General features: G+C 38.3%; 17 protein-coding genes and 1 non-coding gene across 34 annotated transcripts in view; 10 read left to right on the top strand and 8 right to left on the bottom strand.

The window, feature by feature from the left end:
- Positions 1 to 36,393: 36,393 nt before the first annotated feature.
- trnae-uuc lies at positions 36,394 to 36,465 on the bottom strand. The gene has a single exon. It is a non-coding gene; the product is annotated as a tRNA-Glu (tRNA).
- A 2,034-nt stretch (positions 36,466 to 38,499) lies between these two features.
- Positions 38,500 to 43,227, top strand: LOC102235960 (diencephalon/mesencephalon homeobox protein 1-A-like). 2 transcript variants are annotated; one of them, XM_023339236.1, is made up of 5 exons: positions 38,500 to 38,801; positions 40,530 to 40,687; positions 40,845 to 41,039; positions 41,118 to 41,571; positions 41,682 to 43,227. In XM_023339236.1, the coding sequence occupies exons 2-5, from the start codon at positions 40,535 to 40,537 to the stop codon at positions 42,098 to 42,100; spliced, it is 1,221 nt and encodes a 406-aa protein (XP_023195004.1). In that variant the 5' UTR covers positions 38,500 to 38,801; positions 40,530 to 40,534; the 3' UTR covers positions 42,101 to 43,227. The 2 variants fall into 2 exon arrangements, with proteins under 2 accessions (XP_023195004.1, XP_005795704.1); XM_005795647.2 differs by having other exon boundaries at positions 38,506 to 38,801; positions 40,530 to 40,688; positions 40,861 to 41,039; positions 41,682 to 43,225.
- A 9,809-nt stretch (positions 43,228 to 53,036) lies between these two features.
- On the bottom strand, positions 53,037 to 65,845 carry faah (fatty acid amide hydrolase). Of its 2 annotated transcripts, XM_023339978.1 has the most exons (16): positions 65,533 to 65,845; positions 64,271 to 64,384; positions 64,002 to 64,142; positions 63,735 to 63,868; positions 62,632 to 62,838; positions 62,518 to 62,558; positions 62,297 to 62,421; positions 61,602 to 61,727; positions 61,146 to 61,243; positions 56,711 to 56,810; positions 56,588 to 56,631; positions 56,333 to 56,481; positions 55,760 to 55,905; positions 54,152 to 55,317; positions 53,673 to 53,772; positions 53,037 to 53,549 (listed from the first exon to the last, which is right to left on the bottom strand). In XM_023339978.1, the coding sequence occupies exons 1-14, from the start codon at positions 65,746 to 65,748 to the stop codon at positions 55,195 to 55,197; spliced, it is 1,764 nt and encodes a 587-aa protein (XP_023195746.1). In that variant the 5' UTR covers positions 65,749 to 65,845; the 3' UTR covers positions 53,037 to 53,549; positions 53,673 to 53,772; positions 54,152 to 55,194. The 2 variants fall into 2 exon arrangements, with proteins under 2 accessions (XP_023195746.1, XP_005795802.1); XM_005795745.2 differs by having other exon boundaries at positions 53,673 to 55,317.
- A 1,485-nt stretch (positions 65,846 to 67,330) lies between these two features.
- On the bottom strand, positions 67,331 to 69,619 carry LOC102236219 (cytochrome b-c1 complex subunit 6, mitochondrial). Its single transcript, XM_005795648.3, has 4 exons — positions 69,405 to 69,619; positions 69,094 to 69,114; positions 67,914 to 68,075; positions 67,331 to 67,550 (listed from the first exon to the last, which is right to left on the bottom strand). The coding sequence occupies exons 1-4, from the start codon at positions 69,447 to 69,449 to the stop codon at positions 67,518 to 67,520; spliced, it is 261 nt and encodes an 86-aa protein (XP_005795705.1). The 5' UTR covers positions 69,450 to 69,619; the 3' UTR covers positions 67,331 to 67,517.
- A 798-nt stretch (positions 69,620 to 70,417) lies between these two features.
- On the top strand, positions 70,418 to 78,027 carry LOC102236470 (cytochrome P450 2J6-like). Its single transcript, XM_005795649.3, has 12 exons — positions 70,418 to 70,753; positions 72,016 to 72,178; positions 72,373 to 72,522; positions 72,603 to 72,763; positions 73,083 to 73,259; positions 73,479 to 73,620; positions 73,729 to 73,916; positions 73,999 to 74,140; positions 74,788 to 77,352; positions 77,560 to 77,620; positions 77,728 to 77,798; positions 77,896 to 78,027. The coding sequence occupies exons 1-9, from the start codon at positions 70,550 to 70,552 to the stop codon at positions 74,961 to 74,963; spliced, it is 1,503 nt and encodes a 500-aa protein (XP_005795706.1). The 5' UTR covers positions 70,418 to 70,549; the 3' UTR covers positions 74,964 to 77,352; positions 77,560 to 77,620; positions 77,728 to 77,798; positions 77,896 to 78,027.
- Positions 78,028 to 78,258: 231 nt separating this feature from the next.
- On the top strand, positions 78,259 to 81,902 carry LOC111609652 (ubiquitin carboxyl-terminal hydrolase 37-like). Its single transcript, XM_023339070.1, has 11 exons — positions 78,259 to 78,300; positions 78,779 to 78,990; positions 79,124 to 79,255; positions 80,277 to 80,400; positions 80,502 to 80,653; positions 80,747 to 80,846; positions 80,930 to 81,006; positions 81,129 to 81,252; positions 81,356 to 81,416; positions 81,501 to 81,658; positions 81,807 to 81,902. The coding sequence occupies exons 5-11, from the start codon at positions 80,538 to 80,540 to the stop codon at positions 81,819 to 81,821; spliced, it is 651 nt and encodes a 216-aa protein (XP_023194838.1). The 5' UTR covers positions 78,259 to 78,300; positions 78,779 to 78,990; positions 79,124 to 79,255; positions 80,277 to 80,400; positions 80,502 to 80,537; the 3' UTR covers positions 81,822 to 81,902.
- Positions 81,903 to 83,677: 1,775 nt separating this feature from the next.
- LOC111609651 (fibropellin-1-like) lies at positions 83,678 to 97,359 on the bottom strand. 2 transcript variants are annotated; one of them, XM_023339067.1, is made up of 22 exons: positions 97,225 to 97,359; positions 95,982 to 96,122; positions 95,405 to 95,471; positions 94,335 to 94,508; positions 93,794 to 93,919; positions 93,467 to 93,607; positions 93,166 to 93,291; positions 91,967 to 92,089; positions 91,644 to 91,766; positions 91,418 to 91,540; positions 89,556 to 89,678; positions 89,106 to 89,228; positions 88,073 to 88,198; positions 87,470 to 87,598; positions 87,268 to 87,360; positions 86,432 to 86,527; positions 86,151 to 86,246; positions 85,889 to 85,984; positions 85,225 to 85,326; positions 84,713 to 84,818; positions 84,141 to 84,257; positions 83,678 to 83,920 (listed from the first exon to the last, which is right to left on the bottom strand). In XM_023339067.1, the coding sequence occupies exons 2-22, from the start codon at positions 96,111 to 96,113 to the stop codon at positions 83,842 to 83,844; spliced, it is 2,421 nt and encodes an 806-aa protein (XP_023194835.1). In that variant the 5' UTR covers positions 96,114 to 96,122; positions 97,225 to 97,359; the 3' UTR covers positions 83,678 to 83,841. The 2 variants fall into 2 exon arrangements, with proteins under 2 accessions (XP_023194835.1, XP_023194836.1); XM_023339068.1 differs by having other exon boundaries at positions 94,335 to 94,505.
- A 1,501-nt stretch (positions 97,360 to 98,860) lies between these two features.
- Positions 98,861 to 121,772, bottom strand: LOC102236720 (growth hormone-releasing hormone receptor). Its single transcript, XM_005795650.2, has 13 exons — positions 121,548 to 121,772; positions 111,908 to 112,013; positions 111,352 to 111,459; positions 108,634 to 108,725; positions 107,821 to 107,924; positions 105,936 to 106,068; positions 105,699 to 105,852; positions 105,103 to 105,163; positions 104,754 to 104,823; positions 104,008 to 104,099; positions 103,128 to 103,254; positions 102,192 to 102,233; positions 98,861 to 100,401 (listed from the first exon to the last, which is right to left on the bottom strand). The coding sequence occupies exons 1-13, from the start codon at positions 121,599 to 121,601 to the stop codon at positions 100,300 to 100,302; spliced, it is 1,245 nt and encodes a 414-aa protein (XP_005795707.1). The 5' UTR covers positions 121,602 to 121,772; the 3' UTR covers positions 98,861 to 100,299.
- A 1,883-nt stretch (positions 121,773 to 123,655) lies between these two features.
- Positions 123,656 to 143,363, bottom strand: fyco1 (FYVE and coiled-coil domain containing 1). Of its 5 annotated transcripts, none has more exons than XM_023339788.1 (18): positions 143,293 to 143,363; positions 141,144 to 141,241; positions 140,404 to 140,510; positions 140,085 to 140,210; positions 139,786 to 139,892; positions 139,254 to 139,397; positions 138,894 to 138,987; positions 136,293 to 138,797; positions 134,323 to 134,415; positions 133,624 to 133,742; positions 133,376 to 133,543; positions 131,963 to 132,115; positions 131,603 to 131,832; positions 130,324 to 130,477; positions 125,503 to 125,589; positions 125,199 to 125,409; positions 124,450 to 124,559; positions 123,656 to 123,947 (listed from the first exon to the last, which is right to left on the bottom strand). In XM_023339788.1, exons 2-18 carry the CDS (start codon positions 141,190 to 141,192, stop codon positions 123,872 to 123,874), a joined length of 4,533 nt encoding a protein of 1,510 aa, XP_023195556.1. In that variant the 5' UTR covers positions 141,193 to 141,241; positions 143,293 to 143,363; the 3' UTR covers positions 123,656 to 123,871. The 5 variants fall into 5 exon arrangements, with proteins under 5 accessions (XP_023195556.1, XP_023195557.1, XP_023195558.1 ...); XM_023339789.1 differs by having other exon boundaries at positions 141,144 to 141,238; positions 143,293 to 143,353; XM_023339790.1 differs by lacking the exon at positions 143,293 to 143,363 and adding an exon at positions 141,604 to 141,740.
- A 351-nt stretch (positions 143,364 to 143,714) lies between these two features.
- Positions 143,715 to 146,359, top strand: LOC102218759 (chemokine XC receptor 1-like). The gene is made up of 2 exons (XM_023339298.1): positions 143,715 to 143,807; positions 143,900 to 146,359. The coding sequence occupies exon 2, from the start codon at positions 143,917 to 143,919 to the stop codon at positions 144,931 to 144,933; it is 1,017 nt and encodes a 338-aa protein (XP_023195066.1). The 5' UTR covers positions 143,715 to 143,807; positions 143,900 to 143,916; the 3' UTR covers positions 144,934 to 146,359.
- A 1,542-nt stretch (positions 146,360 to 147,901) lies between these two features.
- LOC111609734 (ferric-chelate reductase 1-like) lies at positions 147,902 to 150,147 on the top strand. The gene is made up of 6 exons (XM_023339804.1): positions 147,902 to 148,099; positions 148,392 to 148,587; positions 149,422 to 149,570; positions 149,697 to 149,788; positions 149,879 to 150,035; positions 150,136 to 150,147. The coding sequence occupies exons 1-6, from the start codon at positions 147,923 to 147,925 to the stop codon at positions 150,145 to 150,147; spliced, it is 783 nt and encodes a 260-aa protein (XP_023195572.1). The 5' UTR covers positions 147,902 to 147,922.
- A 35-nt stretch (positions 150,148 to 150,182) lies between these two features.
- LOC102236982 lies at positions 150,183 to 157,360 on the top strand. Of its 2 annotated transcripts, none has more exons than XR_002753281.1 (9): positions 150,183 to 150,323; positions 150,392 to 150,445; positions 150,571 to 150,663; positions 152,474 to 152,554; positions 152,652 to 152,743; positions 152,842 to 152,900; positions 153,813 to 153,946; positions 154,036 to 154,085; positions 154,199 to 157,360. XR_002753281.1 is itself a non-coding variant. In XM_023339670.1 (9 exons), the coding sequence occupies exons 2-9, from the start codon at positions 150,416 to 150,418 to the stop codon at positions 154,298 to 154,300; spliced, it is 660 nt and encodes a 219-aa protein (XP_023195438.1). In that variant the 5' UTR covers positions 150,183 to 150,323; positions 150,392 to 150,415; the 3' UTR covers positions 154,301 to 157,360. The 2 variants fall into 2 exon arrangements, 1 of the variants encoding a protein (XP_023195438.1); XM_023339670.1 differs by having other exon boundaries at positions 153,794 to 153,946.
- Positions 157,050 to 162,187, bottom strand: LOC102219023 (torsin-1A-interacting protein 1-like). Its single transcript, XM_023339664.1, has 8 exons — positions 161,985 to 162,187; positions 160,220 to 160,339; positions 159,948 to 160,121; positions 159,585 to 159,692; positions 159,314 to 159,445; positions 159,083 to 159,214; positions 158,938 to 158,991; positions 157,050 to 158,818 (listed from the first exon to the last, which is right to left on the bottom strand). Exons 1-8 carry the CDS (start codon positions 162,052 to 162,054, stop codon positions 158,043 to 158,045), a joined length of 1,566 nt encoding a protein of 521 aa, XP_023195432.1. The 5' UTR covers positions 162,055 to 162,187; the 3' UTR covers positions 157,050 to 158,042.
- A 70-nt stretch (positions 162,188 to 162,257) lies between these two features.
- On the top strand, positions 162,258 to 166,176 carry LOC102219285 (torsin-1A-interacting protein 2-like). Of its 5 annotated transcripts, none has more exons than XM_023339666.1 (9): positions 162,259 to 162,362; positions 163,005 to 163,085; positions 163,497 to 163,634; positions 163,737 to 163,811; positions 163,937 to 164,074; positions 164,176 to 164,250; positions 164,383 to 164,493; positions 164,687 to 164,821; positions 164,943 to 166,176. In XM_023339666.1, the coding sequence occupies exons 2-9, from the start codon at positions 163,022 to 163,024 to the stop codon at positions 165,704 to 165,706; spliced, it is 1,500 nt and encodes a 499-aa protein (XP_023195434.1). In that variant the 5' UTR covers positions 162,259 to 162,362; positions 163,005 to 163,021; the 3' UTR covers positions 165,707 to 166,176. The 5 variants fall into 5 exon arrangements, with proteins under 5 accessions (XP_023195436.1, XP_023195437.1, XP_023195434.1 ...); XM_023339667.1 differs by having other exon boundaries at positions 162,989 to 163,085; positions 163,509 to 163,634; XM_023339665.1 differs by having other exon boundaries at positions 162,989 to 163,085.
- Positions 166,177 to 166,915: 739 nt separating this feature from the next.
- On the top strand, positions 166,916 to 177,595 carry LOC102219542 (olfactomedin-like protein 2A). The gene is made up of 8 exons (XM_005795750.2): positions 166,916 to 167,383; positions 167,486 to 167,749; positions 168,538 to 168,651; positions 170,391 to 170,552; positions 171,739 to 171,967; positions 172,826 to 173,749; positions 174,207 to 174,383; positions 176,836 to 177,595. The coding sequence occupies exons 1-8, from the start codon at positions 167,210 to 167,212 to the stop codon at positions 177,447 to 177,449; spliced, it is 2,658 nt and encodes an 885-aa protein (XP_005795807.1). The 5' UTR covers positions 166,916 to 167,209; the 3' UTR covers positions 177,450 to 177,595.
- A 2,917-nt stretch (positions 177,596 to 180,512) lies between these two features.
- Positions 180,513 to 213,577, bottom strand: atf6 (activating transcription factor 6). 2 transcript variants are annotated; one of them, XM_005795651.2, is made up of 16 exons: positions 213,374 to 213,577; positions 211,788 to 211,864; positions 211,515 to 211,590; positions 210,645 to 210,742; positions 209,841 to 209,964; positions 208,521 to 208,730; positions 204,868 to 205,037; positions 196,814 to 196,999; positions 196,640 to 196,731; positions 194,660 to 194,797; positions 192,047 to 192,142; positions 191,849 to 191,951; positions 191,250 to 191,323; positions 190,936 to 191,047; positions 187,859 to 187,943; positions 180,513 to 181,494 (listed from the first exon to the last, which is right to left on the bottom strand). In XM_005795651.2, the coding sequence occupies exons 1-16, from the start codon at positions 213,471 to 213,473 to the stop codon at positions 181,298 to 181,300; spliced, it is 1,938 nt and encodes a 645-aa protein (XP_005795708.1). In that variant the 5' UTR covers positions 213,474 to 213,577; the 3' UTR covers positions 180,513 to 181,297. The 2 variants fall into 2 exon arrangements, with proteins under 2 accessions (XP_005795708.1, XP_023195320.1); XM_023339552.1 differs by having other exon boundaries at positions 191,250 to 191,320.
- A 6,419-nt stretch (positions 213,578 to 219,996) lies between these two features.
- Positions 219,997 to 250,022, top strand: LOC102222228 (retinoic acid receptor RXR-gamma-B). 4 transcript variants are annotated; one of them, XM_023340051.1, is made up of 11 exons: positions 219,997 to 220,243; positions 226,494 to 226,562; positions 239,014 to 239,249; positions 244,843 to 244,987; positions 245,150 to 245,329; positions 246,459 to 246,637; positions 247,616 to 247,745; positions 248,104 to 248,236; positions 248,545 to 248,636; positions 248,726 to 248,831; positions 249,359 to 250,022. In XM_023340051.1, the coding sequence occupies exons 1-11, from the start codon at positions 220,213 to 220,215 to the stop codon at positions 249,504 to 249,506; spliced, it is 1,449 nt and encodes a 482-aa protein (XP_023195819.1). In that variant the 5' UTR covers positions 219,997 to 220,212; the 3' UTR covers positions 249,507 to 250,022. The 4 variants fall into 4 exon arrangements, with proteins under 4 accessions (XP_023195819.1, XP_023195820.1, XP_023195821.1 ...); XM_023340052.1 differs by having other exon boundaries at positions 219,998 to 220,243; positions 246,477 to 246,637; XM_023340053.1 differs by lacking the exon at positions 226,494 to 226,562 and having other exon boundaries at positions 219,998 to 220,243.
- A 2,235-nt stretch (positions 250,023 to 252,257) lies between these two features.
- The window catches only part of LOC102222824 (LIM homeobox transcription factor 1-alpha-like), a 12,586-nt gene continuing 7,526 nt past the window's right edge, over positions 252,258 to 257,317 (top strand). Inside the window, exons 1-2 of the mRNA XM_023340178.1 lie at positions 252,258 to 252,342; positions 252,786 to 252,966. Coding sequence (XP_023195946.1) covers positions 252,788 to 252,966 — 179 coding nt within the window. The 5' untranslated portion in view covers positions 252,258 to 252,342; positions 252,786 to 252,787. The remainder of the gene's footprint in view (positions 252,343 to 252,785; positions 252,967 to 257,317) is intronic.

The raw sequence follows: 257,317 nt of genomic DNA, 5'->3' as shown, positions 1-257,317 counted from the left end.
CAACATGAATTTAATCGAATCAAACTCTTGTTCAACAGTTATTTTATAAGCAATTGTCAGGGCAGCATTTAAAGTATTTCTCCAGTCTGTTGTGTTGGTCATTAACTATTTACAGTAACATTGTGTGATGATTGGAAGAGGAGCCACTGTGCTTCACTAATTGCTTAATATCACTTTTATATTTCAAAACAAATTTAGGAGATTATAATGCTAACATGCGGTTATCAGGATCTACAAATCCACCACTTTCCAAAACAAAAAGTCTTCCAGCTCAAAAGAACAACTCAGGACAACTTTGCTGTATTCTGTTCAGCCTTCCAGTTTTCTACTGAAACTCTCTCTCTTTCTCTCTCTGCCTCTCTTTTCTCTCTCTAAATCCCATCTTATATTCTTCATCTGTTTTTATTTTCTTTAAAAACTGCACTGATGTTTAAAATACTTTCCATCTGTCCGGAGATTCCAACCTGAATACTCGCTAACGCTAGCTAGAGAGATGCTAAGTTGGCAACGCTGCAGGTGAGCACTAGTCAGCTCCAATATCACCAGCCAATTTCTCAGTGAATCTTGGCTGTTACATTTTCAAAACTGCTTCATGTATGAGTATTTGCAACATGAATCTATTGCCACCAAATCCTGGATTCAAATCTCATTCTGAGTCTAGATTTTCTCAATGGACTCCTGCTTCCTCTTAAAGTACAAAACCATGCATGGCCAGTTAAATAGAGCATGTTTGTGCACCGTATCTTGTCCTTCTTTTACATGTTGCCCCTTGATGGAGTGGTGACCTGTTCAGGGTGGACTCCACCTCTCACGCTCTGACCTCTGGATTAAGCGGGTTTAGAAAACTGATGGATGAATTGATCACAACACTTTCCTTCTCCTGTGAAACCATAGCTCCGCTTTGGGGACCTTTGTGACGTCCTTGGGCATCCTCCTTCCATCACGCCGTGCTTTAGAGGGATGCATCACAGCCTGGATTTCTCTAACAAAAATACATTTCCCAGGGGTGCTACACAACATTCCCAGATAACCAGACAGAACAATTGCAAGGTTGCAGTGTCTTTAACACTCTCTTTACTCCTTCTGTTGTAGCACAATCATCACCAGTTAAGAGACCCTTTGGGTTTTGAAGTTTTTGAACATTAATCTTGTAAAGATGGTTGTCTTTCTATTATTCCTCTTTTTTTGGAAGCAACAAGCATTTTGATGTCCCTCAACTCATAATGAAGTGCCATTATTTTTTTTATCCTGCTGATCACTTGGTAAAGTGTCTCTTCAAACAGCAGCTTGCTCCATCTAATTCCTAATGACTAATGCGAATGCTGACTCTGCTCTTGTAAAACAAATGATATCTTTGTCCTGTTCGAATAATCCCAATATATTCAAATAGAAGGGGATGTATTACTATGACAGGGGGGGAAGGATGTTTCCTCTTCATGATAAATGTGCAAATGTCCGCCAGAGCTGAATCAGACAGCAAGTTTTAATGGCCTGATTGCTCGTTCATTTCCCGGCTCATTCTCTAGCAGCCCTGCTCCCTCCTTTTTAATGCCGAGCCGGTCATATTTTGTCCCAGATTAGTATAGACGGCGCCTGACAGTTGCTTCTGCTCAAGGTATTTAGAAGACATAATTCATTCATGGATCTAGAAGTGCTCCCATTTGTCATTCCTGCTCACTCTCCCCTCGCCCGCCCATTCCTCTGGGTGGCGGAGACGAGGGCCGGGGCCAGTTTTCAGCTGATGTATTAGCGGGCATATGCAAGCAATGAATTATCAAGGAGGAAAAGGAGTCAATTATCCACTCCTAAAGAGGGGCCAGGCTCGCCTGGTGGCCTAGGGGCCACTTTCCATATTTACCAAATCGTTTTACGGAGCGGTATGCCAGGACACCTGGAGGGTAGACGGTGAGCAGACAGCACACCTGCAACTCTCCCTCACACACAGTCAACTCTAACCTTCTCACCCCGCCATATCACCGTTCTGCTCCGCAGTTAACAAGGACAGGCAGGGATGTTTTGGATCCATACGTTCATAATCCATTTTACACACGCACTAGCTCCTCAAACTGATTTCGGTTGAGCTGGAATAGCCACGCCGTGACCGTCAGCCATTTCCCCGTGTCCCAGTTCTCCCTCTCTGACTTCAGTCAAATCAAAATGGGGGACCCTGATTGACTGTGCCGCTCTGACTAATAGAGTGGATATGGTGAATAAAATAGCCGGCAGTCTCATTCCAAAGTCTCTTACCCCCTGTGTCCCCAGTCACTTCTTCCTTGACATATTTTCAGAGATTGAGCTTTCTATCCTGTTTCTGATGAGGACGTGTGGAGGTGGAGGTGGGGTTCCCCCGGAGCGGCCAGCACCCTCGGACAGGAGCTGACAGGCCCTCAGATGGCTGCCTGGACTGACACTTAGGGAAATTAGGTTGTTAGACAGCATTATGAGCACGCTGATAGCTTGGTAATGGGTTTTAAGTTTGGAGTTTAACACAGAAATCCACTGGGAATGGCCTTGATGTGTGTGGGTGGACAGGTGGGCTTTTCTATACTCCCAAAGGTAACTCAGAGACAGAGGGCAAAAGAAATAAGGGAAAACAAATAGGAGAAGAAGGACTATGTAAAATCTTCGAACAATAGACACATTTAACAATTTCATCTGCACTAAGACATGCTGTTTTTCAAAATCAGTTTCTCCAAGCAGACAAAAAGCAGAATCACAGTATCTCCTCCATCCAGATGATTGCTCCTGAAATCCTTCAGGGCTCAATTTCACCAAACTCTAAAACAATGACAATTTTCTGGTCTTTTGTTATATTTAAAGGTTTATAGTTTTGCATGCCATCCGCAATCGCTTTCCAAGCCGAGTCTTAAGTAAGGGCGTCTAAATTTAGTGCATAACGATAAACTCTTAAGTTTTAAGACATAGGCTAATGCGTGAGGGTGTTAAAACCAGTGGGATAGTTTAGTGGAGATTAGGGGACATATCAAAGACTCGAGTAAAGCTCCATCAAGAGCAGTACGGCTGTTTAGTGGGCATCTCCGCACGCTTTCCTTCTCTCTCTTTTTTCAAATGGGTGCAGGAGTGACTCATAAAGCTTTGGCACCCAGTGAGTGACTGATAATGTCTCCACATCACTCCCATTACTCCTTTTGCCCATGCTTTGAAAACGAATGGGCCACTTTATTGCTGCCATGGACCCCTCAAGTTCTGTTAAGGAGGAAGATTTAGAGTGACGTTATGGCCATCCAGCGGAGGTTGAGACGACTCACAGGAGAGGATGAAATGGATGAGGTGGGCCAGAGTGATGGCGGCAGTTTTCATTCACTCCCCCTGACTTCTAGATAAATTGTGTTGTAGGGGAGGGTTGGGGCGGTTTCTCTGGCAAAATTTTTTCAGTAGAGCAGATGAGCAAAGTTCGCAATACAAATGAAGCCATAAGGTTTCCACAGTGTGCTTCGGCTCCATGTCCTGCGGGCATCTCTTTCATGGCGCTCCAGAGAATACACACTGAATTCAACCCCATCAGAACAGTCCGACTGGTCTACAAGTCATTTCTGGTTTATTAGAAGAAAACTCGTGTGTGTTTGAGTATGTGTGTGCCAAAGTGGAAATCTTTTTCCATTTCTTCCTCAAGCATCCTGAACAAACTACCTAAGAATCTGCTAAAAAAGCTGATAAGGTGGAAATGTTTAAACTGTTGTGGATACGGTGCCTTGCAAAACCAACATCTTTTGATTATCACAGCCAGAAATTTCTGCATATATTTTTGGGATCTTTCATTTTATTACGAACAAAAATTAGAAGTTGTGTTGAACATTTGCATTCTTTTTTTTTTACCCCTCCAGGGGGTCTTTTTGTGGGCTCTAGTGTCCCTTATATGACAGTGGGCTGACAGGAAACAGGGAAGGAGAAGGGGGAAGACATGCAGCAAATGTCGTCGGGTCCGGGAGTCGAACCCGCGAGGGCCGCGTCGAGGACTGAAGGCCTCCAAATACGGGTCGCGCTAACCCCTACGCCACCACGGCACGCCCGAACATTTGCATTCTAACATTAGTGAGTCTTTAAACTATAGTAACATGGACACTGAAAGACATTTACACAGTGATTAATGATTACTGGGGCTATTGTGATAGGAGCTTGCCCTTCAATTAGTGGGTCACTGGTTTGATTCCTGTCCCATCTGCCTCTGACGTGTCCTTGGGCAAGACAGTTCACCCACCTTGCCTGTTGGTGATGGTCAAATGGCATGATACAGTAGCTGTAGCTACAATCCAGTAGCTTACCATTATGTATGAATGGGAATGACTTATTTGACTGTAAAGCATCTATGAATGTCCTTCAAGTCTGAAGTAATTTCAGTTTTACATTCCAAAAATAAAATTACTTCATCTATGATCTTCGTATGTGAAACAATACTGAGAACAAAATATGTGAAGCATATTTGTCTGTAAAAAATGTATTACCATTATATTGGTTGTTAATTTTTGCTGCCCTACTTTTCTATCAAAGTTACTCTGACTTCACATGCTTCAAATGTTGTGTTCTCACACAGGAAGATCATCAGTGGTGTGCAGCGCCCTGTGCCTTTTCCTTGTTGTAAATCCAAATTCTCTGTAGAAAACAACCTGATGCAAACATGAGACTCTTTTGAAGGTTCACAGGATTTTGCTTAGATCAGATATCAGCTATCAGATAGAAAAGCATAAAACTAACCAATAATGTTTCATCAGTCATTGTTCCCCCGCTCCACCTGGTCTGGTTCTCTTGTGTATCATCACCCCTGCACAGGAAGCCATAAATACAGGAAGTGAAGCTCCACTTCCTCCTTTTACTCCTAGAACACAGGTAAGAGAAGTAATAAATAGTAGTTTTACATTTGTTTTAATCAATAAACAAATGTAAATTCAAGAATACTGCTAATTTGAGCCATAATATTATTCAAAATAATGTGCAAAGATGCAAAACATCAAAAAACACAGAATAGGAAGTGTTTGCAAACTACAGAATGAAATTATTAGTTCTTGGAAAAACTAGCAAGAATGAAAAAATTGAGGAAAAAAAGGCAAAGTAAATTCAAATGGTGGTCTCACTTACTTTTTCACTGCATAGATATGAAGCACTATTTATTTATTATTCATAAAAGAATGTGACTGTGTGGCTCACTTAGTGAAAAGGCCCTTATTGATCAAGATGTACAAGACATTCTCATTCTCATGCTTGGCTGAATCAACTCTATATTTACAACTAATGAATGTCTAAAAATGTGGATGAAACTATTACTTTTAGGGTAAATAAATAAAATTGAATCTGGACGTACAGTATTTTCATAGCCGTTCTTTACACCCTTTTTTAAAAAACGTGCTCATTGGCAGACCTACTTGGGATGACTACTATAAATCCTTATTTGTTGGATTCCAGGAAGATAAAAGTTGCTCCAAAAGGGGAGCAGACTCAAACAAACTTCTTCTGACTTAAAACAATTCAATTTTAATGCCTGTGCAGTTTGTGTAAGCACAATCCACTATGTCCAGTCTACCCCACGTAGGAATAGACCTTAAATGGACTAATGTCATAATGACATCTAAATGTTAAAATCACGCTTGGTGATCGGTGGGTATCTATTGCAGATAAGTTATTAACTCCTTACAATGATTTACAATACTTCCCTTCAGAATTTCTGAACTATCCCTTTAAGTAAAAATTAAGTCTCACCGATGGTTAGAGAGGGGGAAAAAACACTAAAGCGAGGAAAATAATAGCCCCTTTCACTTCCAGAGGTGTGGATGAGCACTGCAGCGGGTCTAAGTGACAGGTAAATTGCAGGTTAAGTAGAGAACACAATCTTTTAACAAGAGACTCCAGGCGGCTGCAAATCCTCCTTAGTCTTTAATCTGAATACAAAAGGCTGGGGCGGGGTATTAAATCTGACCCTTCAATGTTCTGTTTGTTCCACACTCAACTGAAGGGCCTGCTGTACTTGGGGGATACTCTCAGGTTTGCAGTTTCCTTTTTGAGATTTAAAAAGGCCCATGAAGCCACATCTTCAGTCGGTAACTTCTCTGAGACAAAGGAAGGCCTGAATCACGCACGTTCACTCTTATCTAACCAAAAAGTCTTTTAAACGGGACTGTTTATTTAATTGTGGATGAAACGACGAAGCAGAGCACATTATCGCAAGCCTGCTATGAAGTGAAAACAAATCCGTCTTTATTTAGTAGCTGTGATGGTGAGAAAGAGGAGATGAGGCCGGGGTGAGGCAGGCGGTTAGGGCTTGCCGAGAAAAAGACGCTTTGGGTTGTCAACGTTTTAGAGGCTTAGAGTCAAACCTATCCGGGCTCAGGAGAGAGGAGTCTGGGTGTTAGGCAAGCAGAATGACTCCTGATAGAAGGAGTTTGCGGCTCAAGTCGAGAGGAATCGTCTTGGCTCCCGGATGAGGCGAGGACTAATTGATTCTCTGAAGTTTGCTGTCGCAGAGCGCGATTACAGGTATGACCGGATTAAAAAAGGAGAGAGGGAAAAAAAACAAGGGATCTGGAGGAGGGAAATGTAAAAGGAGAAAAAAAAATCAAAGAGAAAAGACGATGAGGGCTGCCATAGACGGATCAGCATCGTCTATACACATTGATGTGTCTGCTTGTGAGAGGGTGTGTGTGTTTTGTTTGTGTGCTGGTTGTGTATCTATACACACACAGGTACGGCGGCCGTGTTTGATCTCAATGCACAGTGGCAATCATCAGGTCATATTGCGAGGCCCCTTTCTCCGGTGTGTTGCACAGGAGCACATTATGTTGTAGCAGCGTGCTTCCCCTAATCACTCACTTCTGGTTAACACGTCTCAAAGCCAGAGGCATGTGTCTCGCCTGCCCATAACAGTCCATGACAAGATTGAGTACTGAGGCATGTGGGAGCCATAGTGAGGCGGGCTCCGAGAGAGAAGCCTTCAGGAGAAGGAGAGTTAGGACGCATATCTAGACCTAAGCTGTCATGCGTGCGGCTGTAATGGCTTGTTTAGTGGCAAAGTCCAATCTAGGGCCCCAGAGAGCCATTATTCCTGGACTATCGATCGGCCCCTACGGCCACCACAGCTCGGGACCCTGTCCCTGATCCTGTTCAGTAATAAGCGTACTCATGTCAAGATGGTAATTATCATTGATCTGTAGCCTGTGTGACAAGGCAGCGGTCCCCTGTTGTGATTCATACCTAGCGTGGGACCACTGGACTTGAGGCACCAAATCACCAATTTGATATTAGTACACAACTTTTATGGGCAATGCAGAGCTACATGCAGGAACCACAAGAGTTTGGAGATGGATCTCAGTTGTTTGGATGTTGTACCCAAAATATAAGTTTTGTCAGCTTAATTCTGTATGTTCAATTCTCTGTATTTTAATGTGGTCAAACTCTCAAAAAAGCTGTTCTCATCCTCATATTGCAATGTTTCAGCTGTGTGGAAGCAAAATCCACACAGATTAGATATTTTGACAGATTAGAACTGTATTCATAATCTGATTATTCATTAATTATTAATTAATTAGATTATTAATTAATTAGACCAATTCATTAATTAGACCACAGCTCTGTTGTTATTTTGGCTTTACGTAACACTACAATGTGCAGAGAGAAAAGTTAAAAGTGACAGACGTATATGACTCTTTTCCTGTGCTTGTCTCTAACTCTAACTCACTGCCTTCATCAGGATTTTGCACAACAACACAAACTATTTGCCGTTTAAATGGGTAGGGCGTAGCCTCTCTTTTTAGGTTATGTCTAAAGCATAAAGGAAGATAGAAGCCAAATGTAAAGCACATTACTGAAAATATATATTATCAGTACTGTGTCTGTGCTGTAGCCTGAACTGCCCACACAAAAAACATAGCAGTCAGCGAGCGCTTAACCTCAATGGAAAATATGGGTAAATATCTACACCTTTCCTGCTCTGCCATAAGTTCACAGTTTAAATATACCATGGAGAGCTGTTTGTTTAGTTCAAGCGCATTAAAGTGAAGTTCAAAATTATCCAGAAAGTCAACAAAATCCCAGGACATGTTTATTCACAACTCTGCCTGCTGGACTTTTCAGATTTGTTTCCTCTTGAGATACAAAAAGGTTATTTACAAAAGGTGATTCACTAATTGGGCTTGTTTTAGTTTGATTCTCTCACCAGTTTTTATTTCCTCTTTCCTCCTTTTCTTCAACCCGAATGAAAAATTACTTTATACAGAAGGTTATTGTTAGCAAATGACAGTTAACACTGCATTTTTTTCAATACTGTTTTGAAATGTAATACATGGCTTGTCATTATAAACATGTTAACATTGTGCTGTCTAAATAGATATACTATGTTGTTGAGTAGCATAGCCTGTCAATATTTTGACAGTACATACAGTAGGTTGTCATGACTAATCACATCTTCATTAATGAACACCAATGACTGTGACTGTGTTACTTATGTCTGCATTGAAACACTACTGACTATTTTTCAAACTTTATTATACTATTTGGTTTTATTTACATAAGTTAAGAAAGTACAGTTACATAACTCTTGCTTTAAACTCATGTCTTTCCTACTTTTACTTGGTGTCAGTTTGAGCTGGATGTATCAAATTGGGGGCTTGTCCGGGATAGCACTCTGTCTGTCTATCTATGACAGACAACTTAAAAAATAAATTAATAAGCACATTACAGGTACCAGTTACACATTCTTTAGCTGAATCTATAAAAATAAAGGGAACAGAGTTTCACAGAGAATTTACAAAAGAGTTGATTTCAAAAGAAGTATTATTTGAAAATTGGGGGGAGAGGGGAATGCTGCTCCTTTGTACAAGCTGCTCCTTGATCAATACACTGAAAATGTATTGATCAAGACCAAATATGATTTATCCTTAAAAGCATAGTGTAACATTGAATGCATTAGCATGTTTTGCTTGGATCACCCAAAAAAGACATGTCAAATTTTGAAAAAGGTGCAAAATTATGTCTTATTTGTCCTTTTCAAACAGCTAATCAGATTCAGAGATACATTATGCTTCTGTGTTTTGGACATTTTATTGACTTCACTGGCAGAGCTTTCACAGGCTATCTACTTTGGGATCTAATTATACTTCGCGCTCCTGGCAAACCCACTCAGAGGGTCCGAAAGGCAGCAGAGAAACAGACAGACAGAGAAATAGAGAGATGGCGAGGCTTCAAGACAGGCAATCAGTTTTCTTTTTGTGAGTGCTGAAGCGGGACTTGTGTCACCTGCAGACCAAACCCCATTTCCTCTGATTAAGTCCTCTGAAATATTCCATTTGTCAGTGTCACAGCCCCAGCCAGCGCGCAGCCAGCCGTGTCTGTTGACTGTGTCATTCTCCAATTTACATCAGACACTGACAACATCATCATGTTCCTAATGTCCCCCTGGCCTGCTCTTGCTCAACCTTATGCTGAGACTCTTCATTTCTGTTTTCTCTGCCTCAGATGCACCACCCTGCCTCTCTGTGTCCTTCCTGTCACAACAACAAACATCGGCGGCCGTCTGGGTCTATGTGTGATTTCCCGTGTAGAGGAAAGCCTGCTCAGTTCGGATGCCCAAACCTTGAGAGAGTTGTCCTTCCTAAATGGTTGCTTTGCCTTTTGTTTTCTTTTTTCCTTAGGAATCTGTTTCTGGAGTATCAGCATCACTCAGCCCTCAAACTCTCATGCGTGTGATCTAACCCCATTAGCAGCCAATGTCTTTCCAGGAGCAGAGCTGGCATGGTTCAGAGAGGATGGAAATTTCAATCTCCCCTCTATCATTTTCTCTATCATTACTCCATCCACAGCCATTTCTCTCCATCCCGAGTCCCGTGAGGGAGTGGAGCGGCTGAAAAAGGAGGGCACCGTGCACCCTGTGCCCAACTTTAATATGAGTCGAGCAAAAAAGAAAAGGGGGTGTTTATATATTATTAGGGGTCTATTATAACGGGGCTATCACATCCTGCCTCTTCTCTCCGTCTTCCCTTCATTCCCTCACTCTCCTGACAGGTAACGGCGGGCCGCCTTGATGACTAGACTCAATCACCTGTGACAGTTTTGATTTGATGTCACTCTTCGGGTCGCTCTATTTGTTTGAGCAGTTAAGAGGTAATTGTGTGACATTGTCGGTGGAAGACGTGCTTTGGCAGCGCACTCGCTGAACCGAGGGGACGAGTCGAGGGAGTGTGGCAATAATAAATGAGGACTATTTTCCTCAGCATTCCCAGACCCTGTGTATGCGTGGTTGGGTGTTTGTGTGTGTGTGTGTGTGTGTGTGTATGTGTCTCTGTGTCGAAGAGGTGTGTGTGCGTGGGGGTGTGTAGGTGTGTGTTGGGGTGTGGGTGTGTGTGTTTGATGTGGGGACCTAGAAGGGGTGATGAGCCCCTCTACCTTCAGGGAATTCAACTGTGAGATGCACATTGAGGTCGCCGGCGCCCGCTCTTATCATCACTTTTGCTGGTGTGAATTGTTTCTGTCACATTTTTTTCTTTTGAAAATAAGTTTCGATGTCACATAGAGAACTTCTGAAGCCTCACAAAAATGAAAAATGTGATGCAGGTTTCTATGCAGTGTTAAGAGATACATTAGCTACTAGCATTTTCTAAATTTCAATTAGTATGGGACAAAATTATGCTAGTGGTTCCAGACTCTTCTCTTTTCTTCTCTACTGTCCCTTCAAAAGGTTTTTGTAATCTTTTTTTTGTGTATTTTTTATGTCCTATCAAGTACTTTTGAGTGCCTTGCTTATGGATGGAAATATATAAATAAACTTGCCTGGCCTTGAAGTAGCCAGAGTCTGTTCCAGACATATAGTAAATACCTAAAGGCCCATAAATAATTTTCATGTATAAACTGAGTATTGTACAGCCATGCTGGCAAAGTCCTCCATGCATTCATAGAGTATCAACTCTCACTGTCTCTGAATGCCAGCGATAATCTGGAATCCTTCTTTTCTTATGTAGAAAAAGCAAAGGGAAAATGTGGCTGAAGATTGCAAATCTGTGAGCCCAGGCTTTACCCCCCCTTTTCCCTCTCTATCCTGAGTCCATTTCTGCACTGCAGTAGTGCGAGGTACAGGACAGACCTATCCAGAGAACTGGGGGTTGGCTAAGTCCGAAAAAAAAAAAAAAAACCTAACACGTTGAATTTTGACTGACCTGACAACAGTGCAGCACCATGATAGTCTTCAGGAGAGCAAGATGCCAGCAAAAAGGCTTTCTTACTTCTCCATGTTGAGCTCATCCATTTGTTTGTTATCTCAATCCAGGATTTGGAGAGATACAAAGCTGATTAGGCAACAAAAGCATTGGGGGAGATAAAGAACACTTAGGTAATGGGTTTAGCCTGCCTGTTTAGCACGCCAGATTCATCCTCCTTTTTTCTCTCTCAAAATGCGTTTGCTATTCTTTTCTCAATCTTGATCCAAATGGGAGAAAGAAGACAAGAAGAAGAGGAGAAGCAGGGAAGAAAGGAGCAGAGAAAAGAGGAAGAGAGAAAGGGATGGTTTCGGTCTCGATATTGAGAGAAAGTCTTTAGTCAGGCAGCAGTGGGAAAATAAAGATAAGACTTTTCACAGCTTGTGCTTCAATTCTAAATGTGTAAAAATACAACTTAAGTGTAGAAGTTGTTAAAATGTTTTCTGCAGTAATTTAAAAAAATGTTCAGACTACATTGCTGGCGACCTCTGCCTGGAATGTTGGCATTTCTGAAAAATACATAAGTGAGCTTATTTTAAATCAGACAAAATGTGATTTGAGGACAGATGGAGAAAAGAAAATCAGAGAAACTTGATATTTACACTGAAAGTTTAGTGGACCACTGCTTCCCTTTTCATTTCTAGGCATGTAAACCAATACAGAGCCATTAAATCCAAGCTTACTCTCCCCTTGGTGAACCTGTGTTAAAGCAATCTCAGGGCTTAGCAGTCACTCTGATAATAACACCTCACAGAGGTCAGTGAGCAATGAGGAGGAATGGAGGGAAAACATATTTATGCTCCTCCTGCTGCCCCCCCCCCCCCCCTCATGGAAAGAAGCCATGAGAAAGGTGCTTATTTAGACGAGATAAAGAGCAAGATGAGAGGCAGCGGAGTTGGATTAGGGAAAGGAGACGATCATGGCCAGTAAAGGCAGGGAAGAAGAGGAGGGGGGTGGAGGACAGTGAGGCCGGGAGCCGGTGTCTGGGCCGGCTGGATATGGGGGGAATATTAATCTGGGTTTAGTGTGAGCAGGACCCCACAAACGGCTCAAGCAAACACAGCTTAGACGAGGCCAAGCCTCTGAGAAAGTCCTAAATCTTCACATTAGCTCCCCGCGTTTCTTCTGCTGAACCCGTAAGCTCTTTTTCTAAAGGACAGCACAAACAAACTGCTCCCCTTCACCCTCCCCCCTCCATTCGTCCCCAATAGTACCTCTTGCCAGTCTTATACTTCCTCTCTCACTGGCAGGCACACACTTTCAAAATCAAAAAGCCTTTAACGATCAAGATTGCAAGAAATTTATAAACCTGGGCCTGAGTGGATAGCGGGAGATTAGATGGGTCCCCCTCTTAAAGCGACAGGAAGTCTCCCAGTTGTGTTGCTCATTTTTGGTCTGCCCTACTTCTCTGTCAACAGAGAAAAGGAAAGCAATAATAAATATTTTTAAAGGGACATTTCAGGGTTCTTGAAGTCAGGTTCTGCTGAATTGTTTTGAGCAGTTAATATCTTAAATATCTTGGTGTCTTAGTATAAATCCAGAGGAGGCTGGAGACAAAGACCAAAGCCCCCTTCTAAAGACTTTAAAGCAACTACAATCTCAAAAACATAACTCTTTATGGGGAAACCTAAAATCCTTGTTGTGTTTGCATTTTGTGGTTACTAACACAGAAATGACAATTTGCATGCAAAATGAAGGTAGAAGGCGATGCACCACCGGTGGTGTTGCTATGTGAAACACACACTGAGAATAAAGCATGTAAAACATTTCCTGGCAGAGTAACTGTCTGCCTCCTACTTACATTCTCTGTCTATTTCATTTTTTGCTTCTGTGTAAAAAAAAAAAACAACAACCATTGCAAGTACCGCATAAATCAATCTTTGGGTCTTGACCTTTCATCTCTAGAGGCTATTTACGCTCCTGATGGCCAATAACCCTTTACTTTAGCCATGAAAATCGCTTTCTCAGATTAACAGGCTAGTTTGTCAAAATTATGAATATTTTTTTGACCTACCAAATTATTTTTTTCTGTTTTGCTTATTTAAAAACACCATTCTTGTGATAAGATGCTTGTTAAAACTTCATCTGCATGGGTTCTGTTTCTCAGATGCAGTGAAAGCAGGCCAAACTTTTTCATATGTTGTTTCTTTCTCATTTACACAAAATATCTGCTTCTGATTGGCTGATCTGTCTCTCTTGGTGACTCATCCTCTAAAAGGTTCAGAATCTGAGAGGCCACGTTGTGTTGGAAGACATGCAGAGAAATATTCATCATCAACATGTTTCAGATTAAACAGATTGTTTAATCTGTTTTGCTTGCAATCATATTTTCTTGAAACTTTTGTTGTTTTAGCTAAACCGAGTTGTCTAGTTTTCAGTAAAGTTCTGCAATAGTTTGAGGTTTCAGAATATTTTTTCAAGTGTGATCGTGGAGCCAAATGAATAACCTATTAAACTATTGCTGCTGCAATGTACTGTACTAAAGTGACCGCCATGTCTGGACACAAGCACGACTGTTCACTATCGTCTTTTCCCTAAGCTAAAGAGATGTGTCACAGATCTTGATGGGGCCCGCTGATTTAAAACAAAACATGCAATACATTTCAGACCCAACCAGAGAATTCACCTTATGTGCATGAAGGTGGATTCCCTGGTGGTTCGAAATTGTACTATTTTAATGTGTCTTTGATTCTGTTAAAAACAAATAGGTCATAAAAGTCAAGATTAGATATTTAATACAACTATCTGCAAAGCTTTTGAGAGGCTGTGAATTAAGTTTATCTTTTATTGTATTTAATTTTAGTTCATTGTTATTGATTAAAGATTAGTCGATGCATTGTAGACTTGATTCCTGGCTTTTGGTTCATTTTTTGACTTGACTAAGCATAACATAAATCATGATGATTTGACTGACATTGACAGTGTTGTTTCAAGACAGTTGAAGCTCAATTTACACCAGCTGTTAGTCTGAGCCTTCAGGACCAACTAATCTGGTCCAAGGATAGGCTGCAGAATGAAACTGTGAACTATTTTGCGCAGGTAAGATATTAACTGTTTGGAGTCTCTTAACCATGTTCTGTCTTTAGGAAAAGACAGAAATTTAATCAACTGGTTTCCAGAAAACTTCCAATTGTGAAAATTCTGGTGAAAATTCACGATTAAACTCTTTTGGTGTTACATCCTGATGATTACAAGTTGACCTTTTGTTCACTGTAAGAGAGATGAAAATTATTAGCAAAATTGTCATGGAAAATGATTATGTTAGCAACATATACCGCCTCCAAATAACACCAAACAGATGATCAAATTAATGGGGTATTAATTACATAAGTGAAGATGTGATGAAACGGAGAGAGATGTGTTGAGGACTTATTTATCACAACAGCTTTGGCACCTAAAGAGGGTATCAGATGGTCCCGTGGGAGACAGGAGGGAGAGAGGGGACAAGGCTCTGAACCTCATCCCGTCACCCACAGCTTCCTGGCAGGGAGGGTACCAGGAAAGAGTGCCTCCTCACTGAGTTTCATTAACCTGACCACATGTGCCAAAAGCCCTGGTTTTAGAGTTAATCAAACTGACAGTGACACACTTGCTGCAGACTTCTCAGTCACCTGGGAAGCTCATCCCAGCCCACGCTGCTTCTAATGTCGAAGATGCTCCCAGAAAGTCTGCATGCATTTCCTCACGTGGTGTAGCGCACACTCGCCCGCACCTCGCGCCTCTGCGACCATGACCATTTGAAATGTCATTTTTAAAGTTCCAATTAACTGTGGAGAGAACTGTATCCAGCACTGTAAGCCTCATGACTAAACATAAGCAATGCAAGAATGTGATTTAAACATCAAATGAGACCTTGAAGGGTTTATAGGCCGCATTTAAAAACTGTTTCAGATCATTAGAGTCAAGCAAATATTTCAGCCTGTGGGATACGAAGAAAAGTTGAAGTAAAATGAATCTTGAAGGAAACATATTCACACTTGAGTGCTTGTTTAATCTGTTTTGTTTGCAATCACTTTTTCTTTGAAAAAAACAGCAACAACAAAAACAAAACAGTATTGTCAACAAAGTTTGGAGAAAAAACACCAAAACACAAGACCTGTAACTCTGCCAACAAAATGTTAAGAAAAGAAAATATAATATAAAATATTAAGAAAAGGGGAGCTTGAATTTTGAAAGCAGTACAATGAGACACCACAAAATTAAGATAAACGTCATTCTGTTCCTTAAAAGTATTTTGTTTTATTTTTGAATGTAGCGTTTTGCACTATTGTAGTGTGTCCTAAATGTATCCTGCATTTCTGTTTGGATTTTGTCATATTTTTTCAGCTTATGGAGATTATGTAAATGTAATAACAGAAACAATTACGGTAAAATACAGTAAATGGAGCAAAAAAGCCAAGAGTAATTTTGGATCCTGAACTAAATAATAGCGTATACATCTTCTTTATGTTATGTAGTTTATTTCTGGAAAATCAGGGAAAATAACACACAAAAAATCTGGAAAAGCATAATCTATTACAATATAAATGCCAATCAAATATTTGGCAATGGATTCACAACCTAATTGTAGCCTAACTGTGATAGGAAGTAATTTTGCCACTTAAACTGAACTGGTCTCTACTATTGTAGAAAGGCAAAAATAATAATAATAATTAATGTACCTATAATGATCCCTTCATGTAAAATAACAAGGTAGTGAATTATTTGGTTCTTGACCTGTGTTGAACTACCAATAAAATTGCAAAAAAAAGTTTAAAACAAAAATTTCTGCAAAGTACCTACCCTGAAAAAATATATATTTTGACAAGCATAGGGAGACGAGAATTACTGCACGATTAGCCTAATGCTCCACATAGAGAAAAAGTAGCAGTTCAAACTTGACAGTGAGTAAAAATCCATTTCTATGGACAAGAATTATTAATGGAAAGGAGTAAAATGGGGTTTTAGATATGTACAGTAGGAGGACTGGTTGTATTTAAGCTCCCTGCAAAGTCTCCCACTGGCAGCATTATCCGGCCTATGCACCTGTCAGACAACAGAACATGACGAAAAATGTACCTTCTTGAAAAGAAGCTGAGAAGGTATTAGACAGTCTCCGAAACATTAGACACGTCACAGCTCCGTCCCGTCATTTGCAAGCATTTACAGGGGGAATCAGGAAAAATTACTGCCTCATTTAGACCTGGATATAGATTTAAAATTTAAGACTTCCCGAATGTTCACTCCTGCACATGTTTATGCACAGAGCGTGACAGGTTGCTCTGCAGGCTTTAGATGAGGGCCCTTGGGGAGGGGCGTTGTGGAGTGCAGACCAGGTGTCCGCTGAGGCGCCCGCGCGTTAGAACAACCTTCATCAAGCCCACGCCCTCAACAGATCAATCTTCCTGTGACACTTCATTTAGACTGCATTAATGTGGAATTAGGGCCCATTATGGCTATTGGCAGGACCTGACAGTCCCAGAGCACAGTGATCCTCGCTTCCCAGGAGAGACCGCTGCTGAGTTGAGCAGATAAGGCTTTTTCAGCTGTGCTGGTGAGCTGAAGGAGTCATTAGTAATTCTTTTTTTGCTTTTTATTCAACTCTGTCATCAGTACTGCTAATCAACTAAAGGAATGTGTAAGGGGTTTGCTTTTTGTTTTTGTTGTACAGTTTCTTTTAGATTCGGATAATTCAAAGTAGCTTGGAAGTTCAAATAGAGGCATACTTAGACTATTAGTTCCTCTCACTGGACACTGAGGAGCTACTGTAATATAAAGCAGATGCTAGGACATTTTTATGTCATATAGACATATATGTGAAATGTCATAAATCCACGATGAAAGCATTTACTACTTTCATTGCTTCATTTAGCTTGTGTGCATGTACTCATTTAGCAAAGAAGACCATAAATGCAGTACTTTGCTAATGTGCTTGCATGTGTTGAACTTTGGCATGGTTTCTTACTTTACTGCCAAAATCTTCAATGTATTTTTGAGTAGTTTGTATAATAGACAGCACAAAGTAGTGTATAAGTGTGAAGTGGAAGGAAAACAACTCAACAACTCCTGCAATGCAGACAACTACCTTTGAAGCTCTCTTTTCAGTTAGCAGAATCCAACAAGTCAGATTAGAAAACAAACCAAATATTTATAGAGTTGGATATGGAATCTGGTCAGAGTTGATGGGAAGATAGATGAAGCTAAACCCTGAAAGAAAACCAGTTTAAGGTTGTTAAGCAGTTTGGACTGTGCTGGAGGTTCAGCTCCTGGTCTGACAATAACCTTCAACATACAACCAACGTTACAATGGAAAGGTTTAGATCACGGGTTCCCAAACTTTTCCCAAACAGCATTAGCTTCTGGACAGAAACCACTTTGCAAACCCACAGACAATACTACAAAATATATGAATAATGCATTTTTTCCCTCACTTTTCACTAGTCAATAATAATTATATCCAGTTAGCATAAATGGTGCTCATGCCTTCTGGTTTCAGCTGCCCATGAGTTCTTAAGGTTTTTTGCAGCAATGTTCTCCACATCAGCTTTCTTGTCAGAAATTTGTCCATTTCATGCTTAATGTACAAGGAGAACAGTAGCTTGATAAATTTGACTGTGGCTCTTTGTCTAGACTTGAAAACTGATGGTTTGGACACTCTCTGTCCAACCAGATTAAGTTTGATTTGTTTTGCAAAGAGAAATGGGCACAAATTTCTTTCCCTAGATGTTTAGAGCTGATGGAGATACCCCGTCAAATTCTTGCAGTTGTTTTGATGCAAGAAGCTGAATATAAGTGCATTTCTTGCATACAAATTTTATTTGTGAAAAACATCATAAAGCCATGTATCATTTTCACATGCTCTTGCTTCCAAATCCTCTGAAATATACTCACAAGGTTAAATTACCATTTACTGCTGAGTGACTCAGACAAACGAAGCACAATAATAAGCCACCGTCTACTATTGGATACTTTCTTTTATCTCCAATAACTGAAAATCTGATTAGATGTTGGAGCTGAAATTCGGGGTCAGGGTGGAGCTTCTTATGAGGTGTGAGTCAGGCTGGCCTCCTTCAGTACCTCCCACTCCCCTTTCCTTCCCTCACTGTCTCAGAGGAGTTCACGGCGAGGCCCCCCTCGCACACCCTTCACTGACCAGGCGGCTGTGAGCCACACAGATACCCCCTTAAGGAGCTTTGCTCTCTGGAGGAAACTTAATCTCCTTTTTAAACACCATCCCAAGGCTCCTCGCGAGCCGTGAATAGAGCGGGGGTGGAGCCCGCTGCAGAGTATCTCCGAACCCACATGGCAGCCCAGCCCAAATCTGAATATCTTAGCCACAACGGAGCTCAGGAGCTCCAACACCAGCACAGGAATTAGCCCTTCGACAGACCACACTAAATCCTCCTGCTTCCTCCTCACCGCTCCACTGGCTTCCACCTCCTGTACGCTTCTGCAACGCCTTCCTCTATTCATTCACCATCATGCATGTATGACAGACTGAGGCTGAAAGACAAAATGTTGAGACAGAACAGGTTTGAGCATAAATGTATCTTTAAAAAAAAAAATCAACATCAGTAAATAGATGTGAAGGTCTCTGGTCACTAACTTATTTTTTTTGTAAAATATTTTAGTAAAAAAGGGTGTATGCTCTGTAACACAGTTCAAAATATTCAATTTTAAAACCGAGTTAATTTCCTGCAAGCTCAAAGGTTAAAAAAAAATCTTTAAAAAAATTAATTTGAATGAAAACTGAAGAATACGGAATACCGTTCACGTACAAATTTCAGTCAAGACAAAAAATGTCTTTATAGTGTTTTTCACAATAGTTTTTTGTCACAGGACAACTTAGTGACTAGTTACAATTTAGAAACAGTGCTTATGTTGGCATGTTTAGCTCTAATATTAAAAGATATTACTATATAAAAAAAAAAGCCATTGCAATAATAAACCAAAAACTCCATCGGGAGCCTGAACAGTAATAGTTATAGAGCCCTCAAACAGGAAAGTGGTGGCATATGGATATATAAAAGATGTACAGTACAGACCAAAAGTTTGGACACACCTTTTAATTCAATGAGTTTCCTTTATTTTCATGACTATTGACATTGTAGATTCACACTGAAGGCATCATAACTATGAATAACACATATGGAAATATGCACTAAACAAAAAAGTATAAAACAACTGAAAATACCCCTTATATTCTAGTTTCTTCAAAGTAGCAACCTTTTGCCGTGATTACTGCTTTGCACACACTCTGCATTTTCTTGATGAGCTTCAAGAGGTGGTCACCTGAAATGGTTTTCACTTCATAGGTCAACCTGCCCTGTCAGGTTAATAAGTGGGATTTCTTGCCTTATAAATAGTCATGAAAATAAAAAAAAACCATTGAATTAGAAGGTGTGTCCAAACTTTTGGTCTGTACTGTACTTCAAAAGTCACAATAACATTATCTACCATTTTAAAACAAAGATAAAATTATTTCTGAGATTAGGGAGATTACGTTTTTTTTTCTTCCAAAAACCTCACTGGTTATGAAATTTTGAGTTTTCACTCAGTAACAGCATCCACACTGAAAGTTGTTGCAGGTGGCACCATTATACACTTTCCAGCCACCTAATGCCATTTTATACCACCATCAAATAACTATATTACCCTCAGTTACCTTGAGTTGTTAAAAATGTTGTATATCAAACATAGCTTCAAATAAATTTTACTTTCTATTTAGATGCCTTGAAATTTGCTTCTGTCTTCTTCTCTTTCCAACACCTCATAACAGCAGCGCTGCTCTGTTATGTCATTTACAATGGTTCTGAGGAGTGTTGGACTGAGAAGTGGTTTGAATGATGAGCTACGCAGACTGGCAGTTCCAGCAGGTGTTTATTATTGCTGCTGCCACTAGTCTGAAGGAGCTAAATGGAGAAGGTGTGGGGGGCAGGGGTGCTCTGTGAGGCAGGAGAAAACTGAAGTTCTGAGGAGGAGCTTTGTGGAAATAGTGGAGCTATGTGAGAGCAAGCGTTTATGCACCCCCAAATGGCTGCCATGGGAATTTCAATGATTGCTCAAAAATGCAAAAAAGAATCAAAGCAAAACCCAGATATGTTTTTGATGAGGAAATAATAAAATTATACCATGATATAAAACTAAAACAAGTCGATTTTACTGATTAAACTAAACATTACTGGTAATTACCAACTGATTTCTCTCTGCATTTTGTAACCTGCATCAAAGATTCTTTATTTTAAATTAGGGAAATTCAAAACTACTTTGTGGATCCCAAAGAAAATTTAAATCTGACACTTTAGTTGAGTGAAATTCTGTAAATTATTTCAGCTTGCTTGAGTTGACTTCTCTCCATTTGCGATCATTGCTGAGAAAGTAACTTTTACTGACACACAAACGTCTTTAAATTTACTGACACCAGTGGTACTAATCATCTTTCTAAACTCATTATCAGAAACAAAAAACATGTTCCCTGCATGGTCTGTTATGGTATAATGCTTGTGCAGTCGTTTGCGCTTCATTTGACAATCTTTGCTTGTAAGTCTGGCCAGAGGAAGAAGATGCACCGATCTCTGCTTGCTTTGTGACCACATTCCCTGACTCTCTCCCCCTTTCTTGTCCAAAGGGCAAGGATAAATATTAATGCTGACAGACTTGTGTGAAAATCTCTCGCCCATTTTATTTGGAAGGAGGTGTGTCAGATTATCGAAGAAGGACGGATTCCTCAGTGGCAAGAGGTAGCGGCTCTCTTTGCTCAGACACTTTGGGACCCATGCTCTGACATGCTCCTTTAGCACCCTGTCAGAAGACTATTCGCAAAGCAAACACAACCAGAGCTTTCTTTCCACAAGGCGAGCTCTCATAAACTCCCTGAAAAGGACTTAGAGTGCTGAGGAGCCACAAGAAAACAAGATGTGGGGAAACCAAACAGACCTTACAAAGCCCTGGACATGGTGACTTTAGTCAATTTAACAGGAGTGTGATGTTCACTTGAGGGAGTAAATGGAAAGGCAAATTTCAGCTGCAGTTTATCTCAGCAGGTCAAAACACAGACCGGGGTTGCATTTCATGCTGTCAAGTGAGCAAGCTAGAGCAGGAGAAGAAAGGAGAAGAATTTAAGAATAGTTTTCTTTTTGGTGACCAATGCTTTATTTGTTTGCTCATGTAATTCCTAAATGATAATCAAAGATGTCACTCCTCACCAAGCAAAGCTTGCACATTTATATTGGATATAGAAAAATTGAGGAAGTATGACGGTGAGACATGAGACCAAAAAGGTCAAAACTCATCCATCCACCCTTTGTCTACACCTGCTTATCACTGGGCGAGAGGCGGGGTACATCCTGGAGAGGTAGGCAGCCAGTTCATCACAGAGACACAAAGAAAAAACATTCATGTATGCAAGCATTTATACCTGAGGGCAATTAAGACCAATTAACCTAACATGAATATTAATGGGCTGTGAGAGGTAGAAAACCCACACATGCCCAGGGAAAACATACTAGCTTCATGCTGAATGAAGGATGGATGGGATTCAAACCCAGCACCTTCTTGCTGCAACAGCATTGGCATATCACAGTACAGCCCTACCAATGGTAAAAGGTGAAAAGACATCCACATAAAGGCATCAGCTGATCTACAGTTGTGGTTGAATCAAAAGGACAAAAACCAGACTTTCACTATTTTGATTTAGGCTAAATTTCTACAGGACATGCAAGTTGAGAAAGTTCCGTTTTCAAATAAAGACAAGGACTGGCCAACCTTAAAATAGCCAAAAAAAATTATGTCCATTGAAAGGTCAGAGCTCATTGTTGACATAGTGGGAACATTCAGCATGGCTAAACACTAACTTGAAAATGGCACCCTTATCCAGACTTGGTCCAAGCGGAGCGATTTTTGAATGTGCTGTGAGATTCTGACACCTCAGTGATAATACAGTCCACACACTGGCTTAGCAGAGCAGAATGTGTATGAGGAATTTACAACCTAGAGAACGAGTGAATCATGAAACACACAGAGGCTTTGTAAGCACACTTGGGAAAAAAATGGTTGGCAAACTGCCGACACCTTAAACTGAGTTCCTTGTAAACATTATGAAAAAAAAATAAAACATCCAAAAGAAATTAATGAATATACAGTACCAGGAAAATAATTTTGGATAGCCGCAAGTCTAGTTCATCTTTTTGGCAAAATTTCCAGAAGCCTGAAAGCGCCATGTTTCTCTGCTGAATCATTTACGCATGTAGCAAGGAGACTTTTTTATGTTACAGATATAAAAAGTTTTTAATGCAAATTGTGTGTCAGTCCCCTCCAAAAAGAAAAAGAAATACCTTGTGAATATGCATACTGAAGCTGATAAGGGAATGCCATCAATGACAGTCTATACATGTATATATATCCATGTCATTCTTACTTATTTAACAGACTTCTGACCTGTTCTGTGTTGTGCATAAAAGCCTCCCTGAGCAATTTTCCCTCTGCTAGCCCTAAATGAGTGTGTGGCTGGGAACCCACAGAGGAAAAAACCTCCATTACCTCTGGAGTCAAAACTGGGTCAAATGGTTGAACCAAAAATTAATTTACAAGTGGCCAAATTGAGCATTACAGGGGTTCAGGAGGGTGTACAGGAACACTGGTGATGGAGGGTGAATGGAGGCAAATGGAAAGTGAGTTCTTAATTCAGAGTTGGACTCTAATGGGGGGAGTTCTCTGGGGGTGAGTAGGATCAGTATTTCCCAGTTTCTACAATTGAAAAAGTGAGCCGAATAGATCATCCATTTGTTCACCATCTTTGCTCCAGTCTTAATTGGAATTCAATTTATCTGTGTGTGGTCCATGTGCGTGTATGTGTGTGTGTGTTGAAGCCTCTTAGATTTTTAGTGCTTGATGGGCTCTGAAATACATTTCTCTTGAGCCTCGAGCAGACTTAGATACACTTGTCACATAATCAAATGTGAAATACAAAGCACTGTACGGTGAAAGGGCTAGGACTTTATTCCAGTGAAATAATTTAGCTTTTTTTTTTTTTTCCACCACCTCTCCCCTCTCCAGCCGGTTGCTTTCATGTCATTTAGATGAGTGGTTAATAAGGCAGGGCGTTAAGAGGATTATGATCTGGTTGGGCCATGGCTGCTGCTGGCAGTGCTGGAAAAAGTATAAAGGAGGGGGGAGTCCAAGCATCTAAAGCAGCCTGAGTTGAAGGAAGGAGGAAAGGGGGAGAAGGGGGGCACATTTGGTTGGCAAAATACTGGGCAGGAAAAAAGTATCCTACTCACTGTCAAGATTCATTTAGTCAGAACTAAGCACCCCAAACGGACCTGAGCCCTTCAATAGGACCATATCTTCTTCCTGTTCTCTGGGACTCCAAGGGATTTGCTTGAAAGACTCTATATCTAGTTCAGTGTTAATGAAGACCTTCAAAATGGTCAGAAAGGTGGAGAACAAGTATTGGAAAGCCGATGAGGACGGGAGAGTCCTAGGCTAAGGTTTAAAAATGGAGCAGTAAAGGAATTGGGGGCTGCATATCACAGCCCAGTCCAGTGAAGACTTTATGGTTGAGTGTGTTGGAAGATCCAGAGATGGAGCTTAAGACATAGGGATTTTTTTTTTCTAGTGGGCATTCAGACTTTCATGTGAGAAGAAAGGAAGTTATTTAGGGAAAATCTCCTACAGGTTGAGCAGATGTTCCCCTGGGAATCTCCGTCTCAATGTGTTCTAGAAGAACTTGGAGGATGGACCAGGCTTGTCGATGGTGAACGTGAAGAAAGAGTCTGATTCTAACAACTACTGCTGGGGCTCCACTGGCTAAAGTGTCCCCTCATGCCTTTTCCAAAAGCCAGGCACTGTGGAAAAGCTCATTTTAATAAATCTCTTTGGATCAGCTGCCGCTCGCGCCACCGAGAAGACACAAGCCTCACCATTCCCCCTCCCGCCCACACTTTCTGCCATCCTCATCCCCGGCACAACCTCACACCCCGCCCTGCAACTCACAACGCCTCGTGCCAGGCTTCTCAAATGCATCTTTAATTCAGCAACTTTGAAGTGGCACTCCGGCAAATGCACTCAATCAATTATAAATGAAATAATCTCCTTATGATATTAGAGATTTTTAAAGTCTAAGAAATACCGGGAGATTAGGGAGCCCAAATCAGTTTTAGCGGTATCTAAAGTGACAGCAGGAGAATCATTGGAGGGAGCGGGTAGAAACTTAAAATGATTATGTAGATCTGTGTCACTGCCGAATGTTTCTGCAAATCCCTGCTGGATCTACCGTAACAGAGGGAACAGATTATTCTTGGCCTTATTTAAAGGGTTGGAGTTCTTAAGTGGCTTTTTTTTTTTTTTACGGAAACATTTATATATATTTACACATATTTACTGCTACCCTCTTTCCCTCTTCACAGTTACTCCTGAAGCTTCTTCCACCCATCATTCACCCTTTGGGTTACCCATATATATAAGATTCCTCACTTGTACACTGGATTTAAAGATATTAAAGTTTTACCTCACAACAACTCTCAATTAATTCCCTAAATAAAAAAAATACTGCAGATCTGTTATTATAAAATTTTTTTTTTTTTCCTTGGCTAAGACCAGAGATACTAATGTTTAAATTGTACAAACACGGATCGGATTTACTAACTAATGTCTTAAAATACATATGAAAATGAGCAATAAACAAAGGTTTGTTTTATATTATCTGGCTCTTTCTTACTTAGTGTAAACTAAACTGACTGCTTGGACAAGGGCAGCCTATGGTAAGTCTGGAGGAGCTGAAGAGGTCACCAGCTCAGGTGGGAGAATTTATTGACAATATAGCGACTGGTCTTCCAATTCACAAATCTGACCTTCAGGTCACACAAGATTATGTTGAAAGAAAATCATCATAAATCTTGTTTTTGGTTACAAAAAATCAACAAAGACACAGCGAGCATGAAAAAAGAATGAGCTTTGAGACCAAATCTGACCTTTTTGGTCATGCAGAAAGCAATGTGTGGTGGAAAAGTAACTCATGCTAATAACACCATCCCTCCAGTAAAGCATGGTGGTAGTGATGGGACTTATGGCTGTTTGAAGGGAACTGAATCTGCAGGATGTGTTCACTTCAAAGAATCGTTCAAATGATCCAAATGTAAATTTTTCAAACAGCAAGCCATTTTATCCCTGTAGTTCTAATTTCATTCACATAGTTTTACATTAATTGCTGTCACAAAAAAATTTAATCATCTGCATAAAGTAAAAAGCCACAGTATGTATCTTCATAAAACAAATAAAATAAATAAAAATGTTACATATACCCGTGTGGTTTTGTGTGCATTAAAAATATGTTAGTCATATTTGTAATGTGAAAACAAAATCAATGGAAAATGTAACAAACAGTAGAGAAAAAAATAGACTTGAGTTGCTTTGGCAGAAACAACAAAAAAAACATTATTTATATCAATAAACTTTATTGTTTTATGTTAGTGGTAAGCAACATTTACCTATGAATATTAACCAAGGAGAAACAGTAAGAAGAAACCAAGAGGAAGGGAGCACACCATGACCATCCTCTCTCTCACTGCATGAAGACACACTGCCTCAATATTCGAGCCAGGTTGCACACAGTGCTGCACATCTCCACCGCTTTCTTGTATTGGGTTAATTATCCAATTTAATAAATATAATTTTAAATTAAATAGAATAATAAGAACTACTGTAGTGTGTGCAGAGCATAACAAGCAAAGAGCAAAGAACAGCTATTATCAACTGAGACTCGAGCCTTATTAAAAAATCTGTGACAAAACTTTAAAACAGCTGTTCATATGCACCCTCAATCAATCTACTGGCAATTTTATGAAGAAAAAATGGGTAAAAAAAATTATTTGTTCATGTAAAAAGCTGGTACGTGTCCAAGAAGAGCCTCAGCTGTAATTGCAGCACAAGGTTGTTCAGCGTGTTTACTCAGATGGAATGAATACAAATTCACACTATTTTCAGACTTATTTATTTTGCAATAGTTTGAGCTGTTCTATAAAAGCCCCAAAAGTTGAATGAGTATGAATACTTTTGCAAGGTTCTGGTAAGCCTCGACTTTATTTCTGGCCATTTTGCAGAGCCGATGTAGTGTTTATCGTCGTCCACCATTAGTCACAGTCGTAGAAATTATGACCCAACGAACATTTCTATCACGTTGGGGTTCATTCATCTTTGATTACACCTTTCAGATGATATAAATTACGCCTATCCAACACTGTTAGCTTGATGGATTACAGGGGCCTATATGAAACACACTGATCAATATCATGGATTAGTTCCTGTTTCAAGGCTGTGCGGCTCTTTGGAAACACATTCCTGAAGTCTGCCTTCGCAGTGAGCCATGGCAGAGAGCTCTGCTGCAGAGTAAAGCAAGGAAATAAAGTGAATAATGCAAAACCAATACTTGTAACTATGGATAACTACAACTTTAATCAGTTTTATATCTTCTGGTGACATTCCAACTGTTGTTTTGTTCTTTTACCATAGAAAAGCATTGCACATTAATGTACCCCGACAACCTTAGTCGAGGTTTTTGGGAAGTTGGAAATTCAGTAAACATACAAGTGTGGACAGATTCTGCAGGGCAAGTATTTGACATCTATATGTGGCCCTCAGACAGAAGAGGTGTGTGGTTGCTGCTTTTATGAGAAACGGGTGACTGCAGAGATCACCTCTAACTGTAGAAATTCAGATTCATTTACATTCAAGTGGAGAAAAAAAAAACAATTGGAGACATTTATTAAGTCTAATCAAAATGTCCCATATGGACATGGAGCGGGTTAACAGAGCAATTCTTTCAAAATAAAGCTCACCAATTACTGCCAGTCCCAGTCAGAAAGTCAGTCATGGCTGACTCTCCACACAATCCAAAGAGGCAGATGCAGTGAGAAGCCTGACATCTCCATGTTTAGGTAATTATCACCACTTCTGGCATGAGCTGAAGGGCCTCTTAACTGCCTCATTGTTGTTGTTAAACAGTTTGCCCTGCTGATTGATGATGAAAAGGGAACATAGAGCCACACCTCTCCTGGGACTGTGACATAATGTGCATGTGTCCCCTGTGGCCCGGCCAGCTGGGCAGGCTAAACGCAACACTCACAAGCGGGATTGTATGAACTACCACAGGGGGGCTGGCCATAAATACATTATTCATACCCATCTGAAGGTACACACTCCATGGCAACACACACTCACCACCTCCACTTTCGTATATTCAAATCCAGCCACTTTATCATATCAGTGGCAGGGCTGAGGAGTCATACATCCCCGTAGATGCTCTGGTCTATTCCTGCATCGTCATCAGATTCCCCCGCGCTCCCCAGTGTGCAGCTCCCCTCATTCATATTCATGTGAAGTCAGATTTTTTTTGCCACAGGCCTCCTCTGTGTGTGCAAGGCAGGGCCTTGGGGCAACACAATCGAAACACACAAACAAGCAAACCAACACAGTCCTACTCTGGCTTTTCTAATTGATGTGAATGTTCCAGATAAACACATACAGAAATCTGCAGCTCTTAAATAGTAATTTGTGTCTTGCGTGGTGCTAATGTGTGCTGAAAGGATTATCTAATGAGAGGACTGCAGCTCTTTCTCATACTGCTTTCACACTTCACGTCTTAAAGCTTGATTACAATCCGACATTTTGCATCAGCATTTACATAAAAATTTTAATAAAACCGTCATCATTCCAGTGCGATCAGTCCTCATGCTCAAACCTATGGTGTCAGACACAGCATACTGCTAAATTATGACAAGTTTCACTTCAATAACATAAAAGATGCATGAAAAACAACATTCAGGTTATTATAAAAACTCGAATGCGGGTCAAATCTGAGCAAAATAGTTGATTAGGGCAACTGGTGGTTAGATTGGGATTGCAGCCTCCTTTAGCTAGTTGATACTGGTCTGAATGGCTACTCAATTTCTAAAGGTATAGTTCCGAACCTTTGAAGTGATGTTCTGTTTAAAGACATAAGAAGCTAATCTCCCACCTGTACTAACTAACTTTTGTAAAACTTTTATGAAGTATATAAAATGAAATAAAAACTGTTGTCCCAAGGGTTTAGTGAGAAGCTCCAATGGCTAGTTTGAGTGGTCTTAAAAGCAGTCCAATCTCAGAAGGGTCATAACAGTTAATTGAAACAATATTTATAAACCTTGGGGAAAAAAAGGCACATTTGTTATGCATATGTCACACTGGTTTTAAAGGAGGACCCAAGCACAAAGGTGACAGCAGAGAAGATTTCAATGAAAGAATATCAAATGATGACGTACAGAAGGTCAAACTGGCTGGCACAGGACATGAAATGATGAAGAAAGAAAATGCATAAAAACTGGAAAAACAACGGAGGAAAGTCATACAGGATCACAGAAGGAGCCAGTGTGGAACAGTGCAAACCGGAGTGCTTAAATACAGAGGGGTGGAGGTGACGGAGGAACCAGACGAGCTAATTAGGGAGAAGTTGAAGCAGCTGAGGGAGGGCACAGGCAGACAGGAGAGGTGAAGATAGAAAACAGCTGGGAATGGGAGGTAGGAAAGTAGACAAAGATGAGACATGACGAAACCAAATACTGTAGACAAAAGGAAGAAACCTGAAACCAAAATAAACAGTCAACAGAAAAGAAAACTAATCTGTGGAACCCAAATGTAGTACACACATTCGTTATTTCAAGTAACGAAAGAGAAAGATTAACTAGTAATATATCTAAGAAAAAAAATAAAGAAATGTTTAAAACACAAGTGAAACTTAAGGTGCAAATACCTATGTATCATTATTTATTAAAAGTGTATTGACAGAAAACTCACAATTCCAAGATTCCTAGAAAAAACAGGAATCTCTCCACACACCTCAAAGACTAAATTATGTTTAATTACAACATAATTAAACATAATTAAAGTAAGATATTAGCTATTTATTATTTTTTTAATAGAAACACACTTTAAAAATTATGGAATATCCCTTTAAAAAGTAAAAGCTAAATAAGGTTATTTTCTCTCCCATCTATCCTCCATATTTCCTACCCTTCAAGTAAAGAATACACCGTGTTTAGCCAACCTGCTCATCTACATCCATTTTCCACTCCAAATTTGCAAGTAGTTCTTCATTTTAATGCTTTGTGCCTGTTTAGGTCTCCAGGTTAAGTGCAGCTTTCCCAATAGAAAGCTCCATGCCTTCAGGCCTCCTCAAAGAGTAATTTCTTAAGCACTTTTTTCACACTGGTTTTCTATCTCTGTAGAGGCCTACATCAGACTGTAATTAGAGTCAAATGGCTGGGAGCAGCCTTGCTGCTCTGCAGGTAACCCAGTAAAATATGGTTTTGCTAAATGTGATGCTGTCCTCTAGAGACTTCTAGGACTTCGTCTTCTTCTACTTGTTTGCTGGTAGGCAAACTGGTTTCCAATTGATAAGAAGTGTGGACCGAATGTCAGTAAAAGAAATACAAAGATATTTTAATACAAACTAATCTTAAATATGGGATATGGCCTGGTAGTTTTTACTTCAAGTGTCATTCTAGGTTTTACTGCAATTGTTTGATGCACAAAACACAATAAGACATACAAAAATCAAAAGAAAAAGAAATATGGCCCCAGTAATCAGTTAATTACAGTTGAATTTTCCAATCATATCATCTAGATTGGATTCAGAAAGGTGTGATGTGGCAACAAAGAACATTTGAAGTCCTTGATCAAGTCGAAGGCCAGAACTTGATTTCGTTGAGATGCCGTGTGCTGACTTGAAACAGCCTGAACATGCAAGAAGCACTTTAAACATCTCACAGTTGAGAATGAGGAGAGGGGAAAACATTTCTCATTCTGATTTCAGAGACTGGTAGATGGCTGCAAAAAGCATCTCTCTGAAGTTGCTTCAACCAAAGAGGTTCAGACTGGTTATCGTGCTGCATAGTGTCCCAACTTTCCCTCTGAATTTTCTTTTTATATTTTTTTCATCATGTTAAAAAATATAAGAGTTTGGTGACTCTTTGGCTATTCAATGGCTTAATGCTCGATACAGCTCTCTCCCTACAGACAGCAAAAGCTTTTCTAAGAAGGCTTTTTCAGAACAAGGCATAAACCCAGATTATGAAAGAACAATAAAACCGTCCCTTATGTTCATTTCATAAAATACTGTATAATAAAGCTTATGGATAAGAGCTTGACTTGACAAGTCTAATGTGCTCTTATCAAAATACAGGTTGATGAGTGGAGAGTTTATGTTGGATTAAACTGAAGTTCAGCTGTTTGGAAACCCAAATTACAAACTGTACGCGAAACAATATTATGCACTATGTGTCCATACTTACTCTGTTACATTTGATCTTTTCTGTGTCCAATAATCAAATAACAGAAACAAAAGTCTATAACAACGCTAATAGGAAGTTCTCTGAGTTTCTCACTTGAAAAGAGAACAGTACCACTCCAGAGTGCCTTAAGCTCAACAGATGAGCCTCAATTCACTAAATGCTTGAATCCAGATGACCCACAGATGCTTTAAAGCAGATTTAACAACAATAGACAGATGTTGGATGTTTAGAAGTAGTGTAGGGGAAGTGGTTATCACACCGGCAGATTTTTTTTTTCTCCCCCTCATCCTTTTAATCTGGAAAAGACTCAGAGCTGTTTCTAAGTGCTTCCAAATCAGATAACGGAGACAGAGAAAATCAACTTCTCTGTGTAAGCGTGCACTGCTTTGTGGGGCTGATATGGACCAGAGAGGATTATTCTTGGATGGGAGACTGGCTTTGGAAGATCTACAAAGATGGAAATATGGATGTTCCTGCTTTAGAGGATCATGACAGTCGAATAGCGGGTCAAACCGCTTTGTCTGAGTCATGCAAAGACTCTTTAAAAGGTAATGGCACCAAATTTCACAATTCAAACTTTTCTATTTTTTACCTTCGTGAAATATGGATTGCCAATGTAGAACTGAACTCTGTTCTGTATTTTTTTTAATTTCATTCACAAATGTTCTATTGAATCAAGTTAATGTTCACTAGAGCTGATAAGAGTCCGTCTTACATTCTGTCACAATTTATTCCTCATTATCCCAGCACAACCTGGTGGGTCAGACTTACAATGTCAAATCATATTGCATGTCTGGTTATTCCTGCAAACGGATGTCACAGTCGATGTCCCGTTTCCGAATCCAGGTAATGAGACGATTATGTTTGACCGGCATCAAAGTCCCTGACTAAGAAACTCCTGATACCTGTTGTGAGTGTATCCTCAGCATCTGTATGATGGACATACACACTGCATTCTCTGCACGCTGGTTCATTTTCAAAATCATAGCTTCTTGCCTGTTCATGTATCCTGATCTGCTCTGCACAATGTGCCCAGTGTGTGAATACGAGATGCTCAGAGGGTAGCTTAAACACTAGCTGTTAAATTTTACAGTGTTCATTGCAAAAGATTTAAGTTTAAGAAGAAAAACCTTTTTTTCATACATTTTGCCTGCACATGCTGAACTGGATACACATTTAAATATGTTATAAATCAACTCGTCCACAAGACATATCAAAATAGATAGAAAACATGCTAACAATAGTCTGCGTATTAATTTTTTTGCGTGTAGCTGCATGAATCAAGTCAGATATTTGTGAGAAACATACATTAAAGTAAGGTAGAATAAGTCTTTAGAAGATTAATTAGTTTGTTATCCTTGTAAATATCATGATAGAGGAAAACAACTAAACAATAGAAGACTATAGAGTCCAAAATGTCCTAGGAGACTGAATTAAAAAGGACACAATATAAGTACTAATGTAAGTCTTGGCATTCTGATGAAGTATTGTGTTTTATTTGACTGTTCTTTAAAATTGCTGAATTTCCCACGGCACCAAATAGGTCAGTAGTAGAAAAGGGGGTCCATATTTTCCCAACGCAGCAATTCTGTGTTCAATTTCCAACTGTGGACCATTTCTGTATGTCGTCATTGAATTGAAGAATTGAAAGCATGAAGAGGGATTTTGAAGAGCTTCAAGAAAGGGAACAAAAGGAAGTGAGGTTCAACACACACTGGAATTGTTTTACTGTGTCCAGCTAATAAATTGTCTAAATCTAGCTGCTAACTCAATCGAAATGCTTTTAAGACATTTTTGCATGAAGGAATGTTTACAAACTTCATTGAATTGGGCATTTCTGGAAAAATCAAATATTCCTCCATATACAAGAGGAAGATGAAGTATCAAAGAAAACAACTACTTGCACATTGTTGGTGAGTAACGACATTTGCTGAGCTTTCAGGGACATTTCCAGTTTCTTACAGTGAGGGATTTTTTTTTCTAATATGACTTAGGAATATTTTTTTTCTGTATTAATTCTCAAATTTAGAATTTGAATCATTGAAAGCGAAATAGATTTGAGGAAATCCTTTCTATTTTTTTTCATTTATTTTTTACAGTGCTTAAGAGTCCTGCATGTTGACTATGGGTCTCCACAGTAGGTCACTGATAGTCCCAGCCCTTTCCCAGGGTGATAGTTAATTACCCAGGATAAATCCACCGGCAATTTGTCAGGCTGCTCCTGCATTCCCAGCCACCCTATTCACATCCCACTTCCCTCCTCTCTTATTCCTCATTCTAAGCTCATGTAATGAATCACTAATCACTCAGTCCCTTATGAACATCCCCAGCCTATTATCTCTTAATTACCCCACCCATGTGGCGGCAACACAGGCCAGCAGGGGGCACACAGTGACAAAAAGGAAACACAGCAAATACGATGCAAGTGAATCAAATCCATTTCTGCTCCAAGATTTTAAGATAAGATTTCAAAAAGTCAGAGGTTTGTAGTGTGTGTGTGTGTGTGTGTGGGAATGAGGGCAGTGTATTTATCGTCACTCGGTGAGTTATGTGTGTCACCAAGTCTGTACACTTTAGAGGACCCTCCAGCTGTGGTGGTTTATGTACATACACCCAGAACTGCCTCGCTCTCAATCTCTGCTTGGCCTTTCTGACCGCCGGGCTGCAAACGGTCCTCTTGTGCAGCAACTGCGCTGCGGTGGAAAATGGAGCCTCTAACTCACAGAGTCATTTGCCGACGCCACTCTTGGGATTCGAAGCGAGTTGCGGCAGCGCAAAGATAGAAATTGGAACTGGCAGCAAACATGAAATGGGGTCATGGGATTTGCCCCCCGACATACACACACACACTCCGTCGACACATGCATCTACACGGAGCATGTGAATTTGAAGGTCTCCTGATTATCAAGGGTGGTCTGTTCAGACAAAAGGTGGCAGAGATAAACTGTCTTTTACAGAGTGTCCTAAAGAGACTTGGTCCTTTGTTGCTGTCATTCAGTATCTTTTGAAGAGTCTTCACACAAGACATTAAGTAGAGTCTAATTGATTTGTTTATTAAAAGAAAAGGCTTTACGCCTTAGATATAAGTTGAGGGTCATCATTTGTGTGAAATTCCTATACTCTTTTTGTATTTCTGAGAAAGTGCCAAATAATAAGTTTGCCTGTTGTTGCCTGTTTAGATCAACCATGTAAACCCAGAACAATTTCTTTTAAGTGTCTTAACTGGCAGGTGACCCCTACAAAAATTTCTTGACAACATGTTTTTTGAATTTAATCTCACTAATTTCAACATATCCCTTGAGGATCTTAAAGCTTAACTTTTGAAAAGGGGAAGAGAAAATATCTAAACACCATTTTCTGGAATCCTAGTGTTCTTTTTTTTTTTTTTGTCAGACATTTAGTGAAAGCCTGTCAAAAATAGTTAGCTTCTCCAGTGAAACTACTTCTTTGGATCGTAGCTCCCAGTCCTGCCCTATGTCTGCACAGTTTGCTTCTATCCTCTTGTTTCTCTCCTTTTGTTTAGATAAAGCGAGGGATTAGGATAGATTTGCCCCCATAAAGCAGTGGTTTGATGGGCTTTTATCCCACCATGTTGCTAAAGCTGTGTAGCCCCTGGATTAGGCCCTGACAATAGAAACCCTTGTGCTGGGCCGCAGCCTGAGGGGCACAACCGAAGATCTGCTCTGAGAAAGAGGGAGGAAGCAAACCTGCCAACTCCGATACATCAAGTCTGTTGGAGAAAGCGTTCAGAGGAGTTGCGGCAGGGACTGCTCAATCACACAAGGGAAGAGAATACAGTGAACAACTCATGGCTTACGTCACATCTGGACAGTAACTCAACTCATCGATCCAGGTTGCTAACTTTAAGGAAACTGCGTTTATGAAGCATCTTTCACAGATAAAATTCACAAATGCTTCATAAAGACAGAACATGAAAGTTAAAGCACGATCGATCAGTCAAAAAACTGATCAAGTCAAAGACATTATTAAAAACAAAAAAACAATTATACTTAAAAATACCTTAAGGAGAAGGAAGTTTGAATGTTTTCAACAACTTCTTTAATATTTCAAGATTCTCAAGACAATGCAAAAGAAAGTTGTTTCAAAGTCAAGGTGCATCATTCTTCAGAGAGTGATCCTCCTGAAGATTGGCATACTACTATGTATAACTGTCTCCTTATATGCATGGTGTAACAACTGCAGCTGTCTGCTGTCTGAATGTGTTGTTTTTTTTATCTGCTTTTATAGTTCACCGTGCTGCAACCAAATAAATACAATAGAAACATCACAATGTTCTCGCTGCGTGCTGTCATGGTTGTACAACAGCATATTCATGTTTATGTTGTGACTCACCATCACAGCAAATAGAATTTGAGCTTATGTAACACAGTTTCCAGTTCATGTCCACACTATGCTACGCATATAAACCATGTAGCCCATATCAGGAGCAGCTGGACAGGAGCTGGACAGAATACACTTTAGTTTATGAATAAACTAAAAGGATTGTTCATTTAAAAACAGGCGTCGAGCACGGGTGAGGACAGACTTAAAGGTGAATGGCCCACTAATACACAGCCAGAGGACTGCTAGTGGCAAGCTGCTTTGTTACTCCAGTCACACAAGTCCCACTGAAGCAGTCAATTCTGAACCATGCATCAAAATGATTAATTTCACCCAAATGAGCACAAGCTAACCTTGGCTGAGAGCAAGAGCTGGCCACAGCTGCTGGTGGAATAAAACCTAATATATGCGGAAAGTTAAAGAAAAAGTTAATGATAAAAGTTAATGAGCTCAGAAGGCAGAATGCATCAACTTTTTTATGAAGTTGGAGAGTTTCACTCTAAGCCTTTTGAGGGGTAAAATTACAAACTAGCACGCATTATAAACCTGATTAGAACTGCAGATGATTTATAAATCCTAGCAGCTTCCTCGTCTGAGCGTTGATTTATGCTGCCAAAGTCCTGATGCAGGGATAGAAGTTTGGAGGCAAGGGGATGACTGAAGACGTTAACTCAGATCTAAGCAGAGGCTTTAACAAGATAAAGCTTTCAATGCAGCCAGAGTGAGGAGAACAATGAGCATCCCAGGGAAATCCACCAAAATCCGAGAGTTATGAGCAGCACTGAGGATCGGAGGCATCGAAAGTATCAAACAAAAAAAGACACACACAAAAAAACACTGCCAGAATAATTTGCATAATTAACAACAAAACTATCAAGTTATGTGTAGAACATGAAATTGTATTATTTGTTTTTGAGTTGAATGAAAAAAGCAATAATAAAGATAAAAATGCTGGGACTTAATGAACAGTTTTTAGTTATGTAATAGTGAAAATTTGACAGCATCAATAGGAAGATTGACAACAATTTAATTTTCCTTTGCAATAACAAAAAAATTGAACTGAATAAAGGCCCTAGAGGTTAAGAAAACAGGATCAGATGTTTTGGTGGTATAGAAATAATGGTCAATACTGCAATCAGCTCCCACTGGCAACTTAAAGATACTTAAATAATACTTAGATGAACATCTTACTCTACTGAGATTAAAATGTAAAATATCACACTCCTTTTTTTTTACTGAAAGAGTTTGCTAATTTTAAATTTTAAATTATAATCCAAGATAATCAACATGTCATTAAAAACAAATTTTGTCCATTCATTGTTGCTTTTCTATCTATATAGTAAGGAGAAAGTTAATCAAAATTTGCCTTGTGCTACATTTCGCCACCCATACTTGGATCTTGACTGTTGTGCAGAAAGAAGCTTAAGGTTGGGTCCAAAGTCAGTCCCTAAAGACTTGTATCATGGAGGTTCTTCTCAACACAGTTGATGTTTTCTGCAGAACTTTCACAAGCTGAAGAGCTCATTAGAGCAGCTGTCCTGCAGGATTGCAGGAAAAGTTTCCCTGACCGGGAATCGAACCCAGGCCGCGGCGGTGAAAGCGCCGAATCCTGACCACTAGACCACCAGGGACAACTAAGAAACATATTCAGGCATCGTCAAAGGCCCGCCATACTGATGCGTGGCGATAAACTTGCTCTAAATGTATCATTCTGAATAGTTTTTTTCTGAAACTATACGATTTTAAGCGCTTGATCCCGTTCACCTCTGTACTTTATTTTCACGAAAAGAAGAATAATAAGGTTGTTCCTTATTTCTTGGTCAGGAAGGACCGCTGCTGCTGCTGGCCTACAAAATCCTTCTAAACTGGGCCTCTTGACTCCTTCACTGAAAGCCTTGAGCCACGCTGGACATTAGGCCGCATTAGGTCGCGTAGGAAAGCTGATTTAAGGAAGAGCAGCTGAGAGGAATTCCTTCTCGCTTTATTTTGCTTTAGAAACGGTTCCCACAAAGAGACACTGCTCAGATTTACCTCCAGTTTAAGTTCTTATGTCCATCGGTTCACAAGTTAATCCAATTTTTCCCTCTTTAGGCCCAAATGCGAAGAAGCTACAGACAACAAAAAGGGAGAAGAAAACATTAAGTGAACAAAAAAAAAGGAAAATGGAGAGAGAAAATATGTGTAAATAAATACTTGTTTGATTATTTTATTTTTTTTTAGGTGACTGCGTTAAAAATAAAACAAAATTTTGGGATTGCTAACCACTTGTTGCAGCGGCCATCTTTAGACTGTATGTTTCTAGCACGTTGTGAAGCCTTCCATTAGGCTGATAAAACAAACAACAAAAAAGAAAACACCATATTACTTTAACTGAGCTGAGTAGCAGCTCAATAAATTATTTTCACACACACATCACTTTCAGGAGTCTGAGATATCGGGATTGAATGTCTAACCTCAGCCTCCCTTCTCTTCTCTCTCCACCTGCTTCCTTCTCTCTAAATTCAGCAAAAATATGCAGGCTTTACATTAAAAGGCTACTTTCGCTGCCCTTAATTCCAGCCTAAACGGTTTTTCCTCGCAAGAAGGAATCTTTTCTAAAAAAAAACCTCGAAAAAGAAGGGAGGGTGGAGGGGTGTATTATTGTTTTAATCCTCTTAGCAGCAGTCATTTTAAGACATTTTTTAGAGGGGTGAAATGGCGTCTTGTCTACCCAATCCTAACCCAAATCCCTCCGGGGCCCGGGGAGCTGCTGGAGGCACAGCAGCAGCCCGGGCTGCCTGCATCTCTCCATCTCAGCCGCTTTCCCGCAAAACTGCGCGGAAGCTGCGAGGGGAAATTAAAAGCACGGCATTAACCCGAAAGTGGCCGATCCGTGCGCACTGCTAGAGCGCATAAAGGCCGAACCTGAGCCTAATATTTGCATATCATTTAATTACCACGCGTGTGACGGATCTTTTCCACTGGACGCGAACGTCTCATTAGATTTACGCTAACTCAAAATTAGACGGAACTGCTTGATGTCGGAATTTAAGACTTCTTTAACTTTTGACCATAAAACGAATCTAATACTTAATACATAATTTGTGTTGATTGGCAATTTTTTATATATATATTTAAAGAAGACTAATAAAGCAAGTTGTACCTGTACAAGCTAATTAAGAAATGTAACGAATTAAAGCGAGCATCTACAGCAGTTTTATATTGGACTGCTTTGTTTTTATATTATTACTTTTTATTGTTGTCAGATGTCCTACAGATGCTCTACTGTAGTTTAATATAACATTTTTACTGTAAATTCAAATGGTTAGAAACAACATTTTGATAAAAGGATAAAAGGTAACGAGTTGGGAAAACATCAGTTCGACACTTGCTTTCCTGAAAAAGAAAGAAAAAAACTATCATGAAGACAGGCAAGTCATTAATCTATTTAAACCTATGCATCTATTGATTGATTTATGAATTCTCAATAAAAGTTGTTTACATCTCCAAAATAGTTGCATTTATCAATCAGCAGGATAATAAAAATAAATAAATAAATACTTGAAAAAAAAAAACAGAGATTTATGTTTTCTATCAATTTATCTGTCTTGTATAATCAGCTCAGATGTAGTGATGTTAAACTGGGGGTCCACAGACAGGGAGGTGCACGCCTCGGTAGGATAAAGAGGAGGAAAGCGACGTGATTGGCGCACCAGTCGGAGCTTCCGTGCGTCCCCGGCGACTCCACCCGGAGCGCTTTAAAAGCCCGTAGATGGCAGCTCTGCATCCTCCCCATAGCCACAGCAAAGAGAGAGCGGACAGCGGAGCGAAGCGCATGCAGCAGCGGACTATCCTCACGACATCAAACCGAAGGAAAACCGGGAGCGAAGAAAATGGGAGGGCGGCTGCTGAACTTTGGGAAGAAGTAGTTTGATAAGCGAATATTTATTCCGGCGGAGAAACCTCCAAATTGCGCGGAGAAAAAGAGGTAAAGTGTTTGCTGAATCAGAGTTGATGCTGTGTTGGTATTTATTTTTTTTCTTTGCAGAATTTGTTCAAGCAAAGTGGACTATTTACACCTTTAAAATGTCGCTCTTATCAAGCAATTTTATTTCAGGGAGAAAATAAATCTCCAAAGGAAAAAAAAGAAAGAAATGTGACGTCAGTTTACAGATGTTAATGAAACTTTTAATAGCTGTAAATTACACCCAACTCTAAAATGATCTCGCACTGTTTTAGGTTGATTTCTTGCCTGTTTTTTTTTTTTTTTTTTTTTTTTTTTTTTTGTTAACGCGCCCTATCATTTTAGCCTTACATCCCAACCCTTTAGAAATAAATAATGACGCTCAACTGACGACTGCACGCTGAGCTCGGGCCCCGAGGCGGTTCTTTACTAAATGCAGCATAACTCATAAATCCACGGCAATAAGCATAATTAGGCTATAATCAGAGCCCGGGGCTTCGTGACATTGTCCTGAAAGAAGAGCATTGTGCTACATTTTACACGCAGATTGGAAGAAAATTGAACAGATTAAATAATTCAAGGCAGGTGTGTTTTTAAATTTCCCTCTAGACCAATTGCATAAAATAAAATAACATCGAATAAAAAGGGTAAATAAATACGAGAAGTTGTATTGCATTAGTCCAGTATTTCTTTTAAATCACATAGTCCCACGAAGTGCATTCATGTGGACCACCTTTCACGCGTCAGGGCTGATGATAAATTAATAGCCTTGTATAGTTGAAACCTATCTGCAGACGCATTAAAAAAGGGAGCCCAATAGGGAATCCTGTGCATAATTCTCTGACGACCCGTCACGGTTTGTCCCGTCAGCCTGCAGGCGTCTTAAACTGACCTGGGACCCGCCACAGATTGTGATAAACGTCTGGTCAAGACTGTCCGGGAGCTAAGAAGGAAAATAATCTTTTTTTTTTTTTTTTTTTTTTTGCACTTTATATCAATCGCAGACTGCAGATCTGATAGTCAATGAGTTCACAAAGCAAAAAAAAAAAAAAAAAAAAAACATTTATTGAAACCTTTTCACTCTGAACTCCCCCCCTCCCGGTCATTTAGACTTGTTTAAATGTCGGAGAAAAACACACAAAAAATATTTTAATATTATTATTACTATTAAATTAAATTTGAACTATATGCCAGTAAACTATTTTAGAACGTTGATAGTATAATAATAATAATAAAATAATAATAATAATAATTCTTATTTTTAAAATAAGGTACAAATAAGCTTTTTAATTAAGGACACATTTTACTAAATTCATTTTAGATTTGATCTAAAATCACAAATCAGTTTTTAAAGAAACATGCCGTCTATCCGAGTTTTAAACCACATAGATGTGTTATTTCAGGTCAATAACAATGTTTAGTTTTTGGTAACTAGATCAGTTTGTTTTTCTTGTCAATATTTCGTGCATTTTATAGAGTACATCCTGAAAACCTTCCTTATGAAGAATATTCTTCTTCTTAACCTAGATCTATTTAAACTCATCAGAGATCATCCTTATTTACTGTCTGACCAGGCATACACTAAAAGGCGCCTCCATTTAACTTGTTGACAGTTGAATTTATTCAGTTCCACGTGTTTTACAAAAAATAAAAAAATAAAATAAATTCCAAAATGTGTATTTTAATAGTAAAATGTTTTAATTGAATATCTGTTGAGCAAAAAGGACCAACAGCAGCTTGTCCTCTCTGCAGAAGCCATGCAGCACTACGGGGTGAACGGCTACTCTCTGCACGCCATGAATTCCCTGAGTGCCATGTACAACCTTCACCAACAGGCGGCGCAGCAAGCGCAGCATGCACCTGACTACAGGCCCTCAGTGCATGCGTTAACCCTTGCAGAGAGACTAGCAGGTAAGAATCAGTTGCACATTTTCTCATTTTATATTTCTCACTTTGTTACAGGCTTCCCTTATTTAAGCAACATATTTACCTACACCAGGAGCTTCACCTTCCCCCTTGACTTATCAGTCCCTTGAATTAAACTGGTCATGTTTCTTCTTTCTCAACGGTTGTACATTTCAAGACATTATCCTTGAGGCCCGCTATGGCTCCCAGCACAGAAAGCAGAGGCGCAGTCGCACAGCCTTTACCGCGCAACAGCTGGAGGCTCTGGAAAAAACCTTCCAGAAGACCCACTACCCTGATGTGGTGATGCGGGAGCGCCTGGCCATGTGCACCAACCTGCCTGAGGCCCGTGTGCAGGTAAAAAGAGGACGTCCACGTAAAGGCATAAAAATATGATTTAGTTTTGGTAGTCTAATTTATTCATCCACCTGCCAGGTGTGGTTCAAGAACCGCAGAGCCAAGTTTCGCAAGAAGCAGCGCAGTCTCCAAAAGGAGCAACTACAGAAGCAGAAGGAAGCGTCAGGAGCTGCTGAAGACTCACCAGAAGATTCTAAAACAGACCTCACAAATACTCCTAACACCACCACCACCACCGTGGTTCCTGAGGTCCGCAGTCCTCCTCCTCCTCCTTCGTCCTCTTCATCCTGTCACTCAGAGTCAGAGCGGCTGGCCGCAGCACGGCCTCAGCCGGGAGAGATGAGCGTGGAAGTCAACGTCACGTCCCCAGAGCCATCAGACAGCGAGTCAGCAACAGAAGATAATGCTGAGCGAGAGGAGGAGGAAATTAGTGGGGAGTCTAGGGTGAAACTCAGGGAGGAGGTGCAAGCAGACGGGTCTATCCAGGCAGGAAGGAGCTCTCCGTTCTGCAAGAGACTCAGTCCCACATCAGGTACAAACATCAATTAAACTAATGCTATTACTTTTGATATTGATTGATTTTAATTTCAACAATAATTTAAACAACAAACTACAAGTTCCTGTTCCCTTTCTATCTTTCAGACTCTCCATTGAGCTCCCCCGCCCTGCCAACCTCCAGCAGTGTAACCAGCGGGCTGGTTCAGAGTAACTCCTACGCCTCGTCTCCCCTCAGCCTCTTTCGACTGCAGGAGCAGTTTCGGCAGCACATGGCAGCCACAAACAATCTGGTGCACTACCCATCCTTTGACATGAGCGCACCGTCCTCCCTGCCCTACCTGGGCATGAATGTCAACATGCCTTCCCCACTGGGCTCACTGCCCTGCCAGTCCTACTACCAGACCCTATCACAAGCCCAACAGGTGTGGAACAGCCCGTTGCTGCAGGCGGCTCCAGGCAGCCTCCCGGGAAGCCTCAACAGCAAGACTACAAGCATCGAGAACCTCCGGCTAAGGGCCAAGCAGCACGCAGCGTCGCTGGGACTGGACACGCTTCCCAACTGAAGAACCTGGCTGCATTTCAGGCCAAAAATCCAACTACTACAAAAACTACTTTTGACCTCTCAAAGTAGTTTCGTGCATCCAAGAAGATTTTCTGCAGAAGCCCAAGAACGCATCAGTGTTACCTCCAATATGATCACAAGATGTTTTGTTGATCAAATGTCTAATGTCCATACTAATTTTCAAGTAAAAGTCACATGAACTGCTGATGTTTAATTTGCATTGTGAAAACCAGAGTTCAGTGGTTAAGAGGAGAAAAGAAAGCGTTCACAAAATAAACAAGCTGAGCTAAAGTAAACACTTTGGAGGACCTACCTCAATATGGATTGTCAACACACAATTTCCTATTGCCTCATTATCATCATCATAGTCATTCACCTTAAAGACAAGAGGAATACATCGTCTGGATGGAGTTAAGAGATAACAACCATAACTTCTTGATGGTAGATGAGACTGAAGAGGACGTTGCTTTCATCAACTGTGAAAGGGCGACTGTATCAGCTGGTGCACACCATCATCAAGTCAGGACAAATTTTCTTCCCAGTGTTCATCTGAGATTTTAAAATATCTTGCAACTTTACAAGATCCCTTGAACGTAACATGTGCATGCGTGAGATTCTCTTAAGCTTGGCTTGTATAGCCACCCAACACAACTATCATGGGAACAGAAAAAGACCCGACACCACAAAATAAAGGTTGAGCCATTCTCTGAGACCTGCTTGTTCGAAGGCATTCTTCTCAACATGGACTAAATACAGTCTTGTAAATAACCCCCAATGCTTACCTCCATCTGACTGGTTTCAAAGCAACCCCAAATCAACTTTCGCGCAAAGGGTTTTGGAGAAAAACAAAAATTTCTTTCCCAATTATAACCTCGAGCAACCACATAAATAAAATACAGGGGAAAAGTTGCCAACCTTTTTGTGCTTGCCAGTGGCTTCGGCAGAAAGAAGCAAATGGTACATCTCTGTATTATATATCACTGTAGATGAAAGACATGTACTTGTCAGTTGGTTAAAATATGAGTAATTTATCTGTTCAATACAAGAGAATAAATTGTAAATGAAATGTTCTCTGTGTCGTTGCTTGGAACTTTGTGTTTGGATGCATTTTAGTTTTCTAACTCAGTCAGATCTTTTAAAAAAAATTATTTGAGGCATCATTAGAAAGAGAAAAGTTAACAACACAAGCATTTTCTTTGAAGAAAAAAAATCTTAAATTACTTCTGACTCTTTATACCCTGTTTGTTGAAAAAATTACCATGTACAAGAAGAAGTTATCATAGAAAAGTACCAACGGTGAGACGGTTGTACTGTTCTCTTGCAGCAAGTGGTTTCTGATTTGAATCTCAGCCAGCATGTTTCTGCAATGAGTTTGTGGGTCGTCCCTGGACACTTTTTTCCCCCAAAACAGGAACATTAGTTTAATTGACTTCTCTTAATGCTAGTAAGTGCTTGATGATTTGTCCTGTACTTCCTGTTGATCTGTGATGGACTAACCTGACCACTGGAATTGGGCACCAGCCCCCTGCAGCGCTTATCAGGAACGAGTAGGTGTGGGTACAGAGGGAGGGAGGGAAGAAGGAAGGAAAAAATCAGGATGGATGGATGGATGGACGGACGAACGGACGGACGGATGGAAAAACCAACAGGGGACTAAAATTAGCTGCTTCCAGCCCGGCTGGTTAGAAATTCAAAAATCCAATCTTTTTCTGATAACTTTACCCTATTATACCTAAGTGTCGCTGAGTTGTGCTGGCGACACTATTTAGGGTGAATGTTTTTACAAAGTAAAGAAGTTAACCATTTTCTGTGTCATTGGCTTAAAAGAATAAAAGAACAAACAGAGATGCAAAACTCATATTGTGTTTTCTACAATATTTTGAGGCATGTTTCTAATTAATTAAGGCTGGACGTAAGCAAGAGAGAGCAAGACTATGTAAAAGTATATGAAAGAAAGGACTTGGAAAAGCTTGCAGACTGTTGCACCTCTCACTGTTAAGGTAAGGCCTTACATTCTCTACAGGCAATACTCAGGGAGTCCAGTTTTTACAGTTCATTACAGGGATAGTTTGAATATTTTGTAAATGAGGTTCTGTGAGGTTAATTATTGATAATATGCCCCTTACTTGTAGATGGAAGAAGTCAGCTTTTTGAAAAAGTTGTAATAAGTTCTTGAACAACATGTGTTGACTCTTTTAGTTGACTTTTGCAGTTTAGAGTAAGTCACATTAAAATGCTCAACCAAGTAGCTATGGTAGTAGACATTAACAATAGGCTACACATTTCCCCAAAAGGTTGTCGTCATGTTTGGTGCTGTTTTGCTTTGCCGAACAAGTTCTGTGTTTCTGTGTGAATCTACCTCGGCTGCCGGCTGTATCAGTCCACAAGATCAGTTGCGAGTGCGACCTGACGCTTTCTTCCATCTCTCCAAACACAGGAGAAACTTTTGAATTTGGTTTTAGTTGTAGTTTATTTTGAAAATGATTCCAGCAGAGTCATGATCAGCTAATCCTCCAAATCAGCCGATGAGGTGGAGTACATCACAAGCGTGCTTGGTAGTGTCTACCACTCTCAGGATCTTTTAACCCTTCCAACAATCTAAAACTTGTATGACGTATTTCTACTAAAAGTAAAAAATCTATAGACGACTTCATATAACCTCGCTTATAAAAAATATAACCCACTGCTGTAAGCTAATCATACTAATTGTTAATGTAAGACGCTAAGGCCAATTTTTAAATGTCAATTGCATAATGAACTTCATTTTAAAATGGCATAACTTTGGTTGGCAGACAAACAGTGATATTACTCTGTTCAGAGCAAAAATATTCCATGACCATTCATAGCAGGAAGGCTACAAATAAATAATTAGGATGCTTTTCTTATAAAACAAACTTTTACAGAAAAAAATAGAATTCGATTAAATCTGTATCGGCTTCAGATTAAATTAGATTGAAAATCAGCCACAAAATTCAGATAATTTTTTTTCAAAGCTCTAGAACTTTAGGTGTTATAGATTACCCTCAAAAATGAGAACAAAATTATTAAAATCTTTGATGAGATTCAACAGAATCAACTTGTACTTTGCAAGTCATCCAAAATGACACTAAACAGTTGTGATTCCAGACCTTTTGTGGTGCAAATCTAATTCAGGTACAGACGTTCCACTGAAGACACCTTGATGATCCATAAATAATTTGGACACAGGGGGTCTACCATCCCCAGCAATAGGGTTTACACACCACATAGGGGAGAAGCTGCCACTTGTTCACCCAGAGCAGAAGAACTAATCCTACATGAAATGACTGAAGCAAAGTGTCAGGCTCTAAAGAGTCTCCAATCCACCCGCCCACTCCTCACACGCCGCCCTGCCGTCCTCCCCCACCCTGTCAGCCGAGGTTTGGCTGCACCGAAACAGAATGCCTTGCCATAAGAAGATTACCTTTGGTTGGGATATCGATGGATTAAGTAAGAATAGAATGAGATAAAATAGGACTGAAAGGGTTTCTGGAGTCAGCAAAGTTCAGACACCTGTTTTCGTTTCCTCTCCATCTCGCTTCGTGTCCATAAAAACGCTCGTCGAATAGAGAAGATAATATAAGCGTAAAAGTGGAGCACAAAACTTTCTATTAAAGTGCATTGATAATGCTTATCCATAACCCGGTTGGGTTTTCTGAAACATGCTACTTAAATGTGTGGTCAATTTGTCGTGATTATGTGGGTTTTCTGCGTGCCTTTGAGACTCATGTGGCTGTGAGGTAAGGGGAATGGTGTGTGAGTGTGTCTATGGCAGCTAAGCTGCTGAAGGTTTCCAGGAGCTCTTTGATGTGTATCTGGGCAATGCACTATTAGAGGGATTTTCCTAGTTGACAGCTCAGAGAATGTGTGGAGGAATTGCGATGCCAGCAGGCTAAAAGAATGCTGGAAACAGGATTAGGATCATATTCTGGCAGCTCCTGTCACTTCATCAATGGGCTAAGGTTTCCTCAGTGACAGCCCTCCTTCTCTGCCCGGTTAAAACCTTTAGTGGGACCATAAAAAAGGGGTGAGAGAGGGGAAAAAACAATGATTGAATGGTGTGCTATGATTTCTGTGCAGCTTTGTGTGGGGAGGTCTAAGAGAGGACTGTGCCGATACGCAGAGGGGTTGGTCGAAGGGAACAAGAAGAAAAAGACGGGGGGCCTTCTGGAGGCGGGGTAGGGGGGGGGTCCTTTTTTTTTCCTTGGAAGTTAAACATCCAAATCTAAAAAGAAGAGCATGTGGAGATTTTTTTTACACTAAAGCCGGCGGACAGAGACAGCCAAACGGGGACGACAGCAGCAGCAGGTGGGAAGGAAGAAAGCTGTTTCTTCTGAATCCACTCTGGATAAGCTCTGGCTGTCTGCACAGATTTGTGGGAAGGTTTCGTACACACTTGTAGACACGTCTAACTCTCCTTTATTTTCACTGATAATTGTAGGTTGTATTTTTGAGGCCTAAATTGTCTAAATATGAACTATCAAGTCAAAAAGGTCAATGACTTTATTATTTTGTTTGAAGGGAAGGGGAAGTGTATCCTGGTGTCAAATACTATTGAAAGTTCATTTTCTACTGCATGTTTCCTGCTATGTCATAGTTTATCATCAATTCATGCCTCAAAACACGTCCTTCTACAACAAAGCCATTTTTTCTGATGGTTATTTTTATTTCATTTTAACTGAGATTTGGTTGCTATCAGTAGTGAGAGGCCCATGTTAAAAACATTAGTTTTGATGTTCAGAATTCCAGCTTTGCACATTGAGATTGAATTATTTTTGCACATTATTTTTAGCAAAATTGCCCAGGTTCTGTCAGATTCAGCGGAAAGTGTGAACATCATTTCTTAAGTCCTGCCTCAGATTCCCAACTGAATTGACCCTGACCTGAATACCGCAAATTTAAGGAACACAGGCAAAAAGAAAGCCCTTACTCACCATCCCTACCATTAAACATGGAGGTGGCATAATCATGCCATGGGAATATGCTTTGGGTCAGACTTGGAAGATAACTGTTTAGGCTGGAGCATTGTTCATTGTTGCTGGGCAATGAACCCAGACATTCAGGCAGAGGCAGTGGAATGGTTCAGAGAAAACATGTCCAGGTTTTAGCATGGCCTAGTAAAAGTACAGTCTTAATCCGACTGATAAAATTTGGCAAGACTTTAAAACTGCTCACAGACTAACCAAGCAGTCTAACTTTATCTTGAACTAGTTTGCAAAGAATAAAGGAGAAGTAGTTGTTGAATGAATGATTGGGAAAGTATGTCAAACTTTAGAAGTATTAAAGTTTTATGAAAATCATTTTTCAATCTCTTTACACATTATGCACTACTTTGTGTTGGTCTATCACATCATCGCTCAGTAAAATACACTGTTTGTGGTTGTATGGAATTGTAAAAGTCAAAATATCTTTTAAAATGTAATTTAGTGTCTTATCTTTCTTATCTCACCTAAAACTTAGTTTCTTATCTAATTACAAGTAGTTTCAATTATTATGCAATCCCACCATTTTTTAATGGACTTCATACCAAACAATATGCTTTATGTTATACAATATGATTTTTTTTGCAACAATCCTGTTTGTCGATAATTTTCATATAAGGTGCATGCTTCAACTGCATGATGCATGTTATCGGACGTGGTTTGCATTTTTAATTCCAGAATATACTCCTAAAGGGTCAGAATGAAGATTCTGAAAAATGCACCACAGCAGAGTTTAGAAGCAATGCCTCCTCCTGCACACTTTAACTACTGTTGACAGTACACACACATTTCAACGAAGGGATTGTCTGTGTGTCATCGCGCGTTGCATGGTGAATCAACAAAACCTGATCTGTGCAAAGATTTGAGGTATTTTCATGTTAACCACCCCTTCTCGAGGCAGCAACGTTTTACCTTAAAACTAATAATGGTAAAAATCAAAATCCATGTTGTTCAGCTTAATCTGATGCTGTTTTGGTTAGGAGCTCCTATTGACAGACCTGGTGGTCTCTGCCACGAATCTTGGCCCGAGCAACACCAGCCCAGCAAAGTGCAACTCCACACACTGCTCACCCCTGTGAAACAATACCACAGGAGTTTGATTGTTGTTGACAAGTTATATAATGCCAGGAATTACAGACTGGCATGCAAATTCTAAATCCTCCTCTTTTTTCCTCCTGAGAAGTGGATGAGATGGACTGTATCTGCAGGCTCCACTTCGGCTCCCCAGCTTTGTGCCAGAGACGCTCTCCTTTCTCCCCCCCTCCAACTAGGGTGATAATCCTGACACGCACTGTCTGCATTTTTTACTGTACGTGTTTAAGCGCATTTGCAGAGCATTTATCTCTGCAATGTAAACCAATTTGGCTATAAGGGCCTTGGGCCAAGCAAGGAGCTGGAGGGAAGAAAGGAAACCCCAAACCTAGCAGATGTGCAGAGAAGGGAGGACGCCGCAGTCGGTGTGAAACGCGGAGGTTGGCGAACAACTGAATGCAGCAGAAAAGCTGGAAAGCGGAACCGCAAGGGAGAAAAGAATGCACCTTGTCCGAAGGTAAGCCTTTGAAACTTGGGATAGGGGCCTTCAAAGCCGATAGAGCGTGGATCACTGAATTGTTGAGTCACAGAATCTGAGGAAATCATACGGAGCTCCAGTTAATCCTGTCATAGTTAAATCAGTGGCTACACTTCAAGGAGCCCAGCCCCATCTGAAGAAATCTAGAGCCTGCTGTATTGACAGGGCTGCTGTTTGATACCGCCTGTACACCTGTATCAGCTCTCTGTTAATCTGCCTTCCCCTCCCCTGTCTGCTCCTCCACAGCACATTGCCTCTGCTGCTGGTAATGGCTGACGAAATGGACCAAAGACGAAAAAGCTGCCAATCTCGCAGCTTCTTGATGTCGCCTGTAAGTGGCTCTGGTTGCAGGGCGAACTTGTCTCTTTGATCATCTGAAAGGAAGGAAGTAGCCCCGCTGTGTCTAACATCACGAGCTGCAATTCTACAGAGTCATAAAGACTATTGGGCTCCTCGGTCCCTGAAATGGGACATTAAGACAGAATCATCCTAGTTTAGTTGTGTTGATATAAAGGTGTTTTGTTTGCTTGCACACAGGCAAGGTCTGAATGTATCGGGATGGCTTTTAAAGTACCTGATCTTATAGCCTAAGGTTGCTGTAAATGAGGTGTTTGCTGCTCTTATCAATGAGACGTTACATGAAAGAACACTTTGTCCTCCTGGGACCGCTGGATGCTTCTGCTGTTTGATTACAACAGGTTCGGCTTGGCCAGAAAGCTAACTTTCCAAACTCTTGTCACTTTTTCTTTTGGAACTTTTTAGGCAAAACTTGTTAAACTGGAAACTTTGCACTGGAATACTCATACCCTGCACAAATACATTTTCCAGGTGTTATGTTTTTCAAGTCGATGTATTGTTTTAGTCTGTTTGTCATTATATTAAACTTAAAAACCAGTTATAATGTCAGTAACAGTGAACTGAGTAATGAATTAAGAGAACAGTGTAGAACAATTGGATCCAATCTTAGCCTCTGGCCTAATTTCAAGTAACAAGCGAGTGAAAGAGCTAGTGGGAAAATGTAACTATTTGTTACACCCCACACTTCAGAAAATGATGAATTGACACAACGCCAGCATTGAACTACTTGCTGACATGCAGGACAGTTTAGAGAGACCAGTAATCATAACAGTCATGATTTTGGGCTGCAGGAGGAAGACAGAGTGACCCGAGAACCCAATGAACAGCAAAAACATGTCAACTCCATGCAGAAAGACCCCGGGCCAGAATTCAAACCCAAGATCTTCTTGCCATCAGGCAATAATGCTGCCAACACCATGGAACCCATATAAAAATACCTTTAATCTTTCATGTCATATCATTGAGCTGTTTGTACAGTTTATTCAGTGGAAAAAAAAACAAAAAACTACCTGAGGAACAGCGATGGGAAAAGCTGAACCAGTGACCTGGCACTTTTGCTTGTAACCTTCTAAGTACAAGAAGCCTGGACAGTGACAACATTTCTAACACAGCAATAGAAACTGACACTGAGTGAAAGAATTTGCCCTCTGTTGCCTATCAAGTACTTTTTGAGTTGCAAACCAAAATGGTTTTTGCCACCTTCAATAAAATGGAAAACTCCTATATTAGCACCTGCAAGACCATTTTCTAGTGCTGCCACTGGTTTACAGAGGGCCAGGTCCATTTTTCTCTCAGCACAAGTGTTCAGCAGTTTAGACAGCATGTTCACTCCTCTGTGAAAGAGCTGGTTCTTACAGGATCAAATTAGACAGCAAAGAAATCAGGATGGCAGGAATGAAAAGCAGATAAAACTGGCACAAATGTACAGAGGGTTATAATGCCAATAAACCCGTATCAGTCATGGCTTACATGTTTTTCCCCAATAACTAATATTGGGAAAATAACAGCTGTCATTCCAGAAATTACATGATTGATCTATGCAGTAGAAAGCTACTCAGATCTGTAATGACTTATCTTATCCTCTTGAACTTTGTGTATTGTAGGACTGATTTAGCTAGTATTCTCTAGACACTGAAGATTTTTTTAATGCCAATAAGGTATCTTTAAAGTACTGAGGGATTTGGGAATATTTCTAAAAAAAAAAAAAAAACAACAACAAACAAACAAACAAAAAAACCTTTTGTCAGGAAATACAAGTGTAAAGAAATTACAAAAAATAGAGATAATCAGTATTGTGAACACAGCACACAGGTCAGGGAAATGGTTGTCAGGGAAGACGTTTAAAGCAGGGCAAGGTTGTAAAACAATTTCTCAAAGCCATGAACATCTTAGAGCACGGTTCAAGCCATCATTTGAACATTTAAAGTGTACGGATAGGCCTACACTTGTGCCATGCAACCTAAAATCTTACTTTGTAGTAAACTGACAGGGCAGGCTAAGAGAGCATTAATCAATCAAGTAGTCCTAAGTTCCACGGTAACACTGGAGGAGCTGCAGAGATCCACAGCTTAGGTGAGATAAAATGTCAAGACAACTATAAGTTTTAAACAGAACCATAAGAACACGTTCGCACAAAGCAAAGAAGACAGCAAACATGTGGAATAAGGTGTGCTTGTCACATGAGACCAAAATCAAATGACGTGGCCTGCATGGAAAAAAAAAAAAAAGGAGTAGCAGAAAACTAACATACTGGACACAGTCTTTACCATCAGTAGTGTGGATGGTGCTGATATGACAGAAGTATTTCTGTCTATTGTCATAGTCAGTTAATTAGAATTTTCATGAAAGGTTTATTTGTCATTAAGTACATTTACTAAGGGAAACACATGTTTTTATACATTCTTTAACAACTTCTATTTCTGTTAAAGATTATTTTCCACTTACAGATATAAAAAATATGTTTACTACCTGCTTAAAGGTTATTCCTCTAATCTCACAAATAAGTCTCATTAGCATTGGAACGCAAAATCTTTTTAATGACTACCCAATTATTAATTTACAAGTTGCGTTTTTAATATTCATATTCTTTTATAAAAGGTATCAAATTCTTAACTTATAGTACGACTACCACTGGTTATTATGCAGTCTCAAGGAGAGGTGCAGTGCTCACTTACAGGATATAAACAATATTTAATCAATAGTTCAATTAATCCACTGTGACTATGCAATTCTACAATGACATAAAAGTAAACATTTTCATTGGCTATTCTTAAACATAAACAAAAGAAAAGTTTCAGTTTCCAAATATAGTTTGTGTTGTGACCTTTTTTAAAAGCCCACAGTGCAATAACTGATGAAATAATAAATGATCTTCTGGACAATACCCTTTGTGATCATGTGTGGTATTTTGTTGTGCTGCGCTACATAAATAATCATACGGTTTACTTCAATAAAATACACACAACGATTAAATTGCCGACGTATAAAATGGGACAAGTCGAGATAGTGCATACATGTGTGTGTGCCATTAATTCTGTTTCAGATCCAGAGGGATTTATGAACAATGTCAAGTTCCCTCTGAAGACCTGAGTCTCTTCACTGCCTCTTAAGGCTTAATGCACCCTGACTGAGTGGCACAGCGAGAGGCACACTTTCTCTCTATGTGCTGCAGATAATACTAAGAGCAACCTCTCAATTCCTGCTCTCCTCCTCACCTAATGTGCCCTCCGTCCTCCTATGTGCACGACGGACCCATTTCCATTTGTGGTAGACGGCTGAAAAAAAAAAAGGAAAGAAAAAAAAAAAAGGGACCGTAATGGAAAATGCTGACATCGACTCTAATGGTTTCCCATTCCAGGAGTGTTTTCACACATATGTAAATTTATGTAAACCCAACAGAAACACATATTTACAATAGCACAGGGTAATCACTATATGAGGACACGGCGCACTGGCCTTGGAGATGGAGGCGCCATGTGTCATTAGTCTCCTTTATCTCTTTCCCGTTGCCTGCTATGGCATCAATGCAAAAACCATCCTGAATATGAATAAAAACGATCTTCACTCGTGTGCTGCTCAGTGATGAAGACGTGGAGAGGAAAAAGAAAGAGGGTTTGTGTCTTTGAAAGCACACAGGTGTTTTGAAAATGCATACCTTCATTTTAAATGACTTTACACAGCATATCCAGCAGGCCCAAATTAACTGTCAGATTTGATTTCAACACTTTTAAAGTGTCTATATGGGTCCACACCAGAAAGTGTTAATTTAACTCTTTTTGGAGAGTTGGTACCTAAACTCTAATTACCTTAAGTGTCAAATATTAAATCTGCTGGAGTTAATCATTTAACACTTACTAACACTAATTCAGAGTTAGATCGTAATATTAACGCTCACAGAGTATTTTTTTTTACTTCATAAGAGTTATTTGTAATTAATATTAAATGGATATCTTATTGTTTTGAACTTCTAAAAATTATTTGGAAAATAAACATTTAATAAAGAGGCAATGATTTTCTCAAATGCATTTATTTCAATACATGCACCATAATTACAAAACATATTACAACGTGGAATAATGTGCATGTTTCACATGTCGCTTTCATTCACATATTGCTTATATGTCAAAAGGTCTGACATATAAGCTGTGCAATACAAAATGCAGTATGCTCAATACATTTTTCTTCAATACAATATGCATGAAATTGTTCAAAGTACAAGGTGGAGATAGTAAAGCAAGCAGTTCATGTAATATGATAGAGCAAATTTTCTTTTAACAGGTAGATTGCCAGATATTACAGTACATAACAGAAACAACCTGAAATTCAGATCCATCACTTCTTACCCAGTTTATGTTTCTGTTGATAAGAGACTGGGCCTCTCTCTCCCAAAGAGCTGTCCACTCACTAACACAGATTGTCTTCGGGTTGTAGGCCTGTTGGTGAAGTTTGGCCGGGGACATCACCGTGCTCCTCTACCTAATGTGAAGTCTTCAGTCTCCGAGTACGATAGCCAGTGTTGGTCTCTGGATCATAACAAACAAAAAACATAACAATGAAAAATGGAACGAAGGAATACATTTTTACTACAACTCTAACAACAAGCCTCAATTATGGAAATGTGGAGTTTCAAAGATATTAACACTTACATAATCATTTTTGGAGCTTGAATCTTCAAAGGATCCATGGAGGGTTGACATGGGGAGGTTGATGCTGACGACTGGCAATTCATCCGCAACCATACGGGTACTGATGTATAGAAAAAGGCAATAAAAGGATTAAAACATGCTGCAAAATGTATTTAAGACACAACAGCAGGAATAATGCTTTCAACATGAGAAAGCCTTTTACAGTTTATCAGAGGAAAAAAAATATCAAAAAGATTGATAAATCTGACCAATATTCACATAAACGTTCAACATCATGAAAAAACACACTCCAGATTATTACGGATCTGTTTGTTAGCCAAGAATTTGACTGAATGTTCACCGGCTCGATTTGTTTTCAACACTTATACTTCACAAACATCACAACACCGAGCAGTGTGGGGAACGTGATGTCTATCATACAGCTTGATCTCAACTCAAAATAATAGTTATAAACCATCTCAGAAAAAATAATTACTTACCAATCCGCAGTGAACAACTCAGACATGTGGAAAGTAAATTGTCCTGAAATGACTTGGCTTCTGTGGGAACCTGTGATTCTGGGGGCGGAGTCAGTGAATTAACTCCTTTAGTGTTAAAGTAAGAGTTAAGAAGTCAAGTGTTACTGGTTCCACTTTAACACCTCTAGATTTGATACGGAAACACTTTGTTTTAACACTGGATTTTAACTACTAACAATATACACCCCAGAGTTACTGTACATACACAGAATGTGGCTCTGTTAGAGTAAAATTAACTCTGCTTTTGCATAAAGTCTAACACCAAACCATTTAACACTTTTTAATTTGCTGTGTAACATTAACTCAGCTGCAAGCTTTCCTGTAAAACGGAATTTTTAAAGACAAATTAAACTTTATTCTCATTTATGTGATTACAAAAAATATTTAAATTACAAATGTTTATTCTTTTCAAATCTGTGCTCATTTTTACAATACATTACACGTTATTTGCTGTGTTAATTTACGCATGGGTGCAAGTTATCAATTGTCTTTTGGTTATGCCCAAGTGTTAGCCATCAAACACACTGAGATGGAAAAACAAAACAAAAACATAATTTTTCAAGTCTAATTAACACTAAATTGTGAATCTAAAATTCATGTTATGTTTATAATAATCAGCATATTTATGTGCATAAATATTAATGGTGCAAAAGTCATGAAGAAAGCTTTCAATTTGAGAAACATTTGTCAAAATTAGCTAGGAAATGCACATGATTTATTAACAGATTGAGTAGATTTTTATAGTTCCAAAAATGAAAAATAAAAAAAGTGTCAGTTCATTCATTACTCTAAAGGAGAATGATCATGCCGTTCAACAAACTATTGAGCTACTCTAAAGCAAACAAAATCACTTTAATTATTGATTTATTTGTTTAAACTTCCTTAACACGATCAACAGATTTTGGTTTACAAACCATATGTAAAAACCAGAATCTTTATCAAACATTGTAGTGTGATTAAGGCATGTCATCCAGCTGTTGGATCCAGAACATCCATGCGCTGTTTCAGTTTTTCTTGTGTTTGACAAGCTGTTCCACCTCCTTCATGAAACGCAGACAGAGCTCATCCTGCCACGGCAGGGCCACGCACTGCACCGCCACGGGCAGACCCTCCGCGCCGCTCACAGCCTAAAACACAAAGGTCCAATGTGACGCCAAGCAAACTGCTTATATGGTCTCTGCTGCCACTTGGTGGACAAACGTGGTACTGCCATAAACGAGATTAGCGAAGAGATTATCATGGAAGCTTCATTACTAAGGGTAAACTATCAGTGAGGATATAGTTGGGCCAACAAACTGCATATGTAAAGCAACCAAAGTGAATAAAGCTTCAAAAGGGAGACAGAAAAAAATAGATAAACAGCTTTAGCTTAGAAAAATTCATTATCTTTGGCTAATTAGTTAATTTCTCTATAATTCTTGAGGTGCTTTTACCCAGTAAAACATCCTTAAAAAAAACTTATAAAACAAAAAATAAAACTAGTGGCTCAACAAAGCTCTAAAGAATAACTACCATATTGTATTTTGTTGTATTTGGCATTTTTTTATGGCCTACATCAAACAGTCTCACCAGTTTATGCAGCTTGTCCCAGGTGTCCTGATAAAGGCCCTTGAGATGCTTAAGATCCTCCTCGTCTTGAGCTGTCACCGTGGATACAGGGACAGCACCGGCCGGAAAATTAAGGAGATTGTATATCATTGTTAAGCTGGAGAGACCTGAAAGGAAAGCAGACCAAGAAAATGGCAGAACTTGAAAAAAAGATTTAGGACTATTTCTGCAAGCCTGAGGTATTTTCACTCCAAGTACATTGTGACAAAAAAATTATTTTAAAAATGCTTTGTAATGTAGAGATTTCAATAAAGAAAATCAGAATTTGGGGGTCTTGTGTTTTCCAGATACAGGGATTAATAAAAATTATGATGCAGAGCTGCACTGTTTTCTATGAAAAGAGCAAAAGCTGGTGAAATTTGTAAAGGGACAGACTCACAGGTTTTAACAGATTCATTAAATTATCACATCAAGAGACAATCCATATGTGGATAAAAAAAACTCTAAAATGTGTGGAGAAAGCCTCTTTCATCAAATCATTCATTATTCTTCTATCTCCAGATGTTTTAGTAGGAGCTTCTCATACAACCCTACATGTGAGTCTGCCGCAGTATAAGAAGTTGAAGGCCGGTCCAATCATGGGGCAGAGCAGCACATCTATGTTGTATTTCCTCCAGTGTGCTATCGTCTCAGAAATGTAGTCCTCAACATCAGCATGCTGCTTCCAAACCTCCGGGGCGGAACTGAAAACATCAAGGTGGGGAAGGACATGGAAGCATTTTGGTTCAACAGATAATTTGACAGACAACTATAAAACTAAAGCGGCTAATTTAAAGGACATCGTCATACCTGACGCCACAGAGGGCGCCGAGAGTGGGAGGGATGCGAGGAGACTGGGAGAATAACATGAAATGAGAATTAATCTGTATCTGAATTATATTCTTATTTCTGGAACAGTGAGGCAGAACTCACAAAGGGCTTCAGCAGGAACTTGAGGATTCTCTTCAACCAGAGAGGGATGGAGTATAGATGAATCTGAGGTTTGAGGCAGGGATCCACAGGCCCTCCCTTCCTGAAACAGAAGCAGGATGATCGCCGTGATTTACTGGAAATACTGCACTACTTTCAGAACAGATCCAGCTATTGCTATCTTTATTTAACTAAAAATGATTTAATCACAGAATACAAAAGTTAACTACAATTGATAGAAATAGGTGGATAAGTTTTTACATTTAATGGTGCATGTTAGAAAAATTATCTAAGTTCATTTACTTGTGAGTATATTTGAAAGATTATGTTTTCATATTATTATTCTGTTTGATATTTACTTGACTTCTCTCTTTTGTAGTACACTATTAACTATTTTTAGGATGTTTGCCTGGAGGCTAGAGAAGTTTGTACATTCCTGTGTTAATAGCTTTCTGTGAAACTGATTGGTTGTGGTCAGCCTCATACCCTTGTAAGGGCATGTCCACAGAAGGTTCCAGAACATCCTGTAGTAAAGGTCATTGGTCAATTCTTTGTGTGACTGTGTGAAAAAGCCCAACCTCCTTCCTTGTTTTTTTCTAATAAAAGAGCAGTGCAGACAAAGAGCTGGCAGAGTTGATCCCAGACAGTGTTTGACGGCGGCTCTCCGCGTCTGGTTTCTGCTCTCCTCTTCTGCAGAAAAGTAATTTGTGTCTCTGGTTGATTCTTTGCAGGTTAGGACCTAAAATAAACCTATCATTTGGGGGCTCGTTCGGGATTCCCAACATACCCGCCGCTGACGGAAGTAAGACACGCTGAAATCTGCCGGCAGTCAGGTTCTTCGGACCTGTAAAAGTCCCGGGGGGTAACTTCCTCACTGGGCCAGTGTTTTAGGTCACCTCCTTCTGCCAGCGGCAGATTGACGGGACTCAAAACCGAGACAGAGCAGGAATCAACCAATTAAGTGAATGGTACGGGCGGTTTCAAGTCCCCCGTATAAAAAACACACACGAAGGGAAAGGTAATAAGTGTGATACCTAAAAAACAGTGGGAAAAGTAAGTGGTGGGCTTGTTGGGGATGATTATCAAGAATTCTCCACTCAAATCACCTATTGAATTGAGTCGAAGCGAGAATTACCACAACAAGAACTTGGCCACCACCCCACTCTTCCTATCCCCCGTTCCGTAGAGTCCACCCTAGGTGTGGAAGGAACGGGACGAAAACACTGTAAAATATGGGTTTTTCACACGGGAAGGAGAAAAGTCTTAAAGGGGATGAGAAGTTAATGTGTCAGATGGAGCCAGGAAACTTAATGTACCTGACTAAATGGAAGAAGAAATACGGTGTAGATGGCGTGTTGAAAGTAAAATAAAGAAAAAACGTGGTGTTCAGGTTTAAAAAGTGTTAGTTCGAAAACTGGTACCAGAAAACAGGAAATTATTGGTTGTTGTTAGATTCTAACATAAGTTTGAGATATCTCTTTTAAATGTGCACGTTATTTAAAACAGGTTTCTGAGGACTAGAGTTTAAAATTAATTCAATTAAAACATGAAAAATGTTAACAAACCATTGGAAATTTCCTGAAGCTTCAGTAAAATTTGATAAACAATTAGAGTAAAGAAAATGATGAGGACAGACTGAAAATTGGTGACTGATGAAATTTTGACCGACTACAAATCTGACCAGTTGTTTTGTGTTTTTATTCATGTTGGTGTGAAAGAGTGTGTGTGATTGGAGATAAAATACCACCTGGTATTTTATGTCATATAAATACAACGAGAATCTAAACAGCACCTCTGTAAGTGGATGCCATAGGCAAGAATTTTTCACTTGGACACCAAGTAGAAGTAGAAATTACCCTACAGAGCATTTTTTAGTGCTGTCTCATGGTGCAAAATTTCCAGTTTTTAGAACACCCTATGTGTTCAACTGGACTAAATTATTCAAATTAAGCAATAACAGCAGTAAGTGTGACCTGCAGTGTAAAGATTGGAAGGTTATTGAAAGATGGAATCCTGATAAAATAAAACATCTGAACAAATTGAAAGTAAAATTATGGGTTCTAAGGTTAAATAAATTGGTAGAACTACAAGATGAAATAAAAAAAAAGAAAGAAAGAATAAGCCAAGAAAATGAGGTCACAGAGGATTGTGGAAATGATGTATTGGCAAATAGATGACTAAATGAAAAATAAATTAAATAAATAAATAAATAAATAAATAAATAAATAAATAGATAAATAAATAAATGATCAGGTAGAGAAATAAATAAAATAAAAAATGTATATAGAATTGAGAACTAAAATATTAGATAAAAATGTTAATTATTCCTTCTAGGTTGAGAAAGTGGTAGTAAAAATAGAATAAAATACAATGAGTTACAATAGGAACTTTTTATTGAGTTGAGGATAAAGAAAAAACAGAAAAGACCTTTAGAGAAACAGGCCCTAACTGTAAGAGGAATTGCCCAGATAACAACAAACTGCAGCATGCAGCTGATTCTAGATATTTTCACAATCAGTCTTTTTAAACTGACCAAAACTTTAAGATAGATAAATATTATTAAATCTACAGGACTTATTGATAATTAAGACAGGATAAATTAGAAGCAACTCTCTTGTTAAATAGAAATTGATTAAATACTGAAAAGTTTGCTAAAATTTACAAGCTTTGTTGTTGAAGGATAACATTAAGTTTGAAATAACTTATTGGTTAATGAAAAAGATCATGTGGAACTATTGTAGAGAATCAATATTAAACTGTAATAAGAAATGATTAAAAGTACCTACAGAAAGAAGAGAGGGCTGTAAATAAAATAAACCTATCAGTGCAGATGACTGTTTTTGTTTCCATCAAAGCAACTCAAATCTAGTTTTCTTTTATTGTGCTTCTAAATTACAAATAGCCTTAAAAATGTTATTAATGCACTCAAAACATATAGTAAAACAACTTCTTTTTGATTTTCATGTGTTTGACATCACTGGAAAGCTTAGAATCTGCACTTTAAAAATGTATAAATAACTCAAAACGCCCTGACTTGTTCATGATTTTGTCGTGGTCAGACATTTATAAAACAGCACCACCATTCTCATTAGCTGACACGAATATTTTATTTCAGGTTGCATATATTAAAATGTTGTGTTATTGTGGGGAATTTTCAAATTAGGTTGTCCATGAGTATTTGTTAAATTGGTTAAGTTGTCTTCAGCCTGAAAAGGTTTGAGAAACACTGGGTTAATCAATAACTCTAATGCTGCTTTTTGCAATAAATCATTGATTAAGTAAGAGCCTGCCATATAAAGAGATGACTTATTTCAGTTTAACTAAAACACCAGCAGGAAAGACAAAATGTTACCCAACTGACCACATTTTTTTCCACACACTCTCCTGAATCAATGTTGCAAAATGTTTTGTGGTATTATGAAATTCAACAATAAATAATTCATGATTTTTAGAGGTTTTAATTGAGAAAAACAACATGCAAAGTGTCAACATTTCCTGTTACAAATTTCATAACTTCTGCAGTTCGCTCCATTTGGATCTCATCTCAGTCTTGACTAATGTTGACCCATTAAAGTTTTTAGACTTTTTTAGAACTGACAACTAGAAGCTATATGAATTTAGATCTTGGGAGTTTCTAGGCCATGGACACCAAATTTCAATGCTTTGACATTGGCCTCAATCGTGCTGGAAAAAAATGTTCATCACCAACTTCACATCTAGACTGGCAAATTTAGAGACTGGGCATCCTGGAGATTATTTCCTTTCTCTTTGCAGTTGCACTAAACCACTACGTAAATTAAGGTTTTGTATTTGTATTACTTGCATTTCATCAGATGGCTACTTGCAGCAAGCTAAACTCAATGCAAACTGTATATATTGCAGAATTTCTCAGTCTCTGAATCACACACTAACAGGTGGTTGATGTTTTTGTACTTTCCAAACAGATTTTTTAAAACAATTTCCAAAAATTTGATTTTCTTAAAAAAGAAATCTGTTTAGTTTAAACATGTAGATGTGGCAAACTGACATAATTTTTTTTAATATAAACAATGACATAAATCACATCACAAATGCTGACTATTGCTTTCTGACACAATATCCAACTCGGGAAGATTTTTTTTCAACAGATTACACTTTGTCCTAATTTCAAAACTACTAACAAGTGCTGAAAAGGTTAATGACTGAGAGGAAATCTTTACAAAACATGAACTTTTATTCTGGGAAAATTTTTAACCAATCTTTCTATTAGCTATGTTCATGCTTTCTCTAAATTGGATGAGTCATTAATTATGTTTTAGCCACATCTTGCAAAATATTACTTTCAGTGTTTTTGCTGAATTTAAGACGTGTACACACAGATTTACTTTCCATTACATTACAATTATAAACATTATCGGTTTAGTCAAAGCCTTAAACATAATGTTAAAACACAACTTACAGTTTTTGCAGCATGGTGGCAGCTCCATCTGCAAGCACGCCCTTGATTATGAGTTCAGTGACAGCGTGATCCACCCTCAGAGGTTCATAAGGCACCACCTAACAGCAAAGATGATCGCATCAGAAATACTGCTTATTTTACAAAGTTGTGGTCTTCACAGTAGTGTCTGCAAATATGTGTGTGTGTGTTTGTTTCTAATACCTTGTGGGGGCCATTTTCCTGACATATACTATGTTGTGGGGACACAACGTGGGGAAACGCTGTTTTTGGGTCAGGGGTCAGATTTAGGACTAAGGTGTGAATTGAGTTTTGGTTAGGGTTAGGATAAGGGTAAGGGTACAGTTTAGGCTGTAGAAATTAATGGAAGTCAATGGAAAGTCCCCGCAAAGATAGCTGTGCAAACATGTGTGTGTGTGGGGGGGAGTGGGTGTGTGTGTGTGCGTGTCGTGGCCTTACTGTGTGCCCAGCCTGCTCCAACAGAGCTTTGACCTCTCGGAGGCCACGAATCATGCACGGAGGAGGCTGCGTGTACCCATCGTGTTCAAGGTAACCGATTCTGAGAGGCTTAGAGCTCTGGTATGTCTGCAGAAAAACAATTTCCATTTATTTGGATTCTGCATCAGACTGTCAGTTGTTCAACAGCATAAAAGATTATGTGTTCCTATATGTTACAGGTTTTATGCTTAATTAAAAATTTTCCCAGAGGACTCACAATGATCTGATCCACCAAATCGGTCAATGAGGCAAACCGATAAAGCTGGCATGAAAATAACTCCATATTGAAACATGATTGTTGTTGAGCTGAACAAAACAGCACCACAAATGCTGACACAGACTAACCCTTTAAAATGTACGTTTTTAAACGTAAATTGGTTTATTTTTTAAAGCAGATAATTATATACACTGCATAAGAATACATAATCAATTTCTCTCCTCATTGCCCAACTTCAAATCAGACAAAAAAAAATGTCCTGTTTAAGGTCAGTTAGGATTACCAAAATTATTTGCATTTGTCAAATTCCAGCATAATGGGGTTTTTTTAGTCAAAAAAAAAAATCCTCCTTCACTGTCTTAATATTTGACACAAATTTTACTTTAATCCGTTCAGAAAACCTTGATAAGAAAAACAAATTCAACAGCAGAGGACACACCTGAAGATTAAAGGGTAAAGGTGGAACAGTTGGGTCCAAGGAAAACATGTGGTCACAGAGCAGAGCCTGCATGCACAGAGCTAAACTGTCCACGTCCCGTGCCAGGGGTCCAGGAGATGAGAGCACTAAGCCAACAGGAGCCGCAGCAATGTTAACAAAATGTTTAACAAGAAAACGGTAATATGTCATTGTGTGAAGTTGTGAGGACTATCAACACTTACCGCACTTTTGACCTCGGTAAATGGGAACAATGCCCTTTGAGCTAACGGTGACACAGAGTAAAGGTGAAGTGACTGTGTTAGAGCCATCCATAAAACTGACTGAAGTGTGCGCACCTGAGTCGGCCTGTTGTGGGTTTAAAGCCACAGATGCCGCAGAAAGAGGCAGGTATGCGGATACTCCCCCCTATGTCACTGCCAATGCCAAGAATGGAGCCCCCTCCACCAATCAGCGCCCCCTCCCCACCAGAGGAACCTCCAGAGGTCTTCTGAGGATTGTAAGGGTTGATCGTCTGCCCAAAGATGGGGTTACTGCAATCATAACTGCAAACAAAAGGCAAAAACAGACGCATATGAAGCCAGATATTTATATACAATGTGTAAAAATAGACACACAACCATTATCTTTTTTCAAATTAAGAACACATTTTTTAAACAATTCTGGAAAGCTCAGATAATTATCTTATGTTTTTTTAAATGGTAGTTCAAAGAAGTTTAATTTATTAGGGGTTCACCAGTAGAACCCCTAATAACCCAGTCTGTCCTTTGTGTTTGAAAGCAACACAAAGGAAAGACCGATGGAGGGTCTGGTGTACTTAGATAGATAGCTACCATATGGAAAGAATATTATGTAGAAATATTGAACCAACATCTCAAGACAACAGCCAGAAAGTTAAAATTTGGACATAAATGTGTTGTCCATAAGGACAGTGTCCCTAACAATAGCACCAAATTAGCTACAAAGTGGCTTAAGTACATTAAAGTCAATGTTTTGTAGTGCCAACATAAAAATCCTATCTTCTTTCAAGAGATAATTTGTTGGCAGAATTAAAAGGTGTAATTAAAACATTACAAATGTAACTCGGTTATACAAGTTCTGTAAGGAGAGATGGAGCAAAAGCGCAGCAAAATATTGTGAGGAGCTTCTGGAAGAATACCCAAAATGTATGATCCAAGTCATGCAGATTAAAAGACAACCCTAAAAAAGGACATCTTAAAGACATTTAAAAAATCTAACATCTAGAAAATAATTATAAAGAACTTAAAAACAATAAAAGTTTAGTCCAATTTAACGTCGTAGGGTGAGGAAAATAAAGGCTATGTGCTTTTCATGCACTGTGTCATATATCTGTTTCAACTACAAATTCTAAGGACATAAGATATTTTTTGTTATTTATGCGCAATGTGTGTGTCACAACAGTGCTACAGTTTTAAGTTACTTTAATAGTGCTTGTGGCAGGTTGGTTTTTGTGAAAGGAATGGCTCCTTGTTTCTTCAGTACTTCCACGATCACACTATCCTTCTTGGCTGGCTGGCTCAGATTTATGATCACGCCGCAGGTGCAGTCACAGTTCTTTGTAGTAAGGAGATAATAAGTAGAAAGAACAGAGGGCAAAGTCAGATAGTGGCACGTCAAGGCAATAAATCTCATCTTTATCCAGACAACGAAGAAAGATCACCACAGTGAACTTCTGCCAGCTGTCTACCTTATATGAAACATTTTCTTTTATGCTGATGGGAACACCGTACAGCAGGCCGTCCTTGTTGGAGCCAATTGTTCTCAGCTGGTCGAAACTCTCCAGCAAAATTTCTGTGCAGCAGTTCAGCTTCTTGTGCACAGCCAGAGTCTGTTTGAAAAGAAGCTGTTATTTGAATTAAACCTGCATTCAGACACTGAAAATATAAGGGTCACATTGCAAGAGGGGGTTTTATTAAAGCATCTGGGGTGGTGAAAATGTCATATTGGAGACTGGACCTTTTGCATGTAGGAGTAAAACACATCCTCCGGGCACAGCGAACCTTCCCGCAGCTGCTTTGTCAAGTCAGACAACGACAGTGACAATATGGCAGCAGAGTCACAGGATGGATGCTAGAAGAGAAGCAGCACAAATGGGCTGATTACATTTGCTGAGAATTGGGAAAAGTCAAACACATATTTTTAAGTTGGTTTTAAAGTTCCAGGTTTCCCCCAGTGTATTATAAGCCTGGCGGGCCACCATACTTTACTTGTGCCCCCACCAGGCTAAGCACTGGTTATTTATTTAAGTCTTTTTAAAATGTCTCAATTTTTTAAGACTTTTTAGTTGCTGTTCAGGTATTAAACTTCCAGTCTTTTGGCCCGTTGGCAGAATTAAAAGATGTGCGAGCACGGACAACATCACAAGTATTTCTTTGTGGGGACGACGAACAAGGTGTTCTAACCACTGGGCCAGGGTCCAACCACTGGGTACCAATGGTTACTTATTGACTACAATAGGTAACCAACCTTGAAGTTTTTTACCTATTGTTCACTGGAACAGTTACTCACTCACCCACCCATTAGAAATCTCCATATTTTTATTTTGTTATGGATTTCTAACCCTTTGCAGACTCATACATGGGAATAGTCTTAATAAAGATGTGTTCTTAAATATATATGTCTTTTAACTAACTTGATTTTATCAGACAGGATCCATTTAAGTGATATGACTCCACAAGTCGGGCAGTAATACAGCCTGGGTGTTGCTGGTCAAATTGAATCAGAAAAATGTCATAAATCACAGCTAAGATATGATTCATTTAAGGCCAGGTTGTTTTAATTAGTTTTTTCCCCATCCTCAGTGAAATCGTGATTTGAAAATAGCTTTGTTATCTTCTCAGGTTATCCTCATCTGATATGAAAGTTTGCTTAATAAGCTGAAAAATGTAAGTGTCCACCCCCCCCCAAAAAAAAAAAATCCTAAAGAAATTTGTAAGGGAGAAAGTACTTTTATCTCAGCAGTGTAATTATTTCAGCGTCCCCTGGAGTCATTATTTCTGATATATTCATAGATTTGTGATTTCAAAGATTAGAAGTCTCCCGCTGTAGGAAGCCTTAACATGTCAATGACAGATTGCAACATCAGGGTTTAAAGTTTGCACATGCAACCTGACAGCAAGTGGCAGTTAAAAATATGAATATACGTGCATTAGAAGGAAATGATTAATAAATTGAATGTGCTTCCACATATTTCATACATTCCGAGCCCGACCTCTTACCAACTGTTTGTACCGGAGCACTTCCTGCTCAGCTCTCTGCAGGCTCTCGGTCCTCCTGTTCCTGGCTCTTTGGATCTTGTCCTTCGCTGCCCGGTGCCCGCTAACGGTCTGCACCACCATCAGCAGGGCGCCCACCCCGCAGACAGCAGAGGTTAACAGAACCGCTGTCTGGCTCTCCACCTTCACTCCCTCCACCAAGTCTTTCAGAGTTTCCATTCTTTCCCTTTCGGGTGCAGAGACAGGCTAACCGATGCTAGCAAGCAGCTTATAGTGAGGACAACTATACTCCTTTTGGTGCACGCTGGAAGGGGCGTGGTTAGCTCATCATTATCACAAATCATCCAGGAACTTCCTGCTTTCTGACGAATCGCAACCCTGGAAGATTTTCTCCAGCCCCCCCAATTTCTACACGGAATGTTTTTATATAGGATTTAGCTCTTTCCAGCAGGGGGCGCAACTACTGCATTCAAGAACGGATTGTGAAAGTTGGGAGTTAGAGGCACAATTAAATAAATAGACGAGTCAGAAAAATATATTTACATGGAGGACGATTAACGTTATAAATAAATTCAGAAAAATAATAATGCAATTTTAATGTTTTAAAATCGTAAGTATTTTCCCAAACAGATTATTGTTTCACAATAAAAGTCAGATAATAAGATTAACGACAGGGGATTGGTCTATACCTAAACCGCTGAGCAGGTTAACCAATCAGATGTTTGGATTTGACAAACACTAATATGTATACTTTTCACAATTTAGTATTTCACTGAATACTAAAATAAATATAAATGGTTTTATGTATATAATGAAATCATATTTAAAATGGCAATTATTTGTGTACTTCATTAATTGACACCTTTACAGTTAGATTCAAAATACCCTTAGTAGAATAAATTTAAAGTAATAGTATTGGCAATTTTATCAATATTTGGGAGTAGTACTGAACGTTTTAGAGCCCAGCACAGTCCTGAAACTTATTGCCTGTGCAGGTAGCTCAACATTAGGGCAATGGTAAGGAGTCCTTCCACCCTCAGAGACATGAAACCAAAAGCTGAATCATCAAAAATACCAACAGACACATGGAGGAAGTTGGTCAGCAATTATAAGGGTTTCATTCTTGTAATGCTAAAAAGGGCTTTTGCACTGATTATTGACAAGGATTTTTTTGACATGTGATCCTTTTGCTTTATTGAAATTTAAAACAGGCACATTATTTTAATTTCCTGGACTTATTTTTGGGGTGATTTATGAGTCACTCAATCATGACTGTATCAAAATATATTTTATTACTGACTGCATCAAAACTTTCAAATACAAAAATATCCATTTGGTTACAGGATTTTGAACTTTTAATTCTTGATAGAGAAGAGTTGTGGTTAGTTTTTTATTTCCAAGCCTTTTGTTTTGAATGTGTTCCTTTTGTATGACTGGTATATTTTTAACATTTGTTTTGCATCCTACGATTAATAATTCTGTTGTTTTATATTAGGGACACACTACAGCCCTCTTTTTGTTTAAGTTCCATAAAGTGGAACTTTAAGAAACATAATATTTCTTGTTTTACTTCAGGTGAAAACATTTAAAACCTTTTAAGGAGAATTTTTGATGAGTTCATTATTGTATAGAAATTGCTAATCACATTGACCTTTACTCAAAAGTCGAGACCAACCTGCTGATCTCCCTATTGTTGGTTGCATGATCAAGAAATGTTGAGATGATAAATACATAAGGTCATACACATAAATTATGTTAACATGCATAACATTGGCAAAAACTTCAAAGGACACATGTAGAATTTGTGTTTCTAAGTCACTTTATTGACATATTGAATCACAATAAACTGCTGAACATTTTTTTCATATACTTAAGATACACATTTTAAAGTTACAACATGCAGCAATACATGGACGAGTTTAAAACCCCATCGTCCTGGTAATACTATTTTTGAAGAATGTTGTCAGTGTTGTCCAGCCAAGATGGACTCATTTGACAGAATGGAACAGTTTGTGAGACACCTATAAAGAGAGGAGGCAGAAAATTCAGCCTGAGCAACAAACAAACAAACAAAGGGACACATGACTTTCTTAAACGATTTGAAGGAAATAAAACATCCATTACAGGAATGTATGTAAGGCTGAAGGGTCTTGTTCAGCCTCTCCACTTTCATCTCCTCTAATTACCTCAATCTATCTTAACCTTTAACCATTGCTTCACTTACTTTCTCTTGGAAGCAGGAAGACAAAGCTTGAATCGCTTTGTTTTGGTGATAGTCACAGATTGACATTAGTCATAGTAAAATTCCAACTGAAGTATTAAGCCAATGTATTAATTTTGTTTATTTAATCATCTTGCTGGGTCAAACAGGCTAATGTACTTACGCAATGGTCCCGAGCATGGAGGAAGTCAAACAATTCCTCAGTACAATCCTCCTGTGTCTGAGACCGAGAGCCAACTCTGGTCTCGCAAAGCTCCAAACGTTCCTGGGTATGGACGCAGTGCTTTGTCTCCGCACACTTCTGACGCAAGGTTTCAAGAGGATCCTGCAACCAGAATGTATATAAATCTAGAGCATTTCATAATTGCATACATGTTAGCATTTGCTTCTTCCCTTGATACCACAAGGAAGTCGGTATCTAATCAATTGGAAATTTAATTGATAGAAATTATATACTTTTTTTGCACTGCAATTGAATTCTAATTAGGCAGTCCTATTGGCTTGGTGTTAAAACAAGCTGTGCAATACTAGCTATAATCAATTATTAGTGATTAAGCTTCAAAGTGTCGAACTGGCGCATTGCATATATCACGGACAACATTAGGGATTGTGTAAAGTTTAAAGCTTCAACCGAGACCACGCCTCCAGCAAAGAAATAAAAAATTGTTTCTCAATAGCTAGGAATCCAGAACCTCTGTAGGAAGCAAACAGCGTGGAAAAAGAGGCTGGATTTTACTCAGATAACCTTAATGCAGCAGTACTATCCGAAATGGGCCCTCACACAGGGACCATGTAAATGCCGGCATCTACTGTGAGCCTGTTCTGCAAGAACATCTTCCAAATCGTCAAGCTCAAGTGGAAGGAGGAGCGCATGATCTGCACCGAGGTGATGGAGGAGATGATGCTGAGAGTGCGCGCTCCCGGCCGCGCGCCTTTTTCAATACCGTAATTATAAAGCAGTCTTTGCCATCACTCTTACTGGTTTCGAAAAAAAAAAAATCTATCTAAAATAAATAAACAAATGAGACGTAATGAATTATCGGCGCAATTAGTTAAGTTTATTTTATATATAAAAATATTTCAGTTATGGCTATCAGGAAAACCATGTGATTAAAAGGAATAAATGCCTGTGACAAGGCTATTTCTGGTGGAAAATATGGCGGTCTCTCTGTGCACGAAGACAGCAGAAATATAAACAATAAAGCAGATGATCTTTGCATATCTATATGTGTTTGTTTATGCCTTCTCGCATGGAAAATGCATTAATTTAAAAAAAAGGTATGAAAATCCTAAGTGGCACTTAAATAAAAACAACTCAAAGATAAATGCTGCTGCTGACTTACCACCATCTCCTCCTCTTCCTCCTGAAACAGACAGAACCAAATCAATAGCATCATTCATTTCCAATCATCACCTAACATTTTTGTCCAGATCTGTAAATCTTTCTCTAGAATAAATATATTTTTAAAAGACCTCTGGTTTATACTCGTATTAGCCTAGGATGTTTCTCAACAATGAGCCCGAACTTAATATTAAGTAAAGGGCGCTAACATCAACGTTAGCCAATGCTAACGTTGATGTTAGCATTGAAGCTACGTTTGTACAAAATGTCATCAGTGTATTTTAATGTTCTTAATAAGAAATTATTACTAACATCTTCTGGTTCTCCTTTCACGACTGTCGTCTTCCCGAAAACCATATTTCAATGTTTTATTCTTGATTGCCTGTCAAATCACGGCTCTTGGAGGACACCTCAGGTCAAATCAACTAGCCGGCTGTTGTTGAAAACAAGCACTACGTTTCCGGTTCCGGTATATACAAAATAAACTTTAAGTGCTTCTTGGTTGTTTACTTATTTATTATTATTATAATTTAGTGAAATCAGTCAGCAGTCGGTTGAACATCAACTTAATGGATTCACATACGCACTATTTACGGACAGTCAACATTTGAAATTATCCTTCGACAAAAGAAAAAGAAAAAAGCAAGCAGCTATGTGGTCAAGTACAAGCTCACTGCTGCCATCGTGCGTTATAAAGTGGTACTACAGTAGCAAAGATGAGAGACAGTGGGTTGTAAAATCCTTGCAGTGACAAAGAAAGTTGTTTGATTATATCGACAATCTGTCAATTAATTGGACCAAATTGTTTTGAATTGAAGTAAAACTATGGAGCTTCTTTATAATATATTGCAGCCTGCCAAAAGTGTTAAACTAAGTATTGTTTTCATAATAATCTAGTAAATATTAAGAAAATTCATAGACAATGTGGTTTGTTTATTCATAATTCATTGGATTTATAATGCTTACAAAACTTCGAATGCTTCTTGTCAAACTCTGAGCACCTTGTAGCACTTTACAAGACACCTCTGCTGAATTGCACACAAGCTGGGGCACCGGTTCTTCTGCCTTTTCACCATGACATGGATAGACCTAAAAACAACTCACTAGAGAAATGATGAGTAAACCTTCTGAGACACGTGAACTTTGAAGCTGGAGATTTGACTTCACAGCAAAAATCCTAACCCATTCCCTCCATGAACTCTGCATATTTGATCCACAATAATAAAGTCAATACATATATTAAAGTTAATCAATTACTACAGTGACACCTTTAATTTCCTCATAAAGCACATAGAGGTCAGAGTCTGGTGTAATTAGTAACTTATTTCCTCAGGGACAACAAACATTGATCTGTGCCTTTGCAGACGGTACAGAGCGGAACATTTTCTTTTTCACGCAATATAATCTTTTTTCCCTGGAAACAAATTAAAAACTTACTGACCATCCGCGTTGGCAGAATGAATTTGTTTTTTTCCATATTTGGTTTCTTTGTTGATTGGGATTTAAAGAGTCTGCTGCTGTTTGCAGTTGTTTTCATCATCACAGCGGATTATGTTAAAAACCGTCGACCACTTGGTTTCCCTCCAGGACCCAGAGCTCTACCAATTGTGGGAAACGTATTTACATGGGACCAAAACAGGCCCCATGAGAAGCTGATTGAGGTATGGAATAATCTTAGACTATAACCAAACAGTACTAGTTTGTTAAGGAAAATGATTATTTTGGTGCTTAATGCAGTTAATTTTATGCATGTGTAAAAAGGTTAGGTTGGATACTCTTGTTTTGAATCGGACAGACAGGGGTTAGAATGCAGATCACTAAATGGGGCCTTTTGCTGCCCGGCTAGAACACAGAGTCATAAATTCGCATTCTTGCAGGCAGTCGGGGGAGACCTGCTGGAGGCCAGCATCTGCGATGGTGTGAAACTAATGCAAAATAGAAGATTGAAACCCCTTAACATTTAATTTCTAAGTATTAATACTATGTTTTTACTGAAGATTGTATTATCTCATTTTAAAACTACTAAATGATGAAGGTATCTGAAAACTGTATTATCTGTGACGATTTTAGAAGCAAATGGAAATTGTTTGAATGAAAATGTTTTCTTTACTATTAGAAAATGGCTCAGGAATTATACTTTATTTTGTCCTGTGGATTTTATGTATTATTTTGGCAGAACTCAATCTTTTGGGGGGCAGATTGTGCAAAAGCAAAAAAGGGGTTTGCAAAGATAACATTTCTTGAAGTCTCTTCGAGAACGTTAGGAGAGATAATGGAAGAGACGTCAGATTCCGAGGGTGTCTGCGAAATCTTATCTTAAGACTCTCGGCGCCGGGGACATTCGTACCTGGTATCCTCTAAGATTAACTGGTCCGCCCTTGTCTCTTGACGGAAACCAGACGCCTTTGGAACTTCGTTGTAAAATTAGGAGACTTCTCAAGTTTCCTGACTCCTTACGGGAGTTTCGAATTGGTTAAAGAGTGGAACGCCTTAATTGAATATATTAAATTGGAGAAACACCCACTGAGTATAAAATTTCATGCAAGCCTCAGAAATTCAGAATGCTACCACTGTTTTGCTTTTGAGCATAAAGCTTTCTCCAAAGACGCGTCTTTGCCCCCCTTGTTTCTTTGTGTTTCTTTTTTCTATTTTTTTTCCTGTTACAGGTAATGAATATATCTCTATATCTCTGCAGCTTTGTTAATTGATTCATGCGTTATTTTGTGTGGAATTAAACTCTGTGATCTGTGACGGCAACGCGCAGTGTCGTGGTTTCACTTCCTCCAGCCGCAGTCCGCCTGCCAGAGATCCGTGGACTTTAAGGAAGAAGGAGCCAAACTTTTTGTCCAAAGTTAATGTTAATTATTCTTCCTTAATAAGTTTAACAAGTCATGTTTTATTTGTTTGTTTCCCTCTCACCCAGTTGGCAAGGACTTATGGAGATGTATACAGTCTAAGATTTGGTCAGCAATGGGTAGTGGTGTTAAATGGATTTGATGCTATGAAGGAGGGTTTGGTTGTAAATGGAGACAGCATGGTGGACCGCCCAGTTCTTGCTTTGCAGGATGAAATAACAGGCGGATTAGGTAGGACAAGGATTCTCAAAATTAAGCTTGAATGTGCACATTTGCAATTCTTAATACTACTTAATGGATTGGATTAAATAAATACAAAGCATTGATCAAAGTTTCACAAATAATAATAATAATAATAATAATAATATGATTATTTTCACTTTTATTAGTAGTAGTAGTAATATTACCTTTTTCTTTGTCATCAGGTGTTATATTCAGTAATGGAAACATCTGGAAACAGCAGAGACGCTTTGCTCTTTCAACCCTCAAATACTTTGGGTTCGGGAAGAAGTCTCTTGAGCCTGTCATCCTGGATGAATTCACACATTGCGCGGAAGAGATCCGAGGCTATAAAGGTACCCATTTAGCATTCAGAGAGAGTTTCACAAGGGTCAGCTGCTCAATTTACTTGACATTTTTCTGCTAAATTCTGAAGGAAAACGTGTGAATCCACATCTCATCATCAACAATGCCGTTTCCAACATCATCTGCCAACTGGTCTTTGGCCACCGCTTTGAGTACGGGGATGAGAAGTTCATGAAGCTGATGCTGCTGTTTGACCAGGCACTCCATATTCAAACTTCTACTTGGGCACAGGTATTGTGTTTTAAAGCTATTGATGAAATGCTAAGATTTCCTCCCAAGACTGAGTACATGCAAAACATACCAGTTAGTAGTAGTAATTATACGAGTGGTAGTATGTTACTACTAAATATTTGCAAGTGCACATGCTGCAAGTGTGCCCACAGCTGTAAATAATCAATCCTGTTATCCAAGGGATGAACACTAGAAGGAGAAAGCAGTGTAGTAGCAGTTTCATGACGGTCAAAAACAGTCAGCCATAAAGTCTACCACGTCCTATTAATCCTGATATTAATTAGCTCAGTCTGTCCTTTTAATCTATACTTCTGTTCAGCTCTACAATTCCTTTAATCTGCTGATGAGATTGTTGCCAGGTCCACATCAGACCGTCAAACAGATCTGGTACGATGTGAAGAAGTTCATACGAGAAGAGCTGAACCAGCACAAGAAGAACTGGGATCCTTCAAACAACAAAGATTACATTGACTGCTACCTGCAGGAGATTGAAACGGTGACTGATAAATACATTTGTCGTAGTAATCAATCCTAATCCAGGAGCACAGATCTACTTTCAAACTTATCACCATAACTTTGAGCATTGCCAGACTGCAACCTGCAATTTAATCATGTTCCAGAGTTCAAGCAGCTCACTTGTACATTCTTAAAATTAAAATTGCTATACAAGTTTGATCTGGGTGGATGTTGATGTATTCTTGTTTTTTCCCCACAGAATAAAGCGCAGAATGACAACACATTTGATGAAGAAAATTTGATCATGTGTGTCCTGGATCTGTTTGTGGCGGGATCAGAAACCACATCCACCACCCTGAGATGGGCATTTCTCTTCATGGCTAAACACCCTGAAATCCAAGGTCTAAAAACTCATCCACATAATGCTCCTTTAGTAACACACAAACACTCAAAGTCCCTGAGTTTCTAAATTACATCCGACATCCACTTTCTGAATTTTATTTGCACAGAAAAGGTCCAAGCAGAGATAGACAGAGTAATTGGACAGTCCAGACAGCCATCTATGGAGGATCGTGCCAACCTTCCCTACACAGATGCCGTAATCCACGAGATCCTTAGGATGGGCAACATAACCCCTCTTGCCTTGCCACACTCTACCAACAAAGAAGTCCAGCTAGGAGGTTACACCATCCCAAAGGTGACTTCCCAAAAGACTGTAGTGAAGTTTTATGTTACAACCTTTTTATTGTAGTTAAACACTTTTATTTCATATTCACCAGGAAGTGCTGATAATCCCAAATATAGCTTCAGTGCTGTTTGATAGGAAAGAATGGGAAACACCTTTCACCTTTAACCCGGCACACTTCCTGAATGAGAAGGGCAAGTTTGCAAAAAAAACATCTTTCATCCCTTTCTCTGCTGGTAAGGAATCTAAACAGCCATACATTGTGTTTCATACCTTATTATCTTTTTTTACATTACAACCACAAACCTCAATGTTTTTATTGGAATTCCTATATAATTCCAGATTGACAAACGTGGCATATTATTGTAAAATGGGTAGAAACATATTTGTTGTTTTGTAGTCATATTTAAATGTAGAAATGTCAAAAGTGGTGTGCATTTATTTGTATTCAGCCCCTTTTACTGCTATGCCCTCTAGTAAAGATATATGCAAAAAAGGGCCAGTATTGTGAAGACAATGAATACAGGTTAAAGTTGTGAAGATGTTTAAACCAGGGTTAGGTTTTATCCTAAAGTCTCTACAACTCATAGAAAACTATTCACTCATCACCTAAAAATGGAAAAATTACAGCACAACTGCAAGGTTGTCAAAACATGTTTGCCCAACCCTTTATTGAGATACTTAATTGCTGCTCAAGCATCTCCAAAGACCATTTGATGACTGTACTTTTCATTATGCACTAAGTTTGCCTATGTATATTTTACTATTTATATTGCTCGAAACTGAGAAGGACATGAATGTTCCGTATAGTGATTTGGGTTTGTTATTAATTAGAAGATTGTTTACTGACACCTGCACCGCCTCTCTAATTCTTCTGTCCCAGGAAAGCGTCTGTGTCTGGGAGAAAACCTGGCCAGGATGGAACTTTTCCTCTTTTTCACATCCTTCATGCAGCACTTCAATTTCTCAATGCCGGCTGGAGTAAAAGTTGTGATGGATTACCGCGCAGGCGTCACTCTGGCACCAAAACCGTATGAAATCTGCATAACACCACGCTAAGACCAACGTTTTCATTATTTTAAAGAAATGCAGGAGCAAAAAACATACCTGCCATGCGTTTCTGACCACAAACATCTCTACACGAGTCAGGTGGAGAGTAACCAATTTCTGCTGTTTAAATGCATACTGTGACATTTGTTTTTTTTTTCAATTGTGAACACTTCTACATAATTGCAAATTTTGTTTAGAAGAGTGTCTTACAGAAAAAAATACCTAGAAAAAACAATTTCAGGTAGTTTTGGAAGAGCGATCAAGCCATTTCGCAATGATTTGGTGTTCATCATTCAGCAAACAAGCACAATGATTGACATACTGAAAATCGAAAAAACATTTTTAATCTTTCAATGTGTGAATACAAATTCCTCCAGAATTGGGAGAAAATGCAAAACAAACCAATAACTACACCTAGGCGTTTAGAGGCCACAAACAAGTTTTCAGTTAAAAAATAATAAAAACAGACATTTTATGATTGTATAGGTAGAAAACCAAAAAAAAAACATAAAAATGAACATGTATGTTTCAGAGATAGAAGATCTAAAGTGAAGGAGAACCCCGTCAGCATTTTTCAGAGAAATTAATAGGAACATGGCAGTACAGAAAAGGTTTGCATAGCTGCTTCATTGCAACAAATCAAAAGGAATCAACATTCATTAATTATTCCTATTAATACAGTGTATTTTGCTTATTTTGGTTTTGCAGTTTTAAATTGTTTGCTTGTTGTGATTTGATGCTCTACTGTTCTCCTCCCAGAAGATATTAAAAATGTACTTGCTTTACTTTGAACTGAATCCACTACTTTACTGCATCAACATCTGTTCTCCATTTAATTTAATTCAAATGTATTTTATTTTATTTCATTTTAGTTTATGTTTTAATCTTTGTTCAGGGTAATTCATGGTGCTTTAAAAGAAAAAACAGGCAATAAAACTCATTAGAAACACATAATGCTTTGGAAATTTTGATTTTAGAAAATAAATCTTTAAGTGCCATATAAAAGTAACATTATGTGGAAATATAAACACATAATAAATGTACTAATTATGTATAATTATGGTCCAGGAAACACTGAGTGAGCAGGTATCTGATAATCTCAATGATCTACATTTATTTTTTACCTGACCAGTACCTCTGAAATATCTTTAGGCCAAAATTCCTTAAGTGCTTTGTAATCCATTGAAACAATTTCACATTCGATCCATTTATAAATCCTGAGCAAGCTCATTCTTTTCAGTCCTCTTTTTTTGCCTTTAACTTTTCATGCAAAAACAATGAGACTAGCACAACATGCTGGCTCTGTCCAGCATGTATTGTGGTATTACACATATAGATTTGGCCCAGCTCTGAATTAGCAAAATGACCTAAAATGGTGTGTTTTAGACCCAGCAGTCTAAAAACTGCATATGTTGCCATGGTTACTGACCCTGGTAAGTGAAGCAGCTTCAAGATTGCTTTTATTGAAATTCCCAAACTGATTCAAACTGACTCACTAAACCTGCTACGTCCCCCTCAATAAGAGTCGGATGTTTTTAGTATGTTTTTAGTATGTCCTCATATTATTATTTTAGCCCTGAAAGTGTGAGTACTTGCTACCTTTACCCTTTTCCATACCTAAAAGCATGTATTGAAAAGCATACTTTGGCCCTTTTTGCAAAAAAATCTGCAACAGCTGAAATTATCCTTGGTAATCTATTTAGGCAATTACTGCCAAATAAACCAATTTTCACCTAAATGAAGTGCTTATAAATCCCAACCATCCAAGTATGGAATAACACAAATTCAGCACTGTTGGTCATTCGAATGAAGCCCAAAATTATACCAGTTCTGTTTGTCCAGTGTATGCCCATTAATGAAAGTGGAAATGCAACATAGATTTAGTCAGATTAATAAAATATTGATTACAAAAGCAAGCAAGACCACTAAATGACTAAATGAGGAGGAACTGTTGACAATATGTGTTTATTTTTGAACTGGTCATTACAGCCTGGAGAGATTCCACATGATGTCACTGTGATGAATATTCTGCAGTCCATGAATGTCTAAACAGATATTTGCAAACTCTCTTTTGACATCACATAATGGAGAAGTACTTGCTTGAATTGACCATGAGTTACTAATTATGTTGCTCAACAGCACAGAGTGCGAAGATGTTTTGCTTCCCTTTTAAACAACGGAAGGTACAGACCTGATTCCAGGTGTTTGTTATCTGCTGATTTGACTTAAATCCCTGTGATTTACACTTGAATTGATCTTAATTTATTTGTACTTGTTGCAACTTTTTTCTGAAAAGATAAGATTATCCTAGTTACAAGCTTGTTTTTGCAATTTTTAAACAGAAAAAATGTCAAACGGATGTATGTCGAGATCATAAAATCCCTTCTCTGCAGAAAAGGTAGTATTTAATGTATTATTACAATCCTAGCTCACACTCTGATGATTTTTCATGTTATTTCATTTTCCTGTTAATAAAAAAAATACTTTTAGCATTTTATGATCATCTTGGCTTGTTCAATTTTGTAATTAAAATATGAAATTCACCACCCATTGTTCTTAGCAGACCAATATATTCACCTATTTAACATTTTATTGCTAATATTAGCTTGCAGACAAATGCACGATTTCCTAAAACCTCCTGGTGGCTCTGTGTTCCTTATAAGAAGGTATGTTTACTACAGCAAATTTGTTAAATAAGTATACATCCCACAAAAGTGGTTGTAAGTTATGAGACTCAGCACTGTCTGACGAAGTTCATGTATGTGTTCTAAAGAAAAAAAAGACCCATTTCAAACAAGATGTTGTCCAGTTTTCAATTTCTTCAGCCTCAGTGAGAGAAAAGAGGTAAAATACAATTTCAATCAAGTTTTATTTTTAATCATCTGTAGTTCTATTGGTGCTATAGCTGTGTATGCTGAATCATGTTTCCTTTTGTCACTAGCTTCAGCACAAACTCACAGGATGCAGAAGTTAGTTCTGGGGTCTGGATTTCTCCTTCTTCTGACAGTCCTATATCTACTTATAATGAGGACGACACTCCAGATTCAGTCCAATCAGTCTTCGCCAAAAAAACGTATGAATCTCTTTATGTTATTTTCTCCTGTTTCAATTAATTTAAAGGAAACTTGAAAAAAAATGCTCAATTGATGTTGAGTTATTTTCAATCATCCTCAGATTGAACTGACAACTTTGCATCTTGGTCTCTGGACATACTCAGTTTTTTGTATATTTTCTTCACCAGAACAAAATCCACTAAGGAACTGGAAAGTAGTGAAGATGAGGATCTGGGTGGTTCTCCTGCAAATTACACAGAAAGAGACATCCACACTGCAATACCAAAACACCAGTGATGTCTAGTTTAACATAAATACTTCATTTGCAATTATATATACATATTTAGATATATATTATATACGGTATATATAATATTGCAATATATATTATATAAGTTATATATAATGTATAATATATATTATATATAAATGTTATATATAACATATTGTCTAACATTCTAATTCTAATAGTCTAATGTTTAAATTTATATCTTTTTTTTAATGTGAAGAGACAAAATCAGGGAAGTACCAAAACGTGACTTTAGGAGAAAGACACATCCTTCTAGGGTATCAAGAGAAACTGAGAATGACACAAAGGTGAATGTGCCACCTGGTTTTATTGAGGAACATTCGTTTTATATTAGAATATACTTAGCAAAGCCAATTGTTAATTGCACTTATTGAAGATGGCGTGACTAACACAGGAAACATTACAGCTTGTTCAGTTTTTACTGCATATAACTATTTTATTGTTTTTCTCCATCAATAAAGAGAGTCTCTTCAATTGAGAGCGTAGAAGTGAAATGGCCTGGGCCTTCCCCTCCATCCGTCACAGATGTCTCAGTTACTGAGGTTAATGAAATTCAGCCACAAGTCTCACCTGAGTTCAACACTTTTATCCCTGACTCCAAGAGCTACAACAACCTGAATCTATATTTAGGGATCAGAGAAACTGTACCAAATGAGGATTTAGACTGCCTTGGGTAGGCATAAGCACAAGTATCAAAAAATATGATGAAAGTTTACTAAAAGCTCTCCTCTAACACTACCGTTCTATATGCTGAAAATGAACTCCGTGGCCTTACTCTGCTTCTTTGTCTTGTTTTGTGTTTTAAGGTTACCCAACTTGGGACTGACTTGCTACATTAACTCTATCCTGCAAAGCCTTCTCACCCTGACATGCTTCGTTCAAGAGCTGCACAACCAGCTACCTGTGTGGAGTTCTGACCCCCAAGCCGAGCTCTTCAGGTCCAGAAAATTACAGACGCTAACAGATTACAAATGTCTAAAATGTCGAGAACTGTGCAGATTTATGTACATACACTTCCAATAATATTCATACCCCTTAACATTTCTGACAATTTGTCACGTTACAAATATCACGTTCAGTGTATTGTATGTTTTTGTTGTGCTGAGCCAACACAAGTACATAATTGAGAATTTGAGGGAAATATATACATTGTTCGCACTCAACCCTAAATGAAATCCACAGCAACTAGCTGCCTTTGAAGGTCACCTAATTAGTAATAATCCACCAGTGTGTAAATCGTCTTTGTAAATTCAACTCTATTTTGAAGGCTTCCAAGAACTGGAGACAGGCAGCCTTAGAAGGCCCCATTAAAAGTTTGTCCCAAGCCCACTGCACTCTGGTCAGAAATTAATTATTATTAAACGTTTTAACCAGCAATTTCACCAGTGTGGTGAAATCTAATGCAGCACATCATCCGAAATAACCCCAGACACAAACATGGTGGCAGCAGCATCTTTCTATGGGGATATTTTTCTTAAGAAGGGACAAGGATGTCGCTCATTGATGGAAATAAACAACTAACTGAGTCTGAGCTATGTTGCACAAAGAATGGACAAAGACATAAGACTTGAGATGTGTCAAGCTGATGGAGAAATACCCCAAAAGAATTGCAGCTCTAATTTTACCAAAATTGTTCCACAAAGTACTAAGCCATGGTGCTCAATATAACTGCATGACATACTCTTACAAATTTTTATTTGAGAAAAATTTAAAAAACATATTTGATTCTCCTTCTATTTTACAATTATTCAATGCTTTGCACTAAAACTCATAGAAGGTTGCTTTATAATACAACAAAGCTGTGAAGAATTTCAAAGGGGGATGGATACTTAGACACTGATATAAGTTGAATTGAAACTGGTTATTAATTACTGTGACAATAAGATGTTCAGTGGGGTAAGGGATGGTGTATTTATTTTAAATCAATTTTAAAAAACTCTTTACATCTATTCTCACCAGAGCAATTCTGGATACTGAAGTCTCCTGCTTCTCCAACATCAAAGAGGAGAAAAAAGCGGTTCTGTACTTCTTTAAAAAGACCGTCGCTGGGTTTAATTCAAATTTTGATGATGACGGACAGAAAGTTAGTGTAATACTGATTCATAATAGCCGGCAGAGTGTCAATCTTTTAATGCTTTGGTTCAGAAGACATGGTTTGAACCATTTCTTTGGGTTTCCGAGTAGGATGCCTCCGAGTTCCTCATCTGTGTTCTGGACATAATGAGGTCCCTGTCACAAGAAATGCATCTGAGAGCGGCAAACTTGGGCTTGACCTACAAATGCCCTGTCGCTGAACACATTGCACTGCAGATGATGAGCACCAGAACCTGCATGGGGTATGAATGCACTCCAGTTGCACTTTTGACTTGTAACGTCTCAAAGATGTAAAATAACTACGGTTGTTTTTTTAAGTCCATTGTCTGTTTCAGATGCGGTGATCAGACTCACACAGTGGAAGATTTTGTCAGCCTCAGTCTGGATCTGGTCCCACGAGGATCAGTGAACCAGTGTCTACAGGAGTACCTCAGGGCACGTGCACATATTGCATTTTATATGTCAAAATGTTGGCTAATTTATGAGCGATTTAAGTAAATTTCTATTTTCTTATGTAGGAGGACCATATAGAACACATATGCCATTGTGGAGCGAAGGACTCATCAGTGCAGAGCTCATTCCTTACTCTTCCAAAGTAGGTTACACAACCACGCTGCAATCAGTGCCAACCAGCTGTTCCAGGAGGAGCATTTTTTCTTTCTTTTCCATTTCAGTTTGAGATCTAATCATCTCTAATCTATTTCTTCATCCTCTCAGCGTGCTGATCCTGCACCTGAAGCGCTTTAAATTCACCAGGTCAAATGCAGTGAAGAAGATAAGAAAGCCCATCATTCTGTCGAGAGAACTTATGGTGAGAGAAGAATTCACAGCCACAAAACATGTAAGGAAATTTGAAATGCGGACGCACATTAAGGAACAGGTGGCAGAAATTATGTATCGATGCATGACCTTGAAGTTTATTTAAGCACTTTGATGTTTTGTAGACAGCGACTTATTATTTTTTGGTGAGCATCGTCAGCCACATAGGGTCCAAAGCTGACAGCGGTAAGTGTTTATCTGAGGCTTTGTTCTTCTGCCACATTTGCAGGTTTTTCTCTCGAGGCTGAAAAGTTTGCCCTTTTCTTTCAGGCCATTACATCTGCGACGGCATTCACAGGAGGCAGAATATGGACATTATAGACGACTCTTGGCTGATGTACGATGACGAGCATGTCAGCCAGACAACAGGAGAAGAGGTCTGCTGGTGGCGGGAGCGAACCGCTTTCCTGCTCTTCTATGAAAAGCTAGTAAGAAACTGATTCCTTAAGTACTGTTTATCAGCTACAGTTTCCTGCCATCATCTCATTATTAACTAGCAGTATTTATAGATGCTTATGCAGATGTGCAATGTACTTAAAAGCAAGAAATATGAATGTATTTGTATTCTTTTTCCAGCCCCTGAAGAGATAAAAGGCCTGTGACCAGGGCTGCAATGGACCTGGCAGCAACTCCTGTATTCTTTGAATACTATTAAACTGCATCTTAAGTACCCACAATGTGCATTTTTTCCTTCTATTCTATTAATATAAAGCGAAAGTGGAGATACACACCACATAATGGATTCTCAGTGTTCAGCATCTAAGATCTCTGACTATCTTAAGTCACTCTGGGGTTTCACATGTCAATAAATAATACATAGGTTTAAAAGGTGCGACAATGAAGGCAATCTTGAATGGTGCTTTTTCAAAAAGAGGCATTTTTTTTTAAACATAGTTAGTTTATACAGGCCTGTAAATCACAATTTTACTGATTAAGGGAGAAAGGTTATCCTAACGAACCTGGCTCTATGCTTCCTACAAGCTTAATAGCTGGTTGTGAACCCCTTGATGGCAACAACTTATTATAATTAGACTTTTACATCACTGTAGGCCGCTCTTCATTGCAGAATTAGTTTAACTCAATGTTGTTAGAGTGGCCTTTGACTAGGCCACTCCAAAACCCTCATTTATTTTTTTCTTCTTTTGGAATCTGTTCAGATGAAGAACTGGTGGTGTGCTTTGAATCGCTCTCTTGCTTCATAGCCTATTAAGTAGACCAAGTCAATTATTAAAGCAGCCTCAGACTTTCACACTATCAACACTTTATTTGACTGTTGGAATGATGCTTGTTTACATTTCAAACATTGTCTCATGGCAGATTAAATGGGTTGCACAGCTGCTAAAAGTTCGAACTGTCTCAAGTCAACAGTCTACAGAGTATTTTCCCAAATATCGCAGGTATTTGAATGTTGCAGCTTTCAAGCTTTGCTCTGATGTGCTTTGTAACCTCTGTAATTAATACATGCATTTCTTTCAATCTGCACTCTAACTTACTGTGAAAACTGTCTGCAATCACAGACAATCCCAGGAGACGTCAGATTACGAGGATCAGGGGGTCATCATTCCTTTCAGATTAGTTGCTGATTGCTCTATCGCCATAATGATGAGAACTCAAGGTGACCATCATTGCTCCGTGTCAGAAAAGTGTCTGGACCTCAGGGAAAACCTGGCCAGGTGAAGTATTTCTTCTTTTCTTACCTCCTTGATGCAGCACTTCACCTTTTTCATGTCCACTAAGAGGAGAATGCAATGAACTAAAGCTGCAGTAATAACTCCAGCAACAAAGCGACATGATATAAAAATCACATAATAAAAAAGATGCAATGCTCTGCTTTGGAGTTTTTTTTAAAACTATAAGCATACAGAGCTGACGCCGTCTCATCTGCCAATAATTCCTCCCACCAGCTGAGTGTCAGTTTTTCCCCACATCCTGTGCAATCAAGCGACACTCTGTGCGGCAGCTTCTTGGTGGGAGACAGGAGAGCCTGCTACATTCAGGGGAGATTGGACCCTCACAGCCTGATAAGGAGGCTTGGGTTGGCACCACACAAAAGCTTGCGTAAATTCTTTGAGTTGCTCAGTAGCTGTGAATGAATTTTTGAGTTGATGTGTGAAGAAAAAAATAAAACCTTCCCACAGTTGCTAAGTAACCACTAACACCTAAGAGCAAATCCTTTATATGTCTATTTTAAAATCTGCAACTGAATATAAAGTATAAGTGAGCTTGGGTGATTTTATTTGAAGTTGACAATTGATTTCCACCTGCATACTGACAATTCGAATTTTCTAAAAAATATTTACAAATTTACTGCCATTTGAAAGCAAATCATTAAAAATGATGAATTGATAGACCATTTCAAATTTTAAGAAAGTCATGATTGGGTTTTTTTTAATGTAGATTTACAGATGTGTCTCTTAATCAACCAAAATGACATGAAAAGAGCAGCATTTCCATCAGACACGGCTCTTTTATTTCAACAGTGAAGCTAAACAGCGGCTCCCACAGTTGTTCCCAGTTCTGAGATTGTCTGAATTCAGTCCAGGTGGTTTTTCTTCCCCCAACATACTTTTTGCTGCAGATGTTATGCGTCTTTTACTGTATCCTGCACAGCTTATGTGTTCTTCTTCACAGGACACTGGAGTTTGTAGCCAACCCTGTAGGCCTGCAGGTACACACGAGCCTGGTTCATCCTGCAAACATAATCACAGGGCAGAAAAGGCCACAGCGCTGTGGATGCTTTCATTCTGATTTGAATCTAACATTGTTTAAAAATGTTTCCTTTCAACTCACACACACAGATTTGCTTTGTACTAAAAAAAAGAACTCTAAAAACACTTACATAACATGTTTATTTCTTTAAAAACATCTTATTTCCAGAATAATATAAAGCACACCTGAGTGGCAACTGACCTGTATTTAGTGCAAAGCTGAACTCCCAGGGGTCCACAGCGGTCAACGTAGCTCTCCCTGACAGCTTTCCTCACAGCACGGGCTGTGCTGACCACTGTGGTGACCACAGGACATGTCCTACGACACACAGATTATTTATTAGAGTATCTACTGCAAGCAGCAGAGCAATTATTCATCCTCACTTCATAAAGTCACCAAATCTTTGTCATTAAGCAGGACTATGTGGAGAAGCCAAAACTCACAACTTTAGAACTTATTATTTAGTACAGCAACAATCTACAATGTTTTATACAAAACATAAATGTATTTACTTGAAAATCACTTCTAACTTCTCAGATTTTTGATCTCTGACTTGATATGACAAAATATAAAAGTTTAAATGTTCACCACACTCATACTGTTGAATCCTGGTAAAAACAAACTAGTTAGTCAATATTTTATTCACAATGAGACTCGTATGTCATTATCAAATCTGAGTACTTGATGCTGACTAGCCAGAAAAACAGGAACTTGAAGGAAAGCTGATGTTAGATTTTCTACGCATGTTAGATTATGTTCATTTTTACACTTACAGTCTCTCACAGCGCAGGCCTGCGGTGCCTTCTGGACAGGTACAGGTGTTGTGCGGGCTGCAGGTGGCTCCATGTTGACAAGGTGGGACACATCGTGTTGTTACAGCTACAGTGACATCCCACAGTATTACTAAGAGAAAACATCTGTTTTTCCTTTGTATCCATCAACAGTCTAGACCAAATTTAATAGGGTTGGACCAGTGTCTTCTTTTTATGGTGGGGACAAAGTAAATGAACGAAACAAACAAGACAGTGCAATATTTCATTTTTCAACACATTAAGTGAACCAAAGAGCCACTTGCAGCTTCAGCACTGCAGACCACAGATCAAGCAAATGTGATCCTATTTCAATATGGCTATAGCATAAAGTGATTTCTAATTCATTGTTAAATTAAAACTGTGAACGTTTAAAAATGAAATAGATCCAAGGAACCAATTAGATACAGTTGATTTAGTATTCTCCTCATAACTTTGGCCGCCCATGCATATGGATTTGAAAGTTATTGGCAAACCTGTTTCACAGAGACCGCCAGTGAATCCTTTGGCACAGCGGCATCGGTTAAGGCCCACACACACTCCTCCGTTCCTGCAAGGCTTTTGACACTGGATTGACTCTGATGGAGACAGAAAACAGAGGACTACAGACGTCTAGACTAATTCAGTTCAACATGGCTCATCTCTGTACCTGTCAGTGAGACTCAGTGACCAGAAAAAGACATTGAACAAATAGCGGAGCAATTCCAAGTGGCCCGTAAACTCGTGTGTGTTTTCTCTGAGGTAACACGACCTCAGGAGATGAAGAACTGCATTCTGACTTTATTATTATTATTTTTTTAAGAAGCAATGCAACAGTTCTCTTGCTTGATTATAGCCTGAATCCCTATTATAAATCAGCAGCAGGTTTAATTAACTTTTAATTAATTTAACTAATTATAGCAAAAACTTTGGTGCTCCATCATTATGATACAGACTCTACATCCTAAAAAAATTATTATTCTTTTTCCTTCTTTTTTTTCTTTTGCAAACGTGTGGGGGGGTGTTGGCGTGTGTGTGTGTGCATAAAATACTTGGTTTAGCATTTGCAATGGTATTGTTGATTTAAAGAGCTTACTAAATTAAAATAGACACACAAGCTATAATGAACTTAATAGAGATTGAACATTTTCATTGTTTTACCAATCTGGCATCGAGCTCCTTGCCATCCAGCAACACACGTGCATTTGTTAACATCCACACATCTTCCCCCATTCTGACAGGCTGGAGTGCACAGTGCTGCGAAACACACAAAGAAACCTCTTACAAAGACAATACTGCTTACATCTGGTTCAGTCTGCCGTCTTTAAATGAACTGTTTTCATGTTTCTACTTTATGTTTTTGTAGTTGCTAAAGTAGTAAAAAAAAAACGTCACTCAGATGTTTTGTTGTGATTTCACTCACGCAACAGGCACTGGGGGCCCGTGTAATCAGAGGAGCACTGGCAGGTACCAGGGCCTACACAGCGGCCGCCGTTTGCACACGGCAGCTCACACACAGCTAAGCATGGAGAGATAAAAAAAAATTAAACCTAAACAGTTACAGATATAGTACACAAAACTGGAACAATGCAAATCAAAACAACTCATTTCCAAGCATGTGTTATCTACTACGCAAAGTTACAGAGAATAGGTCGACTCTCACAAGCTGATTCATGCTCCTACTGATGAAATAAGACATAGTACCTGTGTGGCAGCCTTCTCCTGTCCACCCAGAAGGACACAAACACATGTTCCAGCGCATGCAGGTTCCTCCATGGGCACAGGGTGGAGAGCAAATGGCTGAAACAAACAACCAACAAGGATTTATTACGCCCCTAATTTATACTTTCACAGTTTTTAACACAGTTTTGGGTTAGATGATTACTTTACACCTTTAACTGCCAAGGGTAGGAATAGTTTTGGGATGAGCTGAACCTTACCATGGGTTATAAAAACATATTTTTCACAGCATATGGCTATTTTGCTGACTTAAGTGTCTTTTCCAGATAAATTTAACCAGAAAGTCTGTGAACGTTCAACAAAGTCAGCAGAAACATCTTGGTCAATTTAAAGGATCACATCAAACCTAAATGTGCCAGGGAGCGTGAATAATTTTGAGTCTACTTGTGCTTAAACCAGTGATTATTAGTTTATTGCTTTTGATAATTGTTTTTATGAATTTCCCAGTTAAATGATCAGAAATAGGATCAAAATCCCTTTTAATCTGACTGTATAAAGAAATTTATTGATTGTTGCTCTTGTCCCTCTTCAGGCAAGTTGACTTTTAAAATCTAATGAAACTCTAATTAAACCAAAATAACGTGAAGCAATTTAAAGGTTAATTTGAATCAAGGAATCGCCTTTTCTTACAGATATTGAAAAGCCTTTTAGCTCACCAACTGTCAAAGCAGGTATGAAATGGCAGCTTGTTTAGTATATATCTGGGTACAAAACAAAAAAAGCTGCAAAATCATGAAATAGCGAAGAGGCAAAATGACCAGCATCCCTCTATGTATAATCATTTACATTAAGGTTTGTACCTGAGCACCCCACACCAGGGTAGCCTGGAGGACAGTCGCAGCTGTTTGGCCCCACACACACTCCGTAGTTCTGACATGGTGGGTCACACACAGCTGGAGCAGATAAGACCCGCATTAACTCAGGTTGGGTATAAAAGAGGTGCTATCACCAAACATATTAATGAGATTTTTTCTCGTCGGTGTGCGAGGGTGTTTGACTCACGTCGACACCTGGTGGGGTCATCAGCTCGGACATCGTACCCCTCCTTGCAGGTGCAGTTAAACCCGCCGGGGTGGTTCACACAGAGCTGCTCACAGCCTCCGTTTGTAAAGTCTCCGCACTCGTTCGCGTCTCATTGGGAAGGACAGATGGGGAGACAGTTTAAAAGCCTGCAAATTGAATTCTGGAAAACACTTTTGAGATAAAGCGAGAAAACAAATTTGGATGGAAACATAGTGCATAAAACTTGGCAACAGCAGAACTTATTAAGATTTGATAGTATTAACTTTGAGCACTTCCCTTCTCCCAGCTGTTGTAATTTGATTTAGAGAGCACCTTCATACTGGCAAGTGCAAAAAGAATGAGTGTTTGATACCGGTCTGTGAAACCAGTCCAACTTTTATTATGCTTTTAGCTGAAAGCTGACAGCAGTAAATGTTTAAAAGAGATTGCAATTGGAGGAAGCTTTCAACAGATGGTGAAATTTGAGGAAATTCAGGATTGTAGTGGCGTGATTAAAATCAAATCAACTAACAGAGTTTCTTGCATAAATATGGTTTAATAGAATATCCTAAAACCTTTACAAAAGCAAAGTTGAAGTCTCACCAATGCAGCTCTTGAGGTCGTCTCCCAGCTTCCAACCTGCGCGACAGCTACACTGGATGTCGCCCTCAGCTCTCAGGGAACATACATGGTTGCAACCTCCATTTCTTAGCAGACAAGAGGTAGCATCTATTCATGTCAAGAAGAACAGGAGCTTTAAATACCCTAGTGCCTTATGGCCCACAGAAAAATGTATTTAAGACAAGATATCAGTTTAAACCTGGTTCAGTAATGGAGCATTACAAAGTAGTTTTACCCACGAGTCCAGAGATATTTACTTTTCAAGGACAAAGGTAGCATGAGGGACAGGAAGAGGCTTTATGGATAACACTGAATCAGTTTTCTCTGTAGGCATATCCTATCTCAATTCATTAGGAGATACTGTAGGTCAGTATCATATATATAGGGTCAGGGAATTTTCTGTTTCCTCAGAAATCCTCTTTGCTGCCCTCACAGTTGATATTTCTGCATTTTATTATTGCCATGTGGTATTAATAAATACTCTTGTAAATATTTTCTTTAATTTTAATTTCCAGCTCTTAAAAGATAGCCATGCATGCTGTTTAAAACAGTATTAATAAATAAATGTGGCGATACTGGGACATCTGATTGTAAGAATAATGGAATAAATAATATAATTTTTGCAGGTGCTTACCACCTTATCTTTTAATTGGCTCTTGCACTTCAATCCACAAAAACCTCACAGTATAAATATATGTACGTCTACAATGTTGAAGTGAAGTGGCAAAACAGTTCTTTTATAGAAAAGAAAAGTCCTAAGAGTGCTTTTAAATCTCTGGTAGGGGTGCTGGTCTGTTGGGTCTCTATTCCCTCATATACTTTAACACAATTGAGAATAAAAAAATGATTGAAAATTATATAACACGCACTTTAAGTCTAGGACGATGATAACTGCAAGAAAATCCCTAGGATGCGTAAATTTGATTTATGTAAGTCCTCCTTAACATCAGTAGACAACCTGGCAGGTCACTTCACACATTAACAACCAATGTTAGTCACATGTTAGGGAACCCACTAGTGCAAGTGAGGTTGTCAGTATCCAACAACAGAGGACGCGGGCAGTGGCAGGTGAATCCCCCAGGAGAGTTGGTACAGGCATGAGAGCATCCGCCATTCTGCAGTTTGCATTCGTCGACATCTCCGTGCAAACAGAGGGGAAAGTTGTCAACGTTATTAACCTTTAGGCATTCAAGCCTTGCTTCTGTACATCAGAATGATGGTTTATTTTTCTTTATCTACTAATCTTTTAAAATGTGTCCCCAGGACTCTCAGTTATGTCCAGGCATGCAAACATCCTGTCTGGCAAACACATAAAAAAAAACAAAAAACAGATTACATATTCATAGCAGTTTTTTCCCCCCTGTTGTGAATGCTGGTAAATTGCTGAAACTGAGCTGCTTTAAATGACTGAAAACGAGTGTGCAAACTGCTGCATTAAGTGAATGAGTGCCTGCAGGTTACTGACCTACACAGGTGCGGCCATCAATGTGCAGCTGGTAGCCCGGTTTACAGGAGCACCGGAAAGAGCCTATAGTGTTGACGCAAATGTGCTGACAGGTCCCATTTGGAGCTGAACACTCGTCCACATCTGGGAGGATCAGAGACATTTAGATAACTCCTTCGCCGCAAACATAACACAACATCCAAGAGCTCATTTAGACTTTAATTAGACAACAGATGTTTGAGATTTTACAAGTTTGGATGAAGTGATTGATGCATATTTAGGATTGATGCAAAAGGTCAGCGGAGGCTTGATTTCTCTGCTGCCTTGTGCTGACATGTAATTTGGGTGAAATCACAGTTTAATTCTTGCTGGAGAGGCAAATTGTATTCAATTAACTAGCAGTGTTGCTGGTGGACGGCCAAATTTGTGGGTATTTCAGTTTTATTTGCCAAATTCAGGTAAGCTTTTGTCTTTACAAACACATTACTGACTGCTGAAAGAGGCTGCCACAATTATTTGTTCTTCCTCAGCTTTTATAAACAGAGATCAGAATATGAATTTGAAGGTTTACTGTTAATATTCAGTGTTTACCTCCTTATCTTTCTTGTTTGATGGAAAGAGACACATCACTGCACTTTACAAGACATTATTCACTGGCTATTTATTTACTTACAGGCTGAAAATACCAAGTATGGGAAGTATGGGGTGTCAAGATTTGGAAGTCGCATAGCGGAAAACAACATGGCAAGTTAATTTGCTTTATTCAACAGTCTCTGCTGCATGAATGAAAAAGGTTGCAAAGGCGATGTGATTTTGGAGATCAGTTGTAGCAGTGAATCTTATACGTCAGGCTTGGGCAACACAACAAGAGGCCTGGTAATTCATTTTTAGTCAATCGTCTATAATGATTACTTCTTTGAATACAAACTTGAGGTAAGTGTTGGCTGTTTCTTTGCAACTTTTAACAGAAATTAGTTAAATTGTCATCTGAACAGAACAAAAATTGTGATTCCAAACCACTTTCAGAGGTTGGAGGTGCTTTGTTCTCCCCTTAGGATCTTCACTTGTGTTAAAAACATCAACATTAAAGGTCCATTTATAAAAGTACAAAAACATGTGGAAAAAACGTACTTGATGCCCAGAGTTTCAGCTTGACCAAGAAAGGGAAAAAATATTAATATATGTATTCTAACAAAATATTATTAGAATAGCAATTTGTTTTTCAAGATTTTTGGTACTAGTGGCCTTTCCTGACAGTTAACAGACAGGAAATGAGGAGAAAGAGCAGACTGGAAGAGGCCAAGGTCTCAAGGCTGTGAATCAAACCCGCGATGGTCGAGTTGAGGATTATCGTCCCTTTATGTGGGGTGACCGCCTTACCGTTACACTATGTGACGCCCATAGCACAGCACTGTTATAGCGTATGGCTATAGAAGAAAAAACATCCGAAAACCAAATTTCCACTTGTTCCTCCTGCACATGCCAGAAACATGAAAAAACTAGTTTCTGCAGGAAATAAAATCTCCGATCACCAGTTATCTTCTGAAATCTTTGGACATCTTCAAAATAATATTAGTCTAATTTAGTCTATCCAAATAATTTAGTCTGAAAAAACACATTATAAGTTAGGCTTGGACAACTTTCAAACACATTGAGGTGTCAGCAGATTTTTTTTATGTGGATGACTTGCCGCCTTTCTTTTTTTGACCACAGTTTTACGTTTCTTATGTGGAAGTACCTAGACTCATAATTGTTGGAGTTAGTGTGGACCTGGCAGTGTTTTTTTTTTTTTTATCTTCATTTGCTACTCAGGAAAATAAAAAGCAATTTATTTGTGTGTTTTTTTTCTTTTCTGATCAACATTTTTCTTTCAAAATAATTACCTGTGCAGTTATGTCCACCCTGGTCCAGCTGGTAGCCCGCAGCACACTGACAGCTGTACGTTCCTAATTCATTGGTGCAGTTGTGTTCACAGTACCCATTGTTAAGAAGGCACTCATCAACATCTGCAAATAAGGAGAAACTTGAAGGACTTCCATGCTCAACTGCGTTTAGCAAATTTTCAGCCATGTTTGTGGTAAAGCATGCAGATAAATAACTCTTACCCACCAAAGCAAGCATGCCCGTCTCCATTAAAGCCCTGGTAACACTGGCAGAAGTACGAACCGATGATGTTGCCACATTGAGCGTTGGAGTCACACCTGTGAATGCCTGATGCACACTCGTTCTCATCTAGGAGGAGATTTTTTTTTTTTTTTTGCAAAGCAGTATCTAAAGCTCAATCCATTTCTGTTCCATAGCCATTCTGCTGCCCGGGATAATTTTAATGGAAGGCATAACAGCAGGCATTAAAACCCGCGCACACAAGGAAGCTGACCCCGTCGTCGCGAAACAGAGTTTTCCACAGAGAGACGTCAGCACTAATTGCTTACCTTCGCAGTGTGTGCCGTTTCCCTGGTAACCGGGTCGACAAATACACTTGTAGCTCCCAAGCGTGTTCTCACACACACCCTGACCTTCGCACAACTCGGGACTCTCTATACACTCATCCACATCTGGGACAGGAGAAAAGTGACATACAATAGTTTTTTGTTGTTTTTTTTTCACAGCTGATGAGATTTCCTCTTAAATATTTTACAGCCAAGTTAAAAAAATGCATTATTTACACAAAGAAGTCACATTACAAATTGTGTTGAAACCCACTTTACCTCAATCAGGGCTGTGATTAGGCAGATTTAATAGTTGTAAATCTGTCACTAGAAAAAAGCTTCACTATGACAACATTGTCCAAGATGGTCTATTATTCTTGTTAATCTTGTTTGTGTGAACATTTCTGTATTTATTCTTCCTATGTATAATTATGTTATTTTTGCTGCTTTAGGCAAAGCTGCACAAACTTCATTTGAAAGTCATTTTAACTGTAATGCCCTTTTTCAGTAAATCAGAGGAAGTGGGTGGAAATCAACACCAGAAGGCGGTATTAAGGATTTCAACTTATAAAGCCAGAAAGCTTTACTGTGTTTATGTTGTGATACACAAATTGAAAGCAGTCATAACCTCCCATGGACTCTGTGCAGCCACTATGTTTTAAAGTCTGAAAGAAAAGGATCCTGCAGGTGGTGATGCTCTCTATGTGACTGACGCTCTTTTGGAAGACATCTAATAGGATTAGATTAAAAATCTATGAAATATACCAACTTCCTCTGTGCTAGAAGTGCTTTCAACTCTTAATCAGATAGGAAGCACCATGAAATAATCACAAGTTGTAGCTTGCGAGTCAGGCTGCTTTGGATATCTCTTTTTTTTTTATCGATACATGAACTCATTTAAGACCACTTTTTGAGTCTACTCAGACTATCTTTGTCCGATTTTATAATTTATAAAAAATTAAAAACACTATATGCAGAAAACAACAGCATATAAACGAACTGAACATTTCTTACTTTCATTATAGGCTGGATAAAAGCAGTAAAAGCAGGTAATAACAAAGTACTAAAGAGCAGGTTGGCAGCACAGCAGCGGCTTGAAGCTAAATACCCCTCACTTTCAGGAGAATTGTACCTGGATACTGAAAGCATCGACTCAGATCTAAATATGAGTCTGTTCCAGTGATACTTAATAAAAGACTTACCAACACAGGCAGAGGCCTCGGTTCTAAAGCCCCGCTGGCACCGGCACAGAAAGCTGCCGGGAGTGTTCACACATATGTTTCCCAGTTCACGGTGACACAGCTCCTCAAAGCTGCACTCATCTACATCTACACAGGACGAAAATCAACAGCTGTCCACGTTAGGGTGGAGGGCCACAATCAAGAGGGTTATTCAAGATTATTCAGTCATTCATGGCCACGCTATACAGGAATCTTTCACATTTTTTATTTATTGTTTTATTACGAAGGCAGTGTTTGTATCACATCCCAAAATGCACTTTACCTACACAGCCTTGTTCATTCAAAGCCCTTACATGTCCCACTGGGCACGAGCAGGTGAAGGAACCAGGGGTGTTTGTGCATTCAGCCCCTTCCTGACAGGCCTGCAAGCCCGTGACTGCAGCCAGAGCACATTCATCTATGTCTGTAAAAAATCCAAAGGAGATATTCTTTATAACCATGACACGCAAGCTCTATCTTTATTAAAATATACATAGCTCTCTCTTTGCTGCACACGCACACACACCCCCGCGCACGCCCACACACACACACACACACACACACACACACACACACACACACATGCACACATTTATGGAGGCAGACAAACCCTGGCACCCTCCAGAACCCATCAGGTAGCCACGGAGACAGGAACATGAGTATGAGCCAGGGCTATTAGTGCAGCTGGCATGGGGACCACATGGTCTGGGTCCTGCTCCATCACACTCATTAACATCTGGTGAATGGAGACAGATGAGAGGAAGATACACGATCAAATGTGACATGATGTGGAAGAGGTAAGAGCATAAATTTATTTTTAAAAAATAGAGTCTAACATAGTCAGGTGGAAGATTGATTCTTCTACTTCCTTAAAATAGCTCCACTTTTTCAGAATTTGTCATTTTTCTTTCCTGTAGCAGATTATAAGTTGATGATTTCCATAAATGTATTGTATTCATCTGTTCCAGGAAGGGATTCTCATTTTATAGAAAGCAGTCTTGAAAAATTCCTCCATTGTTCGCACAAACCTGCCTACCATTCTACACTTGAGGACAATTTCACAACATCCACAGAGACTTCCCTGGATTTCCAGAACCACAAACATCATCATAAATCATCGCTCCATGCTTGTAAGTCTGCCCATGTCTCACCTTTACATTCGGCTGCTCCGTGCAGAGCGAATCCTACAGGGCAAGTACAGTTGTCACCGCTCCGCACTGTCCCGGATGGACAGCCACAACCAGTGCTGCCCCCCTGCGTCACCTGGTTTCCTAGACACCGAGCAAGAGTGGGGCTCGGCCGAGACGTCGTAATCGTTGGAGCTGCTTATGTAGAAAGAAAGCAACACAGTCATTTGTAAAAGTATTTATAATCCTTGAACTTTTTCCACAATTTGTGGTGTTACAACTGCAATCTTTAATGTATTTTATCGGGATTCTATTTGACAGATCAGAAGCAAGTAGTACAGAACTGTGACACGGCAGTAAAAAAAAAAAAAAAAAACAGTAAATGTTTTTCAAAAATGCTGAGAAAGGGGTGTGTATTTGTACACCGCTACCTTTTACACTTATATCTCAATGAAATGTAGCCCAATTGAATTTAATTCATATTAAATGGTTAACTTATTGTTGCTCAGTTATATGTGGAAGGATGGAGTGAAATGTAGACCAATCCTGGATGAAAATCTGTTAGAGACTGCAAAAGACTTGAGACTGGAAGGAAGCTTCGCCTTCCACCGGGAGAACGATGCTAAACACACAGCCAGAGCTACAATGAAATAGTTTAGATCAAAGCTCCAGTGTTAGAAGTTCCAGTGTTATAATAGCCTAGTCAAAGTCCAGACCTGTAGTCAATCAAATATATGGAGAAACTTAAAAACTGATGTCCCTCCATCCAATCTGAATCACAATGATTTGTTTTGCAAAAAACACTTGGGAACATTTTTAATCTCTAGGTGTACCAAAGCTCTCTATCAGCTTTGTCCATATTTACCCAAAGAACCTTATCTTTGATTCCATCAAAACACAGTGGCAAAAAGTATTAAATATAAATGAATGTCATATTTCTCTTTTTTTATGACAAAACATATTGAGGGTTGCAGTTGTACACTAACTAAATTTGAAAAAGCTCAAGGTTTTAAATGTATTTTCGATTGTACTACAAAAACAAACAAAAAAAAAGAACTATAGCACAATCCACAGAACACATGTAGAAAACCTACATGTGGTTGCTGTATGACTCTCCATCACTTCTGTGATATTTCTGATTGCATTCTCAATTTCTGGACTCTGAAACACAAAAATGCAAAAACGTACAAGGTTTATTCAAAGCATTAAGCCTAAAAGAAATCCGTTTCACTGTGTAAGTCTTCTTTCTATTACATATACCAAGACGAATTGTTGACCAAGGTGATTGAAAAGCTGAAAACAGGAAGGACAAAAAAGTGAAATAAAAAAACAAATACAGATAAATTGCTAATTGCTGCTACCACTAGTTTGGAGGAACTGAGTGAGGACGGCGTAGAGGAGGAGCTTTATAGAAATAGGAGATGCTTGTATGAGCAAGCGTTTAGGCATCCCCCGAATGGCTGCCATTGGAGAATCATGGATTCCTCAAACATAAACAAAAAAAAATCAAGGCAACAGTACAAGTATGTTTTTGACAAGGGATTATGATATGAAGCTCAAAAAAGTCAAATTTACATAATGCTCCCTCCCATCCCTTCACTTTTTATAGATCAAGCAAACAAAACAAAAAAGCTCCACACATCTCAAACAGAAGATAAACCACTGACAGACCTGGCTCCTGTTGAGTTTGGCCTCAAGTTGTTTGAGGACTTCATTGTCATTTTCTTCATGGTTGCTCAGAATTCCAGTCACTAGCAAAATCAGCAGCAGCAACGCTGACACAAGGGTCCAGAGGTGGGTCATCGCCTGAAACTGCATCAGGAAATCAGCTAATTTTTAGAGCTGCAAATGACTTTCCAGTAAGTCAGACAACAGAGAAACAGTCTATTCAATGCATGTTTAGGAGGATTTAAGCAGCCTGTCATTACCCCCCACCTCTCCTTCTGAGGCTGCACAAAGCATAGGAAACCTATTAGTACCACATAGGCTTGAGCTGCAGCCACTTTAAAATTATTAGTCTGTTTTTTTCCCACCCCTGGTTGCCACTGAAGCCCATTAATCTCTGCTAAACTGAAAAACCTTTAGAAAAGTTACCAGTGTGGACAATTTAAATCAAATCTTCATGTGTAAGTGAATTGTCAACCTCACAGTTGAGACAGTTAGAAGTTATTTGATGAGACAATCAAGTGAATTGATTGAAACTTACGTATTCAGAAATATCAGAACTTGAACAAGGCACTTTATAAATTAGTCAAAGGAAAGGACAACAAATACAAACGTGTTCAAAGAACTAATAAAAGTAGAGAAAGAATATCTGCTGTAACAATGTGTCTGTTCTGGAATTAGAAAGCCAAGAAAAGAGAAATAAACCTGAAACTGTGCCTCACTTCTAATTATATTCAACTTCAAACTATCCAGTTTTGATACATGGATCACAATGTTTTGGCCACCTGTAGTTGGTTATTTTCACTATGGATATCGGGTTCTCAGTTCCCTGATGACACGTTTTTAAAAAGAAAGCATTGATTATATTATGTCACTGTTGACATTTTAAGGTCAAAATTATGAAACTTTTGATTTGAAGTTTGCAACTCTCCTACCACAACCAACATAATTACAGTAACATTTAATGTGGACACAAATACAATTAACAAATAGCTTCTATATGACTCTGGAGTTTTGTCAGAGGCGTGTTTGTTTACATAATTAGTCAAATTAAATGATATTTTTCTTCACTTTTGAAAAAATGCAAAGCTCTTCAACTTATATTTTGAGTTGAAACTGTGCGTTACATTTTACGGTCTAAGTGAAAAGTTACGCCACAAAACAGCATAAACATGTCATGTTAACTGGGAATAAACGAGTTCTGTGGAGTGTTGATGCGATGCGAGGCAGAGCTCTTCAACCAACTCACCGTTGTACCCGGATTATGTGTTTCCCAAAGACGCCGAAAAATGCGCGATCCGTAGCCTACTTCGATCTCTTCAGATGAGGGATCCTGCAGCTGCACGCCAGGCTTCTCTCTCTATGTCAGAATCATAAAAAGAGGGGGGAGGCGATGCAATCCAGCAGTGACTCCACATCCTGTGTCGGAGCTCCGCACTTCCCATTCCACTAATCCCCAAACACCACAAACCACGAGCCGGAAACAAGAAGAGGCCTCTACAATAAGCACACAATTTTGTTCCCGAGGCAGATTTATGTTAGGAAATATGACAGCAATCTCTCAAAGTATAATACAATAACGTGTTTTAATGTCATTTAACTGGAAATAGCTCCAAGCATTAGAAACGACCAGTGGTCAGAATCAAGTCAGGACATTACTTTCAGAGATTTTACATCTGGTCAAATATTCACCCGTCACCAAAAATATAGACAAATGTCTATATTTTAAATATTTACAGAAAATAAACACATTTTTAAGCAAGCATGTTAAAACTTTCTCAATAATTTGTGTCCTAAAGAGCTTAAAAATGTTTTTTTTTTTCTGTCAAAATTCCCTGAATGTCTTTCCTTTTATTATTTGCATGTGAGGCATTCACTCTTCCCTACACAGGGAGCTCTAAACTTGTTGAAAACATACGATTAAGTCTTTTTGTGTTTGAAAAAACAACAGCTTGTAAAATGGACAAAGGTCATGGTCAGAAATATAAGTAGCGGTTCTCTAGAAGACAGCCACTTTTGCAGAGAAATTCAAACTAAAAGTTGAATAGCTGAGGTTTCATTTCCTGCTCCATCTTCAATTTAGCACTTCTGGTCATAAAGTATCTCTCTTAGTTCATTTCTTCCTTATATTTCAATTTCCTGCTGTCAAGAAATAGTTGGACTTTCTCGTTCTCACTTTTTATGATCAGTCTTTGTCTGTGTTCAGAACCTCTTGCATTTTGTTGTTCCTACTGTATGTGTATGTTTTTTTCCCCCCGATACTTATGCATGCATAACATGCCAGTTGGGTGCATTGTTTGATCTGTACTTAACTGTACATTATTATATTCAACAATATTTAAATTAGTTACACATCGTGCTATGAGAGTCTGCTCAGTTATATTTTCAGGTTAGGAGTTGACATGGATTCACTAGCATGAGGTAACTCAATTAACTCATGCTAATTCGGGCCTAAGCTACAGTGACAAGAGAATCTTTTAAATCTAAGGCACTAAATTGACTGTTTAACACAGAGGTGGTGGCATTATTCTGAGGGCAACATCTGACAGCCAGTGCTATAGATGTATTGAACACAATCTGTTAAATTTCTGAAGTGAAAATGTCAACTATCCAGCCTGAGCTATATCTTAAGTTTGGTGATGACGTCTAAAGGAGTGTGGCTTCTTTCCAGTATGTTACGTCTGTCCAAACATAAATGGGCATAACTTGTACACGGTTATTGTTAAAAAAAAAAAAAATTATGTAGGTTTTCTCCTACACTGATAAAAGATACAAAGAAATAGCACAATGAAACGTCTCAATTTAATCAGATCCATGCCAGTGAAAATTTATCTTCTGAATGAATCTAACTTCAGAACTGTTCAAAAACACACAAAGCATGTCAATGATTTTAAAAAGCTCATTTATTATGTTTATTCATGTGACGCCAACAAAACAATTCCAAATACTGTTTCACACTAATTTTCTGGATGAGAATGTTAAAAAATCAGCTTCTGTAATAAAAGTCACTTGTAGCTTAAATCACAGTTAGTAACAGTGAGACATTAATTTTCAGTGTTTCAACATTCCCAGCTGCCAGCTGAAATTTATCGTCTTTTCTAAAAGAGGCTACTGAGGACAAAAGTCTATGCTTGAACTCACAGGAAATACCACAGAGTGATGACAAGACAAAGCAGCAACATCAAAATCCATTATGGAGACTTAATAACAACTGGCACAAACTATGACAGATTTTACATTCAGTTTAAGGCAAAACAATGCTCTTACATGACACTGATCTTCACTGTGACACAAAGATCACAAAAAGTGCAGACCTGTAGAGTCAATATCTGGCCTTTATGCAGGCAAATTTTGTACAAGTGCTTTGATTGAAAAAAACAAAACAAAACAATGTCAGGCTTGTTTATTGTATCATATCATTAAAATACACTTTTACAGATTTTTACAGCAACAAACACAATGCTGAATGTGAGTTAGTAGTAGAAACTGAGTTTAATACAAATAAATAAATAAATAAAAGAGGGTAAGAAAGCACAACTACACCTCAAAGTAAAAACCAAATACAGATGGTTTTTTATACATACGCAAATGAAAAATGAACAAAAACTTCAATCGATGGCGTTTCCGGTATGAATAGCACCCTGGGAAAATCTAATCCAGCTGAAGAAAGCAGAAGAGGTCTTGAGGTAACTTGTGCCTCACTCTTTGTGGGCTCAGTGTGATTCACAGCAAGCAAGGAGCATAAGAGTAAAAACAATATAAAATGTTCATATATAGGTATATTTTTAATGCACATGCAATGCTCTCTCACCAAAATCAAAAGCTGACACTGATTTGAACAGGCCAGAGTCAACATCATGTTTACATTAAAATGTAAATTAGGAAACATTGTTTTCTTGATTAAAACAAACCCAAGTTTAACATTTTATTTTCTAAATGACGGCTCTATAATTGTTAGGCCGATCTTTCGGCTTGCTGAAATTATTATGAGTGATTAATTTAATGAGCGATGCCTCCAAGGCAGAATGCTGCTCTTTTCATGGGATTAGTGTGCGGTTAGGGAGATGTATGCAAGAACTATCCGGCACTGTTGTGTGAGATGTGAGCATGTGTTGAAATCTTAGTTGATTTCAGATTCTCTCTGTTTTGGATGAAGAACAGAGAGAATCTGGCAGTCAGTACAACAGTCTGTCATGCGGTTCGGGCAAAGAGCTCGCTGAGGAATCAAAAACAATCACTGTGCGTGCACTACAGCTTATTAGACAGATACAATATGCACAGAAACAGTCCCGTTTGAACATTCGGCTGTCACACCAGAGAGGTATCAGAAGGGAGTGTCCATCTGGCTCCCCTTTGCTGCAGGTGACACCACACCGTAGCTCCTCTCTTGCCACCTCAGCCACTGCATGTGGACCTCTTTCTGCACCTACAACACAAGATTAAGTGCAGGGGAGAACATATGTAAGACTGAAGAAAAAGACAAGAAGACACCTCTCTGTCATAAAAAAACTAATTATATATGAGCACCAAGAAAACATTGTTTAACATTTTATAATATCAAGCCCACTTAGTTTCTGTAGATATGTATGGTATAAACCATTGATGAGCTGCCATTATAACTCTTTGAGTAAGGGATGGTAAAATGTCAAAGCAAAAAAAATTCAGTGGTAATAGCCAATAATGGAATGAGTAGAACAAAGTTATGGATCTACTAATTGAGCCTTTAAAGGGCAACTGTCCCCACATTTTGGAGAAGTACACGTGAAATCTTGATACAAAACGAATTGCAATCCATCTTTCTCTTGGCATTTGAAGCCTCATATTTAAATAGAAAAAAAAAATATGAATTGCAAAAACTGCATTGCCAATTTACGCAATTGGACAAATGTTTTCTTGACAAAAACTACCAAATGGAGAATTTGTCAATTGAATGTATGATTGCACTCATTCATTTTGAGAAATTTACAGAGATGGTGATCCACTCTTACTTTTCTCACATAAGCCTTACTTTGTGTTCTGTTTCCTCCTAGCACAGTCTATGTATGTGTTTTGTTTTTCCAGTTTGGGAGTGTCAAACTCCAGTTCTTGAGGTCTGATGTCCTGCAATCCTTGGAAGAGTCTCAGACACAAGACACACCTGAATCCTCCACTACGGAGTCTTGATAATTAAGGCCTGGTATGACAGAGACTAGATTACGTTTATTCACAAAGATTTTTTGTTTAGCCTTTGAGTCCACACAGATCTGGTATTTTGGGAGACCAGAAATGATCATTTTTGAAAACAGATTTCAAACATCAAACAGTTTTCAAAATATCCATCTTATGTAATTTCGCACTGCTGCTGCTTTTTCAGCTCTAATCCTCTTTTGTACCAAACTACTACCTCAAAGACAATATTTCTGCAAACTTTTACTATTTCACTCAATAAATCAATGCACCAATCTTCACTTTAGAATATACACCTATGAGCTTTGTGACTTCGCTATGCATGTTTTCTTTTTGTGCGGCCATTTAGTTATGCACTGATGCCCTCATTTGGGGCCTCTTATGAAATTATTGTTCTGCACCTATTTCTGGTACTCTTTGCTGCTTGGTTTTGCTTTTTTCTTCCACTGTATGTTTTTGTTTTCTTTAACTTATGTATTATTAGATTCTGGGCATGAAAATAATTTAACTATCATGACCTACAAGTCTACATACTAGAAAATGGGAACTGTAGTAAACATAAAACAATGTTTGATCTTTAAAAATACACTAACAAAACAGAAAATTTATTAAAGCAAAACGTAAGTTTAAGCCCCAGTATTTCTTTATCTGCAAGACAATGTCTAAAATAAGAGAAACAATCCATGTCAAAATTCAGTTTTAGCTATTATCGGCAAGGTCCTTTTGGAAACTGAACTAGACATTAAGTTTGTGCACAAGGACAGATAAAGACAGACAGACAGACAGGTTATACTTAGGGATTGATGGGAGATCAGCCTTGCATTAATCATGATAATTACTGAAACCACATTGGGGCCTTCACTTATGCAACAAGGCGGAAAGAAGTGGCAAATTGTTTTGGTACTTTAAGTGCTGGCAGTTTTTCCCCCCTGCACCTCTCAGAGGTCTTCAATATTGTTGAACACATTCCTTATGAGTCAGAGATCTATAAATCAGGGAGTTGTTCTGAATGTGTTACGGCTAATACTTGAGTGTGTGGTTTGTACTGACCTCTTGATTGAGAAAGCAATAGAGGACAGCAACAAGAAGTCCCTGTGAAAGAGACGATTTGTATTATTAAATGTCACATTCACTGGATTTCGGGTGTCTTGTGCGACAGCAAGTATCGAACCCGTCTTCGTTCACTTTAACATTACAGATCGACCGCAAGTCGGCATTCAGTTTAAAGCAGTGATGGAGGACTTGTATGCTTAAGGTTCATGAGAGTGCAGATGTGTGCAAAAGTTTTAAATCACCTTCAAGTTCTGTTCAGTTTGCTTCCAAGCAGTCAAAGTGTTTTCTCATCTGAATCTGAACATACTCAAAAGTATTTAAAAGTAATTTTCTGTGTTGGCCTTGTGCCTGACCATGACATCATATTGTGCAACAAGTGACAAAGTTAACAAAGTATCTACACCTGATTTCTGACCTGGGCCTCTTCAAGTCAAGACTCCAGAAATGTATATTTAACATAGCTTTTAATACTCAGTAGTGTGAATTTTTGTAGCTTTTTTCATACTTTATTATATTTTGAGTTGGTTTTTTTATTTATTTCTTGTGTTTTATTTTATTTTTTTGCAATTATTGCTGTATACAGTAAACTAATACAGTATTATTACTATATTAGGTTACTGTAAGGGGCTATACAAATAAATTTATGATCTATGTGTTGTCTGAGAAATTGATAATTAATCTGCAATCAATAGAAATATTGCACAAAGTATCTTTTGAAAATATACAGCTACAAATTAAATAGATGTCTGATTTGAAATTTTTCACAGTTGGGGTTTATATAATATACCAAAACATTTGAAGCTGGAAGGAGAAATAAACTAATATACAGCATGAACGTAAAATGGCTTGTGTACACGTACAAAACAGAAGCAAGTTGGGTTAGGTCTTTTCTCATAAACTAATCAGGTTTGTGTGATAAGTTCACTTTTGCACCTGAAAAGATCCCAAGCAGAGCTCGATATAGAAGCGTAGGTTGTTTAAGTAGTCAGGCAGAAAGCTGGAGAACATGTAATGGGTTCCAAACAGAGGGATGAGGAGGAGGGTGGACTTGGCCAGGCGCCTGTTGCACAGAGGGAAATAAAATCCAGATACCAGAGGTGAAACATCCTGTCAGAGATAGAGCCTTTCTCATCTGAATGCTGCTGATGCAAGCGGGTAAAAAGGAAGATCAGACATCAGTTGGGAGGATTACTCTGTGTGTGTGTGTTTGTATTAATATCTCATGTGCATTTGTATTACAGGTATAGATGCATCGTAGCTGATAATTAAATCAAGCACCTTTTAACTTACCTTGATATGTCTTTTATGAGGTCCAGCATACTTGATGTGCCGGGCGCACTCAGTCTATTAGTGAGCCTATTTCAATTAGAAATTCTGATAAGGCTCTTGGTAAGAGGAAAGGTAGACGTGGCCAGACTGAGTAGATTGATGTTCAGCATGTAGGTCAAATGAATTATTCAGGACACACTACGAGTGTATCAACAGCTTTTGCGCAAACTGCATCTTTCAACATCCGAGAGCTAAAAAGTATTCAAAGAAGTGTCAATCATCACTCTGAGAAAGTGCAGGAGTTTACCACAAATAAGTCACAGAGCCAAGACTCTGAAAAATCTACACTTTGTCTGAGGGGGAAAAAAAAATAATCTAAATTTAATAAAAGCAGTCCTCAGACTTCAAGGTTGCAAACAAGCACTCTATTTTCTTTGAAAATATTTCCAGCAGACTTCAGTGGTCTTTGGATTAAGGATTTACATACAATCAGCATTTGAGAGCTGAGAAAGTGCATCACTGCTCAAACTTTACGGAGTATTACCTGTATTGAGAGGAGTTATTGAACTGGATCAGCCGAGGATTTAGCTTCTGTATGAGGATTCTGATGATGTTCACGAAAAGCATAAAATTGACCTGTTGATTAAAAAAAACAAAAAAACAACGTCTGTTCTCACAGGCTTGAAATGGTAAAAAAATGTTCATACCAACATTACTAAATGTCAAGGCAAAGTGACGATCATCAGACTGTAAAATTGACTTAGACTGGTGTTGGTAGAGATTTTTATACTCCGCTCCAACAGCACAAACTCATTATTTTACAAGTTCCTTCCTCTGAAATGTCTCTAAAATAAAGGTTAAAAAAGTTATTTTACAATCAGTAATGGTTTTTGCATGATCGAAGTCCTGATATACTCTTCCTTCTCCACCTTCACACTCCCTATAATACTGAAAAAAATCAAATATACACTCCACTCCACTAATGAAGCCCATTCTGAAAAAAACAACAACAAAAAAACAAAAATAAAAACACATAACTTTTTACTGTGTAAATCATTGCAGGTTGGTAGGTAGAAAGAGTATGTAGTGTTTGAATGTATAAATAACTCTGACTGGACTTAAAAATAAGCAACAGAAAACTCTCTTGGATGGTAGTGGTCACTACCACTACCATACTAGTGTATGGCCAGGTAGTGAGCCATATTTGCTCATATCAAAAACCATCGCTGCACACAGTCTGTATGATTCTATATGAATAAAAGCCAAGGGTTTTTCAATGGGAGCTTTTACCGCTATAGAGACAACAATTGGTCCCTGAATGATCCACCAGTAAGGAGAGTCCTTGGTGTTGTCCCAACATCTGTAGATGAAGATATTTTAAAGACATTTGGAGTTGTTTCATGTAATCTGAGCAAAAGCAACAAAAGCACAGTTAAACCAAGCACAAATAATAAAGTACATCTAAGAGCGAAAAATAATTGATCACCTAAATTAAACTTACACCTCACACGTAAACTAATTTTCAAAACTTAATGAGGCTATTTACCGTACTGTGATTCATTATTCTTAATTGCTTAGACTAAATGACATAGTTGAACAATATAAGTGAATTTCAAAAGCCATGAGGTTTTATACAAACTCTGTGTCCTCAAAGTAAACCCTGGATCCAATCCATAGAAGTATAAAGACAACAGGCACACCTGTAGAGAGGCAGGAAACCAAAATTAATGTCAATGAGATCTAATCAAGACACACTGAGAAGGCAAAATCATAATTACACTGTTAGGGTATGAAACTGAATTTTCTTTTATATCGTCTCTGAGCTGTGCTGCAATTACTAAGAGCAGATTAGGCTTTAGGAGGCTTTATGCATTAATTTTTTCCTATAAACTCATAATGACTGTTTGGTATCACTTATGCTGAAAAAAATTCTTGCACATCTACACAGAATCTACTCACAAAACTACAACCTGCTCGGGTCAGAGACCTCAAAGAGAAGTCACAGATGACAGGTTGGCAAATACAATAGCAGCTTAAAAGTTGTGACAGTCATTTAACTTCACTACTGGCTCCAAGTAATTGCTAAACAAGTGGCTTCATTAAATTGCTAAAATAAAACCGTTTACTTGGCTCCATAGAATACAAACATGTTTAAGTCATAAACTTGACATCTGTTGCCTGTCGCTTACAGAGACAAACACATTTCAGCATTTTTTGCTATATTGAGCTTCTCACCCCATCCCAGAATACTGAGGCCCCAAAGACAGCGGCGGCTGTGGTAGAAAGATGAGAGAAGCAGGGAATTGAGGTAGAGCGCCTCTACCAGGAGCCAAAAGAAATTAGTTATCATACAGTAGTGGCAGAAAACCACAGAAGCCTTGCAGGCAAACTGGACCAAAAAAAAGAACAGAGAGTGAATAATTAGACGGCGAATTCAATCCCAAACTCTCCTGATGGGAGTGTTTATCTTACCGTGGACAAGGTGCAGTGGTTGGTGTCATAACTTGGAAACAAATTTGCATCCTTTATGAACACGGCCACAGATTTCAGGATAAAAGAGAGGAAGAGCTGGATGTGAATGAAGTTCCTGGCACATCTCAGCCTCCTGTTGGAAAGCAGGAGGCAGCACATTACATTACAAATGTAATGTGCTGAAGGCTATTCCTGCACAACAATTACAGAAAATAAAATTTCTTTAAAATCTTTCTGCCGAACTGATAATGTTTTTATAGTTTTCCCTCTTCCAGGACATTTTATTTATTTATTTCAAACAGACAATAAAAGGTAAGAATAAAATAAATACATAAATGAATAAATAAATAGTCACACCAACTGACATGCAATTTTACACAATTAAGAATTTTAAGATTTATATCTTTTTGGTTCCTATTAATTTAATTTACATATTTAATTGAGCTTTTTTTTCACATATTTACTTGAAATTAATTATTTTTTCTGTCTTTTAAGAGTAGATTTGTCAGGATCTGTGTTTTTCTGTGTTTATTTAGAGTTTTCTGTGTCCTTGAGTCTCTTCGTTGTCCTGTCCTCCCCTTGATTGTTCCCAGGTGTGTCTCGTTTCTGTGATTACCGCCCATGTATTTAACTCCACCTGTGTTCCTTGTTCCTCGTCGGGTCCTTGTCAATGTCTCGTCGTTGTCAATGTAGGTTGTCCATTCGTGTAGCCTGTTGCTACCAGTGCTGAGCCCTAGCCTTCTGCTCAACTGTGCTGCCAGGTTTTTGGAATTTTGAGCCTATTTTCATCATTAAACTTCTATTATTCATCTCATCTGGGTCCACAGCGTCTGCCTCACCACCACACCCGCACATCGTGACAAGATTATTGTGAAATCGGTCTAAGAAACATGTTTAAAGGCTAATCGATAGATCATTAGGGTCAGAGTTTTGTGTGCACTACCTCCAACAAAAAACGTTAAATAAAAGAGCTGATTAGCAGAGAATAGATCATTTTATCAGATTTGTGTATGAAAATACTTAAATAAATCTCCGACAAGCAGAATTCATGTTTTCAATAACAGGGAAGTGAACATTTATTAAATAAGAGCATTGTGGTGTGTTAACTCCCACAAGAGTTAAAGAGTTTAGTTTTCAGTGCCCAGAGAGGAAGGTTGGTGCTTTGCTATTAAACCAAAGAAGTCTCTTCAGGTAAATGTTACATCCTCCCGTTTTTGTAATGAGGACACCTACACAAATCAACTTTAGTTCTGTTTGAAATGCAAACAGGTATCTTATTACCACTATCTCGATTCAGTAGTCACAAAGTTGCTTTACAACTCCAGTCTAAATTTCTGATATGCTTTTAAAAAAGCACTATGAAAAATGAAAGCTATCTGAACAGTTGTAAAAGGACATACAGCTCTGAAAAAAATTAAGAGACCACTTAAAATGATCAGTTTCTCTGATTTTACTTTTCACAGGTATATGTTTGAGGAAAATGAACATTGTTCTTTTATTCTATGAACTATTGACAACATGTCTCCGATAATCCAAACAAAAATTTAGTATTTATTTGCAGAAAATGAGAAATGGTCAAAATGACAAAAAAGATGCAGTGCTTTCAGACCTTAAATAATGCAAAGAAAACAAGTTCATACTCATTTAGAAACAACAATACTAATGTTTTAATTCAGGAAGAGTTCAGAAATCAATATTTAGTAGAGTAACCATGAGGTTTTCAGTGGGGTTCAGTGCAGTGGTCCCTTAATTTTTTTTTTTCCAGAGATGCACCGTGTGTATAAACAGAGTTGTGAACAGTATTTCTAGAGTCCGTGTGGCTCATTGATCAAGATTTACTATGTGACGTATAACCCAGAACAGTCTTTTACTATCACGTTCATACCTGAACATCAGCAGAATGAAGACAGCCACAGCCAGCACCCCCAGAGAGATGCTGTAGCCGATGGTGTAGATCAGCTTCACAGTGGCAAAGTACGACTGCTCCGTCTAAAAGCGGAGCAAGAAAGACGGATTTGTGTGAAAGGACATTATGTTGAAATATCAAAGCTGTCGGACTCCAAAATAAATAAGTAAAGAGTAATGTCCCTAAATTAGACTAAATTACTGGTAAAGTTGAGACTTAACTGCACTGAAAAGATGGATGCAAAACTAATTCAGGGGAGATCCTATCAATGCAGCTTTTAGAACATTTACTAGGCTTTTCACATCAAAACAAAAGGTGCACCATGTCATTGCTGGTGTCTTCCAAAAGCAACATTGTGATTAAGTACCATTCTCTTCTTTTCACAGAAATTAGATAATTTCAGCTATTTCCTGCTGAGTGACTTATGACTCTGTCCATCAAACATATTTTTGGTCTTACAGCAAAATAGGTCTTATTTTCTCTTCCAAGAACACCGTTCACCATTACGTCAAAATGCTTTAAATTAAAATGAGAAAAATGCAGCTCCTGACATATGGAGCATCCCTCTTTTCACTGCCTGTTTGGTGTGTTGATTCTGCCACAGATTTGCCCTTTGCTTTGTCCTTGTGCTTTTTATGTGCTTCCTCTCCTTCTTCAGACAGCTCTCAGTTTGCTCCTGCTTTTTTTCTCCAGCTGTTTCCAATATTCTCGTTGACCTCTGCGCTCCTAATCTTTGGAGTCCCGCGTTTCTCTGTTTGACCAGTTAAGCTGTCGTGTTTCAAAGACCCTTACCTCAGGAATGTCATCATCCACAGTGCAGGCAATGTGGTACGCTGGAAAAGCTTTTGACCAGCCGCGGCTCGTGCAGTTTCGGCTCACCGACCCTACAGACGGAAATTAGGTGATCAAGAAGTCAACTGTATTGACTTAGAATGCTATCCTCTTCTGGAGCATATTTGAGCCTCTCTCTCTTTTTTAAGAAAAAAGTATCAGTCTATCACAGACTCCTTATACCTCTGAATAGTCATATTTCTTACGTAGAATCACTTAATTGTGACGTGAAAACAAAATGATGAATGATTTTCAGATTTTAAAATGACCTAAAATGAGTGGAGAAAAAATAAAACAAACATTTACAAGTTGGTGCGAGAGATTTGAGAAATTTTGCAGTATTTTTGTGAGAACTGGAGAATTTAGCTCACTTATCTTTGATAGCCCTAAAGAAATCCAGTGCAACCAATCACCTATAAAAGTAAAGTTTATAAAAGTAAACTGTGCTTAGTTTAATCTCGGCATACAGTACATCTTGCTGTTCTGTGATGGCTTCAGAAGCAAACGTTTTAGCCCACTTTACTTAATAAACAGCATCATGAAGACCAAGGAAAACATCAGAGAGAATGGAGATTAAGCTGTGAGAAAACAAGATAGGCAACAAAACGATATTCCAAGATTTGAACAGTATCTGAGAATGGAAAGAGCAAATCTACCAAAATTAGACCATGCTCCTAAACTGGCAGATTACACATAGAAAATTGATAGCAAAAGCAGCCAAGAATTGAAGATAGACGATAGAAGATCCACAAATCTGGATTTCTCCTAGGATAAACAATTTGCTTGTTGAGAGAAAGCTATAAAATGTCCTGTTTAAAGTTTGCTGTATGCCCTGTAGGGGACTCAGCAAATGTGTAAAAGGTTAGCCTGATCAGATGAGATTCAAAGTAAACCTTTCAGCCCACATGCAAAACACCACATTTGGAGGAAAGCTAACACTCCACTTCACCCTGAACACAGCCACAGTGTAGAATGGTGGCTGCAATTTCATACTGTGAGGATGCTTTTCTTCAGCCATGACATTAAAGCTGGACAGAGTTTATGTCAAAATATGTGAAGCTACACATGAGGTAATCTAAGGAGAAAACTCATTTGAAGCTGCAAGCGACAGCATCACTGAACGTACAGTCAGAGGTAAGTGACATAATTTAGATCACATAAAATGCATGTTCTCTCTGTGAACATGTGGCCTTTGTGATTCTTTTCATACCATCTGAGGCAGACTGCTTGTAGATTGTATCTAACAATATTTAGGCTGGTTATTAGGTACAACAATTAGTTAATCGCACTGATTTTCCTATTTCTAGCTGGAATGTGGTTAAATTAGGTTTGATGTTATTTCTAGATCAACTGCTGACTTCAGAGGTCAGTAGAATGCAATATAAGTTGGCATCTTTGTTCATTTTCTGGGCGGGTTCTGAAATTTCAATTCAATTAGGATCTGACTTGAAACAAAGAAAAATTCATGTACTTGAACTATACATCTTTTTGGCTGATTGGGTTTTTTACGCCTATTAAAGTGAGATTAACAACCCAATCTGACTGAGCTTCAGCTATTTTGCAAAGAAGAATGGTCAAAGATTTCTCCACATATTTAAAGCTAGTAGATTCATTGCAGCTTTAATTGCAGCAAAAAAAAAATGTCTAGCATTGGCACAGGCACTGAACACACTCACATCCCATATTGATAAGATTTTTATTTGTAAAAAAAAAAAAGTAAAACCAGATTTAATTTTTCTTTTACATCACAATGTTGCACTAGCTTACCTCGATCTGTCATACAGAATCCCAATTAAGCACACTTAGGTTTCTGGTTGTGAATATTTTTGCCACCAAGCGTTTTCTGTTATGTGATTTCATAGCGAGATTTTGTTGGTAATGGATTTACTGTTGTTTTCTAGTCACTGTCCTTGTTTCATTTCCGATTTATGTTCCCTCAATTGCTTTTTTGCTGCTCCACAGATATTGTCCGTATTTCTAATAATCAAACCTGTGATGCCCCTTTCAAGGACTTCCTGAGTTGGATCTATAAGGCTCTTACCTGAGCTGCAGTGCTTGTTTTTTTCTACTTCAATGTATGACTTTGACACATTCTATCATTGTTGGATGTCAGCTTTAAATTGACTTTTGAGAATACATCTTCTGTGAACTCAGATGTTTTCCTTTGTTCTTATGGAAGTTTAGGTTGGTTTATTTCCATTTCACACAGTCTCCCTCAGGACTGTAAATAATTGTAAAAAATCACAGTCATGCAGTCAACATACGGTATTAGTTACATGTTTAAAATGTGTCTTAACTTAAATCAAGCTCAAATGATCACATTTTAAGACAGCTCAGATTACTAAAATTACCTCCACTTAATGCATTACAGAACAAACCTTTTTTTGTTTGTCCTTGGAAATTAAGTCCATAACATATATACCTGAAACATAACAGAAAAAAAAACTGCGGTATTTGCAACACTAACTCTTTATTTTGCAACAACCAAGTTTTATATGTAGTCATTATTAGATTTACTCAGCTATTAATAGAGATAAAGTTTAATTACCACCCATGACAAGCTGATGAGACTGCTTCACAATACACCCTTAAATAACTAAAAACTTTATAGTTTTTAAGTGTGTTACATTTTGACTTAATCACTTAATGTGTTTTATTTTAACCAGTTAAGTCACCTACCTGTGTTGTTTCTGAACAGAGAAAAGACTGCAGGACAACCTCTTTGCACAGTTTCACCGGTGACAGCCTGAGGCCAGCAGACAACTTCATCCCATAATGGCCTGCAACCTTTAAAAGGAGATTTCAGGACAGGGAGTTAAAAATATGTTGTTATTTCAGTCGAGATAGACCTTATGTGATTATGTAGTCATGGGGGGAAAAAATGTATGCAAATGGTGTGAACAATTATTCCAAACAGCATTGTTTAAACCGTCTCTAAAATTACAATTAAAAAACAGAAACCACTCAATAGACCTTTCCTTTATTTATCTTTAGTCTTTATGAGACCATGCCTAATGTTTCATTCTACAGATGCATCTCAGTGATAGATCACTGTCTGTTTTCGTTCCAGACCATAAGCAATCTTCCCAGACAGCTCATGGCTCTCTGTGAGAGCATTTCCTGCAATTTAATGTGAACACTGACCACCTGCTGTATATTTCATATCACACGCAGCCACTTTTCGATTCATGAGTTGCTTCTACAGGCTGCTTGTTTTAAAAAGTGAAAAACACACCTTCCGTGCTTCTGTTTTCCTGCTCGGCGATGTACTGCAGGCAGAGTCGCTCCTCTTTCTCCAGCTGAAAGTAGAATTCACACTCCGGGTGCAGAAGCGACAAAGCCTGGAGGCAGAGAAGCAAGGGGGGATATTCAACATATGCAGAGCTACGGAGATGTGGAGAAATAATTATCAAAGCTCATGTTTTTCTAACACATTTGGTATCAATGCTGACAGACTCAAGTAACATGATCAACCTTTCATGATTGATCGCAAGTGTGTTTTTATGAAATGTAATTCCAAAAACGCTACTTCTGGTCAGGAACAAATTAAGACACTCCCCCCACATTTATTTCCACTGTATGTCAAAAACCGCCTGTCTCATCAGGTGAATGATATGAAAGTATCGGTGAAGAGATTTGTCCTGCTAAAATCTCCGAAGTTTAGCTTGGTGAACCTCTCACTGGAGAAGAGAGATCTTGGTGAGATCCTAAAAGCTGAAGTCATTAGAAAAAAGAGAGTAGAGGTTCACAAGGATTTCAATAGATCTCAAAAAGATTTCAAAACAGTCTCTGTCTCTCGTCCTAGAGTCTACACAAGAGGACATTCAGCGATGTGGCCATGTGTTGCAGTTTAAGACACAGATAGAATACAGGACTTTTAGAATATCCTTCATTGGACCAATGAGTCTGGAATTATTTATTTTCTGCCACAAGAACACATGGCATGTCTGGTTTTATTCAAATATGGGATTCAGGCAACAAACCCTCATACAAACTGTGAAGCACGGAGGCAGAAGTGTGACGGTTTGGGGATGTTTTGCTGCAGCAGAACCCGACCAGCTCATCATCATGGAATTCATCATGCCTATCATAAGGGAAAAAAAAAAAAACAAAAAGCGAAAAAGATGCGAGAGGATCTATAAAAAGTAAAAATTACAAAAGAATTGGACCCTGCAACATGAGAGTGAGCCAAAACGTACCAGTAAATCCACTATGGATGGGTTGAGAATGACGAAAAGGACGGATCGCTGTCAGAAAGCGTGCAAGAAGAACTGCTCTGAAGTTATGAGCCAAAGGAATAAGGCTAGCGTTGTGGCGTCATGGTGTCCTAACAATGTCCTTAGATAGAAAACAATTTTTTGTTTGGTTCTAATGAGTGTTTCTTGTTGCTTAAGTGCAATTATATCACTTTCTTTTCCATTGATGACTAAAAAATAAGCTTAGACATCAATAGGCGAATATTTTCTATATCTAAGCAGGTGGCATTACTTTGCCCCTTGAAGCGACCCAAAAGCCTTCCATGTGTTTAAAAATAAATAAAAAAAGTCTATGAAAGGGCAGTGACTCATTTTGGTCTCCGTCTGAAACACTACCCTTTTGGTAAAACTCACCTATTTCCGTCAGTGACATTAAGCACAATAATCTTTCACCATAGCGCCCAGAAGGGGGGAATTAGAGTGATTTATTTAAAGAGGTTGCCCTTAAGGTCACAGATAATAATCTTTGCTTCCAGCAACACAGAGAAAAATCCTTCTAATGTTGCTCAGAGGTCCTTCAGATTGTGTACATTTTCAAACGACAAACAGTAATTTAAAAAAAAAAAAAACAATAACGAAATTTGCATTCGACTGCTCTGTCAATTAGAAGAAGTTAATAAACACTTCAGAGGAAGGATACATCTGTAAAGAGACACTGAACAGAATGATAATATGCAAACATGGTTATTATGGGCACAGAAAGCCTAAAATTCAAAGTAAAACAAGATTTAATGTTCTATATAGGGAGATGTAGGATTTTGACCTTGAAAGGACATCCAGTGCAGAAGTTAAAAATGGATATTTTTAGTAATGGTCAATGTGCTGTCTGCCCTTGTTAGCACAGACTGTATATAAAACATTTATGGATCTAGTCAACGTGTTGAGATGTGAAGAGAATGGCGTGAACAATTTGGCTCCTGCTCCAATATTACTTTGACCCCAAATTAAAAATGCATTATCTCTCTTTTGAAATATTAAGTTAATGAGATTGGAAGAAAGAGTCTGAGGTCTTCGTAGAAGGTAGATTTTGTAAACGTTCCCAGAAAGATTTATCCGGAAATAACACCATACAACACAGTGTTAAAGTACTGCCCCCCTTAAAGATTTACACAGCTTTTGTTTTTCGTCAAATTTTAAATGTTAGATCATAAAAAAATAGAGGCAAAAATAACCTAAAAAGGAAAGTCGTGCAAACTAAGATGCCTGCTGATGAGTGTAATAGTGCTGGAGTTGCTCAGCCACAATGGGTAAAATCAGAACTAGTCCGTCTTTTTTTTTTTTTCTATTCATGCTGCCAGTGAACTTAAGTGGTCTCAATCTAAAGGTCAGAGCAGAGAGCCGGGTCTTGTTTTGTTCACTACGACAGGATATTGCAACATTGGGGCGACTGATGAAAATTCTCCACAGAGTGGTGGGGTCTTCCTCTTACGTTTTTATTTTTCCCTTCCCTTCAGAGACATCATAAAGCATAAAATGAAGTCGGCAGGACTGACGGCAGTATATGTTTATATGTGTTTGTGGTTATCTGGTGTTATGGGGACCTAAATCTGTTCGGATGGTTCTATTAGCTGGGCGTCCTTTTCTAAACAGAAATAAAAGCAGATATGTCTAAGCATAAATTTTAACTCCGAGCTGTTAGTGTTTAGTCAATAGCAATAAAGATTAAATGTGAGGAATAAGTCAGACCTCTAAAGGAATGAGTTTTCGTGTACAGCAGATTCAGAGTAGTTCAAATAGCCGTGACAGCATGTAATTAGGAAAATCATGACATGGTGATCATGTGCCTGTCTGCTGTCAAAATTGCTTTATGAGGAGGGAACATTTTGGATTTTGTCGTTTCCACGCTGTGTAATTTTGAGGCTGCCAATTCGGGGCCTCTCCCCCCGCCTTTAGTTTGAAAGAGATTTGCATCCAGTGAACGGTAGCGGGGTAAGGCAGGACACCAGACAGAGCACCAGTGGAGCCAGCTCCGTTTCTGATAAGCATGTTGATTTGACGGTGTCCTTGTTTCGGGTCATTTCCATCTTAGTTAAAAAGCCCTGAAGGGAGAACAAGATGCGTCTGCGTGGCGTGTTTCTGACAAACTTTTGACGAAACAATGCATCAGACGCCACATTGCTGGGGGACGTCAAGAGATTATTCCCTAGTCGTCATCTTTCTGAGCGCTGCTGTCCCATAGGGTGACCTGATGGGTGCTGTGACTATTTTTAAAGAGAAAGATCAGAGTTGCTCTGTGTGGGGAACGATAATATTGGCACCTGCACAAAGTTATTTAATTGCATCATATGTTAAGAAACGTCAAGGCTTTTGAACTGAAAGAGGTGTGACTATGTAAAAAAAAAAAAAAAAAAAAAGTTGAAATTTGAACTTATTACAGAAATTTTGCACCACACTTGACTGACGTGACTGACTGACGTAATGAAATGTCACGGTTTAAAAACACAGCATGATGGTCCATAAATATATTATTATTAATGAAGTGATATGTAAAAATCAAATGCTACTGATTCCAGATTAATCACAACCTCACCTGACATGAGGTTTAAGTGGTTACAGGCGTCAAACTTCTATTGTTTTTTGTCGCTTTAGGACCACAAACCTGAGCATTTTATTCTGATCTTAGGTGAAGGACCAACACAAAGTAGCATGTTCAGTAGCAGGGAAGTGGGTAGAGATCGATGCAGCATGTTGAGCATTTGCTTTCAGCCCTACTCACGCACTTTTTTGTTGAATCACCTATTGCAATAATTACTGCTGAAGGGGTATTGGGGTATTTTTCTACTAACTTTGCATAGCTAGAGAGCGAGAATCTTATTTTTCAAATGCTTCAAGCTCAGTCATACTTGATAGAACACATCGGTAAAGATTCACTTCCAAGTCAGTGTCTTAATTGGATTTAGGTATGGACTTTGACTGGGCCATTTATACACACTAATACACTAATTCAGTAAATTGGAATATATGTCCTGATGACTCATTTCTCAGATTGACAGCACCTTTTGAAAATAACAACCCACAAGCAGGTTTTAAACATGCTTGTCAATGAGACAGAATGAAGGGGATTGAGTGCAAATGCTTTATCCATATTTCTATTTGTAGCAAAATCTTTACAACTATGACAATTTGTTTTGGTTGAATAAAATCCCAGCGAAACACATTAAGGTTGCAATGTGGCAAAATGTGAACATAAGATCCTGGCAAATAACTTTTCACGTCAATATCGCTCTCATGGACACATCCACACGTGCACCAAAAATGTCCTGGTTAGAGACAAACCAGGGCCTGCATTTGTGCAAGATTACCGACACCTTTTCATGTCAAAAACAGCGACCGGAACTAACACCTTTTAGAAAGCTTGTTGGGACTGCACAAACCCCTGCTGGCAGAGAAATGTTTTCCTCATTCCCTCAAATTGGAAACAAACATGCAACCATCTCCCCATCAGCATCGCGCCTGCCCTCGCCACTGATGAATGAAAATGTTGTAAACCTTGCCAACTCTCTTTCTTCCTAATGTCGCACTAACAATATAATGAGAGATGTGGTTGTGCAATTTACCCCGTTGTTTCTGCTCTTCCAGTTCAAAGGCAGGCAGAGGATAACTAAAGTTTATTCTGCCTCCTGCAGAGACTGCGTAAACCAATTCAGAGACATGCTGTATAATGTGTGGGATTCACTATTTCTGGTTTTGTAAATATGGTTCTTCCTTTTTTTTTTAAATGGAGCGTCAGAGCATTCAACATGTATAATTTCTATCAGTGTCGGATTATGCTGACATTTACAAACTCACTTCAGCTCCGACTCTTCACCCCATGGATTGTTTGTCACTCTTCAGGCTGATTCGTCATCGGTGATGGCTCCGACAGTCATCGCTGCGAGCTGCTTGCTAAGGCAGAAAATAAGTCATCTTCTCTATAGTCACTTGGTTTAATTTATTTAAAAGAACCATCAGCTGTTTTTTTTGTAAGGTCTTTGCATTTCAAAATATTTTCAAAAGAGTTCATTCTCTTTAAAGAACGTGTTAAATGCTGTCTCAATCAATGCACACGTGCAGAAGCAATCCATAGTTATCGTTTATCCAAATAAAGTTGCAATGGGGACAAAAAAAAAATGACACTTCATTTGCATAAATTGTATTTACTGAAAAAATGAGAAGGATGAAAAATGTAATATTCTGTTGCTAAAATTAGTTAGTTAGTTAGTTAGTTATGCAAATATGAAGGTCAGACCTGGTGCTTCCTGTTTTGTTACATAAAACTTTTTAACTTTTAACTTTTTCCAACACCGTCTAACAAAATGTATGGACAACTTCGCTGATGGAAATAATCATCATATGTCGTCTGGTGTTTTTATTTCATGATCCTTGTACAAGCAGTTGTTTAAGTGATGCCTCAATAAATACTGAAGCTGATGTGTGATGAGATTATAGCTACAGTACAATAAATACCTACATAATTATGTCCATATCACAGCCAGAGCAACAATTATAATGTGGAAAATGTGGAAGAACTGTTACACTAGAAGTGGCCCAAATGTAGCTGTGAGAAAGTAAAAATTTTAATACGTTTTCACCTAAAGAGTTAAACAATTGAGACTTCTGTGACTATTTTGTGGATTATTTAGGTAGAACATAAAATAAAATTTAAAAAAAGGAATACACTGACATTAATTTTAATATTTTGAAAATCAGACAGTTATTTAACATCTATCAAAACCCTTTAAACCACCAAATATGATTCACATTGTCCATCTGATGGTTTATAAATGATGGCTCACATCTGCATATCTGATCTGGGATATGCAAAAACAGATTTTTTTGAAAAAAATGTTTTTTTACACACAATTGAAGGTGAAACTCGTAACCCACAGATTACAAATTTAGGCCCGTGTTTCCACAGTGATCGAGTTGCATTCAAATAGATTTTCCTTCTACAGAAACCTCTGGCGTTCAGTTCAGTATGACTGACTGTGCTGCTATTTTCTCCCTTCGGTCACAAAAATAACCTCAAAACAGAAGACTCAACAAAAAACAAACGCGTGACAGTTCAGAACACAACACATTAAAAAAAACATAAACACAGCAAAATGCCCCATGTTGAAAACATATTTAACTAAAAGGCAGTTTTCCATCATTGAGTTGCTTACTGGAATGCACTCAAGTTTCTGATTTATTCCGGGGTTCTTCAGGCCACTGTTGTGTGTGTGTGTTTTTTTTAACATATCTTTGATGTATTTTATCTGATTTCAGTTTGTTTTGCACCTTAGGGCTACTTCATTCACTCTCACCGTCATAAATATCTGCAATCAAAATGCAATCCAGACTACTTGGAAGTAAGGAAGCAGACAGATGGATACCCCTCGGGTCAGATAAGTGTTTTCACACGAGGGAACACTGTGACGACATCTTGTGCAACGATGGATCCGAGGATATGAGAAAAATGCTCAATATTGGGGGGTTGAGGAATAAAGTGAGTCAAGACTGGATCGCTACAAAGCTCCAAGGGCACGAGTTGTTCTCCCCTTTTTCAGCAGAGTGATGTGATGAAGGGAGACACTGTGCTGCATTTGAAGGACAGAAACAGAGGTTGGAAGAAGGAGAGATTAGAGGGTCTATGTAACGTAAATCTGTATAATGTGAGCACTGAAACTGAGTGCAAGGCCAAAGACCCCTTTACTCTGCCAGGTCAGTGATAAAAAAATATATATTCCTAGTGAGGTGAAACCCATTATCCACTATAACTACCTAAAAAGCACTGGGCCGGCTTTGCAGACGCTACCCTCTGTTTCCAACAGCGAATCAGGTGCACTATTACGCTCTGGCACACAAAAATATAAAAACATGTCCTTTCAATCAGAGAGAGTGAACAAACAAGGTCAGCCTCTGAAGTTCAGATTATGAGCACACAGAGGAATATTTTGACCTACGATGCAAATAAGTTTATTAACTTTGCTGCCAGGAGTTAGATAAACTCCAAACAGCGTCTCAGAGGAGAACTCACCTAAATCATTATTTTTGTAACCTACTGTACTTAAAAGTTATTCCACGTCTTCTGTCAAAAGTTCATCCGTAACGGTTTTTTGTCTGAGTCACTAACAAAAAAAAAAAAAGATCTTGTTTGTCATCTATAGTTATGTATTCTCCTTGCGGAATGACTCGGACTAAGCTGATAAGAAGATGGATGTCCTAAAGTTTTTCCGCCCCTCCTGCAGATGAAAACAGATAATCTCTTTTCTTTTCCTCCCAGGTGCTGGTCAGAGTGCAACGTTTTAATCTCATTTGAACAACTAGTGTATGAAAGAGAGCGCTGGTTTTGCTTTTGTATATTTTCACTTCACCTTCTTTGGAAACAAGCGTTTCTGGTCACTGCAATCCTCTGAGCGGTAAAGGAGAACGGAGAGGCGCGCGGTGATGAGTGTGTGCTCCGCTCCGCTCCCATTATCTCTGTGCCAAGCAGATCATCACACCAACCAGTTTTCCTGCTTTTCACATTTCTATTCAGCCAGGAAATTAGCGAGGTGGCGCTGGAATAATAGCGCCCACAAAGCTGTTGTGTGTGCATGTGAATGTGACACGATAAACTGTCTGTGTGAGACACGTGGCCAAGTTTGCTTCCTGCATGCTGTGCTTTCTGCACAGCTGAACGGATAGGGCAAGCCGACAGGCAAATTGATACAGCAAGTACAGCCATCGGTTTGTTTTTATTGTAAAATAATTCTTTAGAAACTTGTAGCAAATAAGTGAGGAGATTATAACGGGTTGTTTATTTGCACCAAGAGCAATGCAGATTTAACAAAAAAAAGAGATTAAATAGGTTTTTTTTCCCCTGATTCATGAATTTATGTAAGAGCTGTGGTCTGAAAATCTCAGTGTGTGAAAAATTACCGCGAGTTTGAACAAGATGACTTTTTCTAATGAATAAATGTTCCCGTTTAAGGAAAGAAGTTTAATTTTGCAGGGGCCCTCAAAAAAGGTTAAATGAATACTTCACATTTTGTTATAATCTTACAAAATGGCATTAAACCAATATTTGTTTAAATGCATTCAACTCTTTCGAAAGCAAATTATTTGCAGTTGAACTGAAACTAAGCTTTGTTTGATTAATTTAGCAAAATACTACCATAAAAATATGGCTACTTTGCAGAGGAAAACTTAGGCCATCCTATACCCTAATAGCAAGTCTCGCCTCCTTCGGTTGAGATAACTTCAATTCCTGTAGTCAGCAGTCAGATATCTGACGGGTTTCCTGCCACAGCAGCCTCTCCTTGAAACAAATTCAGGACTTTATTAGGACCATGTCATATCAACAGTTGCAAGATCCTGCTGTAGGTCCCATGCATTAGGAATGCCCTACCCGAACATTCAGCTCAGTAGAGTTCATTCATTGAGCAATCAGTTCAAAACAAATGTCATCTTAAATCATTTTGCAACACAAACCGGTTTGGTTCAAGTCTATGTAAAACCAAATTCAGTCCAAATTCCTTTCAGACCAAACCGATTAACACTAGCCAGCCTGAGCAAGCACGAGGCAACAGTGGAGAGGAAGAACTCACTTTACAAGTGGAAACCTGCTCAGTATGAGCAGTCATCTGGTCATGCTGTGTGTGAAAGGAACCACGTAGCTCCAGCAACAGAGAGGACACCGACATTGAACCAATTTTTTGGTTCAAAAGAAGAAAGAAAAAAAAGAAAACAATGGGATCAAAGGTTTGGACCAACACGTGTTTTAAATGTGCAATCAGGTTCTGCAGAGCCTTGTTACTGAGCAATTCTTTACATCAGGCATGAACCAGATGTAGCATCTGGTGGACAACAACTCTGAAGGTCACGGATTTCAAAACTCACGTACACATCGCATCCCATCTCAGTACACTTCCACCCAAACACACACATGAAAAAAAGGAAAAATCTCCTCAACCGGATTTCTAGAATATGGCAATCAGCTTAAAAAAAGATAACTCCCTAGAAGATTTCCAACCAGAGTGAGACTTTTATGGTTCACTTGAAACATGTGGTGATGAAACATGAACCGATATTTTGTGCATGTCTGCATTTTATTTAATTTACCATAAGACATAAGTCACATGCTCAGAGAAACAGCCTGATATCCCATTAAAAGATTTCTGTTACTAAGAAGGCGTCTCCTCAAGTCACCTTCAAGTTTTAACCCCAAAATAGGATTCTGGACTGACTTCATTACATGTCTGAAACTTTTCATTTATAAGTCCCAATTTATATCGTGTATGAAAAAGAAGTAAAGACCATAATTATAATACAAATGAAATAAGTATGACAAGTGTTGATTTAATGCGCATAATTGAACTTGCTTGAACTATATTTTAAGTTTACAATCATCTTTGAAATGACTGCTCACTGATTTATATGTGTCATAACATGCGCGCAATAAATTATTCCAAGAACTGTGAGACAAAGAGCTGCCTCCATTGAAACGCTAGCGCGCGCAGGGGGGTCCACGTGTGTCTCAATGGAGACAATAAAACGCAGAAGACGACATAGTTTATCCCATATGGAAGAAATTTCCCGCCTGGAAGGCAACGTGAAGTTTTCATCAGTACTTTTTCTTTTTGTGTTAATACATGCGATAAGATTCAAATGACTCACCACTCGAGCAAGACACAGAGAAAGAAAAATCCCTCTGGTATCGGGACGGAACATGTTGCCTGCTCCTCCTGTAACAGTCCAAACGCAGCGCGTTCCTGAGACTCACTCCAGCTGGATGGGATGCTGAGCTGAGCCGCGCCGCGCTGCGCTCTCTCCAGGTGATAGTTCACTCATTTCCACAATAAAAGCCTTAGGCACAAAGTGCGGGATGTAATGAAGATGAAGAACTCCTTTCACATCCCAACACCTACAAACTGCACGCAGCCCCACTCGAATGATTTGCAAACGGTATTAAATTAAGTATATAGACACCAGAATCCGCAATGAATGCTTTTATTTTGAAGTCAGACACCCTGAGATGGCTTGAGACTCATGTTTTGACAGTCCACATTGTGTCGCCAAACTCACACCAAAATACATTGCAATAATGTTCCATCTTTGTACTTCCAGAGAATGTGTTATGAGCACATTCAAGTTGGCAAAACAGTACAAGCTACGTTTTCACAGATTGTCAGCAGGACTAAGGCAGCACTGTGCATACTCAGTCCTCCAGCTGTCCTACATCTGTCAGTTCTCTCCCTGGATCAACAAACACACTGGTAGTAACTGTGCTAAACCAGGGACAGATCTACCCGACTTTGGACACCACTAAGGTCTGGACTTTGACTGGGCCATTCTTGCACATGAATATCCTTTGACATAAACCAGGGGTCTTTGAGATCGGGATTGCTTTGTTGGACTAATTAGGTCACTTCTAAAGGCCAATGGATTTTATTTAGAGGTAAAATCTAAATAAAATCTTAATAAGATACAATCAAGTTTATCGAAGCAAAGAGAAAATAAAGAGATATGAATACTTTTGCAAGGCACTGTATATTTATCTAGAAAATTATGTGGCAAATGAATCTCTATAAAAAAGCTTTTTGGTGTATATCAAACTATTAGACAAATCACAACAATCAAAACATAGAATATAGCACATTTAAATTATTTAATTAAAGACACAATGACAATAATCACACATTTTATTTTTTTAACAGTTGTTTGCTTCTAGCACACGGCTGTTAAAATTATTTAAGCAAAATTGTATTGCTTTGAAAATAGACTTACAAAGGAACATTTGAAAAATCATATCTGCAAGTTACTGATAAAGAAAATCTAAATCTTAACAAATCTAAAATTTTGAAGAAAAAGATTTTTAGGTAGTTAAGGCTTTGCATAGGATTTTACACCACTTCACAACCCTTAAAAATAAACAAAACCAAAAATCACTGTGATTCAAACAGCTGTTTGCAAACTTGGTTCATTAGGTAGAGTGGGGTTGTGCAAAAAAAGTGATTGTCTTCCTTAACAGTCTGCTCAAACAAATTAAAATAATTTTGCATCGCTCAAAGTCTGAAGAGGAAAAAACAAGTTTTAACTGACAGAAATAACAGAGACATTATAAATGAAAAGCAGAAAGTAATTTGACAGATGGATACAGCTTAAAAGCTTGAGTCATGTTTAAACATAAAAATTAAAAACACAAAGCCATGGCAGTAATGATTAAGAGGCACTTTGAAGGTATAGGAACTTTTTAGCTGAGAGTCACAGGAAAGTTACTTTAATGACCTCATAAACTTCATAAAATCTGAAGTTTATGAGGCCCTATAAACGGGATACTGGAGAACAAATGTATAACAATCATAAAAAGAGTGCAAGCTCTGTGGTTTGTTGTGAAGCAACAAAACTGTGCTTTTTCCAAACCCTCTTCACCCCCCGATCCCACTGTGACGGAGTGCAAATGTAACATCCAAACAAACTGTTTCAACATCAAATCACAACCATTGTATGAACTTGTGCTGGTTTGTGCATTTTGATTACAAAAGGTTCATTTATCAATAAAAATGTCTACCTTCTGGAAATCGATGTGCTAAAATTTTCCTGTGCATTTATTTAGATCTAATTTTAAGCTACTAGTGTTAAAAATATGGGATAAAAGACAAATAACTGTCTTTTATCCCATAAAAGACAAAATACAGCAATACCTAAACAAACTATAGTTTATGTTTTACTTGGTGAATAAATGAAGAAAAACATTCAAAATCTTGCATAGATATTTTTTTAAAGTTATTCAGCGTGTTTTTTTCTTGAAAACTCATTAGGCCCACCCTTAAAACAACAAAAAAAAACAACAACAAATAATTCAAGAATAAAAATTTATGAAGATACTTGGTGTATATTGCAAAAAGAAAATAAAATGAAGTCACTACATTGATATCTTGTCAGTTTCCCTTCAGTTGCCACAGAAGCAGCAGGTTCACCTCTGTGAGAGTCACAAAGCTTCAGGGTCCATCACTTCCATCATAGATTACGGGCTTCTCCATGGTCAGATGGTAAAAAACTTTCTTGGAGATAAACCTGATGGAAAAAAGTGGTTGTTGTTTAAAAGATAATTAGCTGCTGTGGTATGAAAAGTGAGGCATCTCATCTACATGACAGCTTGGTGTGAGGTCAGAAAACAAAACACCATTTCTGTTTAACCGTCACAGACATAATTATGGAGTTTGTTCAAACCCTAATGTTAACTTCACCCAGTACCATAAATGTTTTGGTCATATCAGATGTGAGCTCAGCCTGGGACACAGTGTCACAATATGACAGTAACTTCTCTCACACTACACGACATAAGAAGTCAGCAGCAAGTACAGAAGGTTCACATCAGCCCATCAAGAAATGGGCAGTAAGTTGTGGACTAAATATTAGAGTGGAACAGCAAAAAGAGGGACAGGTGGATGAGGAAATATCACATGAGCTAAGTCTTGATCAGGCCAAAAAAAAAAAACATTTAATAAAACGTCACCGTACGTTTCGTTCCAATTACACGGTAAGAAATATTTTTGGGTTGATACCCGCTTCGTACCTGGAGAAGGAGTTGTCAAAGATGAGTGTGTAGAGGCCAGGGTGCCGTGCTTTCACTTGTCCCTGAATTTTCTCTTTATGGGAATTGCAGCGAGTCAGAGGAATCAGAACCTGAGAGCGGAACAGAAACATCGCCCAATCACAAATCTCAGTTGTGGGCAAATACTTTTCCCAAACATGTTCCTGCAAAACATGATAATAATAACTAAATCTTGAAAATTTTGTAACAAATGTAGTTACTAAAAATAATAAAGTTACACCACAGAAAATATTACCAACAAGTGAGATGCTAGGGGCTTTGGTATAGTGAGAAATAATATCACAAACTTTGTAAAACCATCTGAAATTTTTATGCATATTGTCCACATCAGTCTGGCTCTCTTTACCTCCGTCTGTACGCCTCTGAAAGCAAAAATTACTGCGGTCTGTGTGGGAGGGGCTCTCATTTTCAGTCAGGAGTTTCTGTAAATAACTTCCATTTTTCAAAGATCCTGTGTGAGTTTGCTGCCTTCCAATCTCCCCAACAATAGAAGAGAGTGTTTTATTCACTTAAAAGATGATGTAACATCTCTGCCTTCGACAATTGCTCTTTCTGTGCTGGAAGAAGATTGCTGTGAATGACGCCAAGAGATGTCAACGCAGCTCAGACGTCTGTGCTGCACTTTTCAACGGCTCATGCCAGAGTAAAACAAGCGGTTCCTCAAATCCGCCACCCACTAAGATAGAGCAGCGCACGATAGGCACGTCTACCTTTGCCTGCTCCACATCACTGTCACTGGACTCCCGGTAAACCACGCCTAAAGAGATACTCCTGGGCTCAGAGGAGAACATCCAGCCGATAGTTGTCTCACAATCTGTCACGGTTATGTTAATGGTACTATAGCAGCTGGACTTGATGAAGAGCTCCCTGGAGCCGTCACCAAACTGGGAAATATCCTCGACGCTGAGAGGGACAGTGAGTCTGCAAGAGTTCACATTTTAAGACCAATTAACAAATTGTTACTTCACAATTACTCAAGTTAAAGTGTGAAGCATGTCAAACGTTAATACACACGTGACGTCTCCTGATCTGAGGAGGTTAATCTCCGAGTCCTGGACAGTGGGGACGCTGTCGTCGTCAGGGGCCACCTCTCCGGGGCCACTGCCAAGACAGGACAGAAATAGAGAAACATTACATCGTCCAGCCAGGAGTCACTGCTGCCATCAGCGGCCTGTTTTAAAGAAATAACTTAGGGATAAGCATCATGACTATGAATTTAAATTGCACAATCAATAAATCCACAGATAAGTGACTGTGCATCTTAATCAGCAGCTGGAACACTTTTGCATATTTTGGACCACTTAGGTTTTATTTAAACATAAAGATAACAGACATAACTTTTAGGCTTAGTTATTTTCATTCTTGCAGACAGGTGTGTTCTATTCATTTTCACTTTTCAAAAATGTACATAAACTAACCTTTTTTTTGTTTGTTTTTTGCCTAACCATAGGCAATACTTTTCAAAGGCCAGAAAAGTCTGGCCTTTGAAAACTTTTGTTGAACTATTTTTTTTAAATGGAGTGACAAAAATAACTAAGCAAAGCTATGATTTTTCAAAACCAAAAACTTGGTGCACAACAGGAATTATTGTGGATTTTCTTTCATTCTGACAGTGTCAAAGTTGTACATACAGTCTCAAATATATCAATATATACACACTCCCACCATAATTGGTCTCTTTCTGCCAAATGAACATTTAAAAAAATAACAGTGTGTATATCTTAGCCGGCATATATATTTTTAATCTCTTGTGGACAAACAAAAATCCATAACAAATTCAGATTTGTGTACTTAATTTGTTTTAATCACTGAAGTTGCTGGTTGTCTTAGTCATCCTTCCCTGGATAAAGAAAAAATCTAATGAAACATTAAAATGTCTAACAATGTATTGTGCTACTGTAATTATTCTATAAAGGCAAAACCTGAGAGGCAACAAATTCAAAATAGTGTTAAGTATGAACATGTTAAAGTATAAAAATTAGTAAACCATTTCTCATTTCTGCAAATTGTTCCTCACAGCTCTTCAGAGTGATACAACACAGGGTGCTTGTTGAAACTTCCTATTATCAGAACAAAATATATCTGTGTAACTTCAAGAGCAGGAAGCACATTGTGATAAAAATTCTACATGGACAAAGTGGAGAACAACAGCACATCTTTGTTCCATAAATGTTTAGTAATGGTTAGATGAGCTATACTTCCACAGAAAGAAGTTCCTATTGTAAAAGTTTACTACATGAAACAAGCGAACAACTGCAACCAAGTATTTCTCGTTTCCTGAAATTCAGTCTATTTCTATTTATAAAGTGAAAACGAGAGAGAAGATTCTCAATTACAATGTAACACTACAGACGCAGAAAGAGGAAAGCATATTAAAAAAAACCCTCGAGATCCCTAATGTTCTCCAGAGGCTTCTCATAATCAAACAAGCAACAAGCTGGCTGACGTCTTGCTTCCAACAGGAGAGCAAATGGCAGTGATGGAGAACAGTCTGCTTGTTTTGATTCAGCCTGATAAAACAGAGGATGTATTGTTGATAACACTAATTAAAAGCCACCTTCTTGGAGATGATTAATGCTGCAGTATCTCTCTGTGGGCTTCATCTGACCCAGACTAGGAAGCAAAAAACAAACAGATTGAAAAACCAACCAACTGCGCCGTGTTTTATCTGCACCACTCAGCCCTGTCCCGTGGCATACTGGGTCAGCACCGGGCCCAAAAGTGGCAGATAGCCAACCGAGACCTGGCTCGATGATGTATTATTTTGCAAAGTGTAATTCTGCTGGTTAGGTCAGATTAACACGAGCCAGATGTCTGAGATTTTATGCCAATGTTTCACACTTTTTTATTTAAATGGCCTCATAGGATCATAAATCACGTCAAAGCAAACTTATCCATGCAGGAAGCAGCCTGGGATCTTAAACATGCAGAGCTCACAGCTTTGCTAGGTTGAGATTTTCATCTGAGCGGCTGACAGCAAGTGTGAAAGTTTCAATTAAACGAGACTGAGGAAATTGTTTTATTATGGTTGTTAGTAAATTCTTTCACTCAGAGAGTCAGTCAGCTTTGAAGTAACTAAATTAATGAGTGCTGGAAATTTGGACAAACTTTGAATGTGAATGCAGTATTTTAATAACTGAAGTGCTTACATGCTTGTACTTATAGACCGATGCTTGGATATGGAATCAACATGAGTCATAGTACAGTTATGGCTAATGTGAAATATTTAATATACATTTATGAAGCTTAAAAGTACAACAGAGTATTAGGGATAAACTAAGAACAAATAAATAAAAAAATAAAAATATGAGAATAAAGTCATAAAATTATAAGAATGAAGTACAAAAATAAAGTCAAGATAATTCAAGAATAAAGTCACAATATCTCAAAAACAAAGTAATATTCTGATGTTGTTTTAATAATACTGGAACTTTCTTCCGGTAATTAATTATTATTATTATTATTTTTTAACTTTACCCTAATACTAAATCATATAAAAGCTCTGATGCACAAAAAAAAACATCCTTGTGTCAAATATAATCTAACCTGGAAGTGAATTTGTATGCTGAGCAGGTCAATAGGCTCCACACTGAAAGGTTTTTCACAGGAGCAGGAAAAGAGTTAAACGAGCAGTTTTATCAAAAGTTTGACTGCATTGCAGATACTATTTGTTCCCATGATACACTTCGTTTTATTATCTTTCTGCAAAATCCCTACATTTTTCTCTACAAGTCATGGATGCATGTTTAGCATGACCTAGTAAGTTTCTTAATTGTGCATTCCCCTTGTACTAGCAATCCGGTTCCATGTTGTTCAATAATTGAGGCCATCCAGACATCCAACCTCAGTGCCAAAAGGAACGGTGCTGGAGCTGCACAATAATTAGTGCCGATACTTCCCCACCACCCAGGCCGACAGATGTCTGCCAGAACCTCACGCCAACAAAAACTCGTAAAGTAAGAGTTGAAACAGTTCCCACATGACTAAAGGCGGATTGTATGCTCTATGCCTTCTTTAGCAGCTGTGCGGTGATAAAAAAGTTTACGGATCACAAAAGTGGTGCTGATTTTGGGTTACATCTCTCTCTCTCTTAATTTTGTGCCATATTTAGATTAGGCCATAGAATAATTTTCCTTGCAGCTTGTAAGAAAACGACTTGCGTAACATTTTTTTTTAGCAAGTTTTAAATCTTGTTAAAAAAAAAAACAATAAACAGCAAAATCCTCAATTTCAGCTATACTTTCAGTTTGGGGATTTTCAAACACTCATCAATTAGTGTTTATTGTCATCACAATAAATCACAATTTTTATATTAACTTTTGTCCCATTATAGAAATTTGCATAGATGCATTTGTTCCACAATTAACAATACATGATTGCAAATTTCTCTGATGCCCGAGAATCGCTTTTCTTCGTCGGTGTGTGAGGCAAATCTATTCCCTTAACACACAACAAATCTTTCTACCACCACACACCTTGTTTCAGCTTACTTCTGCATAGAGGCTTAAAGATAAAAAGCTGATCCCCGGTAAAAGACAAAAACAAAACAAAAGACACTTCAAACAGTACGGTAATTAAATTGCAGCTCTAAAAATCCGCAGTTAAGATATAAAGACCAAATTACAGAAGCAGACCAGTGAAAAGAGGAGAAGCTCTGCAGCTGAAATCGGAACAACTACATGCTGTGCTTGTCAGATGTTCAATTACACTATTTAGGAAAGCATACTAAAAGACCACAGGCTGTATGTGACCAAATCTGATCTGACGGTTCAGATAAGCCGAACCTTCTCGCTGAAAGAGCAGCCATTAGTACCAAGGCTAAAACAAACGACCAACCTGCACCATAAGAGCTCTCTCAATATAATTTTAAGCTACGTTCCTCCCGTTTCTCATTCGCTGCTCTCTTTTGAAATATGCTTGCTTCTGTCTGGTTAAATACTGAGAAGAAGTTGCTTTGTCACATGCACCTACCAACCATCACTGTTTAATCAATTTGCTTTCTTGCCTGAATGTCAAACTCTCCATTAAACCTAATTAAAGTTAATAATTATGATGCATGCAATTGAATTACGGTACATATTTTTGTACCGATACTTTTCTTTTATCTTGCACAGTGCTACAGACGGCATGCTTCTAAAAGGCAGCCAGCAAAAAAAAATACTGCATTTTTATATGAAAACTCTTGATGATCCCTCAGTGGGGTACAGGCATCTGAAAAACCCTCACACACCACTGGCCTCAATGCAGCTGCATTAGGAGCAACAATAGTTGGCAAACTATCTGGCAGCTTCACCAAGAGCTGGGCAATATGGCTGAAAAATGCATCACAATACAAACATTTTATATTAGTCGATACTGATTTTTCCTTTTGTTTTAAATATATGAAATACTGCCAAACTGGTGACGGGACATTTTCTGTTTTATCCACAATTTCCTCATTAGCTCTTGCCCTCATTTCAATCCACACCGATGTTTTTTTTATATTTAAGCAGTTATGAGAAATGGTGGCGAAATCTGAAACAGACTGTTGCTAGGTAACCACAAGTTGCTCAACAGGTAGTTGCTAGGTTACCAAAGAGTGAGTGAGATAGTTGATGCCATCAGCCTTGCTTAGCTGGCTGTGAGAGGCTGAGCAGCTAAAGCCTTTCCTCTGCCTACATCCCCCAGAATGCAGTGCAGTTCTGCATTGGGTTTCAGTGAAATTATTGAATATTCTATCAGACATATTATCTACTGATATTGATCATGTATTTATTGCAACATATATGGTAATTGATTTATTTCCTAGCCCTAGTTTTACCTGTTGCTCTCTGATAGAAATGATGCTACGCTCACATTTCACGAGCTCCTGGTTGCTGGCGGTCTTGCTCTCCCTCCAGCGAACCTCCTGTGGTCTGAGAGTTGCTATCACTGTCGTAGACGCCGTTCACCTCCTCTTCTGTGATGATGTCATAGCCTCCATCATCAGATTTGATACCGGTGTCCGAAACTGGGGAGAAGTCATGAATTTGACATGCGTGAGGCATAAACCGAGCACAGAGTGATTTTTTTTAAAAAGTCGTCACCTTGTGTAAATAGAACATTAAAACTGAATTTATTAACATGTAGTTCAGTTTACAGTTTGTCACCAACGTGCCAAAAGTTTGGACAGAAGATCAAATTTCTACAAAGACACAGATACATGTACTATTATTAACATTACAAACAGAGACATTTATCAGATTACAATAAATATTTGTTTTTTTCTTGATAAAAGACTTTGATTACTTTTACTTTACCTGCTTTAACGGCCTTAACAACAAAATGGCATTTATGTTTCACTTTTGTGCTTGTTCTTTTTGGAAATCTTCTCAATCCTAAAACTGAACTATTTATTTTCTTTGTTGATATTTATTCAGCCATTCTCTGGTGAAAAATGGACAAATTGCTAGGTGTAAATATAAATATATAATATTTATAAAGGCTAAAATTTCCTATTCATGTAAAAGTAAAGATTTGTGAACCTGTAAAACATAACCTATAACCAACCAGAAGTAAAAACAACAAAAATATATGTACATGTCAAAAATACATATTTTTTCTGTCGTCAATTATGTGTTTTAAAAATAAATCAAAATATGCAAAAACATCTGAATCTGTGCAAATTTTAATGCATATTTTGTCATATTTACATCTTAGGGTTTCAGTTGTTTTGGAGTTTGTTTCCCTCACACCTGTACAAATAACTATTCTGCCTATAATCAGCGATACTACACAGAAGATATTGAATGAACACATTTGAAATAATGTTTTCTGTTTTTTAACATTAGATACAACCACAAACGTTAATGCAATGTTAAATTACAGTGTTTGGTTTTTGTAAATTGAATGGTAGAAAGTAAAAGCATTAATCCAAATGTCACTTCCTTCCTTCTTTATGTACTAAGTTGAATTTCTATGACTTAGGTTTCCATCCTTGTTCCTCTATCAGTCAGTCCTTTCACTTCTGCCAAAACTTTCCAGCTGACAGACCGAGTTACCAGAGACCAAAAAACAAAACCATTTAAACATTGTAGATTTGTGACGTTCATAAGTAAATACAGAGAAGTGTTTCTCTTTGGAACGCGTCTCTCACCTGTTGCGCTGGAAGGCGACTTGTAGGGAGCGGGCTCAGGCGGAGGCTGAGGTCCAGCTCTAGCTGGGGACGGCAGCACATCTGAAGAACTCATCTCTGATTCTACGAACTTCTCCACCACCGCATTGTGCTGCATGTAGCAGTCGCGGCAGCAGCGCTCCTTCTTCCCACTGTGTTTCGTCAAGACAAAGTTGTTGCTGCAGTTGTAGCAGAAGATGCGGCCACAAACTCTAGAAATAGGAAGCAAAGACCAGAATCTTTCCCCTGTAAAAAAGGACTTTGTTTGGCATGCCATGTGATGTGTCCAGTGTAAAGTTGAACTCAGCAGCAAAGTAGCTCTGATGCTCATCTATAACCCACCTGCAGTGATGTCTGCGCACCCACCAGGTGAACTGGTCATTGCAGTCAAGGCAGTGTGTGGCCTCTTTATCAACCAACCACCAGCGCTCCTCGGCTCGTAGTTTTTGCTCAAACTCCAGAGCATCAGACTTCTGCCACAGAGCATCTTTGTCCCTGAAGTAATTCACCAAAAAAAAAGACAAAATGAATTTTCAGAGACCAATAATATGAAAACAAGCAAAGAACAAGAGCTTTAAAAACAGATTACTTTCCACTTTGCTCAATAATGTTAACTTTACTGTAAACACAAACTCATTTTCAAGAATTCAAGAGCTGAATAAAGAGGAGAAATGGCTGAATAATGTCTGCATATGCAAAATGCTATTTAGCATTTATTGTTTGATTCAATAAAGAAAAACCTTGGTAAAAAAACGTTGTTTTTCTCTGTGCTTCAGCTCTCACTGTCTTTCTCACCGAATCACAATAAGTAAAACATTACAACACTTTCTGCTTCTCAGAGCCAGCTCATCCTTGGAGATAAACAACATTCAGCTTACAAATGAATCTGATGTTTCAGGTCATAGTCAGGGGTAGTCTGGAGTTTTTCCACCTAATATGTGTCCGGATTTTTTCTAGCTAGGGAAAGTATTTGAACACCCTTTTGATAAGTAGAGCGAATGTGTCCTGAGGAACATTACAGACCACTGATCTAATCTATTATGACTCAAGCAAGCAGCAGACATACCACCTGCATATTTTATTAGCAGAAATAATAAAGTTGGTAAAATTCTTCTCTTCAATATGGCCAAGTCATGAGAACAGGGAAATAAAGTGAGCAGATGTGTGTTTTGAAAAGTCAAGAAATGGCAACCAGAAAGTAGCTACTCATCTACTAAACTCACCTAGATCTACAGCTGGGCAATATAATAATCATCTTAAAAATTGGCTCTTGGAAAGCCAAAAATATCAACATTGTTCATATGTAAATAAACATGTATGGATATTATGGTGGTTATTGTAGTGTTATCTTGTGGTTTTTAATTCTTGTTTTGTGTTTTAACATTAACTTGCCAACGGGACTAGTGACAGAAATTAGCAATTTGGCGATAATCTCATGTATTCGCATGCCAGAGTTCATTAATACGTATTGTGTCCCTTTTTTTTTAAATAAAAATGAGGGTAAATTATAATATAATAAAACAGGACTTAATCTCATCTTGTCAACTTGCATAGAGTAATAAAGATAAATCTTCACTCTAGTATTGTGCCACGATGCAGGAAGAGCAGCAGGACAGTGGCTGTCGAGAACTGGGGTTGGAGATCCCTTGCTCTAAACGGATGAACCACTTTGGACAAACGGTGTAACCAGGCAACAGAAAAAGATCAATCAAACACGGCAATTATTTCCAGAACGGTTAAAGAGAAAAGTCTTACTTAATTAGCTCAATGAGCCTCTCTTCCAGGTTGATCTTTGTGCTGTTGAGGTCTTCAATCTCTGCCGACATAGTCAGATACTGACTTTGTTTCTCAGCCTCTGTTGCTTTAAATTTCTGCTTCAGTTCCTCACACAGAGTTTGCATAGACAAATGTGCCTCTTCAATGCTGGAGAAACAAGAAAGTTAGTTATAATTTTATCATGAAAGCATATATTTACGCCCATTGAGAGGGGATAACAGCCGCACCTGGCCGTAGAGCTGCTGAGTTGCTGAATTTTGCCTTCGTTGTCACGGATGGTGGCCTCCGCCTGCGTGATGTAAGCATCTTTCTCACCAATTAGCTGCAAGTATTTCTCATTCGCAGCCTTTCGTACACGTTATGCAAAATAAACAGAAAACAATGATGACACACCTAGCTTAATCTAAGTAAGGGTTTTGTGCTTACATGAATAAAGCAGAAAAGTTTTCAGCGTTTTCCTAGCTGCGAGAAGGCATAAGAACGTTAACATCACTGTAAGCTTAGATAAGCATCCTTTAGAAGTTCAACTCTATAACATAAGTCTATAAACCTGGTAAATCTCAGACAAACATGATGAATTATCATCTCACTGAGCCCAATCACTTGATTAGGGCTACAGAAATCTTGCATCCATCCAACATTCTGCAATCAAAGGAAGATAAAATGCTTACATAATCAAGACGTCTCATTACCTTTGGAAAAAAATTAAAAAAAGAAACACACTAACATTCCGCTAGCTTGCCTATAATCATATACCATTCCTGTTCAGCAGCCAGTAAATAATCAAAGTTGTTAGATATTATATGCCATATGTGTGTATGTCTACTAAAGCAATCACTGATAGTATGAGACATAAAAAGCATTCACAAAGTAACCACAAATAAACATATTCTAGATTTATTTTCACTTCTAAAAAATATGGAAACCTTGAGTTCAGACACTTCTGCCTCCAAACTGGACACGTTCTTCTGTTCCTCCTCCAGCTGTGCTGAAATCTTCTCCAGATTTTCAGTCACAGCCTGCAATAAAAAAAAGAAGCAAAAGACTTGAAATCTAAAAGTTTAATGCTATGAGACAGCAATTCCTCCAAAAGTCAAATGAAAAGCATTTTACGTTTGTTTCCGTTGACCTATATGCATTATGCCTTCCTACCTGGCTTAACAGAACTGACATTTATTAACTAAGTGAAAATTTATAAATAAATAAATTTATTTATGCATTTACTTATTTTATAATGATCTCCCAAAGCCTTTGTGGAGCATTTTGTCCAACTTAATTTCTCGTTCAAAGAAGATGCAACACAAAGGCAAAGATGAAGAGAGGTAATTTCTCTCATCTAAGCTAACTACTGCTGTGAATTTACCAGAAAAGAGGATTAAATAATTAATCTTACTTTCTCCAAAGGCTATAACTGGGAAAGGGCTATTAACAATTCAAAACACTTCCACTAATTAAAAACAATCTATCATGCTTAGAATCCAAAGATAATTAGAACTAAACACAAAGCACAGGAGAACCTGATGAGAAATGAGAAATATTTAGAGCAATACAGAAATTGCTCTAAATGACAAAGAATCAACATGGTGTCTTTCATCCAAAGTTAACATGGAACCTTAGACAAGTATTTAATCCTGCATACAAAAACAGAAAAAAAGTTTGTTACAACTCTAAATCTGCTGAGACATGACTGAAAATGACAGAGCAGGCAGGGAAAAACCAATGTTAACTCTGTAGGAGCCGCAAGCATCCAAAGCTTGGGTAAGAAAAGAGGAAAAGTAGCAAGACTTAAGCCAGTGTTGGGCAAAAACCAGAAAGCAGCCTGCTTTCAGCGGAAATGTGGAAGAAGGTGCCTGGTTCAGATGAGGTTGAGGTTTAGCTCCAACATTCAGCCAGTTACAACAAAATGGCTTTTATCAAATCATGTTCGTGTTTTACAAAGGTCTAGTGTGGGAATCTGCAACTAGATTGCAGATTGCTCTTGATAACATTGGACAAGAATGCTAAAGAACAGATTTATCCTAAATTTCATATTTCTCCAGAAAACACTAAAAGTGTAAGAAATATTCTTTTTGTGATGTTGCAGACTACATGCTTGTTCAAAATAATTTAAACATTTAGTGATTTCTTTTTATTTTAAAAGTTAAAAAATGGTTGTTCCTTAGATATCTAAATTTTCCTATCATAGATATTGTAAAAATAAGCTAATTTCAAAGATTATCTGACAAATATTTTACACATACAGTACAGACCAAATGTTTGGACACACAGGTGTGTGTACAGACCAAATGTTTGGACACACAGGTGTGTCCAAACTTTTGGTCTGTACTGTATTTTCACAACAAAGTGACAATTTTAACAAATATGTACAAAAAACAAACTTTTTTTTTTTTAGAAAAGTAACATTCTGCAGCTTTACGTCCTTAGCAAGCGATGATTAAGTTTTTGACTACACAAAATTTGTTGCAAAAATGGCTCAGTGTTACGAACCCCTGGGTCTAGTCAAAGTAAGATGTCTGTAAAAATCATTTAAAGTTGTTTCTGACATATTAGTCTTATATGTACATGCTGTTAGAATAAAGAAGGCATGTGTACTCAAAACATACAAAGTATCGATATGAAATTTCTATTTAGTGTGTGAATGATTTCTACTTGATTTATTATTCTTCAGAGGATTCACTGATATGTAGATACCCAGTTTCACTGTGCGCCGTAATGAACATACTTCTTTAAACTAACTGGGTAGTGGTGCTTAGGTTTTTGACTAGTAAAGAATACAAGAACATATTCTAGCTATTATCAAATCTATACAAAGTTCATTTCTGTCCCTGAACTCAGCCAATAACAGATTACCTCTGATGTAATCTGACAAGTTAAACTCTTAACCGGTTAAACTCACCTTTATTTGAGCCTGATGACTCATGGTCTCAGAGCTCATTTGAAACTTCACAGCATCCATCTCCTCTTGGCAGCATTCCTTTATGCTGTGCACTTGGTTCTTGGCTTTTTCCAGCTCTTCCTGGAGCTCTGTAATGGCCCTAGGAAGGGATTCCTTCTGCGTCAGCTCCTCTCGTAAACTGTTGTTCTCCTGCCGCAGGTCATTCATGCACTCCTCGATCCGCTCCACCTCCTTCTCCAACTCTTCGATCTTAGCAGCATCTCCTGCCAAGTGTTCGCTGGCTTCTTCCCTTTCCGCATTCAGCTTGCAGATGGACATCCCCAGCTCTGCCATCTCAGTGTTTGCTCTGTGCAAACCCTCACGGATCTCTGTGTTCTCTAAAGCCAGCTTGTTGTTTTCGGCTTTGAGAGCAGCCAGCTCTTCTCGGACGGCAGAGGAAGAAATGGCTAGTTCAGCATGGGCAGCTGCTTCTCGATCACGCTGTTGAGCCAGAGCCTCCTCTTTCTTTTTACACTCCAGGAGTTCGGCTATGTGCTTCTGGTTGAGTTCCTCTGCTTGGGATTTAAGCTGCTCAGTAAGACACCTCAGCTCGTCTCTTTGGGCCACTGTAACCTCCAGCTGTGCATGAGATTTCAGCTTTTCCTCCTCAGATCTCTGTACTTGCACCTTCAGGTCCAGAATCTTTGCCTGGAGTCTAGAGACCTCTTTCATGCTAACCTCCAACTGGCCTTCAACTACAGTTAGCTTGACAGTAACTTCCTGGTTCTCCTTTGCTTGGACTGAGCTCCTCTCTAGCTGTAATGTCTCTATTGCCTGTTTCTCTGATGTTATCCTTTCAATTAGTTCAGCCTGTTTGGCACAAGTTGTTTCTGCGTTGGCTTTGGCCATCTCATTCTCCTTCTCCTTAGCCTCCAACTCCTGTAATGTTGACATCAACTTAACCACTTCTTTCTCTTTATTCTCCAGCTGCTCTTCTTTTGCGCTGAGCTGTTCTTGCAGACTGACTAATTTGGTGTTTGAAGCCTCTAGGTTTTTTTTGTGTTCTTCAATCTGAATGCGGCCGTTCTTCAAGTTCGTCTCTATTCGACTAAGAGTTGCTTTCAAATCATCCAGCTCCTCTCTCAGAGTCTGGTTCTCTTGCTCCAGCCGCTTTGAAGTCATCTCTGATTGTTTAGCAGCCATTGTGACTCGCTGCAGACTCTCATCCAGACTGCGGTTCTCCTCACGTAGCACTTTCTCTTTTTCATCCACTGTCATCTTGGCATTGTCCACCTGGCCTCTGAGCTGTTTCTCTGAAGCTCTTAGAGCTGCTAGTTCAGCTTGTAGTGCTGCTCTGTCCTCTGTCATCTCATTTTGCTGCTCCTCGTTTCTACTCACTGTGGCCTGCAGCTTCTCTTTTAATTCCTGTAAACTGGCACACTGCGTCTGGTAGTCTTCTATCTTGGCAGCCTGTTTGTTGATCTTAGTCTTGTGCTGATTGAGGCTAGTGGTCAGTTCGTCCCTTTCTGTGGTCAGTATTTGGTTCTTGGCTTCAAGCTTCTGTAGTGTCTCACTGCTGGAGATTAATTCTGCTTCTCGGTTTGTAAGCTGCACAGTAATTTCAGCCACTTTTCCCTCTAAAGACTCTTTCAAGTCGTCAACATTCTTCTGCATCTCTTCGATTTCTTGCTTTGCCCCCTTCTTCACCTCCTCTAACTCTTGCTCTTTCTCCTTTAGAGATTGTTGGATGTTCTGCAGCTGTCTTTGTAGATTGTTTGCATCCTTTTCTCTCAATGCCAGGTCCCCCTGGAGCTTTTCCAGAGTACTGAACTGTTCCTCCACTTTTGCATTCAACTTGGCCTTCTCCTCAGACAAAGATGTAACCAATGCCTCAAGTTTTCTTTCATTCTCCTTGGACTTCATCTCATTAACTTGTACCTCTTCCTCCAGTCTTTCTACCTGCCTCCTGTTTTCCACCATCTTAGCTTCAGCCTCCATCTTCACTTTCTCTGCCTCTTTCAATTTGTCCAACAACTCATGAATCTTAAGAGCTGAATCAAAATGACTGGCAGCCTGCTGGCCTTTCTCATCTAGAAACCCATCCAACTTAGCCATAAGCTCCATGTTCTTTTGCTCAGCAGCTGCCAGCTTTTCCTGAAGCAAGACAAGCTGAGTTTCCTTAGCTTTTTCCTCAGCCCTGAGTGCTTCCACCTGTCTGGTTAGGGCAACATCTCGCCCCTGCAGGGCTCTGAGTTCTTCCTGTAAGCCCTGGTGTCCTTCTTGAGCAGCGAGCGACACATCAAGCTGCCTCTGAAGCTCTTCAATCACTCCTTTCAACTCGCCAGACTCCTCGCCAAGCTGCTGAACCTTATCAAGGAGATCTCTCTGCCTTAGTTCTGACTGATCCAGCTCCAGGCGAAGGTTTTCAACTGTGTTGTTATCCTCCATGCAGGCAGGCAGTGAATCATTCAGATCATTCAGCAAACTTTGCCCATAGTCTGGGCTGGAGGCACACTCAGGCGCTTGCTACATGGTTGAAAAGGTTGAAAATAAGAGAGGCAGCAATCAATATATTTAAATAGATTTCATGTGAGATTATTATTAGTTGTAAATATTAATTACCTGGGAATAGGAACTGGCCAGACTATTAATACTGGAACTACGACTTGGTGCTTTCCACATGTGGCCAGGCGAATTTGCACTTCCCACTGTCCTCCTGTTGTTTTGGAAAATAAGGAAGCCTTTTACAGTAAAATATTACTACTGCAGTTTTGTTGTTTGTTTCTAGTTTGTCTTCATGAGATCAGCTTTATTTAAAAGACAATAAGTATTTTAATTAAAATGTTCTAACTTAAATTTCTCTCTCAAACTTTGCTAATGGTGAATACTGGTAAAACGGCGCCACAAAAAAACTCAGTGCATTGATTTTAAGGCATGTCGTGTGATTTGTATTGTGATTTCAGGTTTTGTCTGCTTTAATACCTTGCAAATGTTGGCCAAGAAGCATCGAGGTCATGACCTCTGGAAGCCACATCAAACTGGACCTCGTTGAGCTCGTACAGATGATTAATTATGTCAGAACTAAGGTGAGGCTTCAAGAAGGGGCTCCTTGCATAGTACCAGTCACTGTGGAGAGATTTAAGGACTGAATGATGGGACAGAGTGGATCGACAGAAAACTAATGTTGTATCTGTAGTCTCAAGATCTTCACTTGAGATGATTAGCCACATTTAAGATCATTATGAAGACTTGGATTGAGGCAGCTTGTACAGAAATTAACCAGAAATAGAAAAAAGAAAAAGTCGCCTTATATTTTAATGTACAATAAACTAAGTTTGAGATAAGTCTGAAACATCTGGATTTACTCCCATCACTGAAGTAGGAGGGAGCAAAATGTGGTTTACAGCATTTAGTCTCATTATAAGTAAAAATCGTGAAATACTGAATATTGATGTGTGCATCGTTACATCACTATATGTAAAACCAAAAACTGAAATTTCAGTGGTTGTTCTACCTGGTGACTCTCTGGTTCATCAGGCACTGCTGCAGGGTGTCAGCCAATCGCTGATGAACGAGGGAGTAGCGGATAAATGCCCGTCCCTTTCCCAGAGATGTCCTCAGCTACAGAAGGAAACAGGAATAATTTTATACATAACCATCACTTAAATAAAAATAACATAACATTTCTTTGCAAAACATAAAAGAGCAACAAATTAAAGCTACATGAAAATAAATCTTAAACACATGGCTATGTTATGGTCGCGTATATTTAATGAACTAAAATAATGTCAGAATTATAAACAACAGATGCACCTCTGAAATGGATTTGACAAAACGGATGCCATCATTTGCTCCTTTGATCTTAGCCAAGCAGTCACTGAAGTAATCCCAGTAGTCCTTCTTGGTGCCCAGAAAAGTTGTTTTCTCCTTTTGGTCAAACTGAAAAAACAATGTGAAAAAGATGCTCAAATTCTACTTTTTCAATAGATAAGAAAATCCTGACATCTATCTTAACACTGTGAAAACTATGTCAAACATTTCTTTATGTTCTTTTAATAGTTATCTAATTTTTAGAAATAAATTATGCAATTTCCATTGATTAACCGTTGTACCAATAAATGCAAAATCCCACCTGTAGCAGATACTCCAATTTGTAGGAGAATTTGTGCAGATTGACGCTGTCATCTGTGATTGGCTCCCCACTTTCTTTGTATTCCTTTGCAAGCTCTGCAACAGCATCTGAAGTTCGCATACAGATATATCAGAAGAGAAGAAAATGGACCGACAGTTTACATACAAAACTGTACACTTAATAAACTTGCCTTGTATCTACCTCAAAAACTGGAAAGAGACCTGAGGTGAGTGCACCCTTGGCACACGCTCTCGTTCTAGCTGCATGCTGATAGAAGCTTCCAGAATAGGCTAACTATACAAATAAGGACTCGGATGGTTGCTTTCTTAAATTTCAAAGCATGTGTGTGGGTATATAGCTGTAGTTCAGAAAGGTTACCCCACTAATTCTTCTTCCTTCTCGTTTTAGTCGACAACCACATGCAGCCCATAAATGAGAACACACACACACATTACATCTTCCTATCTTTACAAGGTCTTTGCTTTGACTTCCATTTATTTCTATAGCCTAACCCAGAAACTAAACCATCCTTAACCATTACATGCCTATCCCTAAATGTAAACTAAACTCGTTTCACACCTTAGTCTTAAACCTAATCCGTAACCCCAAAACTTTTTACAGGGCCTGAACTTCGTGCTCCATAAGGAGCACAGGGTCCTCACAGTGTAGTATTTGTTGGAAATACGAGCCTTACAAGAAATGCTAGAAAACACACACACGCAAACATAAAGGTGACGTACCATGTAGATCTCGGATAATCCTCTGAAGCTGGCTCTCTCCGACCGCCATGGCCCCTCTTGTTGCTCTTTGAGCAAGTCACCAAGTCATATCCAGTCTGCTGAGTCAGAGAATCACAATAAGTATGGAACAAAAGATTGTCATAATTGCTTCCACCGTGCTCTTGCATGGACATAAGATAGATAAACCATAATTCATGGTTAGATGATTAGAACATAATCCAGTTCTAGGAAGAAAACTATTTCTGGACTAGTAACTATGTAAAACGTCATACATGTCATAATACCGAATAACAGAGGGTACAGCTGCATGACTTTATGCTAAGTAGTTCAAATAAATGAAATGTTAGTCACTGCATTTTCCCCATTCACTAAGTGATCATTTGGAAAAACATCAGAATGCGTAGTGCACACTGCCAGGACATAAAATTATGACCACCAGTCTCATAGTTTGTTGTAGTACCTTGCAACGTGTTATTAGCAGCAAATCTTTTAAGTCCTGAAAGGTGCAATATGGGGCTTCAACAGATCAGACATGTTTGTCCAGTACATCCCACTGCTAACGCTCAACTGGATTGACATCTGGGGAATTTTGATGCCAAGTCAGCAGGATAACTTCATGGCCATTTTATTCTACTGGAAGAGGGCACAGCAATCAAGAAATAGTTGACAGTTGTCTGCCATAGCGTTTCAGTAAGTGTTACATGTGAAAGTAACTTCTATAAAGATGGTATGACTCAAGATTACCAAGCAGAAGACAGTCCAAAACATCAAACTGTCTTCCTTCCTTAGTGCATTCTGGTATTATCTATTCCTCCTGTTAGCGACATACACACCTGGCCACCAACGCATCATGTAAAAAAACTAAACTTTTACTCATCCATCTGTACCACCTTTTGCAGTTCTCCTGATTATGTAACCATAAACACCATAGTGCCCTGTCAGCAGTGGACTCCAGGCAGCATCCTGACAGTGGCTACACAGCCCTGTAAGCAACAAACTATGATTCATTATGTATTCTACGTCTTTCTAACAAAACCTGAACCAGCATTAACATCTCCAGCTAGTTCAGCTACAGTCATTTTTCTGCTGAATCTGGTCATGCAGGCCACCTTCACTCTGAACCACTTTTAATTTCTTCATCCACTTTAGATGGATACTGACCACTGTGTAGACTAGGAACACCTCACAAGAGCTGAATAATCATAGATGCCAAGATCCAGTTCTATAGCCATTGAAATTGCCCAGATCTGTATTTTTTATTCACTTTCCTACTTCTAACACATAAATTGTGGGAACAAACATCTTTACTATCCCACCAACTAACATATAATCAGCGTTATTCACTTCACCTGTCACTTGATTGAGAATACCGACCACCAATGTTCAAAATTATGTCTGAAACTAAAAATATTTCAACTTTTTGACATTCTCACCTATTATTACAGGTTAATTTCTCCAATTTTTACAAGAAATAGAATATCATCATGAGGGCAACAGAAAATACAAAACAAGTGTCCCTGCCAGTGAAATTGAGACATTGTGTTTACATTTCTTTAAATTCAATAAAGTCAGAACATGGGACATGTAACATAATTTTACCTATTAACTTAAGTCTTAGCTTGTCCTGCCACTAGTGTTTGAACACTCCTCTGAGAAAAAATGACAAGACTGAAGCAGAGTAAACACTCTGATGAGAGAAAATTCCTCAAAAAAACATATCTCTTACAAATATAACAAAATACGGACACATGTCCTTATAGCTGGCATGATAAAACAACACAAATAATGTGCTGTGTATTGAAAATGTTGTTTTGACACAGAAAGCTAGCACAACTCAAACGTTCAACAAAATTGTTCTCCAAACAGCTAACTTAAGGTAATGCGAATTAAGTTAAAATGTAACACAGCTAGTAATGGTTTTACAGCTCTAGAAGGGTCACTCTGAAATCAAAGAGGGGGAAAACGCACATAAAATAACTTTTACAGCTCTCCCAAGAGTACTTACACAAAGGTTTTAACACGCAAAGCCAAATAAATCGAAAACTAATAACCATGACATCAACACAAAGTTACTGTTTGGATCAATTGACATCTTTCTAAACGGTTTATAAACAAATAAAAACAGAACAGTTCTTAAAAAAATACATACTTCTTTTAGATATGAGTTAAGCCCATAACGATGAACTCTGCACAGCCAAACTTGTTAGGAGTCATGTGATTGACAGCGCTAACTACCCAATGGGAAAGCGTCATGAAGCCTTCTGGCCAATCACCTGGGGCATTTGGGCGGGACGTGGAAAGGGAACGTTTGGTTGATGTATCACTGTAAACACTGCGGTCATGTGATCAATGACGCAGCATTGAACGCCCCACTTCTTTTTTTTATGAAGAAAGAGGTCAAATTTACCTATAGATTTTTTTGAAGGGAAATTAAATATTTCTTATTATTTCATGTTATTATCTCCTAAATTATCTATTTGAACTCTGTTGATATATTTAAAATATCAACAGATGTTTTTAAAAATTAAACCAAAATTCAATTGGAGTGCATTTGGACCAAGCCACCACACCTGAAACAGAAAGAAGAAGTAGAAGCAACTGCTTACTATTTATTAGCTGCTTCTGAACATTCAGTGTTACATCCAGCATCTCATGAGGAACAAGGTAAGTTATTCTGCTCGCCAAAGTAAATACAGTGTAGGTATTAAAAGAGATTTTATCATATCAATAAATTCAATATTAAATTTATTTTGCAGGTTCGACCAAACCAGCTATGGAATCCTTATTAAACTTTACTTATGAATACGACCAGGACTATGAGGATGAAGTCTGTGACAAAAGTAAAGTGGTTATATTTGGATCCATCGCCATTCCAATTTTCTTTTCTATCGTCATCACTCTGAGTCTCACAGGAAACATCCTCGTCCTTGTCATTTTGGCTTTGTATGAAAACATGAAATCTCTGACCAACATCTTCATTGCCAACCTTGCCGTCTCTGACCTTGTCTTCACTATTGGTCTCCCCTTCTGGGCCATCTACGACGTCTGGGGATGGGTGTTTTCAGAGACTGCCTGCAAGATTGTGCATTTTGTCTTTTTCACTGGGTTTTACAGTAGCGTCCTCTTTCTGACCATCATGACCATCTACAGGTATTTGGTTGTGGTCCACCCGCTCTCTGACATGAGTTCTCTAAAACTTGGGACTGGCTTTTTTCTGTCTGTCCTCATGTGGATGATCAGCATTGGAGCAGCCATGCCATCCTTGCTACAAACTGCTCTCGTCTCAGTCCATCACAATGGTACACACTCCTTGGGCTGTGAATATAAAGACATGCAATGGAAAATCATTGGTATGTCCCAGCAGAATGTTTTCTTCTTGGTTGCATTTGCAGTGATTGGTTTCTGTTACATTCAGATTTTAAAGAGGATCACCAGAACAAAGTCCCGCACAAAGAACAGGGCAATAAAATTAGTTTTTTGCATTGTGGCCGTCTTTTTCATAGGCTGGGTGCCTTACAACATGGTGATCTTTTTGAGAGTTTTACATCACAGTGACGTTCAGCCATTTAATGATTGTGATATTAGTATCCAGCTTGACTATGCCTTTTACATTTCTCGACTGATTGCTTTCTCTCATTGCTGCTTGAACCCTGTCTTCTATGCATTTGTTGGTGTGACGTTCAGAAATCATTTAAAGTCACTGCTGCATCGAATGTTCAGCCGCACAAGTCCAGTTCATGATCAGGAAATGAGAATGCAGAATCTTGTATCACGTGGCACAATGTACTAGATGCAAATATATTCATCCTTCAATATTAGATTAGATTGTTTTATGTTTCCATGTTTATGATTTAAAAATAAGTAGATTGTTTTTAAGCTATATGGTCTGTCATGTTAAGAGAAAGTGCTCCATAGTCGACCTTTTGAAACAACCTTTTCAGCTGTCTGAAGTTTTTCATGACTAATGCATGTTGGACAACATGAGGGTCTTATTGCTTTATTTGATATAGTGCAGGTCTTGAATAGATTTGAAGTGCTGTCTTAAATAAATCAAATCCTTTACATAACAGTCAAAAGAGGGAAAACAGGAACTGATAACAAATATGTATGTATTGCATTACTCAACCAAGCAATTAATATCTGCAGGCTTGTAAAAATACTGAGTTTGTCCCACTGTTTCTCATTTTAGAATAAAAATGTCAATTATCCTTTACCTTTAATTAAGCTTTTAGCTTAAATCAAGGTAAAGGATAATTTTGTCAACTTGGTATGTTCTCTCACTGCTGCTTGAACCCTGTCTTCTATGCATTTGTTGGTATGACATTCAGAAATCATTTAAAGTCACTGCTGCATCGAATGTTCAGCCACCTGAGTCCAGTTCATGATCAGGAAATAAGAATGCAGAATCTTGTCTCGTGTGGATCAATCTACCAGATGCAAGGGCACACTGGGGAGAAAAAGTGGCTCAGAAACTCCTGACAGACTGATCCTTCTGTTAAGAGTAGGGCACTTGATTCTGTGCATTCTCAAGTCGGACTCAATGTGGACTTAAAGGGTTGACCTGGAGGCAATCAATCTGAAGTACTGCTGAGGTGTGCAAAAAAGCCCATGTTGCTTTGACAGAAATCAGTTTGTTTTCATGATTTGGTCTGCTTCCTGTCGTCTTCCTTCTGACAATATTTCATTAATTCCCTTTGGAGTTAAGCTTAGACCAGTTTGCTGGTTAATCATGCACAGTGATATCAAAGCAGACATTGGTTCTTCTGTCACTGTGGTCAACATCCGATTCCTAATGGAAAAATCATCTCCATAAAGCCTGTGAGCAGAGGAAACTGAGGCGTGCTCTAAAATATTTTGACAGACAGCATTTTGCTGTGACTTTCGATCGACATCAGTAGACGACGTGACTCCAAAGGACATCACTAACTGACTGAAATATTCAGACTACTTTAATGGTAACAATGATGCTCTTAGTATTAAATTTCAATCAATATTGTACTTCGCCTTTTTAGTAAGTTTGTCTGAAGACTGGTAAAGACTGCAGTTTTCTATTTTGCAGTCTGTAAATGTTCCTTTTCTTCCAAATTATTTGAAAAATAAGTTCATTTCTGTATGAGCTGCTATGCAGCAGTTTAATTGTTTTGTATTTGACTTAATTTTACACTGTAATTTATATTTGTAAAGTCATGTGAATCTTTCAATGTAATAAAAGTTCTTCTTTTATATAACATATTAAAAAGGTTTAATAATTTAACATTTTTCATGTAAAGAAATTTTACATATACTCTTATGACTCAGAGCAAAGATTCTCTCTACTTGCTGCAAACAGAAAAAAACTGCACATCTCTTTTATGTTTAAACAATGCCATCTTCTGCTGGCTCAAAGCGTTGCATCCACATATTTGAATATTAATGGAAACATGTTTTTGAGTGGATCCTGTTATTAGAGCAGTAAATAGTAAGTTGAATGTTAGATTTTAATGAATTAGTATGATCAAGATAAAAACATTTATAAATGTCCAAAACAGCAAGGTCAACTGTTTTTCTCTGTGTTGTTTTACAAGATGAATTGGTAGACAAAAAAAAAACCATGGATGCCTGGTGAAAATCAGTTCTGTCAAACTAATGAAACTTCACGAAGAGAAAAGAGAGTGCTGTGCATAACTTATTTAAACAGGAAATAGAGGTTTCCTGTTTCAGTACAGAGCTAATTAAATCCATATATGAGAGTTTACTGAAATGATCTAAAAAGATAACCACACCAGAAAAAATGCTGTGATAAACCGAAAGTATAGTCAAAGTATCATATCAGTACCAGTCCCATAAGAAGGAAAGTAAGTTGTTTTTGAACTTATCAAAAAGCAGTGGCTATAAAACAGGAGTTGTAATTTGGCTCTAAATGTAAATACTAGAGCTGTCTCTTTAAAAAAAAAAACATTTGAAGAACTTTTCCAGCTTTATTTATGGATGTGACTGTTACTATGACAATGAAATCTGTGAAAGATTTGTGTCAAATCTCTCTTTCTAAGCTTGGCAAATTAGTTTGTTTTTATTGATGCTATAATGTTGCTGAAAAGAGGGGTTGTGCTAAACTAATAAATACAGAATTAAATATTCTGTTGCAGGTGCCACTTCACGAACTATGGATTCCTCTTTAAACTTCAACTACGACTGTGGGAGCAATGTCTGTGAAAAGAGTGAGGTCAAGTTTGGAGCCAATTTCAATCACTTATTAAATTTGCAGCAGTGTTTTTATGGCCTGGGTGCCATCTTCTGGTGGATAAAAGCATTGCATCCACGCATTTCCATTTAACTGTTCATGTCATCATAGCAATAAACTATGACAATGTTCACAGTTAATGTGACCTGTCAAATAATTTTAGTGGTCTATATATTTAAAAGGATTTCAATGGAAGAGGAAATTTGTAGATGGGGTTTGTTGTGAAGGTACTTAACACAAAAGATTATGATTCATTTTTATTCGCTTTTCTTTTACTTGAATCATCTTGACGTGACAATAGCGAATCATAAATTCTTAACAAAGTGACCAAAATTTTAATTTGCTGGGTTTTGTCTTTTAAACTAAGACTGACATCAAAGATACATTCCTAAGTTGTTTATTTGGCACACATACCAAAATGAAATGGACTTTGTACCCACACGAGAAAAGAATTCCCATAATCCTTGTTTGTTCCAAACCAAACAAGGAACAAAACTTATTTTTTGTCAGTTTGATATCTCAAACTGACTTAACTTATCATTAGATACAGTAAGTTAATATGTTATTAATATTATGTTACTGTTGCTTAGGGCGGGTTCAGTGGTTTGTTCAGACTTCCTTAACCAGTGTGTTGTTGCACAGCACACACAGAGCTCAGTTGACTGCCACGGATGAAGGATTTTTTTTTTTTTTCCCTAAGACATCCTTTAAATTTCTTCAACTTTTATTAAAAATGGTATGATTTTTTTTTATTTATTTCACTGAAGTTTAAAAATGTATATAAATATTTTACATATTAATAAGATAGTTATTATCTTATTAAGACGATTATAATGTTATTTTATTGGAACGAGAGAGATGATACTTATTAAATGTTTGCCTCCTTTAAAATCTAAAACATTAATTTGTAACCATAAACATTAGGAGAAACTTAAAAGTAATTGATTACACTTCTCTGTGAATCAATGTTATTTGAGCAATCTGTGAATTAGAAGTGTGTTATATTTGAACAACTTTACATTTCCTAGATGTGGTCATGGATTTTTATTGGCCTTACCTTCATCTCCAAGCTGCATGGGTATTCAGAAGGAAACTTCCCAGAGGTGTGTGAGTCAATGAGACCTCATCATGGTCGTGGTGGGGCAGAGAGTCTTCCTCAGACATCTGAACCCCCCTTCATGGTTAGTTACCAGCTCAGCAGTAACGTTGGAGACCCAATCACAGGTAAACAAAATGGCTTCATGTGTTCTGCAGCCATGTTTATGAACCCTTTGCTGTAGATATAAACATATGGCAGTTTGCTATCATATATGTTTTTATCATGTAAAGCACTTTGAACTGCTGAAATGTGCTATACTAATAAACTTGACTTAACTCACTCATACTGTATTTTAAAAGTATTGAACTTTTTGCCTTCACCTTACATGAATTTCCAACCACAAACTTCAAGGCATTTAATTGGGATTTTAACCGATCACCTTAACCAACACCAGGTAGTACAGAATTGTGAATTGGAAGAAGAACTGTTTTATTTATTTGTTTTTCTATAAATAAAATGCATACAATTGTGGTGTGCAATTATATTGAGCACAATAATTTGAAAGGTTCTTGGAAGATTTGGCTTTACCAGTTTTGCACTTCAACCTGCTAAAATCTCAAAACATACATCTCGAAACAGTTGGATGTATAATGACATTACTAGGCTATTATGTGGATTCTATTAATTGTCCCTTCAGAAACTGGTTGGTTGCATTGGACTGTTTTTAAAGTTTTAAAGAGAAGGCAATAGATAATAGATAGATAAAGGCATGTCGCACTTTTCAGATTTCCAGGTAAAATCTTGAAAACAACAGCTTTTCTTCCACAACACAGTAGTGCATGATCTACTTTAGACTGATCTAAGATATACATTCTCAGTAATACTAATGGCAGGTTGTCATTTTTATTTGACAAAATGTGCACAATTTTAAGGACTATGAATACTTTTGCAAGTCATTGTGAAACCACATATTCACCATCTTTCTTTAGAGTTACTTCATGATAAATCTTAATTCACAGTTTCCCTAAAGAGCAAGAACGGTTTCGCATTTAAGGGATTCATGCTGGAAGCTCGTAACCCGAGTTTAAATGGTGACGGTCCCCCACTTGGGAAATTTATCATGCTTGACTCTAGCCAGTCGAGGCTCCTGAAATGTGGCAATTCACAGGTAAGCTCAGCCAGTTTAAAGTGATCACACCTAATAACCTCATCCATCTTTCACATATTCTCTGTCATACTGGAGGGAATGAGTTTCAGATTATGTTTTCTCTTCAGTGTTTGTTGCTCTTTTCAGGACTCAGCTGTGAGTAATGCACTCAATCTGCGCAAAACATTAGTCAAAGTTAACTGGACCGCAGACGGAGACGAGCAAGACATTATATTCAGGTAACTTTCATACCTGAATATGATGTACACAATTGTACAATACAGTATCAACATCAAAAGTCCGTTATTATCTCATGTTGCGTCCCACAGAGCTACTTTCAGTGAATCATACTCAAAGTACTGGGAACGTGTGAATGTAGCAGTACTCAGACCCACAAGCACTCCAGAACCAGAGACAACAATTGCAGCAATAACAACTGCACCAGCAACAACAACTGGGGCAGCAACAACAACTGAAGCAACAACGGCAGCAACAACAACGTCAGCAACAGCAACAACTGCAGCAATAACAACTGCAGCAACAACAACGTCAGCAACAACAACAACTGCAGCAATAACAACTGCAGCAGCAACAATAACTGGAGCAGCAGCAACGACAGCAATAACAACTGCAGCAGCAACAATAACTGGAGCAGCAACAACGGCAGCAACAACAACTGCAGCAACAACTACAACCCAAATACCTACAACAAAAGACGTAATCACAACAGCACAGAGTAATAAAATCCCAGCTACACACAACACAAAAAATAAGGTAACTCGAATTCTTGCAGTGTTGCCAGAATGAGAGTATTCTCTTTAACCTTTTTCTTTTTACTCTAGACTGTAAATATTCTACTGATTTGCATGGCAAGTCCTCTAGTGGAGATGAGCATGGTGAGTGGACAACAGAACATTATAGATGAAACCATGATAAGCCATTTATTTATGCTGTGATGTTCTTCTGAAGACACCAAACAAACCGTATAAAAGTAAAGTGCTCCTTCCCTGTGTTTCATCAGCAAATACCTACCATAATTATGGCTGTCCATCTCACAACATCGTTCTGTCATAACTTACATCTCACAACATCGTTCTGTCATGACTTATGTAAGGTAAGACATGAATTGATGGATTTTTGGTGTAAGTTTTCACTGCTTCTGAATTTAATAAGTGTTAATGTTTGTAATGTTTTAAATAGATAGCTCATGTAATAGTAGTTGCTCTAACCCAGGAGTTGAAATGGGAAAAACTGGCACCAAACTACTATTATTATAACTGTGATTTGCATAAATTTCAGATGAAAAAAAATCTGCCTGAGTTAAAAATATGTTTTCATCCATTATTGTTATTTTACAGGTGTTTTGTGTTTTGTGTTTTGCTTCCAAGCATTTGGGGTTTTATGTAATCTTGATCTATATGTTTAGATGTTGCTTTTGTTAGTTTTGTTTGTTCATTTGCATTTCTATTTGGACATTGTCTGATTATTTCACTCAATTTTTTCACTACTCTTGTGATTTTAAAAATAATTTTAAAAAGTCAACAAATAGAGGACAAAAGACAGGCAAAAGAAGTGTGTTTTCTGTCCCCAGGCTAATTATTGATGTCCCAAATTTGGATCACTTCACAACTAAATTAGATGTGAAGGAGACAAAAAAGTTCTCAAAGAATTTCACTGATTGATGTTTAACATGTTAAAACTTTGGAAATTTGCAGGAATTTCGCACAAAATTAGGACCAACATAAGAAAAAGTCTATGGTGTTAAAGAGGATTATACAACTGAATCTTAAAAGGGTTGTTAACCCCGAAAAAATGATTTAGGACCAGGATTCAAAAGGCAGAACAAAAACACAGCTTTATTAAAGAAAAACCTGCGCAGGGGAGAGAATGTGTGTGTAGCCAGACGCTATCAGACAAACTCTCTCAATACATCACACAGAACGTCAGTTTTTATACTCATCTTAAGACGCGTAGGTGGCACAAAACAATTCCTGGAAGTCAAACAAAACAACACCTCTTAGAAGAAACAAACTCATGACAAATCGACCTATGCACAGGGTAAAGTGTGGTTTACAATTACTGCTTTACTCACTTCACACCTCGAGAGTTCAATAGTTTAGACAGAGAAGGTGCAAATACTATTTTATCTTTGTCAGCTCCAGGTGTCTCGTCTCAGAATTGCTGGGTTGCTGGGCAGAAATACATTCAAAATGGAACAAGCTTTTTCGGGGTTAACAAGGTTATCAGTCAGGTTGTAAATTTCTTATTGTTTCTTTTTGTCCTCTCTCTGCAAACACATGACTAGCTGATCAAAAATTGTAAAGGAAATTTGGGAGGTTGCCCAGAACAGGAAACAAGTAAAAAGTCATCTTTTTCCTTTCCACACATATTTTGAGTCAGAGACATAGGAGGATGGATGAAAAACAAACTGAAAATATTTTTGATTAAAGCTGACTTCCTAGTCAAAGTTTCACACATGTAGTCTGCTAAGGCAGGAAAAAATGGATTTAAATTTCACACATCGACTATTATTTAAAGATAGAACAAAAGAGTTAGAAAAAGGAAATTACCAAGCATATAATGAATTATTTCAAAAAGCTTTATAAATTTCTGAGTAAGATATAAAACACCACGACATGTAATGAAGGGTATTTAAACAGACAATGTTTGATCATAATAGCACATCAAGGTCATTAAAACATTATATATCTGGATTAGTGGAAGGTTCCTATATTTTTCATATAATGGAAGAGAGCAGTATAGTCTCAAATTGGAAATGTTCTTATGCAATACAGGATATTAATATCATCAAGTCTCCATATCCATTCAAGGTTTTTCACACATTGATGTCAAAAATATGCATTAACCAGGTAATAGACATTATTATTTAGATATGTAACATGTGTTTATTTCTGTGTTTGTAGAAGTTCAGGATTGTGGGAAGTTCGCTTTCTGTTTTGTTTTCCTTGGCAACATTCATTTTATCTTTGATATACAACTCCGGAGTAAGTATACTAATCATTGATGCAGCACTGTGACATGTTAGGACATTTCTTGATCATAAACAGCTTCTTTTTATTTGTGCAAACTTTCATGTTTTAGGATATTATTATTGGCCTTGTGAGTGTTGTGCTGGCGATTAGTTCCATAGAGTGGATCATTGCAATACTGCCTTTAGGACCAAGCCATGAGCTGTGAGTTAAAACCTTCCTCCTGCACAAAATATTTTCACTTTGACTTTATCTTGAACATACACCAGCTAACCATTCTTCGTTTAATTTATTTGTTTAAGAAATGAACTCTTTGACTGTGCTCTTTGGGTGTGTTTTGTCTTCCACCAAGTTTTCATAAGTAAGTAGTCTCCTATCACCCAAGCGTCTTTTGTGTTTATTTTACTTTTAGAAAAAAAATTTATATTGTATTACAGTTGGACATTTGGGGTAATCAAATGTTTATCAATTCCTGGTGCAAAAATATAGTATTACTCTCACATAGCTGGTAAATCATTGGCCATGAATGAATTACAGCAACCTCCAAATCATTTGCACCTATGGTAAAGCAGCGTGAAACACCTTAAAATATTTTCACTAATCTGGCTGTAAAGCATGATGTGAAATTATTTGGTTGGGATATATATTATAAATTAGAATATTTGGAATAAAATCACTAGTAGCACTAGTAGGATATAAAAATAACCTTAAAATTAATTTGTCAACAAACTTTTAACAAGTTATCACTTCCTACTTTGCTGGATATAAACATAAGTTGACACATAAGCCAGTTTTATTTATTGCTAGTTTCACACTGGGAAGCACAATAGAAAATCCCAATCATTTTAAGACTTTTATACAACTTTTCACTGATGATAATTATGAAGGGTGCCATAAGTGTAATTATTTTTGATACATATCGTAGTTTTGATTTTTTTCTTACTTCACACTATCTAAACCTGCATAATTGTGACTTTTAAAGAAGTATAACTTTTTCCATACATTTATCAAATTTATTTGTTGGAAAGCTGGATGCGATCACAACATGGCGAACTCTGTCATTTAGAAGCCCGTGAACAAATTTCAAATTTCTGTCTCATTTTAGTTGGTCCAAAGAACATTTCCAATGTCACAGTGGGGTTTTTTTTTAAATACGAAAGATTAAACATTATAAAAGCTAAAATAAAATGTACTGCCAACCTGGATTATATACGGCCCAACAATCTGTTTATATTTTAAAATTTCCACACACAGATGTTTTTCTCTATGTCAGCATCAACATCTTGTTTGAGGAACGGGGAGAAACTACAAGAGTGTTTTGGCTTCTGATTGTTCACACAGCCCTGACAATAGTTTGGAATATTGTGCTCTGCACCAAGAAGAGAACATTACTGCAGAAAAAAAGAGGTGAGTAATTTGTCTTTCTCTCAAAAAGTGTTAATAACATGCTGCTTAATGTTGTGGATTCACCTGAAAATAAACAACTTTCATTACAGTTTCTGTCATCGATAAGGCCAAATATAATCAGCATCATAAAGGAAAGAAGGTAAAACAGTGAATGTGATACAAATAAGTTTGCTCTACTTTGAATGCTTGAATCCTTACAAATGTTTTACTTTACAATACTAAAATGATTTTATATCTGTTTCTGGGTTTCAGGAGCATCTCTCACCAAAAGGAGTGGTTGTTGTACTCTGCTCTGTTACCATGGTGGTTTTGAGCACAGCTCTGCCAGTATTAATCTTTGTTGACTATTTTTGATGCAGAGGAGTTGATATACTGTAGAGTACCATTGAGACTTATTCACACACCTCGTAAAGAAGTGGAAAGAAAAAACTTCAAATAAATCAAAAGTTCTCTTACAGTGACTTTTATTTATTATTATTTCCTTTGATTTCTTGTTTAGTGTAAGTGGTTGCTGGTCAGATTTGACCGCCTTTACAGTCTTGTTTGGACACTTCAGGTCATTTAAAACATGTGATCACTGCTGCAAGACAGACAATGTTGATCTTTTTATTTCTGAAGATCAACATTATCTGTCTTACTTAAATGGCATGCTCATATCTTTCCCATTTTAAAGAGAGACTAATAGAATTGAATTACTGTTTAATGTTTCCAGACTCTCTGTTCAACTTATAAAAGCAAATTATAATTGGGATTTTTTTTTTCTCACAAAAAATCCATACGTGTAAAAGACTACAAGTTAAATGTTTAGATATGTAAAAGTCAACTTTTACATCTTTTCCACATCTTCACTGGGTGTGCAAAATGTGGGCTATGAAGAATATTGGAAACAATATACAATATAGCATTTGTTTAATCAAATATATTAACATATGCTCCCTTTTTCCCTCTTTTAAAGCTGTTCATAATTTCAAAGATTAATAAAAGTTGTTATTTATATGTTAGAGTCTTAACTGAAATGCAGAAGGCTCCATTGTTCAAACTGGAAACTATTTCCTCAAAGTAGTCTGCATTTATTTCTCTATGAAGGGAGCATAAGCCACCATGCCAGCTCTTATCATTAGTTCAACATGTGTCAATGGTAAAACATTTACTTTGATTCCGGTATAACCTTATAAATGTGTATATTCTACTAAGCTCAGCTGGCTATCCAAAGGGATGTTTTCAATCACCAGTGGAATATTTTAAAGGCTGTGACGATGCCCGGTTTGAGTAGCTGCATGCAAGAAATAGCTCACTAAATCACATATATCTTTAAGGTAATGGAAAAAAGTTGAGACTTTATTACAGCCAGAAGTAGCAAAGGGTGAGATTAGAGTAAACTGAAGAGGATGTCGTAAAACAGCTTTATTGACTGTTCACTAAATAGGTCAGCCTGTTGTTGAAACTTCGCACCCTATAGTGCTTTCTTCAAAGCTTCCAATAGTCAAATGCATGTTCTGTTTCTTATATATTTAAAAATACAATATTCATGATTTTGTACTTATTTTATAAGAAAGCAGCATTTATATTGATGAATGTCCAAAGATTCACTCAGGTGTTAACATCAACTAACCGGAGGAGAACATCTTCTAAACTTTCTTCAACTTCCTAATTTCTCACAAATCCTGTAGTCTTCACATATTGGGGCAGATGTTGATTGTGTAGTTCTGCTGTCATGAAACATGTCAGATAAAAGACCCAGTGCTTCTGTCTTGGCATTTCAGTTAATAAAAAAAAGTGTGTGTGTGTGTGTGTCGGCGTGTGTGCGGGCGTGTGTGTGTATGTGCCTGAAATATGTTGTAAATGATTAATCTGCTTCTCTGTTATTAAGCCTTTACTTCCTGGTTTCATGATAGAAGTTTTTCCCTATTTTCTTCACTACAAAAAAAATGAAAAAAGTGCCTCTTGTGGTTTTTAAAAGGCATCCATCAGTAGAATAGGCCTTTATTTGACTGCAACATTTTTTTTTAATCGTAGTTACATCTCAAATTAGACCTTTATTTATTTCATTGCCTGAATTCAAAAGTAAAACTAAAGTTAATATTTAAACCTAAATTCAGTTTGGCAGAAAATATCAGTCCAATGAAGAAATGTCTTTCGTCCTGAAATCTTTTGGTTATTACCAAAGAAGTCATGAAGAAGACACCTGACTACAATCTTACATGCAGCTACTGACACGCTCCTTAAAAGGTGATTGCTAAAGAAGCATCCAGCTCACACAGTGCTTCATCCAATCATATTAATAGAAAAGTTAAGTTGAAAGAAAAAGGTGCACATGAAGTTAGGATTTGTAATTGTCGATATGTTTCTACCAGTCTTGGCCAGGTCTCTCTTTAAAAATAATTTTTTAATCTCAGAGGGAAATACATGGTTAAATAAAAGTTACATAGTTACCTCTTCCTACAGTTTGAGGTCAACCAATCAGAACCTTTTTGTGTTGCCAAAACCTGCTTCAGAACTCGAGCTCAATATTTCAACCTGTTGCACCCACACTGTTGACTTCCTGTCTTCCCACAGAGATTTTAGTTAAAGTTTAATTTTTATGATGTACGATTCTGATTGTAATGTGGTTTGTTTTCTATGCTGTACATTGTTGTGTATTCTCTTGGTTACCATTTTTGTGAAGCACTTTGTGTCTCCGGAAAAGGAGGTTTTTGTCCCTGTTTGCATTTACAGACTGTAATCCGGATTTTTTATGTCTTTTGTTGATAAACAGCTTCTTCCTTGCCAAGTGGCCTTTCAGCCCATATTAGAACATGATAGGTAACCAGCTTCAGCCAGCATTTTCACAAAGTCTGTAGCTTTTGTTCTTGGATTGATTTGCACATTTTGGACCAAAGCAGATTCATCTCTTGGGACACAAAACCTGTCTCCTTTTTTATGAACAGTTAAATATTTACATTTGTAAAGAGTTGTGACTCCTTATTGTCTTCAAGCCATAATCACCTAATTGACAGTAATAAGTACTTTGTGTTTTGAATCTATACACAACTTAAATTTTTTTTTAACTGAATTGCTGAAATAAAACTATTTGATACTAATTTAAGCTTTAGACAACTTACTCAATATTAAAATAATCTTTATTGGAAATATTCAAACATTCATATGAGCAATACACAGAAAAAATGATCTCAGAGCGATAATACAACAGAATATACAGAATTGAAAGACAAGAATTAAAATCTATATTACTGTATATATCAATTAAGTACTGTTTGGACACACTTCTGAGAAAACACCATAGTTGTGATGCCATCCTGCTATGGTACGAGACAGATGATGAATATTGGAGTTATTAAATAGTTCTTGTGTGTTTAAGGCACATTTTGTGTTTGACATATTCAATCAAAAATATTTTTGCAAAAAAAAAAAAAAGAACTCACATAAACCTGAAAGTTTTTTTTTTTCTTTTTAAATCTACCCCATTTAAACAGGATTCCTGGCATTTTGATCCTTTTCATATCCAGCATACAGTTTATATATATATACAGCTATTAAAAAATATGCAAATCTTAGAAGCACAACAACAAAATACATCTTAAGATGAAAAATCACACACAAAAAATGCTTGTTTTAGTAAAATCCAGTTGCTTAAAGCAAACAGACACGTTCAGTGCACATCAAACCTCCGCGAATGCCTCGTCAGTTCACCTCTGAGATTTGAAATCAAAGAAAAACAGATCCACAGAAACTGTAACAATTGTTATCTTTACAGATGAATTCTGTGTCTTGCTGAAGAAAAAGTGCTTCAGAAAAAGGGACAAAACAAAACGAGAAATTATCGTCTACAACAAAATCGAGTGGGAAAACATCCTGTATATGTCAATGTCAAGTTAAATGATGCTGTTAGATCTGATGTTTAAAAGAGGAAAAAAATCATAACACAAAAAACTGCAACTTCAGTAGGTTTTCATCTGTTATAGCCGTCAATGCGTCCTTCAAAAATTTTAAAGGAAATCTGTGTAAAACGTGTCTAAAAAGACACATTTCTGTGGTATATCTGGTCATAGTACCCATATCACCGCATCCTTAAAAAAATAAAACAAAAAAAAATAACTCATTGGCATTCTTCCTGCTTCACCTCCGACACCACAGGCAGAATCACATGGGAGATGCGGCTCCACAGCCCGCCAAACTTGTCTATATCCATTTCATTGAAGGAGGCTTTGCCTGTGAGGTCCACCAGCTTTGCCTCCACGTGGCTCTGCACCAGCTCCTCCACCTCCTTCAGGCTCAGCTCGCTGCTGACCTCGTCTTGCGGCAGCAGCGCGGTGAACAACAGGAACGCCTGCTTGTATGCGGCGGTCTCGTGATCACAGTAACGGTAAAAAATGAGGGTGGAGCCCGGAGGCAGCTCCTCAAAGCGGTGGATGACCGCCGCTGGTTTGTCTCCCTCAAAAGCCGCCTTCAGCTGGTTGTCGACGTCCAGCTTTACCCTGTCGCTGTCCTGGCCGGCATTGCTTACCCCGTCAATGAGGAGGGCAGAGCCGTTGAGGGCGGATGAGTAGGTGGAGGCCAGGCCCCGAGCCAGGCACAGCAGAGTCCTCTCTGCCTTGAGACCTGCTACCAAGATCAGACTCACTGGCTCGGTTGGCTCAGCGGTTTTAAGGTGCTTTCCCAGGTGGATCTGGGTTCTCTTCCACAGCTCTTCTCGCTGATTTGGGAATTGAGACTGGAGATGCAACAAGCTGTCAGAAAACTTTTCTGGTATAGCTTCTTGGGGTCGTTGCCCTCCTGCTTTACTCTGCAGCACAGGGAGGATCCGGTAAGCCAGCAGGGTGGCAGAGCTGAGCAGCACCAACAAAACCAAGCGCCATAAATACCAAAAAAACCCTGCAACGATAGGAGAGCATTTATTTCGACTTGGGATAAATAAAGAATTTTTTAATTTTTATTAAAATGGCACGGCACAGAGTAATGAGTAGGATAATGTTAATAAATATTTATACCACCTCTACAAGAATTTCCAGAGCTTATCTCAATCCCAGCCGTTTTCTTTTTTCCATCTTAAAGAAAAAGAAAAAAAGAAAAAAATCCACTGTCAGTGTGGAAAAACCTGGCAATGACATCAGATGTTCTTTGTTTAAATAAAAATACCTTGTTTTGTCAGATGATCTGCCTTTTTTTGATGAGGAATGTTGTTTTCACATGGTTTGCTTGGGTACGTTTCCGCCGAAGTCAAGTACACATTTTTGGAGACTTGGTTACGTACAACCAGAGGCGATGTGGCTTCGTTTTTGACATAAAAAGAAAGAAAAATAAATAAATTTCAATTTTGCTCAATGCAGCTTTGTGAACATAAACTTTATCATAGAAAACACTGAGTACCTGCGTTCCTGGCTTTGGCCTCCATTATTTTCTTATACTCATCCATGCTGGTGATCGGCACAGCAGGCCTCTTCTCTGCTGGTTGGATGTCTGAATGATCCTTGTTGGGCAATGAAGTTGCTTTTACTTCAGCTTTAAATGAAAACAATCAAAATCAGGTTAGGATCATACATTTATTTTCCCTCCACAAATGTAATACTTTACCTGCAAACACAGAAATAAAATAATCAAACCATTTCATCTTGCTCTCCTTAACACAAAATATTCAAACCTTTTTTAGTCTTCATTTCTTGCGAATCTTCATTACCATATGGAGAAAGGAAGGGTTTGAATTTATGAAGGACGACGCGAGGAGAATGGTTCACAAATTCATTGCGGTCTGTTTAATACGGGAAAAAATCAGTAAAATCCATTAAAATTACATATAGAAACACAAGACATAAATTATGCTCAGTTCTGATTTATAATAGCTGTAAAAACTGGGAAATCAATCTATATAATTATACAAATAATAACAAAAATAAATTAATAATCATAATCTTAATTAGGAGGGTTCATTTTACTTTTTTGTCCTTCCAAAGTGCAGTTAAGAACTATTAACATTTTATAGGTTTTTATTACATGTAGTCCTTACCTTTGCATGTTTTTGGTGGACTGGTTTCTTTTAATGGCTCCTCAACCTCATCCATTTCCTGGTCCTCACCGTTCTCCGTGTCTTTGACTGAGTCCTGGACCTCCATGTCATCATCACTAAGGTTGTCACCACGTCCCTCTCCGGCATCCAACCGCTGCTTCTTGGTAGGAGACTCTGTTCAATAACAATTCAAGCCACATCTGAGCACTGTAATTAAAGGTAGTGCTAGTTACTTTATCTGAGGAAATAAATTGAAAATTAGAGCATCCCACCTTCATCATCCAAGCCGTTCTCCACATTTTTTGAACCTTTAGCTGCTGGTGACGACTGAGGTTCTGATGTCTTTCTGGTCCTTTTCAGAGGACCCCTTGGAGTTAGCTCAACGCCGTGTACTGTAGAGGAAAAGAAAAACAATTACACTGCCACATGGCACCTCTTAATGTTTAACAAGTAGAAAAAGGCCTTCAACAAAACTTATGAGGGTGACCTGACTTGTATCTTTAATATCCAGAGGTCCCATTTTCTAGTACAACCTACTCTTATCATAGTTTTCCAATCATTGCTCATTTTTTTTCAGGAGTGATAGAGCAAATTATCCTTGACAAAAATCCCAGTCATAAGAAAGAACAATTTGTGCAATAATTCTTAGAGAGTTAATGCTCCCTAAACTCCTTTTAACATGATGTAAGGTGTTGATCAGCCTGGATCTAATGTCTTTTTCTCATTGTGAGTCATTTGTTAGTATCTGCTCACATTAACCAGCTGTGGGAGTGAAATACATGCACAAGGTAATTTTATGCTACAACTCCCAGTGGGATTAATTACTTACTTGAAATATTTGGGCAAACTTCAGTGTTTCTATTGAAAAGGTGAATAGCACTTAAAATAATAATAATAATAATAATAATAATAATAATAATAATAATAATAATAATAATAATAATAATAAAGAAAAAACACAAACACAGATTTTTGGCCCCTTGTTGAAAACAACACGTCCAGTTTTCAACAAGGGGAAGAGGTCATGCTTCATCACAGCAGATTGCATTGCATTAAGTCTCCAGCTAAATTGTATACGTAACAATATAACGTTATAAATAATGGAATATATATTCCCTGCAACATATAAATAAGTTCTAATTTTAAATACTGGAGATCAAAAACTGCTATCATATAGAATAGAAATATGACACATTTCTTTTAAGAAATTACTGCTGAAATACTTTATGAGATTGCTTATTATAAATAATTAGTGATTATAATAACAATAATAAAAATAATAATAGCGCTACTAGTTACACATAGTTTTACAGTATTTTGTACAAATTTATTACAATAATTCATAAAATTAAAATGCACTAAAAAGCATTACAGCTGTCATTGGTCATTCTTACTTAAAAAATTATGATGATTATTATTATCATTATCCATACATTTTCTAACACTCTTGCTGCAAGGCAACAGTGCCACTGTGCAGCCCTATTATTATTATTATTATTATTAATAATGTTGTTGTTGGTAACAGTATTTTACAGTCACAGAAAAATAAGAGTATAAAGAGTTTAAAAAAAAAGCTATTTTCAAATAAATAACTGCATAAACCTGATTTCTAAGGGTTATTAGTTCAATAATAATAACAATATTATGATTGAACTGCTGCTCCTCTAACCTTTAATACGTTATAAAAAACGTATTAAAGGTGACCATAATGACCACAGTAATTAGTTACTTATTCCCCTTCCTCTCATATGCCCCTCTGTTTTGTCTATTGATGGGGATAACTGCGAATGAAAGACAATTTCCATTTCACCTCGTCTTGGTTAACAGGAAGTTGTTTATTGCGCGAAAATAAAGCCGAAAATGAAATTTAAAAGTTGCTCATAACTGTTAATTTAATCTCAAATTCGGGATATAATTTTTATTTATTTGAATTAAATAGTAAACATTAGTTAAAACATTAATGCCAATTCTGACTTTCGATTACAGTAGAGCTATGAAGCTAAGCTAGCTAATGAGCGTAACTGTCAATTTGCTCACCTTTCCCCGTCTGCCTTAACGACCTTCTTAATTGGCCCGGAGCCTTATTTTTAGCCGCCTTTGAATCCATCCTTGTTCTCAAATCGATTGGATGTCGCTTCAAATCAGCAAAAATTTAAACAAAAAAGTGAAACATCCTCACACGAAACAGACAGCAGCCAGTCTGTGCGTAAACTTCCCCGTTTTGTTGCTGGGGAAACGTTTCAGGTCGGGACCCGTTGAGGTGTATCACTGTAACAATCTTCCGCTCTAGAAACAAGGGCCTTGCTGTACGTTCCGCTCTGGGAGTAAACAGGTGAAAGGGAAACTCCAACCCGAAGGATAAGGACTCCCTCTAATCCACGGAGATGTTGTCGGTGGAGGCTTTTCTATGAATTGGTAATCGTGGATAGTATATCAATTATGCTTATTCGTTTTGAATAGCTCAGAGGATCTACTAATATATCAAAGCTTTGTGGTCATTGACTGAGTCAGTTAGCTTTGCTAACACTAGCAAGCTTGTTAGCCCTCGTCACCTGACCTGAGTCTCGTCATGTTTCTGATATACTCGCCTTTTAGTAGGCAGTTCGTACCTACAGTATATATCTAATTTATTTCGAGAATGCCTTGTTCAAACCCGATGATGAACAAAGTGAGTGATTCGAGAGTTTTATTTGCAGGGTGCTAGTGGCTATTAGCTTTGCAGTGAGTTAGCTGTCATGTATTATGGTGTAATGTCACCAGGGGAAGTTGAGCAAAGATTGTTGTGTTTATTTTGGCTTTTTGTTTACTATTAAATGTCTTTTTAAGTGCTATAAATTACAACACTTGAGGAGCTTTGAGTATTTCACAGATTAGTGGGGAAAAAAACCTTCCTTATTGCATGCGATTCATTGACAGGTGCGATTCTTTACAGCGTCACTTTGAACTTTAACCATGTGATGACAAACTGTACAAAATCCACTACTTTTCCACGTGTCTCAGTAGTGCAAATCATATGATGACATATACTTGTGGTTTATCAGTTCTCAACTCCCGCAGCGACCCAATCCAAAAACATGGACTCACCACCAGGCTATCAGCAGCCAAAAGGCTCTGCAGATCCCTCTGCTGAACTGCCAGGTATTACTTTTATTGGTTTAATATATTTAGAAAATGTTGTCAGCTGTGCTTATTTGATTATGTTTGTTCAGATCTCTGATCTAGTTTTTAAAGGAGCAGTATTATGTGTTTTCTGGGAACATAGTGTCATTTTATAGCATAATCAAGTAACTTACCGTCAGTTGTTGTAAAAAAAACCAGCTCTACTAATAAAAACCTCGTGCTGCATTTTATTGACAACAATACAGTTACACCTACAGGTGAGGCTACAGGGCACTCTTCTGATAATGTAGAATTAGTAGAAGGGGATAAGGAAATTAAGATCAAATGCTTCTTATCACATTTAGATCTGGAAACATATATATTTTTTGACACATTTAAGATGTGTTCAGCACATATAATGTTCACGTTAATTTTTGTTTTGTTTTGCTGATGTGGATCCAGATAAAGATGATAACTTACAGAATGGGGACAAGAACTCTGGCCAACAAACCAATGATGAAAGTCGAGATAACTCATCAAATAGAGAGAAATCAACAGATGAACCTCCGAGTCGGAGTGTTACTACAGGTTGTTATTTCTCAGTACGATATTTTCTGTGTGGTTTTCTGTGTACTATCTGTGTGTCTCCATAAACTCTACTAATAAAAAGCATTGTGCTTCATTTTATAGACAATAGTACAGGAACACCTCCAGAGAAGGAGACTACAGAGAGCTCTACTGATAACGTAGCATCAGATGAAGGGGGTAAGGAAATGAAGATCAAATGATTCTTACCACATCTAGATCTGGAAGAAAATTTATATTTTTGACAAATTGAACATGTGTTAAGCACATATAATGTTAATGTTCATTTTTGTTTTGTTTTGCAGGTGCGGATTCAGATGAAGGCAAAAGCTCTCCAGCTGTGGACAAGAACTCTGGCCAACAAACCAATGATGAAAGTCAAGATAACTCATCAAATAGAGAGAAATCAACAGATGAACCTCCGAGTCGGAGTGTTACTACAGGTTGTTATTTCTCAGTACGATATTTTCTGTGTGGTTTTCTGTGTACTATCTGTGTGTCTCCATAAACTCTACTAATAAAAACATTGTGCTTCATTTTATAGACAATATTACAGGAACACCTCCAGAGAAGGAGACTACAGAGAGCTCTACTGATGACGTAGCATCAGGTGAAGGGGGTAAGGAAATGAAGATCAAATGATTCTTACCACATCTAGATCTGGAAGAAAATTGATATATTTGACAAATTTAACATGTGTTAAGCACATATAATGTTCACGTTCATTTTTGTTTTGCTGATGTGGATCCAGATAAAGATGGGGACAAGAACTCTGGCCAACAAGGCAATGATGAAAGTCGAGATAACTTGTCAAATAGAGAGAAATCAACAGATGAACCTCCGAGTCGGAGTGTTACTACAGGTTGTTATTTCTCAGTACGATATTTTCTGTGTATTTTCTGCATTTCTCCATAAACTCCACTAATAAAAACTTTGTGTTTCATTTTATCGACAATAATACAACATCTTAAATTCAGTTATCTTCACTACTGGTTTTAGAAAGCCTACACTAAGTCAGAAATTTTATATGAAGGTTTGTTCTTTCATTGATTCAGTAAAGTCAGAAGAAGCCGAAAGGGACAAGACAAACGATTACCAAGCCGATGACAAACAACAAGGTTATTCCAAAGGAGATCCATCAGAAAATAAGAAAACCGTCGACACAACACCTGACAAATGTGCCAATCAAAGTATGATTTCAAGTCCTTTTTTTTCACTTGTATCTCTATTTTTTAAATATATCCACAGTTTGATGTTGATGGGTAATTGTATAAAATCCCTTGTAAGACGCATCTAAACCTCTCTTGACAGGAGGCATGAAACTATTGGTAGGAGTGGCTATAGTGGCACTTGTTGCCATCGTGGCACAGTATTACCTCCAATCTGAATCTCAACCTCAGAAGACTGATTGGCAACAGGTAGATGTCTTCCTCAAGCAGATGAAAAAAGTAAAAGAGAGGTTTCCCAATCAGCGTGCCGAGCTCTGGAGCAGGAGTGAAATCCACCTGAAGAGGCACCTCCAGACGAGCCAACCCGCGGAGCCCGTCAGCCTGATCCTGACATCAGGCGTCAGAGCCGAGAGGACCATGCGCTGCCTAGCTCAGGGTGTGGCCTCCGCCTTCTCCACCGCCCGCAACGCTTCCATCCTCCACATTGACGGAGCGGGCAAAGCCGGCCAAGACAGCGACCAGGTCAAACTGGACATTGACAGAAAGCTGCAAGGAGCGTTCGAGGGAGACAAGCCCGTAGCGGTGATTCACCGCCTGGAAGAGCTGCCTCCAGGCTCCACGCTCATCTTCTACCGCTACTGCGATCATGAGAACGCCGCCTACAAGAAGACTTTTCTGATCTTCACAGTGCTGCTGGGTGACGAAGAGGAGATCCCGGCCGAGATGCGCTTGAGCATCGTGGAGGAGATGGTGGACGACTACCTGCAGAAGAAGTTTCTGTCTCACGGTCACCCGGTATCTTTCGACAGGATGGATGTCAACAAGTACGGTGGACTGTGGAGCCGTATTTCCCACCTCATCCTGCCGGTGGCGGCGGAGGACAGAATAGAGCATGAAGGATGCTAGAGGACTCAACTCTGTTCTGAGTTTGGGGTCTGAGCACTGGAGTAGCACACAGCTTTAACACCTCTTACTTGGGTATTTATTCTGGTACTCTTTACTGTGGTTTTAAACACCCAAATATCTTATTTGAAAGTGGGACATCTGTAAGAATTTAATTCATTATGAAGAAGTCTTTGACAAAAAGGCTTGTGCACTTTATTCTTTTAATCCTTTGTTGAATTCATAAGTGGGATGGGAAATGTTATTTGGATGTTGGAGTGGCGGGATTTTTAACTGTTGCATTTTAAACACACTCAAAATAAATCATATTCACACAACTTTCACATAATAGAGCTGGCATCACAACATAAGGTTTATAATTCAATGTGCCTTAAAGTAGGCCTCTGATTTTCTTTTTGTCAACCATGTTTCGAATAGAAAGGGATGAGTTAAATGTGCCTTAAAATATAAATAAACACTTATTTTAATTTAAATGGCCTGTTTTATTGTCTCTGAGGTGAACAATTTCATGGACCCTATACAATCTGGAATTGGGATTTTATTTAAGCAATTTCTTTAGAAAATGAATATAGGAGGAGTATGTAAAAAGATTAGTAATTTCATAAAGTATTCCCTATCCTACTATCATTGATTTGTCCAACATTCACCTTCTGTCCAAACACCCATTTACCATCCATCAATGCATATGTCTAGCCATGTATTATTTTATCTACTTATTCTACTGTTTTAGATCCATATATTTGTTTTTCCATGTTCCATAAAGTGTGGAACATCAAGTCATTAGCCTGGTTGCTGATTATTCAACTTTTGCGTTCTTTGGAGTTGGAGTCTGGAGCTCTGCATCACAATTACTTGCAAATAATGGATATTAGAATCTGTTCTGACTGCCATCAGTAGTACTTGTACCAAAGTCTGAGAACTATGCCATCACTAGAGAAACTATTAAGGCGTCTGGAAATGCATGTAGAAGCCCTGTAGGGGGCAGCAACAACCCAAGCGGTTACACATATTAGTGCTGCAAAACAGTTTGAAACGAGTTTGAACATTTATTTATTCTGTTTTGTAAGCTCAACCTAAAACATGTTGTGGGTATTGTAGATTTTGTTTGCGGAAAACGTTTGACTCCAGTAAAGCTTTTTTCCATTAAAAAAAAAAAAAAAAGATCAGATGACAGTCTGGTGTAACACCGCCTCCTGTCAGCTCCCCTGCAGCTGCAGATGCCGGGGCTTCTCTCTCTCAGGAGTACACCTTTTTTTTCAGCCTCTTAACTTTCATTCATTCTGACTGTAAACGATGACCTAGCAGGGGGAATAATCTTAATCTGGATGACTGATGGCTTTTGTTGATGTCGATTCTCAAACATTTTCAGCAATATAATTAGGGTATTTTATTTATTTTTTTCATTCTTGGTATAGTTTTTTGTACTTCGACTTGAGTTTCATGCTGTGGCTTCTTCGTACACCTGCATCTGCATAGCTCTCTTTGGAGTTCTGGGACGCTCACAGCATGTATAGGTTATGCGTTTTTGTCGCGGTTTGCTGCGCTTTTTCCTCTCGGAGCTCTGCTGCGCCTAAGTGCAGAAGTACAGTTCCAAAAGTCCCCGATCCGTCTCTACTTAAGAGCAGTGCAGAGGACGAGCTGCAAGAAGAAATGGAAGGTCAAGAGGACATAATATCGAAAGTAGGTGCATTATTAATTTGTTTTTTTTTCTCAATCTTCCATGCAAACTTTTAAATTGATCGCGGTGGGAAATTTGTTTTATCCATCCTCTTCTCTTTATAGCTGCTGGGTGATTATGACAAAGTGAAAGCCCTGTCGGAAGGCGCTGACTGTCGGTGTAAATGTGTTGTCAGACCCCTGAGCAGGAGCGCCTGCCGGCGGATCGAAGAGGGAAGCGCCACCGTTCAGGACTTCTACACCGTGGAGACAATCACATCTGGACCGGAGTGCAAGTGCGCCTGCATCGCGCCTCTGTCGGCGGTCAACCCCTGCGGTGCAGAGTTCAGGCTGAAAAATCTCAGGGAAGCTGGAAAAGAAAATGTCAAGGTTCAGGATCTCACTCGAGCGCACCTTGTCCAAGCACAGCCCCCTCTTCAAATGTTCTCATTTTGTCTGCTTAGCTGCAAGCTGCAATGATTTGCATTTGTATTTTATGACAGACAGGGAAAAAAATGCTATTTTTCAATCTAAAAAGTGTGGCGTGCCTTTGTATTCAGAGCCCTGAGTCACTATTTTGTTGATCCATATTTTTCCAACCATCTAAGACTGAAAATGTTTCCCTATCTTCCTGTCAAAATGCCCCGAGCTTTGCTTCAAGTCTTGCCACTGCTTCTCAATTAAATGTAGAAATGGACTTTGACTGGGCCATCCAGACACCTCTTCTTTAATAATCAGAGCCATTCCATTGTCATTCTGGCTTAGGATCATCCTGTTGGAAGGTGTACTTCAAGACTTCAAGTCTTTTTGCAACTCCTTCCAAGTTTTCTTCCGGTATTAAACTTTCTTTCTTTGTGCATTGGTTGCACTGGATTTAGTTACAGGTGAAGGAGGTAAAGACAAATGCATGCCACACTTTTCAGAGTTTTGTCTGCAAAAAGTGTGAAAAAATCCTTAACAATTATAATTTCACATAATGTAAGCTCAAAGATTTGCCATTACTGTTGAGAGGCCTTGTTGCAAACCTTAATGCTACCTATTCATTTCCTGAGAGTCCTAGACCTCAAAGAATGAATAACATTCACAAAGCACCTCATAACTTCAGTAACCTAAGAGTGGATACATACTGTTTTATGAATGGCTACACTGTTTTGATGGAGATCCCTTGATCATTGCAGCTTTCCACCATCCTTGAGCTGCTGGAGGGTTCGTTCTACGGGATGGATCTACTGAAGCTGCACTCTCTGACAAACAAGCTCCTGCAACGAGTGGACCACATCGAGAAGATGCAGGTAAAGTGATGCCGAAATAAAATGCAAGTGGAAATAAACAAAACACCAACTCAAGGCCGCAAAGGTAGCTTTTGCGAATTTTAGATTTACTATAATTCATGCTATGACAGAGGTGCCCTTCATTTTTGTCATGTAGAAATTGACCAACTAATGTGTTGCTACTTTCATCAAGCAAAAATAAAAACCTCTGACTTGGCTTTTTGTTTTCTATTAAATTTAGCTCAAAGATGAAAATGCCAATAAAAATAACACAAAATGGTATGCATTGGATGTTTCTCTTCTGACATGGTCCAGATTAGAAAGAATAAAACGAAATCTGTACAACAGCCTCTTCTGAGCATTCACACTAATGCTTCACTACAGCGATGACAAGTTTTTCCAGCTAAAATTGAGGAGGAGCAGCTGAGACTGTGCTCAAGTTATCATACTAAATATACAGTTGATCATAAATCATACCCGCCCTAACAGGTGCAGCAAAAACAAAAGCAGGGTTTGCACGGCAAGACTGAAGAAAGGAATCCAGCTGCTAAAGCTGTGTTGCTACACACTGGATCAGTTTTAAGTCTTATAAACATCAGACATTAAATGTTAGTCAGGGACATCAACGTGACTGTATGGAAGGGCATAATTACAATCAGCCATCACATGTCTAATAAAAAATAGTTGCACAGTGGATGAAATGCCTGCAATAAAGAGCTAAAACATTTTCTGCTTTGTGTCGCTATTTTTACATTTTTGATTTAGCAGGTGATTTTTTTAATCATAATTTCTTCATCTGAGAATGAATGCAATCATGAAGACTTAAACATGTGTTTGTTTTCCTTCTTTTTTCAGACTCTCTTATCGATTATCAAACTAATTCTAATATCAAACTAAGATAGCACAGAGATAAGCTGAGTAAATGCAAAGAACGTTTTTTTATAGATTGATTTCATTTACTTAAATAAATGAAATCATTTACTTTTCATTTACTTTATTTTATTTTTTATTTTATTCTATTCTCTTTTGCTTTAGCTCCTTCTGCTGACTGGGGTGGGAGGAGTATGGGAGGATCGGGAGGGGCTCAGGGGGGAAAATGTTAAAAACTCAAGTCCTTCTCTGTATAGATACTTAATGTTCTATACTTTACAGTATTGATATTGTCAACATTGTTTTCACTGTATGTTTAATTGTTGAAGGATTTAATAAACATCAAAAATTGAGAAAAAAAAAAAAACAAGTGACGAAGAAAGCTCTAGGTTATTATCCAACTTGAAAAAGTTACAAATTCATTTCTAAGGGTTTGGGTTTTCAGTGCACCGCAGTGACTCAGTATCTATAAACAGAGAAAAACTGGGACAATGGTGAATCTTGATAGGTTGGTCAACCACAATTACTCCAAAATTACAAGGCTTAGCTGTTACGTTAAGCCCTTAACTTAAATTAAAAAACTACCAGCTAAAATTTAGCTGTGTTTGTCAAAGAATAGCTTGGTGATGTTTCAAGACTGATTGGGGTTTGGATTCATATTAGCAGTTTAAGTAGAGAACTTTTGATGCTCAGGGACGATATAAAAAGTAATCTTACCTTCTGCACTACAGGCAGAAAAGTGCACAGTGAAACAGCCGGCAAAGATGCAAGTCGGAAAGCAGTTTGATCCAACTTCTCTTCTACTTTGATTAATTAACGTCTTGTTCTTAAATCTAAGTTACATGCTCTAAAACCTACATATACTGTATGTTCTGGTTCTTATCTCCCAGGCAGTGTCTCTGAACCACACTGTTGGCAAAGTGCAGCCTCAGGAGAATCCTCTTTTGAAGATGCAAGTAACTGAAAGGCCACCTGCTCCTTTTCCTCATCCGCATCAGGACAGAAGGAGAGCCGACGATGTCGGCGAGGCAGCAGCTTATCGGTACCCACAGGTGAGAGGCAACGTTTGACACATTGATAAGGATTAACATAGTAACTGTGGTGTCATTGTAATGACTAAACTACTAGTAGTTCATTTGCGTATAATTAGAGTAATTACATATAATTTCTGTATAACATTATCAACAACTGTGTTAGACACTACTTACCCTCAGACAGCCAATCCAGACTTTTTTCTCATGACTTTCCCTCCTTCGGTATTTCACTAACATGATCAGAACTAGAAACAAAATTATGTTTTCATGCTGCTTCTCCATTAATGTGTAACACTCTACAGCAGGAACTGAAACCATATACTTATACAATTTAAATTTCTATTAAGAGCTAAAGAAAAGTATTCTTATGAAACTTGCTCTTAATTTTAGGCAAACATTTTTTTGCTTACTTAATCAAGTCAAATGTTTAAATTATAAAATGGTGACTTAAATGTTCCAGAAATAGCTAAAATTACTCATGAAATTTACAAACAGATGTTTGTCAGTGGTTTGAAAGGTTTTTATTGTAGTAAAGCTGCATCATATGGTGGTTCAGCTGCAAAAGCTGCAATTGCACCTACAAACTGAAGCACTGCAGCATTTTAAAACTTGTTGCACTGTCCATTAAAAACCTGCATCTGTTTACTTTGTAACTGTGAACTTTTCATTAAAAACCCAAGTACCTCAAATGTAACAAGCTTTCAAGTCTATAAGACAATTAAACTATCTGTTTAGATCAATGATTTCTTCATAAAATCACTGTTAGGCAAAACAAATGTGTAAAACAGTCACTGAGATCAATTAAATATTTAATGAGATGTGTGAAGAAAAGCAAATCCCGGATCAGCAGCCTTCTCTGTGGCAGCTGATCCCTTCCAGCTTTTAGCTTTCATATAAAGTAAGGAGTCCAACCATCTGCACATCCTGGGCTCCACATGTTTTTTGGTTATGTGGATTAAAGAGAAATGAAATGGAAATTAGACATCATGTTCTAAATAATTGTATTTTTTAAAAAACTAGAATAAAGTGAACAACTACATTCCGGTAAACAAAATTTAAAGCAGACTCTAGCCAAGACTTTCTTATTGATTATGACTCATTGTTATGAGTCAGATTACCTCTAAAACCATTAGTCATTGGCACAGTCCACCAACAAATATATGTATTAGCATCACTTTTTCTAGTGTTTCTCTATTATCAACAGGAAAAACCTGAAGGGAAGTTTACTGGGGAAAATCCACCGAGCCTGCAGCCTGACAGCTCTGGTCAGATCACTGAGGTGAAATCCCTCAACGCCATGGAGCCATTTGATCAGGCATTGAAGCCTGGATCAAATGGGATGATCATCAGGGGGATGACGTTTTATAAATCTGAGCCTGATCCTATGGAGCCAGACCACATGGTGGCGGATGACGGAGAGCCTGGGGAGAACTGTGCGTTTTAATTTTAAATATCAATTACCTTTAACTGGATACGTTTCGATTAAATCACTGGCAAAAGTTTGCACATTGATGGGTTACTTAGGATTAAAAAGAGGGCAAAGAAGAACATGCAGTACCTTAATAAAATCGTCATGCCCTATTAACTTGTCATGTGTTAAAGGTGGATTTTATGTGATACAGCAACAAAAAGTATTGAATAATTGTGAAGTTAGTATTTTGTAGAACCTCATTTTTATTTTTATTTAGGCCTATTTTAGGTTTTGTGGCACTGGTGAATTTTACTTGTTAGTAGTTTCATCACAAGTTCTCAATTGGATTTTGGTCATAAGTCTTTTGCAGCATCTAACAAGTTTCCTTCCAGGACATTTAGTACCATATACACAGCAACAGCATGCAGAAAAGCCTTTCTTCAGCATGATGCTGCCACCATCATGTTTCACCTTGACGATAATGTTTTTTGGTGGTGATGTGCAGTTTAGTTTTCACTACACACGTAAACCAAAAAGGTCAGTTTAGTTTGACGTTATCGTAGCATCTTCTGCTATGTTTCTCAATACCTAACGTAGCTTGGGTCAAACTGCTAACGAGACTCCATATGGTTTTTCTTCAACAACAGATTTAATTTTAATGGTGCTTTTTTTAAAAATTCACAGTTAATGGTGATTCTGCATGCTGGTGAAGCAGTTTCACATTTTAATTCAGTTTGTAGTAGAAGGGACACATCTAAAAGTCGAAGGACTTTGGACCTGGAGGAAAGCAGTTTAAGACCACTGCTTTAGAGAGTTTATGTTGCACAATTGAGACAAATATGAATGTGCTTTCTTTAATGTAAAATTTTCCTGTCTTTAGTATTTGAATATCACGAGTTCAGCGGAGAAGGCCCGGTCAACTACTTTATTGAAGAGAATCTCCTTCTTCATCGAGCGCCTCGGCCCAGGATCCAAACTTGGTTGAGGTCATTCCGGCCGAAGACGATGGATCCTGCACACAATGCCAATAAAATGAGCCCACCTGTAAAACTAAAGGAAGCGAAGCCCATCTCAGAGACTCATAATGAAATTATCAGTGACAGAGGGAGCAAGTCCTTGGATGTGTCTGGAGAGGCATCCACAGTGAGAAGTGTTACAGCCAGAGCAACCGGTGCAACACAACTTTTACCGATCAAGACTACAGAATCTCAAACGGATCGGAGCGTCACGCCTTGGACAATTTCTAGTACAGTAGCCACAGGAGCTCCTTCAACTATCATTCCTGCAGAAACAACCAATCCAAATATAGTGATCACAACCCAACCCTCCCTCAGGGAAGACATTAAGGACAGCGGGCAACCTTTAACCAAAGGATATTATCCCATCACAGAGATGGAAACCACTAGCTTTGAGTTCAAAGATCAAACAAAGACGACTTCTGGTCTGAACGCTATAGCAGAGACTCAAACAACTGTCCCTGTATTTGCCACATCTAATACCCCTCCATCTTCACCTCCTGTTCATCCTGCATTATATCCCACCTCAACCCAGACTGATGCTTCAACCCTGTATGTGAAAACTGCCCCCCCTCAGTCCTCAGAGTCCTATACACCTGGTGACAATGCTCCACCCACCATCACAGCTGTACCCACCTTCCCCAAAGTCACCACTACTCCAGAACAGGCTGCCCCAATCAAAAGCAAATACAAATTTAACTGGGAAGAAGAAGAAGACGTGATGGCAGATGACCTTGAGGCACAGGAACCGATGAAAAGCCAAAAGGAGTCATCTACAAGCAAAGCTGGTAAATAATGATCTTTTATCATTATCATTTAATGATAAAAGATCATCATACACCTGTAATGTGTAATGTTCAGGCACGTTACACACCTGTAATGTGTACTGTTCAGGCACATTACACACCTGTAATTACACACCTGTAATGTGCCTGAACAGTAAAAACACCAGTGTCTACTAGGACTTAGCCAGCAAAACAAAATGTGCTGTGTATTTATATTTATCCACATTAGAAGCACTAACTCAGCCTAATGTTTCTCATTTGGAGAAAAACAAATGGAAATTTCTTTCAGAAAATTCCAAAACTCAGCTAAGCTCTGTTTGCTTATGGGAACCTTTGTCTAATTCATGTTGTTAAAACCAAAAACTCCTAATTATTTTCAGACTTCTTGGCATGGTCTAGGTTGAGTATTAACTGGCCCTAAAGTTCTCACGTTCACTCTCTCTCTGGGTGCTTTTCACAGGGGAGTGTAAAGACACTTTGGCAAGTATCGCTGAGCCAGTTACTCACAACAACTATGGCAGACCCGAGGGAGCTTGGATGAAGGATCCCAAGTCCAATGATGACAAAATCTATGTGACAAACTTCCATTACGGGAATAATCTCCTGGAGTTCCACAATCTGGAGGTTTTCAAAAAAGGTAAGAGCCACCGGTTTCGCAATAACTGTATTCTCTTGTTTTCCTTCAATGGGTGTCAGTGGCTATAAAAAGTCAGTACACCTCAGTTAAAATACTATCTTTTTGTGGTGTAGAAAATGAGACCACAATAAATCTGTTTATAGCCTTCACTACGTTTAATTTGACCGATAGCCCTTTACAACTTGATTGAAAAACAAAAATAAAAGGGGTGAGTAGGTAGAGTAAGAAATTAATAAAATAACACGATTGCACAATTGTACACATCCATTTATAATCGGCAACATGGCTGCATTCAGAAATAATCCCCACATTAAAACTCACATTAAATAACGTTGCACCTCCCAATTTGTGTCTCCGGTTAACCCAGAAAAACATTTACACATCGTGCCCTAATCTAACAATAGAACAGGTGAGCAACAAAATCTTTGGGACTCCACCATACCACAGTGAGAGCTATTATCAACAAAAAAAAACACGGAACAGTTGTGCACCTTTGCAGGAATGACTGGCCTTTCAAAATTACTCCAAGAACTAATTAAAGACTCATAAAGGGGGCTTGCAAAAAATCCGGAACAACATCCAAAGCACTGTAGGCACAACTTGGCTTATTTAATTATCACAATTTAGAACTAAGAAGAGCATGGGAAAAATGACTTCAAGAGGAAAAAAAAAAAAATTACACCAAGAAGACGACAAAAGCCTGTCTCGCATTTGTCAAAAATCATCTTGACTTTTGGGAAAGTACTATGTTGTCTGAGGACAGAAATTTTGAATTTTTTTGTATATGTGTATTCTGTTAAGGCTGATATAACAAAACGTAACCTCATACATTTCAACACAGTGGTGGAAGTGTGATGGGCTTGTGCTGCTGTACAACCAAGACAACTTGTTGCAGTTGATGTAATCAAGATTTTGACTACCAGAAAATGCTGAAGCTGAATGTCCAGATTTTCCTGTGAGACCTTAAGCTCAAGTGCATTTGGATTATGCACTTGCAAAGTCCAAACACCCTAGGCACACCAGCAAGCCCTCTAAAAATGAATAGGACTTTGGAGTGACCTTGTCAAAGAGCAGACTTTGAATTGCGGTGACGTGACCTTAAACTGACCATCAAATCTCGAAAACAATCCAATGTCGCTGATATTAAACAATTATCTAAAGGAGTGTGACTCAAATGTTCTCCACAGAGACTTGAAAAGGTTATTTTCAGTTTTTGCTAACATTTGAAGGCAGTTGTCAAAGAACTGGACGTCCTTCCAAGACATTTTGACAACAGGTCCAGAGCAACATCAAATGATTTATGCTATTTTTTAGCAAGAACTGACAGTGTAGTACAACAAGCTCCTCTATTCTTTATATTGTGGTCAATGACGTGTTGATACAGACTCCTTTTCTCTTGAAAAAAAACATATTAACCCAATTAAATTAAGCAAAAGTTGGAAAATGAGCCCTAATAAGTCCAAGTTTAACTTATTTGATTTTAATTCCCAAAGGCAAGTTTGGTGCAATATTGACACTGCACATTACCAAAACAACACTGTTGCTACCCTTTTAAGTGAGTCTAGGTGGGCACAGAGTGTAACACAAATTGCAAGTTAAATGTGAAGCCAACAACTAAAAGAAGTCACATCTCAATTATTTATTTTCCACTGGCCCTGAGTCTTATAAACACAAGGGAAGTGAAAACTTCAGACTTTCCAAGGCCAAAACAATACAGAAAAGTGCACTCCTTCCATCTTGAAAACAAAATCACTCTTGTCTGAACAAAAGTAAAAACTACATTTCCTAAGCTCCCGGGCTGGCCACAAAACAGGGAAGAAATTAGTTAAAAGAAAATGGTGGAGAACTCCTACCAAACTGCCCATCTAAACAATATTTCTAGCACACAGAAGTTCACATGTCAATAAGACCTAAGCAGAATTGACACAACACTGAGTACTCAGTTCAGAGTCCACCACGTCACAGAAATACCCAGGGGGAAACAACACTGAAGCTTTTATGGAGTCCACTGATTAGGAGGAAGTGCTTCCAGATGTGACAGTAGCCTGCAAACAAACAAAGGAGCAAAGGCAGTCCTCTATTGTGAGGACCCCTAGAAGTCAGTGGACATAACAAACACCATACAAACACAAGGGAAGTATGATGGTGGCAGCATCATGCTTTATGACTGGTTCTCTTCAGCTGGAACTGGTGGAGATAATCATCAACACTTTCAAATAGCAATCAGTGCTGGAGAAAAATCCTCATAATCTAAATCTGATTGAAATGATTTTCTCTCTTAAACATCGACTTGTAAAGGTTATAGGCAACATTAAAGCAGGATAAAGTACTGAAATTACTTACTTACTTAATAATTGGTTTCATTATTTCATACCATAAAACCCTGATATTCTAACATGAGTGGGTTGACTTTTAATGTCCACTGTCTTTTTCAATGAAACCATTATCCCAGGCCGTTTCACCAACTCCTACAAGCTCCCCTACAACTGGATCGGCACAGGCCATGTGGTCTATGGCGGGGCCTTCTACTACAACCGCGCCTTCTCCCGGGACATCATCAAGTACGACCTGCGACTTCGCTATGTGGCTGCCTGGACTATGCTGCACGATGCCGTGTTTGAGGAGTCTTCATCGCCATGGGAATGGCGCAGCCACTCATCCATCAACTTTGCCGTGGACGAGAACGGCCTGTGGATCATCTACCCTGCGCTGGATGACGAAGGCTTCTTACAGGAAGTGGTCATCCTGAGTCGTCTGAACCCCACGGACCTCAGCATGCAGAGCGAGACCACCTGGAGGACCGGGCTTAGGAGGAACAATTTTGGGAATTGCTTTGTCGTGTGTGGCGTCTTGTATGCTGTGGACAGCTACAACAAAAGGGACGCCAACCTGGAGTATGCCTTCGATACGCACACAAACACTCAGATGACTCCCAGAATGCCCTTCATCAACAACTACACGTACACCACACAGATCGACTATAACCCCAAGGAAGGCGTTTTGTACGCTTGGGACAATAGGCACCAGGTCACATACAACATTAAGTTTGCTTATGTCGATCCTTAACAGTCCTTTGATTCCTCATTTCTGAATGGACTGTAGATCAGTCCACACTGGCTTCAGAACTGAGCCAAATGTACATATATACTTAGTGTTTACATTGTTCATATTAAAGTTTACATTTTATAAAAATAAAATAAGTTCGCCTTCAATCATTGTATCACGATTCATTGCATTATGCCTTTTGTTAAAAGGTTGATACCTCTTGAACGTTTTCCACAGTTCCTCAGGTGGAAACCCCTGAGAAGCGCATAGTTATAAAATAGAAGGAACATAAAACATGGATGTCACTTTTTAAATTTTTACTAATAGAGGTCTGAATGGTGTATTCAACCTCCATGAGTCATTGTTTTGCAGAACCACCTTAGCTGCAGTAACAGCTGAAAATCTTTTGCCATATGGCTTTACACATTTGTGCCTAAGATTAGATGGAGAGTGTTTTAGACTGCTGAAGGAAAACAAATCTCTACCCCTGCTGCCACCAGCGTGCCTTATTGTAGGGGCAATACATTCAGCATGATGTTAGTGTTTACCCCACAGTGTTTTGCAATTAAGTGTAAAATGGTAACACTTTATTTGATGGGTTGTGAATAAGACTGTCATGACATTGTCATAAACATGACATAACACCTGTCATGAACATGAGTAAGTCTTCATAAATATTTATGACTGTTGTCATAAAGTTTCATTCGGTAAATCATGACACTTTTAATACAAAGTTGACATTATTCGAAATGTCTTTGTTATGACAACTTGACATTAACAAAGAAATTATGATTTGACATAAATTTGTTATAAAAGTATTACTAATTAAACTTTAAAAATTTATGTTATTAAAGCTAAAGTTTAATCAGTAATACTTTTATCTAAGTTGTCATAGTGAAGACATTTTGAATAGTGTCAACTTTGTATTAAGTGTCATGATTTACCGAATGACACTTTATGACAGCAGTCATAAATATTTATGAAGACTTACTCATGTTCATGACAGGTGTTATGTCATGTTTATGACGGTGTCATTACAGTCTTATTCACAATCCGTCAAATAAAGTGTTACCAGGTAAAAGTTTTGTTTTGAGCTCATCTGGGACTTCTTATGACTTTCTTCCTATCAATCTTACACAAAGCGTAGATTGGTCAAGTTCATAACTAACACAGCTAATTGGTTTCCTATGATATTTTATTTTATTTAGAGGCATCAGATAAAAGGGGCGTGAACACAAATACCCCACTTGTTAATTTTTTAATTTTCAGCCATTTTTTGTTGGTCTGTCAAAGAAAGTACAATAAACACTGTGGTTGCTACATGGCAATAGGCTAGAAACTTAAGAAGAATAATTTTGTAAGGTAATGTATAAACAATCTAGAAAAAAGTGGCTTAACAAAAAAGAGTTTAGATTTCTCTTTGAAACAGAAAAAAAAAGTTTCAGTTTTCTACATAGCAATTTGTTTATCTCTTTGCATCAATATCCCCCATAATTGCCAAAGAAGAATTAGGCTTTGTTCTGCCACAGTCAGAGAATGTAAAGGTAGCTTTAATTGCAGCTTTGAAATGTTACTTACCTGGAGCACAGAATAAAGGAATAATTGCAGGAAGTAGTTAAAGAATGAAGAAATGAATGTTTTACCCAGTAATTTAGGGCATACTCTCTGGATGTAAACAGTCATTCTGGGAAAAGCGAACAGGAATGTTTAAGCAGGAATGTACATGACATTTTAAAGTAAAGCAGTGAAGGGATTTTTGAAAACAAGCCAAGAGATACACACAAGTATATTGAAAGAAAATCCAGTGTTTATTTTACATGAAACACATAAAAAGACAAAACCTCAGAAATGCATAATTTCACATTTTTGGATGGTGAACCAAAAATATTTAAGAGATTGTATCTTAAAATGCAACACAAAGAGGCATGACAGGAAAACTTGTTATGCTCTTTTATGATCATTTTTAATCAAAAGCAACCATCAGTTGCTAATAGAAACACACTTTTGGATAGGTATATGCTTATTTTATATCACCATACAAAACCTGGTCCTGGATAATAGAAAACAAAGAACAATTTACATTCTCATCACTTCATGTCAAAGCAACAGAAGGTATCATTAGGAGAAGAACCACCTGCCCAGAAAGGTAAGGTATTTAAAGCCAAAACTGAATGTTGTTCTGTATGTACAGTGCATCAATGCTATGTAGGTGGATACAACAATACAAAAAAAAAAAAAAAATCCAGCAGGTTTAATTTTAATACAAGTAAAAATAAAAACAAAATGAAGACTGAGGAAGCCTTCAAATATTTTTGTCCAAGTGTGCTTTTCCCCTTGTTCAATTAAGTTTTAAAATAAACTGACAAAAAATAAAATTATGTGTAGCTTCTCTAGGTCTCCGTTAATCTTAAATAAAATAAATCATTTAGGACAAATCAGTTTGGAAAAAACAAACAACACATAGGAGAGAAAAAAAGAATGACACAAAATAATAATTTTGACACAAACACAAAACTGAGCAAGACGCATGGAACCAAGAATGTATACCGTTACATAACATTTAGACATAAATATGTCCAGTACTGGTATCTGTTCATAACCATGAGAGAGTGCAAAGACAAAAAAAAAAAAAAAAAAATTAAGAACTACAATTATTTATGGCTGGAAACAGAGCACTTAAAATACCGTATTTTCCGCACTATAAGGCTTCAATTTTCTCAAAAGCCGAGAGTGTGCCTTATAATCCGGTGCGCCTTATAGATGGACCAATATTGAGCCACAACAGGTCTCGCAACTACGGTAAGCAGCCGCCGACTTCATTTTCCCCCATAGAAGAAAAAGCGCGCGGTGCATGCTGGGATATATGACTGCGCGAAGCGTGCCGTTTCATTTCCATTTGTGTGTTTGTGTAAAGACCCCAAAATGGCTCCTATTAAGAGACGCGCTTACGACGCAGAGTTTAAGCTCAAGGCTATCAGTCACGCAGTAGAACACGGGAATAGAGCAGCAGCGAGAGAATTTAACATGAACGAATCAATGGTGCGGAAGTGGAGGAAGCAACAGCTGTTCATTTTGGGAATGAACGGAGTTTTCAGAACGCTGGTTTGTAATCTATTAATAAAGTTTGACTGACCTATCTGACTATTTTGTTGACATTCCCCTTAGCGCAGCTCTATCTGATGGATGCATAACGTAACCCCAGCCTCTACTGTAGCGTCTATTCTATGCGCCTTACAATGTGGTGCGCCTTATAGTGCGGAAAACACGGTACGCCAATTAAAGCCAGGTAGATTAAAATGCAAAAAATAATAATAAAATAATAATAATTCAACTTCCTGAGTTGGTTGAATGTTTTTCTGCTGTGAATGCAATAGCTATATCTTAAAATTTTACAAATAAAAAATATTAAAATTTAACAGCACATTGTGTTAGATAAAAACTGAGCCTGTTATGCCTCTAAACACCAACATCAAACGTTTTTTTTTGATGTCTTTAAATATCACTGTGTGAAAAACTCCTAAAAACAGAGCTTTTAGGAGTTGAAATACTTGTGTGACGATGATGGGGTGACTCAGAGTTCAATGCTCGACTCCCTGCAGACTAACAATTACCCTGATATGGATGTGAGGGCCTGGAGGGGGGAGTCGGCCTTGCCACCCAAGGAGGCAGCCTCTGCTCTCAGCTTTTGATCTATTGTAATATGGTGCAATTCTGAAAAATGCCTTCCCTTCATTTAAAATCACAAATATAAAATCTGTGGGACCACACAGAGTTTATCCTTATCTATAGAAAATAATCATAAAGTGAGGTGTTTAGGTTATTTCCCAATCGCTGAGGAGTTACGAAGACAACTGGAGGTTAGGATGACGTTACGATGAGCCCATCAGTACTCCGACCGGAGGCGCAGGCTTGCCGTCGGTCGGGGAGTGTTGGTAAAATGTGTCCGTCTGATTGACCCGGAGCAGCGGCGGGATGCTGGAGGACCTGATGTGGAGGATCCTGGTGTCGGTAACTTCACAGTCGATCTGCATCATCACCTCAAACTCTTTGTCTTTAATAATGCTCTCTGTATCGGCGAGAAAAGAACAGGATGCCTGTGAGCTCATGAGCAAATGCACAAATAAATGAGATCATTTACAGCTTCTTGAACACTTATTGGGACTCTGTTTAGAGACAATTAAAAAGTGTTAAAATAAATACAGGGTATGGTCGTGTGAGATTATTGCAATAGGATTATCCGATCAAGACAAAAAAAAAAGAAAAAGAGAAAATGCAAACTTTATTTGGGTTAAATTTATTGATAAAACATCTTTTTTGCTATAAAACTATTGAATAAACAGAAATATGAGCTCAACAACAAAAATATTTATTCCTCTTAATCCATTATTTAGGTTATTGAACCATCAGATTGGTGTATAGTGCTATTATTCCCATTCACTTGTCAAGTGTTTCAGGAATTCCTGATTATTTATGCAATTAAAAAAAAACATGGACTGTGGATGTTAGCATTGGGGACGTCTGTGCCTTCAACATGTTTTGCACCGAGATGGTATTTTAGGCTTGAATAGCTTTGGTCACAGCCTAACTCTTTTTAATACAACAGCAGTATTTTCTAGCATCCCATCAGATCGTTGTTTTTAAGCCAATATTAACCCCCATTGGGTCATGAGAAGCAGCAGCACGACAGAAGCACACAGATACAAATGTTCTGGCCAGGCCCTTTGTATGTTAAAAAAAAAAAAAAAACAGTTAAATTTTTTAATGGGTTTATATGAATTATTATGAATTATTCAAAATTACGGTAATCCTGTCCAAATCAACACAGATCCACTCATGCTCACCCATCTCTTGTAGATAAGCTGCAGGATGTGCTACAAAGAACAGAGCAAGAAGATGGGTCAAAGTTTTCCATCTCTTGATGTTCCAACCTTGTGGAATGTTATAGGAAAAGACCAATTAGAGCAGCACAAAGTGATAGTTTTAGCCTGCTTAGATGGAGACTTGGTAAAAAAATTCATTTAAGGTTGTTGTGTTTCTAACTTCTTTGACTACAATTAGAGTCTAATCTGATCCAAAGCTTTCCCAGAGGTGATGGTAAGTGATGTTATAAGAATTGCTCACTGAGACAGCAGGGGAAAGGAAGCAACAAGCTGAGCTACAGATGGAGCCCAGAGGTGAGTCAGACACCGGATTTCGCCATCGCTGTGATAAACAAAACCTCACAAAACAACAGCGGGGCATGCAAATTGTAGAAGGCTGAACAAGAAAAGGGAGTGCAGGAAGCGAACGCTAACGATGACTCAGGATCCCTGTAGCTGTGTTCAACAAAGCAGAGGAAACCTGGGCAGAATCAAACACTGAAAGTAATTTATGTTCATGAGTGAGACTATTGTGTTTGAATAAAGCTTCCAACCACAGACTGTGTATTGGATTGTTATCCTACATAAATACTGCATGTTCTCAAAGTCATTTCAACCTACATATAGGCAATTATTTACGTTTCCTTTGATAAATTCAGACTTGGAATCAGATCTGCGACTCAACACTGGTGGTTTGTGGCGCCCCCACTTTCAAACCTTACTCGACGACGAGCAACAGAGCCTTTCAAGTGAGAACTCTTGTGAAATTCTGAGCAAGAAAAAGTAAGCATCAATATGCTTCAAGACCCGTTGGTAAATGCCACATTGGTGTGATGTGGCCTTTACATCAACAGCTTGAGAACTTGAAGTTCTGATCGTCAGCTGGAGGAGAAAACGCTCCTCATCTGGAGTACACCGCTTTCAGTTTAAGTGCATTTATATGACCCAGAAATGGAGCTGGGGTGTCTATAAAAAATGCCTGGGTGAAAGAAATGGTTTGAAAGCTGCCGGCTGTTTTTCAGACACCTGCACAAGACACGAGCTTCTCCTTCTTCAAAAGCTGGATTTTCTGGGATGCAATAAGGCCGGCAGAGCTCATCAAACTGGACCATGTGATCGTTTCTGCTGCAGCTGCAGGATTTCATGGGCGAATAAGCCTTGGGCAGGCGAGTTTTGATCTATCTCGGTATGATTTTATCTCCTGGCAAAACTTGATCTTGTGCACCTGCAGTCAAATTTGGATGCTTCGGACGGCCTCAGTGTTTGGAGAGACATCAAAGAAAATCATTTGTTTCTGCATTTCACCCTTTTTGAAACACTACATTCACCAGACAAAAGCAGCTCTGTATGAAGTGGGTTTTGGAAATCCCAACAGATGCTGGCGAATCCCAATAGCTCAGAATACGTTGCTTGTACTTGTGACAGTGCAATGACAATAAAGTTGAATTCTATTCTATTCTATTCTATTCTACCATGCAGATATTAATTCATATCAGGTCATTTACTGCATTTCAAAAAGTGAAATACTGTATATAAACTCATTACACAAACTGATTCAATTCAAGCACTTATTTTTCTTTATTTTTGTTTATTCCGATGCTCATGACTTACAGCTAAATTAAATAAAAAAATATTTCTTCGATTTTTTTTGTTATTGTACTGAAGTACATAAAAAAAAAAATTTTACATATCAAGATGTCAAACTTCTGAAACGTTTGTCCATGTACTTCACACGTGTGCTTAATATTTGGCTGTAACAGAAGTAAATAGAGCACAAAAAAAGTTACTTTTCAATCATTATTCCAATATAAAAAGAGGCCCATGTATTTCCCCTCATATTAAGGAGGAAATATGGGGGACACAAACTTGTCCAAAAAACAAGTTCGTGTTTTTTGGACACCCACAAACACACAGGTGCTTAAGAAGTGAAAAATACCCCTTCTAAATTTAGGAACACTAAACAGTTTTACAGCTGCAGCATTTCTTGATCATGTGTGTAGAATTGTTTGCAGGTGGATCATCTTTATTTACTACAATGGAACTTAGTATAACATTTGGAAAATGCAGCTAATGGTATTAGACTTTGTAAACTTCCAGCTTTGCAACTGTGTAATGCACCACAAACATAATGCAGTAAAATTCTAGACTCAGATTATTTGTCCAACTCATTTTTTCTATCCATCCTTTAATAGATTATCAAAGAATTTGATCTTTAACTTCTTAAGAAGCCTGTGAGAAGAAAGATGAAGCACATCAGCGTACAGCCACGAGATTCACCTCAAATAGCAATGCTTTGAAGAGGCTGCCAGATTCACCGACCAACTGCTAGTGGCCTTATTACCCCCTATTTCACTTGAGCCATCTGGAAACGTTCCAGCTGCTGTACGCTGATAAGGCTCTAATGTCCTACAACAATGCATTAATGCATGAGGAAACCTGAGTGAGTCCCTCAGCAGGATGTCAAATGCCAAATTGGAACAAACTCAGAGGATCCATTCATGAAGGAAGCTTTTCTTCCCTCCTTTACATAAGGAAGCATGTCGTCTGCAAAAATAATCGTATCCGAGTGCAGATAATCCTCATTATCATTTTACTAATCTGCACCAAAAAAAAAAAAAAAAGAATTACGGTGCATGATGAATGAAAGCAGCAGAAACTCAACCACTAGATAACAAGTTCTAATGTTTATCATTAACAAAACCACAACCGGTGTGCAACATGAAATAAAGGACCAGTCAAATGAGAAAGAGGAGATTTTTTCATATACTTAACATACAGCAAAATATACTGGCAGATTTTAATTAACCTTAAGTTAAAATATATATTGTGTGTCAGAAGAGACAAAATAAATGAGTGAATCTTTACAGAAAAGTTTTCTCTCGTTTCATAAAACTGACTGGCCCTGAATCTTGTGCTAAGTTTTGAGAGTTTTTTTTTTCCCCCCATGGCTAACCAGTTAAAAAAAAATCACTGATGTACGATGTCTTTCCCTTATAATGATGCTGTTGCTGTAGAGCTCCTGCAGTGACAGAATGTTGCATCCTGGGTGCACAAAGGAACATTATGGCAGATAGTTCCTGCCATGAGCTGTTGGACTTTATAACCACCACTGCTGCCAACAGACTCTTTAAGTCTTTATTAGTCTGTTGTTATTTGCAGTTTCTCTAAGTTTCAAATGACATTTGAGCAATCATTTACTTATTACTTTAAATCCAGATGTGCTATTTTTAATGACTGCACTATCATTTCCTTAATTTGCAAATTTGTTTTGATTTTTACCTTTGCGTGAATAGGACACCTGAATTTCCAAACTCTGGGACAATAAAATATATTTCAATTCTATTGTTTCCGTCACAATGTACAGTGAGAATCCTATAAAGCAATCTGAAGTGTACCACCCCACCTGCACATGTCGTCATCCAAAAAACATTCTTCTCCATCCAAACATGTCGCTTCCGCTTGATTGAGCTACTTTCAGACTCCGATTGTCAAATAAACACACCTTTCAGTCCTTATAAAAAAAGCAGTACTTTTTATAAGCCAGATCAAAGCAGTACTTTTAACAGAACTCCTGAACCGAATCGGGCAGTGAAGCTGTACACACAAACCCTTAGATCAAAGCCTCTATCTGCAGCATTCAGTTTTTGACCAAGACAGACCAGACAATCATTTGAAATTAAAACAGTGCATCCACCTCCTTTCCAGATGAGAACCATTAAGTGACTTTAGGAGTATGGCATTCCTAAAAGGAGCACACCATCAGGGAGCTGGAAAGCATTATCTTCCAGTGAGGAGTTCTTTAACAGAGCTGTGCCTTTCTTTTTTCCAAGGGTGTTGGCCCGATAAGTATGTGGAATTGCACTTTTTTACTTTAAAGTCGCAAATAAAGTCAGTATAAATCAAAAGTGCAACAAGAAGCTGTCATCTGGGTGACACATGGGGGTTATAAACAAAGGGAGACGGCATGTGTGCTGCACAAAATCCCAATCAGGCTTTATTTTGTTATCCTCCGCTGTTTTGTTTCTCATTGCACTTTTTGATGTTGGGTCAAAGAGTTCAGGGCAGATCCCTAATAAAAATATATAACCTGTCTTGTTTGCTCATTAGATTAGATACTGAATCCTTTGCGAGCATCGATGACAATTCGTGCAAATTGAAACCCTCCTTTATGGGGAGGCAAGGACACTGAGGTCTGATATTTCACTATGAATGCCACCTTTGTTTGGCTGCTAGCTGAAAAAGATCCGCTGGATTTGACTCCAACTGGCATTTTAATGGTTCATCTTACCAGCACTTTCCACTGCAACAAAACAAACCAAGAACAAATGTTCACTTTCGTCCATCTTTGCCTAAATATTCTCGATGGCTGTGTTTTCCTGCTGACTAACCAACTCAGATAGACAAGACTCACAATCTCTAATCAAAACTGCTCCTGGTGTGTTGCCACAGATGGTGACAATAACAGAAGAACTGGGTAACTTTATCGATGTGATAAAAATAACCATTAAGGTGTCGAAACCAATAGAGCCATTTTATTAACATCCAGTACAGTCATAAAAACAGTATACTGGAGTTCACTGTGTACAGATTTTGTAAAATGTAACAAGATTTGTTCATGATTCTCTCTTTCCATCCTTCATGACCTAACTCTTGAAAGCAGTACTAACAGTCCAGCAGATCTGAGGGTGAAAACCTTACATGAGGTCATAGAAATAAGAACCAAATGGTCACTGTAATTATTCATAAAACAACAATTCGGCAACAAAAGCAAGAGAAAGTCAAAGGCGTTTGCACATCAAATGTTCAGGGGTAACTCATGTATAGCAGGCAGTCAAGTAAATGGATGAGAGCTTCTCAAATGAGCTGGTAAAAATACCCCAGAGCCCACCTCCACAAATGCAACCAAGCAAACTCTCATCACCACCCACTAAGAAGCTGTGTTACAACCGATTACATTCCTCAGGACAGCAGCTTTGCTAATCTGTACATTCAAAATTAACTACTATATTCTAATAATAGTTAATAGTTAATAAATAGGTTAATAAGTTAATAAATAGGTCACTAAATGTCTTCAAAGAGGTGAGAGTTTTCTGATCGTAGGAATGAATTCCTGAACTTGTAAAAAAAAAATTCTAATTTGGAATTAACACAACTTTGCAACACAATAACTGAACTAAACTGTATCCTAAATACAAAGAACCATAGAAAGAACTAAATAGAAAGAACCATATTCTACTTTAATAAACTAACCTTCAATGAGCAAACTCATAGCAAAGCAGAAAGAGAAATACAGTTTGACAGTAGCAAATAGCAAAAATGGTTGGTTCACTGAGATACTGTAGATTTGTAAAAACAAAGTAGTGCATAAGGAGAGAACGCATAACTGTAAAAACAAACTGATTTAAAAAATAACTTTTTCCTTTTAGGTACAGAGCTTATTTAATTAAATATGTTGCAGACCACCAGTGAGACACTCTACTTTCTGAATCTGCTTCCAGCTCCCCTTTTTTATGCTTGAACATGTCTTGAGCAACAAAGCTCTGACTGTAGTGTGTGTGCAGCTGCACTTACCATTAACATTCATGGCTGGCAACACGACAGACATCTTGGGTCGACTTCCTTTGTTGTGGTTAGTGGCAGGAAGTAAAAGATGATCCTGAAAACAATGAGGAGAACGTCATCAAGTGGAAAAAGCAATTCACATGGAAATCATGGAAATAAATATCGGGTGCATAAGTTTGTCAACAGGCAGCTGAGGTTGAAACAATCTGAATCTGAACGCTTCCCTGGCTTTGGCTAATCAACGCTGTGGTTCTAATGCAAGGTTATCAGACGCATTTCAAAGCACCAGAAGTATGCAGCCTTGGAATCAGTCGCAGGAAGAAACCCACTCCACCAAGCCAGCTAAGTGCACCTCACTGCTTGCAGGAACATGAAACTCCTAAAGAGGAGCTCCTAAAAATACTGCTAATTACGGTGGAACTCATTTAAGTTGGCTAACTTCCAAGTTCAAGTGTGATTTTTAAAGTCCATGAATTTACAAATAGGTTGGAGCAGAGCCCTTAACATTCTGCTGTATTCATTCAAAAATCAATTTGATGTGAGTTTGCAAGAATATTTCGTTTTAGGACGCCTGACTGTGTCCAGGTGTCAAGTATCTGACACAGAAATTCAACCTTGTAAAGAAAATTGGTTGGGATTTTGAAGAGCAACCCAGAAACCAACATTGTTGCTGTGTGTAGAGAAACAAGTTCAGCGTCAGATTGGACAGAGCAAATGACTTAAATTCACCCACCTAGACAAGTGACATACGTAGAGGACATTACTTGTGTAGAGGACATTACTTTCATAAAGCGGATGGAATAACAGAACAGAGAACTATCAAGAGAAATATCCCCAAAACGCATCAAAACCTGAAATAAAAAGCCCAACATTAAACCTCTGCAACAGCTGAAAACCTTTGGACTAGACTAAAGTCAGTTAGTCTGGTAAATAAACGAAGCCAGAAGCTTGTCAACAGCTTTATGGGGTTCTTCTGCAACTTGCCTAGAGAGTTTATATTTGAGCCTGTGTGTATTAGACCTGCACAATGTATGATCAATGTGTCTATCTTTTTCCATAGCAAAAAACTGCCAGAATAACTTATTTTATAGCCTATAACATTTCAGCAACCCTGCATTTAGATTCTCTTAGCCAATAAACAATTTGATTAGCTGGATTTCACTGCATTTTCTAGCCACACTTGCACATTTTAGGGACTGAGAAGCAACTGATCTGTCAACAGCTAAAGTTCATCACACACTGCTTATAAAATTTGGGCTTTGTGAAACTTAAAAAAAAAACGGGGAAGGGAAGTAAATGTGACGACCGTCCCGAGTTGAGAAAAGTCGGCTTAATCAAAACACATTGATTTGAGCAAAATCATTTTTAATGTTGATTTTTTTCCTGAAAGACAGATTCAGTGTCCCATATGGATGCAGCAGTCCAAGACAAAGGATGAGCTTCAGCCAAGACAAACAGATGAACTCAAAAGTGTGACAGAGCGTCTGGAACTGGAGGGCGGGGACAAGCCAGAAAACATCAGTCACATCACTGCTCCTCATCAGTGCAATGGCGAGACGCCGAACTTATTCAAATTACGTGCGAGCTGTTGCTTTTAAGACAACAGTTGGAGTTTCCTTGAACCTTATTGACACAACATACAATAATAGTCAGCAGTAACTATGATCTCATCCTAGAGCACTTACATAAAGGCGTTGATAGGAACACAATGCAAAACATTCTGCAAAGCTGGAAACTGACAGAGAACGAGTGTCATATTTTCCTTCCTCCTTCAGAGTTTTACTTTCCATTGAATCAGAGATGCAGGTGCTACAACAAACTAGACCCGCACTTGACTATTTGTTTACTCAATCCTGGTACAATGTGATGAACTGCGGGACCTCAACTGTTGGACAGGCCCTGAACGAGCGATAATGAGCAACATGGTGTTTTCACCTTGAGGAACACATGTTGGCATGGTAGTGGATGGACTAATCTAAACAAATGTTAAATTTAACCCAGAGCTTTGGCAGTTCTGTAATAACATCACAGAATCCAGAAGAAAACAAGGGAACACATATTTATATGGACACACACATATACACACACTGGGAGCCAGGAAACAAAATACAGGCAAATAAACCGAGTAAGAGTTAATGAAACACTATACGAAACAAACTCTCATATTGAGGACTGAGATCTTGATCTGGACCGCTGTTTTCAGTGTTTCTGGAAGGACTTCAGAACACACAGTGTTTTATTTACACTTTTTAAATGTATTTGTTTATTTTTTTTAAATGTTATCCTTTTTCCAAATTTCATCGTTTAATTCTTAGAATAAAACCCAGGAATTTGTGATGGACAAGGAAAACCTCCTAGAGATATTGTTCAATATTGCAATGTCCATATCATTGAAATAGAGACACACACAAATTGACAAAGTAAAGAAACTTAACTTACATTTGGGTTTGGACTGAAAAATGTCAATATGATCATACAGTAATGGCAAATATTCACAATTTATTAGGATCTTGTAGTTTTACACATTAAACCAAAAAAACTTCTTTGCTTTGTTTCATATAGTAGATCATCAACATTGATGAAATCTGATGCAGATTGGTTTTACCAACCTAAAGAGACTTTAGTGGTCCATGGCTGCTTTTCACTCCAATGTCAATGTGCCAAATTAGAGGTCAAATACTACACATATACAATAAAATATGTGTTTTCCTCTCAGTTATTTATTTTTACTTTTCAAAAGAACATAATCCTGAAATTTGCTTAATTAAGCCAGAATGGAAGAACACCCCATCTCATTTTGCAAAACCTTAATGAACTTTATCTCTTCATAAAAGCGCTGTTAGAAACTTTGTATTTGTTGGCCATACTAGGAGAGAGTTCCCATAATAACAAAATGCACATTACATTTAAGAAATGATATTGACAAATGATGATAAGGATTAATCTGTGATGGACTGGCGAGAACCCCGCCTCTCGCCCAATGGCCGCTGGAGATGGGCACCAGTTGAAATAAAAAATGTGAATTTAATCCTGTTTGCGAGAAAGGAGTAATTTACTTCCATCTGAATGATGAGGATTTAACTCACCCTCCGAAAAGAAACCACGTAGAAAGTGTCTGGGCGGCGATTGAGCTCATCAAAGAAGTCACTGTAGATGTGCTGACGTGCGTAGTAAACCTGCAGCTCACTGCCTGAATTTCTGTTAACAGGTTATAGAGACAACATTAATACCAATAAATGATTAAATAACTAAATAAAAATAGGGTAAATAAACTAATATTTGCTCAGCAGATAAACCATACACTCTACTCATATAGGGATGAAGCTGCATCACAAAAAAGAAAAATAAGCCTAAAGCACAACAACAAACATCTCTGAAAAGAAAACAGAAAAAGACTCACTTTTCCTCTGTATTTTCTCCATACGGGACAGTGACAATTTGGACAATTTCATCTTCCTTTTTATCCATTTTCTGCTGAGAAAATGAACAGAATTAGTTCCTATATTTATGTAAACACATCAAGAAACAGTTCAAAAGAGAAGAAAGAAACTGCAGCAGTGCTGTCCCCCACATAAACACAGAATAGCCTTAAAATACATAGCTGAAAACTTGGGACAGAATGACACACGTCCTTACAACCAATCAACTGTAGTGATCACGTAAGTCTCAGAGTCACTTCATTACTGCCTCTCTGAGGAAAAATGTTGGAAAAGAGAGCAGGGGGGCTCTAATCCCAAAGCTCCCCTTGAAGTGTTATGTTTACTTTCTCAGGGCTGCCAGATTAAACCCTGGCCTAAAATGAGAGGCGGAAAAAGGGGAAGACGTGAGCGGAGGTGAAAAAGTGGTGAAAGGGAGGATTTAAATTGCAGAAATACCTAACACTGCAGATCACAACCTGGTTTACAAAGGAGGCGCCATTTGCAAAACAAATTTTGAACACTATGCATCAGGTAGCTTTCTCATAGCAGCCAGTAAGACTGCATTTCTGTTGCGGATTACCAGGATGTCTCTGATGGGTTTATGGTTGTTGTTACTCATGCGTCTGGTTTTGGTCTGCTGTACTTCATGACGGTGGACCCAACCCCTCAATTCATGAGCCAACCTGTCAAGTTAGATCAGTGAGAATTGATTAATTTTGTGACTTTATGAAAAAAAAAGTGGAAAACCTAAAGGTCAAAACAATATTTCAGTACTAACTCAATACACTTGGTCCTGTTGACAGAAGGCTGGCAGGGGGGAGGAGGTCTGAGAAAGTCGGGACTTTTCACGACCATCAGTGCCTTATCCTCCGATCTGCAACAACATCGAAAGAGACGCCGTCAGATTTAAAAAAAAATACATATATACATACATATATACTGTATATATATATATATATATATATATATATATATAGATTAACTGAAAACACACCAATGAACGGAAATAAAATCACAGATTGGTAGACAGATGATTGAATGAATGACCACCAGAGATAGAGAGAAAAAAGTGAGTGCAGCCACCCAACAGGCCGCACCCAGGATGTCGATGACGGATGAAGACGATGGTCCAAGAGACGCAGGGTTTACGTATACTGGTGATTAGCAGTACAGATTTTTACATCATTTTTTATTCTACTCTGCCTTTCATCACCTCTCTGGGACTGAATCATTCAATGAATGAGTCATACGGTTCAAAATGCTGATGGTGACAGTAAACAGTCAGAAACAACCTAAATGGAGGGTTGGAAAACATGCAACTAACTTAGTCTTTCTCCTGGGCTTTCCTAATGTGAGTAAACTGTTGACCCCTGGCAACCTCACTATGGATAAGCGCGTTAGATTGGTGGATGGATGGATCTCCACAGAAATGAACAGACTTTGTTCAGCCAACTGGCAATAAATTTGCACTTACTCATGATAGACGCAAAAAAGCGAGCTAGAATGCAATGAAGATGCTCGAGTGTGACTCAAACTTTTTCCCAACAGAAAAGTTTGATGTGAAAAATAAAAAATAAAAGGGATTAACCCTCCCACCTCCTTAAGAGACGGGGTTAATAGCAGGGTCATTGCGGGTTGGCACTGACCTCGAGTACACTTTTACAATTTTCTTTCGTGTGTGTGGTTTCAGGAACTGACGGTCTCATGGGACACCCCATTTTCCTGCTGTAAAACCATGACGATACTTTCAGAGAGTCACACTAAGACCATTGCAGGGTCTAATAGTCCTGTTAATTCAAAATTTAAACCCTTTGATTAACATATTAAAGGTCAACTTACTTTTCTGAACCAATTTAAGAAATTTTAAGGCTTTAATTTGAATTTAAAACTTTTTGCGGACTCCCTGTAATGTTTTGAAAATAATGCTATGCAGTCTTCTGATGCAGATTTCGTACCGACAAAGGTGCCTCCTGTACTGCCAAATATATTTTTTAAAACTCAGTTGTACTTGATGTCACCATCTCCTCTTATGATTTACAGTCAGAGGAAATTCAAGAGGCAGCTTTTCTTGGCATGTTGATGAAGGAAATGTATTGTGATAGAGATTACAGTTAACTCCACACTCAAAGCAAAGAATATTTGCTTTGAGTATTTCAGTATACCACAGAACTTCGCTGTCCATTAGACTTTGCAACCCTTTCGAGCTGGAAGACGTCAGCGACCTTTCTTCTAAGTGTTGAATTTCTTTAGATTGGGCGAGACGTGAAGCTCATTGAAGTCTTATTTCATGTCACCAGATAGATTTGTTTGTTTTAGTAAATTTCTTGATTTGACAAGTCTGGTAGTAATTAGTGCTGGGCTTGGCTTGTGAAACACCACGATAATAATGTGATTAATTACATTTACTACACATTTGCCTTTACTTCACGCGCAACGGCGTGATTAAGTGACCTTTTGGCGTCTCATGTGAAAGAATAATGCAGGAGGTCAGCCCGCCTCTGTTATGCTATTCACTCATCAAATGAAGAAGTCGCAGGTCTGGATCGACTTCACGAGTCGACGAGTGTTAGAGCAATGACCAGTGACCAGTTACTTTCTGACAATGCTTCAGCAGATAATATGTCAGATCATTAAGACCTGTTTACATATATTGTTTTTAATCCAGGGCCTCAAGTAAGCCTCCAGCCACACACACACACGCCCACCAACGCACGAGCACACCCCTACACACGCACGCACACCCCCACCTTTCAGTTCAGTAGAACCTTAATTAATGTTGCGGCCCCCACCGTGTCATTCGTTGCCTGGCTGCGATTGGTGCCATCACCCCTTTAGCAAAGGCTAATGTCTTCCTTCCTGCCTGAGCTGGTTAAATGCTGCAGGGAAACCCGATACCACTGGTGAATGGTTTAAATTAACATGTGACACGGGAGCTAACATGAAACGCAGGCTGGTAATGCTGTTCAGACATTAGATGACCACCTTGCAAAACACACACAGGTTCTGGTAGTTTGCTAATAAAGGAATGTTATTTATGCAATTTCCAAAATGTGACTGCTCAGCCAAGAGGTCATTTAAAGTCGAAAGCCAAATATATAGACTGCTGTGAAAATAGACTGTTATCAACAATACAGAGCTAAAAGTCAAACACAGCTTGAGTCCACTTTTCCACCTTGTTACTCAAAGTACAAGCACCAGCTGTTTTGCCGTGGGTCTGTAGTCAAAATAAAGGCTGACACAACAAGTTGTTAATCAGTCCCCCGTATGTTTACAGGTGGAAAAAATGAGCTGAACAGGGTGAGACAGAACCCAAGCACAGGTGCATCCTGGCCTGCTAACACACTGGGTAAGCACAAACACGTGAGCTATGCTGGTTTAGTTCCATTCCCACCTGTCTGGCGTCTCCAACGGTGTGCTGGTGAGCTCGGGACCCGCCACCACGTCGGATTCGGAGAAATCTAGGAGGTGTCTGCCACTGTGATGCATGGGAGCAACATCGAGGTTGGAGAAGGAGCCCCTCTGAAACAAACTGACGACGACACAGACAGTCAGGAAGATGTGAAAAACTCGGATACATGTTTTAAATCTTAAACTGCCCCTTGCTTATCGTAGTAAAGGATAAATAAGAATTTTTGATAAAGATAAGAAAAAAAACTCGGGGGTTTATTTTAAAATAAATTATTTTGAAGAGAACTGCAGATATAAAAAAATCAGTTTGGAAGTACAAGTTAGGGCCTACAGTCACACCATTTGAACCTTCTGACACAGAGTGGCATTAAAACCATAAGCTTCAAAGTATTACATTGCAAGTTGATGTCAAAAACCAATGCAGTTTAAATCATAATTGGAAGTGGAATGAAAAGGATTCATAAATTTAAAACATTTAATTAAAACAAATTTAAAAGTGTTCTGGGCAGTATATTTCAGCTTCATCGAGTCAACACTTGGCTCAATGGGAATGTGGACAAAGTTAAATTCAGGGCAGTATTAATAGAAAACCTTTGGCAATGATGCTGCCAGCTTTCAGAGTTCTTTGGTTTGTTCACTGTGATGAGGAGTGTTAGTTTTCTCTGCCACAAGCAGCATTTTCTACACAGGTAAAGGGGTCACTTTCTTCCACATTTGCTATGTTCTGTTTACGGTTTGGGGAAAACTGCAAATATGATTTTTTATGGCTTCCTTTTAAAAAAAAAAGCGCTCTTGTAAAGAAAGGTACACAAATTAGGTGATTGATGAAGACAGCTGCTTGCTCTGACATTTAATTGATCAGAATAAAAGAAGCAAATACAAACTTCCTCTACGCTTTATTTGTAAAAAAAAAAAAAAAATCGAAAACCATGTCTCCTCCTTTAACTTTATATGCCTCACTTAGTGTTGGTCTATTGGATAAAATCCAAATAAAGTATATCAAATGTATAAAAAGTTCAGCTAAGATGAGAAAAGGCAAACTTATTCATTACTGAGAACTAGAATGCAACCAAAAGAGCATTTTCCCAGCTCAGAAAGTAGGCAGAGCATATCATCTCTCCAAACAAGGCATGCTTACATCTTTGTGGAAAAGCTATTCCCAAAAGAAAACATTTTTGTAAAATGAAAACAGAATCTGACGTTTTTGTTGGAGATGGAGGCTGAGTTTTAGTTTGTGGAATTACACAATTTCTTCATCTACTGGCAGTAACAAAGCTTTTTTTTAAAAAAAAAAAATCTCAGTTAGGGTTTTAGCTCAAATCATAATTTGTCAAGTGTTATTATAAACAACATAAGAAAAATTGCAACATAAAACAAGTTTTAGATGTTTGGGCTCTGCCTTCCTTTGACTTATGTAATAACAAACCAGTTTTGAACAGTCATTATCCATTAGACATGAGACTTTTTTTAACTGTCTGAACAACAGAAGGAATAGGGCACAGGCATGTTACCAATAATTTCCTTTCCAATTATAGCACATGAAGGTTATGTAATCGAACTTGCACCTTCAACCGAACTAAATGCCAGTCATTGCTACAGTGAAGAATAATTGAGATAAAGTCAACGTCAGTGCTAACCTGACAAGTTTATTTTTGACGAAATCCACAAACATTTGGTTTCCTGTGCAGACAAAAAGCAATAAAATACTTCATTGTTTTATACTGTTTTCAGCTGGCTTGTTCTGTTAAACCTCCAACATGAGGAAGAATCTTACAATGAGTCATGGGGCTTCCCGTTTGTCTTTCTCCGGTAATCAAAGACATTTACAGGGTTACAAGGGGTGGATTTTGGAGCTGTTCAGCAACAGTGTCTGCCATCTTGAGCTCCCCTTTAGTTTCAAACAAAACTTCAGCCACCAAATCAAATCACCGTAGAGCGCAGATGCCAACAGAGCGACTCTCACCTTGTTGGTCCCACATTTAGCACCAGGAACACCAGAACAGCCATGAGGCACACAGCTCTCCTCTTGGGTGCTGTTGCTTTAAGAACTGAGTTCTGCAAAAACATTACTTTTATGTTACTACACTATTTTGTCCCAACTCGTTATCTTCTCAGGTCCATTCGAAATATTTCTCACCTGACCCAGCAGGCCTTCCAGCTGCTTCTTCAAGTTGCCGTTCTCACTCTTGAGTGCCTCGTTTTCAGACAGCGCTACTTTCAGACGAGCTTCCAGCGAGAGCAGATACTCTTTCTTCTTCTTGCGAGAGAGCGATGCTGACTCCCTGTTCTTTATCATGCGTTGCTGCTTCTGGGACAGCCTGGACTGATGGGAGAGCGCAACAAAAACAGGAACACAAGTTTAAAGGTTGTGTTTATGTTTTGCTCATTTTAATCTAAGACATACAGTGACCCACGACTATTTCATTCCTGGTTTTACATGTTGACATGGTACAGCCAGAATCCTCAATGTATGTCATGTGATGCAACAATGCACATTAGTGCTTTGGAAGGAAACAGTTTTATCATTATTGTAAAAGAATATGAAAAGCGTGGCATGATATTCACTCAGGTTTGTGGGGTATGTCTCTTCCATGTAGCTTAATCTCAAATTTGATAAAAAATACTAGTGAACATCAGTTTAAGGACTTTTACTGGATCATTTAAACACATTTACAGCTTTCCTGCTGGAAAAAGCAGCACCATACTGCCACTACCATAATTCACAGAAGGTTAGGTCGATCAGAATGATTTATTAGTTTCCCTCCACATGGTGTTCTGCATGTAGGCTAAAAATTTTCCTTTTTTTCTAATCTGATCAGAGCATGTTCTCCCACGTCTTCCATGACCTGTGGGCTTGAAGCAAACCTGGCCCTGCACAATCATGCACAATAATTTGTTGTTTAGACAAGAAATAATAATCTGTTCATTTTGACATGCCAAAAAACATTATACTAAGGTAAGTACATCAGTTTAGCATCAGTGTTTATGACTTTTTTCATATCAAATAGGAGCTACAATGTATGCTTGAATACCCTCTCATGACATAGGTGGTAAATAAAAGATCAGAAAAAGAAAAGAAAAATAGAATATTACAAGACATGTACAAAGCACAAGGTAAGAAAAAATAGATTTTTAGCAAAGAACGTACTGGATGAAAAGCAGATCCAAAAGAGGAAAAGGGACTCAACAGTGTCACATCTGTTTTCACTTCCATTTATCACAGTGATACAATAATAAACACTCAGATTCAAGATGTGTTTTGTGTCGTGGAGCCCTCTAAAACAAATCCCAGTCTGAACTGTCTCAGGGACAGCCCTACTATGCACTCAGCTATACTTTGGCATGAATATATTTATAACAGAATCTCAGAGGTCAAGAGGTCATTTGCGATGACTGTTTCAAATGTGAGGAAGGGTGTGTTTATGGAGTGTGTGACTCTGTAAGGACTGGGTTACATCCAAGACACATAAACAGCCTAAATGTTTATGTATCCTAAATGTCTGGATGGAGTTGAGACACGGCCTGGCTTAACTTCTGCATTTAGACTGAGTTTTGTCGGAACAAACGTAAAATACGTAATGCATAAAAACGAATTAATGAGGATTCAGTCGCAAACCATACCTCGCAAATCTTTCTCCTTCACCTCAATGAGAAGAGAAGTGAAATCTAGTCACTGCATCCAAACCTAAATAGTGCATAAATTACAATGAACTCATAGGGAATGGAGTACCTGTCCATGCAGACCCCTGCCACCTATGTGCAGCAGTTTTTATTTTTCCAAAGCAATAATTTTCCTCGGGGTCAGCCTCTATGAACACAGACCATATAGCTCTGATGGCGATTAAGTTATTTGTATTGCTGTATTTGTGTTCTGTCTCCTGAGAAACCCCTCTGTCTCTTAGCCCAGAACTGGGAGCCGTGCCATCAGCCCCAGCCTGGGAACGCTACAAGTAGCAGTTACCAGGGCAACTGTGGAGCGGGGGGGAGCTTTATATTGACTCGACAATGAGAACGAGGTGGAGAATTTGGGACAGAACAAGGCATGTTTCAATAAAAAGCCTTAGAATTGTGAAGAGGTTAATACCAGTGCGGGTTCGAGGTTGGTTTTGGTGACGGTGAGAAAGGTCAACAAGAATAGGAATATGCTTGGAAACGTGCCAACATACAGTGGCCAACTTTAGAGAGTATACTGAGGAGGTCTGTGTGTGTTTACGTGAGTAATGCCAGAAGTCATTTTCCTCTCCGAGAGCTGATGTCCATTCGACTTCTCAACAGATGAATGCAGGTGAAGACAGAAAAGGAAGAGTTCTCGAGGGTAAAACAACAGTTCCCAGCATGCCTGAATGAGTTTTTAGGAGTTTCCTTTTTTCAAGATTTCAAGGGTCACTAGGAAGGGAAATGAGCTGCACCAAGATTGGTCATTCTGCTTGTGACCAGGATCGGATGATTTTACACTTGACAGGCAATGATCGGTGCCTGTGTTGGAAACTGGAAATCAAATCTTTTTCACCCAGTGCCAATCGATCTCACAAATAATGATAATAAAAAATAAAACAATTATATGTGCAACTTGTCAATGCAGGAAAGAAATTCAAGGTTCACAAACAGGTTTAAAAAAGAAAAAGAAAAAAGATTAAAGCTGTAAGAAGCTTTCAGCAAACTGCTTCAACTAGCTGAGGATTTTACAGTAAATTTGTTGAGTTTCAACCTTTAGAGTGCACGACAACGCAAACAGTGCTATGTGCTTTAACCATGCTCATCACTAATACAGGAAACTAAGGACAAAAATACAACATTATTAAGTTTGTCATTACAAACTGAATATTTCCAGAGAGTAGGAAAAGTCTTTTTGCTATAAATTAAAGCGAAGACACAATTAACGTTTACCATGTTTCTACTTTCACTTAATCCTTCATTCCAATCATATGATTGTTTTGAACCTACTATGTTATAATTGAAATAATGTAAGCAATTTGACATATTTTTAGTAAACATGTAATTTTCTTGTTATATGTACTACAAATCTGTTTTTAAACATGTAGCTGCTAAAAAGTGAAAAAAAAAGTTTAAGCTATTTGTTTTTAAAACTGTTGAACAAACTTTATAAAAAACAGTCAATAACTTTTGACAAGACAGGAAAATAGATGCAGGCATACAAATAACACTGAAACAAGATAGCATTTACAATCTCACTTGCTTAAAAATTGAGGGATTTGTTTCCTTACACTCTGTAATGAAAGGAACATTCACAAAAGAAATACTGGAATCTTCAAATAAACTTTGTATCACTGTATGTTTTTAAAGCCTCTTTCATTTCCTATAATATTCAGTTTATGCTCTGATGTGTATCAAAAATAAAAAAGGCAGGAATTCCGATTTCACTAGCAATTATTCATTAGCAATTATTTTATGTAATTTACAAAATATGTGCAAGTAACTCAAAAAAAATATATAATAAAAATCTTCTACATTCAAGCTTGTTTACATGCAGTTTCCCATTTCTGTTCATGCCGAACTGAAAAAGAAGAAACTCCTAATTTTTTATGTCAGCATTACCTAGAAGTTTTATTTTTATATTCACAAGATAAGTGTCCAAAACAGCAGCTGTATGATTTTAGATGCCTCATGTGCCAAGGCAGTAAAAGCTCAGAAAAGGCCACATTTGGGATGAAGTCCAGTGTTGAGTCTAATGCTGATATTTGCTGGTTTTCCCTCATATGAGGGCTTAAAGAATAAGCTTCCTTAAAGGGGCAGTATTATGAAAATATATATATATATTTTTAGCTTTACACCTTGCTATAATGTTATTCCTCCATCTAAATCATACCTGGAATGTTGCTTTATTCTTTTATGCATGAGAAATCCTCTAATCTGTCATAGCAACCATTCAGCTGTGTACAAAGCCTGGGTGGACCTACAGTAGTTCCTCCTCAGAGCTGCAGTTTCCAAGTTTCAGACTCACAGAGCATTTCTCCCCTGCAACGCCCCTACTCAGCTCCTTCAGACTAGCCAGCAGCATTTAGCAAACACCTGATGTAACTGTGCATTTGGTGAGCTCATTATACAAGCTGCTTCTTGGTGCAACGTAAAAACGCTGCTAAAACGTTAATAGAGGATGACTTGTGATGACTTCCTGAAAGCAGAGTTTCAGAGAGAGCAGGAGTTTTTAAAGAGATGAAGGTACAATTTTAAGCCGTTAAATTACAAAGTAAACTTCTTTTAAGTCATATTTGATATATAGCATTTTTATAACAACTGAAGTTAACATAGTTACTTGACTGTGCTATAAAATGGCACTGTGTCCCTGGAAAACACAAAGTACTGCCTCTTTAGTAGTCCTCGATTGTTCAACATAATCTCAAGTCATCTTCATTCCAAATGATGGGAGGATTTCTTGTATCCACGAGTTTCAATCTGGACTCGTCTCCGTTGGTGTAGAACACCCACACAGGTCAAGCACACACATTATAATCCTTGGTTGTATAGCAGCCTATTACATTACACTGACCCAATCCCCTGATGGCTGTTTACAGCTGTCGCAAAGGGCTCTGTCCTGCATAACACCTGCCTGAAGCATGTAATCATTAGCAGCCGTTTGCACACCCAGGCCAAAATACAGTAATGGGAAAAAAAAACAACGAAACTAAACAGGATCAGTGACATCCATGGGCTAGCTGAAGACATAACTTGCAGCAGCACCTGGCTCACGCATGTCATCTTTAGGAGTTATTTTACAATCTCAACAGCCAACCAAGCTGAAGCGTGTGAGCACAGCTGCTGAGGACGCAAGCAGTGCATACACTCTCACACAGCGTGAATCGCCTCTTCAGGCTCTCTGACTCCACATTCACTGACATCACCGCATTTGCTTAAGTTGCCACCAGCTGAAATCTTTGACAGATTTTATAAGACTTGATTTGTTTTGTTAAACATTAAACAAACCTTTTAAATCTAACATCTTATTTTATGAACTTCCACGACTTTCCTTTGGGAATTAACAAGTGTACCCAGCATTCCTCCCTCCCTCACAATTAAGGAACTCAGACCCTTCCTTTGAAACTTGGTTATTCAGAGTCCAAATTCTTGCAAATGTTATTGACCCTACCTTCACAATTTGGTATTTGTTTTGGCCACTAGAGTCTGAAATTCCTTCACATCATTCTCTAGATTTGGCAGGAAAAGTGTGTCTCCACGCTTAATTATACCCACAATAACCGGACAAGTTCCAGCATTGTTAGGATCAAGATGAATTGCCCAGACTAATAAAACAAAAATACTGAAGCATTAGGTCATAACTGAAAGTATTCCCTTTCACATGCATCAGGCCCACAAGTCAGCTTTAGACAATGATGATAAGGAGAAATTTGGATACATATTTTTGCTTTTTTGGGTTTCAACCGATAAAGTGATAAACTGTATGAATTAATAGGTCTTATTTAATTTACAGCTTCTTTTTTCCTGTTTTGTTTTTTCCTTGGCATAAACAAACCAGACCAAAGAATTAAAAAAATAAAAACCCAATGCTGAGGGGAAAAAAAGAGAAAAAAACAAAGCTCTAAGAACACAATAAAAGTGACTTTTGTCATTAAACTTCAGGTCTGCACAACAGAAACAAATAACTACAATGAAAAAGTAGAAAAACCCAACCAACAAGTCTTTAGGAAGAATCTGAAGGGTTCACAAAAATGTGAAGTAAACAACCGCAAAGACACATCACAAACTGAACACACCAACATTTTTTTCACATGTTGATTATCTGCAAAAGTCCCTGCTGCTGAAACATAGCATCATGAAATCCCTAAAAATCTCTGCTGAGTGAAGTTAAGTGAATCTGTGTGGGAGACATATTGTCTGAATCTTCCACTCCACTTCAGCTACACTTATTGGCAACGTAATAAACAAAGCAGAAAAAAAAAAATCATCCATGGAATATTATTGTTCTATAAAAGGCTAATGACCATGTCATTTTCTCCATAAATGACATACATCACCCTCCAAACTTATTAACACCCCTGGTAAAAATGTGTAAAGACCCATAAAATCAATTAATCTTTTATTGCAGCAGCAATAGTTCTCTAGAGAACTTTAGAAATTGTTTTTTTATACTTCTCTTAGCAACCTCCTCACTGTGTGTGATGGCAAAATTGACGCAGCTCTGCACCCAGCATTGTCTGTCACGGTTCTTGTAGTTTTAAGGGATGCACCGATCCGGCTTTTCCTGGCCAGTACAGATTTTTTCTCTGAGGTCTGACCTGCCAGTTTGGATATTAACTGAATCTGATTTTTTTTATTTCTAAGGAATATAACACAAAACAATAAATGTGCTCCATGTTCCAGGACTGTTTTTTTTTATGTACAAATGAAATCTCTTTCAATGCAGTCTTATTGAGTAACAGTAGCTTGTTGTTACACAAACCTAATTTGTAAAATGTTTATCAAAATATCCATCAAATTGATTACATGCTGCAGAGTTTCCCCCAGAAAACTTGGTGAGCCCGGTGGTAGGGTTGCTAGGGCAGTCATCCAGCAGTCTACCACATTTTTCAGTAAACACATGTTTAAAGTTCACAGGAAATTTGAAAATATCACTAGGTAATTATGTGTTTCTGCAAGACATTGACAATACTAAAACACCAACTATAGTCTTAAAAAACGCAAATATAAAAAAATAATACTAACACACACAAACTGTTGCAAAGAAAAGTCTTTTCTCTGTTTTACAATCACAAATTAGTTGGCAAACAAAATTAATCTGTAGGTTTACATTCCCTATTTTCAACATCAGTTTTGGTGCTTAATATTTTTTTATATATATTAGGGTCTCAAAATAATAAAATGGTTCTGGTCTGAAGTCATTAGTGTCTACTTTGACAGCCATGGTCCATGAAATGTAATAAATTTTGTCCAGCCATGTGGAAAAACACAATCACTAACATTAAAATATATATATATATATATAAGTGCCTTTCCATCAGTACTTTATTTTCACATTTTAAACACAACTTAAAAGTTAATGATTTGTGAAATTAAAGCAAATACAAGAAAAAGGGTCGCAAAGACCGAGTTTGGATTGGACTTGATCCATCCAGTCACGAGTGTGAGCTTGACAATTAAAGTGTCATACATTACATAGTAAGTGAGCATTTTCGTGTGAGCTATAATTCTGTGCAGCTGCAGGAAAGTGCATATGCACATGCCTTTGCATGCCCATACATAAACAACAGCTGAATGCATTACATATTCAATGAAATAACTAACTGGCAGACTAATGGTAAGGAAACGGCTTTAAACGACAACCTTTAAACTTGCTTACATAGCTGCTATCTGGCAGAGGGATAAAACGAGAGACAGAGACGCAGCGATCCACAAAAACAGATTTAAAATGGAGCCATGTGTGCATCTTAAATACACAAACTGAGACGTAATGTTTTACCATTTTTGTTTAGCCAATAACATCTCTGTTAAGCAGTGGGACTCAGCATGCACCTGATGTTTCTAAATGTTTTTTGTTTTTTTTTAGCAGCATCTATAAGTATTTTCTGAAGTTTGACAGCACTAACAGATATTAACTCAACAAAATATAAATAAACTAATAAATACCTATATTTGAGTTGGTTATAACGCTATAAAGAATAAAACAATTACAGGGCAGTCCACCAGCGGCCCACTGTGGTTTTGTTATAAAATGCTGGAAGTTGAGAGGAAGCTTAAAAATATAATGAAGTAAATATGTGTCTTTGAAAGGCATTCTTTTATGTTTACTCAACAGTCAGAGTGCCTGATTGATACCATGCATACTGAACTAAATCTAACATTTTTTTCATTTCATTTGTAAAAACAATGTATATATATTTACAAGAAAGACAAAATTATATTTTTGCCTTCTTATATATTTATATTTTAAATGTCTATAATGAGAGTCCATAATGTTTGTGTGCACAATATTCTCAAATAAAGCTGATTTTATGATCACTTTTTTCCCCATGTTCGAATGATGCTTGTTAAGCTGGAGCAGCACTAATTTTGTTGGCTTCCACAAAACAGTTCAGGATTTTGACTGTTTTTAGTCTATGAAAACCATGATAGTGACAGCAAAAGTGTTAATTATTAGTCTCTGAAAGCTCTTAAAATCCGGAGTATATGTTTCGTTTCCTTCTCTATGTGCTGACGTCTCAACGTTAATTGACTTACGTCGTCATCTGAGGAAGGGGTTCGAAGCGTGACAGAAACCAGTGGGGGAGCAGCTACCGGAACATGCTTGTCCTGGGTGAGTGTTGGCACAGCGACCACATTAGCAGAGACGGCCTGTGGTGTCTGGATGTGGAGAAGCTGGCTCGCCTGGGACAGCACTATGGGATGGCCTGAATGAAAGACACAGCGCATGCACGTTTTTCAAATTACAAGCTTTACTGTAATCATATGTTTACTGTACAACCAACACACTGTGATTACTTAAATAGGTGAGTATGACCTCGAGTTTCACGAACAGTAATTAGATCGCAGTTATACAAACTGCATAACTAAGCAGAGGAGGACGCTTTGTCTTCACGGGAAGCTTCACTTTGGATATCTTTAATAATAAGTAGTCTATCTTTAACATTGTTGTTAGGATTAAAAGTATGCCACAAAACTTCAGTCACTGCTTGTAAACACCAAAGCTTTGCTCTATCATTGCTGTACAGCATCGTCAGGAACAGATTACACAGTGTGAACTTTGTGAGTAGAGTTACGCTTAAAGCAGCAAGTAAGCAAAACAAGACCTCATCTTTACATTGCCTTTATCCTGTATATTGGACATTTTTCAAATAAATTATGTAGCACTGGTGGTTCAAGACCAATTTTAGACAAAGTTACTACGTGGTGTATGCTATTCTGATCCGTTATTAAAACGACCTTTTCAATATTTCTGGACCAAAGAAATAGACCAACATTCATCTATACTAACATGACAAGTAATAAACTGCTGAAAGCAGTAAATTAATTCTACACATGATAACTACTTTTACTAAAAATAAAGTACCCTCCACTTTTCTGTTTCTAAAGTTAAAAAATTGTTTCCAAAATAGTTTTTTTTTTCTTGCCTTAAATTCAAAATTGAGAAAGAACAATGTCTTTGACTCAATATAACTACTGTTTTACTTTTATCTTGGCTAGACTGCAGTAATATATTATACTACTGGAGCCGGATATTTTTTTGTTGTTGTTGTTATTATTTTGGAGAAATGTAAGTAATTTAATATTCAGTATTTGCAGATCGCAAGTCCAAGCCCAATTTCATTAAAGTTAGCACACACTCCAAAGATTTATCAGATTAACAGAATTATGTGACCATAGATGAGGGTGGGAACGTAGATCGACCGGTAAATCGAGAGCTTCGCTTTTTGGCTCAGCTCTCTCTTCACCACGACGGACCGGTACAGCGCCCGCTTGACAGCAGACGCTGCGCCAATCCGCCTGTTGATCTCCAGCTCCCTTCTTCCCCCATTCGTGAACAAGATCCCGAGATACTTAAACTCCTCCACTTGGGGCAGGACACCCCCCCTGACCCGGAGAAGGCACTCTACCCTTTTCCGGCTCAAGACCATGGCCTCGGATTTGGAGGCACTGATCCCCATCCCGGCCGCTTCACACTCGGCTGCGAACCGCTCCAGCGAGAGCTGCAGATCACGATCTGATGAAGCCAAAAGGACCACATCGTCTGCGAAAAGCAGAGATGAGATCCTAAGGCCACCAAATCGGATCCCACCCTACGTTCCCACCCTCATCTATGGTCATGAGCTTTGGGTCATGACCGAAAGAACGAGATCGCGGATACAAGCGGCCGAAATGGGTTTTCTCCGTAGGGTGGCTGGGCTCTCCCTTAGAGATAGGGTGAGAAGCTCAGTCATCCGGGAGGGACTGAGAGTAGAGCCGCTGCTCCTTCACATCGAGAGGAGCCAGTTGAGGTGGCTCGGGCATCTGGTCAGGATGCCTCCTGGACGCCTCCCTGGTGAGGTGTTCCGGGCACGTCCCACCGGGAGGAGGCCCCGGGGAAGACCCAGGACACGCTGGAGGGACTATGTCTCTCGGCTGGCCTGGGAACGCCTTGGGATTCTCCCGGAAGAGCTAGAAGAAGTGGCTGGGGAGAGGGAAGTCTGGGCCTCCCTTCTGAAGCTGCTACCCCCGCGACCCGACCTCGGATAAGCGGAAGAAGATGGATGGATGGATGGATGGACAGAATTATGTCAGTAGTCTCAAATACAGTCTTGCAAGAAGTGAACAGAAAAACAGGCAGTGATGCGTCTTACATACGTCTAGCTGTTCAGCACTTTGGGTTCCTGACATAAAAAAACAGATAATCTGATATCAATAGTTTAGAAACTGAGGCTCCAATTTGTTTTTGTTTTTTTGTTTAAATACTTTGAGAGTTTGAGCAAGGAAAAAAAAAAATAACATGATGTAGTTAATGTACAGATTCAGGGCCAAATAAATTGTAAGGGAATATACACTAATGGTTTAAATTTTGTTCTCACTGCTGTGAAACTTTTATTGCATAATTTAGAAATTCAAAGAATCGAAAAAGTTCAAACTTTCAATCGTCCTTTTTTATGAAAGAAGTTGAAAAAAGTTGCTGCTTTAAGAGCATTAACCTACATCTGATACAGCCTAAGTCTCTCAAAATCCCATCAGCCTGTGGTGTCCTGCCTTCTACTGGGCTCTGTGTGTTTAAAGTGCAGGTGGTGAAGATGTTTGGCAGAGTGGCCCGTGCCTTTAAACGTCCACATTCCAAACTGAGAGGCTCGTGAGTTATGTATTTGAACTCACACAAACATGGGCCCAAAAAGCGAAAACAAAAGGACCAAAAACACAATAATATCTAGTGCTCACTAATGTTCTGTTACTCAGTGAGCCCTACACTTATGAGTACGAGATTATGACAGCAACTCTTACCCAAACATACCCAGCAATCATAATGTTTAATTCTGTCAGTGTTAATCAGGTGAAAGAATTTACTAGATTTGTAAACAAATCTCTAATTTGCCAGCAGAACAAAAGTTCGCCATTTGTGAGAAGAATTTACAAGGCTGGAATAAAAAGAAAGCATATGTTTGCGCAGGAATAAACAGACTGTCTGTGGATCAGATTCAAAAGAGTTCATTACTTTTTTAATGAAATGGCACTACCCAGGTAAAAAACACAGACCAGATTTTCAAACAAACAGCCTGGATTCCCATCTTGTGACTCGATCTAGGTCAGGATGTCTCATCCTAAACTCTTCACCATATTGGTCAACACCAGGCAAATGTGCCAGAAGTTCAAATGCATTTTAGCAAAGGTCAGCCACCCCACCCACTTGGGCTTCGTGCAGTGAGATAAGTATTTATTCTGGCTTTCCCGGTGCTGATGTAAGACTCCAAATCAAGGCCAAAGACATAAAAAAGAAAATCCTTGATGACTTTAATGAAAACCACAAACATCCGTGGCTATTTAGGACATTGCTTAACATGTTGGTATGTTTATGATTTTACTTCCATGTTCATGTTGCCTGAGTGTCCCAATCAAATGTATGTCAGACTTAAACATTTTTGGTGTTCAAGACCTAAAAATCATATTTATTCACTGTTTTCCAATAAAGTAGGTAAGGTTCACTGATGAGGAAAAAACTGAAATCACAGTGCCATCTGCTGGCTCCATCAAAAACAGCATTTTTTTTTTCATCTGAACAAAATTAATTGGCAAAGGTGAACAATAAATATATTGATATCTCTAAAATACAACAAAATACCAAAACTGACCTCTTGTAAGGTGTCCTATATCAATGCAGAGCACAACAAAACAATCTTGTATGCAGTGTGAGAACGGACCTGGTGGGGGTGCTGGTTGGATGCTGATTGGAGCCGGCTTGACAACAGGCAGCACAGTGGTCTGCAGGGGCTGGATGATTATTGTCTTCGGCTGCAAAGGAGCTGCTGTTGCTGCTGGAGCCAAAGGCATGGCTGCAATCAGCGGTCTGGGCTGGATGGAGATCTGTGAGCTCATCTGAATTGGTCTCTTTGCAGGCTGAGCAGGTTTAGCTGTGGCATTGGTATATTTGAATTGCAAGGGTTGGGAGGGACAAGATACGAAAGGAAAAAAAAAAAAAGAACTGGATTTAGCTCACGCCAGGAAATTTGCATTTACAGTTAAAATATCTGGGGCCGGCTGTTAACTGTCAAAATGCTACCATGATTTTGTAATGACAATAACAAACAACCCTTGACGATTGTGGAATAATTGCTAAATGAAAAATGTTAGCACTAGAAGCTGCCTTACATGTTAAAACCTTCTGTTTTGGTATTACTGGAGCTCCCTGCTGCTTAGCTGGTTTGGTCTTGTACTAAATTTATTATTAAGCGTTCTTTGTGCCACCTGATAATTAGAAATATTAGCAAACATCATTTGTGGAGTTGCTTGAGGTGGCACTTTTGTTCCATATCCATTTAGCTCACATTTTTTGATTAAATTATTCTAATAAAACAGCTTGATATTTCTGTGACAGTACAATGTCTACCAGCTTGTACATAAAAACTGGATTTAGTGGCTAGAATTTTAGTGGTTAGAATTTTCTCTGGCATAAGGTAGAAAAGGCAAATGATAGTTCTTGGTTTAAAACCCCTTAACCGTCAGGAGGATACTGCTTTCCTCATGGACCCATTGGCTTGCATGTAAGTGTTTTTAGGGTTAAAAAGTTAAGGGGTTATGAAGTGATGAGATTTTTTTTAAATCTAGTTTTTGGCCTTTGAGGTAATGAATGGTCATGTCATATATCATCCATTTAGACTACGCAGGTCATCAGACACCCGTTTACGTAAACTGTCTTGGACCAGATCTAAACAAAAACCACATTTATTTTCTATGATCTTAAATTCTGGAACAAAATCCCAACATCGAGAGATTTGCAGAAACTATTGGCACCTTTAAATTAGGGCTTAAAACTTTTGTTTACAGCAGCTTACAGTTAAAAATAAAACTGTTTATATCATTATGTCTTGGATAGTTTTTGTGTTGATGAAGTAGTTTATGTGTATCTCAATTTTTTCTATTATTCTTTTAATGTGTTTATTGTTTTAATTTAATCCGTTTCACTGTTCTCCTGCTAAGAACTTGGAACGACCTTGTGGATACAAGCCTTATACAATCGCTACCTCTTGACCATTGAGTGCTCCTCTTTGCAACCTTCTTGAGTGGCAGAGAGACTTCAGAGAAACCACTGGACTCGGACGAAACTGAAACTGGGCTAAGCTGTGACTGAGGGGACAGTGCCTCATCCTGCATGGAGAAATAGATACAATGTAAGATCTCCGCAACATTTTATCAGCAATTATTTTTAAGTAGAAGGCCTGAACAGACTTCTTCAAACTGAAAGCAGCACCGACAATAGTAATTTTTTTCTACTGCTAAACATGCTTGACTCTTTGGATATGCTACAAAGCATAAAGTCAGTTCTAACTAATGCATCTCAAACTTGTGCATTAATAAAATATGAGTGGCTTTTCAAATTCTCCCAGCTGACATGTGCGTCCTTGAATTGTCAGGATAGTTAGCAGACAAGTGTGTACCGACTGTTGGGCAAAAAAAAAAACTGTAACCCTTGCCCTTGTTTTGACACACTGTGATAATCTGCCCGCTAAATTATGCTAATGTGTCTGAAGTTGTCGGCACCTTTTTTTAATGAGTGGTTGGCCCACAGCTCATACAGACAGTTTGTTATTAATCTGACAAGGTGTTTACAGATTTTATTAATAAGTTTCTTAACTATTATTCCACCCATCAATATTCAATCCACATCTAGAGGAAAACAAAATAATTCTTTGTTCCAAAGTGGATTCAGAGATGGTTAGGTATGTAAATGCTCGCAACCGAAACAATTGTAAAACAATTCGCATTGGAAATCCAAATTCAAATGCAGAAAGCTGGGGAAGGGCGAAGCTTTGAGGACAGATTCTTACGTGTAAGGACGATGGAGACAAAGCTTCCACCGAAGCAGGAGAGGGGACGGAGCTCAGCGTGTGGGAAGGAGACAGAGAGTCCAGACTCACCTCACCATCTGGACGCACAAAGACACAGACACAAACAGTCAAGTCATTAACATGGAAAATCATGCAGCACAGTCCCAAAAACTCATCTCAAACCATAACGTCTCTAATGGCTGCACAAAATTATGATAACATGCAAATTCACTATTATATTATTAAAACACTTTGCAATGACGGTCCTCATTTTCTCTTTAAATGTTGCTTAGTAACAGAGTACCCTTCTCTTTTTGCAATCTTTGGCATCCTCGCCCCCAAAATCTATAGAATCAAAGTCATCACTGGAATCAAGGTTCCAGTGATGACTTTGAGTTGGAAACTCAGAAATTGGATCTTTGTTGAAAACTTATTGCACAATACCATTAAAAAAGTTGTAAATTTAAATAATAACCAAGACTGCAAAAACACTAGAGAAATATTTTGAATGTTGTTCCTATATCTGCTTATATTAAAGCTCTCAAAGAAAAGTTGGGATAAAATTAAAAGGTTAGAGGATTGCAAAGAACAGAAATAGAAGAATGGCCACAATACTCTGATCTGGGCAACCATGGACATATTGAAACATACCAATTGTTTCCTATTTTTACATTCCATACCATGCTATGCCATAAGAACAATAAAATCCAAAACAAAACTAGCATCCTAGACAATATAATATTGTTAACAAATACCCCTAAATCTTTCTTTTTCCATCATAAAAAAATCTAATTATATACCTGATAATAAATGTTGGATTAATGGAAGCTAAAGACAAACAAAAAATAATTACTACTTCCGTCGCTGTACCTGTGCAGGTGCTGCTTGTGTCCACTTCATTCCAAGGAGGAATGTCGATATCAAAATCCAGATGACCTTCATTTGCCTGAGAACCCAAAACAACATCTTTTTTTTTTTTTTTTTTACAAAAAAAAAATTTACTTCATGGAGAAATATCTTTCAATCAAATGTAGATTGCGAACATTTCTAAATCTAAATTTTTGCTTCCATGTCATAAAACCTGCGCGTACTTGACTGAAAGTGATACACCGTCATCATTAGATCAACTCTGAAGATACTCACGTAGGCACCGCTTTCGAGGGCCTCGAGCAGCTCATCTGCATCCCCCAGGTCATCCAGTTCATCGAACAGGTTAAGGTCTGTGTAACAATGAGGATAAAGACATATGGGTCAGATCAGTTCAGTAATAATAGTAATATAATCAATTGATGTTGGAAGTAAGAGTGATGATTTTGACATGGCTTCCATAAGCAGATCACTAGTTTTCACAATAACACAACTTTTACACAATGTCAAATCAATCTGGAAAATAGGACACAAATTGCATTGAAAGAAATATGGTGATGTTTTACATGACTAGATCAGTTTAAAGATTACGAAATGCAGCAGAGGTTCTATGAAGGCCATAATGTGTTTGACCATGACATTGTATAGAAGATTAATATTCACTGATATACTGTTAAGTTTTCTTAATGTGCACCGGCCTTCTCTCTTATCTATATATTCATGTGTATGAGCCGGAGATACGGATAAAACAACGTAATAGAGACGGCAAAAACTTTCACCTCCTTAGTTTGACACTTCAAAGATTAACACAGGACCTACCTGACAGGACACAATCAGAACAACAGCAAGTTTCATAGATGAGAAGTTAATGAGATAGTCAACACATAAAAGGCACCATGTTAACTGTGCCACTTGACATAATTTCACAAATAAACAACAGTAGCTTACACCATGACATTCTAATAATGTAGTTGCTGTTATTGTATAATGTGTTTGCATATTATGCAACAATGTTTTGCTACTAGATCCTAAAAGTTCTCGCTTTTTACAACTCTCAGGGCTACCGGTAATCTGTGGCACAAATGCGTCTTCTTCAAGTCTGGTACTATAGTTAAAGTGTATCTCTATAAAGATTCATTTGTCCTTGTGATTAAACTCTGATTCAGTTTCTACGACCTGTCCAAGAAGCATACTGTGTGCATAAGCAGCTCATGGGGAAGTGGGGAATACAGTACGAAAAATAAAAACTTTTAATTCGTACAATGTTGTATTGAAGAAATATAAAAAGCTTCATCTCAGAAGTGCCTCAAAAAATGTAAAAGTGAAAGCAAAGGTACTAACTCATGATCTGGACCTAAAATAAACCTTGAATACTTAAAGTTAGAATAACTTGTTAAATTTCAGTGGCTAATTGTAACCATTGTTGCATGTTGTATATGTAAATGTTTACGTATGTTTCCTATGTATATGAAAACATATATAAACATTTACAGAAAAACTTGAAGCAAACAAAATCACAGTAGCTAAGCTGATTTAAGGGTGTTTGTAACAGTTAATCCGGTTTATTTCACTCTAAAAATTAACTGTTTTATTTCGTGTCTTCTCCGTTATTTACATAAAAACCGACAATGTTACGTCATCTCAGCATCCATAGCACGCTAATGCTAACTGGCTAGCCGAAAGTTGGAAACCACACCAACAAACGTTACGACATCAACCTCAAACTTACGCAGAGGTCATTCTAAAACGACAAATCGCCATAGATGATATATATGTATATATTTTATTGTGTTAAATCGCTAAACAGTGTCTACGAACAGCTTCCTTGTGTGAGTGCTTCTAGAAAGAATCAGATGTCTTACCCCACTCTCCTCCCTGATCGATAGGGAACATGCCCGTTTCGCTATCCATCGCTGGGTATTGTTGACAATTTCCGAAGTTTAACTTTAGGTCGGATGACATCTCCCTTTGAATTCATTAGTGACTTATCGCTCAAACGGAAACCAGCTGAGTTCAAGCGCAGACTCACATCACTGTCCAGCTAAATACACGTCTGTCTTTACCGTAAGTCCTACGGATGCCGTTGAGGGACCAGTGTGTTGCATACGACTCCGTTGCGCGGCCTGCGCTGCCTATATTAGCCACCAGGATGCGCTATAATATTAGTAAAGAGGAATTGCGCGTTTTCCCCACAAGTTGTGAAAGGATGTCACTGAGTACATGTCCGTCGTGTTTGAAAAGTATAGAAAGTCTTTTACAGCTTAAAAATGAAATTTTGAGTAATTTAAAGAAGGTTATATTACCTTCTTTCTTCTAAAATCTACTATCTGGGATAGTAGATTTTAGAAGGTCCAAAATGGCTATTATCCCACAAATAAATTAATCACTCCATGTTATTTGCATGACATGGAATTAAATTAATATTAATTTAAAATATGCATCCAAGGTCATTTAAATGCCTCTAGAGTGTTATTTAATTTTGTGTGATGAGACCGAACATTAGCCCCTTGTAAATAATTTATAATCAATTAAGTGAAATTAAATCCGCATTGTTAGCTGAAAGTATAACCACATATACAGGTTCTAGTGCACATGTAGTCATGTACTTCATTGACAGCTCCTGGCATACCAGAAACATAAAAAAGAGCCAGTAGAAAAACAAGCTTGGCTAGTTTTTAAGGAGTGCAATATACATTCTCAGCTCTACTGTTCAACCCACAAATGCATTTTCCTTACAAATTTGGCACTGTTTAAGGGGAAAACAATCAGGCTTTCCAACCACAAACTTTTCTGCCAAGGGGGCTGTTACAACAAAGAACAATACCAACACTAATATCTTAATTATTGTGATCTCTGAATTCAGATTGTGAAAACAATATGCAACTCTTCATGAAGACTGTTTTTTTACTGCAGATGGTTTGATTTTAGATAACGCAACCAGTAGCATAAACATATTGATGGCATAACATTGATTAAAGTAATAAATATGCTAGTTGTCCTTTAAATTCAGCTAAACGATTAGAAAAGCATTGCATTTTAAATGTAGTTTTGCCTTTCTACATTGTAAAATTGAGTTGTTTTATTTTCTGCACAAATCAATTCCAGTCTATACTGTCATCCTTCTGAAAAGGCAGTGTTTAAATCTTACTGGAGTATTTGTGTGGTCAAGAATTAGCTCTTCTGACTAATATGAGCATTCGGGCATTGCAAAGGCCTTGGGTCGTTCACACACTGATGACTCACAAAGGCCACACTCACATGTCAGTCATGTAAGAGTGTCAGAGTTGTGCAAATCAAAGTGCAAATAAATGTTAAAGTCAGGTCATATTTCCAGCCTGACTGTGAACTGATGTTAAACCACCTAAAGGGTTGTCACCATTCTGGGCCATGTCAGAAGGATTGGATAGCTTCTTCTACAGGGCTAAACTGCTGCTGACGTCTCACTCCTGGTGTGAATTCTACTTTAGTGTCACGACAGTGAGTCCAAGCATCTGGGTTTTAATCTGAAACATTTTGAACAGGCCTTTCTGCAATATTCCAACATATCAAATGAGTTAGAAGTGTCTTTAATACATAAAGCACAAATATAAGAACAAGTTTCTAAAGATACTATCTGGTGAAAAGCACAATGTTGAGAAACAAATCCGATTTCTGTTATGGCTAAATATGTTTAAGTAATAATAAAAAATAACTAATTTACATATCATATATTCTTTCACTCAGTGATTTTGAAAGCTTGGATGACCCTAACAGAGCAGAGACATTAGAGACATGGTGTGTTAAAAATCAGCAGCAGGTGTACACTGGGCCTAATCCCTCATGGGCATTTCAGGCTATAGAGAGATTAACCTGAGGTGGTCCGGTTCAGCTCCTTTTAAAAAGAACAAGCCCCTAGTCTGTCTTAACTTATTACGGCAAGGTGACGACTAATGTGAAGGTCAACCATCTGGCAGGGGTCTGCAATCAACCTGCAGTCTAACCTAAAACCGAGTCATCTGTTTTTTAATCTAGTAAACCTACATAATTAATATATGGTGGTGAGCAGTTCACAGATGAATATGAGTAATGCTTAAGTGTTCTGACAATATCCAAGCCATCTAATAATACAGACCACATGTTTACTGTGTGATGTCTGGTAATCACAATGTATGATTGGAGCAGAGTTTTAATGGATGTTGCCTTTGGTCTGCACCAGCCGAGGCTCATCATATTGATTGTTTAAAGCTTCTAACCCAGAGCTATAGAGAGCAGATTAACAGGTTAACCTTATAGTATGGCTCAACGGTTAATGGAACATCTGAGGAAAATGGTTTAGGGCTTTTTGGTCACGTTGTTACAGAATCGGCTTTGAGTGTGCGTCCTTTTTTTCTTCCGTCTGAAAGACATAAATGAAGAGGCTTTTGCATTTAGTAACAATTCAGCCTAAAGGTCTTACAATGAAATATTTTAAATTGAAGAACTGTAAAGCCACTACTTTTAATTGTGTTTTTCAACACATTTTCACACAGTTTGGCAATTATTTTTTTTTCTTTTTACTGGGTGAGATGATGTAGTCAGAACTGACTATTTAGAGGTTGAAACAGTCCATATGAAATAAGCCAAACTGTAAGATTTGTGAGCTTTTTCATATTTCTTCCCATTGCAACCATTGATTCAACATGTTGAATAACAATATTTCGCTGTAATTACAGCCGCAAGTCTTTTAGGTATGATCTTTACCAGCTTTGCACATCTAGGAATTTTATCTATTCTTCTTAGCAAATTAGCTCAAGTTAGATTAGATGCTGAGGATCTCTGAACAGCAATATCCAAGTCTCGTTTTCTCAAGCGAGTTTAGGTCCAGATTTTCACTGTGCAACTCTAGCAAATAAATATGTTCTCATATGAACCTGGCTGTATGACTAGGATTATTTTTCTGCTAGAAATGTCTACATGTCAAGCTTTCACCAATCTCTACAAGGTTTTCTTGGACTGACTTGTATATAATGCAATCCATTTTAATGAGCAGGTTTGACCAGCTATTCTGTCGCTGTTGAAGAAAAGCATCAGGATGACGCAAAGTGCCAAACACAGAATTTTGCATGAAGCCCAAAGAGTTTAATTTTGTTCCAGAGCAGTTTCCTTCACATTTTTGCACTGTCACTACACCCCTTGTAACAAGCAGCAGCAGAACATGTTAAGGCATTCTTTAAACAATTAGGTTTTTTTTGGTCTACGGAGACCAGGTTTGTGGAGTGAATGATTAATGGTTATCTTCCACCTGAGTGGAGGATGTCTGCAACTTCTCCAGAGTCACCATGGACCTCTCTGTATTTTTCTGCTTTATGCTCTCCTTGAACAGCCTCTCAGTTTAGCTGGATATGGTACAACAGTAGGTTTGCTGTTGTGCCATATTCTTTGCATTTTTGATGATGGATTGAACCACACTGTCTGTTTTATAACTCATCTCTGCTTCTCTGCAACTTAATCACTAATCTGTCTGTTATTTGTCTTGGTCATCATAATGCTGTTTTTGTTACTGTCCTCTAGCAAGCCTCTGAGTCCTTTGCACAACAGATACTTTTATTATGAGATGGAGTGACATAATTATTGACTTTGTTTAGAATTTACTTCATTATTTTCCTTCAACAACTTCACAGTTACCCACTATATTGTGTGTGTGTGTGTGTGTGTGTGTGTGTGTGTGTGTGTGTGTGTGTGTGTGTGTGTGTGTGTGTGTGTGTGTGTGTGTGCGTGCGTGCGTGTGTGTGTGTGTGTGTGTGTGTGTTTTTCACAAAATCTCAAGAGGTTTAAAGCTGGAATGTGATAAAATGCAAAAAATTGCTTTTGCAAAGTACTCTATACAGATAGGACAAGACACAAGTACTGTACACAATTCGGAAAATCCAAACATTGAATATGAATCCATCCACATTTACAAATTGATTTAGTTTGTATTATGTACTTTTTTCTGAATTTAAAAATAAAGGTCCTGTAGTTTAAAATCAAAGACTGCAGAAACTTCTGTTTGTCTGACTCTTTTTTCATTGGAGTCAATGTAATCTACCTTCAGATATGTTTCTGTGGCCGGTTGTCTGCTTCAAACCGTTTTGCTGCTTATACATTCATAAATAACATTAATGTCTCACAGCTTTCACAGGCTGTGAACCATGCAAAACAAAAGCACCATGCTGGTCTTGGAACAATGTAAAGCCAATTATGAGCAGAAGAGGAAAAACAAAGACTTGATGTTTCCATTTAAGCAACAAACAACCTTTAATTTTTGAAAAGAGGAGAAAGGCTTCATGCAACTTTCGTTTATTATTTTCAATAAAACATTTCCTTTGCTAAAGGACAAAGACTACTTTTGTGGAATGACTCAGTATCTTTGACATTTGCGCTTGTGTTTTGAGACCAAACTGACTGGTATTGCTTAGTTTTCCAACATGTGTTCAAAACCAAAAGGAATTTCTTGGCTTAACACAAACCTAGCTGTGAAAAGGAGAAAAAAAGATGAAAGCCAAAGCTACTTTTAAGGAAAGACAAACCACTTGGCTAAAAGGGAGCTTGAGCCACATTTCATCTTTTGTGTGCCAGATTGATGGCCTGTGAGATGGATGATGTTCTGTAGTGATGTGTGGCATTGTCTTATCCTCAGCCCGCACAAAGAGTCCGAACACTTATCATCTCGGGCTTATGTATGAGAGAGAGGGACAGGGAGGGGTGGAGGGTGGGGGTGGCTGAAGAGAGTCCAGGAAAGCGGGGGGTGGCGGAGCTCCCTCTGATAAAGCTTGATGGAGACGGGCTACTGACAAGAGGAGGCAGATGGAGAGAGTCATCTCCCATGACAACGCCTGCAAGTAACAGCCAAAAAGATGGGGGAATGGTCAAACTGGGATGGAGCACCTTCATATTTTGTGTTTTAGTGAATGCATGCTAAAACTTCTGTCCTAAGATGATTTTATTTATTTATTTATTTTTTGTAAAATGGTGACTGAATGTGATGGTTTGTTGCATAGATTTTTATGTGTGTGTGTGTGTGTGTGTGTGTGTGTGTTTTGTTGTTTTTTTTTTTTACTTTTTTTTTGCTGGCCTTTTTTGTCTGCACTGTGACTTCTAAACAGGTGGCCTATAGGTTTGCTGAACTCAGTTTAAGATTAGTCTTTAGGACATTGTTTGGTGGGAATGGGCCTGTGAATACAAAGGGATTAGTGAACAGGGTTGCTTCACTCACTGTGAGTTTGTATTTGTGTAAAGGAGTGGGGGCAATCTGAAGTTGATGGATGGATTGATAAGTAAAATAAAACATTAACTGTGCTTATTCAAAAAAGACACCTCTTATTTAAATATACAAACAGAAATAAAAAAAATGTATACAAAGAAGTTGTACTTAAGTCCTAAAAGTGGGCAAAAATTAAGAAATAAAACAATAAAGAAGCCTATGTGAAACTGTAACGTTTCCAAGAGAAATGTGAGCGTCTTTACTCCTTCCCACGTCCCTCTCCTTATGCACAGCAGTTTAAAGAAAGCAACCAAAATCATCTCAATGCCTTGAACCATGTGCCACCATTAGGGACACACAAAGGGAGATCTGACAAATGACCATTTTAATGCCCCCCTCTTTGACTTTAATGAATTTATACGTTATCTGGCCCTAATGGAGGCTGCGGTGGAGGGGCTGGCGCGATGCCATAACAAATGAAAAGCTCTGATTAGTGTAGAATGAGGCGAGAGAAAAAAACGCTATTCATCTTGGTTAGCATCCTCCTGTGCGCCTTTATGGGTCGCTGTACAAGGACGGCGGTGGAGCCGGGGGTGCTCGCCCCATTAGCGGGGCTGGCCGATAAAGGGGGTCCGCTGAGTGGTCAGCGGGGCCGGGGCGTTGACGGAGCGTCTGGCCGCTCCGCGGTTCAAGACTGTGAATACCTCAGCGCGGCTTGACTCCTGAATAACCTTCTGAGGTACCAGGAGCTTCACCCCTGCATGACCCCGCACTCTGAACAGGGGTGTGTGAGGAAGGGGTGGGGGACTGCGGGGGGTATCCAGACCAGGACTCACATTAACAATTAGGTAAACACAGGAGGAATCATCTCTTAGGGAAAGACTGCAGGAGATTAAAAACAATGGTTTGCATTGACAAATATAATTGCACGATTAATTATGCATTGCTCAGTGTGACATTTCTTTGTAATAGAGTTGCATTGCGCATTGGTGAGTTCATATTAGGACAGCCTACGGTTCAGACAGCAACAGCATAGCTTATACTTAGCCAAAGCAGGCTAATCAATGTATTAATCGGCGACATCGTTGTAAAACTGTCGCCACGGTGTTGTTTGTACTGTATCTGAATCACAGCTGTTGCTTTAAAATGGGGTTTCCTGCATTATTAATACACGTACGGAGACAGCCTATCGAAATGAGCATTTAGTTGTAAAAAGTATTGCAACACATTGTCAGAGATGAAGAAATATTTCATCATGACTCGTGCTCTGAGCTCCATATCGACCACTGCTGTCATTGGGAGAAGCTCTGTTCTGCCGCGCCCCCCTCCCTGGCTGGGGCCCCCGCGCTGAGCTGAGCCGCCTTGCAGAGTTCAGTCGGGCTGGGAGAAAGAGAGAGAGATACAGAGAGAGAGAGAGAGAGAGAGAGAGAGAGAGAGAGGAATGCACTGGGATGCGGAGCGGCAACCACTGTAGGAAACCGACGCAACAACTCGCTCACTATGGACAGCAATGATCCATATTTACACCTCAGTAAGTAAAGGCTTGCGCTTTCGGCGGCGGTCTGTGTTCCTATCGACTCTGCTTGTTGCTCGCGTTTTGTTTTGACTCGAGAGAATCGCTTCATGGCGTCTCCTCCGTAGGTCTGTCCAGCGAAACTGTTCGCGGACTTTAATCGCCTGAGTCCTGCCTGCGAATGTTAGAGTAAGCTGTTGAATAGTAGTTGCGACGCCGAATCCAGAGTTGTTGCCATATTGCATAAAGTCAGGTGATCATGCTTGCGCCCGGTCTGGCAAGGTCAGAGGTTGGCACTTTAATTGCGCTTATGTAATTTATGGCGCTTGTCGCGCGTCTCTTGCTAAACTGTTTGAGACAGAAACACAATTTATTGGTCTGGAACGGTCGCTTGGGTCCGAAGAGGACTGCGTGCAACTGCGCGGAGGAATGTCGGCTTTCTGCAGATAAACAAACTTGGGAGTCCCTTTGAGGTAGCGGAGAGGAGCGTGCGTGCTGGACGCGCCCTGGTCAGCGCTGTGGGCTGCGGGAGCCTCTCCGGAAAACATTGTGATGTGATTTTTTTGTACAGTAAAGCAGCTCTCGGGTCACCCTTTCTGACTTTGCCCTTGAACCAGCTGGTGGCTTTCTCCCGTTACCCCTCAGTGACTGCTTAGGGGATCAGTTTGCAACATGTGGAGTTAGTTATGGCCTACTCTGCTGAGCTCTTCCTAAATAAGACGATTGTCTTTAGTGTTAAACTCCGATCTTTAATAAGCGATTATTGAATCTGACTGAGTCGCCACATGCATCAGCTATCATGTGATGTTTGTTTTCATCCAGAACGACACAGATTGGAGTGCAGCATTTTAAACACAACAAGAAGAAAAAGATGACAGTAAAGCAGTAGTTAAATAAGAAGAGGTTGAAGATGAAGTGTTTGAATTTTGTCAGGTTACATTTACAAACTCAATTTTATTTAGATTTGATCGAGTAGACTAAGATGAAGTAGTCTATTATTGTGAAAGGAATTGTTTTCAGGAGTTGTTATAACCTTTTAATGACAGCGGGGAAGTCTTTGGGAGAGTATGTGTCCACCAGCTTTGCATTTGCAAAAAAAACCCCAAAAAACATCTATCTGTTTGCCTGTATTGAGCTGCATTTATTCTTCCATTTAAACGTTCCCATGGTACCATCGCCATGCTTCTCCATTGAAATGATGTGATCTGCAGCATTAGCATTCTGTACGTAGGTCGAAAAGTTTTCACCTCAATCGACCAGAGCTCCTTGTTGATATTACATGGCTTGTGTCAATCTGCTGGACTTCTTGTAAATTTCTATCAACAACCACTTTATTCTTGCCACTCTTCCACAAAGACCTGATTTGTGGAGTGGTTGACTAAGGGTTTCCCTGTTGACAGATTATCTCTTCTGAGCTGTGGAGCTTTTTAGCTCCTACCTGTTCTCATGGGCCTCTTCGCTGCTTCTCGGCTCCAATTACTGATTGGAGTCCACCTGATTAGGTGACTTCTGATGATACTGGGTTTATTTAGGGACATCAAAGTAACATTTGAACGCCACATTTGTTAAATTTTTACAAAAAAAAAAAATAAATAATTTCATCTCACAGTCATGCACCGCTTTGTGACCGAGCATTGGATAAAATCCCTTAAGATACATTGAAATTTGTGGTTGCAACAATACAAAATGTGAAAAAGTTGTGAGGTTACATACTTTTTTAAAGCAACTGTAACTGCTGCTGTGTCCTGTTATCTCAGGACTACTTAGTGAGGCTGAAAATTGTTTCTGTAATGACGGCAGGTCCTTGGGGAATGACAGAGACATGGATGGGAAAGCATGGAGAGAAGGAAACCCATGGTACAGAAGGAACAGAGCAGGCCCCCCTCAGGGGCTTCACTTATACGCTGTTGTAAGTTTCTGATTAGGCAATAGGACTGTCCCAAGAGTCATGCACTTCAACTGTGTTCAGTTGCTCTACTTCAGATATAGGTCCAATAAATTTCTGTTTTCCCAGTTATAATTCTTTACCCAAAGGGAAATTTGTCAAGATTTGACATTTTGGAGCTTTAAATTCAGCTTTTACCAAAGAATTTGAGTTGAAAAGTTCCCCAATCCCACAATAGTCCCAAACTGAGGTTATTTATGGGTTGAAAATTTCTTCAAAATAAAATAATAAAAGTGAACTTATATTTTAAACACTATACGATGGAGCACAGTACTCATAAAAAAATAAATAAAAACAAACAGCTGAGAGAACATTTCAAGCCTTTCTTTGTCTCTGTTTTGGCTCAGAACTATGATTTATTACATATTTTTGCATCGACAGCCCACACACTCAGATGCATAATAGAGTCATAAATTGTGCTCATTTTTCGACGCTGTAATGGTCAGCCTTGGTAATCTGTTACAAGCATGAAGCCGAAGGCGTGTGGAGTCAAGAAACAAGTCGGTGATTATGTGGGGATTGTTTTTGTGATCTTCCTCCTCAGTTTTTCCCAGACATGTTATGTTTCAGCAGGTTTTCACACAGGCCTGCCCTGGGCTTTGCAGTTATAGAATCAGCATTTCTCCCCCTCCCCCTCTCTGCGTTTCAGCAATTTTTATTTTTTGTCAGTGGAAGTGATTCTAGACAAGCTAACTTGCTGCTTTTTGACGATGAGAACTTATTTAGCTCGCAGATCGGGGAAGTCACAGCAGAAAGAAGAACAGGATTGGAAAGTGAAGGGAGCAAATCAACAGGGAAATGAAGGTTGTGGGAGTAGGGGTGGTGAAGGAACAAGTCATCAGAGTTGATGTGAGCTCTCAACACTTGCCAAGGGTCGCTGATTCACCTCTTCATGCACTCAAACAAAAAAACAAAAAGCATATACCCAATAACTTTTTCTGTGCATGCATCATATGCACAAATTTCACTGAAAAAAAAAAAAAGTGACGGCATCACATGACCTGAAGAATGTGGGTTGTAGTATGGGAGCTTTAATGCTTAGTCATGCACAAATCCTGCAGAGTGAATAAACCACACAGGTAAGGTAGGTGTGGCTCTCCACAAGTGTTTGCTCAGGCACTCTATAGCTTGAGACCTGCAATTCTTCAGCGCCAACACGTGTACTTGCAGACAGTATATACAATGGGTCATTTTTGTTGTGCTTTTCATTGGGCGTGTGCATTTGTATGTCAGTGTAAAGACTCAGATGTCTTTTTGTGCGTGTACGTGCAGATTGTGAGTTGGGAATAAGGGAAAAAAATATGGGGCGTAAGGAGGCCATTCTCTGGGCTAATTGCCAGTAATTAGTCATTAGTGAAGAAGGTCATAGCCATGATTTAATTCCAGCTTTAATCAAGCTGAGAACCTGGAAAGACCCATGGGCTGCGGGAGTATTTTGTCATGAGATGTATTAGACTATTTCTTTGCTAATTATTGTAACAACACACAGATCAGTGTATGGATGCAGATTGTTTTACATCTCTCTGATCTTGTGGGGACTGAGTTTTTAATCACTGAGCAGCTGTGCAGTAGCTTGATTAATGTTTTTAAATGGTTGCAGGTGCTGATTCATAGCCCCAGCTGCTTAAGTGTCTGCAAATGTATTTCTTAAAGGGGAAATGTCAAGCAAAGATACCCAAGCACAGAAATTCAGAGTTTTCTGAAAAACTAAGAGAATCCTGGAATTAAGGTTGGTTAAAAAAAAAGAAAAGCTGACTCTGAATTAGTAGTTTCACTATGAGTTGTAGCATGCAACTCATAGTTGCCAGCCTGCTTGAGTAGGCTGGAAGTTTATAAAGGTAGAAAAAAAAAATCATGATAATTTGAGAAAGTGCAAAAACAGAAAAGTGAGCTTGACCCTCTCTGTTTTAGCCGATGTAATATTATGTGATATCAGCATAGTTTTGTTTATTTATAGTCTTACTGAAAAACCCCTCATAGAAACATCCACACTCCGGCTCCAAAACTCATTTCAGAACCTGTGCAGAGAAAATACTTCAGCGGAAACACACTAAGAAGCTCGGTGGCTTTTGTCATGTTTACAGTGTGCTGATGTTTAATTTTCGGGGTGTTGCAGAAGAAACAGGATGGTTATATCGTTTGGGAGAATGAGGCAAGGTCGCTCTCAGTCTCACTGCCACTTTCATGTACAGTATCTTGATGTAATGTCCCCCCCCCCCATACTTCCAACAAGCATGAGCCGGCATGAGACTCTCACGGTATGATGACTTTAGGAAAAATGGCACAGTTTCATTACACAAAAATTTAAAACAACAATGTGTAATGTAATCTATATTATTCTTTTATTCTCTATTACTGAAAACAGAAAAGCAGGAGTTATTACCATGACTCCCAATTACATAAGCAACTAGGGAAATATAACACCTGTTAAATTGAACAGTAGTTTCCAATTATTGGGGTGAATATTGTATATTTTGGCTGTTCTGCTTATTACGGTTACCCGCAAGCCTTTTCATTTAGAAAGAGCTTTTTTTTTTTAACAAACCTTCTTTTCTTAATCCTAACCAAGTAGATTAAGGAACAAATAAATTTGTTAAACTCTGCATGATACACAATTATGACTTCATTTTTTCAAAAATTCACATCTTAGGAAAGGACAAGAATATAAGGTAATGCTTTCCTCCTGAGGTTATAGAGTGTGCTGATTATAATATTTCTAACTCAGATTTAAGAATAAGGAGTGTAACCTAAATTTAGTAATGCTAATTATCCTCCTCCTGTCTTTGTAATCTGTGTTACATCTCTGATTTCTAATTAGGGTTCTCAGGAGTTGATTTGACATGTTTAATGTGGGCCATGACACACTATCATAACACAGCATGCTTTAAAGAATAAAAAGATTATTGTAATTTCTTTCTGGGCAATTTTTTTCCGTAATGTCTAAAAGGGTCTCTTCTTTGGCGTTCTCTCTTTTTCATTTGCCTGGCTGCCAAACGATGTTCCTGCCCAACTACTGTCACCGGGAGGATAAGGTTACCGGAGTCTCTCACTCAAGTGATGTGTGGTCAGTCGATCCAGTGTCCTACAGGTGTCTCACACAAGAAAACTGTTGCGTCACGCAAGAGATGCACACATATCGGGGAAAGTTTTTCAAGATTACAGGACCGCAGTTGTGTTCATAAGATGAACATTTGATAGGTGGGTAGGATAAATTAAAATCTCTGCCAGCTTCACATTTGTTGGCTTGGGTCATTTTTGTTAATCACATGACGTGCTCGCAATCCAAGACAAATTAAAACTCCTCCTGGAATAGTGAACAAATGACTGATTTCTGTGTTATTAAAACAAGACTCTGTTGAATTGATTCTTTAATAAGGACCATATTGCATACTACTAGCTACAAAGTTTGTATAGGCTCCCTGAGGACTTGCCAGGTATTGTTCCCCATTGCCTTTAAAGGTGTATTTTTGGCCCATGTTTGCATTAAGGTTCTCGCTTTGCGCCACGTTTTCTTCTCCGTCCCACAGCTTCGGCTAAAAGACAATTCCTAACATCCTGGAATGTCATAACACTTATTAAACACACAAACAAACCAACAAAACACTCAAGCAGAACTCACCATGCCATAAGTAATACCATTCAGCGCTCATGCTGTTATGTTTATTTTTTTTTTTTGAGTCGACGGGAGATTTCAGATGCTTGGAGGAAGATAAAAGAGAGAATTCTTGAATGTTTGCTGCCATGTTTTCACCTTCTCAGCCCATTTATGCTCAGTCTGCACATAAAACAAGATATACTACAGAAATGTCCTTGAATTATATATTTAAAAAAAACCCTCTGGTAGCTATCGAGTTTCTCTGCAATGTCTTTACATGATCTCCAGGCTTGATCCCTTTTACGAGGTGGTAATCGGAGTCTTCTCGTTGTTCTGGACTCTTTTAAGTTTGACCCTTGCCTCCCCATACGCTTGACACCCTGGTCATGCCACTGCAACAGGTGTCTCAGCACAGTTACAGAACCATGCACAGAGAGATAGACATGAGTTGAGTGGGTGGTGGAGGAGCTGATTTGTGCAGCAGTCGAACAGCAAACTGTTCCTGTGGGATTGATCTCCGTGGAAGGATAATCTGGGTAATCCTATAACTGGCGCCGGTGGACTCCGCCTCCTTTTTGCTATGCGGTGCCGCACCCCCCTGGCAGCACCAACTTGAAAACGGCTCCTCCTTCTCCACATGGAGCCTTTCCTTTCTATTCTCTCCTAGAAAGTGTGTGATTTGGGATCCGCTGAAGCACAATTTGTTTTTATTTTTTTGTTTGTTTTAGGCATGTGGCACCCTGCCTCTTTACCTGCAACCGGAGGCAGCCCTAGGAGGGAAAGGGGTTGCGGTCACTGTGAGTAGCAGTAACTAGATTTTTTTTTTCTTGTTGTTTTGTGTTTGTACATCTTGAAATAAGTCCTTTCATTTTAATTTAAGTTGCATTTATCATGTCCCACTGTGGATTTTTTATTTATTTATTTTTTTCATGGATCACTTTACATCTACTATTTGTCAGTGAGGATAATTTCCATTGTTGCAACTTAATTTTTTTAGTGTAAATGTACATAAGCCCACGTTTGTGCTTTTTAAACCATTGAATAATTCTAACCAGTTGTGACAGCTACAAGGCTTTGCTGTTTCCTGCTAGAATTGAGAGCTTGTGACTCACTTGAGGTCTCACATGTGTTCAGCAGGGATGTCACTCAACCTTAAAGGACGCTTCCAGCTCTTTTTGCCTTGTCCTTCACTATCTGTTTAACTCTCAACACTTGTCCCTTCCTATTAACCCCTTTCCATCGGGGTTTGCCTCTGTTGTCCGTCACCCTAGGTCCCTCTATCGGTGCATGAGCATCGCTGCTCATATTTCCTGAGATTGGGGCGGGATGTGCCCGAGTCGACTCACTGAGACACGCTACACTGTTTGTGAGCATGTGTGATTATATCTGTGAGTAGAGCAGATAACAGAGAGCTATTGTACTCTCAAGTGTCCTTTGAGAGGCGCATCACTCCAGCTAAAAGTGTAAACACAAGGGTGCTCAACGGAGTCTTGAGCGTTAAGTGTGTCCTTGTTGACTGCGGGAGGGCAGATTGTTCTGGTCTCATCTCTGCTGAGAGCACATCTGGACATTTGACAGAGCTTTAAATCCACATCATTCTGAAAGTTGAGGATTATGTTTGGCTTAAATGCACACTGTACCTGTTAGACACTGAAATATTTTCTGCAGTATTTTCAATTTTTACAATAAAAATACTTTACAGTTATTTTTTATATTTTTTATGTTTTGTTTATCTATCCAGTGGAAATTGAATCTGGAAAGGTTTATGTTTCCGTTGCCCTACCCCATGTCAAGAGATTTCATTCATTGTTTTTCTTTCATTAAATATGAGAGAAAGACATCTGACACGGGTAATGCTTCATTCTGAGAGATCATAAGGAGTTTTCAGGTCAGAATAAAGTTATAGTTCCTCTAACAAGTACTTTGTCAGCAAGGTGCATTTCTTCACAGTGGGACACTACCAGAAAATCTTCAAAGGAAGACCGCAAACCATGTCACCTGACTTTCTTTCAATCCAAAGGATCAATGCTGAAATTCCTTCTTGTGTTTGGAATCTCCTTCTTTCGGTCCTGATCCACATCTCATGATTATAGCTGATAAATAGACACTTGTGAATCAAGAGCTTTGCTCTCAGGCTCAGATGTTTCTCTTATTTATTTCGCAGTCACACCCAAACATTCAGACAAATCTTCTTAACCCTCTATGGCATGACTTTTTATTTTTGTGGGGAAGAAATATTTTCCTGCATTCTTTGGGAGCTTGGTGGTCCCTAATTACATGTCAATCATAAAATCGGACTCTGACACCTCCTGGAACCAGATTTGGGTTTGTTGCCTCAGGGTAACATTGGTCTAGAACACCAAGATTGTCTACACTGATTATGAGAAATGAAATACAAATCAAACAAAAACTATATTCATAAAAGAACTATTTTTTGGACAAAAATATGTCAAAAATCATGCCCCCCAAAAAATAAAATAAAGGAGCAATGTGAGGTACAGCTATGTGGTTTGTTGCCTGAGGGCAACGCCATGCCATAGAGGGTTAATTTCAGTCACGCTAACTAATGATGAAACTTGAGACAGTATGAGATTTTCCCAGTACGACAGCCTTGAATAAAACATCACAGTATTTAAAGTTAAAACCAAACATTTTCATATCTTTCTTATTTTATTTTTTTTTTGCGTTCTGCAACTGCTGGTCAGAAGCAATCAAGGAAAGCCTGAAACATGAAAAAAGCCTTTAATTTTTAAAAATGCAACTCAGTACCAATAGCGGCATTATTTTGAACTCCAGAAAGTGATAACGTAAACATCTTAAATATGTATTCTTACTGTTGTTAACTTAAATGTTCCCAAAATTATTGACACTCGGTATTTCCTTTGCATTCACAATGCCTGATTAGCGTGGATGTTTTTGGTGTCGCTGTTCACGTGTCATGATTTTTCTTTTTTCTTTTTTACTTGCTGGCAGTATTTCATATGTCCAAACGAAGCACAACTAAATCTGCAGTTTTCTATGTTTCTGGCTGTCACTCTATTTAAGCTGTTGACTGCAGGGATTATATCCTCTAAAACCATAAGTATGTCTGATTTCAGTGTTTGTCTTAAAGCACAGCTGTGCCTCAGTGCAGCATCACAGAGATTGTGTTGGTTGAACCTCTCAGTCTTATGGTTAAATTGTACTTCAGTCTAAGCTTATTTTTCATTGTACCTTACAAAGTAATTAGTTATGTAATGTTTTACTGTCTAGGTTTTGACAAAATGAGACTTAAACTTCTTTGCATCATTGATTAACGCTTGTCTGCAGCTATTGCATCTGTTGTTTATACCTGCTTCTCACTGGGTTTTTCACTGTAATAAAGGCAAATATTGTATTTTCCAGACCAGATTTGAAGTGCATTTAAATAAGCTTTGTGAGTCGTCTGTCACTGCATTTTCACTGTGTGTTCCATAGGAGCCTTTTATGCATGTTTACTTTTTTCTTCAATTATTCAGTGCAGCCATGATCTTTCTTCTAGCGCAGCTGCTTGGGATGTCCAGCAGTCAGGCTTCCCTTATTCAAAGGCGCTGGGTCACAGCGTGAGCTTGTGTTCACCTTTCCATGGTCCTCCTGTGTAACAGGGGACGACTACTTCCAGGAACTAATTGGAGTTACCTCATCAGGCAGAGCCACGAGGGCAGATGCTTTGATTTGCACTGAGCCTTTTAGTACGGCTACTTGTTTGCTTTCCGGGACTGCTTGGTCAGCCTGTTCTCTGCTAGCTCTTTTTGTTTAAGCTTCAAACTTTTTTATCACTTGCAAAATAATATTTATCTTGTCCTTGTCTCAGCCCTGGCCTCACAATCGATATGCCGCTTCTGCTTCTGTGTAACGTGTCTCCCTCTGGAAGGTTTTAGTGCGTGTGTTGACGCGAAATGTGTAGAAAAAAGCACAATATGAAATGTGCTTCATATAGATGCAATGAAATATTTATATTAATGTCAAATCTTAAATGTTGCTGAAACTCGGTGTAAGAATTAGGGTTATGGTGTAAGCATATAAGAATATTTGTTTGAGTTCACCAGAGGGCACATTGTGAGGTCAGAGAAGTTCACCATCTCAATCTCTCGTGTTTTCACAGCCGTCTGACTTTATTGAAAAAAACAAATCACATTTCTTTATGTTCTCTGCATGGTAGGAAGCAAAAAGAGCTTCATCCCGTTAGAAAAGAAATCTGTCACTGACACAGGTGTCCTTAAGGCAAAATTAGACATTTTACTGTTGTATGCAACAACAGAAAACGTCATCATTTTCTCTCCTTTTGGAAATATTTCCTGTCTTGAAAAACACAAAACAGTCACAAACATGTTGTACATTACTTTTCTAACTGTAATTTCCATTGCTAGAATATTGGTACTTTTCTTCTTTAAGTAAAACCAGCTAGGTTAATAACTCACTTTCGCCTTTTTGAGATGAGCCAATCAGGCGCATCATCAGATGACTTTTCTGTCCTTAGTCTGGATCCTAATAAACATGCATTATTATTAGGGATAGGAGTGAATAACAAGTGACATGCATATTTCAAAGATGTGACTGGACTCAACTTCCACAAAACACTTTTTGGTAACTTGCATTTACCCATATCAGATGTGTTTTTCAGTACAGTAGCTTTAAGATTTGCATAACTTTAGGCGTGTCGACCAAAAGCATGTATTTATTGTCCTTGTTTGAGTTTGGAAGAAATCAGATAATGGTTAAGAGAATTTGCTTTGCTTCATATGTAGTAATAATCTTGTATTTCAATAATGTTCTGATAGATTCAACATTACTTCCTCAGTCAAAGAATCTGCATCTCATGTTTAGTTTGTTGTTTTACATGTTTTGTAGTCAATAAAGATCAATCTAAATCAGGCCAGACGTCAAAGAAGAACAGAGTAGATTAACAAAATGTTTTTATAAACACAAACAAAGAATAAGAGACTGTATACTAAAAATTTAAAACATAAAAAAAAATTACTGTACACTTACGAAAAAAATACTTGTCAAAAATTACTGGTCAGTGGATCTGCATTTGTTTTTCTTTCTGATACTTTTTTACTCCTAAAAACACATCTGTTTATAATAATATACATAGGCTCTAATCAGTTGACAATTTCACATTCCCACCAAAGAGGTTTGAAGTTTGTGTGGTGGTATGGACGGGAAGTGGGACAGATCCCTCCCCCATCCTTCCATCACACTCTACATCCGTCCATCTCACCAACCATTGCTTCCCTTCCTCTCTGGCTCTCTTCCACTCCTAGCCCCCCTTCCCTCCTCCCAGGGCCTCCCACCTTCTTGACAGCTGGCATGCTGAGCTGCAGATACTTACTACGGGATAAGAGGATTTAGTGACACAATTGATCAAACATCAACCCCATTTAGGCAGAAAAATAAAATGAATGGTTGAAGTGTGGTATAGTTGTGTTGGCGGATGCAGAGGATTTTACAAAGTTGTAATCTATGCGCACACAGGCTGTGCATTTGAGCACAATGCGGATGGATTCTCAGGGAGGCTATTTCTTAATTACAAGCCCGCTCCGTGTAATGAGCTCCGCAGGCTATCTGTTTGATTACTTTAGGAAGTTCTCTGTTCTTTTGGCTGCAGCACTGTCAACTACAGAACCCCGTTTTTCAGACACTCACGTACACACAGTCACTAAATGCAGATACTTATAAGATATATATTAAACAAACTGATGCACATGCTGAGGATTATTTATCTTTGTTAGGGCTAATCTCTCAGACTTTAGGACTTGTGCTCCTGTTCAAGCATAGATTTGCTGCTCCTCGCCCCCAACCTCCCTCCCAACTCTCCAGACAGGAGATATTATTAGTTTGGGGGCTGTGGCCTTATTGAGTTACCACACAGTGGATCACTCCAGCCAGTATTAACCCAGTAATTAGCAGAGTGGGAGTTAAAGGGTTTATGGTCTATGATGTGTATCTAAACCTGCTGATTACCAGATTGGTGTAAGACTTAGTGGCCATTATCCAACATTATTATGTTAATGATTGGTGTCAAAGTAATTTTCTAACAGGAAACAAGATTATCTGATATTGTTTATCTAAAGTTTACAGAAGGTAATTATAAGTCTGCAGCATTCTCTGTTAAATTGATTAACAGTCTTAAACTAGTAGTTGACTAGTAGAAAAAACTAGCCTGTGTTTGTTGCATTTGCTGCTCAGAGCCACTGCGACTTATCGTAAAAGTCGCACATCTAGTCGTCAGATCGAACTGTCATTATTGGTTGCTGATTTTGTTTGTGAGTTGCATGCTCCTCTGCTACAGTCGCTTCTGGGAACAATCTGTGTGACGATAATGCTGCAAGTACAGAATTCTCGTGAACTTGGTTCGGGAGTTTGGCAACAGGTGACCTTTGACTGGCGACGCCAGCGGTCAAAGGTGCCCTTCTCTGCTCTGTCTGTCTGTTTGCTCTCAGATAGATGCTGGAGCAGGGCAGATTTGTACACAAAGAAAGACAGGAAACTGTGTGGCTTGATTTTGTCTCAGGCTGTTTTTCATTGGATGCCTTTTTAATGTTCTGAAACTTGTTATAAAGACGCTTATTTTTGTAATTTTGTGTAAGGGAGACCAATAATTTCTTAAACTGTGTAAAATGCTTACAATTTTCTGTCAAGTTTTCATAAAATTATACATTTTACATTTCAAATTGCTTGACTACTAACCTCTGACAAGATTTAAATCAATTTAGATTTAACATTCAACTTTCATGGTGATGATATACACCTGTACTTATGGAAGAGTCACAATGCAGGTTATTTCAGACCTTTTGAGTGGCAGTGGGGAAATTTATGCTTCATTGGATGGCCTTGTTGGCCCTTCTTCCTCACACACTGTAATACATACACACCTTCACCTTTCGAAGCATGCTCACCTCTCCAGTCATTCCCTTTCGGGCATCCTGCCAGCTGGTCACCCATGTGTTTTGGTTCCCCTGGGTGTGTAGCTCATGACTGCTGGAAGGTTTGCGTTAGGAACCATGGTTTATGTGTATGAAGTGTGGCTCTTGTGTTGCAATGTACAGCAGTAGCAAACAGAAGCAAGTTCTTGCTGATATGTTTTGACAAGTATCTCATTGCTCAGTGTCTGAAAGCCATCGGCACAGTAAGTGGACATTTATAAATATGTCTAAGTCTGGTTCATCAGAGTTGGGAATCAGCTGAGAAAATAGTTAATAGGCAAAGGCATCATTGTGTTTCTCTTGGTGTGATAACTTTGAGGTAAAAATACAACTATTTCACACATTTCACACACATATTTACTGGCTCTCTGTAGAGGAAACATACTGATAATAAACCAGCTACATCTAATCAGCCATTTGCAGTTTTAATAATACTTTTAAATTAGAAGGAATGATGGGTGGCACTCTGACGATCTCCAAACAATAGGTCTTCATTTCTTTTGTGACTGGAAATACTTCCAAACAAGGTTCTGGGTAAAATGAAGAGGAAAGGTCCACCTAAAATAGTCATAAAAAAGACGATTGAAAGATGTTTTTAGTGTATTTACTTTAAAAAATGCTGCTATATTTCCATGTATACTTTTTTAGATGTGTTCTTTTAAGCTTTAAAAGTCATGCATTTAATTTTTTTACATGGTACAATAAGAGGCTGTTGTGTACAACTGTATCTGTTTTTGAACCTAGAGTTTAAACTCAGTTTACTGGTGAAAGTCTTTAAAATGCTTGACCTAAAGGAGGGTTGTTTCCTCTTTTCATTTGTGGACATCTTCCTTTTTCTGTTAAATTAGTGACCTTCACACATCACTCAGACTTACTGATGAATATGACAGAAGGAGCCATTGTGCCTGGATTAGCAGGTGCAGAAATTAATAGTGAATTAATAGAATCTATCTGTTTAGGTTTCGGTTCATTCAAGAGGCATGAGACTGTTATTGGGATATTATAAGCTATATATTTTTATTAGTGAAAGCTCGTATTCCTAATAAGTGTAACCATATGAGAAAAGTCTAAGAGTTCCCAGAACCTCCTTCACAAAGTCATCTTCTCTGAAAACTATCACTGCAGTTTTAGAGTTGCATTTTCTTATATGTGACAAAGAAAGTTGATCAAACATTTATTCAGTAAAAAGAAATATACAATAATATGAAACAGTTTATTTTTTGTTTTTGCTAAATCACAGGTGCTCTCCCTCTCTTCTGTTTCTCTAGGATATAAAAATAATATTATACAAATGCCTATTTCTTAGACACTTCAAAACAGGAAAGACCAAAATATATGTCATTTAACAATTTAGGTAAGGTGGACATGTGGAGAGAATCACAAGTCAATGTGAAGACCGGAAAATGTTTTCTTGCTTATAGTTGCCGATATTTAGTCTGAGCAATAGTTAGAACAACTGGAACTGAGACAGATAACCCTGTTCAAAACTTCAATATTTTCAATAACATAAAGCAATATTTTTAGCTGAGATTATATCCCCCCCCCCCCCCCCCCACACACACACACACACACACATATATATATATATGTGTGTGTGTGTGGGGGGATATAATGATGAAAGATATATATATATATATATATCTTTCATCTTTATCAGACTGTTATAATTGCTATGCTATGTTTTCCAAATGTTTGTTGTGACTGCTGCCCTTTTGTCATATTGTCTGCTTACCAGACAAGATGTTTGTGAACCCGAGGGGAGTCTGCCATGCACATAAAGCGAGAGGTCAGTGCACAGAATCAGACACAGTACATGCTGTACAGTGGTCACCTATTATGTAATCTTGTTGACGGGCTCCACATGCACTCCAAAGTGAGGGAACACTCCCACTATTGTTAAATTTTATTATTATATTTTTCTGTAAAATTTTACTTTAATGCTCAACATATTTCCTAGAACTCTTTTTCTTCCAGTCTTTTTCTGAGGTTAGAGGAAGAGACACTTCTGCATTTTTATCTACAAGGCATCATTGATTGTAGGTTTAGAGAAAGTGAGCAAGTAAAAAACGGGTGGAGGCCATAGTCTCAGTCCTAAACAGGAAGTTGTGCAATACCTGTAGCTCGGCAAACAGAGAGGGACTGAATGGCCAGCTGTGTTCATTAAGTGTCTGTACAAAAAACTATGCTGCATCCAGCCAGTGAGGCAGCAGCCAAACATTATGACACTCCTCACATTACTAGGACTTTCCGTTTCCTTTAAAACGATGTTATTGTCTGAAAAATAAAGTGGGAAAAAAACTGATGGGGCCTCTATTGCTGCCAGAGGTTAAGTATTGGGACAGGATTTCAAAATGTTTGCAAAATAACAAGCAATTTGTTTCATTGGTGGCTTTCAAAATGCTAAGAAACTGAAGTCACAACATTGGGAAACAAAACACACAAAAAAACATTGTCATTTTGAAAAAAGAACAGCTTTTAAGGGTTTTTTTTCTCAGAATTGGATAAATTAAAGTCATTTAGAGTGTAGTGTTTGGAACAACTGCTGCCTCTGGGCAACAAAAGCTTCTTGGAGTCTGTTTTTGTGCTTGCATTCCCTCCAGATCAAATAAAACAGCAAAAAAAGATGGAAAAAGAATAATAGCTTTCCAACTACCTAAAATTTATACAGGTAAGTAACTGCCAATGACTCAAGTCAAGGTCAGAAACCATTTAAGTGTCAAGTTTAGTTAATATGATTCAAGGCACAGACTGTTTCTCAAATGGGGCATTTTAAACATTTATAATAAAAAAGAAACTTACAGGTTTTGAACGGGACCTGGAGCAAGGACAAACATAGCAGGCGTATAAACGGAAGGCTCAAGTACTGAACAATAAAAAATCAGCAACTTATACACTGAGAGCAGAGTAGCAAAGAGAGCCAGATAAACTAATCCAGGGAAATATGGTACAGCTGTGGCAAGGAGAATGCAGATGAGAGCAAACTGAACAAAGACTCAAGGTTCTAGAAATCAAAAGGAGAAAATGCCTGACAATAATATATAAGAAAATCTATATTTATATATACAAGAAACATGTCTCCAGAATAAATTGGTAAATTAAACCCAAAGGAATGAACTACTGTGGCAACACCTTAACAATGTCAACAAACACAGAGAGATTACTTAAATATGGCAAGACCACAAGAAAATGTGCAAACATAAAAATCAAAACACCCAAGGAACATGACACATTGAATTCTTTAATTGTGGAAATTGCTTCTGCTTAACTTCTTTTTTTAAAAGGTTTTATTGGCTCTAGTGGCCTTTATTTGATAGTTACTTGACAGGAAAGTGGGTAATGAGAGAAGGGGGAAGACATGCAGCAAAGGTCGCCAGGCCGGGAATCGAACCTGCGACAGCCGCAACGAGGACTAAGGCCTCCTTATGTGGGTTGTGCTTAACCCCTGCGCTACCACAGCACATCCCTCTGCTTAACTTCTTAATAATAACACCTCTTAGTAATTTTGTAAATAATTTATGACGTCAAGAAACAAAGGTCTTGTTTAGAACTGTAGATAATCTCATTGCGTATTGCTTTCTTTCCACAATGAAACACAGTGGATGGAGATCTAAGGAGTTGGAGTTTTCTTGCAAAGAGCAAGTCTTTTCCATGTCACATAAGATCCTTCCTCACTTTTAGAACATTTGTTGTATTTTGACTCAGCATGCCTACTTGTAACAGTGCTGCAGAACAAAACAAAGATTATCGCAGAATTCAAGTCCGAGATGCTGTGGATTGTGTTTTTTGCTATCACACTCGCACATCCTAACACACGAGACACGAGAATGTGACATTTAAATATGACCTTTGGCACTGCGCCCATTATCACACTGAGTGTGTGTGTGTGTCAGTGTGTTTGGTGGTAGAAGGCAGTGACACAAAGGCAGCAGCTTATGCAGTCTGATCCAAATGTTTACATGCTTACAATAGACATGTCATTGTTCATCAGTAACATTTTGCTTTAGGCAACTTGGTTTTATTCTTTTTTTTTTCTCTGAGTCAACAACATCAGCCTAGATAGTTGTTGCTGCATTTGGATAGCCTGTGGCCAGTGTGTAGTTTTGTGTGTGGTACACAGTCGTACATATTTTACATGTAAATTGTTATTTGGTGAAAGTTGTGTGGCTCTCAGCTACGACACATGCATGAAATTACACTGTATGCCCTGTTAACCAGCTGACTGACAGCTTTTCTAAGTAGGTCATCTATGTAAATGCCAGCCTGTCAGTTTACATCAATGGATGGGCATAGTCAGCGCCCTGTGACCGAAATCAGGTGGGCTTCAAACAGTATAGTCATGCACAGCGAACATTGATATCACAGAAACAAATGACTTCTTTCGTTAACATGATCTCAGCTGACTTTAATCTTTTTTCCCCCCCATACAACCACAATTCATTTGAAGATCTTTGTAGTTAATCACAGAATTTGCAGCGTTATCATGAAAGCCTATGTGTGTTAATCATCTGTCTTGATCTAGAACATTTAGTTCTTCCAGCTAATCACAGAAGTTGTTTAGAATACCTGAGTCAAATGGACATGTGGCACCCTGCACATTTGTCGGCACATCTGATAAAGATGTGTAAACAGCACTAAAATAAATTAATCCTTTATTACATAGTGTTACATTAATTTACAGATAAACTTGGAAATAGCTATGTAAGTGTCTGGGAATATATTAGGTATGAACAAACCTGACAACCATTCTCAATTAAATGATGTCAGCATTTAGCCTCATTACACTAATGTAAGCAACTTTATTGTAAATGTGTTATTTGAGTGTGAAATATTTAATTAAGACACTTAATGTGAAGATTTTTTAGAAATTTGAATTTTTTTTTATTATTGTGGTTATTACACAGTATTCTTTGGTAGATTGGTAATGTTTTCACATTAACAATTTGATATATTATGTGACTGTAATAAAATTGTATGTATTTTAAAACGTTTGTGTGGACGCTTTTGTCAGGGTTACCAATAATAATATTTAGGTGTCAAATTGTGACCCAGAAAAAACTTAACATAACTGGACCCAGAATGTTGAAATGAGATGAGATGAGCTAATTCACATGATAGCCTGCTGATTGACTAATGTTTATACTAATATTTAGCAATATTAATTATTTTTTAAGGTTTATTGTCTTCATATTCAAAAAGTACAGCTATGTCAAATGACATATTGATTTTGAGCCCCAGTATGTGCGTCCCAATCGCCATGGCAACATAACGATGGCAGGAGACAGCATGGAAACATTTTTTAGTAGGATAACATATTTAAAGTTTTATGTCAATTATCTATATCATCCAATTGAACAGACTTAGTTTAGAAAGGACATTGTGTAATAATAAAGAAATTATCAGAGCAATTTTCAGTAATATAATTATAAAGACATATTTTTGATGATATCATTAAGCCCTGTATTAATGTAATCACTTTAAGATTTTCTTTGAAAATCTGTCTGTAGGTTAATGTATGTTCTGGTGTCAAACTACTTGAGGGCTGGCGTCCCGCAGCTTTTAGATGTGTCTTTGTGTCAACATGCCTGAATCACATAATTAGGTCATTTTCGGGACTCTTGAGTGCATAAGGAGGTAATTCAGTCCTTTGATCCAGGTATGTTAATTGAATTGAAAGTTGTAGGACCCCTGCTCTTGAGGACTGACGTGTTTGTTGTGTAATTGCGCTGCTCATGGTGGCAGCAAGTTGGAGTATCTTTGTTATGTTAGTTTGAATTTATTTTCTTTGTAAACTTTTGTTTATAATTTTTTTTGGTAGAGGTGTTGATCTTTTGGACATAGTCCTTCTGGTTTTGGATGCTAGTTTTTTTTTGTTTTTTTTTTTAAATCTTCTGACAGTTGTTTTAATGTGTAACCATGGGAACAAGGTATTGTTTTCACAACTGGGATCAGTGTTTTTAGTATCTTTCAGCTTATTGTTTTGGTTGTAAGTCTGTTAAATTTTTTCCTTTTAAAGACTATCATAAACCTGCAGAAAGCCAACTGTTCAACCAGATGACAGATAAGCTGGTGGATTGTTTAGGAGCTCAGAAGAAAGATCTTTTCCTCATGAGTCGGCGGAAACCTTAATGGGTTATAAACTATGTGTAAATATTAGACTTTGATTCATCATTTGGAAGGAAACTGGAGTCTGATTGAGTTATGAGTAACACAGTGCATCTGGTTCAATAAGTAATTCATGAGGTCAAAGTTTGTAGAGTTAAGTAGGTTGCTCAGTCACTCACTACACTTCTATCTTATCCAGACTCGGCAGGGCCAATGAGTGCAGGCCACGGTCATCCCCCTTCCATGGCTGGCATGGTGGGACATCCCTCAGTCATCAGCACCTCCAGGCCCCTACCGTCCCCCATGTCCACCCTGGGCTCGCCGATGAACGGCCTGGCATCACCTTATCCCGTCATCACGTCGTCACTGGGATCACCCTCCGTACCCCTCCAGTCTACTCCCAACATGAACTTTGGACCAATCAGCAGTCCACAGGTGAGAAATGAATGGGTGTAAGCAAGAGACTGAAATGTTTCAAAAAGTAGCATATATATTTTTGAAAGGTTCTATGTGGTTTGTTTTTCTGCCCACTAAACTGTTTAAAGTTGCCCTTGCTGCTTGACAACATGTTGAGTCTGAAAACAAAGCACTTAGAGAACTTAACATGCTTAACTCTTGATCATGTGTCTTTCATTTGTGGAATATCTTACAGCAGATCAGAGGCTGATATATGGGTCTCTCCACTAGCTCTCAGGCACTCCTCTTTCTCCTTAACCTTTCTGTTGACCTTTAAACTTCTTGCCCTAAAGGTCATCTCTGAGTTGTGAAGTACTGCTGTGATGCAGAGTGGCAGTCCCTCCTTACCTGCAGAGAAAAACCTGACACTCAGCATTACACTTCATACATATTTTCATATTAGAAGAAGTAATTTAGATAGTCAAGTCTGCCTTACAAAACATACATATACTGCATAAACTTTCATATTTTTTTATGTTAGAATCAGAAACTTTACTGTAGAACCATCCTTTTCTGCAATTACAACAGCAAAATAATTGGAAGTGAACAGGACTGAACTATGCAAAGTAGCTCAGATCAGACAGTGGACATTTGGTCTCAACTTCAAATATGCCATTCCAGTAACATATGTTTTAATCTAAAACATAATTTAAATCTGGCTGTATGTTTAGAGTCATTGTCCTGCTGAAAGGTAAACCTTTGCCCCAGTTTTTAATACTTTTGCAGCTCCCTGCTGCCTTTCTTATAGGATTCTGCCCCATCCAGCTTTCCATCAACTCTGACCTTCTGTGACTAACAGCATCCCAACAGCATGATGCTTCTTTACCGTGTTTCATGTTGGGGATTGTTTAGTGTTAGTTTTCTGCCTTAGGAAGCCTTTTTTTATGCAGGCCAAAATATTCAGTTTGGACTCATCTGACCAGAATTTTTTTTTTTCCATGTTTGCAGTATCCTCTATACATGCAAACTTGACCTATGACTTTCTTGTCATTTATTCGTTAAGGCGAGAACTCCGGAGGTGTCACTGAACGTCTGCATTTGTACAGAGATTATGAAACGCAGATTCAGTCTGGAACAAAGTTAAAGCGGGCTGAATACAAATGAATGTCATACTTTTCTGAATTCTTTTAGTTAAATCCATCACTTTCTTTCCTCTTTATTGTTTGTACTACTTTGTGTTGGTCAGTCACATTCCCGTTGAAATATATGACAATTAGGGGTTTGTAAAATCAAAACCTTAGAAAAACTTAAAGGTGTGTCAATACTTTTGCAAGGCATTGTAACTGTGTGGCACAAGGGGTCACTTAAAAAGGACAGCAAATGGAAGTGTCTGTTTTATGTGATCTTGATGAAATGAATGAAGTACAGCCCCCTAAGGAATCAGCTGTGAATATACATGATCACATGGCAGTGGCTGAACTGATACCCATGCTGCAGGGAGCAGCAATCAGCATTATAAATTACTTCAGTCATGGTATGGATCCAGCCTACAGCGACAGTCTGGGTAGATGTGGTGTTTGATGGCACAGTTTCTTTTTCTCTGTTTGAAAAATGAAAAGGTGCAAGCATGCTCATACTGTCAGGTCACTTTATGCATTTTTTGCAAAAAGGCACGGGCAAAAACTAAGTATTGGTGTGGAAGTGCATAACCTCAGATAGCCCCATCTCTAATCTGGTTTTAATATTGCTCATAGAGGATGTTAAAAGTTTTCATGAATCATTTCTTCTCTATAGAGGGGTCACTGCTGATATGGACACTTTTTTTACAGAACATACTAGTTACTGGCACTTAAAATCCTTAACTGGCTTTAATTTTTAAGGATGTGTTGGTTCCATGTTTATTTGTATTTAAGAGTGCAACAGATGGTTGATTTCATTAACAATTCAGGTCGATAATTTTCTAAATTAACTCATCAATCACTAGTGCTTTCTAGGCAAACACTGTCAAAGATAAATTTATCTATTGATATCAACAGTGTTTTGGGTCAGAATCAATTGACATGAATGTTCTTTTTATTTTAAGCTTCCAGTTGTTTAGCTCAGGGCTCAGTAATCTTTAAAACCTGAAGAACCAATATTGGAGCTGCATGTTGCAGACTCCTCATCCTGCTGATCCCCTCTGTTTTTCTGAGTTGAAACATAATACTGATAGCAAAACAATCATTTTCAAAAAACAGAATGGTGTGCAAAACTTTGCTGTTACTGTAGTTTTTTTTTTTTTTCAAATCTACACAGTGTCAAAATCAAAAGCTTAAACATACACAAATATTTGGCTATAGCAAGACACAGAGTAACCACATTTCCTGTATGAATTCAGGCACAATATCAAGTCTCTTCTTGTAAGAATTGGTAGAGGTCATTTGATCTGAATGGCTACGCAGCAATGACCCAGCTTTTGGGCCACACTGGTTAAAAATGATTGAGGTCTGAGTCATTCCAGAAGGCTAATGCTGTCCTGCTTGACACAATGCAAAACATGTTGTGATGTTTATTTAACATCCTTGTCCAGTTAGAACCCCAAGATGTGTCCCAAATTCATCTGGCTCATTATTTGTGATGAAGTTGATGAATTTGGAAGCAATCCCCCTTCTTCATTATTCCAATTAAGTTGTACAATACAGGCTTAAAATCTCCAGCGTGCCTCATCCAAACATTTCTTGCCTCTGGATTGAAATAATAATGTTTATATCATTTGACCATAAAATCTTTATCCATAAAGGGCATCTCTTGCCAGTGTGTGTTACTTCGAAACCTGCTTTTTCATAAGCAGTGATGGGGAGGTTCCAGCAGCTTTGCAGCATATTGACAATTTCTTGGTTGTGATCTAATCCTCTTCCTTTCCTCTGAGGGTGGCAGATCAGGTCAGATGGTTAAAACTCTAACACACTGGCAAATCTTTACCAGTAAACCAAGTAACCTAAATTAGCCATACTAATTCTGATGAGAGCAGATATTTCCGCAGAAAATGTTACATTTCTTTCCAACTTGATTGAAATTGGTTTAAATTGCTTTATCTTCTTGTCAAAATGATTATGACTCCTGTACATTTCTCAGACTTTGAAAGTGCTTGATTTGCAGATCATAATGGAGTCTGCCCCCTTTAAAGCCCATATAAACCTAGCCTAAATGAAGCAATGTGCTCTTGTTTTGAGTAAAGAATATATGATCCATCAATAATCCATACTAAAAGCTTGTAGTCCTTATCTACAGTGGTTTACTGTTTTTTTTTAAAGCAGCATCCTGTCTGTACAACACCGCTGAAAAGGTTTACTTTTTTTAGTCTTTGTGATATTAATTATTTGTGACAACACCATTGCATGCTAAAGAAGAATAGCTGTTCACCACTGACTCACCGATGAGCGAGTATGGAGGAGCTGATGTTTCATTTAAGTATGACTATCTGCCTCTGGGCCACCCGCACTGAGAGAGGGTGACAGATGCATGGAAAACCAGTGCTCTCTGAGAACATAAGGGAAAACTAACATGAAGGAAAACCTCTGGTAACCTTTAGAGGTTTGAAATACCCAGGCCCAGTTGGCCATCAGAGGATCTGCAGAGTGCATGTTGTAAATAAGTGATAGGAAGAGCTAGAGGTGACTTTGGGGGGATTATCCATATGTCATTCTCAGCTAAATATATAGGTCAGAGGCATGCCTCTCTCCAGTTGTTTTGCAGATGTTTGCAAGTTAACAAACATGAGCATGGGAGACAAATGTGCATTCTGCAGGGTTGTTGCCGACGGCCCAAGGTCAAAGGGCAGGATGTCGATAGAAGGCTGAAAAAATGCAGGAGCCAAAAGCTTCCACTGTCTTGAAAGTGATTGTGTAAAAACTTCAATTTCTCATGGATTGATGTCCTTGTTAACCTTGTTGAAGTTTAAGTTTGTTATTGCACACCATGATGTGAGAGCCTGGAGCCAGACTTGTCACTGACAGTGCTGCGACAAAAGTATCTGCCCCTTTACAGATGTGTTTTTGCTTTTAATAGTAACAGATCACAAAACAACATTTATTGTCAGACAAAGATAACCTGAGTATAGACAAAAAGAAGTTAAACAAAATGATGAAATACACCTGGAAAATTCTGTATTTTTAAAACATATACTGTCGTTTTTTTCCCCCACAATCAAGTAACTATGTTACCTTAAATTGTTGTAAAAACAGCTCAAAAGAAAGTGGTGCTCACTGGAGCTGCAGCTCGGATATGGCCTGCAGCTCCAAGGCAGAGTTTTGGGTAAATACGGGCCACATTGTAGTAGCTGGCATTAAGGCACCCACAAATGGCTTTGGTTTTGCTTTTATAGTTTTGCATAATGCCTTGATGATTTATCACAAAAGAAGCAATGTCAACATCTCAAGCACTGCAGGCCTCAACTGCCTCATCTATGGTCTGGGTACATGATTCAACAATAAAAAGGTGATGGGGCAAAAATTACTTCCATTGGAGAGTTTCAGGGTGAAAATCACCAACATGAGACTTAAAAAAATCTATGCTCTAGCAAACAAAAGTAAAACATTTTGGACATCTGACATATTTGGCATAGAAATGCATTTCTGAATGCAATGAAAACTATGAAATCAGGTTGCTAACAGAAAATCCTGAAGGAAACTGTTGTTGTGATCTTAAGGACACACACACTTAGGCCATTCAGCAGAAAATGAACTAGCTCGAAAAGAAAACCTTGAAACTACCTAGTCAAAGTCTATACTTAATGCTGTTAGATGTTGTGACATGGACCTTAAACAGGCTGTTTGTTCTTGAAATCCCTCTGATGTGGTGGAAAAAACCCCCGTTCCACAAAGAATTGACTGAAAATCTACTAAAGACTTGTTGGCAGTTACTGTAAACAGGAGTTGAGTAGCACAGCCAGTTGTTCAATTTAAAAGGAAATACGTTTCACACAGCTTTAGAATGGTGTGGGTAATTTTATGTCCCTTAATATTTTAGCTTATCATTTGCAATCTGCATTGTGTAGTTATACAGGTTGTTTAGTTGGTTTTATCAAGCATTTGTTCAATAATCTGAAACCAGCAAGTGTAGCAAAAACCAAAGAAATCTGTCAGGCAGAAAATATTTTTATTTTACAAAAATGTACATCAGTTAAAATGCGAATCTTTGGGAAACTAGTGAAGCCATTTCTGACTGTAGTGTACGCAGTATATTTAAATAGCTTTAAAAAGGAAATTCTGTCTGAGTGCCCTCTGCTGTTGTTTTTGAGTACTGCAGCACCCATGTGTATTCCCCTCTCCCACGCCTCCTTCAAGTACACACGCTCAAAAAAAAACAAAAAAAAACTTGTATGACAAGTCTCAGAAAGCGGATTCAGCCCCTCCCTCTGACCAAGCATGTGATCGTTTGCTGAGACACTTTCACAATAAAGTGTGTGGGTGGGGAAAGGGAAAAAAAAGTGATCTAGCAGAAGGCAGAAAAAAAAACAGAAAGGGGAAGGGAGATACTGTCATGAGACTGCTGAACTCCTTTCGCTTCCTCTGTACTTCCTCCCTTGCTCTGTTTTGCTCAGCTCCAGCCTCACAACTCTTTATTTTATCCTCTGTCTTCCTGCCATCCTCAGATGAACTCAATGAACAATGTTAGCAGTTCGGAGGACATCAAGCCTCCACCGGGCCTGCAGTCTCTGGGAAACATCAACTACCAATGTACGAGCCCGGGGGGGATGTCAAAGCACATCTGTGCTATCTGCGGGGATCGCTCTTCAGGTAACATTTGAGGGTGAACCAAGCATTGCCAAGAATCCTCTCAAGTTTTGTTCTGTTTTTCTCCAGCTGTAATTATCTAGACCTTGAGATGTTCTCCCAAAAAAGATTTACAGATTTTGTGGTTTCGGAGCAGGTTTGACGGGTTGGATTTATGTCACACAGGAAAGCACTATGGTGTGTACAGCTGCGAAGGCTGCAAAGGCTTTTTCAAGCGCACGGTCCGTAAAGATCTCACCTACACGTGTCGAGACAACAAAGAGTGCCTGATAGACAAGCGCCAGCGGAACCGCTGCCAGTACTGCCGCTATCAGAAGTGCCTGGCCATGGGCATGAAGAGAGAAGGTGAGCCTGTGTAATCTTTTTAATTCACACTAAACAGGTTTTGCTTTTACAATTCTGATCATTTGTGAGTCTTATTTTCTGTTTGAACACATAAACAGGTTCAAACAGCAGGTGTGGATGATATCTGATTATTGATTTGAAGCTTTTTTTTAATCCTAGGTAAACCAACCAATCTTCAGTTTTAAACAATTATGGAAATGATATATGTTATTAGAAACAACATAAAGCAGATTAAGTGGGTTTTTAGTGGCTCTATATGGATTTGATATAATCTCTTACTTGAAGTTGTCAAGGTTTTAACTAAGACAAGTCCATACTTCACAATTTTAATTGTTGGAGGTCCAACTACAGAGCCTTTTAAAAGGGTTCTGTTAAAACAGGAGTTTTTTTAAATGAGCCTATAGTACATCATTTCCTAACTTTAATATGAACTATGGCCTATATCCTGTGTTATTACCTATTTTTTTTAATAACTTGGCTATTATTCTGTTGATCCTTAAACAAAAATGTTGTTTGACCACATCATGATTCAGTTCCACAGTTCAGTCTTCTTGAGCTCACACACTTTATCAGTTATAGTAAATTTGTTGAAATATGCTGAAGTTCAGCTGTCCTGATCCCAAAGTCATACATATAGTGAAATTACTATAGATCAACTTACACCCAAAACTTTTAAACATTTGCTGAAAAGCCAAAGATGAAGAAGGATTGTATGTATTCAAATCAATAAAAAAATAGCATTTTCATCATTGGAATAGCTTTGAAATTGCCAAGACAGAATCAAGAACTAAATCTGACAGCAAATATGTAGGGCTGTGGACAGGAGATGTTCTCACAATCTGACAGATCTGAATGAAGTCTCCAAGGCAGAGTGGTCAAATATTAACACTTCAGGATGTGGGATGCTGATAAATTCCCTCCAAAGTAGACTAGGTGGTTAAAAATAAATCAGTAGGTGCTTCAACAAAGTGCAAAAGTCATGTTCAGTAAACTAGAATATGCATTATTATGAGGCCAGTTTGTCTGATTCAAAGTACCGTCAGGCATTCAACACACTTTTTCATAAGCTCACATATCTGTATTAAAAAGCTTGAACTTAAATGGATGTTTTGTGTGTGTCCATGTTTGGGTGTGGGCGTGTGTGCAGCCGTGCAGGAAGAGAGGCAGCGCGGGAAGGAGCGCGGCGAGAACGAGGTGGAATCCACCAGCAGTTTCAACGACGACATGCCGGTGGAAAAGATCCTGGATGCTGAGCTGGCTGTGGAGCCCAAAACGGAGACGTACAGCGACGGCAGCCCCGGAAACTCGGTAAGGATCTAAGTCACACAGATAGTTGCCTTTTGTTATGAGACTAATTAATACAAAGCTCCTATTTCCATAATATGTGCTGTATCCATCTAATGGTATGAATAAACTGAGGAGGAAGCGACATGTATTGCAGATTATGAAGCTAAACAAAAAGAACCCGACCAGTCCAAGTAGAAATGAGTTTAGAAGGGAATCTATTAACACTGATAAAGGATTGTTGATGAGTTAATCAAAGGTTAGTCAGGTTAAGCAGCTTGAGAGACTAAATCCAATTTAGACTTACGGATGTTATAGTCTTTACTCCGAAGTCAGATTCAAATATCTTACAGAAAAAAAAGTCAAATGCATTGATGCTTTGGAGGATATCACTTCCCATTTTGCACACTTAGAGAAAAATCATGTTGATCAGTCTTTGCAAAGTAACTTAAACTCTGTCACACTGAATAAAGAGATTCTTTGCAGATCTAGCTGCTTATCGATGGCTGTTTCCCAGCTGGAAGGTTAAACGCATTTGAAAAGCTTGGAATATGGGATTATAACCTAACCCTGTTTAAAACTTCTCCACAACTTTTTCCTCGACCCGTCTGCCCTGTGTACATTTTTTAAACTATTTGGCCTTTTCCTTCCATTTTTAAGTAGGTGCTGTTTGTGTTTAATCATCACGTAAACTGTTGCAGATCATAGTTGAACTGAGGCAAAATGTAAAAAAAACACACAAAAAAACAAGATGTGGATACTTTTACAAGGCGCTGTTTTATTAAAAATTATTATGGAAAGTTTCTTTTCAAATTGAAGACTATTTCAAGAGTCTCGAGTCATGAAAGGAAACTGCTGGTTTACAAAGTAACTAAACATAGCTACAGCCGCACCTGCTCACTGACTATGGTCACTGTGACTTTATGAGTCACACTGCAGGAGCTCACAAGTTAAGGTATTAACTGCATTGTGTGGGCCTCCTTCCTCCATGTTTCTCTCCAGACCAACGACCCCGTCACTAATATCTGTCAGGCAGCAGACAAGCAGCTCTTCACCTTGGTGGAATGGGCCAAAAGGATCCCACACTTCTCTGAGCTCCCTCTGGACGACCAGGTCATCCTGCTTCGAGCAGGTACGCACACTTATTCAGCCTCAGCTGTACAGAAAAATAAACACGTGAAACCAGTCAAAACATTTTAAAAAGACACACACACAAACACACACACACACACGCCTACACACTCGACACATTTTTGACACCTGATTTTATAGAGCAGTGAAACCAAATATAACTGGAATATTTGCTAAGTCCCACTAGTGCAGTTTGCAGTGTCAGCTACACTGACCCCTACTGGCGGGAGAGCTTGCACACATGCCATGAATAAAGGGAGTCACAGAAAAGAAATAAGAAAAAAGCAACCAATCTTGCTAAAAATGTAATGCATAATATGGTCAATATGTCTTTATTTATATTTATTTTTTTTGTCCAGGTTGGAATGAGCTGCTCATTGCCTCTTTCTCGCATCGCTCAGTCACAGTTAAAGACGGCATCCTGTTGGCTACAGGTCTACACGTGCACAGAAGTAGCGCCCACAGTGCAGGAGTGGGATCCATCTTCGACAGGTAAGAGACCCTCAGAAAGTACTTCAGAAATAAGGGTAAATTATTTTGCGCTAAAAAGTCCAAAATGTTCTAAAGACTTCAGAAAATCATTTGAAATTTCAGTCTGGAAACATAAGGAAATTGAAAATCTGTCAAAACCCTGTGGAGGCTTTTCTAGCTTAAAATGTTTATATCGAAGATGCAAACTCCAAAGAGTCTCACAGGAATGGCCTAAAACAATTAAGTTAACATTTACATTGTGTGTTTTTATGGAACACTTGTTTTAAAAGACTTTTTTGTCCTGATAACTTAAAAATCTTTGACTGCAGAGTCCTCACAGAGTTGGTATCCAAAATGAAAGACATGCAGATGGATAAGACAGAGCTGGGCTGCCTGCGAGCCATCGTTCTATTCAACCCAGGTCAGTATGGGCAGGACTCGAATACAGCGGCATGTTGCACCTTTCAGTACTGCACTGGACATATGCATATGTTTCATTGTGTGTTTTAGATGCAAAAGGTTTGTCAAACCCATCAGAGGTGGAGGCGCTAAGAGAAAAAGTCTACGCTTCATTGGAGTCGTATACAAAACAGAAGTACCCCGACCAGCCTGGCAGGTGGGAAATGTTACGCTCACACTGTAGTCGGAGGGTTGCAGTTATTGCACTGTGCATATTATAATCAGGAGACATGAAATGTTTCAGCCAGTTAAATAGAAGCCATCAGGAGGACGGCATACCCACTTTCCAGTTGATGGTTTTATATTATGAATGCATTTAACTGTAAAGTAAAGTGTAAGTAAGACATTAGATATTTTTTGAGAACGTTGTTTTAAACAGTATTTACATTATCTCTTCTACATTTTACTATGTTACAGCCACAGACTTTATTTCATCGTGTTGGAGTTTAATCTCATCGATCACTGTAAAATAGTTTGTGGTAATAGCACCTTTTAAGCAATTTTAACAATATTTGTGCTTGAATGTAGCCTCCCTCGATGGGTTCTGCGCAAAACCTATTGGTATATCTCAAACAGCTTTTTGCCTGAAGAGCAGGATTTTTTTCCTCATTACCACTTAGGTGACGTCTTAAGATAATTTTTTTAAACTAGATTTTTATTTATTTATTTTTTAATCATTTGCAGGTTCGCCAAACTGCTCCTGCGCCTGCCAGCTCTGCGCTCCATCGGTCTCAAGTGTTTGGAGCATCTGTTCTTCTTTAAACTAATCGGGGACACGCCCATTGACACTTTCCTGATGGAGATGCTGGAGGCTCCGCATCAGATCACATGACACCAGTCCTCCACTCCCCTTCCCTGTAAATACCCCCAACTTGTGAGCGATGTGAAGATGGATGGAAAAAAAAGAGACTTGATCGAAACTGTTAAACTGTTTTCTACCAAGTAAAGCAATGTGATTAAAATAACAGTGATATTTTCCAGTTGTTTGGATGAGTATCCTATATGCACACAGATTCTGATAGATTTGGTAACAGATTTTGTAAATAGATGATTTGTTGTATTTGTTTTAAAAGCATCCCAATGCAAATTACAGAGGAATAATTTTATTCTAAGAGAGAGAAGAAAAAAAAACAAACAACAACAAAAAAAACATTTCATAAAAGAACACGTTTAAAGCTTCTTACAGAATAAAGTTATTTAAAATGTGAGTAAAATGTGTTGTTTATTCTGTAGTTTTTTTTACTCAGATTCCCGAATGAAAAGAGAAAAACTGAATCTGGTTACACCTTTACGTTTCCAGGCTTCGTCCACGAGAGGGCGCCAATAAAGTGCCTCACAGTATTTGGGACCTGTGTGTGGGCGTGTGTGTGTGGATCTTTTCTAGCTTCGTGGTTCAGCTGCAGAACTTCAAAAGACAGTTAGAGACAGTTTTTATTATTACTGTTTTTCTTGGCATTCTGTCTTTCAGTAATTTTGAATGGCAAATTTAAATAAATTGATATAAGCAATACCCACGTTTTTTACATAAAATATTAGAAGATTATGATGCTGATTATAAAGGGTTCCAAAACGTGCAACACAATTCACTCTTACTCCAATGGCTGCATTTAATTATGCATAACTCGTTCAGTCCCCTCCAATGGCTTATTGGAACATTTTCTCAGCTGATTGAGTCCAGCCTCGCCAAAACAATCAATTAAAACGCTTCATGTTAGTTTGCAATAAAGCATGAACTTCAGATCTCCCATTATCTGCCACACACCTACAGATGTAGACAGCTTTATTGCCACCCCAAGTGGCACTGTAAATATAACTCATCTCACACTGAAAATGTTGAAATATCCAAGCTTTATTGAGTAGAAATAATAGTTTTTGTATACAATATTGTATACAATACAATGTATTTTAAAGCGCACACATATGCTATAAAATATGCTTTAAAATACATGTAACTGATCCACTTTCTGTACTTTACATCTTACATCACATTTTCTAGGAACCCTTATTTGTTTTTTTATTATTATTATTATGACATTTTCCCTGGGGTGTAAATACTGTATGACATGACAAAACAACCTATTTCACCGAGGATGGATGGGACCACAATTATTCTCACAATCAAGAACAGGGGTGAGAATTGTGAGGGAGGCCGTGGAGAATTTATTTGGACTGCAGGACATTATAAACTCTTCAAAATATTACGAGGGTCTTGAAATAAATTCTGGTGGACAAAGACCGAGAACTGATCATTAATGGACTTTTCAGTAGGTTAATAAGTCCTCCAAAGATGTCCAGGTCAACACAGAATGACACATAAAGATGTCATAACTTGAAGAAATGTCTTCGTTCATCCAAAAATATGACCCTAAATTTTAAAACAATTAGATTGTTTCTATAATAACTTCACCAAACTTTTACATGTTGGTATAACATAAACAAGAATTAATGGAACGAGTGCCTCACTGTTGAGGGATTGTTAGAAATGATCATTTTTTAAACAGTTGCGTATAGGATAGTTAAAGACAGAGGGAGATTTAAAGAGAACTCTTTACTCTTAAGGTATCTTTCAAAAAGTTTATGCTTTGATTGCAATATAGATGCACAAAAACAGTTTACCACCCAGTACAGATGTGGCTGGAGTCACATATGATTTCTACCATATCATTTTAACAGTGTCACTAATCATTGACTGTCCTTTCCTAAAACAGAAAATATATATAGCTGCACTGCAACTTGTGGACGTGCCATCTTCAGAGACAGAGAGACCAAAACAAAATCAAGTAATATTCCGTTAAGGAGCTGTTTGCGTTTTTGCTCCTTTAACATCTTGCATTTCATTTATTGTCATTTTCAACACTGGTTTCCCCCTGAGTTCAATATCATCGCTCGTGATTTCAGCTTATGAAAGCACAACTAAACATGAAATCAGTGGTTGTTTTATTGACAAACTCAAATGACAAAATGTTGCACTACATAAAATAAGAATAACAGGGTAATAAACAAACTAGTTAATCAAAATTTGATTTAACGTTTATGATAATTCATACATTTTGATATTTTGTCTATCTATCTATCTATCTATCTATCTATCTATCTATCTATCTATCTATCTATCTATCTATCTATCTATCTATCTATCTATCTATCTATCTATCTATCTATCTATCTATCTATCTATCTATCTATCTATCTATCTATCTATCTATCTATCTATCTATCTATCTATCTATCTATCTATCTATCTATCTATCTATCTATCCAATGAGCAACAAAAAGTGAGTGCTGCTGCCTCAGAGGAATTCAGAGTGGAGAAAGTAGTGAACTGCAGGGGGAGAGAAAGCGACCGAAGGAGGAGGGGGAGACTTGGAAAGAGGTAAACTGCACCTGCACATGGAGGAAATACCCACAGCTCTCTGTTTCTTTCCTGTTCTCCGATAATAGGATAATTGATAGAGCAGCGCAGGCTTTTTACTGGATGGGTGTGGACGCTTGTAGAGGTCTCTGAGTGGAAACCCCGAGGAGAAACTTTTGATGCGCGGCTCTGCTCTCAGCAGCAAGCCGCAGCAGCGGGATCCTGAGCGCCGGAGATGCTCTGACAAGACGTGGGACTTTGTGAATCAAAGTATTTTTTTTTTGGTCTTCCTTTAAGAGAAATTCGCATATCACAGGTAATGTGTGTCTTTATAATGCTGTTGTAAGTTCTACCTCAGAGCATTAGTGGCAAAAGTTTATTGAAAGTGATTTATGTCTGATAAATTTCTTAAAAAGTAAAAAAAGAAATAAAGCAAAAATAAACAAAATGTCTACCAAATCATATCATTGGCTTAGAGAACGGTTATGTGAATATTTCTTTATTTTATCGCAATATTTCAAAAAATATTTCTTTTCAAGGCCTTTAACATCTTGAAATTAGCAGACGTCTGAGAGTATGAAATAAAAATAAACGCAATTCTGCCGTTACGGAAATTTTATTGAATTCAAAGATTTGATCCAAGTGATGATTATTGGTCCATCAACTTGAATTCTTTTTTCTTCCTTTTTTTTCCCCCCAGATACGGTGATTTCATTGTAAACCCGCTCATCAAAGGATCTCCCCCTCTGAACCCTGCAGGCATGGATCAGAAGGCAGTGTGCGCTGGATGCCACCGGCCGATCAGAGACAGGTTTCTCCTGAGGGTCAGTGATGGCCTCTGGCATGAGGAGTGCGTGCGGTGCGCGGCGTGCGGGGAGCCGCTCAGGAATTCCTGCTTTCTGCGGGACCGCAAACTTTTCTGCAGACGGGACTACACTCAGTGAGTGCAGAAACTTCATATTTTCTTAGTTGAACTCTTTGAATGTAGAAAAAAACAACAACAAAAAAAGTCATAATTTCCAACTTTACCAGATATCCATAACCAAAACCTAATTCTGACATTATCTTCAGTCCTCTAGTGTTTTTCACTCCTACCATTCTCATTCAAATCAGATATATAACCTACTATAACTCATTGTACACGGATAATTACTTTTACTCAGTTTAAATAAATTTAATTTCCCACATTAGCATTCTAACTAATTTTTGGCCTGGACAAAAATCCATCAGAGTTTTCACGATGCAGAAAACGGTGTCAAATGTATTCTCAACTCCTTGAACTTCCTCCTGTTTTTATTTCAAAAAATACTTTGATTGGAATTTTATTTCATAGATCATCACAAAAGTCGTCTGGGTATTTCTGCCATTGTTCTTTGCAAACCAGCTCACCTTCTGCCATTTTGAATTTCTTTAAACATTAGTCTCTAAGCCTTTTCGTAGATTTAGGTCCAAACTTAGACCTTAGAATTGAGCCATTCTATTATACTTTTACTAAAACGAGTCCATTGTAGCTCTGACTTAATGATTAACTTTGCTGTTCTGGTCTGTCAAACTCCACCTTAAGTTTTGCACTGTTTTTATCCCTCCATCTTCACTTCTGAGATTTTTCCCTGCTGTTGACGAAGAAAAAACGTCCTAAGGGCATGATGCTGCCACCACCATTGATCACTGTAGGGATGTAGAATGCTGGTCAAAAAAGTCCCGTCTTGATCTGATTTAACCACAGCACCATGTTTTACACTTTTGCCCTGTCCCCTACCTTGCAACCTCAAAGGGTTTAAATACTTGGCAGGAAACCGTGTACAATATTTTATAGCAAAATAGGATACCTATGAGTTACAGCAAGTTTGCAAGTGAAATGTTTTCCTTTGGTGCCCATTTACGTACTCATTATCCCAATATTAGTCCGACTTTCACAAAAGAGTCCTTGTCCACGTCTTGACCTTGATGAAGAATGCATGTGTTGGTGTGTGTTTGCTTGTGTAACAGTAAGAAACAGAGGCTAAAGACTCAATGAAATAGTTTCCATTTTTGCAGAGTAATCAAATCTCCGTGGTTGAGTTTGCAAAGGTTTTAACTTTGCATCGTGACTTTAAAGAAAGTTGGCCTGGCGAGCTGAGAGAGCAAGGTGACTGCAGAGTGGGTGGATGGGTGGGTGGGTGGAGGGATGTAAGGAAACTATTGTTTATTGTACATCATGATCACAGACAACACATGCACAATAACACCATCGCACCTTCACGCACAACCAGGGGTATAGCTCAGCTGACACATTGTCAAAATGTGTTAAGATGTTGGGGGCCATTGGCGTGGCAACTGCAAGCGGGGGACAGCATATGGTCCCCTCCCCACCTCTCACACATCCCTAGAAAAAATGATCGTACTCTCTCCCATTTACTTGTCGTCACAGTCTTCCTTCAAGCTGCTCTCACCCAAACAAGAGGAAATGCACCCACCCAAAAGGTATTATTTTTGCTCTAGTTTATCAAAGGGTCTTCCAACAAAAGTGGTACAGACAAAAGTATGCCTCCTGCTATTACAATAAAATGTGTATTAAAAAAATAGCTATTTTTTGTAGGTTTAACACTACTATAATAAAATCTATATTGTAGACATAATTCTGGTTGAAATTCCAAATAGCTCCATGCGGTGAGTGGATATAACAGTTCAGAACCAAAGAGCAGTGCAAAGAGGTAATTAGTGGAGCAGAGCCATATGTCAGAAGGTCTGGTGCATCCCTTACAGAGAGACGGTGAGGATGGTGTGAACTTATTTTGGGGGACAGTGCGCTCCAGGAGCCCTGGCGATATGCGCAGCGGCATCTGGAAATCTCTTCCTGCAGCAGCCCCTGTGTTGAGCAATGGGACGAGGTCCAGTCAACCGTGAGATATCTGAGCTGATCAATTAGCAGGAGGCCTGGTGCCAAGGCTCCACCTCTGAAACCCCCTCCCCCCTGACCCTCACCACACCCCCAGCCTCCTGTCTGGGTGACACACATGGGCACCGCTTTTGTCCTCGTTGAGTGTTTTAAAATGTGTGCCAGAATCAGCTCACCAGACAAACGGTGCCCCTTTCTTAGATGCGGTGCAAGTGTGATTTTTCCATACTGAGACAACATTTGTCTCTAACCACATGCTGAATCTTCTGTCTGGATCCGGCATGTTTTCTTCTGTGCTTGAGGAAGCAGCCAGAGTGTGTTAGGAGTCTGAAATGAGTTATAAGACAATGATAGTGTTTTCTGCAGTTGAAGTTCTTGTCCAGTCTGAAAACAAAAAAGAAAAAAAAAAAACAACTTTTTATTGTTTGTTTGCCTCTTTTTGATTACAGATATTAGCCAAATTACAGGCAGGTGAACATAATATAGAAAGCTTAAGCAAAATGTAAATAAACATAAAGCCAGCAGATTAATATGCTTATCTCACTTGAAAGAGATGAATAAAACTTTTTAAATTAAATAGTAATGAATAATAAATTAATGATGAACAATTAATATTCCTGTAATAATAGTAATTATATATGCATACACCTCTTTTAATAATTATAGGATTAGATTGTTTCTTTTTTGTATATTTATTGCTGTCTTTTACCGTTTTTTTTAAATTTAGGGATAGCATTTGGATATTACAGTTTGTATTCTTTTGACAGTATCACTCAAATAACTATATAAATAAATATAGTTTTAAATCATAAAGTGAAGTAAAAAAAATTTTAGATTTTCATTTGTGTTTGGCTGTACCTTTAAAATTACAAATTGTGTTGTTCAAATTAAATAAATAGCTTTGATGTAATTTTGAAAAATGGTCATCAGAAATAACTTGACATATAACTGTACTGATTCAGAATTAAACATGATGGGATATTATTGACAACGTTGCTTTTGGAGTCTCACCAGGAACTGCATTAGGGCCTAAATTCTTCATACTGTCCAGAAAAAACAGTCATAAACCAGTAAAATGTGTTGGAAGATTTACTTTATAAAGTATCAACTTAAACTAGTTTTACATTTTATTCACAATTGAGTTTAAAATACTGTGAAAACCATACAAAATTTTCAAGCAATTAAAGAGTAAACTAAACTGAATGTAAACATTTATTGCTAAGCAAAATGAAACAGTATTACTGCTTTTAGAAAAAAATACCAATGAAATGGGTCACATGAAATGGAATGCTAAATGTAATTTTAAATAAATGCATAAACACATAGTGTCTTTAGTTAACATGTTTTTTTTTTTCTATTACTAACTTGAAAGTTGGGATACACTCTAAATTGCAAAAATTACCCACGAGTTTATGGTTTGAAAATGTCCTGATACAATATTTTTTGATTTGTGACTTATTTTAAACTTGAACATTTTTATTGGGTTTCGTTTTGGTTTCGAGAGACCATAATATTATAACTGATGGACCCAGGCTGAAACAGAGAGGGGATATCAACACATTTTTGAAGGTTTTGAACATGTAGTACTTGCTGGAGAAATTTAGTGTGAACAATATAGTTGTACACACACTAAAAAAATGAAATACATCAATGAGTGTGCATATAGCAAGAATAACATTGCATTTACCTGCACTTGCACATACCACATCCAACCAGCAATATGTTGCTCATGATGATCACTGATGAAATCTAGAGGGTGTGAAGAACATGTGAACTTTTGATCGTTTGTCTTCTAATGGTTACATTTAAGAACCAGAAGATTAACTTAATTAAATTAGTCCTACATTTGTTCTCCTGACCAGCGTCAATGATTTGATACACTACATGCAACAAGCTGTCATATTATTTATTAAAATATAATTCCTGTCAGACAACAGGAGGTTTAGTTTGGTTGGACTGTCAGTATATAGATTACCTAAATGGCTCAGTGAGCATGTGGAGTGGACAGCAGATTGGTCTACAGATCTGCGACGTGACGGATGGTGCACTTGACCCGAAGATGCATATCTGATATGTGTCCTATGTTGCTGTGTGTGTTCAGCAGAGGATCCAGGTTAACCTGATCCAGAAACAGGATCTGTGCATGTCCAGCAGACCTGCAGTCTGTTTGCCCCACTGCCAAAGGTCAGCTCTGAGGTCATGGCAAGAACAGTGAGTGAGTGTAGAGTTTAGTTGTTTTTTTTTTGTTTGTTTTTTTCTTACACAGTGTGTTCACCTTAAATGTGCCCAATATTGGTTTGGAGGAGAATAATATTCTGCTGACTTATTTCTCTATAACCACCATGTCACTAATTGGTCTTAATCCAGCGTGACTGAGTGTTCCCGCTCTCCCGGCCGAGTCGCTGGGCCAATC

This window comes from Xiphophorus maculatus, chromosome 9 (genome assembly GCF_002775205.1).
Source record: "Xiphophorus maculatus strain JP 163 A chromosome 9, X_maculatus-5.0-male, whole genome shotgun sequence".
NCBI classification, from domain to species: Eukaryota; Metazoa; Chordata; class Actinopteri; order Cyprinodontiformes; family Poeciliidae; genus Xiphophorus; species Xiphophorus maculatus.
The sequence above is the reverse complement of the archived record's forward strand: the minus strand, read 5'-3'. Positions and strand labels throughout refer to the sequence as shown.

Excerpts from the sequence above, each read along its gene's own strand:
- LOC102235960 (XM_023339236.1), top strand. The coding sequence starts at position 40,535 with ATGCAGCACTACGGGGTGAACGGCTACTCTCTGCACGCCATGAATTCC. Across the intron at positions 40,688-40,844 it reads CCCTTGCAGAGAGACTAGCA|GGTTGTACATTTCAAGACAT; the intron begins GGTAAGAATCAG and ends TTCTTTCTCAAC. Across the intron at positions 41,572-41,681 it reads GAGACTCAGTCCCACATCAG|ACTCTCCATTGAGCTCCCCC; the intron begins GTACAAACATCA and ends TCTATCTTTCAG.
- faah (XM_005795745.2), bottom strand. The coding sequence starts at position 65,748 with ATGGAAACTCTGAAAGACTTGGTGGAGGGAGTGAAGGTGGAGAGCCAG. Across the intron at positions 61,244-61,601 it reads TGGAGCAGGCTGGGCACACA|GTGGTGCCTTATGAACCTCT; the intron begins GTAAGGCCACGA and ends CTTTGCTGTTAG. Across the intron at positions 55,318-55,759 it reads GGGACAAGCTGCATAAACTG|GCTGTGAGCGGCGCGGAGGG; the intron begins GTGAGACTGTTT and ends TTTGTGTTTTAG.
- LOC102236219 (XM_005795648.3), bottom strand. The coding sequence starts at position 69,449 with ATGGTTTTCGGGAAGACGACAGTCGTGAAAGGAGAACCAGAAGAT. Across the intron at positions 69,115-69,404 it reads TGAAAGGAGAACCAGAAGAT|GAGGAAGAGGAGGAGATGGT; the intron begins GTTAGTAATAAT and ends TGTCTGTTTCAG. Across the intron at positions 67,551-67,913 it reads TCCATGCTCGGGACCATTGC|GTGTCTCACAAACTGTTCCA; the intron begins GTAAGTACATTA and ends CTCTCTTTATAG.
- LOC102236470 (XM_005795649.3), top strand. The coding sequence starts at position 70,550 with ATGAATTTGTTTTTTTCCATATTTGGTTTCTTTGTTGATTGGGATTTA. Across the intron at positions 72,764-73,082 it reads AAACTTCTACTTGGGCACAG|CTCTACAATTCCTTTAATCT; the intron begins GTATTGTGTTTT and ends ACTTCTGTTCAG. Across the intron at positions 73,621-73,728 it reads TAAACACCCTGAAATCCAAG|AAAAGGTCCAAGCAGAGATA; the intron begins GTCTAAAAACTC and ends TTATTTGCACAG.
- LOC111609652 (XM_023339070.1), top strand. The coding sequence starts at position 80,538 with ATGAGGTCCCTGTCACAAGAAATGCATCTGAGAGCGGCAAACTTGGGC. Across the intron at positions 80,847-80,929 it reads GTCTACAGGAGTACCTCAGG|GAGGACCATATAGAACACAT; the intron begins GCACGTGCACAT and ends TTTCTTATGTAG. Across the intron at positions 81,007-81,128 it reads TCATTCCTTACTCTTCCAAA|CGTGCTGATCCTGCACCTGA; the intron begins GTAGGTTACACA and ends TCATCCTCTCAG.
- LOC111609651 (XM_023339067.1), bottom strand. The coding sequence starts at position 96,113 with ATGACCCACCTCTGGACCCTTGTGTCAGCGTTGCTGCTGCTGATTTTG. Across the intron at positions 91,767-91,966 it reads AAACGGCACACACTGCGAAG|ATGAGAACGAGTGTGCATCA; the intron begins GTAAGCAATTAG and ends ATCTCCTCCTAG. Across the intron at positions 85,327-85,888 it reads AGGAGCTCGATGCCAGATTG|AGTCAATCCAGTGTCAAAAG; the intron begins GTAAAACAATGA and ends TGTCTCCATCAG.
- LOC102236720 (XM_005795650.2), bottom strand. The coding sequence starts at position 121,601 with ATGTTCCGTCCCGATACCAGAGGGATTTTTCTTTCTCTGTGTCTTGCT. Across the intron at positions 105,853-105,935 it reads ACCACTGCACCTTGTCCACG|TTTGCCTGCAAGGCTTCTGT; the intron begins GTAAGATAAACA and ends TTTTTGGTCCAG. Across the intron at positions 104,100-104,753 it reads CAATTGTTGTCTCTATAGCG|GTCAATTTTATGCTTTTCGT; the intron begins GTAAAAGCTCCC and ends TTTAATCAACAG.
- fyco1 (XM_023339788.1), bottom strand. The coding sequence starts at position 141,192 with ATGGCGGTCGGAGAGAGCCAGCTTCAGAGGATTATCCGAGATCTACAT. Across the intron at positions 140,211-140,403 it reads AATTGGAGTATCTGCTACAG|TTTGACCAAAAGGAGAAAAC; the intron begins GTGGGATTTTGC and ends TTGTTTTTTCAG. Across the intron at positions 123,948-124,449 it reads TTTGACAACTCCTTCTCCAG|GTTTATCTCCAAGAAAGTTT; the intron begins GTACGAAGCGGG and ends TTTTTCCATCAG.
- LOC102218759 (XM_023339298.1), top strand. The coding sequence starts at position 143,917 with ATGGAATCCTTATTAAACTTTACTTATGAATACGACCAGGACTATGAG.
- LOC111609734 (XM_023339804.1), top strand. The coding sequence starts at position 147,923 with ATGTTATTAATATTATGTTACTGTTGCTTAGGGCGGGTTCAGTGGTTT. Across the intron at positions 148,588-149,421 it reads CGTTGGAGACCCAATCACAG|TTTCCCTAAAGAGCAAGAAC; the intron begins GTAAACAAAATG and ends CTTAATTCACAG. Across the intron at positions 149,571-149,696 it reads TGAAATGTGGCAATTCACAG|GACTCAGCTGTGAGTAATGC; the intron begins GTAAGCTCAGCC and ends TGCTCTTTTCAG.
- LOC102236982 (XM_023339670.1), top strand. The coding sequence starts at position 150,416 with ATGGCAAGTCCTCTAGTGGAGATGAGCATG. Across the intron at positions 150,446-150,570 it reads CTCTAGTGGAGATGAGCATG|CAAATACCTACCATAATTAT; the intron begins GTGAGTGGACAA and ends GTGTTTCATCAG. Across the intron at positions 150,664-152,473 it reads TCTGTCATGACTTATGTAAG|AAGTTCAGGATTGTGGGAAG; the intron begins GTAAGACATGAA and ends CTGTGTTTGTAG.
- LOC102219023 (XM_023339664.1), bottom strand. The coding sequence starts at position 162,054 with ATGGATTCAAAGGCGGCTAAAAATAAGGCTCCGGGCCAATTAAGAAGG. Across the intron at positions 160,122-160,219 it reads GAACGGCTTGGATGATGAAG|AGTCTCCTACCAAGAAGCAG; the intron begins GTGGGATGCTCT and ends GTTATTGAACAG. Across the intron at positions 159,693-159,947 it reads TCCACCAAAAACATGCAAAG|ACCGCAATGAATTTGTGAAC; the intron begins GTAAGGACTACA and ends CGTATTAAACAG.
- LOC102219285 (XM_023339666.1), top strand. The coding sequence starts at position 163,022 with ATGGACTCACCACCAGGCTATCAGCAGCCAAAAGGCTCTGCAGATCCC. Across the intron at positions 163,086-163,496 it reads TCCCTCTGCTGAACTGCCAG|ATGTGGATCCAGATAAAGAT; the intron begins GTATTACTTTTA and ends TTTGTTTTGCTG. Across the intron at positions 164,494-164,686 it reads GAGTCGGAGTGTTACTACAG|TAAAGTCAGAAGAAGCCGAA; the intron begins GTTGTTATTTCT and ends TCATTGATTCAG.
- LOC102219542 (XM_005795750.2), top strand. The coding sequence starts at position 167,210 with ATGTATAGGTTATGCGTTTTTGTCGCGGTTTGCTGCGCTTTTTCCTCT. Across the intron at positions 167,750-168,537 it reads CTGGAAAAGAAAATGTCAAG|CTTTCCACCATCCTTGAGCT; the intron begins GTTCAGGATCTC and ends TGATCATTGCAG. Across the intron at positions 168,652-170,390 it reads ACCACATCGAGAAGATGCAG|GCAGTGTCTCTGAACCACAC; the intron begins GTAAAGTGATGC and ends CTTATCTCCCAG.
- atf6 (XM_005795651.2), bottom strand. The coding sequence starts at position 213,473 with ATGTCATCCGACCTAAAGTTAAACTTCGGAAATTGTCAACAATACCCA. Across the intron at positions 192,143-194,659 it reads CCGTTGGAGACGCCAGACAG|ATCGGAGGATAAGGCACTGA; the intron begins GTGGGAATGGAA and ends ATGTTGTTGCAG. Across the intron at positions 191,324-191,848 it reads AACCCATCAGAGACATCCTG|CAGAAAATGGATAAAAAGGA; the intron begins GTAATCCGCAAC and ends TCATTTTCTCAG.
- LOC102222228 (XM_023340051.1), top strand. The coding sequence starts at position 220,213 with ATGGACAGCAATGATCCATATTTACACCTCA. Across the intron at positions 248,237-248,544 it reads GTGGGATCCATCTTCGACAG|AGTCCTCACAGAGTTGGTAT; the intron begins GTAAGAGACCCT and ends CTTTGACTGCAG. Across the intron at positions 248,832-249,358 it reads TACCCCGACCAGCCTGGCAG|GTTCGCCAAACTGCTCCTGC; the intron begins GTGGGAAATGTT and ends AATCATTTGCAG.